Genomic DNA, 267,500 nt, shown 5'->3' with positions numbered 1-267,500 from the left:
ATCGTTTGAACGGTACACGTCTACGATCGCCCATCTTGTCCAATAATATCGCTTGGTACCGTTGTCCAATATTATGACGATGTCGTCGACTGATATTGGTTTGAGTGGCGGTTTAAGCCACTTGATACGTCTGGTGACTGTAGGCAGATACTAGCACAACCATCTATTTCAAAATTTGTCAGCCAATTGACTGGCGACTCGGAAGCCTCGTGCCAAGCTAGCTCCGTCTTGCTCCCGTGAGCCTCTCTCATTGATTGATTGACCTATATGTAAATGAATCGGAGTCAGGGCTTCGGATTCAGAAGTCTCCAAGGAACCATAAGTGAGCAGCCTTGAGTGGAGCACGCTTTCTACGTCAGCCAATCAGCAGCACTTCTCTCATAGCCCAGAGTGCGGCAGAATCGTTGACAGAATTAACCATGTGGGGTAATCCTGGCGAAATAAAGGTGTCCTCCAGTTATGGATATTATCGTTCAACCATCGCAGGAAACATATGTTCAATTTTATCTTTTAATATTCTGCTAGCCCCTCTTAAATTTGTGCCATTGCCCGATAGCATGCGGCGTGGGCAGCCGCGTCTGCCCACGAACGACTTCAGAACGCATAAGTTTGAGTCAAATAAGAGCGACGCAGCTATATCTAGGTGAACGGCGTGCACTGTGAGGCATGTAAAACCGTAGCTTCTCGTGACGCCGTCCACCGACAATGTCGTAGCGTCCAAAGTAATCCACTCCAGTATATGTGAACGGTGGAGTTAAGGGCGATAATCGTTCTATTGGCAGGTCACCCATCTCTGGCGACTTTGGGCGGGCGCGTCGTATGCGGCACGCTGGCAAAGTATTGGGAACTTCTTTTACCAAAGTCACAAGCCCGGTACCGCTGACGGGGTTCATTTACGACGATTTCATTGTCCAGGTGATGAAGCCTGCGATGATAAAAGTCAACCAGCATATACGTCAATCGATGTCGTCTTGGCAAAATTATCTTGCGTTGTACGCAAACTTCAACTTCTTCTATATTGTCTATCCGTCCCTTAATACGTAGAATGCCTGAGTTATCTATTTAAGGGGAGCACTTGAACAGCAGGCTTTTGTGATCGGTTAAGCGGCGCCCCGATTTTAGGCAAGAAATCTCACTATAAAACTCCCCTTCTTGTCATATCCGGATAAACAAGACATCCATTTCTTTTGCTACAGATCCAGACGTCCGTTCAATCTGTTCTTCTTAGTAATAACCCCAAGGAAATCCAGTAATCATAGCTGTACGGCTCTTAACTTCTCCAGCTTGCTGAAGCGCTGCAGATTCGGCAGGAGACATCTCCAGGGCGACGTGTGATTGGGTAATTCTTCAGCATAGTACAATATGTTTATTGCCTATTTCCGTGTGTGGTCACTGCGATTCTTCTAGATATAAAGAATAAGAGGTTCTAGTCAGGAGTTCCCGATAGGGATACCCTGATCCCTCTTATTCCAACACCAAATGCTCGTTTGCTTTAGAAGTAACGAAGATATATTAGAAACAAAAGTTCCCTTGACTGAATTCGAACTCGCACCTGACCACATTACTTGCCGCCGTATCTACTTAACAGCCGCACCATCCAAAAAAATAGTTTCCTCGGTAGGGCTCGAACCCGCGACAGAGCACACCACTTACCACCGCCTCTACTTAAGAGCAACACCAATCATTAAGTCATAATGAGAAAAAAACGAATTAAAATAGTAGCACAGAAAACAATACAAACGCAAATGCAATGCTGTTGATTGAATTCGAAACAGACGCTCATGAATTTGTGTGTGTACATGTATACAGAAATTCTTGGAATTTGCGCTAGTTTCCGCAATCACGTGTTTCTTAACCAATCCTAATGAAATTTTCTACATTATATCTTAATTCTTTTTAGCGTAGAATATTTGTTACTTCTTAAAAATTAAATTGCATTAAAATTGTAGCTTAAATTGAAGGGCAATATAAGTTGGGTTATTAACTTGATTTATAGCTCTGCCGTGGTGGGGGAGGTAGCGATAGCTATAAAATAAAAGACACTTGATATATATACTATTTTAGAATAGGCACATCACTTTTGGTGACTCTAGCTCTTATTATTTACACAATTTGCTAAAAAAACTGGATTTCGATATCGATTTTAATCGATTGATTGGAAGCGGAGTTATGGACTATCGGAAACAAACTTGATCTGCGCAGGCACTAGGAGGACCTACAGCTAAAATTTCGAGTCTCTAACTCGTATTGGTTCTGAGATCCGTGCATTCATACATACAGACGGACGAATGGCCGGACAGACGGACAGTTGGACAGACAGACGAACATGACTAGAACGACTCAGCTGTTGATGCTGATCAAGAATATATATACATTATGGGGTCGCAGATGCTTCCTTCTGCCTGTAACATACATTCGCACAAATACATAATACCCTTTTCAGCCATTTTCAATGGGTTCAGGGTATAAAATTGTGGGTCCATTGAACAACCTGGTTGAGACATGAATTTCAGGCGTTTTTGTCCAATTCGTGCCATCGTCTGCCACATTTTATGCTGATGGGACCCCGCGCCACCTGTCCACACCTGATTCTTCGAAAATCTCTCCGATTCGTAGCGCTGCGAATTGTTGCAACTTTCGAGCATCGGACCGGATCCAGTAGAGCACATCCATTGAATCTGTCAAAAATGTTTGTCTGTGAATGCGTACCGATATTTCCTTTTGGATATATTAGGCCAATCTCAGACCTAAGACAGCGGACATAAATTCCATACGAAATGGAAATGAACCAAACTGCAATGTACTTGGCCATCAAGTTCAGCCCGCGAAAATACAACTGCGGCGTAAGCATAAATACTGGAGTCCATGAATGTATGCATCTGGACAGTCTGGGTTAGGCGCACCCACTTCATACATCGGCTTTGCTTTCGTCGGTGAGGTCGTCATCTCATCCCGATCGGGTCTTGTCCAGGTAGTCACCACAGGCCCAAGACCTTCTCTTGCGCTTCATCCTGAGGGCTGATACGCTTGTCCAAATCCTCACAGTCGTCTTATAGCGGCTGTTTAACTTGCTTCGAATTTAATTTCCAGTGGCAAATCACTAGCATGAATCCTCTTTACAGTCTTAGCTAACTGTATCATTTGGGCTGCTGCATCCACCAACTACAGCCAGTCGTCTACAAATGTGTTTTCGCAAATCACCTTTACGGCATCCGGTATTTCCCGTAGGTCGGCAGATACAGCGATAGGGCGCTCTCTGAAGCGTATTAGCACGCCAATCAAAGATGCTAGTGTATCTGGACCTTTCAGCAAACAATCGTTCAGCGATGCTGCTGCAAACTTTGGCGACCACATCCCATACCAGACGCGTCTTTTTCTTGTTCAGATTGGTGACTGTAAAGATAAGAAGAAGGCACGATGTTAGCTACTAACTCACTGTCCTTCAGCCGGCAGATATATTCCTTCTGCCTGTAGTCATGCAACATGTTTATCATTAACTCTTTCGGTGGTGGGTCTTTTGACATCTTTGCCTCTAAACATTTAAAGCGCTTAACAGCCAGTTGGTTTGCAGATCCATGCGATCAAACTTCCATTGCAGGCCAGTCTGCCAACGCACGACATACCTTATGCTCCTTCTTGGTTATGTCGTCTGTCCACTTAAGACACAGCTGGGTCACAGGACCATCTAGTTCCAGCTCGTCTGCCGGCGCTCTTTCTATTAGCGTACACCAAACTCCTTCATCCACTAATGAGCGCACGCTTTTTGATTTACTATAGAGCGCGTTGCTACCTTGGCCCGTGTGCTCGTCCTTACTACCGCTCGTGGTAGGCGTATGTAGCAGCACATGGTGCGTTAACTCGTAACCATCTATGGGTCATTTCTTCATTGATTTACACTGTTGTGCACTGTGTCCCATTAAACAACAAGAACAGAGCCGCTTATCCTTAACGAGCTCCCACCGCTGTACCCATGGATATAGAGTCGTCGCAATCTTATAGACGGTGGTTACCAGTGAACTTCGCACATGAAACCCTCTACTGTTCCTGCTGATAACGTTATTGCTGAGAACCTTTAAGGCTGTCTACCGTGTTGTGCACTGAAGTTGGGATCATAAGTTTTCCACGCGTCGCGTCCAGAACTTGCCCTCTGAACCCTTCTACCCTTCTAAGCCCTGATGCGATTTTCCCCGTTGCTGAATCCACTTCCTTCTGTGGATGGGCAAATCTTTGCTAATCACATGACGCGCACTGATTTGCGCAGATGTCAGCGGTCCATTCCAAGGCGTCGCATTATTAGAATGTACATTATCGAATTGCTGCCATGGCGCGTGCTCTATCGGTCCATTGAGCGCTCCCAGACCTGTATGACCCATGTACACGGCAGTAATGGGCTCCGTAGCCTGGTTAAGCACCGCCGTATTTGCTTATGGATTCGATGTACGATACGATACGATATGATATAAGGAATTTTTAGCGTCGAAGAGAAACAACTATTTCGATGGTTCGCTGTAAGCTGTACGATTCAATTTGATTAGATTCGATGTACAATACGATACGATACAATACGCTGAAATATTCGTGCTCCGCATGCGCCTTTGTTCTCTTTTACTTCTGCTCAGCTGCAAGCACAAAACGAAAAGGCAAATTGTGCAGCTGCGTTCGATAGACTTTTATATGTACAAACTAATTCTAACGGTGCGCTTTCAGTCTGTGAAGCGTGTAGGCCCCGTACCAGCGACAACGCGACCAACTTCTTCGAAGCAAGTCGCCAAATTCGATAGTAGCGCAATTTGCGAATTCGCATCAAGAAGCGGTAAAGCACCCACTCCTACAGACGGTAGGCAGCCCGTTGCTAACGGCCGAAGAGCTGCAGACGACTCTTGTCGTAGTGGAAGCCGTCGTCAATTGCAGGTCCCTAAGAACAGTCGGTGATGACCCAAGCGATGGCGAGGGTGTAACGGCATGCCACTTGCTGGTGTAAGGCCCATTGAAGCCTCTGCTGCCAGAGGGGACCCTGGACTAGCAGGCTCTCACCTGCCCAACCAACAGTTATGGAAGCGATTGGCAAGGGAGTATGTTCTTGGACTGCCAAACGTAGCCGTGGGAGCAGTTGCTGATTGGCAGAGTGATGGCGGTGCACGCAGAAGAGGACGGCACCCTTAGGGTGGCAGAATTAAGGACGGTCAGTGGCGAAAAATTTAAAGTACCGATCCAAAAATTGTGCACAGTTACCCATTTAATTAAGTCCCAAGCGGCCGGTGTTGGCGCAGATCCGGGCATTGATTGAATGTATTAAAAAGTTGAAATCTAGTATAGGTTAGGTTTAGAGCGGAGAGAGAGCGCAATAAAGCTTTGTCACAGGCTCTGGGCGCGAATTCGCATCGCTTCGCCGCAATAGCTTAAATTTAGCATTAGGAAATCACTTGTCGAATTATAACTAAGCCGATCAGCACGAAGCGCAAAAAATCTCGTCTTTTAAAGCCATCAATTTATATTTAAAAAATTGAGAGCGCCAAATATTACTAATTGCATTTGATTAGGTTTGATAAGCATTTCTCTGCAGCATTGGAAACTAGTCTCAGATTTAATTGGATTGATAACTGTTAATCAATGTCCTCTTGATATGCGTTGGCCATGTCACGATTCAACAGCAGTATATGCTCACCTTTGCGCAGCCATTAGTCAGATTGTAGGTATTTGGGGCAATTTACAAAGATATTTTATGTATGACAGTTACTCGTTTACTGGTTTTTTGTAAACACTTTAGTTTCAAAGACACCAAATCCCTTCAAGCTGAAGTGACTTCTGAGCATATCATGCAGCATACAACGTTTATTCCCATTATATTGAATGTTAGGGGTGAGGTCAGTTAGCTACGTTGGTACTAAATTTGAAGCATAAGTTTAGATTTATCGAGCTTTTGTAAATTAAGCATTTGTGGGTACGTGTAAGTGAATATTCTGTTGGTTATATTTTTGGCTGCCGCCGCTTGTTTATTTGTTTGATACAGTCCACCTGACCAAACATAACAGAATACCCCTTTTTCCTGTATTTGGGTTTTCCATGCTACACCCATATCCAATGCTGGTTGTGCAACCTTCATTCAGGCTAACTTTAGGCCCACTAAAGGCAAATATTGCTCTTTTTATGATTTCAGGAAACAGTAACAAGCAGTGTTTTTTCTTGCATCATTTATTTTTGGCTTCAGCTGCATTCCTGCATTTGTCAAGAGTGTTTTCTCTAAAACAAACTGTGCATTTTTCTCGATTTTCTTGATGGTTCTCGTTGTTGTTGATGTTGCTCTTTTTGAAAACATTTAAACCTTGATATTTTGATTGTTGTTGTGTCCATTCAGCAAAGGTATCAATTTTGCATTCGGTTTCTATTATTACCTCCGACTTTAAGAAATATACCCCCTAGGAAATAGGTCTCATCCAGTCGTTCGCAAATTATTTAAGTTTGTTACGTACCGATAAATTTACATGTGTTATAATTCAGCGCCGAATTTGTATATTGACCTTCAAGATTTACCACATGAAAATCTAAAACTTATTCGGTTTTGCTATAAGCTCGATTGCAATGCTCTCTGGAGCAAGATATTGACCAGAAATTGTAAATATCGTAGATTTTGTCCATAATCCCAATTATTGTTGATTGTTTTTGTGGTACTGTACCGTCAGACCTTCGTAAAGTTAGTGAACATCCTCCATTACAGGAAATCCACGCTCTTTAAAGGTCGATGAAAACTGCACGTTGAAGTTACGCTACGCCAAAAACGATGATCTCGTTGATCTTCGTTGTAATTGGCTTTCTTGCAGACTTACGACTGTGTTTAATAAATAAAGGGCTTACGTGATGCCTGTTTTTGGCCCGTCTAACTGACTTGATTGATTGGTTAAAAAACCCTGATGCTCCTGATTTTTGGATTTTTTGAATTGTTGACGATTATGGGGTTTCTGTATGAAAAATATTGTTTTTTAAGATACCTTAACGTACTGTTAACAACAATAGTATGCACTCGGTATTATCACTAACCAAACAACAAATAGATAGGACATGCAGTCATGCAGACATGCAACTGGTCCAGAATCTCGAGGAAGAGAGTAAGATATACATATGATATTTTTTTTGTGCGATAGAGCGGAGTCGCTGTTTTTTATCTCGCTTCCACTTACTCTCAGTGATCTCAATGGTTTCTCTAAATTTTTGGGGATCGTTTAAATGTGTGTGTGTTCCAAAAACGAGTTAAGTTGAGCAGTCCTATCGCAAGATGGGAAACGAGTTGTGTCATGACTTGTGTTTTGAGCTACTAAAAGCTCTTAGAAACTATCTGTATGGCGTGCAAATTTTAAATATTTACACCGGTCATCAACCACTTACGTTCGCAATCTTAAAAAAAAAAAAACAACTCAAAAATAAAAAGAGAGAAAGGTCTTGTATGCAAGCATAAAGCTTAAATCTTTTAAAGCCAAGAAAAAGTTTGTTGCTGATGCCTTATCACGATAAAATTTATATACCCTAAAAGGATATTCCCCATTTGATTAACCCACTGTTCCTAGCGAACTGTCGCTTACCTACACTATCGAGTACAAGCCAGCAAATTGTTTTCAAAATCAAATAATTATAGAAGAGAGCGCAATCCCTTTAACGCGCACGATAATTACGTTTGGTCAGGACACAAGGCACAGCATACATTTTTTTAACAGAGCAAGTATAATATAAAATATGTATGATGCGGTCAAGAATAACGTAGTAAACGCAATTATGTGCGATCGTCCATCTTAGCATTTGTCCAAAATAAATTGGTAGAAGCCTTTCCGACAACAAAGAATGAACCAGAATGGTGATGGACGTCCCCGACAAAAACGAACAAAAAGAAATAAAAATCGCAGAGCATAACAGAGCTAATAGCGCAGCTCAGGAAAATAATAAACAAATACTTTAAGACTTTTTCCCAAAAATGACCCGTCTGGTCAACGATATAGTTGCGAACTGGAAAGTTTGCAACAGACCGACACTCACAAAAATAGGTGCTTGGGGAAACGCCTATCCCTTCTCAAGTAGGTGAGATCCTCCATATCGATATGTTTTCCACAGATAAAAAATACTTATTGACTTGCATTGACATATTTTTAAAATTTGGTATTGTTCAACCCATATCGGCTAGGACTATAATATACATCTACTAGGACTATAATACAATAATATAATATAATTTTTACCACCATACCAGAGTTACATGTTGCGATTATGAGTCATCTCTAAATTTATGAATTAATTCTAGGATATTGTTTATATTCCCAAAAATGTTATTCTCCACCACTTTATGGTCAAAAAGGCAATTAGAGAGATTTCATGGACCTTTCGAGGTCCATGCTAGGTGCTCAAAATTATAAAAAGAGCTGAACGACATAGTTGAACTGATACTTCAGTCAATAATGTGATACAACAAGGCAATACATTCTACAAAATACAAGAGGCCAATTGACGTAATACATCCACACCAGAATTTAAAGCGGAAATAAAGCACATAATTAATACAGCCCACGAACTGCACCTCCAAAGACTTAATGAGTCAAGACAAAACAGATCCTTCCAAAGTACATATGAAAATTAATAAAAGGATAGGCAACTAACTTACGCCCCTATATGAAGAAATAGAGATAGAAGTTGACTGGAAAACAACGGTTCTTATAAAGAAGAGGGATGCCCATAAGGATAATTCAATATAAGATTTTATTAAATTTTAATTACTAATTAATTTTTATTATGCTTAGGATTTCGACTGTGCTACTCTGCGTAGCTTTAACCACCGCCAAGCTAACTAATTATTCAAACTCTGACTACATTTCAATAATTAACGGAAATGCAATTATGTGCCAAACTTTCAAATACAGTCATGAAACTTAACCATTTACTCGGAAATAGCTGATGAATCAAGATTGCTTAAGAGCCATGTTCCGCCATCTTATATGAATAATAACATACAAGATTCTGACAAGATTATATAAAAACGCTTTTAACCTTTAAACCATCGACATACTGAAAGCTTTAATATTGTGGGAACCGCTACGAAGGGCGTAGCTGAGACCGCCGATTTCGAAGACTTTGGAAAACTGAAATAGAGAAATTTTAAAATAACAACCGACAATTATCACTGTAACTGATTAAATGGAAGTATCATATGTCAATGTTTTATTGGATCATAATTGTAAGAAAATCACTCTGTTTCACCTTCAACGTATAATTCATTTGTACAAATTGCAATATTCAAATCCTATCGATTCGAAACTGATCTGCCACGCTTACGCCAACATTATGTAAGAAGCTACCCTTCACAATATGTGCGCAGCAACTATATTCCGGCGGCACCGCACATTGTAACATTCGTCCATTCGTGTTGTGGGTCACGGGGTAATCATAATAAATAAGGAAACAGCCACAATAAGATTAGACAACATTACATTCGACGATGAAGTTTAAATAAATAAATCTGTTCCGGAGCATGAAGAATATCGTCCAAAACATCCGGCTCAGTATTATAGACCCCTTTGAATATCACAGGTAATCAGAAAAATTTCAGTATACCCGCAAAGGCTGAACACCGATAATCTACGATACATTGGCGACATGGAGCAAAAGTTAACTATAATACCGGCAATGTTTAGAATATCTATCATCGTCATCCTAGCTGGGCTTGGGCTCTTTCTCTGAAAGATGTACCAAAGACGAAAAAGAGCAAGCCAAATTCCCTACAGATTGTTACTGACAGTCTGAGGGAGGAGTTAAAAAATCCGACTAGCTATAAGTCGACAGCCCTTCGATCGCACATGAGAAGAACAATTTTCTGCAAAATCAACAATCTGACGCCGCATGTGCAGCTATAACAACACTGCCGCGTGTCAGCAACAATGTTGCCTCCAGGTGGACGCTTAGAAAATGTTTGAACTTAGCTTGAATTTTATATAAACAATGAAACCGTTTTAGTCTAGCATCTCTTATAACTAAGTGACATAAACCAAGATAGGAGAACTTGGAAGGCTTAACTTATATAAGTTAAAAACGAACAATAAAAACAACATAAATATTAATGTTATGTCTGTTAATCCCCTTACTGTACAGCTAGGTTAAGAATCCAAAGCAAAGTATCAACAAATAAGCTAAGAAAAAAAAAAAGTTAGAAGAAAGAAAAATGGAAGATACTTGACTCAAATATTCTATTCTAAAAGTGGCACGAAACATTTGGTGACTGAAGTTCTTTAGCCCTAAAGGATTTTCTCAAAAATCAGGATTTAGATATCGGTTTTTATCGATTGTTAAGAAACGGGGCATGTTGTCGGATACGGAAAAAACTCGGTCGGAGATAGAAAAAACTACGGAAAAAACTCGGTCTGCCTGTTACATATATTTTCTCATATACATTACTAGCGGGTATAACCCAGCCTTGTCTGTGACACGTATATTTTAAAATTTATGTTCTCAAAAAGCATTGTTAATGCTTTTGAAACTTATTGCACGGTAAACAAACAAGTTTAATACAAACGTTTTCCGCTAATTGACCACTGTTGCGACTGGAATATCCCAAGTCGCTGAAACACGTATTCATCATATTCTTATATAGAGCTTTAAAAATAAATTTTATGCAAATCGGACAAATTATTAGATTCGATGTACGATACGATACGATACAATACGCTGAAATATTCGTGCTCCGCATGCGCCTTTGTTCTCTTTTACTTCTGCTCAGCTGCAAGCACAAAACGAAAAGGCAAATTGTGCAGCTGCGTTCGATAGACTTTTATATGTACAAACTAATTCTAACGATGCGCTTACAGTCTGTGAAGCGAGTAGGCCCCGTACCAGCGACAACGCGACCAACTTCTTCGAAGCAAGTCGCCAAATTCGATAGTAGCGCAATTTGCGAATTCGCATCAAGAAGCGGTAAAGCACCCACTCCTACAGACGGTAGGCAGCCCGTTGCTAACGGCCGAAGAGCTGCAGACGACTCTTGTCGTTGTGGAAGCCGTCGTCAATTGCAGGTCCCTAAGAACAGTCGGTGATGACCCAAGCGATGGCGAGGGTGTAACGGCATGCCACTTGCTGGTGTAAGGCCCATTGAAGCCTCTGCTGCCAGAGGGGACCCTGGACTAGCAGGCTCTCACCTGCTTGAATCGATATCACGTGGCTCAACCAACAGTTTTGGAAGCGATTGGCAAGGGAGTATGTTCTTGGACTCTAAAAAGCCTGCCAAACGTAGCCGTGGGAGCAGTTGCTGATTGGCAGAGTGACGGCGGTGCACGCAGAAGAGGACGGCACCCTTAGGGTGGCAGAATTAAGGACGGTCAGTGGCGAAAAATGTAAAGTACCGATCCAAAAATTGTGCACAGTTACCCATTTAATTAAGTCCCAAGCGGCCGGTGTTGGCGCAGATCCGGGCATTGATTGAATGTATTAAAAAGTTGAAATCTAGTATAGGTTAGGTTTAGAGCGGAGAGAGAGCGCAATAAAGCTTTGTCACATGCTCTGGGCGCGAATTCGCCTCGCTTCGCCGCAATAGCTTAAATTTAGCATTAGGAAATCACTTGTCGAATTATAACTAAGCCGATCAGCACGAAGCGCAAAAAATCTCGTCTTTTAAAGCCATCAATTTATATTTAAAAAATTGAGAGCGCCAAATATTACTAATTGCATTTGATTAGGTTTGATAAGCATTTCTCTGCAGCATTGGAAACTAGTCTCAGATTTAATTGGATTGATAACTGTTAATCAATGTCCTCTTGATATGCGTTGGCCATGTCACGATTCAACAGCAGTATATGCTCACCTTTGCGCAGCCATTAGTCAGATTGTAGGTATTTGGGGCAATTTACAAAGATATTTTATGTATGACAGTTACTCGTTTACTGGTTTTTTGTAAACACTTTAGTTTCAAAGACACCAAATCCCTTCAAGCTGAAGTGACTTCTGAGCATATCATGCAGCATACAACGTTTATTCCCATTATATTGAATGTTAGGGGTGAGGTCAGTTAGCTACGTTGGTACTAAATTTGAAGCATAAGTTTAGATTTATCGAGCTTTTGTAAATTAAGCATTTGTGGGTACGTGTAAGTGAATATTCTGTTGGTTATATTTTTGGCTGCCGCCGCTTGTTTATTTGTTTGATACAGTCCACCTGACCAAACATAACAGAATACCCCTTTTTCCTGTATTTGGGTTTTCCATGCTACACCCATATCCAATGCTGGTTGTGCAACCTTCATTCAGGCTAACTTTAGGCCCACTAAAGGCAAATATTGCTCTTTTTATGATTTCAGGAAACAGTAACAAGCAGTGTTTTTTCTTGCATCATTTATTTTTGGCTTCAGCTGATACAAATTTCCTGCATTTGTCAAGAGTGATTTCTCTAAAACAAACTGTGCATTTTTCTCGATTTTCTTGATGGTTCTCGTTGTTGTTGATGTTGCTCTTTTTGAAAACATTTAAACCTTGATATTTTGATTGTTGTTGTGTCCATTCAGCAAAGGTATCAATTTTGCATTCGGTTTCTATTATTACCTCCGACTTTAAGAAATATACCCCCTAGGAAATAGGTCTCATCCAGTCGTTCGCAAATTATTTAAGTTTGTTACGTACCGATAAATTTACATGTGTTATAATTCAGCGCCGAATTTGTATATTGACCTTCAAGATTTACTTCATGAAAATCTAAAACTTATTCGGTTTTGCTATAAGCTCGAGTGCAATGCTCTCTGGAGCAAGATATTGGCCAGAAATTGTAAATATCGTAGATTTTGTCCATAATCCCAATTATTGTTGATTGTTTTTGTGGTACTGTACCGTCAGACCTTAAAGTTAGTGAACATCCTCCATTACAGGAAATCCACGCTCTTTAAAGGTCGATGAAAACTGCACGTTGAAGTTACGCTACGCCAAAAACGATGATCTCGTTGATCTTCGTTGTAATTGGCTTTCTTGCAGACTTACGACTGTGTTTAATAAATAAAGGGCTTACGTGATGCCTGTTTTTGGCCCGTCTAACTGACTTGATTGATTGGTTAAAAAACCCTGATGCTCCTGATTTTTGGATTTTTTGAATTGTTGACGATTATGGGGTTTATGTATGAAAAATATTGTTTTTTAAGATACCTTAACGTACTGTTAACAACAATAGTATGCACTCGGTATTATCACTAACCAAACAACAAATAGATAGGACATGCAGTCATGCAGACATGCAACTGGTCCAGAATCTCGAGGAAGAGAGTAAGATATACATATGATATTTTTTTTGTGCGATAGAGCGGAGTCGCTGTTTTTTATCTCGCTTCCACTTACTCTCAGTGATCTCAATGGTTTCTCTAAATTTTTGGGGATCGTTTAAATGTGTGTGTGTTCCAAAAACGAGTTAAGTTGAGCAGTCCTATCGCAAGATGGGAAGCGAGTTGTGTCATGACTTGTGTTTTGAGCTACTAAAAGCTCTTAGAAACTATCTGTATGGCGTGCAAATTTTAAATATTTACACCGGTCATCAACCACTTACGTTCGCAATCTTAAAAAAAAAAAAACAACTCAAAAATAAAAAGAGAGAAAGGTCTTGTATGCAAGCATAAAGCTTAAATCTTTTAAAGCCAAGAAAAAGTTTGTTGCTGATGCCTTATCACGATAAAATTTATATACCCTAAAAGGATATTCCCCATTTGATTAACCCACTGTTCCTAGCGAACTGTCGCTTACCTACACTATCGAGTACAAGCCAGCAAATTGTTTTCAAAATCAAATAATTATAGAAGAGAGCGCAATCCCTTTAACGCGCACGATAATTACGTTTGGTCAGGACACAAGGCACAGCATACATTTTTTTAACAGAGCAAGTATAATATAAAATATGTATGATGCGGTCAAGAATAACGTAGTAAACGCAATTATGTGCGATCGTCCATCTTAGCATTTGTCCAAAATAAATTGGTAGAAGCCTTTCCGACAACAAAGAATGAACCAGAATGGTGATGGACGTCCCCGACAAAAACGAACAAAAAGAAATAAAAATCGCAGAGCATAACAGAGCTAATAGCGCAGCTCAGGAAAATAATAAACAAATACTTTAAGACTTTTTCCCAAAAATGACCCGTCTGGTCAACGATATAGTTGCGAACTGGAAAGTTTGCAACAGACCGACACTCACAAAAATAGGTGCTTGGGGAAACGCCTATCCCTTCTCAAGTAGGTGAGATCCTCCATATCGATATGTTTTCCACAGATAAAAAATACTTATTGACTTGCATTGACATATTTTTAAAATTTGGTATTGTTCAACCCATATCGGCTAGGACTATAATATACATCTACTAGGACTATAATACAATAATATAATATAATTTTTACCACCATACCAGAGTTACATGTTGCGATTATGAGTCATCTCTAAATTTATGAATTAATTCTAGGATATTGTTTATATTCCCAAAAATGTTATTCTCCACCACTTTATGGTCAAAAAGGCAATTAGAGAGATTTCATGGACCTTTCGAGGTCCATGCTAGGTGCTCAAAATTATAAAAAGAGCTGAACGACATAGTTGAACTGATACTTCAGTCAATAATGTGATACAACAAGGCAATACATTCTACAAAATACAAGAGGCCAATTGACGTAATACATCCACACCAGAATTTAAAGCGGAAATAAAGCACATAATTAATACAGCCCACGAACTGCACCTCCAAAGACTTAATGAGTCAAGACAAAACAGATCCTTCCAAAGTACATATGAAAATTAATAAAAGGATAGGCAACTAACTTACGCCCCTATATGAAGAAATAGAGATAGAAGTTGACTGGAAAACAACGGTTCTTATAAAGAAGAGGGATGCCCATAAGGATAATTCAATATAAGATTTTATTAAATTTTAATTACTAATTAATTTTTATTATGCTTAGGATTTCGACTGTGCTACTCTGCGTAGCTTTAACCACCGCCAAGCTAACTAATTATTCAAACTCTGACTACATTTCAATAATTAACGGAAATGCAATTATGTGCCAAACTTTCAAATACAGTCATGAAACTTAACCATTTACTCGGAAATAGCTGATGAATCAAGATTGCTTAAGAGCCATGTTCCGCCATCTTATATGAATAATAACATACAAGATTCTGACAAGATTATATAAAAACGCTTTTAACCTTTAAACCATCGACATACTGAAAGCTTTAATATTGTGGGAACCGCTACGAAGGGCGTAGCTGAGACCGCCGATTTCGAAGACTTTGGAAAACTGAAATAGAGAAATTTTAAAATAACAACCGACAATTATCACTGTAACTGATTAAATGGAAGTATCATATGTCAATGTTTTATTGGATCATAATTGTAAGAAAATCACTCTGTTTCACCTTCAACGTATAATTCATTTGTACAAATTGCAATATTCAAATCCTATCGATTCGAAACTGATCTGCCACGCTTACGCCAACATTATGTAAGAAGCTACCCTTCACAATATGTGCGCAGCAACTATATTCCGGCGGCACCGCACATTGTAACATTCGTCCATTCGTGTTGTGGGTCACGGGGTAATCATAATAAATAAGGAAACAGCCACAATAAGATTAGACAACATTACATTCGACGATGAAGTTTAAATAAATAAATCTGTTCCGGAGCATGAAGAATATCGTCCAAAACATCCGGCTCAGTATTATAGACCCCTTTGAATATCACAGGTAATCAGAAAAATTTCAGTATACCCGCAAAGGCTGAACACCGATAATCTACGATACATTGGCGACATGGAGCAAAAGTTAACTATAATACCGGCAATGTTTAGAATATCTATCATCGTCATCCTAGCTGGGCTTGGGCTCTTTCTCTGAAAGATGTACCAAAGACGAAAAAGAGCAAGCCAAATTCCCTACAGATTGTTACTGACAGTCTGAGGGAGGAGTTAAAAAATCCGACTAGCTATAAGTCGACAGCCCTTCGATCGCACATGAGAAGAACAATTTTCTGCAAAATCAACAATCTGACGCCGCATGTGCAGCTATAACAACACTGCCGCGTGTCAGCAACAATGTTGCCTCCAGGTGGACTGAACGCTTAGAAAATGTTTGAACTTAGCTTGAATTTTATATAAACAATGAAACCGTTTTAGTCTAGCATCTCTTATAACTAAGTGACATAAACCAAGATAGGAGAACTTGGAAGGCTTAACTTATATAAGTTAAAAACGAACAATAAAAACAACATAAATATTAATGTTATGTCTGTTAATCCCCTTACTGTACAGCTAGGTTAAGAATCCAAAGCAAAGTATCAACAAATAAGCTAAGAAAAAAAAAAAGTTAGAAGAAAGAAAAATGGAAGATACTTGACTCAAATATTCTATTCTAAAAGTGGCACGAAACATTTGGTGACTGAAGTTCTTTAGCCCTAAAGGATTTTCTCAAAAATCAGGATTTAGATATCGGTTTTTATCGATTGCTAAGAAACGGGGCATGTTGTCGGATACGGAAAAAACTCGGTCGGAGATAGAAAAAGCTACGGAAAAAACTCGGTCTGCCTGTTACATATATTTTCTCATACACATTACTAGCGGGTATAACCCAGCCTTGTCTGTGACACGTATATTTTAAAATTTATGTTCTCAAAAAGCATTGTAAATGCTTTTGAAACTTATTGCACGGTAAACAAACAAGTTTAATACAAACGTTTTCCGCTAATTGACCACTGTTGCGACTGGAATATCCCAAGTCGCTGAAACACGTATTCATCATATTCTTATATAGAGCTTTAAAAATAAATTTTATGCAAATCGGACAAAACTTAAAATTCACCACAAAAATCTTTAAAATACTCTTTCTTTAAGATTTTGCAAAAAATGTGAAACACGTCTCAAAAGATTTTTTTATATAGATCCTTGGATATGAATTTGAGCGCGGAACGTCACGCACCAAATCTTTGACAAGACCTTTTCCATCAAGGACGAATACATTTTTGGAAAAGTGTGAAACACCCCTAAAATTTAAAGAAAGATCGTTGATCACCAATCAGTCAGTCAGCACAGACAGTTTTATATATACCAATTTTAATGGGTTCACCCAATTTTAATGGGTTCAGGGTATAATAATTCCACTGAACCACTAAGCGAACAATATATCGACACTTTATAACAGCCCAAAAGTGGCTTACAGATTCACTGTTGCTAATGAATCCTTGCTTCCATTTTGATTTGCTTAGAAGGAGTAAGACACCTGAGAGTGTCAGACGAACGCCGAGCCTCGAGGGCAGAACGATTAGTACCAAGACGTATCATGCACAGTGCGTATTTCTGCAAGGGTAATTAATTATTTTTTATACCCTGAACCCATTAAAAATGGGTATAAGGGTATATTGTATTGTGCCAAATGTATGTAACAGGCAGAAGGAAGCATTTCCGAACCCATAAAGTATATATATTCTTGATCAGCATCAATAGCCGAGTCGATCTAGCCATGTCCGTTTGTCTGTCCGTACGTCCGTCCGTCCGTCCGTCCGTCCGTCCGTCCATCCGTCCGTCCGTATGTATGAGTCAAAGGATCTCAGAACCTATAAGAGCTAGAGACTTGAAATTTTAGATGTAGATGCTGCTAGTTCCCGCGCAGATCGAGTTTGTTTCCGATAATCGATAACTTACTCCGTTTCCAAGCAATCGATAAAAATATATATAGATATCGACATCCTGTTTTTTTAGCAAATTGGGTAAATAATAAGAGCTAGAGCCACCAAACATGATATGCTGCTTCTCGAATATTATAGATATTTCAAGTATCTTTCATTTCATACCTATCGCCACCTCCCCGCTACCACCCCAGAGCTATAAATCAAGTTAATAACCCAACTTTTATTGCCAACCAATTTAAACCACAATTTAAATGCAATTAATTTTTTTAGAATACGCAAATATTCTATGGTACAATAAGATATACTGTAGAAAATTTCATAAAGATCGGTTAAGAAAAACCAAAGTTATATGCAACTGCGCAATTAAATGGGGCAGCAGCTTTAAGAATTTCTGTATACATGTACACACACACATTCATGCGCGTCTGCTTCGCATTCTAATACTTAGCATGGTAATTGCATCTTTTTTTGTAATGTTATTTTAGTTCCTTTTTTTATCATAAGTACTTAATTGTTGGTGTGGCTGCTGAGTAGAGGCATAGCGAGTGGTGCGGTCTGTCGCGAGTTCGAGCCCTACTGGGGAAAGTATCATTATTTTATTTATATATATATTAAGAGGGTTCAGGGTATCCCCTAGTCGGGAGCTCCCGACTAGAACCTCTTACTTGTTTTAATATATTTTTATTTTATTTTATTGTTGCTACCAGTAAAAACTAAATTATTTAAGTATATTTAACCTTTTATAATTTGTACAAGTAAACACAAGGTTTCACAAACGTAAGCCCAAAACGAAAATTGAATTTGCCCAGTGGAGCCAGTAACCCAGAAATTATTTTAAAACATAGTTTGAATAGGCAGTCTATCCTAAAAAATTTTACACAAGCAAAGGTGTACGTGCATGCTCGCCCGAAAGAACCACGGAAAATAACAATTTTTACGTGGACGAGCCAAGCCCTTTAATAATTTCTTAAGTCTGCTCACTCGAAAGAGAAGACATACTTTGAGTGCTCTCGCTGATATCATTTTACCTAAACAAATGTTTGTATGTGTGTACGTGTGCAGTGGAAGCAAGGCACAAAAATTGAACATTTTTAATTCTGTCTTTTTTTCAGAATTCTTCGACAAGCCGACGATTAATTCCCCTTTCTAAAATATAAATATTTCATTTGGGTCATTGAAGTAAAACTGTTTGTCCTGACTGACTGGCTGGCTGATTGAATGACTGACTGACTAACTGACTGACTGATTGGTGATCAACGCCAAGCCCAAACCGTAAGAGCTAGGAAGCTGAAATTTGCACTGTGGTTACCTATGATGATGAACGTTAAGGCGGGGTTTCGGGAAATTCCACATGCAAGTGTGGAAAAATCGCGAAAAGCGTTTGCATGAAACTTTTTTGTTTACCATCCGATCGGCCTTAAACTCAATTTCAAAAATCTTTGTTCAAATTCATTTGAGGGGTGTTTCACCCTTATGCAAAAATGTGTTCCGCCTTGGTGGAAATGGGGATCAAAGATTTGGTGGATGACGTTTTGCGCTCAAATTCATTTTCAAGGATCTATTTGAAAAATCATTTGAGTCGTGTTTCACATTTTTCGCAGACTCAAAGCATCATCGGTAAAAAGTGCAATTTTTAGATTTTTTTGGTAAAGTTTTAAGTTTTGTGCGATCTGCTTCAAACTTATTTTCAGAACTCTACATAAGAACTTAATAAATACGTGTTTTATCGATTTGGGGAACCCGAAACAGCGGTAAATTGGCGAAAAACGTTTGTATGAAAGTTGTTTGTTAGCCATCGGATCGGCCTTAAACTTATTTTCTGAGATCTTTGCTGATCATTTGAGGGGTGTTTCTCACTTTTTAGAAAATCCATCCCTCTTTGATGTAAATGGGGGTCAAAGATTTGGTGAGTGACGTGTCGCGCTTAAATTCATTTTTTTAGGATCTGTATGAAAAATATTTTGTTTCATATTAAAGAAACTTTTTCCGGCTTGCGAGAAACGCCGCGATTTACTTGTGCGCACAACCACACAATACATTCATATGTTAGTTTGTAGATCTCGGGGTTTTTTGAAAAGCTATGCAGGGAGAACGAGATGCGGAGATGTGCGCAAAGCGATGAGTGAAAGCGAGACATAGAATGCACATGCATACACACAAACGTTTTTGGGATGTAAGGAATTAAAACTAACATACACATATTATGAAAAGTCATCAGTGCAGCGACGTTGTGCGCTGAGCGAGATGCGGCTTCATACTGATCGTTCGGCCTACGTAGCGGCATTCAGCTGCCAATCTCAGCAGTCTTACTCTCTCTGGGCATAACAAAATGGTCGCAGGTACCATTGGGGTCGCCTCGTTTCGATTTTTCATGTTTCGATAAAGAGTGCCATTTGGTATGTCTATACATTGTATGGTTAGTGCTTTAATACAAGAAAGGAAATATCCGAAGCAATAGCCTCTTTCCACTCTGACCACATTTCTTACACATTTTTGGAAGTGTCATACTTTTGCAAAATGTGTAAAGTTCTGCCTGTACGTTTTCCCATAAGAACACACATTTTTAAATTCGCCCTGAACATTTCGTGTTTTTTTGGGATGATTAATTAAGATATCTATCAAAGTTCTGAAAAATGTGAAAGTATTATAACCATAAACAGCTGACATATCAACGAAGGCAAGCGGCAACTATAAATAAGAAATTTAAAATTGTACTTATCCCACAGTTTTCAGCATTTAAACATGGTGAAATTTCGAAAAGAGGAGTCCTTACTTCGAGATCGCATTATTTATTATGTAAATTAAAGCAACTCGATCAGCTGTTTATTTAAAGAAGCGGTACTTTTCCCAGACAGGAGCTCGTTTGCTTCAGCAGTAAAATAAACCTGTACCGACCTAAACTACTACTAACTACTGCCTCACTACGTCTCTACTCGACGGCCACACCAACTGTTTATTTCTCATGGCAAAATCAACGAATTACAATAACAGCACATACCCACAACACAGAATACAATGCAATCGCAATTGCAATGCTGTTGATAGAATTCAATAAGGACGAGCATGAATGTGTGTGTGAGGGGATGTGGCAATAGTTAAAAAGTTAGATTTTTTTATATGTTTACTATTTAAGAAGTTACAAAGACACGCTTTCGATATCAATTTTTATCGATTCTTGGAAACGGGGAATTTTATCTATTATCGGAAACAAACTCTGTACTGCGCGGGTACGTTCGAAATTTCAAAGCTAGCTCTTTTAGGTTCTGAGATCCTTGCGTTCATACATACAGGTGGATGGACGTACGGACACACAGACGGACATGGCTAGATCGACTCGCCTATTGATGCTGATTAAGAATATATATACTTTATGAGGCCGGAGATGCTAGAGTAACTTCACCTCGACGGCGAAGAGCGAAAGCTCCAAGGAGTAATGCTTTGAGAGAAAGAAAGTAAACGAGGATAACCGTAAGTGTGCAGCAAATCGCTAGGGCTCCAGGTGGGGCGGCAGGACCTTCGTGTAGAAAAGAAGAGTAGAGTAGTGCGTATTCATCATGGTGAATCCAAAATGTGAAAAGTTAATAATAAAAATGTAGTCGACTAACTTTATTATTTCCCATTAATACGAATTTCGAACTTCGTGGCAAGCCGGCGTTCAACATGGCCCTCTCTCTAACCTAAAGTGTGGTGTCTAGTTATACAAGGCCTACCTTCGTCGCTGACATTTAGTGCTCGTGTGTCTAGACAACCTCAGGCAGGTAACGCCCGCGATGTACATAGAGCTCTGCAGGCAGACTCAGCTGTTCTAGCTGTGCGCCACGTTCTTGCCATGTGTGTTGACACGCGGAGTGGATATGTGTTTTACTAATTATAGGGTAGCGACACCGTGGACTGCCACTGAGGCTTGAAGGTAATCTCGAGCGACTCGTGAATAACCACGACGTCATGCCCTATAAACTTGTACAGATTAACCCGGTTGAAAAAATTCCCTCCTCTAAGCACACCGTCCTAAAAATTAAAAAAGAGGGAACTAACTTTTTTTTTAAATTTATTTTTATATATGCTAAGGTAAATAAGTGCGTAGAGCGAGCGCCATTTGGTGTTTGTGGAAGAAGGTTCAAGGTATAGTAGGGCAATCCCGAATAGAGCGCTCTTATTATACCCTGAACCCATTAAAAATGGGGTATATTGCATTTGTGCGAAAGCCAAATGTATGTAACAGGCAAAAGGAAGCATCTCCGACCCCATAAAGTATATATATTCTTGATTAGCATCAATAGCCGAGTCGATCTAGCCATGTCCGTCTGTCTGTCCGTCCGTCCGTCCGTCCGTCCGTCCGTCCGTCTGTATGAACGCAAGGATCTTAGAACCTATAAGAGCTAGAGACTTGAAATTTTAGATGTAGGTGCTCCTAGTTCCCGCGCAGATCGAGTTTGTTTCCGATAATCGATAACTTACTCCGTTTCCAAGCAATCGATAAAAATCGATATCGACATCCTGTTTTTTATTTTAGCAAATTGGGTAAATAATAAGAGCTAGAGCCACCAAACATGATATGTTGCTTCTAGAATATTATAGATATTTCAAGTATCTTTTTTTGCATACCTATCGCCACCTCCCCGCTACCACCCCAGAGCTATAAATCAAGTTAATAACCCAACTTTTATTGCCCACCAATTTAAACCACAATTTAAATGCAATTGAATTTTTCAGAATACACAAATATTCTATGGTACAATAAGATATACTGTAGAAAATTTCATAAAGATAGGTTTAGAAAAACCAAAGTTAAGCTTTAAGAATTTCTGTATGCATGTACACACACACATTCATGCGCGTCTGCTTCGCATTCTAATAGCATGGTAATTGCATCTTTTTTTTTGTAATGTTATTTTAGTTCCTTTTTTATCATAAGTACTTAATTGTTGGTGTAGCTGTTGAGTAGAGTGGATAGCAAGAAATGCGGCCAGTTGCGAGTTCGAGCCCTGCCAAGGGAACTTTTTTTTATTAATTTATTTGGTGTTGGAATAAGAGGGTTCAGGGTATCCCCTAGTCGGGAGCTCCGGACTAGAACCTCTTACTTGTTTTTTTTTCTTTTATTTCACACCTGACCTACAAAATGTAAAAAATCTAGCAACGACAATGTTTTTAAATATACAGTTGTGGTTTTTCCACAGTTTACAGCAATCAGCTGCTGTTTGACCAATATACGTCTATACTCTAATTTAAAAGAGTGAATGATGCCTTGGTGCAGAGGTTGAATTAAAGCCCTTGTATTTGGTGGAATATAGCAAAAATTGATGTTTTCGTAGTCTTTGACACTACTGTGACTTGTTGCGTTGTCAATAAAGAACAATATTTTCTGCTTTTGGTTTTTTATTTCAACATCAAGTTAGGTGATTATTTCATCCCAAAGCTGGATTGTCATCCATGCTTTCTTGTTGGCATAATATGGCAGTGGCACTTTGAAATTTTTAAAACAGCGTGGAGATTTTGATCTACCTATTATAAAAGCCTTTCTGTAAGTCCCGATTGAATTGCAAATGAACAAAACTTTAAGCCTTGCTTTCTGGGATTTCTGCCCACTTAACTGATTTCAACAAGTATACAATGTAGCTTTATAAAAGAGGCCAGTTTCGTCACCATTAGATATATTTTCTGGATTACAGTCCTTAATCAACCCTGTTAATATGAGACGTATGTATTCATTCGGTGATACAAAATCATTTGCAGCAGTTTCGCCATGAATTTCACCGTACTTAATATTGTGGCGCTAACGCCAACGCCAAAGCCAATTGGCGTTCGGTTCATAATCGTCGTTAAACCTTGTACAAAACTCCTTTGCTTTAGCTAAAATGATATGCCGATCAAGAATAACATTGTTTGACTCTTGTTGCTTAAACCATATATACAACGATTCCTCTATTAAGTCGTGTGAACCTTATCGTTTGCGCTTTCGTTTTTAGTCAGACGCGGATGCAGATTGTTGGATTTCGCCATGCTTTTTAATTATGCGGTTCGTTGTTAGTCTGTCACACTTGTACTTAGTGCAAACAACATTTTTGTTGACATTGTCATTTCAGCTGCAAAAATTTTCAGTTTTTCTTTAATAGTCTACCCTAAAACGCGCTTTATTTTACCCACTTTCATAATTTCATACTTAGTAATGTGGGGCTATATGCACTAAAAGGCAAGACGCGATCAAAACAAAAAATCGATCATGCGCAGATCAAAAAACGTGTCAAATCGAACATATATCGACTACATATTTGCCAAATTTGATAATAGATGGCGAAGTTAATTTAGATGATATTCGTAGAAATTGGAGAAAAAATTACTGGTGATATGAGACGCTTAACAGCAAAAGGCTGTTAAGTAAGATGCACTTAACGTTATTAAATTCATACAATTTTACCTCTTATTGTAGCGAAAAGAAATTTCAGGCAGCTATCTTACCGGTGCTGCTAAGCAAATTATACTGTATAAATTAAACTATCATTGATTATTGATAAATTGGATAATCAATACAATAGAAGAACTCAACTTGGGGAAGCTACTATATCAGGAAATAATGTTACGTTATCTTCGATAGCGCTTTGACTGTCTCTGCAAACTGTCACATCATGTCGAAGGACTGATCCTGCATCATACAGTGCAGGACAATATACTCTGCGCATGTCGACCGCCAAGTCTGCTGACGCTGTTTCGGATGGGGTATAAGAAGCTAACTAAGAGAAGCCAATATGTAAATAAATAAGTCGAGACCATGATCAGTTTATTGTACTCAGTCTTAAAGCAATTATTGAACCAAACCGCTAATGTGAAATTTGTTTTGAAGTCATTACGAATCTGGGTTTAGCTTCGGGCACATCCGACCAGAGCGGGCTCCTGAATAGGGGCATCCTACTTTAAAAAAAAAATAATAATTAAGGCTAGGGAAGCCTGAACCCCCTTCTTCCAACACCAAATGCAGCTCGCTATACGCGCTCGATTGCTTTGGTAGTAATAAAAATAAATTAAAAAAAAAATTAGTAGTGTTCGAACTCGCAACCGGCCACACTACTTGCGACCGCCTCTACTCAACAGCCACACCAATAAGTGGGCCTTAATGAGAAAAAACGAATTAAAATAGCAGTACCGAAAACAATACAATGACAATTGCAATGCTGTCGATAGATTTCAAAGAAGACGGGCATGAATGTGTGTGTGTATATGTATACAGAAATCCTTTCTTTAATAACTTCCGTGTGTTTCTTAACCGATCTTAATGAAATAATTAACAGTAGTTTTTATTTGACTATATTTGTACATTCTGAAAATGACAATTGCATTTAAATTGTGGCTTATATTAGTGGTTAGTATAAATTGGAACAGCCATGTTTCAAAAGGCAGAGTAGTTAACGAGTGCCTCTCGAACGCAACAGTTTGATAATTTGTTGTCAACCAGAACATTGTCCAACAGTTGCGCGCATGATACTGACACAGCGGATTCTTGGTACCCAGTGCTATGATCGAAATGGTCAGCGTTTGTAAACTGACTGTGTCGCAAGAGCAGCGTTATAGCTTATGCTTAGTCGGCTTGCCAACTGCTGGCAAAAGCTACATTATAATTATTTTATTGCTGAGCAACGAGGCCAGCGAGTGGGAGCTTCAAGCCACAAACTTATACTCCAGTAATCCTGCAATTGGAATAACCCTAAAGCACTAAATCTTCAGAGACCCGGCTACTGGACTGTCTCTGAACTCTTGCAATCTCGCCAGCGACGACGAAACCTCGAGGAAGTGACGGCGCATGCAGGCAATTGCGTAATTTGTATATATTTGTGTGCCTTTTAATCACCGACACTTCGAGACTTGTAATATGAAATACACGCTCATTTCCCTGCGTCAGCAACGGCTACGCTTGCTGAAAGCATGGCAATCCGGAATTTTCGTTACATCGCTATAAATTTGGGTGATATTCTTTTAGACTTTGGGGCAGCGAACAAGTATTACGCAGTTAGTTGCACCGTCAAGAATCATTCTTCGTTTTTTGCGGTTGAATATGAATAATGCACAATTTTAAACACAAGCAAATTTCCGAGCAAGTTATTATTATGCAATTTCTATGCAAAAACAATACCTACCTTGGTAAAGCAGCACCGGTAACCTTGTGTAATTTGAAAAGGTCAACATACTGCGGTAGTTGGACTGACTGTGCCAACCAATCAGTGGTTTGCTCAATGGTCCAATTATGTACCTCTGAGCGTAACCAAGCATCCCATAGCTCTTTAACTGAAATATGCATATCATCATTAAAGTGAAATGCCTTTTGACGTTTTTCATAACCGGAGTCATATTTCAATTCTTCGCGAAGAAACTATTTTAAACAATAAATGATAAGATCAAATCTAAAAAGTGGCAGTTAATTTACATACATCATCCGATTCGCTCAAGTCGATATTTCCATTATCGTCGTCATCTAGTTGACGATGCAAAGTGGCGATAGCCTCCATGCCGAGCCGATCTTGTACGCTTTCGTTTTCACAGTCAAAGTCATCTGTATTACATGTGGCATCGGGCACACTGCTTAGGGAACCTAAGAATAAATATTGCAAAATGTATTCATGATTTCAAAATCAGGATAGTTAACTTGTATAACGTACCTTTATCAATAATACTATTTTATACTGTAAGTCAGTTCGACATCGATATTACAGGCAAATTTAAATATCTCAATGGAATTACGTGGAGAAGGATCTTTTCTTTCCGACAATGTGTTGAATGCAACAGAAAGTTCTCAAACCTAAAACCCTAATTGAATTAGAGTCGAGAGTGCTCAACAAGGCACTTTGCTCAACCCTCCTATACTTAACACACATTAGAAAAAAATAACTTTTATAAGATTTGAAAAAATTTAATTTAAATTTCAGCAAATCCGCTGTTAGAGTTATAGCCTCTGTCCACTGAACACATTTCTTACACATTTCTGAAAATGTGACATTTTTGCAAAATGTGTGAAATGCGGCCTGTGCGTTTCCCCATAAGAAAACACATTTCACCCATCTTTCAAAAAAGGCACATTTTTAAAAAATGTGTAAATTCGCCGCGAACATTTCGTCTTTTTTACGATGATTAATCGAGATATTTATCGATGTTGTGAAAAGTGTGAAAGTATCATAACCATAAACAGCTGATATAGCAACGATGCAAGCGGCAACTTTAAATAAGAAATTTAATATTAAAATAATCCCACATTTAACATGGCGAAATCTCGAAAAGAGTACCTAAAATGGAGCCCTTAATGCGTAATTTTTGAGTTTTGGGAGAAAAACTTTACGGCGCTTATGTAAATTAAAGAAACTCGATCAGCTGTTTATTTAAAGAAGCGGTACTTTTGCCACTCACATGTTACCGACAACCGGTGGAACACCAATATGTGAAATTTGAAAATGTGACATTTCATAAACCAGTGGACAGAGGCTATTAGTTATCTATAACTAAGTGCATCTGTAACTAAGTTAAATAAAATCGACATATCGATACAAACCGAAGGAATGTATCGATATTTCAATAAGCAAGCGATCACTTTTTGGTAGATTGTCAAACTGTTTCAATACCCGCAACAAATGGAAGCACTATATTTGTCTCGTACGCGTTAGCGGATCTAAAATTAAGTATTTTGAATACTGAGAACGAAGCAACTGTACTAGCAGCAACGCCAATAGACAAGCGGTTCCGATACCAAGCTTACTCATGCGGCACCATAAACTTGGATCCTATTAGAGCAGAGCCAATTAATGTTTTTGAAAAAGCACTAACAAAGGAACATATAGATGAGATAACTAGTACAATTCATATGGACATTGAAAATTGTTGACATCTGACCCAACCTCGACTTCGTTTGTTCGGATCCGCGACACGCTCACTTGCTGAGAGATCAAGAGAGTAAGAACTACATATGATTTGTGTGATAGAAAGGCATCGATGCTTTTTTTATCTCACTCTAACTAAAGAAAACTGCTTTGGCGTACTCTCAGTGCTCTCAATGCCCACTAAATATTTCTATGTACCGTTTAAATGCTTGTGTGTGCATGTTTCCGCACAAGCAACAATGCGCACAAATTCATATGAAATAATGAGAGGGTTTGCCACGTTGTCACGAAACCACTTCGGCATCTTAAGGATCAGCACAATCGATTGGTATTAAAAACAGAAAATCTAAATTTTGATCCAATTCGACAGAAAAAGCACGTTTTTTCTCAAAAAAAAAAAAGATCAATACTTTTTTGATGATATTTTTTTAATATATCGGGTAACTGTCATCTGATTTTGAAATGTTATACCTTTTTGAATTAATTAAGAACCGATGGATTAAAAAAAGAAAGAACGGTTTGATTGTACATTCAATTTTTTTATACCCTGAACCCATTAAAAATGGGTATAAGGGTATATTGTATTTGTGCAAAATCCAAATGTATGTAACAGGCAGAAGTAAGCTTCTCCGACCCCATAAAGCATATATATTTTTGATCAGCATCAATAGCCGAGTCGATTTAGCCATGTCCGTCTGTCTGTCTGTCCGTATGTATGAACGCAAGGATCCCAGAACCTATAAGAGCTAGAGAAATTTTAGATGTAGATGCTCCTAGTTCCCGCGCAGATCGAGTTTGTTTCCGATAATCGATAACTTACTCCGTTTCCAAGCAATCGATAAAAATCTATATCGATATCCTGTTTCTTGGGCAATTTTGGTAAATAATAAGAGCTACCAGTCACCAAACTTGACATATAGCTTCTAAAATAGAATATATATGTATATGCATTTGATGTTAGAAGAAGAGGGTTCAAGGTATCCTCTAGTCGGGAGCTTCCGACTAGGAACTCTTACTTGTTTTTTATTATTTTTATACCCTGAACCCTTTAAAAATGGGTATAAGGGTATATTGTATTTGTGTAAAATCCAAATGTATGTATATAAAGTATATATATTCTTGATCAGTATCAATAGCCGAGTCGAACTAGCCATGTCCGTCTGTCTGTCCGTCCGTCCGTGCGTCCGTATGTATGAGTCAAAGGATCTCAGAACCTATAAGAGCTAGAGACTTTAAATTTTAGATGTAGATGCTCCTAGCTCCCGCGCAGATCGAGTTTGCTTCCGATAATCGATAACTTACTTCGTTTCCAAGCAATCGATAAAAATCGATATCAACGTCCTGTTTTTTTTGGCAAATTGGGTAAATAATAAGAGCTAGAACCACCAAACGTGATATGTTGCTTCTAGAATATTATAGATATTTCAATTATCTTTCATTTCATACCTTTCGCCACCTTCCCGCTATCCCCCCAGAGCTATAAGTTAATAACCCAACTTTTATTGCCAACCAGAGAGAGTTCTCAGTTGAGAGTGATTGACGTGTTTTACTTGTGCTCCAAGATTTTTATATATTTTTGCGCTTTTATCCTGCTTTTTATTTCAAAATTTTGCATTTTTCGGTGCTTTATTTAAGAAGCTTTAATAAACTGTGCAAAGTGTTATCTGTTGTGCAGCGTAAGTCTGTTAATTATTACATTTTATAAAACGCGGCATCAGCTCCGTGTTGTTGTTATTGCCTGTTTTGATTCTTTTGCTTTGGTGCTCCCCTGTGCATACACTTGTTTGTGCGTGTGTTCGCTGCATACTTTCTGCTTGTGCATCGCGCTCTCGCAAACTTTTTCTATTGCTTTTTGCTCCAAACAATTTGTTTGTGTATTTACTTGCTCTATCTTGTGCACCGTTTTCGTTTTGCTCTGTGCTCTCGCAATTTGCATACGCATTAAATAATTATGTTGTGCTGTAAGAAACCGTGCACGTTCAAGCAGGCTGATGATTCTGCACTGCCGCAATTTGTTAATTGCTGGCTGTGTGAGAATATGATGCATGCTAAATGTGCAGGTCTCACTGGGCGTGATTGCGACAAGATCGCTGCTATTGCCAAGAAGGGCTGTGGTGGCTTGCGTTGGTCGTGCCCAGAATGCATCGACAAGCAAATTGATTTCTCTAGAATGTATAATTCTGTGAGAAGTCAATTCTTAAAATTAAATAATGTGGCTAAGCAGCTCTCGAGTAATTTTGACTCGAGTTTCGAGCTGCTTGGCAAATATAAATTTGAGTCCCCAACCAATCGCCGGTTGGAGCCTCAACTTTTGCAATTGCCCTCTACGTCTGTTCAGACACCTACTACTTTCTTGTCCCTTCCTAGCAACTTGGAGGTATCTCCAATGTTGTCTTTATCGCCTTCTCCAAGCGACTGTCCAATTACCCCTGTTTCAACCCCTGTACTAGTCCCAGTAGAGCCCGTACCTGATCCCGTCCCAATTAATCAAACTGCCTCAGCCCCATCAGCTCCTGGCCGCAAAGGTAGACCTGCGCGCAATCTTGCCCAGATTGTTAAAAACAATCATTGTGCCTCGCTAGCTCCCCCAACCCCTGTATTACCTACAGCCCCACCAGCGCCTACTTTAACGGTAGTTGCCCCTCGTAGGCAAGTCTTTGTGTCTCGACTTTCGTCGGACACCACTTCTGAGTCATTGGCAGCCTATATTGCTAGCAAATCTTCTGCTAGCGTGTCAATAACTAAATTTAATTTCTCCACCCCTCGTGAAATATCATCATTCAAAATAAATGTTTCACATGATATGTTCCCAATCATTTGTGATCCCAAATTTTGGCCTCCACACATGATTGTTCACGAGTTCAAGCCTAAAAAGCGTAACCAGCCTGTCACCCTTCCAGTCCCTTCAATACAGGGTACCATTTCTGCCCCAAAAAACTAGCTTCATCTTCTGACCAAATCTTTATTCATTATCAGAATGTTAGAGGTCTTATTTCAAAACTTAAAAATCTATTCATGGCCAGCACTTCCTTCAATTCGGATATAATAGCATTTTCAGAAACATGGTTGAACTCAACCATATCTGATTTTGAGATTTTATCAAATAACTTTAGTTTGTATCGAAATGATCGGCCGACTCGAGGTGGTGGGGTGTTAATTGCCGTTAAAGCCACTCTCCAGTCTGAACTTTTCTGTTTTAGTACGCCTACTGACGCTGAGATTGTCTCAGTTAAGGTGTCTTTTCCTACACGGAATGTCTATGTAACATGCTCTTATGTCCCACCTTCTTCTGATATTCAAGTTTATATGAAACATATTACTTGTATTAAAGAAGTTTCTTCACACGTGCGTGATAGTGACCTATTTATGGTGTTGGGTGATTTTAATTTGCCCAACATCTCTTGGTCATTATTTACTGCCAAAAATTATCTAGTGCCCTCAGCACAGCACGATTTTATAGACTGCATGCTTGATCTTTCGTTGTTTCAAATCAATTCAATTTCTAATCATTTGACTAGAACACTTGACCTTGTATTTGTTAACGACTACCTTATTTCTAATGTGTCTAGGTCCCCTCCTTTATCTCTTCCTGAGGATGTCTATCATCCAACTTTAGAGATTGCAATGCTAAATTGTAATCCTCTCATTTCGTGCTCATCAGCCAATAAGCCCCGCTATTGCTTTCGCAAAGGAAATTATTCTTTGCTGAATCAGCTTATTTATTCAACCGATTGGTCTTTCTTATATGACTCAGTTGATATGAATACAGCTATTAATTTTTTTTACATCACCCTAATCTCCCTCTTAGATGTGTGTATTCCTAAGTCAATTCCTTCGGCTACTTTTTCAAAACCACCCTGGTTTACTACCAGATTATCACATCTAAAAAATGTAAAATCCAAATATTTTAAAAAGTTTAAAAAGTCTGGTTCGTGTACAGACTTGGCTAAATATTCCATAGCCAAGTCGAACTTCTTTCTTCTTAATTCTCAATGCTATGAGAATTATCTAATACGTTGTAAAAGACAATTTTCCCGAAATCCGAGACAGTTTTATAATTTTGTAAACTTGAAGCGTAAATCTTCAAGTTTGCCATCTTCTTTTTTTCTTGGCTTGGATAAAGCTAGCAATGACACTGATTCTGCTAACCTGTTTGCTAATTTTTTCCAATCAACTTACTCTTCAGTCTGTCCTAATACTAATGCTTACCCTTATACTATTTCTTCCGCAAGTTATATACCTCCTCTAATTATTTCACACTCTCTCCTATTAGCTATAAACTCTTTAAAGTCTTCTTACTCTCCTGGGCCGGACAATATTCCTAGTTGTCTTCTCAAGGAGTGTAGTTCTTCCCTTCTTTATCCATTGCTAAAGCTTTTTAATCTATCCCTTGAAACTTCTGTCTTTCCATCTCTTTGGAAAGAATCTTATATCATTCCTCTTCACAAGAAAGGTGGGAAGTCTGATATACAAAATTACAGGGGCATTGCAAAACTGTCCGCTATTCCTAAATTATTTGAAAAAATAATCACTTCGAATTTGCAGCATTTCTGCAAATCAGTTGTTTCCCCTGTTCAACACGGATTCGTAAAGAATCGGTCAACTACGACCAATCTGCTTGAGTTTACTTCCTTGGTAAACGATGCTTTCCTTTCGAAAATGCAAACTGATGTCATTTACACTGACTTCAGTAAGGCGTTTGACTCTGTGCACCATGACATTTTACTTTTTAAACTTGACCGAATAGGTTTCCCCCTGTCTCTTCTGCTTTGGATTAATTCTTATTTAAAAGGTAGGACCCAAAGAGTAATGCTGAGGCTGACTACCTCTAAACGGGTTCACGTTACTTCTGGTGTTCCTCAAGGTAGTCATCTTGGACCTTTACTCTTTACCCTTTTTATAAATGATCTCCCCTCTGTCATATCACATGCCCGTGTACTCATGTATGCGGACGATGTCAAACTTTTTCTATCATACACTAATCCCCTACATCATTCTCGTCTACAAGACGATTTGAACGCTATGCAACTATGGTTTTCGGCCAATCAATTGCATCTAAACTGTTCAAAGTGTATGTTTATGACTTTTAATCGTACTACACCTTATCTTGTCAGTTATACAATCGACAATATCCCTTTGCAACGTATACTAACAGTTAAGGATCTAGGCGTAATTTTTGATTCTAAACTCTGTTTCAATCTTCACATAGATACCATCGTTAATGAGGCAAAAGGTGTACTTGGATTCATTAAACGATGGTCTAAAGAGTTTAACGATCCTTTTATAACAAAACTTCTGTACATCTCTCTTGTTCGCCCTATCCTTGAATACTGCTCTTGCATTTGGTCTCCACAGTATAACAACAGCCAGGATCGTATTGAATCTGTTCAGAAGCAATTTCTGCTTTTTGCCTTACGAGGTTTAAATTGGGACCCTAATCTTCGGTTGCCATCCTACTCCAGCAGACTGCTTCTTCTCAACCTTCCGTCGTTAACCAACCGTAGGACAATTCTCGGTGTTGTCCTTCTACATAAGTTGATTATTGGCGACATAGATTCTCCTTTTCTGCTAGGGCGTCTTCAATTCTCTGTTCCGGCTAGACCAACCAGAAATTATCGCCCCTTTTTACTATCTACGTGCACAACAGACTACGCTATGCACAATCCTTTTCGCGTGCTATGTAAAAATTATAATAGTTTGCATCACGTTTTCTCTACCGAACTGTCTCTACCCCTAATAAAATCGTTGCTTTCAGGATACCTTCGGGAAGTCGCTGACCATTCCCAGCTATGAGCAGGGGCATAGCTTGCCGGACAGGCTGAAAAATTTTTCCCCCACCGGGTCGGTGATTTCCCATTACTTTTCTCTCTGTCCTATCTACTTAACACTCTTTATCTAACTTACATTGCTTTACTTTATTAACAATTCTTCTTACTTTCATTTTTCCTATTTATTGTATTTTCTTTATTAATATAGCAAATTAAGATTATTTTAATGCTACTTGAAAACACTTTTTTCCTACTTACAACCTTCTGCTTAGATGTAGGCTCTAATAGCGTCACTGACAAAATTAGCTGTGAAAAGGGGCACAGCTGGCCGGACTGGCAAATAAAACACCTCCATCGGTCGGTGATGCTATTTAGAAAATTGTATCCTTTAACTAGGCTTTTAGCATAAAATTCTATTGTATATTCTATTGAATAATGAGGAAGACACTCGTTTTGTCGACCATTAATAAATAAATAAATAAATAAAATAAATAAATTTTAAACCACAATTTAAATGCAATTGACTTTTTCAGAATACACAAATATTCTATGGTACAATTAGATATACTGTAGAAAATTTCATAAAGATCGGTTAAGAAAAGCCAAAGTTATATGCAACTGCGCAATTGAATGGGGCAGCAGCTTTAAGAATTTCTGTATACATGTACACACAAACATTCATGCGAGTCTGCTTCGCATTCTAATAGCATGGTAATTGCATCTTTTTTTTGTAATGTTATTTTAGTTCCTTTTTTATCATAAGTAATTGTTGGTGTGGCTGCTGAGTAGAGGCATAGCAAGTGGTGCGGTCTGTCGCGAGTTCGAGCCCTACCGGGGAAAGTATTATTTTTTTTTTTTTTGCTGGTGTGGCTGTTGAGTAGAGTCGACAGCAAGTAATGCGGTCAGTTGCGAGTTCGAGCCAAGGGAACTTTTTTTTATTAATTTATTTGGTGTTGGAATAAGACGGTTCAGGGTATCCCCTAGTCGGGAGCTCCCGACTAGAACCTCTTACTTGTTTTAAGAATGGCTTGATATATTCACAGTACACTTTTGCTGTATTCAGCAGTTTAATTTAAATTCAGCTTTCAATGATTTGAAAAAATTTGTAATGAACCTACATAGTACGGGACATAGGTTTTTAACCCTTTCTAAGGGTGTAGATTCTCGTTGGTTGGGCGCCAGTTACTTGATTTCTTAATTGTAAATGTTGATGTTGTATATTCAGATCCTCGTCAAAAGTGCTGAGATTGGTAAGGTTATATTCCTTGTAGATTATGTTCGGAACGCAACTAGCTTTTCAAATCACTGGCCTTGTGGCTCAGCATTGAAAAAACTAGTATAACGGTTTAATGACTGCAAATGTCGGAGCAGTATATTTGAAGAAGTTGTTCTTACAAAGTTGGATACAAAACTAAACTAGAATTGAAACATTGAATTGGATCTGAACCCAAAGGCTAGGCGTCTCAGCTGCTATATCCGGCAAGCCGAATCAGCATACGCCAACACTGTCCCTTGCGACATAGGCAAGTGGCCGGGCACTGAACTCATGCGTTAGCAGTGTAAGCAAAGTGCACTGAAACATTCTTGCGTTCTTATAAACAAAAGTGTGTTCTTATGACCTAAATATGAAGTGAAATTCGTATGTGTTAACTACTCCCCCTCAAGCTTTTAACCGTTCTCGGTTATTTTATAGCTGTTAATGGCCTTCTGTACATCCTTCGATGCTTGCTTTCCCCTTACAATTTTCCAAACGATGAGAAAGCCAATGCCAACGACACTGAGGATGATGCCTGCTGCAATCCAAATCTTATGTGACCCAGCGGCCTTAAATTCGTCCTCGAAATTTTGGATGACACGCAGATTGTGGTTGTTCATCCTCTGCAGTTGGGGCATGCTTAGCACTGGATCGTAGCTGATGCTGTTGAGTAAAGGCGACCCTGCCACGCCTGGTGATCTGGTTAACGTCTCGCGCTGGTTTACATATTTTGTGCCGTTGACTGTGGCCGAAGAGAGGAAGGTGACGAGATGTGTCCCGTTTGTAGTAATCTCTAGACCTTCGTCTGTGCTGACCTTGGCAGCACGCTCGTTGATAATGATAATGCCGTCATCGACTTGAGTGATGGGCTTAAGGTGGCGTGGTTGCGTGCGCAGTTGTCTTGCGCTGCCAATTTGCAGACGGCGGGCTAGGTCGTCGTTACTCATTCATTAACCGCTAGAATGTCATCGTCGCATTCGGCTATAGTATCATCTTGCAGCTGTAGTGTAACGTGTTGGTGTGCCACCAAGAAGATGGTGATTTTCTTGCAGATGAGCTTGACCCTAGAATACGCTATTAATATATGGACAATGTTCTCGGGCTGGATGACCTTGATTTTAGACGCTTCGGTTAGGCTAACTATGGGATTTTCGACAGGGTGTTCATTTATAATTGATTTGAAATCATCGTAGTCAAATATTGTGGGATTTATTTTACCCATTTGACATTTGATTTATTAGTATTATATTTATTTCTAATAGTGTTTCATATAAATGCGGTGTGTCAACCAATTCATTTCTTTTAGCTTTAATTGTTTCGTTCTCCGTGTCGGTGAGTTTATTAACTTGTGCCTGTGTTTGTGTATTAATGACTACCTGCCTATTGTTCGCATGAATTAAATTTGACTCGGACAACCTTACCTTTTCGAAATCAGAGGCGTCTGGCGAGCCTGCTATTACTTTGAGTGCTGAATCCAAGAAGTCTAAACTTCTTGCCATTCTATAGTGCACTTTTATTACGGACAATAGATTTCTGATATGCTCTGTATCCACGTCTAGCAGTTTTCGCATGTGCGACTGAGGGAATAATTTGGTTAATTTTACTATTTCATCTGCTATGCTAGCGAGGTCTGTTAAATTGTTTGAGTGCTTCAGAAAATCACGTTGCTCCCAAACCAGTACCTTTCCGTCGATTACCGGGATATACTTGGAGTGGGAGTAGTCGATAATCCGCCCATTGATTACTCCTAACACTAGTAGAATTGCAAGTCCAATTCTGTAAAAATAAAAGAAGCAATGAATGGAAATTGTTGTGCGCTTAAACTCTTAAATTGCTAGTGTGATTTTTACTTGAGAGCAACAATCATTTGAGGTTGTCTTATGGACCACCCTCCCTCTAATAAGAACAGACGTTCCCAGGTCTGCTTGAATTGTTTCTTCTGTGCAAAGCGGTGTTAACTTATTTCCTAATCTTCTGTTATTTTTTACGAAATTTTTTCGCCCACCTCAAAAACCCTGTTTTGTCTATTCTATTATCGCAATAAATTCAACAGCTGGATGATGGACGGTTTTACATCCATTATTTTGCGAGATGCCAGCAAGTAAGAAATTTTTTTTTGTCAGTTGAAAATATATCAATGTGGAGTATTTCTCCAGGGTATGATGGAATTGGTGTCTCACCAAGTATTTGTTTTTTGGGATGCCTATCGTACTTTGCCTTAGTGCATATTTTTCAATTTGTTACTACTTCGTTCGCCAACTTCGTCATTTGTGGAAAATATTAATCGCGAAGGATTTGTTTAGTATTTTCCTGGGCAATTTATTATAGTTGCTTATAATATTTACTAATTCATACAAATAGTAAAAGAAAGTAGAATGACATGTGAGAAATAATTCAAATACCAAAAACACAACAATGTTCTGCATTCCTATTTGCGCTTATGCAGTGAACAGCGGTAAATTTACAGTAAGTTTTGCCTTGCACATGCTTTGTTCTACGAATTTGACTTTGTATGCACTGAAAATTTATTTAGACACTCTTGAAAATGCCAGGCAGGATCTTATCGTTTGAGATGGTCCAGTTTGTGTATTTTAATCACCAATTGGGTAAAAGTGCGCAGGAATTATCAGAAATGTTTTTTGTAACCCGCAAGACCATTTTCAATATTATAAATCGCGCTGAAAACGAGGGAAGATTGGAGCCAAAGAAAGAAGCCGGTCAGAAGCAAAAAATAAATAAACGAGCCGAGCGCGCATTGGTAAAAAAAAACTGGACCAAAATCCAATGCTTTCGACGATAACTCTTGCAATATAATTGAAGGAAGAGTTGGATGTGGATGTATCCCATGAAACCGTACGTCAGGCCATACTACATGAGTACAAACCAAGAGCTACTCGCAAGAAACCAATGCTCTCTGATGTTAATGTTGGAAAACGATTGTCCTTTGCCACAATGTACCATAATCAACCTGCCGAATATTGGGATGAGATCATCTGCGATGAGACGAGAGTTATGTTATATTATAATGATGAATGAATATTATGATTGAATAACAATTGTTTGACAATGCAAAAACCGACTAGTTTTTGTTTTTGTATTTATTCTTAAATAGATTTTTTTTCTATCACTATTTTTATGAATCCTGTTAGCAAATACTATAAGAAACTAAAATAAATTTAAAACAATATGTTAACAATATTAAAACTATTAACTTTTGCAAATAAACAAATGTTATCTTCATGCGTCAGATTTCAAAAAGCCTTTTGATTTAACCACCGATGCGCAAATGGCCCCTGGACTGTTTTATCCCAATAACCATGATTTCCAAAAAGAATGCGAACTAAACTATGCTTCAAATGAAAGAGAACTACTAGCCATCGTATGGGTTCTGGGTAAGCTACAGAACATCTTATAAGTATATATACATACATGGTACAAAAGAAATAAAGATGTTCCCTGACCATCAACCTCTCAACTATACGGTCTCGGACAGAAATATGAATAAGTACATAGACGGACGTACATAGACGAAAGCGTACATAGACGAACACGACGCCAAAATGTTCTACAAACCAGGCAAAGAAAGATAATTTTGTTGCAGTTGCCTACACGGCAGAACATAAGTGCTCTACAAAACGAATCTGTCAGATGCTGCAACCATTCACAGCGAAATGTCAGTAACCTGTACGGTCGAAACTACAGACAAGCCTCTAAATTGCTTCAAGAATCAAATAATCCGGCATCAAGGCTCGCCACTTAATCAGCTTCACTAAAAAAACTGCCTTCGAGACGCTTAAAGAGGTTATTAAGCCAGGCGTTGTATAAACAATACATTGCGATTTAGCAACTCTAACTAGTTTTCAGCACACTATAGTGTTAAACTTCCCTGAAACCAAATTTTAGCAGTGCAAGAATGTCGTATCAGACATCACAGACAAAAACGAACAGGTCGAAATAATGACTGCCGAACACAGCCGTACCAATCGAGCCGCACAAGAAAACATCAAACAAATCAGCAAGTTGGACAATGAAGTGGATGTAAATTGCAGGGTTTGCACTAAAGCAAAATATTACAGACACCCTAACAAAAATTGGGATAACAGCAATTACTTCATATGCCAGCGAAATGCTGCACATTGATATTTTTTCCACGGACAAGAAAAAATTTCTAACTTGCATCGTCAAGTTTTTAAAATGAATGCAGGGACGTGCAGCCAGTGGCGTCGCGAACAATAGTCGACCCAAAAACACCCATGGTTCAATTGGTGAATTTATTCCCAAACATTAAAACAATATATTGCGATAACGAGGCTCCATTCAACTCGGATATAACCAATTTTGATTAAAGGACTGTAATAATATAAGATAATTATGGAAAGATGTAAGAGATTACAATACTTTTAATAAATCACAAGAGGTTCTAGTCGGGAGCTCCCGACTAGGGGATACCCTGAACCCTCTTCTTCCAACATCAAATGCATATATATATTCTATTTTAGAAGCTAGATGTCAAGTTTGGTGACTCTAGCTCTTATTATTTACCAAAATTTCCTACAAACAGGATATCGATATCGATTTTTATCGATTGCTGGGAAACGGAGTAAGTTATCGATTATCGGAAACAAACTCGATCTGCGTAGGCACTAGGAGCACCTACATCTAAAATCTCTATCTCAAGTCTCTAGCTCTTATAGGTTTTGAGATCCTTGCGTTCATACACACGGACGGACGGACGGACAGACAGACGGACATGGCTAGATTGACTCGGCTATTGATGCTGATCAAGAATATATATACTTTATGGGGTCGGAGAAGCTTACTTTTACATACATTTGGATTTTGCACAAATACAATATTCCCTTATACCCATTTTTAATGGGTTCAGGGTATAAAAATAAGATTGAGTAGGTACACCACGCAACGACCTGTAAGCGATGCGTACACGTGAAGTAATGAACAACATATAGTAATCTATTCATAAAATTAACAACAATGCACCGAGAAACTCATTGATAAAAAAATGAGACAGAAGGCCGATGATTTAATTGAAGACCGAACCTTTTCTTTTTAGCAAGTTTGGTCAACCTATCTTGAAAAACAAAAAAGTTTTCTATATAACAACTTAATTTTCGACCGATTGGTCCTTTCAGCTATGTGATATAGTGGTCCGATGTTGAGGGGATGTTGCAAATATATGAGAAGCATGTCGATACTAGCTATACCTTTTACGTTTCTCAAATAAAGAAAGGACAATTCAGAGGGATTGTGACGTAGTCATGATTTGTTTAGCAAAAGTTAGTAGCAACATATCCTTCGACAACGTTCCGCCACACAAAACGCATTGTAACCGATACAAACAGAAAGAAATAGTTGTCACGGAGCATAATAGAGCCCACCGGCCACTCAAGAAAATGTAAAACAGAATTTTTTAATAAGATAACCCAACTAGAAAACGATGTCGGTACAAATTGGAAAATTTGTCAGAGGGCGAAATATGATCGTCACCCTTAGAAACAAGTACTTGAAGAAATAGCTATTGTTATATGCAGGTGAAATATTACCTATCAACTAACTGCAAACAGCATTCATCTCCCTTAGAGCTTGACGCAGAATTAGCAGATAATGCCCTTAAAGCATAGTGAAATCAAATAAAAGACAAGAATATAAGCTTACACTCAGGATCTGGACTATCCTACTTTTTGTCACAATGACAACGGTCAAATTGACTGACTACCCGAACGCGAACTACATCTCGTTTATGGATGTAGACACGATAATTGGAAAACGCTTTCAAAATGTAAAGCACTCAACTAACTAACAATGGACGCGGAAATGAGCAATGAAGCAAAGAAATTTACGACTTTAAAAGGCTCAAAATGACACAAAAGGAGCTAATTGAATTTGAAAATAGACAGGTAAACCTCAATACAAAAACTTAATAACCGTTAAATTAACTAACAGACGCAGTAAACATTCTAACAAAAAATTAAAAAAATTACAAATAAATACAGAACACATACGAAACAATGCTCTCAAGAAATAGGATATTGATTTAGGAACTTAAAACTCTAATGCTAGCCGTTACAGTCACAAATATTGGAATTGTGAACCCGGAAATATTAGACCCCAATGATTAATAAAACATAATCAAAGAGCATTTTTCGATCATAACCATACTGACTTGACGGAAGAAGCCCAATTAAAAGTTCTATTATATACCAATTTTACATTTAATAATTAATTACCCTAAGCTAAGTTTAATTTGTAAGAGAATACTTATACCCTGTACATCACAATAACAGAACCTTCAACCTTGCCGACGAAAAAACATCATAGCTCACTGCGTTAATGCAATATTACCAATTGGAAACTGCAGAAAGGTTTCAAGGCGTCCGAGGACGTTTCTCAACTAAGCAAGGGAGGAGTTAACATGATTACCAACAAAAGAGCAGTGTCACTAACCAATCACGCAAAAGTGGCGTGTTGCGGTGCACCTTCAGTGGCTTTTGCGGGCGCTGCGGGCGCAATTTCGATTTGTTCATTTTTATCTGTAATGTTGACCACTATATTTTTGCAGTGCCAGAACTCGGTTGCCAGAAAATTTAGCACCAAATCATGTTGTATACTGGCTAGTGCTGGTATATCGCAGTGTATTGCGTTTACCGCGTCTGTGTTGATGAGTGGCCCGATTGTTTCAGATAGGATGTTTTTGTCTGTGAAGTTTATAAGGTGGCCTATTTTTTGGGCAAAGAGTATGATAACTCGTTTCATTGGGAATTTCGCTTCTTCAAGATCAATTTGATTTTTGAAACAGTTTAAAGGCTTTTCAGTCGTTTCAATCGTGTAGGTCAATGACATTTTGCTGTGAATCGTTGCGGCGTCTGTCTGTATACCGTTTTGTAAGGCGTTTACATTTTGACGAGACAGGGCATCCGCCACGTAATTTTCTTTGCCTGGTCTGTAAAACACTTTTGCGTTGTGTTCATCGATGAATGCCTTCCATCGTTTGATTTTTGCGTTCGTGTTTCTATCTGATGCAGCAAAAGTAAGGGGCTGAAGATCAGTAAAAATATTGATTTCTTTTGTCCCATAGTGGTAATTTTGCAGTTTACTTAGAGCCCAGACAATAGCTAACAACTCTCGCTCATTCGTGGCGTAGTGTGTCTCGCTTTGCTTTAGCGTGCGTGAAATCATGGAAATAGGTCTGCCCCCTTGGGATAGGACTGCACCGATGCCATCCATTGAGGCGTCAGTAGCTAGGTCAAAGGGCTGCTTCAAGTCTGGGTACATAAGTATGACATCTTCTGATGCCAGGATATTCCTTAGTCTTTCGAAAGCTAGAGGCCTTGCTATTGCTGCGAAGTCCTTCATAAACCCCCTGTAGTACCTAGCTAGCCGCAGAAATGATCGCAGGCTGAACAGATTTTTCGGCTCAGTATACTCTTGTATCGCCCTGACCTTTTCAGGGTAAGTTTTTGCCCCGTTTTGAGTCTCCACAAAGCTTAAGAATTCCACGCTCTCTTTAAAGAACTTGGGTTTCTCTTGTGCTACTCTATTGTTGGCATAGGCCAAGCATTTTAAAATTGTGTCAATATGTAGCACATGGTAAGTTTCCATTTTAGAAAAGATTATTACGTCATCTCCATAAACGTAGCATATTTTTTCTATGTGTCCCCTCAATGGCTCTTTGAAGACAGCAAAACTCATATTTGCCGCCGTTCACTGCGAATGACGTTTTCTCACGGTCTTGTTCTGCTAGATAAATTTGGTGATACTCCGATTTTTAATCTAGTTGTAACAAATTTTGATTTTCCCAGATTCGCTAGAATCATTCGAATATTCGGCATTTGGTATCGATCGGCTATAGTTGGCTCGTTTAGCTTCCTAAAGTCGATCACTAATCGATTATTTTTGCTGCCATTGCTGTCAAGGCCTTTTTTGTCAACAACCCATGCTGGGCTGTTGTATGGGGACTTTAATGGTCTAATGATGCCATCTTTAAGTAACTGCTTGATTTCGTTATTTACGAAATCTGTAACGCCCATTGGGTAAGTATATAATTTTGTGTAGACTGGCTCGTTGTCTACAGTGCGGATTGTAGCAATGACTGAGGTATTGAATGGCAACGCCTCGTTAGAGGTCGAAAACACGTTTATTCCTTTCAAAATCACGCTTTTGAATTCTTTTTTGACGGATGCAGGCAATATTATGTCATCCACATCTGTGAAGTTAACACTGTCACAGTAATGATACTGCAACTGCTCGGATTTGTTTTTGTAATTAATAGTGTTGTTACGTAAGTTCAACGCTACTTCTGCTTGTGTTAACAAGTCGAATCAAATAATGGCATCAAATGAGCTGAGTGTGTCTAGCATGAAGAATGGGGAGACTTTGCCAAAAATGTTCATAAGACACTTACTGGTTACTTTGCTCGAACCGTGTATCGAGCTTACAGTGAAAGGGCTTTCGACAGGAATTACTTCTTATAGCTCCTTTACGGGCTTAATATAATTCTTTGCCGCTCCTGTATCAATTAATATTCTTATATTTTTCCCACCCAGCTGTCGCTTGATGTATGGAAGCCGGGAGCGTTCCTTAAAAAATGCATTGAGTAGTTCGTTTATGACTCGCTGTCGTCTTCGATGTCGATTGCAGAGGCCTCCGCCGACCTTTGATATTCCGTCTCTTGCGAATCAGGGGCGCTCTGAACAACGTTGTTCAGTCGCTGCCGCCTTGGTCCTGTTACCCTATCTGACGTGTTTGGCCTTGTTTGGTTAGCCTTGCCTAACCATCTCGAGGTTTTGCCTCAAAAGGCGTAGCAAAGTTTTATCTGCATATGAGCAATCTAGCCTAGCTATGATTGCGTCGCACTAGTGCACTAGCACTGCCCTAGCTGCGCCCCTAATTTTATTTCTGATGATTGTTACCGATTGGTAATGCGTGCAGCTGCCATTATATGGTTTGAACAGCTCGTACGCGTCTACGGCCGATTGTCTCCATGCTACATACTCGGCGAATCCCCCACTTAACTCGGGAACTGATTTTATTATATCGAGAGGAATATCGCATCTGATTTTTGAATTCACCAAAATTCTCTGATAAACTTCCACTTGTGGCGCTTGAATGCACAAATTGCTAACTCTTGCGCTCATCTCACTTAACTGTGCCTGGAATCACTGTTCCTGCTGCGCCAATGCTTGGCTAACAGCGTTCTGCACTAGCTCTTGTACTTGATTTACATTCATTTCGCTTTTGTGTGTGGCTATTACTAAAGTCTATGTTCACTTGATAGTTGCTTTTCTCTGGATCCCAGTCTGTTCCACTGTCACACTCTGCTTTAATATTTAATCGCTTGTAACCAGCTCATATGCGCTACTAGTTTACAACAAAATTTTGTTGCTTCCGCGAAATGCACTAATTGACATAGACCGCTTAAGTATGAAGCACAAATGTAAATATTTATTTGTGGTTTTGTTTTTATACCCTGAACCTATTAAAAATGGGTATAAGGGTATATTGTATTTGTGCGAAAGCCAAATGTATGTAACAGGCAGAAGGAAGTTTCTCCGACCCCACAAAGTATATATATTCTTGATCAGCATCAATAGCCGAGTCGATCTAGCCATGTCCGTCTGTCTGTCCGTCCGTCCGTCCGTCCGTATGTATGAGTCAAAGGATCTCAGAACCTATAAGAGCTAGAGACTTTAAATTTTAGATGTAGATGCTCCTAGCTCCCGCGCAGATCGAGTTTGCTTCCGATAATCGATAACTTACTTCGTTTCCAAGCAATCGATAAAAATCGATATCAACGTCCTGTTTTTTTTTAGCAAATTGGGTAAATAATAAGAGCTAGAGCCACCAAACGTGATATGTTGCTTCTAGAATATTATAGATATTTCAATTATCTTTCATTTCATACCTTTCGCCACCTTCCCGCTATCCCCCCAGAGCTATAAGTTAATAACCCAACTTTTATTGCCAACCAATTTAAACCACAATTTAAATGCAATTGACTTTTTCAGAATACACAAATATTCTATGGTACAATAAGATATACTGTAGAAAATTTCATAAAGATCGGTTAAGAAAAGCCAAAGTTATATGCAACTGCGCAATTGAATGGGGCAGCAGCTTTAAGAATTTCTGTATACATGTACACACACACATTCGAGCGCGTCTGCTTTGCATTCTTTGGCATGGTAATTGCATCTTTTTTTTTGTAATGTTATTTTAGTTTTTTTATCATAAGTACTTAATTGTTGGTGTGGCTGCTGAGTAGAGGCATAGCAAGTGGTGCAGTCTGTCGCGAGTTCGAGCCCTACCGGGGAAAGTATTATTTTTTTTTTTTTTTGCTGGTGTGGCTGTTGAGTAGAGTCGACAGCAAGTAATGCGGTCAGTTGCGAGTTCGAGCCAAGGGAACTTTTTTTTATGAATTTATTTGGTGTTGGAATAAGAGGGTTCAGGGTATCCCCTAGTCGGGAGCTCCCGACTAGAACCTCTTACTTGTTTTAAGAATGGCTTGATATATTCACAGTACACTTTTGCTGTATTCAGCAGTTTAATTTAAATTCAGCTTTCAATGATTTGAAAAAATTTGTAATGAACCTACATAGTACGGGACATAGGTTTTTAACCCTTTCTAAGGGTGTAGATTCTCGTTGGTTGGGCGCCAGTTACTTGATTTCTTAATTGTAGATGTTGATGTTGTATATTCAGATCCTCGTCAAAGGTGCTGAGATTGGTAAGGTTATATTGCTTGTAGATTATGTTCGGAAAGCAACTAGCTTTCCAAATCACTGGTCATGTGGCTCAGCAATAAAACAATTAGTAAAACGGATTAATGACGGCAAGTGCCGGAGCAGTATATTTGTAGAAGTTGTTCTTACAAAGTTGGATACAATACTAAACTAGAATTGAAATGTGCATAAGTTTCAGCTGCTATATCCGGCAAGCAGAATCAGCATACGCCAACACTGTCGCTTGCGACATAGGCAAGTGTCAGGTTACCGCTGCTTCCGCAGTGGCCGGGCACTGAACTCATGCGACAGCAGAATATCGCAATGTAAGCAAATTGCACTGCAACATTCTTGCGTTCTTATAAACAAAATAGTGTTCTTATGACCTATGCAGTCAAATTTTTATGTGTTAACTTACACACACACACAAATGTGTGTGAATAAGCAGATCATCACACGTTTGACTAGCGCATCTCCCAGCGACGGAGTCGCAGAGTCGATACCGCCAACTAAACTGCCAAGAATAGGAAAGTTATATTCCCTTCCCCTTGTCTCTCGCCACCCTCACAAGGCATCGGTAAATTGTAACAGTTTTTATGAGCCTTTTATCAAAATTTGATCTAAGCAGCCTTAGAGGATGTGGTTGCGACACTTTTATCGCTAGCAATTGAAAACAGCTACTACAGAAAATTCTCAGACTCATGTTAGGAAACAATTCGAAAATATATTGTAAGCATTAGCTTAGGATAAGATTGAAAAACAAATGTAAAGTCAGTCTTGGCTGAAGAATCAAACCCTTCAGTTAATTGCTTATTTAAATATATGAGTATATAAAAGAACAATAAAAAGTGAAACTGCATCAAACAAAATTCTTCGACCGGGACACAATTGTTATGTCCCTCGGTAACGGTAGATAACTCGCGTCCTTCATTTTTGATTTCGGGTTTGAACTGATGAATGAATGTTGACCCCTTATTACGAGCAGTAGCCCGTAAGGCCGAAAGGGTAAACGCTTGGCAAGCACCTGCACTGACATATTTAGGTCAACTGACTGGTCACTTAAATGATTTTATGACCAACGCAAATTTTTGCAAAAAAACAAAATAAAAACCAAATGGGGCGTTTATTTACTATATATATAGCATTAATAATTTTATTGACTTAGAATATTAAGCGTTTACATATTTAAATTAGACTTTTTACTAACAAGAATATTTAGCTTTTACATATTTGAATTTGACCTTTTACTAACTATATTATTTCTGTGTTCTAAACATGGGTGAGCGGGGGAATATAATACAAAAATGAGCCCATGATCTGCTCATTGACACACGTTTGTGTGTGTGTAGAGCTTGCGAGCATAAGTACAAAAAATTGTATGTGCACACATGCCAGCAGGACGTGCCAAACCCTTTCATTATTATTTTATATTACTTGTCCCTTCAAAAGGGAAGAAATGCGTCCGATATTTGGAAAAAAATTGAAATTGTGCGAATTGCTGCTTGTGTGGACACATACACATACATACATTTAAATGATCCCTAGTCATAATAAGAGAGCATTGAAAGCACTGAGAGTAAGCCAAAACAGTATCCTGTAGTGAGAGCGATATAAAAAACAGCGATACCTTTCTATAGCACAAATCATATGGTTGAGAGTAAGCCAAAACAGTTTCCTGTAGTGGGAGCAAGATAAAATACAGCGATGCCGTTTTACCACTAAAAACCACATGTATTTCTTAGTCTCCTGCTCTCTGAGCAAGTGAGCGTCTCTCGGAACCGAAATAAAAAAACGAAGTCCAGTTTGGACCAGATGTCAACAATTTTGAATGTCCACATGAATTGTACAAGTTGTCTCATCTATATGTTAAATGGTTAGTGGCAGAAGTTGACGGCGTGGGATGTTAGAAAGCGGTTGGAAAATTTCATTATTGGCACGCGTCAGGATTGCATAAATTGAATGAAAAGGCTTAATATGATAAGTCAGTAAAAGTATGAATACTATAAATATAAAATCGCTCCTTTATTTGGTTTATTTGAATATTATAAGAGATTTTAATTTTTACACAAATTTCCGCTGGTCATTAAATTATTTAGGTGATCAATCACTTGACCTGCATATGTTTGCAGGTGCAAGTGCTTGCTAAAAGTTTACCCTTTCGGCCCAACGGGCTGCTGCAGGTAATAAGGGGTCAACATTCATTGATCAATTTAAGCCCAAAATCATTAAAAAGAAGGGCGCGCGTCAGACGCGTGCCAATAATGAAATTTTCATTTGCACCCATGATCTGCCCTTTCATACAAATTTGTGTGTGTGTCTGTGTGTAAAGGTCGAAAATGAGAAATTCCAAAATCTTGTCAAATTTGCATCGGGGAAAGGCAGGCAGGCAAGCAACAGGCACACAAATTGTTATATTCATATTCAATATATGCAAATATGCGTGAATAGCGATTCCAAAATATTTTAAATACACTTGGCAAACCCTTTCTTTATTTCATATTGCTCGTGCCTTCAAAAGAGTAGAAATGTCACCGACTGTTGAAAAAATTGAATTTGTGCGCATTTTTACTTATCGGACACATTCACACACACATTTAAATGATCCCCAAACAGGAGTTAGCACTGAGAGTAAGGTGAGCGAGATGAAAATAAACAGCGTTGCCGTTCTATCGCACAAATCATATGGAAGAGAGTAAGCCAATTAGTTTCTTGTAGTGTAAGTGAATAAAAAGACATCATATGTATATCTTACACCCTTGCTCGCTATTTTGAACCCGATGCCACCGATATTTTTGTGCCCAATTTCCCACTATGTGATGTCCAGTCTATATTTTGTTTGGTTAGTGTAATTACATATCCTAGCAAAGAACAAGAAACTGGATTTTCATTAAAATAATGAACAAAACTCATGGTAGAATGATTTAAAATTAAAAAAAAATATATATAGGGTCCGAATTTGCAACAAAGTCAACAGCCAAACCAACAACTAATCCATAAAAAAAACAAGTAAGAGGTAATAGTCGAGAGCTCCCGACTAGGGGATACCCTGAACCCTCTTCTTCCATCATCAAATATATATATATATATTTATTCTATTTTAGAAGCTATATGTCAAGTTTGGTGACTCTAGCTCTTATTATTTACAAAAATTGCCCAAAAACAGGATATCGATATCGATTCTTATCGATTGCTTGGAAACGGAGTAAGTTATCGATTATCGGAAACAAACTCGATCTGCGCGGGAACTAGGAGCATCTACATATTTCAAGTCTCTAGCTCTTACAGGTTCTCAGATCCTTGCGTTCATACATACGGACGGATGCACGGACGGACGGACAGACAGACAGACGGATATGGCTAGATCGACTCGGCTATTGATGCTGATCAAGAATATATACACTTTATGGGGTCGGAGAAGCTTACTACTGCCTGTTACATACATTTGGATTTTACACAAATACAATATACCCTTATACCCATTTTTAATGGGTTCAGGGTATAAAAATACAATGAAAATAGCAGCGCATATAGACAGCACAGAAAACAATACAATTTCAATGCTGTTGATAAAATTCAAAGAAAACGCGTATAAATGTGTCTTTTGCCGTCTTACAGCATAAGCTCTGACCATGCATCCCACGGGCAATGACGAGGAGTGCTATGTACAAAAAGTACAAAGCTGCACGCGCACTAATACTTTAATGCAACTACATATGCATGAGTACGCTCTCCCTCTCAGAATATGTTAGCTTAAAAATAATTATGCTATGTCAAATTTTTAATCTACGATAAGCTCACTTCAATTCAATAAAAACATTCCAAAACTGAGTCAAATCAGGAAGTTCGTTTAAGATGTTTACAGGATCAGCACAGGATCGATGTACCTAGATGTGGAAACCAAAAACCAATTAAACCTCAACAACAATAACAATAGCAGAATCAAAAGGAATCCGGAAGGAAAATTTAGAAATCTGAGTGAGTTGGGGGACTTGGAGTGTACAATTTTTTTTCGAAAACAAAACGGTGCACGGCCATACGATTAGATAAGTATCCACGAGGCTAACGAAGTTAACGGCCCCAAAATCGGCTAACGACAATAAAAAAGGGCACAAACGACACTTAAGCAGACAACGGCGGATTAAAATCCGTAAGGCTAATGAAAAGCTCCGACATTCCCAAGCCCCCTTATTGGAACACTGTCGTGGAACTGTTCTCCGCGATCTGGAGGCAGTCCGTTCTCGACGCACTCGAAAAAGTTGATTCGTTTAATGGAACACACGAAAGTTTAGTTAAGTTACGATAGAAACTTGATAGAACCTGAAGAAACAATTACAGACACACAAGCTAAGGACATCAGTAAAAGGCGACTTAGCAGAATGAGCATAAAACGGCGAATGGTTACACCCAAAATATAGAACAATTGACCAAAGCCCTGGAAGGTGCATACATTGCTGATGGTATTTCATCGACCTTAACAAATAAATATTCCACTACACAAGCTGTGAAAGCAATGGTCTAGTCAGAAGTTTCCAACTAGGGGATACCCTGAACACTCTTTTACCAACATCAAATGCAGCTCGCTGTTATAAAAAAAAATTAAAAAAAAAATCGTTTCCTCGTCAGGGTTCGAACTCGCAACAAACCACACTACTTGCTGCCGCCTCTACTCAGCAGCCAAACCAACAACTAATCGATACCGACATAAAAAAAATAAACAATTTAAATAGTAGCACATATACACAGCCCAGAAACCAATACAATCGCAATTGCAATGCTGTTGATAGAATTCAAAAAAGACGCGCATAAATGTGTGTGTGTATATGTATACAGAATCTCTTGCAATTCGCGCTAGCTGCCTCAAGCACGAGGGCAGCCAAAACATATTTTCTTTAATAACTTTTCGTGTTTCTTAACCGATCTTGATGAAATTTTCAACAGTAGATCTTATTGTTCTATGGAATTGTGGCGCTTGAATGCACAAATTGCTAACTCTTGCGCTCATCTCACTTAACTGTGCCTGGAATCACTGCTCCTGCTGCGCCAAAGCTTGGCTAACAGCGTTCTGCACTAGCTCTTGTACTTGATTTACATTCATTTCGCTTTTGTGTGTGGCTATTACTAAAGTCTATGTTCACTTGATAGTTGCTTTTCTCTGGATCCCAGTCTGTTCCACTGTCACACTCTGCTTTAATATTTAATCGCTTGTAACCAGCTCATATGCGCTACTAGTTTACAACAAAATTTTGTTGCTTCCGCGAAATGCACTAATTGACATAGACCGCTTAAGTATGAAGCACAAATGTAAATATTTATTTGTGGTTTTGTTTTTATACCCTGAACCTATTAAAAATGGGTATAAGGGTATATTGTATTTGTGCGAAAGCCAAATGTAACAGGCAGAAGGAAGTTTCTCCGAACCCACAAAGTATATATATTCTTGATCAGCATCAATAGCCGAGTCGATCTAGCCATGTCCGTCTGTCTGTCCGTCCGTCCGACCGTCCGTATGTATGAGTCAAAGGATATCAGAACCTATAAGAGCTAGAGACTTTAAATTTTAGATGTAGATGCTCCTAGATCTAGCCATGTCCGTCTGTCTGTCCGTCCGTCCGTCCGTCCGTATGTATGAGTCAAAGGATCTCAGAACCTACATATAAGAGCTAGAGACTTTAAATTTTAGATGTAGATGCTCCTAGCTCCCGCGCAGATCGAGTTTGTTTCCAATAATCGATAACTTACTTCGTTTCCAAGCAATCGATAAAAATCGATATCAACGTCCTGTTTTTTTTTAGCAAATTGGGTAAATAATAAGAGCTAGAGCCACCAAACGTGATATGTTGCTTCTAGAATATTATAGATATTTCAATTATCTTTCATTTCATACCTTTCGCCACCTTCCCGCTATCCCCCCAGAGCTATAAGTTAATAACCCAACTTTTATTGCCAACCAATTTAAACCACAATTTAAATGCAATTGACTTTTTCAGAATACACAAATATTCTATGGTACAATAAGATATACTGTAGAAAATTTCATAAAGATCGGTTAAGAAAAGCCAAAGTTATATGCAACTGCGCAATTGAATGGGGCAGCAGCTTTAGGAATTTCTGTATACATGTACACACACACATTCAAGCGCGTCTGCTTTGCATTCTTTGGCATGGTAATTGCATCTTTTTTTTTGTAATGTTATTTTAGTTTTTTTATCATAAGTACTTAATTGTTGGTGTGGCTGCTGAGTAGAGGCATAGCAAGTGGTGCAGTCTGTCGCGAGTTCGAGCCCTACCGGGGAAAGTATTATTTTTTTTTTTTTTGCTGGTGTGGCTGTTGAGTAGAGTCGGCAGCAAGTAATGCGGTCAGTTGCGAGTTCGAGCCAAGGGAACTTTTTCTTATTAATTTATTTGGTGTTGGAATAAGACGGTTCAGGGTATCCCCTAGTCGGGAGCTCCCGACTAGAACCTCTTACTTGTTTTAAGAATGGCTTGATATATTCACAGTACACTTTTGCTGTATTCAGCAGTTTAATTTAAATTCAGCTTTCAATGATTTGAAAAAATTTGTAATGAACCTACATAGTACGGGATATAGGTTTTTAACCCTTTCTAAGGGTGTAGATTCTCGTTGGTTGGGCGCCAGTTACTTGATTTCTTAATTGTAGATGTTGATGTTGTATATTCAGATCCTCGTCAAAGGTGCTGAGATTGGTAAGGTTATATTGCTTGTAGATTATGTTCGGAAAGCAACTAGCTTTCCAAATCACTGGTCTTGTGGCTCAGCAATAAAACAATTAGTAAAACGGATTAATGACGGCAAGTGCCGGAGCAGTATATTAGTAGAAGTTGTTCTTACAAAGTTGGATACAATACTAAACTAGAATTGAAATGTGCATAAGTTTCAGCTGCTATATCCGGCAAGCAGAATCAGCATACGCCAACACTGTCGCTTGCGACATAGGCAAGTGTCAGGTTACCGCTGCTGCCGCAGTGGCCGGGCACTGAACTCATGCGACAGCAGAATATCGCAATGTAAGCAAATTGCACTGCAAAATAGTGTTCTTATGACCTATGCAGTCAAATTTTTATGTGTTAACTTACACACACACACAAATGTGTGTGAATAAGCAGATCATCACACGTTTGACTAGCGCATCTCCCAGCGACGGAGTCGCAGAGTCGATACCGCCAACTAAACTGCCAAGAATAGGAAAGTTATATTCCCTTCCCCTTGTCTCTCGCCACCCTCACAAGGCATCGGTAAATTGTAACAGTTTTTATGAGCCTTTTATCAAAATTTGATCTAAGCAGCCTTAGAGGATGTGGTTGCGACACTTTTATCGCTAGCAATTGAAAACAGCTACTACAGAAAATTCTCAGACTCATGTTAGGAAACAATTCGAAAATATATTGTAAGCATTAGCTTAGGATAAGATTGAAAAACAAATGTAAAGTCAGTCTTGGCTGAAGAATCAAACCCTTCAGTTAATTGCTTATTTAAATATATGAGTATATAAAAGAACAATAAAAAGTGAAACTGCATCAAACAAAATTCTTCGACCGGGACACAATTGTTATGTCCCTCGGTAACGGTAGATAACTCGCGTCCTTCATTTTTGATTTCGGGTTTGAACTGATGAATGAATGTTGACCCCTTATTACGAGCAGTAGCCCGTAAGGCCGAAAGGGTAAACGCTTGGCAAGCACCTGCACTGACATATTTAGGTCAACTGACTGGTCACTTAAATGATTTTATGACCAACGCAAATTTTTGCAAAAAAACAAAATAAAAACCAAATGGGGCGTTTATTTACTATATATATAGCATTAATAATTTTATTGACTTAGAATATTAAGCGTTTACATATTTAAATTAGACTTTTTACTAACAAGAATATTTAGCTTTTACATATTTGAATTTGACCTTTTACTAACTATATTATTTCTGTGTTCTAAACATGGGTGAGCGGGGGAATATAATACAAAAATGAGCCCATGATCTGCTCATTGACACACGTTTGTGTGTGTGTAGAGCTTGCGAGCATGACAAGTACAAAAAATTGTATGTGCACACATGCCAGCAGGACGTGCCAAACCCTTTCATTATTATTTTATATTACTTGTCCCTTCAAAAGGGAAGAAATGCGTCCGATATTTGGAAAAAAATTGAAATTGTGCGAATTGCTGCTTGTGTGGACACATACACATACATACATTTAAATGATCCCTAGTCATAATAAGAGAGCATTGAAAGCACTGAGAGTAAGCCAAAACAGTATCCTGTAGTGAGAGCGATATAAAAAACAGCGATACCTTTCTATAGCACAAATCATATGGTTGAGAGTAACCCAAAACAGTTTCCTGTAGTGGGAGCAAGATAAAATACAGCGATGCCGTTTTACCACTAAAAACCACATGTATTTCTTAGTCTCCTGCTCTCTGAGCAAGTAAGCGTCTCTCGGAACCGAAATAAAAAAACGAAGTCCAGTTTGGACCAGATGTCAACAATTTTGAATGTCCACATGAATTGTACAAGTTGTCTCATCTATATGTTAAATGGTTAGTGGCAGAAGTTGACGGCGTGGGATGTTAGAAAGCGGTTGGAAAATTTCATTATTGGCACGCGTCAGGATTGCATAAATTGAATGAAAAGGCTTAATATGATAAGTCAGTAAAAGTATGAATACTATAAATATAAAATCGCTCCTTTATTTGGTTTATTTGAATATTATAAGAGATTTTAATTTTTACACAAATTTCCGCTGGTCATTAAATTATTTAGGTGATCAATCACTTGACCTGCATATGTTTGCAGGTGCAAGTGCTTGCTAAAAGTTTACCCTTTCGGCCCAACGGGCTGCTGCAGGTAATAAGGGGTCAACATTCATTGATCAATTTAAGCCCAAAATCATTAAAAAGAAGGGCGCGCGTCAGACGCGTGCCAATAATGAAATTTTCATTTGCGCCCATGATCTGCCCTTTCATACAAATTTGTGTGTGTGTCTGTGTGTAAAGGTCGAAAATGAGAAATTCCAAAATCTTGTCAAATTTGCATCGGGGAAAGGCAGGCAGGCAAGCAACAGGCACACAAATTGTTATATTCATATTCAATATATGCAAATATGCGTGAATAGCGATTCCAAAATATTTTAAATACACTTGGCAAACCCTTTCTTTATTTCATATTACTCGTGCCTTCAAAAGAGTAGAAATGTCACCGACTGTTGAAAAAATTGAATTTGTGCGCATTTTTACTTATCGGACACATTCACACACACATTTAAATGATCCCCAAACAGGAGTTAGCACTGAGAGTAAGGTGAGCGAGATGAAAATAAACAGCGTTGCCGTTCTATCGCACAAATCATATGGAAGAGAGTAAGCCAATTAGTTTCTTGTAGTGTAAGCGAATAAAAAGACATCATATGTACATCTTACACCCTTGCTCGCTATTTTAAACCCGATGCCACCGATATTTTTGTGCCCAATTTCCCTCTATGTGATGTCCAGTCTATATTTTGTTTGGTTAGTGTAATTACATATCCTAGCAAAGAACAAGAAACTGGATTTTCATTAAAATAATGAACAAAACTCATGGTAGAATGATTTAAAATTAAAAAAAAATATATATAGAGTCCGAATTTGCAACAATGTTGACTTTGACCAAACCAACAACTAATCCATAAAAAAAAAAACAAGTAAGAGGTAATAGTCGAGAGCTCCCGACTAGGGGATACCCTATTGATGCTGATCAAGAATATATACACTTTATGGGGTCGGAGAAGCTTACTACTGCCTGTTACATACATTTGGATTTTACACAAATACAATATACCCTTATACCCATTTTTAATGGGTTCAGGGTATAAAAATACAATGAAAATAGCAGCGCATATAGACAGCACAGAAAACAATACAATTTCAATGCTGTTGATAAAATTCAAAGAAAACGCGTATACATGTGTCTTTTGCCGTCTTACAGCATAAGCTCTGACCATGCATCCCACGGGCAATGACGAGGAGTGCTATGTACAAAAAGTACAAAGCTGCACGCGCACTAATACTTTAATGCAACTACATATGCATGAGTACGCTCTCCCTCTCAGAATATGTTAGCTTAAAAATAATTATGCTATGTCAAATTTTTAATCTACGATAAGCTCACTTCAATTCAATAAAAACATTCCAAAACTGAGTCAAATCAGGAAGCTCGTTTAAGATGTTTACAGGACCAGCACAGGATCGATGTACCTAGATGTGGAAACCTAAAACCAATTAAACCTCAACAACAATAACAATAGCAGAATCAAAAGGAATCCGAAAGGAAAATTTAGAAATCTGAGTGAGTTGGGGGACTTGGAGTGTACAATTTTTTTTCGAAAACAAAACGGTGCACGGCCATACGATTAGATAAGTATCCACGAGGCTAACGAAGTTAACGGCCCCAAAATCGGCTAACGACAATAAAAAAGGGCACAAACGACACTTAAGCAGACAACGGCGGATTAAAATCCGTAAGGCTAATGAAAAGCTCCGACATTCCCAAGCCCCCCTATTGGAACACTGTCGTGGAACTGTTCTCCGCGATCTGGAGGCAGTCCGTTCTCGACGCACTCGAAAAAGTTGATTCGTTTAATGGAACACACGAAAGTTTAGTTAAGTTACGATAGAAACTTGATAGAACCTGAAGAAACAATTACAGACACACAAGCTAAGGACATCAGTAAAAGGCGACTTAGCAGAATGAGCATAAAACGGCGAATGGTTACACCCAAAATATAGAACAATTGACCAAAGCCCTGGAAGGTGCATACATTGCTGATGGTATTTCATCGACCTTAACAAATAAATATTCCACTACACAAGCTGTGAAAGCAATGGTCTAGTCGGAAGTTTCCAACTAGGGGATACCCTGAACACTCTTTTACCAACATCAAATGCAGCTCGCTGTTATAAAAAAAAATTAAAAAAAAAATCGTTTCCTCGTCAGGGTTCGAACTCGCAACAAACCACACTACTTGCTGCCGCCTCTACTCAGCAGCCAAACCAACAACTAATCGATACCGACATAAAAAAAATAAACAATTTAAATAGTAGCACATATACACAGCCCAGAAACCAATACAATCGCAATTGCAATGCTGTTGATAGAATTCAAAAAAGACGCGCATAAATGTGTGTGTGTATATGTATACAGAATCTCTTGCAATTCGCGCTAGCTGCCTCACGAGGGCAGCCAAAACATATTTTCTTTAATAACTTTTCGTGTTTCTTAACCGATCTTGATGAAATTTTCAACAGTAGATCTTATTGTTCTATGGAATTGTGGCGCTTGAATGCACAAATTGCTAACTCTTGCGCTCATCTCACTTAACTGTGCCTGGAATCACTGCTCCTGCTGCGCCAAAGCTTGGCTAACAGCGTTCTGCACTAGCTCTTGTACTTGATTTACATTCATTTCGCTTTTGTGTGTGGCTATTACTAAAGTCTATGTTCACTTGATAGTTGCTTTTCTCTGGATCCCAGTCTGTTCCACTGTCACACTCTGCTTTAATATTTAATCGCTTGTAACCAGCTCATATGCGCTACTAGTTTACAACAAAATTTTGTTGCTTCCGCGAAATGCACTAATTGACATAGACCGCTTAAGTATGAAGCACAAATGTAAATATTTATTTGTGGTTTTGTTTTTATACCCTGAACCTATTAAAAATGGGTATAAGGGTATATTGTATTTGTGCGAAAGCCAAATGTAACAGGCAGAAGGAAGTTTCTCCGAACCCACAAAGTATATATATTCTTGATCAGCATCAATAGCCGAGTCGATCTAGCCATGCCCGTCTGTCTGTCCGTCCGTCCGACCGTCCGTATGTATGAGTCAAAGGATATCAGAACCTATAAGAGCTAGAGACTTTAAATTTTAGATGTAGATGCTCCTAGATCTAGCCATGTCCGTCTGTCTGTCCGTCCGTCCGTCCGTCCGTATGTATGAGTCAAAGGATCTCAGAACCTACATATAAGAGCTAGAGACTTTAAATTTTAGATGTAGATGCTCCTAGCTCCCGCGCAGATCGAGTTTGTTTCCAATAATCGATAACTTACTTCGTTTCCAAGCAATCGATAAAAATCGATATCAACGTCCTGTTTTTTTTTAGCAAATTGGGTAAATAATAAGAGCTAGAGCCACCAAACGTGATATGTTGCTTCTAGAATATTATAGATATTTCAATTATCTTTCATTTCATACCTTTCGCCACCTTCCCGCTATCCCCCCAGAGCTATAAGTTAATAACCCAACTTTTATTGCCAACCAATTTAAACCACAATTTAAATGCAATTGACTTTTTCAGAATACACAAATATTCTATGGTACAATAAGATATACTGTAGAAAATTTCATAAAGATCGGTTAAGAAAAGCCAAAGTTATATGCAACTGCGCAATTGAATGGGGCAGCAGCTTTAGGAATTTCTGTATACATGTACACACACACATTCAAGCGCGTCTGCTTTGCATTCTTTGGCATGGTAATTGCATCTTTTTTTTTGTAATGTTATTTTAGTTTTTTTATCATAAGTACTTAATTGTTGGTGTGGCTGCTGAGTAGAGGCATAGCAAGTGGTGCAGTCTGTCGCGAGTTCGAGCCCTACCGGGGAAAGTATTATTTTTTTTTTTTTTGCTGGTGTGGCTGTTGAGTAGAGTCGGCAGCAAGTAATGCGGTCAGTTGCGAGTTCGAGCCAAGGGAACTTTTTTTTATTAATTTATTTGGTGTTGGAATAAGACGGTTCAGGGTATCCCCTAGTCGGGAGCTCCCGACTAGAACCTCTTACTTGTTTTAAGAATGGCTTGATATATTCACAGTACACTTTTGCTGTATTCAGCAGTTTAATTTAAATTCAGCTTTCAATGATTTGAAAAAATTTGTAATGAACCTACATAGTACGGGATATAGGTTTTTAACCCTTTCTAAGGGTGTAGATTCTCGTTGGTTGGGCGCCAGTTACTTGATTTCTTAATTGTAGATGTTGATGTTGTATATTCAGATCCTCGTCAAAGGTGCTGAGATTGGTAAGGTTATATTGCTTGTAGATTATGTTCGGAAAGCAACTAGCTTTCCAAATCACTGGTCTTGTGGCTCAGCAATAAAACAATTAGTAAAACGGATTAATGACGGCAAGTGCCGGAGCAGTATATTAGTAGAAGTTGTTCTTACAAAGTTGGATACAATACTAAACTAGAATTGAAATGTGCATAAGTTTCAGCTGCTATATCCGGCAAGCAGAATCAGCATACGCCAACACTGTCGCTTGCGACATAGGCAAGTGTCAGGTTACCGCTGCTGCCGCAGTGGCCGGGCACTGAACTCATGCGACAGCAGAATATCGCAATGTAAGCAAATTACACTGCAAAATAGTGTTCTTATGACCTATGCAGTCAAATTTTTATGTGTTAACTTACACACACACACAAATGTGTGTGAATAAGCAGATCATCACACGTTTGACTAGCGCATCTCCCAGCGACGGAGTCGCAGAGTCGATACCGCCAACTAAACTGCCAAGAATAGGAAAGTTATATTCCCTTCCCCTTGTCTCTCGCCACCCTCACAAGGCATCGGTAAATTGTAACAGTTTTTATGAGCCTTTTATCAAAATTTGATCTAAGCAGCCTTAGAGGATGTGGTTGCGACACTTTTATCGCTAGCAATTGAAAACAGCTACTACAGAAAATTCTCAGACTCATGTTAGGAAACAATTCGAAAATATATTGTAAGCATTAGCTTAGGATAAGATTGAAAAACAAATGTAAAGTCAGTCTTGGCTGAAGAATCAAACCCTTCAGTTAATTGCTTATTTAAATATATGAGTATATAAAAGAACAATAAAAAGTGAAACTGCATCAAACAAAATTCTTCGACCGGGACACAATTGTTATGTCCCTCGGTAACGGTAGATAACTCGCGTCCTTCATTTTTGATTTCGGGTTTGAACTGATGAATGAATGTTGACCCCTTATTACGAGCAGTAGCCCGTAAGGCCGAAAGGGTAAACGCTTGGCAAGCACCTGCACTGACATATTTAGGTCAACTGACTGGTCACTTAAATGATTTTATGACCAACGCAAATTTTTGCAAAAAAACAAAATAAAAACCAAATGGGGCGTTTATTTACTATATATATAGCATTAATAATTTTATTGACTTAGAATATTAAGCGTTTACATATTTAAATTAGACTTTTTACTAACAAGAATATTTAGCTTTTACATATTTGAATTTGACCTTTTACTAACTATATTATTTCTGTGTTCTAAACATGGGTGAGCGGGGGAATATAATACAAAAATGAGCCCATGATCTGCTCATTGACACACGTTTGTGTGTGTGTAGAGCTTGCGAGCATGACAAGTACAAAAAATTGTATGTGCACACATGCCAGCAGGACGTGCCAAACCCTTTCATTATTATTTTATATTACTTGTCCCTTCAAAAGGGAAGAAATGCGTCCGATATTTGGAAAAAAATTGAAATTGTGCGAATTGCTGCTTGTGTGGACACATACACATACATACATTTAAATGATCCCTAGTCATAATAAGAGAGCATTGAAAGCACTGAGAGTAAGCCAAAACAGTATCCTGTAGTGAGAGCGATATAAAAAACAGCGATACCTTTCTATAGCACAAATCATATGGTTGAGAGTAACCCAAAACAGTTTCCTGTAGTGGGAGCAAGATAAAATACAGCGATGCCGTTTTACCACTAAAAACCACATGTATTTCTTAGTCTCCTGCTCTCTGAGCAAGTAAGCGTCTCTCGGAACCGAAATAAAAAAACGAAGTCCAGTTTGGACCAGATGTCAACAATTTTGAATGTCCACATGAATTGTACAAGTTGTCTCATCTATATGTTAAATGGTTAGTGGCAGAAGTTGACGGCGTGGGATGTTAGAAAGCGGTTGGAAAATTTCATTATTGGCACGCGTCAGGATTGCATAAATTGAATGAAAAGGCTTAATATGATAAGTCAGTAAAAGTATGAATACTATAAATATAAAATCGCTCCTTTATTTGGTTTATTTGAATATTATAAGAGATTTTAATTTTTACACAAATTTCCGCTGGTCATTAAATTATTTAGGTGATCAATCACTTGACCTGCATATGTTTGCAGGTGCAAGTGCTTGCTAAAAGTTTACCCTTTCGGCCCAACGGGCTGCTGCAGGTAATAAGGGGTCAACATTCATTGATCAATTTAAGCCCAAAATCATTAAAAAGAAGGGCGCGCGTCAGACGCGTGCCAATAATGAAATTTTCATTTGCGCCCATGATCTGCCCTTTCATACAAATTTGTGTGTGTGTCTGTGTGTAAAGGTCGAAAATGAGAAATTCCAAAATCTTGTCAAATTTGCATCGGGGAAAGGCAGGCAGGCAAGCAACAGGCACACAAATTGTTATATTCATATTCAATATATGCAAATATGCGTGAATAGCGATTCCAAAATATTTTAAATACACTTGGCAAACCCTTTCTTTATTTCATATTACTCGTGCCTTCAAAAGAGTAGAAATGTCACCGACTGTTGAAAAAATTGAATTTGTGCGCATTTTTACTTATCGGACACATTCACACACACATTTAAATGATCCCCAAACAGGAGTTAGCACTGAGAGTAAGGTGAGCGAGATGAAAATAAACAGCGTTGCCGTTCTATCGCACAAATCATATGGAAGAGAGTAAGCCAATTAGTTTCTTGTAGTGTAAGCGAATAAAAAGACATCATATGTACATCTTACACCCTTGCTCGCTATTTTAAACCCGATGCCACCGATATTTTTGTGCCCAATTTCCCTCTATGTGATGTCCAGTCTATATTTTGTTTGGTTAGTGTAATTACATATCCTAGCAAAGAACAAGAAACTGGATTTTCATTAAAATAATGAACAAAACTCATGGTAGAATGATTTAAAATTAAAAAAAATATATATAGGGTCCGAATTTGCAACAATGTTGACTTTGACCAAACCAACAACTAATCCATAAAAAAAAAAACAAGTAAGAGGTAATAGTCGAGAGCTCCCGACTAGGGGATACCCTATTGATGCTGATCAAGAATATATACACTTTATGGGGTCGGAGAAGCTTACTACTGCCTGTTACATACATTTGGATTTTACACAAATACAATATACCCTTATACCCATTTTTAATGGGTTCAGGGTATAAAAATACAATGAAAATAGCAGCGCATATAGACAGCACAGAAAACAATACAATTTCAATGCTGTTGATAAAATTCAAAGAAAACGCGTATACATGTGTCTTTTGCCGTCTTACAGCATAAGCTCTGACCATGCATCCCACGGGCAATGACGAGGAGTGCTATGTACAAAAAGTACAAAGCTGCACGCGCACTAATACTTTAATGCAACTACATATGCATGAGTACGCTCTCCCTCTCAGAATATGTTAGCTTAAAAATAATTATGCTATGTCAAATTTTTAATCTACGATAAGCTCACTTCAATTCAATAAAAACATTCCAAAACTGAGTCAAATCAGGAAGCTCGTTTAAGATGTTTACAGGACCAGCACAGGATCGATGTACCTAGATGTGGAAACCTAAAACCAATTAAACCTCAACAACAATAACAATAGCAGAATCAAAAGGAATCCGAAAGGAAAATTTAGAAATCTGAGTGAGTTGGGGGACTTGGAGTGTACAATTTTTTTTCGAAAACAAAACGGTGCACGGCCATACGATTAGATAAGTATCCACGAGGCTAACGAAGTTAACGGCCCCAAAATCGGCTAACGACAATAAAAAAGGGCACAAACGACACTTAAGCAGACAACGGCGGATTAAAATCCGTAAGGCTAATGAAAAGCTCCGACATTCCCAAGCCCCCCTATTGGAACACTGTCGTGGAACTGTTCTCCGCGATCTGGAGGCAGTCCGTTCTCGACGCACTCGAAAAAGTTGATTCGTTTAATGGAACACACGAAAGTTTAGTTAAGTTACGATAGAAACTTGATAGAACCTGAAGAAACAATTACAGACACACAAGCTAAGGACATCAGTAAAAGGCGACTTAGCAGAATGAGCATAAAACGGCCAATGGTTACACCCAAAATATAGAACAATTGACCAAAGCCCTGGAAGGTGCATACATTGCTGATGGTATTTCATCGACCTTAACAAATAAATATTCCACTACACAAGCTGTGAAAGCAATGGTCTAGTCGGAAGTTTCCAACTAGGGGATACCCTAAACACTCTTTTACCAACATCAAATGCAGCTCGCAGTTATAAAAAAAAATTTAAAAAAAAATCGTTTCCTCGACAGGGTTCGAACTCGCAACAAACCACACTACTTGCTGCCGCCTCTACTCAACAGCCAAACCAACAACTAATCGATACCGACATAAAAAAAATAAACAATTTAAATAGTAGCACATATACACAACCCAGAAACCAATACAATCGCAATTGCAATGCTGTTGATAGAATTCAAAAAAGACGCGCATAAATGTGTGTGTGTATATGTATACAGAATCTCTTGCAATTCGCGCTAGCTTGAGGCAAGCACGAGGGCAGCCAAAACATATTTTCTTTAATAACTTTTCGTGTTTCTTAACCGATCTTGATGAAATTTTCAACAGTAGATATTATTGTTCTATGGAATATTTTTATATTCTCAAAAAGTCAATTGGATTTAAATTGTGTCTTAAATTGTTGGGCAGTATAAAGTGGTTTTTAGCTGATTTTTATAGCTATCAGGTAGAAGGAGGGAGGCGCTGATAGCTATAAAATGAAAGGTACTTGATATATATATACTATTATAGAAACTGCGTGTCAAGTTTGGTGATTTTAACTCTTATTAATTACCAAATTGGTCAAGCCCAGGGTTTCGATATCTAAAACGGAGCAAGTTGTCGGATATGGGAAACAAACTCGTGCTGCGCGGGCACTAGGAGGACCATTTTTAATGGGTTCAGGGTATAAAAATTGCTCTATACACAAAGTAAAGCTTATAATGAATTCCGGACAATTTAATAACACGAACGAAGCCATTTATAAATTTTGTCAACAGCTGCGACGATGCAACTGGCCGACCAGATACAGTTCTGTTTTATAGCAACCGCATCCCAATAACTATCTTGGAGGCAACAACAGCAACCGCGGTAGTTACAGGTAGTAATGGCTATTAAGGTGCAAACAGCCAGCGCGGTTGACAAATCTACAAATCTACAACAGGATATCGATTTTTATCGATTGCTTGGAAACGGGGTAAGTTATCGATTATCGGAATCAAACTCGATCTGCGCGGCAGCTAGGAGCACCTACATCTAAAATTTTAAGTCTCTAGCTCTTAAAGCTTCTGAGATCCTTGCGTTCATAAATACGAACGGACGGACGGACGGTCGGATGGACGGACAGACAGACGGACATGGCTAGATCGACTCGGCTATTTATGATGATCGAGAATATATATACTTAATGGGGTCGGAGATGCTTCCTTCTGCCTGTTACATACATTTGGCTTTCGCACAAATACATTATACCCTTATACCCATTTTTAATGGGTTCAGGGTATAATAAACAAGAAAGAGGTTCTAGTCGGGAGCTCCCGACTAGGGGATACTCTGAACCCTCTTCTTCCAACATCAAATGCATATATATATATATTCTATTTTAGAAGCTATATGTCAAGTTTGGTGACTCTAGCACTTATTATTTACCAAAACTGCCTAAAAAACAGGATATCGATACCGATTTTTATCGATTGCTTGGAAACGGAGTAAGTTATCGATTATCGAAAAACAAACTCGATCTGCGCGGGAACTAGGAGCATCTACATCTAAAATCTCAAGTCTCTAGCTCTTATAGGTTCCGAGATCCTTGCGTTCATACATACGGACGGACGGACGGACAGACAGACGGACATGGCTAGATCGACTCGGCTATTGATGCTGATCAAGAATATATATACTTTATGGGGTCGGAGATGCTTCCTTCTGCCTGTTACATACATTTGGCTTTCGCACAAATACAATATACCCTTATACCCATTTTTAATGGGTTCAATGTATAAAAATGGTATATTTATTGGAGCGTGTATAACATATTCAACAAACACTTACATCCGGCTATTAAACACCACAAATACTAATGAAATAGTAGACTTCGGAAATATTGCCCTTTCAGTTAATATAATATTCTTAACCCTTCTACTGTCGAAAGACAAAATCAAATAATAACAAAATTAAATACAAACTTTCCCCAACAATTTGCTAAACTATTAAATAAACTATGTGCGGAATATAGCGATATTATATGACTAGTATCAGAAACAATTTCCTCTTCCTGAGAAACGTATCTTACTAGATGACGAAAAATACGATGTCATTGAGAAATACCCATTCCGAACACAGATAGCGCTAGAAGATTTGTTGCATTTTGCAATTATTACAGACAGACAGCTGAAGATATTTAATTCAGCCATCATTGCTACAATACTCTGATTTTAGCAAAGAATTTTTCATTACAACTGTAAGCAATCGTGCGGAGCAGTTCTTACACAAGAAATCAATAGTACCACCAAAGACCAATATAAGCACTAAGATGAGTAACGCCCATACATTTGCATGCGACGCAAAATTTCTAGCTTGGCTTCCTAAACTGGTTTTTATGATTTCGCAAGACTTGCCAAGACTGGCTGTTCGAATGCCGAAGTCGCGGCTAGCTGATGCTGACTCGAGCAACGAAGTTAGTCGCCAGCCTGCCTTCAGCAAAGCTGGTCGATGGTATTTGCGTCGCTTCGTTTTCGAAGTACATTACAAGTGAGCGGGTTGTGGATCCAAAAACAAAGTCGACGGCAGACCTGATCTACAAGAAGTGTAAGGCTACCAATTTTTACCGCTAGCTGTCACCACTATATGTATGGTAAGTAATGAGGTTTGGGGTTCGAGACCACAAAGACAGAAATCAGACATTTTTCTATTGTGCACTTGAGGTGAGGCAATTCATATGAATGAATATTAATATGAGCAATGAAAGCAGTGATAAGTTTCTAAGCTTACCTTACTTAGTTTGTCAATTGGTCTGCAACAAGGACGTGGAATGCTTTAAAACTGAACAAAGTGAAAGCCCGGGTTAAAAGTGGGCATGCTAGCTTTTACGTTTTCAGTTTCGACTGTAATATATTGGTAATAAATAGATAACAAAATGGCCTCTCTCTATAGGCTCCTGCCAATTAAGAAAATTGAATAATTTGAACCCAGTAATAGCTTCTCTTTATTCTATACAAATATATAACAACGAAAATTATGGCGCTGTTTTTTTTTTTCTTACTATTTGCTTAATTTAAAATGCTTGGGAGCGGTAGGGCAAGGAAGCGCGAGTTACCATCTCAGCCTCTCTCGAGATGGCACCCCCCAAGCCTCCACGAAGCAAGCCAACATAAGCAATCTTCATTGTGTGGGCGGCACTAAATAAGACACCCTGTATTTGACCAAAAGTGCCTACACAACAACAATACATTGTGGCACTATGTTGCTACATCAGCCCAAAAACGCAACATCAGTAATAGACAGGATGGAGCAAGATAAAATACAGCGATGCCGTTTTACCACTAAAAACCACATGTATTTCTTAGTCTCCTGCTCTCTGAGCAAGTAAGCGTCTCTCGGAACCGAAATAAAAAAACGAAGTCCAGTTTGGACCAGATGTCAACAATTTTGAATGTCCACATGAATTGTACAAGTTGTCTCATCTATATGTTAAATGGTTAGTGGCAGAAGTTGACGGCGTGGGATGTTAGAAAGCGGTTGGAAAATTTCATTATTGGCACGCGTCAGGATTGCATAAATTGAATGAAAAGGCTTAATATGATAAGTCAGTAAAAGTATGAATACTATAAATATAAAATCGCTCCTTTATTTGGTTTATTTGAATATTATAAGAGATTTTAATTTTTACACAAATTTCCGCTGGTCATTAAATTATTTAGGTGATCAATCACTTGACCTGCATATGTTTGCAGGTGCAAGTGCTTGCTAAAAGTTTACCCTTTCGGCCCAACGGGCTGCTGCAGGTAATAAGGGGTCAACATTCATTGATCAATTTAAGCCCAAAATCATTAAAAAGAAGGGCGCGCGTCAGACGCGTGCCAATAATGAAATTTTCATTTGCGCCCATGATCTGCCCTTTCATACAAATTTGTGTGTGTGTCTGTGTGTAAAGGTCGAAAATGAGAAATTCCAAAATCTTGTCAAATTTGCATCGGGGAAAGGCAGGCAGGCAAGCAACAGGCACACAAATTGTTATATTCATATTCAATATATGCAAATATGCGTGAATAGCGATTCCAAAATATTTTAAATACACTTGGCAAACCCTTTCTTTATTTCATATTACTCGTGCCTTCAAAAGAGTAGAAATGTCACCGACTGTTGAAAAAATTGAATTTGTGCGCATTTTTACTTATCGGACACATTCACACACACATTTAAATGATCCCCAAACAGGAGTTAGCACTGAGAGTAAGGTGAGCGAGATGAAAATAAACAGCGTTGCCGTTCTATCGCACAAATCATATGGAAGAGAGTAAGCCAATTAGTTTCTTGTAGTGTAAGCGAATAAAAAGACATCATATGTACATCTTACACCCTTGCTCGCTATTTTAAACCCGATGCCACCGATATTTTTGTGCCCAATTTCCCTCTATGTGATGTCCAGTCTATATTTTGTTTGGTTAGTGTAATTACATATCCTAGCAAAGAACAATAAACTGGATTTTCATTAAAATAATGAACAAAACTCATGGTAGAATGATTTAAAATTAAAAAAAAATATATATAGGGTCCGAATTTGCAACAAAGTCAACAGCCAAACCAACAACTAATCCATAAAAAAAAAAACAAGTAAGAGGTAATAGTCGAGAGCTCCCGACTAGGGGATACCCTATTGATGCTGATCAAGAATATATACACTTTATGGGGTCGGAGAAGCTTACTACTGCCTGTTACATACATTTGGATTTTACACAAATACAATATACCCTTATACCCATTTTTAATGGGTTCAGGGTATAAAAATACAATGAAAATAGCAGCGCATATAGACAGCACAGAAAACAATACAATTTCAATGCTGTTGATAAAATTCAAAGAAAACGCGTATACATGTGTCTTTTGCCGTCTTACAGCATAAGCTCTGACCATGCATCCCACGGGCAATGACGAGGAGTGCTATGTACAAAAAGTACAAAGCTGCACGCGCACTAATACTTTAATGCAACTACATATGCATGAGTACGCTCTCCCTCTCAGAATATGTTAGCTTAAAAATAATTATGCTATGTCAAATTTTTAATCTACGATAAGCTCACTTCAATTCAATAAAAACATTCCAAAACTGAGTCAAATCAGGAAGCTCGTTTAAGATGTTTACAGGACCAGCACAGGATCGATGTAACTAGATGTGGAAACCTAAAACCAATTAAACCTCAACAACAATAACAATAGCAGAATCAAAAGGAATCCGAAAGGAAAATTTAGAAATCTGAGTGAGTTGGGGGACTTGGAGTGTACAATTTTTTTTCGAAAACAAAACGGTGCACGGCCATACGATTAGATAAGTATCCACGAGGCTAACGAAGTTAACGGCCCCAAAATCGGCTAACGACAATAAAAAAGGGCACAAACGACACTTAAGCAGACAACGGCGGATTAAAATCCGTAAGGCTAATGAAAAGCTCCGACATTCCCAAGCCCCCCTATTGGAACACTGTCGTGGAACTGTTCTCCGCGATCTGGAGGCAGTCCGTTCTCGACGCACTCGAAAAAGTTGATTCGTTTAATGGAACACACGAAAGTTTAGTTAAGTTACGATAGAAACTTGATAGAACCTGAAGAAACAATTACAGACACACAAGCTAAGGACATCAGTAAAAGGCGACTTAGCAGAATGAGCATAAAACGGCCAATGGTTACACCCAAAATATAGAACAATTGACCAAAGCCCTGGAAGGTGCATACATTGCTGATGGTATTTCATCGACCTTAACAAATAAATATTCCACTACACAAGCTGTGAAAGCAATGGTCTAGTCGGAAGTTTCCAACTAGGGGATACCCTAAACACTCTTTTACCAACATCAAATGCAGCTCGCAGTTATAAAAAAAAATTTAAAAAAAAATCGTTTCCTCGACAGGGTTCGAACTCGCAACAAACCACACTACTTGCTGCCGCCTCTACTCAACAGCCAAACCAACAACTAATCGATACCGACATAAAAAAAATAAACAATTTAAATAGTAGCACATATACACAACCCAGAAACCAATACAATCGCAATTGCAATGCTGTTGATAGAATTCAAAAAAGACGCGCATAAATGTGTGTGTGTATATGTATACAGAATCTCTTGCAATTCGCGCTAGCTTGAGGCAAGCACGAGGGCAGCCAAAACATATTTTCTTTAATAACTTTTCGTGTTTCTTAACCGATCTTGATGAAATTTTCAACAGTAGATATTATTGTTCTATGGAATATTTTTATATTCTCAAAAAGTCAATTGGATTTAAATTGTGTCTTAAATTGTTGGGCAGTATAAAGTGGTTTTTAGCTGATTTTTATAGCTATCAGGTAGAAGGAGGGAGGCGCTGATAGCTATAAAATGAAAGGTACTTGATATATATATACTATTATAGAAACTGCGTGTCAAGTTTGGTGATTTTAACTCTTATTAATTACCAAATTGGTCAAGCCCAGGGTTTCGATATCTAAAACGGAGCAAGTTGTCGGATATGGGAAACAAACTCGTGCTGCGCGGGCACTAGGAGGACCATTTTTAATGGGTTCAGGGTATAAAAATTGCTCTATACACAAAGTAAAGCTTATAATGAATTCCGGACAATTTAATAACACGAACGAAGCCATTTATAAATTTTGTCAACAGCTGCGACGATGCAACTGGCCGACCAGATACAGTTCTGTTGTATAGCAACCGCATCCCAATAACTATCTTGGAGGCAACAACAGCAACCGCGGTAGTTACAGGTAGTAATGGCTATTAAGGTGCAAACAGCCAGCGCGGTTGACAAATCTACAAATCTACAACAGGATATCGATTTTTATCGATTGCTTGGAAACGGGGTAAGTTATCGATTATCGGAATCAAACTCGATCTGCGCGGCAGCTAGGAGCACCTACATCTAAAATTTTAAGTCTCTAGCTCTTAAAGCTTCTGAGATCCTTGCGTTCATAAATACGAACGGACGGACGGACGGTCGGATGGACGGACAGACAGACGGACATGGCTAGATCGACTCGGCTATTTATGATGATCGAGAATATATATACTTAATGGGGTCGGAGATGCTTCCTTCTGCCTGTTACATACATTTGGCTTTCGCACAAATACATTATACCCTTATACCCATTTTTAATGGGTTCAGGGTATAATAAACAAGAAAGAGGTTCTAGTCGGGAGCTCCCGACTAGGGGATACTCTGAACCCTCTTCTTCCAACATCAAATGCATATATATATATATTCTATTTTAGAAGCTATATGTCAAGTTTGGTGACTCTAGCACTTATTATTTACCAAAACTGCCTAAAAAACAGGATATCGATACCGATTTTTATCGATTGCTTGGAAACGGAGTAAGTTATCGATTATCGAAAAACAAACTCGATCTGCGCGGGAACTAGGAGCATCTACATCTAAAATCTCAAGTCTCTAGCTCTTATAGGTTCCGAGATCCTTGCGTTCATACATACGGACGGACGGACGGACAGACAGACGGACATGGCTAGATCGACTCGGCTATTGATGCTGATCAAGAATATATATACTTTATGGGGTCGGAGATGCTTCCTTCTGCCTGTTACATACATTTGGCTTTCGCACAAATACAATATACCCTTATACCCATTTTTAATGGGTTCAATGTATAAAAATGGTATATTTATTGGAGCGTGTATAACATATTCAACAAACACTTACATCCGGCTATTAAACACCACAAATACTAATGAAATAGTAGACTTCGGAAATATTGCCCTTTCAGTTAATATAATATTCTTAACCCTTCTACTGTCGAAAGACAAAATCAAATAATAACAAAATTAAATACAAACTTTCCCCAACAATTTGCTAAACTATTAAATAAACTATGTGCGGAATATAGCGATATTATATGACTAGTATCAGAAACAATTTCCTCTTCCTGAGAAACGTATCTTACTAGATGACGAAAAATACGATGTCATTGAGAAATACCCATCCCGAACACAGATAGCGCTAGAAGATTTGTTGCATTTTGCAATTATTTCAGACAGACAGCTGAAGATATTTAATTCAGCCATCATTGCTACAATACTCTGATTTTAGCAAAGAATTTGTCATTACAACTGTAAGCAATCGTGCGGAGCAGTTCTTACACAAGAAATCAATAGTACCACCAAAGACCAATATAAGCACTAAGATGAGTAACGCCCATACATTTGCATGCGACGCAAAATTTCTAGCTTGGCTTCCTAAACTGGCTTTTATGATTTCGCAAGACTTGCCAAGACTGGCTGTTCGAATGCCGAAGTCGCGGCTAGCTGATGCTGACTCGAGCAACGAAGTTAGTCGCCAGCCTGCCTTCAGCAAAGCTGGTCGATGGTATTTGCGTCGCTTCGTTTTCGAAGTACATTACAAGTGAGCGGGTTGTGGATCCAAAAACAAAGTCGACGGCAGACCTGATCTACAAGAAGTGTAAGGCTACCAATTTTTACCGCTAGCTGTCACCACTATATGTATGGTAAGTAATGAGGTTTGGGGTTCGAGACCACAAAGACAGAAATCAGACATTTTTCTATTGTGCACTTGAGGTGAGGCAATTCATATGAATGAATATTAATATGAGCAATGAAAGCAGTGATAAGTTTCTAAGCTTACCTTACTTAGTTTGTCAATTGGTCTGCAACAAGGACGTGGAATGCTTTAAAACTGAACAAAGTGAAAGCCCGGGTTAAAAGTGGGCATGCTAGCTTTTACGTTTTCAGTTTCGACTGTAATATATTGGTAATAAATAGATAACAAAATGGCCTCTCTCTATAGGCTCTTGCCAATTAAGAAAATTGAATAATTTGAACCCAGTAATAGCTTCTCTTTATTCTATACAAATATATAACAACGAAAATTATGGCGCTGTTTTTTTTTTCTTACTATTTGCTTAATTTAAAATGCTTGGGAGCGGTAGGGCAAGGAAGCGCGAGTTACCATCTCAGCCTCTCTCGAGATGGCACCCCCCCCCCCCAAGCCTCCACGAAGCAAGCCAACATAAGCAGTCTTCATTGTGTGGGCGGCACTAAATAAGACACCCTGTATTTGACCAAAAGTGCCTACACAACAACAATACATTGTGGCACTATGTTGCTACATCAGCCCAAAAACGCAACATCAGTAATAGACAGGATGTTGATGTTGCGACACATATTGAAATGGGACACCATCGACGACCAGCTTGGCAGCTTAGTTTGGTTTGAACTTCAATACAAAGCGGTTGTAATCTTTTTATTTCGCATCATTAAATTCTTGACTTAACATTAAACTAAATCTGGAGGAACCTTTTCAGAGGTCACATTACAAGGCACTAAGGAAGTCTCCTTTAACACTGGACAAGGTTCCCCTCTGGTAATTGGCGCAGTCGGACTACGGATCATGAAGCTCCTTTGTATCATTATCTTGTAAGTTAAAGTAAAATGCGTATAAAGAAAAAGATGCTATGGTGGAACGAATGTGGTTAAAAGAAATATTTTCGCCCAAAAAAATTATATATATATATGTATAAAAAAAAGAAAACAAAAAGAAATCGAAGTCGCTGCAATATTAAATATAACAACAATGAATATATTAAGTAAAATACACACACACGGCAGTACAAACGGTGAAGTTGAAACTGTTGCAGTTGAACTCGAATTTCAAGGCGACTTACGAATTTCAACGCAACGTTATTTTTATAATTATTAAAATAAAATTCTCTCATACAATTAGTTCAAGAACAACTGCAAGCAAATATAAAGTGAAATATAAAATGTGGTACGATAGTGAAGTCAAAACCGTTGCAATTGAACTTGTATTTCAAGCCGACTTACAATTTTCAACGCAACAAGATGTTTCAAAACAAAAGAAACTTCCCTCGTACAATCGGTTCGAAAACAGCTGCAATTGTGTATGTACTTCAGTGCGACTTACATAGCCAAAGGCGGCAAAGCAAAACGAACCAGCAAGCAAAACGTCACAACAAGTTTGAAGAAGTTGTAGCTGTGGATATATTTCAGGGCGACTTATATACCAAAGGCAGCAATACATATAAACCCCAGCGAACAAGTCGCCTACAAGACACAAGAAGTTCGAATATACGGCAAGTGGTGCTACATTTCAAAGTGACTTGCACACTAAAGGCAGAAATTCACAATTTATTAAACCGCCCCCCGTACGCGACAAATGAGTTGCAACTAATATGTTCGAATCGGTATTTATGATTAAAATTGTTTACAAAAAACAAAAATATGCAACTATTTGTTTTCCATGGCACACTACACATTTTAATAATGAAATTAATTAAAATTAATTATGAATACATACTAACAAAACGCAATCTACAGATAAAACACACGTTCCACCACGGAAGCTTCGCAAGCTTCGTATATATATACACATTAAACACAATCTAATGGAAAACTAGTAATAAGTTACAAACAAAAACACAATGTATACCCTAGATACATTAGTATAAAACACAAACACTTGAAATTATATTACAACATTACCAAATTAAGTCAAAATTTGAAAAGATAACAGGATAACAGTAGCAAATAACCAAGGTACAGACAGAAGCTAAGTAGTAAATGTCGAATATTGGGAGAGTGGAAAAACTCATCCAAAAACTACAAGTAAGCAAAGAATCAGTACTAGCCTTTCGGACGTTAGACTTGCTAGAGCGGACGATACACTCCAATGACGTCAATATCAAGTTCGCTTCCTCCTAATCAAGGAGAGGCACTCTTATGTATGAACTACATAATTTAGCTCAAGGGGGATTTTCCTTACGCGTTTTATACCAGAAAGTCTGTGAAATCAAACTTGCCTTGTTTAGATTAACCGACACAAAGGAATCTGAACCCTTATTGAATAAAACCAAAAAACTTATTTGCAGACATATGTCTGAATTCGTTCCTGTCAGGAATTAGAGCCCCATTAGGAGAGACAGTTAGATCCCTGAGGCCGACCAACCTTCGATAGGGCCTTGAATGGGCATTAAAAGAAAGAGAAATATATTTCTCACAAAAAAATAGAAAAAAAAGAGCAAAATCAAGAATATAGACTACGGGACAAGAGGTCTAGACGCAACGATAGTAACAATATAAATCAAAACAATAACGAGATCCAATTCGATAAGGACAAAATAACGCAAATACTAAGACAAATTCTAAAGCCTAATAGAACGCACGCAGTTTTCGTCCCCAACAACATTTTCAATATCATAGAAGAAATTTTCAAAGAATATTTCTTACGCACAAACCTGTACCAAATTATCGGATATACAGGAATGTTAGATGACATGACAGACTCAAGCAAATTAGAACAAGAAGTCTAGATATATCACAGGGATAGCAACAACAGGGGTATAGAAAAAACAGTAGCCCATCTAAGGAGAAACTTTACTAACCCCTACCAAAAAGTAAAGTGGCTGCTATTATAAAAGTTACGGCAGTCTCAATGACTATCTCAACAAGTAATGATGAAACATCCTCGAAGTCCTGTGGAAGCGTAAGAATTGCTTGGGTAATGAAATAACTGGATGTCGGTTCTCAGTTGTATGTTCTTTAATCAAAGTAAAATAGAACCGCCTTGTGTTCTTATCGTTTCCTCGCCAGAATTGAATCTAACTTGCTTCCAAGTCTGTTGGTCGCTCGTTGACCCATCGTCGCGCTCGAATCGTAGTCAGCACATAGCGATGTCAGCATAGTTGCAGTGCATACGGCGAAACGTCGTCGTTGCGTTTAATATGTTGACGTTGCGCTGTCGGGTGACAACATTGTTGTTGCGCCCAAAGCGCTTGACGTGCAGAATGGTTTATGAGAAGGCACTTAAAGAGAGTTTATGAGCAGCAGTCGTTGTTGTAGCGAAGAGAAGTGGCCACTTGAAGAGAGTTTATAGGCAGCGACTGATGTGTGCCGTTGGCACGAAGACTTGTGGTTGTTGTGAGGGGCAAGGGTGGTGTACGGTGTTAACACCTCCCTCATTCAATATCTGCGTCTCGCGGATTACTAAACCTTCGGTCTAATTTGTTTCTTCAGCTGCCGGCGACGTCGGATGTTTTCGGAATGCCTTTGGTTGATGTCAACTTCCGCCAAATTAGTACAACAATGTCATAACAACCGATGCCAATGTTGCTTCCAGGGAAAATGAAAATAAAATTCCGGCGGACATGCTCGACAGGTTTCTTCAGGTTTTCCAGGTTGAAATTATGAACATATTCCAATGACAGTTCATATCCTGCGGCTGTTACTTTGGTTAACACAGCCGGCATAGCCATCAATTGCGTTGTCGTATAACTGCTGTATTTCCTATCTCCCATGGTAATCGTCTCGTTACTATACTGTACTATAAACGAGCCCATTAGGTAATGTTTTTTTGAGGCAGTATTTATAGTTCCGTTGAAATTGGAAAAATTTCCCGGTTGTTCCTCAAATACCTACAACAGTCTTGGTATGCAACAGTTTTCGTCCAACTATTGTAAGTTTCTTTCTTGGCAAACAGTTGTGTTGCCTATTGAAAGGCAGTCTCAGAGGACGGCGTATGTTTCCTGATAATCCGTGGCCAGCTTTTGGAAATCTAGCACCACGTGTTTTCCTTCAAAGGTTGTAGGGAAGAGAAGTATTAGTTGATACTTCCTTTTTAAGACCTTAGGCATAGCTACGATATATAGAAAAAATGTTCCGTTTGTTAGGATGGAGGGTCGAGAGAACTCCACGGCTTCGATGGCGTTCTGGTAGTGAAGGCTCTCTGTTTCCAATAGTATCGTTGCTATTGCTCCGTGGTCTAGTAGATTCGTGTTAACAACCCCTGATTTCACTAATTGGCAAGCTCTTGTGATCTCATTTACTTGATTTCCAAGAATAATGGCCTTGTGCATCACCGTCGTGAAAACGTGGATATCCTCGTCTACAGGCGTTCACCTACCTTTCCGATAACATTGTTGAGTCGCTGGACTGATTCCTGAGTCGACTCGAAGAGCCGTGTGTTGATTTTGATTTGTGGGTTGTTATTTCTAGCAACATTTTCTTATGACGTCAGGATGGCGGTCCAATCCGATGCATCCGGTGATCCAGCAACCCATTTCCAATCCGATCCTAGCCAGTTAATGTCGCGTTTTGTTCTCCTGGCTGTATGTGTTACACGGGCGAGGCCCTCACTTGCTTCTTCCAAATAGTGGGTCATTAGTGCTCTGATCCGGTGGTCGGTGACCAAGTTTGTTTCCTCCCTTATGTCGTCAATGATTCGTCGAATCTTATCCAGCTCAATAATGTGGGCTAGTTTAAAAAGTTTACTCTCCAGACGACGCCTTGTTGCAGGGGAATAACAGGTGAGTCATATTTGTAGATGTGTATCGCGTTGGCTGTGTGGATGAGAATCATGCTTTTGGGAAGGCGCTTAAACATAATTGTGTCAAATTATTACAATAACAGGCTTTTTTTCAAGTCTTAATTTTAGATTATATCTGTTCGTGTTTTGTACGGTTATAAGCTATGTTAGTTTTTTTCTATTTCAGTCTTTCCTTTTTACATTTTTATACCCTGAACCCATTAATAATGGGTATATTGTATTTGTGGAAAATCAAATGTATGTAACAGGCAGAAGGAAGCATCTCCGACCCCATAAAGTATATATATTCTTGATCAGCATCAATAGCCGAGTCGATCTAGCCATGTCCGTCTGTCAGTCCGTCTGTCAGTCCGTCCATATGTATGAACGCAAGGATCTCAGAACCTATAAGAACTAGAGACTTGAAATTTTAGATGTAGGTGCTCCTAGTGCCTGCGCAGATCGAGTTTGTTTCCGATAATCGATAACTTACTCCGTTTCCAAGCAATCGGTAAAAATTGATATCGATATCCTGTTTTTTGGGCAATTTTGGTAAATAATAAGAGTCAAGTTTGGTGACTCAACTTGACATATAGCTTTTAAAATAGAATATATATAAATTAAGAATTAAATAATAAGGTCTTCGCGGATTTTCGTCGCAAGACTTTATTTCGGTTATTTATAAAACACTAGGCCGATACGCCGTAGTGAGTGAGTTAATTTAAGCGCGAAGTCCCTGGGCCGATGTGCCTCAGTGAAAGCCGCATTAAAAACTAAATTTACAAAAGATTGATCAAAAATACCTAAGCTATTTTGTGCTTTCACAACGGCCGCTAGAATGCTTAACTTGCGCCTCGTGCGCTGCCGTCGTGCAAGAACATCCGGCCCAGACTATGTCAGCATCTGCGGCTGGTGTTAAATTGCATTTTGCTGCCCCCTGTTAGCTCGTAAGAACATCCGGCTCAGTGCTATATCAGCATCTGGAGCTGGTGTCGTTGGCCTCTGTTAACTGCTCCCCTTTTAAGTTAAGGCCGCCCTCGGCCGTTCCTAACTCGGCGATCACCTTCTTAATCTCCTTGGCCGATGCCATGTTTTTGGTGAACCGACGGTAGGTGCCTCCGACGCAAATTATGGTGCAACACACAGCACCCAACAAGAAGGCTATTACCACGCTGTCGACACTTCCAATTTCGTCCTTGACTTCCTTGATGATCTCCAGGTTACGTTCATTCAGGCGATGAAGGTAGGGGAGACTCAACACGTCTTGGTGGCCGGTGACGTTCAGAAGGGGAAATGCCGCGATGCCGGGGAACTTACTCTGGACGTTGTTGCGATTCAAGTACTTAGTTTCGTTGATCAGAGCCCAATTATTGAACGTGATTAGATTCGCTCCGTGAACCCAAGTGATCGGCTCTAAGTGACTCGGCTGCATTTGGCAGTTTGCCAAGCCACCAGCATGCAGCTCTCTGGCACAAGAGCTGGTCGGTGAAAATTGACAAAAGGTTCCTCCCGGCGTGGAAGTGCAAATTTTAAGGGTAAGCACTTGATCTCCGCACTCAGCTATAATGTTGTCGTCAATTTGTAGCACAGCATTCTCATGTGCAACTGGATACAGCATCATCTTCTGCAAGCCATTTTGATCTTCGGGAACTTAATGATAAAGTGAAGGGCATTAAAAGATTGTAATACTTTCACGGACGCAACGGACATAAGGTCAAAGGTCATAAGGTCTTATGAAATATCCTATATTAAGTGTTATGTGTTAACTTATATGCATTTCATGTTGGAAGAAGAGGGTTTAGGGTATTCCCTAGTCGGGAGGCGACTAGAGCTTCTTACTTGTTTTGTATTTAGGTTCCAATATTTTTGTTACATTTTTATACCCTGAACCCATTAAAAATGGGTATAAGGGTATATTTTATTTGTGCGAAATCCAAATGTATGTAACAGGCAGAAGGAAGCATCTCCGACCACATAAAGTATATATATTCTTGATCAGCACCAATAGCCGAGTCGATCTAGCCATGTCCGTCTGTCAGTCCGTCCGTCAGTCCGTCCATATGTATGGACGCAAGGATCTCAGAGCCTATAAGAGCTAGAGAATTGCAATTTAAGATGTAGGTGCTCCTAGTTCCCGCGCAGATCGAGTTTGTTTCCGATAATCGATAACTTACTCCGTTTCCAAGCAATTGATAAAAATCGATATCGATATCCTGTTTTTTGGGCAATTTTGGTAAATAATAAGAGCTAGAGTCACCAAACTTGACATATAGCTTCTAAAATAGAATATATATATACATTTGATGTTGGAAGAAGAGGGTTCAGGGTATCCCCTAGTCGGGAGCTCCCGACTAGAACCTCCTCCTTGTTCGTTTTATTTTTTTTTTTGTTTGTTTTATTATTAATCTGTCTTACTAACTCCATAAATCTGATTTATGGAATATTTTGCCTGATTTAGTTTTGAAGGTGACCGTCCTATCTTCCTGAACCTCCTCTGGCTTGTAGCGTGGTTTTTCTTTTGTTTTAATCTGTTTATTGGTGACGAATATCTTCACATATCACATTGACAATAGGAGACAGGCTCTGTCCTACTTTTATTCCTGTTGCGGTTGGTTGTGTTTTGTTTGTGTTAAATGAGCCCCTTAATGTCTTCCAAAGTTTGTTTTTTTAAAAATTGTCAAACCTTGGTATTTTATTCTCGAGAACCGATCAAAGAATATGCCTACTGGTTTTTTACCCATAACCGAGTCGACTGAGCTGTTGTATCTGCCCACCGTTATCGGCACCAATTCAGTGATCTTGAAAGTAGGGTATTCGAACTTCAAACATCTGTATATTTTTAATAAGGTGGAGTAAAATTTCTCGGCTTAACCATTAATTAATTGGGCAGTCGCTTGGAGAAGGTGATAAAGGCAACATTGAAGATAAATCCAAGTTGCTAGGAAGGGACAAGAAAGGCGTAGGTGTCTGAACAGACGTATAGGGCAATTGCAAAAGTTGAGCCTCCAACCAGCGATTGGTTGGAGACTCGAATTTGTATTTGCCAAGCAATTCAAAACTCGAGTCAATATTACTCGAGAACTGCTTAGCCACGTTATTTAATTTTAAGAATTGATCTCTCACTGAATTACACGTTTTGGAGATATCAATTTGGTTGTCAATGCATTCTGGGCACGACCAACGCAAGCCGCCGCAGCCGTGAGACCTGCACATTTAGCATGCATCATATCCTCACACAGCCAGCAATTAACAAATTACGGCAGTGTAGAATCAACAGCCTGCATTAACGTGCAAGGTTTCTTACAGCACGACATTATTATTATAGGCGTATGCAAGTTTCGAGAGCGCAGAGCAAAAGGAAAACGCTGCACAAAAATAGAGCAAGTAAACAATCAAAAAACAATTATTCGTACACAAACAAACTGTTTGGAGCGAAAAGCAATAGCAAAAATTTGCGAGCGCGATGCACAAGCAGAAATATGCAGCAGCGAACAAACAAGTGTATGCACAGGGGAGCACCAAAGCAATAGAATCAAAACAGGCAAAAACAAAAACACTGAACTGACGCCGCGTTTTATAAATGCAATAATTAACAGACTTACGCTGCACAACAGATAACACTTTACACTATTTATAAAAGCTTTTTAAATAAAGCACCAAAAAAATTGCAAAATTAAGAAATAAAAATCAGGATTAAAGCGCAAAAATAAATAAGAATCTTGGAGCACAAGTAAAACACGTGAATCACTTTTAACTGAGAACTATCTCTTGACAGAGATTAATAACTTGTAATAAGTAATCTACACACAAAAAACACATTGTACACCCCAGATACATAAGTAAAACACAAAAATTTAAAATTAGATTAACAAGTTACTGGTTCTACTGTTTTTTAACCCGTAACCGAGTCGACTGAGCTATTGTGTCTGTCCACCGTTATCGGCACCAATTCAGTGATCTTGAAAATAGGGTATTCGAACTTCAAACATCTGTATATTTTTAAGAAGGTGGAGTGAAATTTCTCGACTTGATCATTTACTTCGCTTTTCTGAGTCGGAGTACGGTACTATTCAATTTCCAATGTTCTCAGATAGTTCAACACGGTAGGGCAAAAAAGACCTCTTTCATTGTCCGAGACTATCATTTAGGTACTGTGAAATAATGTAACACTTCCACTAATTTTTCACGCAAGTGTACTGCTGACTTTGACTCTAATGGGAAAAATCTGGCGAATTTAGTGAATTTATCTATACAACTTAGATGAATACTTTTCCCGAACGTAAAGACGTCAATGTGGAGAATCTCGCATTGGTAATTAGGGATAGGTATTGGTTGGAAGGCTGGTGTGTCAGGGTGTCTACTATATTTGTGTATCTTGTAGCATTCACAAGTGGAAAGTTGGAGACGTATTGTACTTGACATCCTTAGGAAATAAAATTTCTCTAAGAGCTGAATGCGTACCCCTTGGGACCCCTATGGGCTCTACGATGCTCTTTCTCAATGACATCGCAGATAAGTCTGTAAACAATCTGTGTGTTATGCGTATTTTAAACAATTTCAAATTCTCAAAACAGTGTGTTTGGATAAACTGGGTTCTTAATGCCATTGATGATTGAGGGTTTCAAATACTTTTGTAAAGAAGTGTTCAAGCCTGATAGCATCTGACTGTTAATGGGTATAAAATAGCGAACGTAGCCCATATGAGGCTGCTCACAGGAATATTCCGGGAAATTTGGGTCAAATATAAGCTGGTTTCTAGCTGGTTAATGGGCACCAGCACGTGAGGTAAAAGACTCAAAGCGTCTTGAAGAGCGCTATGCACAGTGGCTTAAGAATCTGCCTCAGACGCGGTGGCTGTGTCGGAGCCCAAATGGTTGACGTATGTCGTGATTCGAGAGAGCGCGTCTGCTACAACGTTTGATTTTTCTGGTTTGTATATTAACTAGCAATTATATTCTTCTATGTGAGACTTCCAACGCTTAAGTTTAGCATTGAAATTCCTACTCCCTATGGTAAACGTGAGAGGCTGATGGTCTGTATAAGCCTTAATAGTTGCCGCGCCGTAAAGGTATGCTCTAAGATTATCCAACGCCCAGACTATCGCGAGCATTTCTTTCTAGATTGTGGCATAATTTTCTTCAGCTTCATTTAAAGAACGTGAAATATAAGAGATGGGTCTGTCTTTTCTATTGTCGTCTTGGGAAAGAACTGCCCTTCAGCGAAGTTTAAAGCGTCCGTTGTTAAATGAAAAGGTATGTTAAAATTTGGAAATGCTAACACCTCAGAAGAAGCAAGGATGTATTAAAGATCCGTTAATGCTTGTATAGCCTTTTCGTCTAATTGTAGTGGTATCTTAGCTGATTGAAAGGCTTTGATATTAGCGTATTTTCCTCTCGTTAAATTAGTAAGAAGTTTTGCAATCTTAGCATAATCTTGTATTAATTTCCTATAATATGATGTCAAACCTAAACAGCTTTTTTTTCGTTCTGTTAATAGCTGCTACCTTCTTGCTATCTGCCTTGATGCCTTCCGCGGTGACAATGTAACCCAAGAATTCCACTTCTGTTGATACAAAATGCGTTTTCTCCAAATTTACTTGAAGATTTGCCTTTTTCAAACTATCCAAAACCACGCGAAGGTTTTTTCGTCACTGAAAACGATTATGTCGTCAATGTAGACATAACAACGCTTTCCGATGTGTTCTCTCAACACATCGTGGATCATACGTTGGAAAATAGCTGGGACAATCTTCAAGCCAAACGGGAATCGTAGGAATCCGTATTTTCCGTTTAACGCGGAAAATGCGGTTTTGGGAATGTCACTTTCTCTCATGTGGATTTGGTGAAATCCCGAAGTTAAATCGAGAGTTGTGAAATATTTGGCTTTACCAAGACTGGCCAAGGTAGAGGTAGGTATAAGTATGACTGCGTTTAATCGATTGAAATCAATTACTGATCGGTATTGTTTTTCGCCGTCTGGTTTTAGTTTCTTTGGTACTATCCAAAGTGGAGGTATACGGACTTTTAGAAGGTCAAATTATTCCATCGTTAAGGAGTTCTTCTACCTGCGACTCTACTACTCCTCTCATATAAGCCGGGTATGGGTATGCTTTTGTATAAACGGTATTTTCGTTTCTTGTATTAACATCCGCTTTTACTACAGTATCTAGTGCCGCCCCTTTCGAGATTGGCTCGAAAATCTTAGCATACTCCTCGATCAAGGCGTTTAATGTGCGATTAATGCTTTCAGAATGATCGACATTGACCAGTGTGTGAACCTTTAAAGATACCTTAGCTAAAAGGGGAAGTTTAATTCCTGGTGTCATTATTAATAAATCGTCTTCCCTATCAATTAATGCCTTAACTTTTTTATCGACGCCAATAAGACCATCAAATGAAAAGAATACAGGAAGAACAAAAAAGGTGAGAGTGGAATTATTCCCATGTTGTTTAAAAAATTGATCCACAAGCTGATGTGTGATTCTAACGCAACCAGTGGCTGCTTGGACAAAAAAGGGTGTTGGTAGTGGGGTGCTTCCAGCAGCAATTCTCGGACTAATGAAATTCTTCTTTGCGCCAATGTCTACAAGGAATTGTAACTTTAGTCCGGTGTTGGTATCATACTCTAAGTATGGAACACTGGAGAGGCGTCGGTCATAATATTTGCTTCTCCTTCGTTTCTACAACCCTGCTCCTCAACAATTATGTCCTGAGCTTCCTCGTGATTCCTCGAATTTATTGATCCGACAACCCCGTTATCCTCCTCCACCCTCTTTTTGACGGATGTTCGGACTAGATTGGTACGATTGACCAGATCTATTAGGCTCCATTTTGATAGCCAGTCGGGGGCCCTGGAATCTTTGGTATGTCTGTAGGGTTCTAGGTGAGCCCCCATTATAGAACGGAACCATCTGAGTCCGAATAGGTTGTTGATGGTTGGTTGCAAACCTTGGGTTATTTGTTGGGCGATATGGCTGTGGTGGCCCTGTGTAAGTGAAATTATTAAAATTACCCCTATACGTGACATTTTGTAATTCTAGGCAAACGGCGTACGCCTCAGGTAAATTTTCGGACTGCGAATCATTAAAAATTTAGAAGCGTCACCGTCGAGTCCTTTTATGAAGACATCCAGTGCCTTATCTCTATAGGTTTCGTTGAAAGCGGTTGTAACGTTTGGTGGGTGAGTTTCCGCCTTTAATTTGTTCATAATAAGGGAAAAATGGTTGCCAACCTCCATGTTATGCTCCTCTAATGTCTTGTTGCCTTGGTTCAATTGAGTCAACTGATATTCTAAGGTTCGTACATCGCGCTTGTCCGCATAGTGGAGAGCCAAAATTCTTTTAATTCCGGGCCAGTCGTCGTATTGTACACCGTAAGAGCAAAGTGCTAAATTCTTCTGCCTGATATGCAGCACCATGGATCTGTACAAAGGCTTATCCCTATTCATTTCATTTCATAATCGTTTAAAATCGATTGAGCCCTGCCAATCCACGAGACATATTTTTCGGGTATCCCCTTTAACGTTTGCAACTCCTTAACACAATCAGGTAAAGTTAAAGTTTCTTTCAACTCAATATTCATTGCGTGGACGCGTTAAAGGTAAAGGCTGGGCTACTACTGGGTTTTGGCTATCGTACTCCGTCTCTAAAGTATACAATCTGCTGTTGACCTTCCTAAAGTCATCTTTAATTGACATTATTTGGTTCAACAAGGCCTTCAATGACTCGTCGAACTTCCCTAGTATCTCCTTAATTTCTTCCATATTGAATTCGTTAGGATGATACAAGGATAAACTTTTTCGAATGCAAATAAATATTTTACTTTAGATTCTCACTCAAGATTTGACTTTTTACTCTTTTTTCTTTTTTTTTTTTTTTTAAAAAAACGAAAAATTGCAGAGAAAAAAATGTAAAAAATGGGAAAACGCTTCACTCACCCGTTACGGTATAATTGTTGTTGCTTATGGTTGTAATAAAATTGTTTTTGCTTATGTGTAGTGTAGTGCAGTTTATGGGTTGATGATTCTGTTTAAAAGACAATATGTTTAATAGTGTTTGGCAAAAGTGTTAATAAAAAGAAAAATAGCGAATGCTTGTGATTGTTGCGTGCGATTGCGTATGTTCACTTTAATTCTTATAAAAAACATTCTTTTTTATTTTATTTCTTATTTTTACAAATTTTTAGTTTTACTTTCCTTTTTTTTATTAAAAATTTTTGTTGGCATTGGGCGCGGTGGTCCGTAGTTATCCTTTTTTGCATTTCGCCTACTACGGTACGGTTGCCACACAGTCCACTAGGCGGCTTTTTCTGAGTGCGTTCCAAACTTACTTACTTAGCGTATCTAGTAGACTACCACACACCATTTTAACTCAATAATCCAACCTTTTGCACCCGCAAATATGTCACAGATACGCGAACAAATTGCAGCCGGTGGCTTGTTGGTTATTTTTGTTGTTTGTTATTTAAGGTTCAAACATTTTGCACCCGCAAATATGTCGCACATGCGTGGTGGGTTGTTGACTTTTTATTTTTGTTATTTCATGATCGGACGTTTTGCACCCGCAAATATGTCGCACATGTCGCATGTGTTCGAAGAAACTGCCGACGGTGAATTTTCGATCATTTTCACTTTCATTTTTTATTTTAATATTTAACCATTTATGGTTGGCTCTTCTTTCCTTTTATACCCTTGCAGAGGGTATTATAATTTTGTCATGAAATGTGTAACGCATAGAAGGAGACATCTCCATAAAATATATATATTCTTGATCAGCATCAACAGCCCAGTCGATAGAGCCATGTCCGTCTGTCCGTATGTCTGTTTTTATGCGAACTAGTCCCTCAGTTTTAAAGCTATCTTAATGCAATTTTGCATAAGTCCGTCTTTCTGTTGCACGCAGCACATATGTGAAAACCAGCTGGATTGGTCCACTATATCATATAGCTGCCATAGGAACGATCGGTCAAAAATTAAGTTTTTATATGAAAAAACATTTAGTTTTTCAAAATATCTTGACCAAACTCGGCATTTATTAGTTTTACTTTACTCCTCATATATATGCAAAATCCTATTAAGATCGGACCACTATATCATATATCTGTCATAGGAATGATCGTTCGAAAATTAAGTTTTTGTATGAAAAAATATTTTGTTTTTCAAGATATCATGCCCAAACTCGGCACTAACTATTTTCCCTGTGCTTCTTAGATACGGGCAGAGCACTATAAGCATTATGAAAAGGTTGGGTCTGCAAGGGTATTAGATCTTCGGCGTGCCGAAGATAGCCTTTCTTTCTCGTTTTTTTTTATATATTTTTGTTTTTAAACACGCTTACGCAACACAGCACTTCACTTCACATTTTTACTTCTTTTTTTTGTACACTCTGGGTCCACCCACCAAAAAGAGAATCCGCTCGGGCACCTGTTACGACAGTCTCAATGACTACCTCAACAAGTAATGATGAAACATCTTCGAAGTCTAGTGGAAGAGTAAGAATTGCTTGGGTAATGAAATAAGTGGATGTCGATTCTCAATTGTATGTTCTTTATTCAAAGTAAAATAGAACCGCCTTGTGTTCTTATCGTTTCCTCGCCAGAATTGAATTTAACTCGCTTCCAAGTCTGTTGGTCGCTCGTTAACCCAACGTCGCGCTCGAATTGAGTCAACACTTAGCGATGTCAACATAGTTGCAGTGCATACGGCGAAACACCCGGCAACGGCCAGTACTTAGCTAGCGTAACGTCGTCGTTACGTTTAATATGTTGACGTTGCGGTGTCGGGTGACAACATTGTTGTTGCGCCCAAAACGCTTGACGTGCAAAATTGTTTATGAGAAGGCACTTGAATGGAGTTTATAAGCAGCGGTCGGTGTTGTAGCGAAGAGAAGTGGCCACTTGAAGAGAGTTTATAAGCAGCGATTGATGTGTGCCGAGGCACGAAGACTTGTGGTTGTTGTGAGGGACAGCCTCAAAAGACCATTGCAAATCATACATATTGATTTATATACCATCAATGCCAATATCATTTTTACAATTATCGATATTTTCCAAGTTTACGACCGGATACACATTTCCGGCCAAGGACAGCTTAAATATTGTAAAATCTATGAGAACTTTTCTCGCCTCTTTCGGCAACCCGGAGAAAATTATATGTGATAAGGGTGCGGAATATTTAGGAAAACTTTTTAAAAAGTTTTGCAAACAATACAACATGCAACTACGTGTCACTTCTTTTCAACAATCCTCGAGCAACTCTCCAAAAAAAAGATTGCATTCATACTTAATGGAAATTTACCGTATCATAAATAATGAAAGAAATGAAGAAAAATTGGATCGGGATCATAATGATATCCTGACAGAAACATTTATTACCTATATATAACTATACACCGAATGGGGCTTTCTATGGAAGACGACATCTGTTCGACAAGAATGCGACATTTAATAACGATCAAGGCTATTTACAAAAACTAAATGAATTTCAAACAACATTATACCCACAAATAAAAGAACAAATAAAACCAGTAAGAGGTTTTAGTCGGGAGCTCCCGACTAGAGGATACCCTGAACCCTCTTCTTCCAACATCAAATATATATATATGTATATATATTCTATTTTAGAAGCTATAGGTCAAGTTTGGTGACTCTAGCTCTTATTATTTACCAAAATTGCCCAAAAAACAGGATATCGATATCGATTTTTATCGATTGCTTGGAAACGGAGTAAGTTATCGATTATCAGGTCTGCGCGGGAACTAGGAGCATATACATCTAAAATTTCAAGTCTCTAGCTCTTATAGGTTCTGAGATCCTTGCGTTCATACATACGGGCGGACGGACGGACAGACGGACATGGCTAGATCGACTCGGCTATTGATGCTGATCAGGAATATATATACTTTATGGGGTCGGAGATGCTTCCTTCTGCCTGTTACATACATTTGGATTTCGCACAAATACAATATACCCTTATAACCATTTTTAATGGGTTCAGGGTATAAAAATGTAACAAAAATATTGGAACCTTAATACAAAACAAGTAATAAGCTCTAGTCGGCTCCCGACTAGGGAATACCCTAAACCCTCTTCTTCCAACATCAAATGCATATATATATTCTATTTAAGAAGCCGTATGTTGAGTTTGGTGACTCTAGCTCTTATTATTTACCAACATTGCCCAAAAAACAGGATATCTATATCGATTTTTATCGATTGCTTGGAAACGGAGTAAGTTATCGATTATCGGAAACAAACTTGATCTGCGCAGGCACTAGGAGCACCTACGTCTAAAATTTCAAGTCTCTAGTTCTTATAGGTTCTGAGATCCTTGCGTTCATACATATGGACGGAATGACGGGCGGACAGACAGACGGGCATGGCTAGATCGACTCGGCTATTGATGCTGATCAAGAATATATATATACTTTATGGGGTCGGTGATGCTTCCTTCTGCCTGTTTACATACATTTGGATTTTGCACAAATACAATATACCCTTAGACCCATTTTCAATGGGTTCAGGGTATAAAAATGTAAAAAGCAATAGAAAAAATAGAAATAAACTAACATAGCTTATAACCGTACAAAACACGAATATATATAATCTAAAATTAAGACTTGAAAAAAAGCCTCTTATTGTAATAATTTGACACAATTATTTTTAAGCGCCTTCCCAAAAGCATGATTCTCATCCACACAGCCAACGCGATACACATCTACAAATATGACTCACCTGTTATTCCCCTTGACGACATAAGGGAGGAAACAAACTTGGTCACCGACCACCGAATTAGAGCACTAATGACCCACTATTTGGAAGGAGCAAGTGAGGTTCTCGCCAGTGTAACACATACAGCCAGGAGAACAAAACGCGACATTAACTGGCTAGGATCGGCTTGGAAATGGGTTGCTGGATCACCGGATGCATCGGATTGGACCGCCATCCTGATCTAACAGGTTTTTAGCTGCAGCGTCGGCATCCTAGGTTGTCAAGATCTGACTGTTTCAATCTATCATGCTATTAAGTTCAGCCTGGCTGCTTGAGGCAATAGTTTTTTGTGTGGTCGAACTTATGCAACGGAAGCATTGCCAGATGCTGTTGATCTTCCCAGGAGCTCAGCTTGGACCCGTTGTCGGCCAACCTTATTGATGCGAAGCGCGTCCCTATTGTTATAAGCCTGCTTAAGGTTTAAATACCAGTAGTTGTGACTTGGCAAGTCGTTGGTGGGGATGGCCCTGTCATCATTTATATGCAGCCTGGCTGCTCCCGGGTTGTGTAGGTTTTTCACAACGTGACCGTGTGTAGCAAAGGCACCTTCAATTTGGTTCTTGGGGGTAGAAGCGTCCAGGATTTTTTACCACTACACGGTAAGGTCTGTCCTCCTTGAGGCAAAAATGCCTAAACTGGACCCTGACGACCTCAGTCATTTAACGAATAATGCCTCTGTAGGTGTCGGAATCTTTTGCGCAGAACCTAAGAGCGCCAGACGGATAGACCTTGAACTCTTAGGACTCTGGGTTAACTGCGTGGTCAAGGGTATGTTCCATAGCGACGATGTTTTTAACTTCAGAAACTGTTACGGGCCTAGGCTTAGGGACCTTCTTCGCAGTTTTAGGTTCGGTTGGAGATAGCGGAGCTTCGTCGGTAGCTTCCATCTCTTCTTCCTGTAGCGTTGCCCCTCGCCGTTTTTTTGGAGCCAACCATTTGCCAGTAGAGCAGCGGTTTCTAGAAGGCTGGCGTAATACCTTCGCTCCTTAGAGGGTGCTGAGCTGGCTGCAAGCGCTGCAAAATGCGGCTGCCGAGGAAGAGCTCTGAGCGCCATATGTAGTGACCGGGATGGGCTAGAAAGCCTCATTGGTTGTTTTGGAGCGTGTTCCAATGGGCCCCAATGCGACACGGCTTGTACCACTGGACACATAGGTCCTGCAGCAGCTACTGGACGCGGTGGCTGTAGTTGTTGCGGGTGTTGTTGTACTCACAATGCCGTATTGTTGGAGTAGAAGCTGATGCATCTGTGTTAACTCCTTAGAGGTGTACTGGCGCTACTCGTCAATGTCAACTGGTGGAGCTTTACTCGCATCAGTGAGCGGGTATTTCGGTGACAAGGGTACGTTTGAGCTAGACACCATTATTTTTCTTTTGCGCGAAAATAAATTAGGCAACAACAATAAAATATAAGGCAGTTATATGAGGGAACTATCCTTTACGCCAAAAATACGTATACGTACACGGATAAAAGAAGTTTTGTAGATAAGCATGTGTTTCTTTTCATAAGTTCAAGGAAGAACACCGGCACGTGTTCATTTATAATTACATAAATGTTACATATATGATTTCTTGGTTTCTTGAATTTAACATTGCATTTGGGCTCCAGCGGCAGCGTTCATGGTGTGACGACCCGCTATGTGCGCGATGTGTATTAAGTGCCCTGGGGGCGGCAGGATAAGTGTCACGATCACTTCAAACTATTGTCTTGTATTAATTGGTGCACTAATACTGGCACACACAGGAACATATTAGTAACGTCCGATCTCCACCAGAGGTTGCATATGAATGAGGTTGGAAAAAAATGGCTTACACACAATCTACTGACTTTGCACACGAGCAAATTACATTTATTTAATGTATGCTTAAACTCTTCGCATAACGACAGGATGCATAGCGAGCAGTGTGGAAAAGTGGTGGCGAAGCTTACAACAGCGGATAAGTCGAGTTTAAAATTTAAGAATTGTGCAAATAGTTTAGAAATACCTTTTATAATTTATTCAGATTTTGAGTGCGTTTAAAACCCATCAACAGAAATATGAGCGACTAGGGGATACCCTGAACCCTCTTCTTCCAACATCAAATGCATATATATATTCTATTTTAGAAGCTATATGTCAAGTTTGGTGACTATTATTATTATTATTTACCAAAATTGCCCAAAAAACAGGATATCGATATCGATTTTTATCGATTGCTTGGAAACGGAGTAAGTTATCGATTATCGGAAACAAACTCGATCTGCGCGGGAACTAGGAGCATCTACATCTAAATTTCAAGTCTCTAGCTGTAACTAATAAATGCCGAGTTGTGTCAAGATATTTTAAAAAACAAAAATATGTCCCATGCAACGATTTAATTTTCGACCAATCGTTCCTATGGCAGGTATATGATATAGTGGTCCGATTTTAACAGGATTTTGCATATACATTGGTCAAGATATCTAAATAAAAAAAATGTTTCTCATACAAGAACCTACTGATGACCTATCGTTCCTATGGCAGACGGACAGAAGGAAATGTCTATATCGACTCGGCTGTTTATAATACCCTCTGCAAGGGTATAAAAATATCACAATTTATTCGGTATAGAATATTCCACAATTCCTGTGTATGGAACTTCTATGTGTAAGTCTAGATTATAATATTGGGCCCCTGCAGCTCTTTGCTTTAAGGGTTGATATCGTTCATTATTGAATCGTTCAAGGAACTCGTCCTTCTGCTGTTAAACTTCTTGGGAAAAATAGGAATGCACGCACAGTGGCGTGCATGACATTTTCTTTCATTGTCGATATATTCAAAAGAGTTTCTACAGTTTTGAATAAAAGTTATTAAGGACGTATATGTCGTGAAGCTTAAGTTGTTGAGGGAACTGCTGCGGCTGCTGCTGATGCTCCAGCTGTCCAATCCAAGAGCCTCGCCCAACGAGCCCACTTGGTGGCTTATGTTGTCATCCCAAAGATTTGGTAGTTTATGAAATAATACCCGAAGCAACACTAATTTTATAGGCTTGCCTCCAGTAGATTAGCTATTTTCTGCTAGTAAATTTCCCATAAATTGTGGTAGCAGAAGAGGTTTGCATTTAAAGCATCGGATACATGATCTCACTGCCTGACGACAGACCTCTTGAGCGTTGATTAGCCAAAGTCGCTCATGAAGAAGACTTACAAGTGCTCTTAGGCCAGCATGACAATTCGTCAAATGCAAGTATCCGATAACGCGTCTAGCAAATTGCGAGCTTTTTTTTTAAAGAAGCGGAAACTTGGCATCATATGAAAGAGGAGCATTAACAAGTCGCTCCTCTATCTATTATACTCATGTATAGCTGCATGCTATAACCCACGCGTTGACTTCAACTATTTTCTCGAAAGCTTCTTTCTTTTCGACCGCCGTAGGGATACTCTCAAATTGTACTGCTCGATTTTTACAGTTTTTAACAAAGCGAAACACATATTCAAACACTCTCAGCAGCCTGGCATGCGATCAGAAACTATCGAAACGAAATACGACAACCTTCTCTAGTATGGCTGCGCATGCGCCAAAGGCTCTTATTGAGGCGTCGGCGAAACCATGTATCTCGATCGGTGAAGTTGGCTCTGTCAACACGTATCGTGGTATCTTTATTCGTTGCAACTTAATCAGTTGCTGCCATCCCAGTTTAACTTCTGAAGCCAGAGCTCTCGATTATCAGAGGGAGTGTGCCCCTTACGAAGGCAATTGATACATAAAGGATCCGCCTTAGCGAAATCAAACTGATGTTGTACTGATAATGCGGCATAGATAGAGCAGTTCAATATCGCATGGCCTTCGGAACCAAAATATAAGCATTTTGGGGTCGCCTAACCACAGATGACGAATTCAAGGCTGTTTCACAATCACTCCGTTATGGAATGATTGCATAATCAAATTATTCCTCCCATTTTATTCTAGTCATTAGTTCAAATTTGTTCATAACGAGGTGAATGGGCGAGCCATAGATGGCGAAGACAGTATCAATCACAATAATATCGCAGAAGGCTGCGTGTTTTTGTTTGCAGGCCAAAGAGAGCCGAATTATATTTGTTTGAATATAAGACATTCCTTTGGAATGTCTAAATCTTTTAAATAATTGTCCTCGGTGACTTGAAACGTTCTAAAAGTGCCTAGAGCTTCACCAGAGAGACATGAGATCAGATGATTACATTTCTGTATGCACGGGATCGCATGATCGTTATGAACAAGAGTTTCGAACATGATAATGAAATAATTAAATTCTGAGTATTTTTCACTAAACTTGGAAAGTGCTAAATGCGGGAGACGTGTGCGTGGAGCTGCAACGGACATGCCTGCAGCCCTGCACGATACTCATCATCTGGGTCAAAAGTTTCTACTCGAGTCTGATATCTCAACGCAGTTTCTATATGTGTGGCCAGCATTTCATATCTACATTCCGTAGATACAACTCTGTAGATTCTAGATTTAATTTACCCTCTATTATTTGATCATTTCAACGCATTATGATTTTAATGGCACGGCCACCGCTTAGCACAAAGCGGAACGAAAATAAACTGCTGCTGGCTTGCTATGTACGTGTGTATGTAGGCGTGTACTGCAATTATTTACAAGCCCTTGGCCTCGGACAATTGTCTAAGAGAGATGGCAAGAAGGGGGAAACGACAAGTGACTAAGCGAAGTGAAATTGTGGTAACAGCTAATTTTTGACACTAATTAGAATTCGCTCAGAAGCACTAAATCGCACAAATAAGAAATTATGTGTATGAATCTCCTATGCGGTTAGTAAGTGCATGAAAATTTTAACTATGCTCAACTTTTTCATATGTGTCAAAACGTTGGCTTCATTAGCGCAACCAAGCCAATGAAGTTGGGCTTTCAATTTTTAGCACAGTACCAGCTATTTCGGACTTTCCGCTTTAAAAGCTACTTTTCTTGGCATCTCGTGATGACAGATAGTTATTGGTATCGACCGACGCGATTTAATTCGATTATTTTTAGTTTAAATTCGCCAACCAACTTTTTAAGTTTTAATTAAGCTAAGGCGGCGAAGCGAGAGGAATTTGATCCTAGAGCGAGTGATAGAGCATTATTGCGCTCTCGCTGTGTTCGTTTATATGAACGCAAGGATCTTAAAAATTTTAGTTGTAGGTCTTCCTAGTCCATGCGCAGATCGAGTTTGGTTCCAGCAATCGATAACTAACTCCGTTTCCAAGCAATCGATATGGAAATCCTGTTTTTTAACAAATGTGATATGTTTCTTCGAGAATCTTTATATATAAAACTGTTTGTCCTGACTGACTGACTGATTGGTGCTCGACGCACAGCCCAAACCGTAGTAGCTAGGAATCAGAAATTCTCACTGTAGTAACCTTATGTGATGAAGGTGCACATTAAGCCGGAGTTTCGCTAAATTCGACCCGCAAGTGTGGAAAAATCGTGAAAAACGTTTGTATAAAACTTATTTGTTTACTATCCGATCGACCTCAAACTCAATTTCATAGTTTTTTGTTCAAATTTATTTGAGAGGTGTTTCGCACTTTTTGGAAAATCCATCCCTCGTTGGTATAAATGGGGGTCAAATATTTGGTGGTTTTGTTTTGTCCGATTTGCTCCAAACTTATTTACAGAGCTCTACAAAATCAACTTAATAAATACGTGTTTTAGCGATTTGGGAAATCCCACCCTCAACAGTGGTTAACTAGCGAAAGTGTGTATGAAAGTTTTTTGCTAACCATCTGATCGGAAACTAACTAATTTTCAAAGGTCTTCGTTCAAATTCATTTGAGGTGTTTCACACTTTTCCAAAAATCCATTCCTCCTTGGCGGAAATGGCCGTCAAAGATTTGATGGCTGACGTTTCGCGCTCAAATTCATTAAAAAGGATCTACATAAAAAATCATTTGAGACGTGTTTCACATTTTTCGCAAAATCTAAACTCATTCGGTGGAAAGTGCATTTTAAAAATGTTGTTGGTGAATTTTAAATTGTGCCCGACTTGCAAACTTATTTTCAAAACTCAACATAAGAATATTGGAAAATTCCACTCGCCTATATACTACTACTACGCTACTAACTCATAGCTACCAATCAAGTTAATAAACAAACTGATATTGCCCACAAATTTAAGCTACAACTTTTATGCAATTGACTTTTGAGAATAAACAACTATTCTATGGTACACTAATATATACTGTAGAAAATTTCATTAAGATCGGTTAAGAAACACGTGTTTGCGGCAGCTAGCGTAAATTACAAGAATTTGTGTATACATACACACATTCATGCGAGTCTGCTTCGAATTCTATCATGTGTGCTGCTATTTTACTTAGTTTTTTTCTCATTATGATTTAATTATTGGTGTGGCTGTTGAGTAGAGTCGTCAGCAAGTAATGCGGTCAGTTGCGAGTTCGAGCCGTGCCAAAAGAATTTTATTTTAATTTATCTTTATTTCTTCAAACGAGCGCGTTGTGTGAACTGCATTTGGAGGTGGAATAAGAGGGCTCAGGGGATTCCCTAGTCAGGAACTCCCGACTAGAACCTCTTACTTTTTTTTTATAAAATATTTATGCATGTGAATATTTTTGAGGAGCAGCATTTTATAGAGTGGGGGTCGTCATCAATCATTAATTTTTCAAACATCTCTAGGGATTGCTTCTGTAGAGCTCGTTGAGTAATATAATGCCTCATAGCTAAGGCATCTATATCTTGTGTGTAAACTTTAGATAGGCAAATATTCTGCATTACGTTCACCCCATTCCCCCTCGTCTGTGAACGGGCAATTTGCTCTATATCTTATGTTGGATCTGACCCTCAGCACTTTCAAAGCTTGTGCCAACAAATTTACGCACCCACCCTGAACGCAAAATGCACAATGTTGACGTAAATATCAACGCCTTAGAGAACATAGAAGAGTTTTCTGTGCATTTTCAGGTGTGGCATACACCTGTAGCAATGGATCAATAGGTTTCCTTATTATATCTGTCGACACACTGCAGCGTTTATTGTGTTAATAAAAATTGTTAACAGAGGTCTCCACAGTTATAGCTGTTGAAGCCTTGAACCCGCTTATAGTTGTATTTAATGTTTTTATACCCTGATAACCTTTTTGAAATTTTAGATGTAGATGCTCCTAGTTCCCACGTAGATCGACTTTGTTTCCGATAATCGATAACTTACTCCGTTTCCAAGCAATCGATAAAAATCGATATCGACATCCTGTTTTTTTTAGCAAATTGTGTAAATTATAAGCGCTAGAGCCACCAATCATGATATGTTGCTTCTAGAATATTATAGATATTTCAAGTATCTTTCATTTCATACCTATCGCAACCTCCCCGCTACCACCCCAGAGCTATAAATCAAGTTAATAACCCAACTTTTATTGCCAACCAATTTAAACCACAATTTAAATGCAATTGACCTTTTCAGAATATAAAAATAGTCTATGGTACAATAAGATATACTGTAGAAAATTTCATAAAGATTAAGAAAAACCAAAGTTATATGCAACTGCGCAATTGAATGGTGCAGCAGCTTTAAGAATTTCTGTATACATGTACACACAAACATTCTAATAGCATGGTAATTGCATCTTTTTTTTGTAATGTTATTTTAGTTCCTTTTTTTATCATCAGTACTTAATTGTTGGTGTGGCTGCTGAGTAGAGGCATACCAAGTGGTGCGGTCAGTTGCGAGTTCGAGTCCTGCCAAGGGAACTTTTTTATTAATTTAGTTGGTGTTGGAATAAGAGGGTTCAGGGTATCCCCTAGTCGGGAGCTCTCGACTAGAACCTCTTACTTGTTTATTAAATAAAATGTCGAAATATTCTATCTCTCTTCCGTTTTTAATATAAGCTACCCATCCACTACCCGCAGATGAGAGTAAATTTATAGTTTCACACTCATTATTGGGAAGACAATCTCTCATAAATACACCTGAGAAATATGGAATATACTTTCGAGGAAATTCATCATATCAATATTTAGGAGAGGTTTATTGAGGAGCTGGCTTAGAAGTTTTTTGCAGAATGAGCAATTGTTATTCTGTAGCCGTTTCGATATGGTTTAAGATAAAATCCTTTACCTTAGGAAATAGATTTCAATTGAGCGGCTATTCGTTTATTCTCCACTAGTTGTTGTTTGGCATAGAGTTTAGAGTTTGTGATTGTTTTTGCAATAGATGCACCACCCGATGTAAGCTACGAAGTGCTCCTAAGACTGTTAAGATGGGTCTCAGCGTTAAGAACCCACCAACTTTGGAAACTCTAATCACTCGAGGAATTTCTATTTCATTATTTATTTTAACCAATTTTCTGAATATGGTATGTCGTGCTCCCTGAAAGCTGTGTCTAATGGGTTAATACCTTTATCACCACGCTGTAGGCGTTCTTTTAGTTTCATGCCTGGGCCACAGATTTGATAGCCAGATAAATGCAAATCAATCGGGAGGCCATTAATTGTTTTATTACCTAGACCACCTCCACAATAGGCGTTTGGTTTACGACTAAAATTTTATAAAAAAAAACAGGCATTTTCATTGATTGAATTTTAATTGAATTTTATCGCTGAAGGTATAGCATTGAATGATATACATTTGCCAGAGCCAAATCATTGAAAAGGCGATTAATGAAGGAAAAAAATATATAGAAGTGAGAATCAGTAATTTTTCACCCAATAAAAATAATATTCGACACAGTGGGCTATTACCAAACTCAATTCGAGGATTAATTGTAGATTCATTTAATTGCGGATGGACAAATATCATGATCGGCATAATAGAGTCCAAATGGATTAAAATTTAAAAATATTTACTTATACTCAAAATCATTATTTGAACCGAAATATGAATACTTAAAAAATCTCGTTACTCCAATAAAAGGAATATTGAATTTAAAATTTTCCCAGTTAAAGTTATTGTTGTTACCATTTTGAGAAACGACGATACGGACACCTTACACCTTCAGTGTCCTATTGCCGCGTCCCGTGTGTGCCGTCGCCGACCCGATCCTGGATAGAGTGGCGCCGTTGCCCGTTTACCGCCTTCGTGCGGCGACAACAATTCTGACTACTCTTGCCCCGGTTCCCACATACCCAACAGAATAATAATAGATACAACTCTGTAGATTCTAGATTTAATTTACCCTCTATTATTTGATCATTTCAACGCATTATGATTTTAATGGACATATTGCGTTTCTTTTTTGATTCGTCAAATCGGTCCTTACTAGCCATATTTGAATCTAAATTCGATTTTTTAATTATTAATTTAAATCAAAATCGAATTCGCCAAACGAATTCAAAAAAAGTGATATGCCTGATCATTAAAGCGTAGGGGAGCGAGACCGAAACGTGCCAACGAAAAATACGTGCAACAACAATTGCACGGCCACCTAAGCGGTGGCACAAAGCGGAACGAAAATAAATGGGCTGCAGCTGGCTTGCTATGTACGTGTGTATGTAGGCGTGTACTGCACTTATTTACAAGCCCTTGGCTTCGGACAATTGTCTAATTTACAGTGGTTGAGAGTGATGGCAAGAAGGGGGAAACGACAAGTGACTAAGTGAAGTGAAATTGTAGTAACAGCTAATTTTTGACACTAATTAGTATTCGCTCAGAAGCACTAAACCGCACAAATAAGAAACTATGCGGTTAGTAAGTGCATGAAAATTTTAACTATGCTCAACTTTTTCATATGTGCCAAAACGTTGGCTTCATTAGCGCAACCAAGCCAATGAGGTTGGGCTTTCAATTTTTGCACAGTACCAGATATTCCGGAAGTTTCGTTGAAAGTTACTTTCCTTGGCAACTCGTGATGGCAAATAATTATTGGTATCGGCCGGCGCGATTTAGATTATTTTTAATTTAAATTCGCCAACCAACTTTTTATACCCTTGCAGAGGGTATTATAATTTTGTCGTGAAATGTGTAACGCATAGAAGGAGACATCTCCGCCCCATAAAGTATGTATATTCTTGATCAGCGTCAACATCCGAATCGATAGAGCCATGTCCGTCTGTCCGTCTGTACGTCTGACCGTCTGTCCGTCTGTCTGTTTCTATGCGAACTAGTCTCTCAGTTTTAAAGCTATCTTAATGAAACTTTGCAGAAGTTCCTCTTTCTGTTGCACGCAGCACATATGAGAAAACCAGCTGGATCGGACCACTAAATCATATAGCTGCCATAGGAACGATCGCTCGAAAATTAAGTTTTTGCGTGAAAAAACATTTTGTTTTTCAAGATATCCCGACCAAACTCGGCAATTATTATGTATACTAAGCTCCTCATATATATGCAAATTCCTATTAAGATCGGACCACTATATCATATAGCTGCCATAGGAACGATCGGTCGAAAATTAAGATTTTGTACGAAAAAAACATTTTGTTTTTCAAGATATCTCGATCAAACTCGGCATTTATTAATTTTACTATACTACTCATATATATGCAAAATCCTATTAAGATCGGATTACTATATCATATATCTGCCATAGGAACGATCGGTCGAAAACAAGGTTCCTGATTAAAAAATAACTTGACCAAGCTCGGCATTAACTATTTTCCCTGTGCTTCTTAGATACGGGCAAAGCACTATAAGCATTATGAAAATTTTGGGTCTGCAAGGGTATTAGATCTTCGGCGTGCCGAAGATAGCCTTTCTTTCTCGTTAAGTCTAAATTAAGCTAAGGCGGCGAAGCGAGGCGAATTCGATCCTAGAGCGAGTGATAAAGCATTACTGTGCTCTCGCAGTGTCCGTTTATATGAACGTAAGGATCTTAGAAATTTAAGTTGTAGGTCTTCCTAGTCCATGCGCATCGGCCTCAAACTCAATTTCATAGTTTTTTGTTCAAATTTATTTGAGAGGTGTTTCGCACCTTTTGGAAAATCCATCCTTCGTTGGTATAAATGGGGGTCAAATATTTGGTGGTTTTAAGTTTTGTCCGATTTGCTCCAAACTTATTTACAGAGCTCTACAAAATCAACTTAATAAATACGTGTTTTAGCGATTTGGGAAATCCCACCCACAACAGTGGTTAACTAGCGAAAAAAGTGTGTTTTTTGCTAACCATCTGATCGGCAACTAACTAATTTTCAAAGGTCTTCGTTCAAATTCATTTGAGGGGTGTTTCACAGTTTTCCAAAAATCCATTCCTCCTTGGCGGAAATAGGCGTCAAGGATTTGATGGCTGACGTTTCGCGCTCAAATTCATTAAAAAGGATCTACATAAAAAATCATTTGAGACGTGTTTCACATTTTTCGCAAAATCTAAACTCACTCGGTGGAAAGTGCATTTTAAAAATTTTGTTGGTGAATTTTAAGTTGTGCCCGACTTGCATCAAACTTATTTTAAAAACTCTACATAAGAATATTGGAAAGTTCCACTCGCCAATATACCTATATATATACCTATCGCCAGCTCCCCGCTACTACCTCATAGCTACAAATCAAGTTAATAAACAAACTAATATTGCCCACCAATTTACGCTACAACTTTAATGCAATTGACTTTTGAGAATAAACAACTATTCTATGGTACACTAATATATACTGTAGAAAATTTCATTAAGATCGGTTAAGAAACACGTGTTTGCGGCAGCTAGCGTAAATTACAAGAATTTGTGTATACATACACACATTCATGCGAGTCTGCTTCGAATTCTATCATGTGTGCTGCTATTTTACTTAGTTTTTTTCTCATTATGATTTAATTATTGGTGTGGCTGTTGAGTAGAGTCGTCAGCAAGTAATGCGGTCAGTTGCGAGTTCGAGCCGTGCCAAAAGAATTTTATTTTAATTTATCTTTATTTCTTCAAACGAGCGCGTTGTGTGAACTGCATTTGGAGGTGGAATAAGAGGGCTCAGGGGATTCCCTAGTCAGGAACTCCCGACTAGAACCTCTTACTTTTTTTTTATAAAATATTTATGCATGTGAATATTTTTGAGGAGCAGCATTTTATAGAGTGGGGGTCGTCATCAATCATTAATTTTTCAAACATCTCTAGGGATTGCTTCTGTAGAGCTCGTTGAGTAATATAATGCCTCATAGCTAAGGCATCTACATCTTGTGTGTAAACTTTAGATAGGCAAATATTCTGCATTACGTTCACCCCATTCCCCCTCGTCTGTGAACGGGCAATTTGCTCTATATCTTATGTTGGATCTGACCCTCAGCACTTTCAAAGCTTGTGCCAACAAATTTACGCACCCACCCTGAACGCAAAATGCACAATGTTGACGTAAATATCAACGCCTTAGAGAACATAGAAGAGTTTTCTGTGCATTTTCAGGTGTGGCATACACCTGTAGCAATGGATCAATAGGTTTCCTTATTATATCTGTCGACACACTGCAGCGTTTATTGTGTTAATAAAAATTGTTAACAGAGGTCTCCACAGTTATAGCTGTTGAAGCCTTGAACCCGCTTATAGTTGTATTTAATGTTTTTATACCCTGATAACCTTTTTGAAATTTTAGATGTAGATGCTCCTAGTTCCCACGCAGATCGACTTTGTTTCCGATAATCGATAACTTACTCCGTTTCCAAGCAATCGATAAAAATCGATATCGACATCCTGTTTTTTTTAGCAAATTGTGTAAATTATAAGCGCTAGAGCCACCAATCATGATATGTTGCTTCTAGAATATTATAGATATTTCAAGTATCTTTCATTTCATACCTATCGCAACCTCCCCGCTACCACCCCAGAGCTATAAATCAAGTTAATAACCCAACTTTTATTGCCAACCAATTTAAACCACAATTTAAATGCAATTGACTTTTTCAGAATATAAAAATAGTCTATGGTACAAGATATACTGTAGAAAATTTCATAAAGATTAAGAAAAACCAAAGTTATATGCAACTGCGCAATTGAATGGTGCAGCAGCTTTAAAAATTTCTGTATACATGTACACACAAACATTCATGCGAGTCTGCTTCGCATTCTAATAGCATGGTAATTGCATCTTTTTTTTGTAATGTTATTTTAGTTCCTTTTTTATCATCAGTACTTAATTGTTGGTGTGGCTGCTGAGTAGAGGCATACCAAGTGGTGCGGTCAGTTGCGAGTTCGAGTCCTGCCAAGGGAACTTTTTTTATTAATTTAGTTGGTGTTGGAATAAGAGGGTTCAGGGTATCCCCTAGTCGGGAGCTCCCGACTAGAACCTCTTACTTGTTTATTAAATAAAATGTCGAAATATTCATTCTCTCTTCCGTTTTTAATATAAGCTACCCATCCACTACCCGCAGATGAGAGTAAATTTATAGTTTCACACTCATTATTGGGAAGACAATCTCTCATAAATACACCTCAGAAATATGGAATATACTTTCGAGGAAATTCATCATATCAATATTTAGGAGAGGTTTATTGAGGAGCTGGCTTAGAAGTTTTTTGCAGAATGAGCAATTGTTATTCTGTAGCCGTTTCAATGGTTTTAGATAAAATCCTTTGCTTTAGGAAATAGATTTCAATCGTTTATTCTCCACTAGTTGTTGTTTGGCATAGAGTTTAGAGTTTATGATTGTTTTTGCAATAGATGCACCACCCGATGTAAGTCTACGAAGTGCTCCTAAGACTGTTATGATGGGTCTTAGCGTTAAGAACCCACCAACTTTGGAAACTCTAATCACTCGAAGAATTGCTATTTCATTATTTATTTTAACCAATTTTCTGAATATGGTATGTCGTGCTCCCTGAAAGCTGCGCCTAATGACCACCTCCACAATAGGCGTTTGGTTTACGACTAAAATTTTATAAAATAAAACAGGCATTTTCATTGATTGAATTTTAATTGAATTTTATCGCTGAAGGTATAGCATTGAATGCTACACATTTGCGAGAACCAAATCATTGAATAGGCGATTAATGAAGGAAAAAAATATATAGAAGTGAGAATCAGTAATTTTTCACCCAATAAAAATAATATTCGACACAGTGGGCTATTACCAAACTCAATTCGAGGATTAATTGTAGGTTCATTTAATTGCGGATGGACAAATATCATGATCGGCTTAATAGAGAGTCCAAATTAATTAAAATTTAAAAATATTTACTTATACTCAAAATCATTATTTGAACCGAAATATGAATACTTAAAAAATCTCGTTACTCCAATAAAAGGAATATTGAATTTAAAATTTTCCCAGTTAAAGTTATTGTTGTTACCATTTTGAGAAACGAATGTTAAATGAATGAATGAACTTTATTATAGTGAACTATTTAAGCTATAATAAATATATCAAATCCTATTCTATATCTTCAATTGTCAATTGCGTCATCCTTGCTAATCAAAATTAACCCATATTTATTTTTCCAACATAATTGACAAATTTGTATAAATGTTTCGAAATTCATATCGACACACACATGATCTTGATAGATGTGCTTTATGTTAAGTTAATCTTGATTGAGCATTATTATTTAATTGGCATTATCGCACACAAGATGCTTTGGTATGTATGCGTGTATACGTTTGACATAAATAAAATGAGTCTCTGTTTTTATCTTGTTTTCAAAAATGTTCTTCAAATACCATTGAAAACGTGAAAGATATATATATATATATATATATATATAGCAGGCATCGTTCACCCGCCAAACTCCACCGTAGCGACGATACGGACACCTTATACCTTCAGTATCCTATTGCCGCGTCCCGTGTGTGCCGTCGCCGACCCGATCCTGGATAGAGTGGCGCCGTTGCCCGTTTACCGCTTTCGTGCGGCGACAACAATTCTGACTACTCTTGCCCCGGTTCCCACATACCCAACAGAATAATAATAGATACAACTCTGTAGATTCTAGATTTAATTTACCCTCTATTATTTGATCATTTCAACGCATTATGATTTTAATGGACATATTGCGTTTCTTTTTTGATTCGTCAAATCGGTCCTTACTAGCCATATTTGAATCTAAATTCGATTTTTTAATTATTAATTTAAATCAAAATCGAATTCGCCAAACGAATTCAAAAAAAGTGATATGCCTGATCATTAAAGCGTAGGGGAGCGAGACCGAAACGTGCCAACGAAAAATACGTGCAACAACAATTGCACGGCCACCTAAGCGGTGGCACAAAGCGGAACGAAAATAAATGGGCTGCAGCTGGCTTGCTATGTACGTGTGTATGTAGGCGTGTACTGCACTTATTTACAAGCCCTTGGCTTCGGACAATTGTCTAATTTACAGTGGTTGAGAGTGATGGCAAGAAGGGGGAAACGACAAGTGACTAAGTGAAGTGAAATTGTAGTAACAGCTAATTTTTGACACTAATTAGTATTCGCTCAGAAGCACTAAACCGCACAAATAAGAAACTATGCGGTTAGTAAGTGCATGAAAATTTTAACTATGCTCAACTTTTTCATATGTGCCAAAACGTTGGCTTCATTAGCGCAACCAAGCCAATGAGGTTGGGCTTTCAATTTTTGCACAGTACCAGCTATTCCGGAAGTTTCGTTGAAAGTTACTTTCCTTGGCAACTCGTGATGGCAAATAATTATTGGTATCGGCCGACGCGATTTAGATTATTTTTAATTTAAATTCGCCAACCAACTTTTTATACCCTTGCAGAGGGTATTATAATTTTGTCGTGAAATGTGTAACGCATATAAGGAGACATCTCCGCCCCATAAAGTATGTATATTCTTGATCAGCGTCAACATCCGAATCGATAGAGCCATGTCCGTCTGTCCGTCTGTACGTCTGACCGTCTGTCCGTCTGTCTGTTTCTATGCGAACTAGTCTCTCAGTTTTAAAGCTATCTTAATGAAACTTTGCAGAAGTTCCTCTTTCTGTTGCACGCAGCACATATGAGAAAACCAGCTGGATCGGACCACTAAATCATATAGCTGCCATAGGAACGATCGCTCGAAAATTAAGTTTTTGCATGAAAAAACATTTTGTTTTTCAAGATATCCCGACCAAACTCGGCAATTATTATGTATACTAAGCTCCTCATATATATGCAAATTCTTATTAAGATCGGACCACTATATCATATAGCTGCCATAGGAACGATCGGTCGAAAATTAAGATTTTGTACGAAAAAAACATTTTGTTTTTCAAGATATCTCGACCAAACTCGGCATTTATTAATTTTACTATACTACTCATATATATACAAAATCCTATTAAGATCGGATTACTATATCATATATCTGCCATAGGAACGATCGGTCGAAAACAAGGTTCCTGATTAAAAAATAACTTGACCAAGCTCGGCATTAACTATTTTCCCTGTGCTTCTTAGATACGGGCATTAGATAAGCATTATGAAAATTTTGGGTATTAGATCTTCGGCGTGCCGAAGATAGCCTTTCTTTCTCGTTAAGTCTAAATTAAGCTAAGGCGGCGAAGCGAGGCGAATTCGATCCTAGAGCGAGTGATAAAGCATTACTGTGCTCTCGCAGTGTCCGTTTATATGAACGTAAGGATCTTAGAAATTTAAGTTGTAGGTCTTCCTAGTCCATGCGCATCGGCCTCAAACTCAATTTCATAGTTTTTTGTTCAAATTTATTTGAGAGGTGTTTCGCACCTTTTGGAAAATCCATCCCTCGTTGGTATAAATGGGGGTCAAATATTTGGTGGTTTTAAGTTTTGTCCGATTTGCTCCAAACTTATTTACAGAGCTCTACAAAATCAACTTAATAAATACGTGTTTTAGCGATTTGGGAAATCCCACCCACAACAGTGGTTAACTAGCGAAAAAAGTGTGTTTTTTGCTAACCATCTGATCGGCAACTAACTAATTTTCAAAGGTCTTCGTTCAAATTCATTTGAGGGGTGTTTCAGTTTTCCAAAAATCCATTCCTCCTTGGCGGAAATAGGCGTCAAGGATTTGATGGCTGACGTTTCGCGCTCAAATTCATTAAAAAGGATCAACATAAAAGATCATTTGAGACGTGTTTCACATTTTTCGCAAAATCTAAACTCACTCGGTGGAAAGTGCATTTTAAAAATTTTGTTGGTGAATTTTAAGTTGTGCCCGACTTGCATCAAACTTATTTTAAAAACTCTACATAAGAATATTGGAAAGTTCCACTCGCCAATATACCTATATATATACCTATCGCCAGCTCCCCGCTACTACCTCATAGCTACAAATCAAGTTAATAAACAAACTAATATTGCCCACCAATTTACGCTACAACTTTAATGCAATTGACTTTTGAGAATAAACAACTATTCTATGGTACACTAATATATACTGTAGAAAATTTCATTAGGATCGGTTAAGAAACACGTGTTTGCGGCAGCTAGCGTACACATACACACATTCATGCGAGTCTGCTTCGAATTCTATCATATGTGCTGCTATTTTACTTAGTTTTTTTCTCATTATGATTTAATTATTGGTGTGGCTGTTGAGTAGAGTCGTCAGCAAGTAATGCGGTCAGTTGCGAGTTCGAGCCCTGCCAAAAGAACTTTCTTTTAATTTATCTATATTTCTTCAAACGAGCGCGTTGTGTGAACTGCATTTGGAGGTGGAATAAGAGGGCTCAGGGGATTCCCTAGTCAGGAACTCCCGACTAGAACCTCTTACTTTTTTTTTATAAAATATTTATGCATGTGAATATTTTTGAGGAGCAGCATTTTATAGAGTGGGGGTCGTCATCAATCATTAATTTTTCAAACATCTCTAGGGATTGCTTCTGTAGAGCTCGTTGAGTAATATAATGCCTCATAGCTAAGGCATCTACATCTTGTGTGTAAACTTTAGATAGGCAAATATTCTGCATTACGATCACCCCATTCCCCTTCGTCTGTGAACGGGCAATTTGCTCTATATCTTATGTTGGATCTGACCCTCAGCACTTTCAAAGCTTGTGCCAACAAATTTACGCACCCACCCTGAACGCAAAATACACAATGTTGACGTAAATATCAACGCCTTAGAGAACATAGAAGAGTTTTCTGTGCATTTTCAGGTGTGGCATACACCTGTAGCAATGGATCAATAGGTTTCCTTATTATATCTGTCGACACACTGCAGCGTTTATTGTGTTAATAAAAATTGTTAACAGAGGTCTCCACAGTTATAGCTGTTGAAGCCTTGAATCCGCTTATAGTTGTATTTAATGTTTTTATACCCTGAACCCATTAAAAATGGGTTTAAGGGTATATTGTATTTGTGCAAAATCCAAATGTAGATGCAGTCAGAAGGAAGCATCTCCGACCCAATAAAGTATATATATTCTTGATCAGCACCAATAGCCGAGTCGACCTAGCCATGTCCGTCTGTCTGTCTGTCTGTCCGTCCGTCCGTCCGTCCGTCCGTCCGTCCGTCCGTATGTATGAACCAAAGGATCCTATAAGAGATAGAGACTGAAATTTTAGATGTAGGTGCTCCTAGTTCCCGCGCAGATCGAGTTTGTTTCCGATAAACGATAACTTACTCCGTTTCCAAGCAATCGATAAAAATCGAAATCGACATCCTGTTTCTTTTAGCAAATTGGGTAAATAATAAGTGCTAGAGCCACCAATCATGATATGTTGCTTCTCGAATATTATAGATATTTCAAGTATCTTTCATTTCATACCTATCGCCACCTCCCCGCTACCACCTCAGAGCTATAAATCAAGTTAATAACCCAACTTTTATTGCCAACCAATTTAAACCACAATTTAAATGCAATTGACTTTTTCAGAATATACAAATAGTCTATGGTACAATAAGATATACTGTAGAAAATTTTATAAAGATCGGTTAAGAAAAACCAGTTATATGCAACTGCGCAATTGAATGGGGCAGCAGCTTTAAGAATTTCTGTATACATGTACACACAAACATTCATGCGAGTCTGCTTCGCATTCTAATAGCATGGTAATTACATCTTTTTTTTGTAATGTTATTTTAGTTCCTTTTTTTATCATCAGTACTTAATTGTTGGTGTGGCTGCTGAGTAGAGGCATAGCAAGTGGTGCGGTCTGTCGCGAGTTCGAGCCCTACCGGGGAAAGTATTATTTTATTTTTTTTTTCTGGTGTGGCTGTTGAGTAGAGTCGACAGCAAGTAATGCGGTCAGTTGCGAGTTTGAGTCCTGCCAAGGGAACTTTTTTTATTAATTTAGTTGGTGTTGGAATAAGAGGGTTCAGGGTATCCCCTAGTCGGGAACTCTCGACTAGAACCTCTTACTTGTTTATTAAATAAAATGTCGAAATATTCATTCTCTCTTCCGTTTTTAATGTAAGCTACCCTTCCACTACCCGCAGATGAGAGTAAATTTATAGTTTCACACTCATTATTGGGAAGACAATCTCTCATAAATACACCTGAGAAATATGGAATATACTTTCGAGGAAATTCATCATATCAATATTTAGGAGAGGTTTATTGAGGAGCTGGCTTAGAAGTTTTTTGCAGAATGAGCAATTGTTATTCTGTAGCCGTTTCGATATGGTTTAAGATAAAATCCTTTACCTTAGGAAATAGATTTCAATTGAGCGGCTATTCGTTTATTCTCCACTAGTTGTTGTTTGGCATAGAGTTTAGAGTTTGTGATTGTTTTTGCAATAGATGCACCACCCGATGTAAGCTACGAAGTGCTCCTAAGACTGTTAAGATGGGTCTCAGCGTTAAGAACCCACCAACTTTGGAAACTCTAATCACTCGAGGAATTTCTATTTCATTATTTATTTTAACCAATTTTCTGAATATGGTATGTCGTGCTCCCTGAAAGCTGTGCCTAATGGGTTAATGCCTTTATCACCACGCTGTAGGCGTTCTTTTAGTTTCATGCCTGGGCCACAGATTTGATAGCCAGATAAATGCAAATCAATCGGGAGGCCATTAATTGTTTTATTACCTAGACCACCTCCACAATAGGCGTTTGGTTTACGACTAAAATTTTATAAAATAAAACAGGCATTTTCATTGATTGAATTTTAATTGAATTTTATCGCTGAAGGTATAGCATTGAATGCTACACATTTGCGAGAACCAAATCATTGAATAGGCGATTAATGAAGGAAAAAAATATATAGAAGTGAGAATCAGTAATTTTTCACCCAATAAAAATAATATTCGACACAGTGGGCTATTACCAAACTCAATTCGAGGATTAATTGTAGGTTCATTTAATTGCGGATGGACAAATATCATGATCGGCTTAATAGAGAGTCCAAATTAATTAAAATTTAAAAATATTTACTTATACTCAAAATCATTATTTGAACCGAAATATGAATACTTAAAAAATCTCGTTACTCCAATAAAAGGAGTATTGAATTTAAAATTTTCCCAGTTAAAGTTATTGTTGTTACCATTTTGAGAAACGAATGTTAAATGAATGAATGAACTTTATTATAGTGAACTATTTAAACTATAATAAATATATCAAATCCTATTCTATATCTTCAATCCTTGCTAATCAAAATTAACCCATATTTATTTTTCCAACATAATTGACAAATTTGTATAAATGTTTCGAAATTCATATCGACACACACATGATCTTGATAGATGTGCTTCATGTTAAGTTAATCTTGATTGAGCATTATTATTTAATTGGCATTATCGCACACAAGATGCTTTGGTATGTATGCGTGTATACGTTTGACATAAATAAAATGAGTCTCTGTTTTTATCTTGTTTTCAAAAATGTTCTTCAAATACCATTATCGAGTTATCCCCAGCTTTCTCAGGTGGTATAACAGCTTCGTTCTCAGAAAACGTGAAAGATATATATACATATATCATAGCAGGCATCGTTCACCCGCCAAACTCCACCGTAGCGACGATACGGCCACCTTACACCTTCAGTGGGTGTCCTATTGCCGAGTCTCGTGTGTGCCGTCGCCGACCCGATCCTGGATAGAGTGGCGCCGTTCCCCGTTTACCGCCTCCGTGCGGCAACAAAAATTCTGGCTACTCTTGCCCCGGTTTCCACATACCCAACAGAATAAGACGGGTGCGTTGGGGCATTCTCTGGCGAAGTGCCCCTGTGCACGACTACGACATGCTCGCCGCGGATCATATCTGGTTTCGACCTCTTAGCTCATTATCTGATGGGCAACTTCCGCAGGGGTCACTGCTGGCAGGGCGGAGACCCTTCCATCGATGACGATCACTCCGGACCCGCTGGTAGTAGACCGGACTTGGGTCTCCCCGTGGGCTGTACCGTCCTCCGCCATTCTGCGCTACTCGAACTCATGGTCACTTGACCTTCTGACGTGATGGCAATGCTGTGCAAGGTGATCCCTAGACTTAGCACGGCGGTAGGTGGTGTTGCAGATTTTGGCCGAGTTACTAACCGTTGTTAACCAACGATAGAGGGCGCTGCAAATCGTAGACGGGATACACACCGCAAGTAAGCGGGAAACATTGCATACCCATAAGACGCAATAATTAATATTTATTGATTTGCAAATAAAGGCATTTTCTGAAATAACAGTCTAGATTTTCCCAGGGGAAAAGGTAGATAAGGTCACGGAACCGACCAATGGCCAACCCCACCACGCATGTGGTGTACTTAAAGAGGGCTCTGGTGACCAAGTCGGAGCGGTGTATCTCCCAACGGTTAAACGGTGGGGGAATCCCTGAGCCACCTCGGGACCCAAGAGGAGGTTTGACTACACCTCGCACACAACCACAAATCCACAAACCGTCTGCTTCACATTGAAACGCTTGGTGGTCTGCGTCTGCGCTTAACCGACCGACAGTCTATCCAAACCAAGCAGCTGGTATTAACTGCAAACGCCTGGCAGTACGCATAAAATGCAGAAATATAATATGATATAATTATATAAAACTACTTCAGGTGGCAGTCACGCAAGTGAAAATCCATCTATGGCACATTCCAAGGTCGGGGCACGGGTGTCCCGAACCCCAACAACCGTTACTAACCGAAACGGCAGAAACAGACGAAGTAGGTGAGAACACCACCGCAGACATTATTGTCGGCATCGCACTCAGCACAGTCCGAGCAACACAGGAGCAGGATATGGAAGACGCGGCTAAGGACACCAACAACGAAAAGAAGCCGAGATACATCCAGCCCCCCTTACGCAACAAGCGACGGCCTACGGAAAATATCAAAAGAGCGTGACTCGCACACCAGTGTACCAATGCCGGAGCTAGGAGCGATATAAGATATTCTCATCGCTAATTTAGGAGGAAAAAAAACCAACTGGGCGGCATATAAATCAAGGATGGAAAATTATATTGTTGGAAAAAGTTCGCAATGATCAACAGAATATGCAGCCGTAGGCAAAGGATAAAGCTCCTAGCACTACAAGAGAAGGTGAAGTGCAAACATACCCGCCACTGCTCGTAGCCCGTAAAAAAAAAAGTCTGGCGGATAAGTCGATATGGAGTTCGAACTTAACTTCCAGTAAGAAGCCGACGCAGCAGCAAAAAGCGGACAAACGGGGGACAAAATAAAAGACGAATCGACAGAAAACAAAAAACGGCCCTGGAATCACAAATGCCAAAGAGTAGGAGCCAAGAAGAACATCACCCAGCCGCCAAAATGAAGCAGACCGAATGCCAACCCGGAATTCCGCAGAAGTCAAAACGATTTCGGGTAGAGTCCTCATTGAGATAAGTGACATACCCGAATGGTCAGCGACGACGTGATCTGCCCGCTGAAGCCTTACCTAAGCTAAGGAAAGCATATCGAGGCACGCAGACAGATACTACAGATACTGCTTCTACTCAAGAGGGCCTTCCCGTGGTTCATCAAGGCTTCGCAGGCAACAGCCAAAAATCACAGCAACCGGAGCCGAGTCTAGCGGAACATATATATATAGCTGCTATCTTGCACCCAGCATAAAAATTAACGAGTTTGCCAAAATGCTGGACAAAATGCTACTTAGCATCGGTAATAGGCAAACGTTCAACAAAACAGGCAGAGGATCAGTCATCCACTTTACCTTTGTAAGCCCATGCCTAGCGAGACGCGCAACTTGGTTGGTGTCAGACACATACACCCACAGTGGCCATCAAGGAATAATAAGTCACTTCGCCGACCAGCGCAAGGACCAATACTACCAGCCGGGCACATGGAGCCAAGACAAGCTAATGGTCAAGTGCATGCAACATCCGGCCAGTGGAGATGCCGACCTCTGTGTAAAAGCTGAGCATTATATGCGCGCTTCAGGGACTCCAGATATCGGAGTACTTGATAAGCTTAATTACGGACTACTACTCCAACCGTGTGCTCCTGCATGGCAGGACAGTGTTAGCAGGAAGGTAGAGGCAACAGCCACAATATGTGTCGACACTTGGGAGTAATGCTTGACCATCGGCTTACATTCAAGCTTCATCTCGAGTTCGCTGGGGGAAAGGCGGCGAAAGCTGCGAACGCAGTAGCCAGGATGACGGCAAATAATGCGGGCTCGTGGCAGAAGAGCAGGTAGATCTAGTGTGAACAGGTCGATCATCTTGTATGCCGCAACAGTCTGGGCGCCATCACTGAGGATACCTAGAGGTATCCGAAAAGGCAACATTGGTGCTAGCCGGAATGATCCCGCTAGTTCTTCTGTCAATGGAGACACAGCAATGGAGACACAGCCCCCAAACTACAAGACGGACTGAAACTATAGACGTATGGTAGGCGAGGTGGAGAGCTACTTCCAATGGCAGCTAAACACGATCGCTGATCCTGGACATACGGCCTTGGGTGAGTAGGAAGCACGGTCAAACAAACTTTTACCTGACCCAATTACTGACGGGACAAGGGTGTTTTAAATCCTATCTATATAGGTTAAAACACGAGACGGACCTTTTAGAGACCTTTTATAGTCAACGACTTATTAGATATCCTATTAAGCCCTCAAAACAATTGGATTGCTATTAGCACCACAGCTGTAGAGATAATTTAATCCTTGCGTCGCGCTGAAAGACAGCACAATCATCAAGATGAGAATTTAGATTATACCGATTGGTATAATCGATGGCGGCATGAGAGGGATACGGAGATTCCCACACAAGCAACACAAAAACACACGCGACAACAAGCCGTATTATAACTTGCTGATAACATAGCATTTTGTGGCACTAACGCTATCAATCTTGTTGGACAACGTGTCAGCGATAACGTTACCTGCCCCTTCCTCTATCGCATCGAAAATTAGAACGTTTGCAGCTGCAACGACCACCTGACCAGTCTGCTGCTTAAGTCTTTGAGATTCATAAGCCACTGCAGCCATGATCACCTAGAACAGCATCATCTCCACATGCAGCCGGAATCGACCCGTCATCGTATAAATAACCTGGAGTTTATTGAGTTTCCCCAAAAAGTTTTGCTGCGCTTCATCCATCTGCAACAACACGGCTTATGGGTATAGATATAAAGATATATGATAAGTGCTAGCTTTAATCTTTTTACTGCATTACAAGCACATGTAAAATACGAATTCTTCATCTCAACTATCGTATTCTCCAGGAAAAACGACGAGGCCTTTCCATTCTTTGGAAGGGCAGTTTTTAAACACGTGATCTGTGAGTGAGCTGCCCTGTAGTCCTGTTTCAGCAGACTAGCCGGGATTGGGTCCTAAGTCTCACTAAGGCCTGCACCGGCTATCTTGGCGGGGTTTCCATACGATGCGGTGTAAACTCAACTTCGTGAACTTCGCTTCGATCCTTATTGACATAGCGACGGTTGCGCATATTATGATCGGCACTGCCACCAACGTGCCACTCCACCTCTATGCACTTCATCGCATAAGCGTACTACGCCATGCTCTCCTTCAAGAACCCCCTTTAATATTTTTAGCAGTTGCCGGACTCTGCGATTTCTAGAATAGTTGAGCCAGGTTACGCATGTTATAGATATACCGAATCTTTCGTTGCAGCAGCTCCTGCACAATATAGTGTTCTGTCTGGTAGCCCCATGCCGCATTTGCACCCAGCTGTTGACCCTGGCATGCCGTCAGTGAGCAGGTGAAAGCCACGCAGGAATTTTTTCCACGGGTATTGATATTGCCTTTGCAAAAGCTTCTGTCGGAACACAAAATCTTGGTCGACATTAATGGCGTCTTTGCCGTAAAATATTACGGTCGGATACTCGGATTGCGCCAGTTCCTCGCTTGAGTATCCGTTGGACTCAGCAAGCCTTCCGCGATGTGCCCCTTTGCGAGGCGGGTAGATACGTCTGGTGCGCCTCAGTAATCGCCGCGTTTGCTGATGACGTGACCACGGAGTCTTTCGCTGTTTTTCGGGAACCTCAAGTTTCCAAGAGGCCCTCCGTAGGTGAAAACTATTTTTTACTTAGAGGACTCTAGTGGACCTTTTTTTATGTTTGCCCGAACATAATATTATCTAATCTGGGACAGAGAACACAAATCCTAACACAGGATAACTAAAATCATCTACGAAATCTGGACAGTAGACAAACAATCATTTAAGCATTCGTCAAATACTCAGTTCGTCAGTTTGACCGACGAACGGCATTCAAGGAATGCTACCTTGCTGTCTTTTTGGATTCTATTGCATTTCTAGCCATTCTTGGTGTATACGGTTTGACAGGTTCGGAGCAGGATCGATTATATATCATCCAGCATAGTCTGTCTGCGAAGCTTTTATTACTATGGATTACTGAAAATCAACGTTAACACAAAATAAGACAAAAGAATTCAAAAAAAGTTTTAAACAAACACTTAAAACTATCCTAATACCACATTTTATCATAGGTTATTTAGTCATTACGGTTACTGCCAGCCTACAATTGTCCGTCGCAAACGCTTTGCCAACCTGCGAATACGCTTACTGTGATCAACCGCGACAAGAAAACTCCCCATGCTCATCGTGGCAAGATCTGCCTCCGTCATGCTTCTTGGATCCTATTACATGGTCCATTATTATGGGCCACCAACTCGTGCCACATAAGACATAAGGTGAGTGAATCGTAAAGGTAAACAAGTAAGAGGATCTAGTCAGGGTCTCCCGACTAGGGAATACCCTAACCCTCTTCTACCAATAGCAAATGCAACTTGGACTACGCGCTCATTTGCTTCAGCAGTAAATAAAAAAAAATAAAAACATAAAAAGTGTTTAATCGATAGGACTCAAACTCGTAACAGACTACACTATTTGCCGCCACCTCCACTCAACAGCCGAACCAACAACTGAGCGATACTAAAAAAAAAAAAAATGAAATGGCAGTACACACGCACAGCACAGAAAACAATACAATCGCAGTTGCAATGCAGTTAATATAATTCACTGAAGACGCGCGTGAATGTGTGTGTGTACATGTAAGTTAAGCACTGACTATTGGTATTTGCTGACCCAGCGCTCTGGAGAAGCCAATGACCAGAGTTATAATCGCGGTGGATATGTCGCAACTATGTTGTCAGCCGCGACGGTCATCCGACAGCGCACGAGGCGATAATGATGGGGGCAGCGACGGCGGCTCTATGACAGCGAAGGGGACTCCGCGGCAGCAACGGCGACTCAGGCTAGCTTTGCTAATTGTAACCAAAATTATGTCATTAGTCCAAGTTTCGAAACGAATAAGGCGTAGCGTACCGCTCCTTTGCATAAATCAGCCTTCTTAGTTAACTAGACTGCATTTTTAAATGCTGTGACGCGGAGTCACAATGATTATTAAAACTGAAATGTAATAATTTAATTTCTATTATTATCTAGAATTAGGTAAATATTATGAAGTAATCTCTATTGTTAGATTTAAAGAAATACCATGAAGCCAGTACACTAATAATAAGAATAAATAATTTGAAGTCATAGTAGAACAAGAGTCGACTCGATAGAAATTAAGAGGAGCCAATTATTTTGTTAAATCGAATTATATTCAACGCTGACTCCTAACCATGCTAACAGTAGGAGTAGAAGAAGAAGAGAACATATGCTGGAGACAGAGAGTTTTCGCCGAACGGTGAAAAGGCTCGTAAGACGGCGAGGCTGATCAGCAGCTTCGAATTTGATTCGGTGAATGTAAGTAGCAGACTCGTGAGTGTGACGGCGGAGTAAGAACCTAGAGGGGCCGCGAGGTAGTTGTGAAGTTAAAAGAATAGGGAACAAAACGTGAGTATAAGCGGTTATAAATAAAGTGCTTTGGTGTTACACGTTATTTTATACTACCAGTCGGCAATATAGACTGGACAGATATTGTGTGGCATTTATTAACCTAACCGCAGCGAAATAAGTCCAGTGGTCCTCCCTTTTCCGAAGATATTAATCCCTCTGTGGCGGAGGTATCACTACAGTTCTCTAACCAGCTTGATGTCTCGGCAGACTACAAATTTAATGTAGAATGAATTTAGTCAGACTGAGTTTAATTACCCCGGCTAAGATACTATTTTGTAAGTGGCGCACGAGCAGGGACCCTAGGTGTGAAGTGGCGTGACATTAACGTGGCCTATCGCCAGTCCACAGAGTGGCTCTCAGTGGGATAGTTTCAGGGGCACTACCGGTACCGAGAGAAGAGGCTGCCAACAGCACGATTGCAAAAAATCGGGGGGAACGGCTAGGCGACGGCCGATATGCTTTCGGTGCGGGCAAGAGGGGCGTTTTATGAGGAAATGTCCCATCCCTCAGTTGGCGTTTGGTACGTAATGAGATACTAGAGGGGTGAGCAGCCAGCCACGAAGGCTGTAGACGGCCAGCCAAGGGAAACGGGCAGCGGCACTATCCGGACCAGGAGCGGATAGGCAGCGACCGCAGCGGAGCCCGGTACCAGTAGAGATCTTACGAGTCGACGGAGGCCGTGTCGTCGCGTCGATTAAAATCGGCTAGGAGGAGTAGGTGGAGATTAGGGAGGTGCAAACTAGAATACGGCTAACAGACGGATCAGGGTTACATGTCGCGCGGATGGTGCACGCGTAAATCAATTTAGCTTTTTTTTTTTTAAATTTAAATCTGGTATCCTGTTACTCTATGTTAGAAACTTTTATCAGAGTGACGTCATTACTTAATCAATCAATTTACTGGGTTGCACGATCGGCGTGACTTTTCTAATAATGGCGTCAATGCTAGGCCAGGTGATTCTAGGCATGGACTTACTCCGTGCGATAAGGACGAGGATACGTTGCGGAGACAGTGAGATGGGCACGCCGGAGAGACGGAGAAGGGGCGACTGGTTGCCCTGCGGAGGCGATCCCAAAGGTGAGTTTAGGGATTCGACAGGCGCGGTCGGACGATAAGAGGATGCTCAAAGGGAGCTAAGCGCATGTCCAGGATGCCAGTGGAGGCGCGGCCGGACAGCAATGTGTCCAGGGTGCGACTGGAGGCGTGGTCAGACGAGCAGGTATGCTAAGAGCGCCAGGAAAAGAGTGGAAACGGGGGCGTAAGGAGAACTCGACAATGGTTACGAAGAAAGGGCAGGCGACGACGGAGGTCAGCAGAGGCGGGGATTCGGAGCCTACGCATGGATCAGCACCTTAAAGCTTGAAGCTGGGAAGGGTGGCTAGATCCAACGGGCAAGAGGATCAACCTCGCACCTCAGAAGGAGTCGTGGTAGCAGGTGAGCTAGTCGCGGGGAAAAACCCAGCCGCGGGAGCTAGTCACGAAGCTAATAGTGGTGAAGGGTCTGGAGAGTGGAGTCCCAACCTGGAGCCAAGTCTGCAGGTGCTTCTAGAGACGCAATTGACGCGATTCGAGGGGCTGAAGGGCATGTACCACATAGCCAGCCATCGTATTGTGATGAAGGACAACGAGCCCATCAAGCAGAGGTACTACCCGAACCCGGCGATGCAGCGAATAATCGACGAGCAGGTGGAGGAATTGCTCCGGACGGGAGCCATCGAGCTGTCCCGAAACCCGCACAGTGCGCTGATTGTGCTGGTGAAAAAGAAGGCCGAATGGAAGGAGAATTGAAGGAGAAGAAGAATGGCGAATGTGCATCGATTATAGGGAGCTTAATGCACATTGCACATTGATCTGAAGCAAGGATATTGGCAGATACCCACTCGGCGAGCGCCATGTTCCAGAGGGCATTGGATTCACTGATAGGGTCGGAAATAGGGCCTCACACTTTCGCCTATCTGGACGACATCATCATCATAAGTGCACCCAAGCAGCAGCACGTGGCCAATCTGGAAGTGGTGTTCCGATGACTGAGGGCAGCGAACTTAAGATTAAGCAGAGAAAAATGCCGAATCTTCCGGAAAGATCTGGTGTATTTGGGCCATATGGTGAGCGGTGAAGGAATCTGCACGGATCCCTCAAAAAATCGTGTGTCGCCGGCATGCAGAGGCAGAGAGTCTTGTAAAATGTCACAATGCCCCGACGGCGGGTCATCAAGGGGTGAGGAAGACGATATCCCGAATAGCGCAGAACTACTATTGACCAGGAATATGCCGGGACGCCGAACGACATATGAGGTGCTACGAGGTGTGCCACAAGTTTTAAGTAGAACAGGCAGGACGAATGCTAACACGCCAGGTAACGGAACTATTTTCTATCCTATGCGCCGACTTCGTAGGCCCCCTACCACGCTCGAAACATGAGAACACTATGCTGCTGGTACTCCACGATGCGTTCAGCAAATGGGTGGAACTGGTTCCCTTGAGAAGGGCGACGTCGGAACACTTACAGAGGGCATTCCAAGAACGGATACTCTGTCGCTTCGGAATCCCCCGAAAGTTTGTATGCGATAATGGAGTGCAGCTCACAAGTCGGACATTCAAGGCTTTGCTGATGTCTATCGGCGTGGAGGTGCAATACACGGCGCCGTATTGCCTTCAGGAAAATCACACCGAGTGGACGAACCGGACGGTCAAGACGAAGATCGCCCAGTTAATCGAAGAACATTAGAGCTCGTGGGACGAGATGCTACCCGAAATAGCGTTGGCGGTGAACACTAGCGGATTTTCGCCCGCCTTCTTGGTGCAAGGTCGCGAGCCCGCTGCCTTATACGGCGAGGTTATGTCCGACACTGTACAGCAAATGCCAGGGGAAAAGGTCGGGGAAAGAGGTGTTTAACATCGTTCGTCACAACCTGCAGCGTGCTTCCCAGGACCAGGGGAGGCACTAGAATTTGCGTCGAAGAGAATGGCGGCCCAAAATGACCGAGCAGGTGTAGCTACGCTAGGATCAGCTGTTAAAGGCTGCCGACGGATTCGCGGTAAAATTAAAGCCGGAATTTGACGGCCCCTACCGGATCGTAAAATTCATATCACCCAATGTCGTGCGCTTAGTGCGCGATGGTGAACGGAAGAGGCGGGTAGCTAACATTGCCCACCTGAAGATCTACCTCGGGCCACGAGAAGAATACCCCAGTGAGAGCAGAGGGACGAGAAACGACCAGCCAGAAGAAGAATAGATTAAGAATGATTTGTAATAACTAACATGTTTAACCATTTATAAGAAAAGTCGTAAGCTGCACCGTTGAAACCTAGTAGAGTGAAGAATTGAAGGGCCGAAGTCGTCACTAGGGGAGGGGGGCCGGAATGGTAGAGAAGTTAAGTAAATGGTTTGTAATTATTGGTATTTCCACAGGTAAAATGGAACACGACTACGATTTCGAGATTGAGTGGGAGCGTAGCAGCTAATCGAGCAACGATGGCAGTGGGCTCTCGATTATGAGTCGGGAGGCTTGTCGCCACCACCGTCCCTAAAAGCCAACGACCCGGAGTGGCGCGCCTAGCCACCACCGTCCCCAAAAGCCGACTAACCGGAGTTGCGCAACTCGCCTCCATCGCCTACAAAAGCCGATGACCCGGAGCGGCGCGACTCGCCGCCACCACTCGTACCCAAGACACGCGACGTTGCGTGGCGCGACTCGCCGCCACCACTGGTACCGAGACTAACGTCACCCGAAGAGATTACCTCGGATTCAAGGAGTGACCCGTCTCCCCAGCCTTACCCGTTCTGGGAGGTACTGGAGGATCCATTTGAGGGGATCGAGGGCTGGCAACCCGGCTCCGAAGACGTGGTAACGTCGGCAGAATGGTGACCCGTGATCCCGGAGGACGTCTTTCCACCGCCGGGATGGCCGGTCCGTACAGCGGGCTGGAAGCTACCGCCCAATGTGCGCGACCGAGCCGTCGCAGAATTGGGAGGACGGCTTCCCCAGTTACGGCGTAAAAGGTTCAACGTCAAGGAATTACAAGGTGACCATCACCTATGGTCGCAATGTGAAAACCACCCGCTGTCAAGGAAGGGTGGGTGTGACGCGGGTTCACAATTAATGAAGTAAGCTTTAACGGTCATTATTAGGAATAAAATATAATGATTTAATTTCTATTATTATCGGCTAGAATTAAGTAAATAATTTGAAGTAATCTCTATTGTTAGATTTGAGAAAATACCATGAAGCCAGTACACTATTAATAATAATAATAATTTGAAGAATTTGAAGTCGGAGTAGAACAAGAGTCGATTCGTTAGAAATTAAGAGGAGCCAGATATGTTATTAAATGGAATTAAATGCAACGCTGACTCCTTACCATGTTTACAGTAGAGAAGAAGAGAGTAGAAGAGAACATGTGCTTTGTGTTTGCACGCCTTTTATTCTGCGGCGGAGCAGCATTCACAGCAGCGGAGTGAGTCCAGCGGTCCCCTTCCTCTTCCAAAAACATTAATTCCTCTGTGTCGGAGTTATCACTACAGTTCTCTAACCCCCTCTTTCAGCTTTACGTCTCGGCAGACTTCAAATTTCTTGTAGAGTGAATTTGGTTTTATTACTACTCAATGAGAGAGTTCTCAGTTGAGAGTTGATTGACGTGTTTTACTTGTGCTCCAAGATTTTTATATATTTTTGCGCTTTAATCCTGCCTTTTATTTCCAAATTTTGCATTTTTCGGTGCTTTATTTAAAAAGCTTTTATAAATTGTGCAAGGTGTTGTCTGTTGTGCACCGTTAGTCTGTTAATTATTGCATTTATAAAACGCGGCGTCAGTTCCGTGTTGTTGTTATTGCCTGTTTCGATTCTTGGGCTTTGGTGCTCCAAACAATTTGTTTGTGTACGAATAATTGTTTTTTGAGTGTTTACTTGCTGTATATTGTGCACCGTTTTCGTTTTGCTCTGCGCTCTGGCAAGTTGCATACGCATTTAATAATTCGAAATGTCGTGCTGTAAGAAACCGTGAACGTTCAAGCAGGCTGATTATTCTGCACTGCCGCAATTTGTTAATTGCTGGCTGTGTGAGAATATGATGCATGCTAAATGTGCAGGTCTCACTGGGCGTGATAGCGACAAGATCGCTGTGGCGGCTTGCGTTGGTCGTGCCCAGAATGCATCGACAAGCAAATTGATTTCTCCAGAATGTATAATTCTGTGAGAAATCAATTCTTAAAATTGAATAATGTGGCTAAGCAGCTCTCGAGTAATTTTGACTCGAGTTTCGAGTTGCTTGGCAACTATAAATTCGAGTCCCCAACCAATCGCCGGTTGGAGCCTCAACTTTTGCAATTGCCCTCTACGTCTCTTCAGACATCTACGCCTTTCTTGTCCATTCCTAGCAACTTGGATGAATCTGTAATGTTGACTTTATCTTTATCGCCTTCTCCGAGCGACTGCCCAATTACCCCTGTTTTATCCCCTGCAGTAGTCCCAGTAGAGCCTGTACCTGATCCTATCCCAGTTGTCCAAACTGCCTAAGCCCCGTCAGCTCCTGGCCGCAAAGGTACACCTGCGTGCAATCTTGCCCAGATTGTTAAAAACAATCATTGTGCCTCTTTAGCTCCTCCAACTCCTGTATTATCTACAGCCCCATCAGCGCCTATTTTAACGGTAGTTGCCCCTCGTAGGCAAGTTTTTGTGTCTCGACTTTCGTCAGACACCACTTCAGAGTCATTGGCAGCCCATATTGCTAGCAAATCTTCTGCTAGCGTGTTAATAACCAAATTTAATTTTACACCCCTTTGTGAAATATCATCATTCAAAATAAATGTTTTACATGATATGTTCCCAATCATTTGTGATCCTACATTTTGGCCTCCACAGATGATCTAGTCGGGAGCTCCCGACTAGGGGATACCCAGAACCCTCTTCTTCCAACATCAAATGAATATATATATATTCTATTTTAGAAGCTATATGTCAAGTTTGGTGACTCTAGCTCTTATTATTAACCAAAATTGCTCAAAAAACAGGATATCGATATCGATTTTGATCGATTGCTTGGAAACGGAGTAAGTTATCGATTATCGGAAACAAATTCGATCAGCGCAGCTCTTATAGGTTCTGAGATCCTTGCGTTCATACATACGGACGGACGGACGGACAGACAGACGGACATGACTAGATCGACTCGCCTATTGATGCTGATCAAGAATATATGTACTTTATGGGGTCGGAGATGCTTCCTTCCGCCTGTTACATACATTTGGATTTTGCACAAATACAATATACCCTTATACCCATTTTTAATGAGTTCAGGGTATAAAAAGCGTAACCAGCCTGTCACCCTTGCAGTCCCCTCAAAACAGGGTACCATTTCTGCCTTAAAAACTAGATTCATTTTCTGACCAAATCTTTATTCATTATCAGAATGTTAGAGGTCTCATTTCAAAGCTTAAATTTTCATGGCCAGCTCTTCCTTCGATTCGGATATAATAGCATTTTCAGAAACATGGTTAAATTCCTACACGGAATATTTATATAACATGCTCTTATGTCCCTCCTTCTTCTGATATTCAAGTTTATATGAAACATATTACTTGTATTAAAGAAGTTTCTTCACACATGCGTGACAATGACCTATTTATGGTGTTGGGTGATTTTAATTTGCCGAATATCTCTTGGTTATTATTCACTGCTGAAAATTATCTAGTGTCCTCAGCACAGCATGATTTTATAGAATACATGCTTCATCTTTCGTTGTTTCAAATCAATTCAATTTATTATCACTTGAATAGAACACTTGACCTTGTATTTGACGACTACCTTATTGCTAATGTGTCTAGGTCCCCTCCTTTATCTCTTCCTGAGGATGTCTATCATCCTACTTTAGAGATTGCAATGCTCAAGTGTAATCCTTTCATTTCGTGCTCATCTGCCAATAAGCCCCACTGTTGCTTTCGCAAAGGAAATTATTCTTTGCTGAATTAGCTCATTTATGCAACCGATTGGTCTTTCTTATATGACTCGGTTGATATTAATACTGCCATTAATTTATGTTTATATCACCCTAAACTCCCTATTAGAAACTAAACTCCCTATTAGATGTATTCTTACGTCAATACCTTCGACTACTTTTTCAAAACCACCCAGGTTTACTCCCAGATTATCACATCTAAAAAATTTAAAATCTAAATATTTTAAAAAGTTTAAAATGTCTGGTTCGTGTACAGACTTGGCTTAATATTCCATAGCCAAGTCGAACTTCTTTCTTCTTAATTCTCAATGCTATGAGAATTATCTAACTCGTTGTAAAAGGCAATTTGCAGAAAGTCCGAGACAGTTTCATAATTTTGTAAACTTGAAGCGTAAATCTTCAAGTTTGCCATATTATTTTTGTGTTGGGATGGATAAAGCTAGCAATGACACTGATTCTGCTAACCTCTTTGCTAATTTTTTCCAATCAACTTACTCTTCAGTCTGTCCTAATACTAATTCTAACTCTTATACTATTTCTTCCGCTAGTTCTAAACCTCCTCGCAATATTTCACACTCCTCTCTCCTATTAGCTATAAACTCTTTAAAATCTTCTTACTCTCCTGGGCCGGACAATATGCCTAGTTGTCTACTCAAGGAGTGTAGTTCTTCCCTTCTTTATCCATTGCTAAAGCTTTTTAATCTATTCCTTGAAACTTCTGTCTTTCCATCTCTTTGGAAAGAATCTTATATCATTCCTCTTCAGAAGAAAGGAGGGAAGTCTGATATACGAAATTACAGGGGCATTGCAAAACTGTCCGCTATTCCTAAATTATTTGAAAAAATAATCACTTCGAATTGCAGCATTTCTGCAAATCAGTTGTTTCCCCTGTTCAACATGGATTCGTAAAGAATCGGTCAACTACGACCAATCTGCTTGAGTTTACTTCCTTGGTAAATGATGCTTTCCTTTCGAAAATGCAAACTGATGTCATTTACACTGACTTCAGTAAGGCGTTTGACTCTGTGCACCATGACATTTTACTTTTTAAACTTGACCCAATAGGTTTCCCTCTGTTTTTTTTTGCTTTGGATTAATTCTTATTTAAAAGGTAGGACCCAAAGAGTAATGCTGACTACCTCTAAACGGGTTCACGCAACTTCTGGTGTTCCTCAAGGTAGTCATCTTGGACCTTTACTCCTTACTCTTTTTATAAATGATCTCCCCTCTATTATATTACATGCCCGTGTACTCATGTATGCGGACGATGTGAAACTTATTCTATCATACACTAATCACCTACATCATTCTCGTCTACAAGTAGATTTGAACGCTATGCAAGTTTGGTGTTCGGCCGAATCAATTGCATCTGAATTGTTCAAAGTGTATGTTTATGACATTTAATCGAACTACACCTTATCTTGTCAGTTATACAATCGACAATACCCCTTTGCAACGTATACTAACAGTTAAGGATCTAGGCGTTATTTTATACCCTTGCAGAGGTTATTATAATTTTGTCGTGAAATGTGTAACGCGTAGAAGGAGACATCTCCGACCACATAAAGTATATATATTCTTGATCAGCATCAACAGCCGAGTCTATGGAGCCATGTCCGTCTACCCGTCTGTCCGTCTGTCTGTTTTTAAGCGAACTAGTCTATCAGTTTTAAAGCTATTTTAATGAAACTTTGCAGAAGTTCCTCTTTCTGTTGCACGCAGCACATATGTGAAAACCAGATGGATCGGACCACTATATCATATAGCTGCCATAGGAACGATCGGTCGAAAATAAAGTTTTTGCATGAAAAAACATTTTGTTTATCAAGATATCTCGACCAAACTCGGCATTTATTCATTTTACTATACTACTCATATATATGCAAAATTCCATTAAGATCGGATTACTATATCATATATCTGCTATAGGAACGATCGGTCGAAAACTAGGTTTTTGATTAAAAACCTTTTTGTTTATCAAGATATCTTCACCAAACTCGGCATTAACTAAAACAAAAGAAAGGTTGGGCCTGCAAGGGTATTAGATCTTCGGCGTGCCGAAGATAGGCTTTCTTTCTCGTTGATTCTAAACTCTGTTTCAATCTTCACATAGATACCATCGTTAATGAGGCAAAAGGTGTACTTGGATTCATTAAACGATGATCTAAAGAGCTTAACGATCCTTTTATAACAAAACTTCTGTACATCTCTCTTGTTTGCCCTATCCTTGAATACTGCTCTTGCATCTGATCTCCACAGTATAACAATAGCCAGGATCCTATTGAATCTGTTCAGAAGCAATTTCTGCTTTTTGCGTTACGAGGTTTAAATTGGGACCCTAATCTTCGGTTGCCATCCTACTCCAGCAGACTGCTTCTTCTCAACCTTCCGTCGTTAACCAACCGTAGGACAATTCTCGATGTTGTCCTTTTACATAAGTTGATTATTGACGACATAGACTTCCCTTTTCTGCTAGGGCGTCTTCAATTCTCTGTTCCGGCTAGACCAACCAGAAATTATCGCCCCTTATTCCTATCTACGTGCACAACAGACTACGCTATGCACAATCCTTTTCGCGTGCTATGTAAAAATTATAATAGTTCGCATCACATTTTCTCTACCAAACTTTCTCTACGCCTAATAAAATAAATGCTTTCGGGAAGTTGCTGACCTTTCCCAGCTATGAGCAGGGGCATAGCTTGCCGGATAGGCTAAAAAATTTTCCTCCACCGGGTCGGTGATTTCCCATTACTTCTCTCTTTGTCCTATCTACTTAACATTCTTTATGTAACTAACATTGCTTTACTTTATTAACAATCTTCTTACTTTCTTTTTCCCTATTTATTGTATTTTCTTTATTAATATAGCAAATTAAGATTATTTTTACTTTACTTAAGGACACTTTTTTCCAACTTACAACCTTCTGCTTAGATGTAGGGTCTAATAGCGTCACTGACAAAATTAGCTTTGAAAAGGGGCACAGCCGGCCGGACTGGCAAATAAAACACCTCCATCGGTCGGTGATGCTATTTAGAAAATTATATTCTTTAACTAGGCTTTTAGCTTATAATTCTTTTATCTATTGTATAATCTATTCTGATAGATAGATAGATATTCAGTTACATATAACTTTGGTTTTTTCTTAACCGATCTTAATGAAATTTTGTACAGTATATCTTATTGTAGCATAAAATATTTGTGTATTCTCAAAAAATCAATTGCATTTAAATTGTGGCTTAAATTGGTTGGAAAGATAAGTTGGTTTATTAACATGATTTATAGCTCTACGGTGCTAGCGGGGAGGTGGCGATAGGTATAAAATGAAAGATACTTGGTATATATATAATATTCTAGAAGCAACATAACAAGTTTGGTGAATCTAGCCTTTAATACTTACCAAAATTGCCCAAAAAACAGGATATCGATATCCATTTTTATCGATTGCTTGGAAACGGAGTAAGTTATCGATTATCGGAAACAAACCCGATCTGCTCGATCACTAGGAGGACATCTAAAATTTCAGGTCTCTAGCTCTTGTAGGTTCTGAGATCCTTGCGTTCATACATACGGACAGACGGACGCACGGACAGACGTTCGAGAACACTACGATAGCGACGACAGTATTCTAGCGAGTTTAATAGGGAAAATTGCAGGTATCAGATTGTGTCGGCCCGACTGAACCTGATACAGAAACAGACTCAGTTATGGATCCAGACTAGTTGCGTGCGATAATGGATGTCGCAGTGCGGAGCGCAGTCACAACGCAGGCGCATAAATTCGTGAATACAGAAGCTGCGCTAAGGCAGGAGTTTGAAAAACAGATTGCGCAGGTGTCCAACAAGTTAAGAAACACACAACTTTCAGTGCCAGAAGTGAAGGCTTACAAGGAAGTTGAAATCATAGACGGGGTGGGATGTAACGAGTTGCTCGATGTGGAAAAATGTCTTACTGAGTTCCATGGGACTCAAGACACTTACGTGTCCAGAAGGCAGGCCGCGCATGCCGCCTATAAAATTTTCAAAATATACAACGGAAGTTCACGGCACTACCAAGCCACCGTGATCATCAGGTCAAGTGAGAGGCCCAGTAGACGCGGACATCGCCTCTTTTAACACACCGTTAAGCTTTGAGGCCATCATAGCAGGGATGGACTTTACTTATAGTGACAAGCGGCCTATCCATGTGATGACAGGACATGGGTACGCTTACAGTACTACGATGGGGTTGCAAAAAAGCACGCGTTATTCACGAACAAAGCCCATATGACCAATGACATCAATTTGGCGGCGGGCATGTGTGAAAAATTCAGGGGTGACGCACTTCGCGTACTTATCTCTGAACTAAAACGCTGACTAACCGATCTTTTGTTTTCGGCTCACCCTTCTGATCTGCCGACAACACTAGCGTTACCGCAGGAGGTCGAGGTTAATCACGAGAGATATTCCTTGGCGACAAGCTTTGCTAGGGGGAAAAAAGAGCGAGTTCGTGCAGAGCAGCGCCCACAAGGGCGCCAGCAGCAACAGCAACAACAAACAAGTAAGAGGTTTTAGTCGGGAGCTCCCGACTAGGGGATACCCTGAACCCTCTTCTTCCAAAATCAAATGCATATATATACTATTTTAAAAGCTATATGTCAAGTTTGGTGACTCTAGCTCTTGTTATTTACCAAAATTGCTCAAAAAAACAGGATTTCGATATCGATTTTTATCGATTGCTTGGAAACGAAGCAAGTTATCGATTATCGGAAACAAACTCGATCTGCGCAGCTCTTATAGGTTCTGAGATCCTTGCGTTCATACATACGGATGGACGGACGGACGGGCAGACAGACGGACATATCTAGATCGACTCGGCTATTGATGCTGATCAAGAATATATATACTTTATGGAGTTGGAGATGCTTCCTTCTGCCTGTTACGTACATTTGGATTTTGCACAAATACAATATACTGTACCCTTTTTTAATGGGTTCAGGGTATAAAAAGCAATTCTCTTGCAGTCTCGAGTGTGTATGCGCGTTAGTGTACCGCTGGCAGAAGGCATAAACAAAGAAAGTGACAGTGACAGAGTTAAGCCCGACCCAGGGCAATCCATACAAATATCGCTTAAAGTAAGTAAACTATACGCAAGTGCTGCCACTGGGAGCAAGAGCGTTAATAAAAATTAACAAAAATGCAGTGCGAGTGAGCTAGTTCTTGCAAAACTAAAGCTGCGCTCAGCTGATCGCAGCCCAATTGCGCGTGCGAGGGTGCAGCAAAGCTTTCGCGAGAGTGCTTTCGCCGAAGCTCACCTTCAGCTGCACTGATAGTGCTGGCAAAACATAGGCCGCAGTGACAGTGCTGACACTAAAGTCACAGTTTGTGATCAATCACTTGTTTTAAAAATACAGGATATTTTTGTAATTAGGTGTAAAAAAAATCGTTTTATTTTTATTTTTATTTATCTATGAATGGTCGACATAACGAGTGTCTTCCTCATTATTCAATAGATTATACAGAAGATAATGGAATTATATGCTAAAAGCCTAGTTAAAGAACACAATTTTCTAAATAGCATCACCGACCGATGGAGTTGTTTTATTTGCCAGTCCGGCCAGCTGTGTTTGTTTGCTTTTATACCCTTGCAGAGGGTATTATAATTTTGTCGTGCAACGTGTAACGCATAGAAGGAGATATCTCCGACCCCATAAAGTATATATATTCTTGATCAGCATCAACAGCTGAGTCGATATAGCCATGTCCATCTGTTCGCCTGACCGTCTGTCCGTTTGTCTGTTTCTATGCGAAGTAGTCTCTCAGTTTTAAAGCTATCTTAATGAAACTTTGCAGAAGTCCCTTTTTCTGTTGCACGCAGCACATATGTCAAAACCAGCTGGATTGGACACTATATCATATAGCTGCCATGTGAACGATCGGTCGAAAATTAAGTTTTTGTAGGAAAAAACATTTTGTTTTTCACGATATCTTGACCAAACACGGCATTTATTAGTTTTACTATACTCCTCATATATATGCAAAATCCTATTTAGATCGGTACACTATATTGTATAGCTGCCATAGGAACGATCGGTCGAAAATTAAGCTGTATGAAAAAACATTTAGTTTTTCAAGATATCTTAACCAAACTCAGCATTTATTAGTTTTACTCTACTCCTCATACATATGAAAAATCCTATTAAGATCGGACCACTATATCATATATCTGCCATAGGAACGATCGGTCGAAAGCTAGGTTTTTGATTACAAACCCTTTTTTGTTTATCAAGATATCTTGACCAAAATCGGCATTAACTATTTTCCCTGTGCCTCTTAGATACGGGCAAAGCACTTTAAGCATTATGAAAAGGTTGGGTCTGCAAGGGTATTAGATCTTCGGCGTGCCGAATAGAGCCATAGAGCTATAGAGCCATTCGGGACCCGCCCCAAAGTCGCCAATCCGACTATCAGTCCACCGCGTCCGGCAGCCAGAGTCCCTCCTTGGCAGCTACTTCTTGTGCCACAAACCCGCATCTGCCTACGTCAGCCTTCCAAGAGCCATTGGAAAATTGGCAAGCCGTAGCCCCAAAAAAACGGCTTAAGACTACATTGTTGGCCGAAGTCGTTAAAAAAGGGAAGCCGGTTAATGCCCGCAACTCCAGGCGCGCTGGAGCTAAGCCCGTAACTCCTATTATCGCCTCGACGATTAACAGATATGCTCCCCTTGAGCCTCAGAAGGATGCCTCTGTCATCGATGACGAGAAGATGGACACTGCCGAAGAAGCGACCCCAGCCCCAGACCAACAGCAAGCAGTAAAAAAGACTAAGAAGACCCAGGCCGAAGGACCTTGGAGTCAGCGATATTGTCGCAATGGAGGAAACAATAGATCAGGCAGTGGGCCCAGACGCATACGAGCGTTTGCGTAAAGGAAGATAGACCATAACGCGTCGTGGCTAAAAATCTGGCCGCTTTTACACCCAGAAGCCAGATTGAAGCTGCCTTCACATCGCACGGCCGCGTTGTGACAAACTTATACAACCCGGGCGCCAAACAGCCTATAAGTGATGCCAGTGCAGACTTCATCAACGACTCACCAAGTCGCAACTTCTGGTTTTTTGATCTCAAGCAGGCACCCAACGACAGGGAAGCGACTCAACAAGGTTGACCGTCAACGGATCATTATTGAGCTCCAGAGGACGAACAACAGCATAAGGCAGTGTTTTCGCTGCTTCGAGTTCGACCATTCCAAAAACTACTGTCTCAAACAGCCCAATTATGGTAGGTGCGGTCAGTCCCATTGGACAAACTCTGAGCAGTGCCAGGGCAAAACAGTGGCATACCTCCGATGCTCCAACTGCGAGGGAAACCATGCTGCCGCCTATAAAGTATGCAAAACGAACGAAGAACTAGTCATCAGTTCGTACCTTCTTGAATTGTACAACAAGGCCTGTGCGCTGCGGCCAGTACATCATGTACAAGCCCGCCAGACCCAGCCCTTTTCAGCCCACCGTCAAACCAATGCAGGAGCAAGACTCGTCCCTTGGAAGCATCCTTCAATGCCTCCAGCAGTCAATTGCAGCGCATTGCAGCGCGCAAAGTACACCGCAGCTCGGTTTCCCAATCATCCGCAAATAATGGCTACCCAGTTGCGCCTCGGATCGTGGAACGCTCGTGGGATCCTCCAAAATGCTGAAGAGCTCAAGTTTTTTCTGAAAAAACATGATATAGACATTATGCTCGTCTCAGAAACACATCTACACACAAACTTGTACCTAACAATGGGGGGGTACGTCGCTTATCGTGCGGATCACCCAACAGGACGAGCCAGATGTGGTGCTGCAGTGCTGGCAAAACAGGATTTAGCACACTACCATCTGCACACAGTGACCTCCATTGAGACACAGCTTGCTGCTACCATGATGGAGACTCCCATGGGCGAAATCCTCGTTGCGGCAGCATACCTACCACCTAGCATCACCTGGAACCTAGAGAAGTTTGACTCTCTATTTGACCAGCTTGGTCCATAATTCATTGTTGAAGGTGACTTTAACGCAAAGCACAGACTGTGGGGAAACTACAGAGCTGACAGCAGAGGCATTGCGCTGAATGAGACGATCACCCCCTGCTCAGCCCAGGTACTGGCCACCGGTAGACCTACCCACTTTCCGTGCAACCGGCAAAGAACGCCTTCTTGCATTGAGTTTTTTATATACAAGGGCATCCCCAAAATTGTACTATCGGTTCGCGAAGAGTACGATCTATCTTCCGACCACCCGACACTCCTTACAACGATCAATACGGCTGCACAAAGGATCCCAAAAAAGCGCAGGCTTGTGCCGCCTGGGACGGTCTTCCAACAATTTAAGACCGATCTAACTAGCTTGATCAACCTAAACACACAGATTCTGTCCGCCGAGGACATCGACGCAGCAGTCCAACGCGGCGCCAGCACATATGTACCTAGTCCCTACAAACCAGCGCTCAAGGACGTTTTCCCCCATTTCGAAAGGTCTTCTTGCCCTAAAAAAGCAACTGAGGAGGGAGAACGTTCGTACCCAGGACACCAGGACAGGACAGGATTTATCGTCGTATAGCTAACAGGGTCAGGAAGGAGCTGCTTATCCTCAAAAGAAATGCCACAGACATCATGCTGGAAAAAGCAACAGCTGACATGAACACGAATTTCGCGCTCTGCAAGCTCACCAGGCAGTACAAACGGCATGCTGCACCAAAGTTTCCCATCCGTCATGCCAACGGAACCGGGGTCAGATCGCCAAAGGATAGAGTAGAAGCCTTCGCCAGCAATCTGGAGGAGCGTTTCACGCCGTTCGAGACCGCATCACAATACAGGCAACAAAGAGTCTCGCAAGCCCTGGAGAAGCCCTTCCAAATGTCGCTCCATGTGGCACCAATCACAGCACACGAAGTGAAGCAGGAGATCAGGAGTCTTAAAAACCGCAAAGCCCCCGGCGAAGACTGCTTTGATAACCGGTCAATTGAGCTACTACCCTACAAGGCGGTGATTTTTCTTGTCTCTATTTTTAATGCAGCTCTTCGACTATGTCACTTTCCAGCGGCCTGGAAGAAGGCGCAAATCGTTATGCTGTACAAGAGCTGAAAGTCTCCCAATCATCTGGAATCCTATCGCCCCATTGGCCTCCGGCCTCCCTTTGGAAAAATGCTGGAAAGATGTATCCTTAAAAGGATCCTAGAAAGAACGGAGATAAGACATGCAATCCCCAAGTTCCAGTTTAGATTCCGACTCAGGCACGGTACACCTGAGCAACTCCATCGGGTATTTAACTTCATACTAGACGGTTTCCACAGAAAACAGTATGCATAGGCAGCATATCTCGATATCCAGCAAGCTTTCGACCGGGTGTGGCACGCAGGTCTTCTCTCCAAAATCAAGGACAAACGAATCGTGAATACAAGTACCTAGGTGTCACTCTCGACAGACGACTTACATTTAGTAAGCACATCTCTGTAGTATCAGGCAACATCAAATCCAAGATAAGGCGAATGAGCTGGCTCCTCAACTCCAACAACAAACTCTCGTTCCGAAACAAGGTCCTCATCTACAAGGCAATCCGTGCCCCTATGTGGAGCTATGGGCTCCAAGTCTATGGTATAGCTGCAAAAACACATCTGAACAAAATTCGCATCATTCAAGCCAATACCTTGCGCAAAATAACTGGAACCGAATGGTATATCCGCACACGCGACATCGCAAAGGACCTCAGGGTACCGATGGTGGGCGACGTAGTCAACAGACAAGCAGCGAGCTACTTAACGAAGCTTCCCAACCATCCTAACATCCTGGCACGGAACCTGCTAAGGAGGTGAAGAAGGAGGCGTGTGAAGAGGATCTACTCAACTGACCTCGATCGTTATATATAGATCACAAACTTTAATAATATATGTGTTCATGCCGCATAGTATGCTGCTTTGCAGAATGACCGCTACCCTGTAGTTTTGTGGCTACTTCCACGTTGAGTCGCCATATTGTGTAGTTAAAGTTAGTCGAAATAAACCAGTGGAGCGTATTAAATGTATAATTGTGTTTTTAATCATCGCGACAAGTTTAAAGTCTCAAACCCTCACGCAATTGTGGAGCATCAAGGAAGATCACCTTCCCATATTTTCATGGTCCCTCGAGCCGGATTGCCTATCTACAAAAAGAATTTCTGGATTTCATTCCGCCGAGTTGCCAGCTTGAGCCCGGTGGTTCATTTCTTTCTCCACAGTACATAGCCCACAGATAAGTACTGCTCCATTTTATTTTTAAAACATGTAAGAGGTTCTAGTCGGGAGCTCCCGACTAGGGGATACCCTGAACTAGACTGGGCATTTCTAGTTCAATTTGCTGGATAAGTTCGTTCGTTTATTTTCTGGCCGCGAACTAAATCGGTCATTTAGTTCACTAACCACTAAATAAGTTCAGTAGTTCATTTCAATGACCCGTTCAATCGAACTTGGTCTGAACTAAACGACACAACTCTACGCTGAACCCTCTTATTCCAACATCAAATGCATATTTATATTCTATTTTAGAAGCTATATGTCAAGTTTGGTGACTCTAGCTCTTATTATTTACCAAAATTTCCCAAAAAACAGGATATCGATATCGATTTTTATCGATTGCTTGGAAACGGAGTAAGTTATCGATTATCGGAAACAAACTGCGCAGGAACTAGAAGCAACTAAGTACATATAAAATTTCAAGTCTCTAGCTCTTATAGGTTCTAAGATCCTTGCGTTCATACATACGGACGGACGGACGGACAGACAGACAGACGGACATAGCTAGATCGACTCGGCTATTGGTGCTGATCAAGAATATATATACTTTATGGGGGCAGAGATGCTTCCTTCTGCGTGTTACATACATTTGGCTTTCGCACAGGCCCACTCCAGACCCGCTCGGAAGGAGCCCCCTACAAAGAAAATTAACTCCTTTGAAGCCAAGGTGACCTTTAAGGCTCATTCTTGCAAACTTTGCTCACAGGAGAACCATCCAGTGCGCTTGTGCCCCCGTTTTCTGCAGATGTCTGTTGGTGACAGGTCTAACTTCATCATACAGCAAAAACTCTACCTGAACTGTTTCGGGACAGGGCATCAACTAAAAGATTGCACGAGTCAACATAATTGTTTCACGTGGAAGGGTCGCCACAACACCCCTCTGCATCGTGGCAGTCCTCCTCCAGCCCCCTCTGTAACAGTTCCATCGCCACAAAGTAGCCACTCGCAATCCACTTCCCCCTCCAATGTGCAGAGCTACTTTGCCACAAACACAAAAGGTGTGCTCCTAGGCAGAGCTATTATCAACATTTGCTCTTCTTCTACCAAACAATCAATTGGCTGATTCCTCATTCCATACGTGCTCGCAGATTGACGTACTGCTAGGAGCAGACATTATCCCGTCAATCCTCCTCGGCGGCACGCAATCGAACATATGCGTTTCGCTATTGGGCATAGAGACCATTTTTGGCTGGGTCTTGACCGGCCCAATGGTTAAGTCGAATGCCACGAGAATTTTGTCCCAAGGATTTCAGTCAGCCCCGAACCACTTTTAGACGATCTTCTCACAAAGTTCTGGGAGGTGGAAGATCTGCCAGCCAAACTGGCAAAACTCCATATGCGAAAGTAATTTTACTCGCAACACCAAAAGGGATGAGACTGTCAGATACATAGTTACGTTGCCCTTCAAGAATCCTGATTACACCAACTTGAGACATTCAAGGTCCATCGCACTTGCTCAGTTTCTGAGAAATGAAGGGCGTTTAATAAGAAACGTTCTGCTAAAATAGCAGTACGACTCCGTGATCAAGGATTATCTGGACTTGGATCATATGAAACAAGTCCCTCCTAGCAACGACTCCACTAACTTCTATCTCCCCTCTTCACGTTATCTTCAAACAAGACAGCACTACCACAAAGATTCGCTTTGTGTTTAACGCCTCCAGCCCATCCTCAACTAGTAAAATTTGCACAAAGTCCTCCAAAAATGTATCGGCAAATCCGCGTTGACCCAAACCACACCCCATTTAAAAGAATCCTCTACCAGAGCAGTAAAGGTGAACTCTGTGATTACGAGCTGAACACTGTCACCTTTGGGGTCAACTGTGCTCCCTTCCTGGCGATACGGGTCCTTCAGCAGCTGGCCACTGACGTTCGCTCACAATATCCTTTGGCAAGCTACATCATTTTCAATTTTATGTACGTCGACGATTGGGGCTGTCCGAGCCATCGACGGGCTACGCACGGCTCTGAACACTGTTGGATTTCCATTGCGCAAATGGACCTCCAACGATAAGGCTGTGCTCATCAATCTTCCCAAAGAGCATCTACTCTGAGGCGATTTCTTGGAGATTGAAGAAGCTTTGCGAGAGAGCCTTGCGAAGACTCGCGGTATACGCTGGAAAGCAGACACCGACGAGTTCCACTTCGCCGCCTCCGACATCAATGTTAAGCAATCCTACACAAAACGTGAGGGGCCAACTCACCAAGCTGTTCGATCCAACGGGGTGGTTATCTCCATTCGTGGTCCGTGCTAAGATCTTCATGCATGAGATCTGGCTTTATGATCAGGGTTGGGACCAATCCCTGCCAAGCCAACTCCTACAAAGATGGCAAGAATTCCTCGAGAGTTATGCAACTCTCAATAAAATACACATCCCTACATGGGTTCAATCCTCCTCTAAGAAAAAGATGCAGTTCCATGGTTTTTGCGATGCGTCTCAGAGCGCTTACGGAGTAGCAATATACACCCGGATGGAAACTGCGCATGAAGTTTCAGTCCATCCGTTGACAGCGATAACCAGGTTAGCTCCGGTGAAGACCGTCTACCTCCCTCGTTTAGTGTTGTGTGGCGCTGTCCTGCTTGCGGAACTCTCCGCAGCACTCCTACCACAGCTGTCGATCGAAAGACAGGAGCTTTTCTGTTGGACCGAGTCAACAAAATTGTGCTAGCCTGGCTTAGCAAGCCACCAAGCAAGTGGACAACTTTCATGGCTAATAAAGTCGCCAAAATCGCACAATCCACCAATTCCAGCAAATGGTCTCACGTTCGTTTCGAATGCAACCCCGCTGATTTGGCTAGCCGGGGTGTTCCATCATGCGACCTCGTGGCCAATGATCTGTGGTGGCATGGACCGGAATGGCTACAATCGCCACAGTCTCAATGGCCAACTCCTTTTGAATCAGTCCATGACACTGATGAAGAGCTACGGCTGGTGAAATGCAAACTTGGAAAAGTTGGCCACAAAATCTCTAATTGTAGATCGCTTCTTCGAATTCGGCAAAGCACTAAGAGTCGTGGCCTTTATGTACCGTTTTATAAAGCGCTGTCAGAAACCGGAAACTCAATTTGCAAAGGCCCTTAGAATTTCTGAGCTATCCGAAGCTCAAGAACGGCTAGTTGTGCATGTTCAACGCTTTGGGTACGCCAAAGAGTATCAGTGTTTACTCGACAAGCACGCTATAACGACAGACATCCCATCCTTTTTCCTTATGGAAGCCCCCTCATACGTCTCCTCCTTCGTTTCACGCATCGCATCTCCCTCCATGGTGGAATCTAGATAATGATGCGCATGATCCGGAGCAAGTTATAGATTCCCAAACTCAGGAATCTAGTTAAGGCCACGATAAATTCCTGTCGAGTATGTGTAGTTTATCGCAAGAAGTTGCAAAACCAACTCATGGGTGATTTGCCAGCAGAACGATCCACGTTCTCACGTCCGTTCACGCATACAGGCGTCGATTTCGCAGGACCGCTCGACATAAAAAACTACACAGGTCGAGCATGCCTAATAACCAAGGGCTATGTATGCTTTAGCACACAAGCCATACATTTAGAAGCCACCTCGGACCTGACCGAAAAATTCCTGGCCGCCTTCACTCGATTTGTTTTTTGACGGGGGTGCTCCCAACAAATGTATTCCGATAAAGGCAGAACGCTCGTTGGAGCTTCCAAATTCCTATCGCGTGACTTTATAGAAGCCGCGAAATAGCGCGTAATTTCAACCTACATCCATCAAAACTTGTTCTGGCGCTTCACCCCTCCAAGCGCTGCCTACATGGGTGGCTTATGGAAAGCAGGAGTGAAGAACTTCAAGACTTTTTTTTACAAGGACACTTCCTCTTTCAAATACAATTTTGAAGAGTTATCCACGCTCTTATCAAAAATATAGGCATGCGTCAACTCGAAGCCAATCTCGCCATTATCAGAGAACCCAGCTGACCTACTAGCTCTACGTCCAGGCCATTTCCTCGTCAGCAGTCCTCTTTTTTCGATTTCGGAGCCTGAAATTAAGGAGAGTGCAGGGTCCATCCTGAACCTCTGGCAACGCCTTAATCAGCAGTTCTGTTTCCGTTGGAAAGAGGAATACCTCAAGGAATTGCAAAAGAGAAATAAATGGCAACATCCAACGAGAAACCTTCAGAACGGTGACATGGTTATCGTCAAAGTGTTGTCACCTGTGTTGTTCTCTGTGTCTACAAAACTAAATTAAAAAAAAACACCAACCAACCGCCCCGAGGAATGGGGTCGTACAGATGCCGGGTATGCCGGGGAGTGCATGCACTACGGAAAAGCCGACGCTTCCTGAGCTTGAGCCCTGAGAAGCGTCTCAAGGCAGTACTGATGAATAAGTTCTGCCCCAACTGCCTGTCCTACGAGCACTCACGGTCATCGTGCCGCAGCAATGATCGCTGTCGATTCTGTGGCAAGGACCACCACAGTTTGCTGCCAGGCTCCCGAATGGCAAAGTGCAGAAGACCAAGAAGGAAGATCGCCCCTCTTGACGCACCCTATCCAACGCGCCTCACTCACGGGCGCCGCGATCCGATTCTACAGCACCAGCTACAACGCTGTCGTACTGCATTGGTGCTCTTAGGAAACGGAACGAAAACCTTCGAGACTCGAGCGCTCATAGATCCGAGCAGTCCAACGAGTCGCATCGATGCATCTTTGGCAACGGCCCTCGGGCTTTCCGTCACTCGCATCAGTGCAGAAGGTGCTTGTACCGCTTTCATCAGCGCAAAGTGGTCCAAAGGCTCGACCATGGAGACGATTCTCCAGACGGAGAATCAGCTTAGATTCGGACCCCTAAAAAACCAATCGGGGAATCCATCCAGAAAAAAATGGAGAATATCATCCTGGCGGATGCAAACTTCCATCGGCCCAGCACAGTGTCCTTGATGCTTGGTGCGGATCTTTATCCACAAATAATCCGCCCGGGTCTGGTACCCAGCCAAGACGGTCTGCCGGCGGCGCAAAACACTGTGTTCGGTTGGGTACTCTCCGGACCTCCAATTGCAAGAGTATTGCAAGGGAGCGGGATGTTCATGCCGCAAAATATGCTGCCTTGTAGAATGACCGCTACCCTGTAGCGACTCGGTGATTCGCCAGTTAAAGTTAGTCGAAATAAAGCAGTGGAGCTTATTAAACGCATAATTGTGTTTTTAATCATCGCGATTAGTTTAATGTTTCAAACCCTCACGCTATTAGGGAAGCATCAAGGAAGATCACCCCCGTACATTTTGAACATGTATATATGTTATATATAATCTGTTAAACTAATTGAATATCCGCAATTTTCGCTAAGCTAAGTAATTATGTCACTCTGATAAAAGTTGCTAACATAGAGTAACAGGATATCAGATTTTGGAATAAAGAAAAAATATTTATAATTTAAACAACAAAAAAAACACCCACACACATAAAGCCCAGAATAGAGCTGGGGCCATTAATGCCCGAGTTTCGATGGAAGTCGACCCTTCTTCTTCCAGGTTTAGACAGCCCAAAAACTTTTCGAATTCCCAGGGCTCGGCTAAATTTAACGCCAGCCACGGTCAGGGAAATAAACGCCCGGCCGGATCGGACCACGCTACAAGCTAAAGAGGCAAAGGATAGACCATATCCAGGCAAGCGAGGCTGAGAGGGTATGCCGACGCGGCACAAGAGGCGTCGGACGAACAACAAGATGAACATAGCCTAGATTATGATAGCTATAGCGCTTATTTTTTAGGGGAAGGTCCCTTTTACCGATATGAAATTTTTAATCGACACGGGTGCGGCAAAAAATTATATCTGGCCGCACAAACGCTTTAAAGGCGTCGTCCCCTGTCGAGTCACCTTTCGTTTTCCACTCCATTCATGGGTCCACCAACATCGCGACTTCGGAAGCGTTGTAGTACCACAAATGTGCGAACGTAAATTACACAAATTACACCTGCGGTGAAGACAGATTTCCTGCGAGTGCTTCACCAAAACAACAAGGCTTTTGCGAACTCTAACGAGGTGCTTTCTTATAACATGGCTGTTGTGGCCACGATCCATACGACCGACCAAAGTGTGGTCTATTCAAAGCTATACCCCTACCCTAGGGCTGCAGGGGATTTTGTCATTTGAGACAACAACGAACTACTTAATAATGGCATAATCAGAAAGTCGAAATCGCCACACAACAATCCGCTATGGGTGGTCGATAAGAAAGGAACAGACGAGTAAGGCAATAGAAATAAAGGTCCCAGTATATACTTTAAGAAGCTCAACCTCAGGAATGTTGCCGACAAACACCCAATGCCAAGTAACACAATGAAACTGGCTAATCTGGGTAAAGACAAATACTTCATGACGCTCGACCTGAAATCAGGTTATCACCAGATTACTCTGGCAGAGCAAGATTGTGAGAAGACGGCCTTTTCGATCAGTTGTGGAAAGTACGAGTTTTGTCGAAGAATGCAGCGAGCATTTTTCAGAGAACCATAGATGGTGAAAAGTCAGATCCAGGGAACGTAAAAGCCATTCGGGAATACGCTTAGCTACGGTGTTTGAAGTGAAATCCTTTTTGGGATTGGCAAGCTATAACCGCTTTTTTTTATCAAAAATTTTGAAACAATAGCGAAACCAATCTCTGACATCCCAAAAGGGGAAAACGGCTCCATTAGCAAGTACAGGTCTAGCAAGGCCCCTATACAATTCAACAATGCTCAGCGCAACGCGTTCCAGAAGCTGAGGAACATATAAGCGTCGGAAGACGTACCCGGACTATAAAAAACTATTTGACTTGACTAAAGAGGCATCAGCCTACGGCATTGGCGCAGTTCTGTCACAGAATGGCCGCCCCATGATATCCCGGTCTTTAAAAGATAGCGAAGCAAACTACGCTACTAACTAGCGATAGTTGCTTGCCATCGTTTGGGCATTGGGCAAACTGCGACACTTTCTTTACGGGGTTAGGGATATAAACATTTTTACTGACCACAAGCCTCTTACGTTCTCGGTATCCGAGAGCTATCCCAATGCAAAGGTAAAGCACTGATAAGCACGCATTGATGAAAAAGGGGCCAAGCCCCTTTTGTCGCGCCAGAACGTGAACTTTTTACAGGGTAACCGCGATGAGCCAAAATCTGACGCGGCTACGATTCACAGTGAATTGTCCCTGTCTTACACAATCGATTCGACGCAAAAGCCTCTAAAGTGCTTCCGGAACCAGATGGTATTAGAAGAGGCACGCTTTCATCTAAAGAGGAATTTCATACTATTCTTTGTGCATCGAAAAAAAGGTTGAGGAACGGCCCTCATTGAGGGGAGGGTGGTCCACATGGACAACGTCCGTTGAATTTAAAGCACAATTCTTTCATTACCATTTTCACATCAGTAGTTTTAACAGTTTAGGATTACGTTAACCATACTTTCAATCATGTCCATGACAACGGCACGGACTACTCGCACGCGGACTAAATACCGATTATGGATGGGGACATTCTACTTTGGGACAGTGACGGATACTAACCAATCTCACGGACTATATCACAATGACGGAGGAGACTATGAAACTGACGGGAATGTTTCCATGAGGAAACTGCTGGAAATTGACGCTGGACATGTACTGGACATGTTGTCCGCTATCGATGTGCACCATCGCAAGGTAAGAAGCCTTGACTTCTTGGGAACAGCCCTTAAAGTTGTAGCGGGCACCCCGGATGCAAACGACTTCAGGAAAACAGAACTGACTAAGATGCAGCTGGTCACTGCAAGCAATAGACAAATTTCTATAAATTCTTGGCTGCAGGAAAAGATTAATCAACTGACCGATACTGTTAACAGAATTATTAAGTCCTCAAAAGATAAGAAGGCCGATACCAACCACCTCTTCGAAACCTTATGCACACGCAATAGCGCGATAACAGAAATTGGGAACCTTATGCTTACTTTAACCTTAGAAAAAATAAATGTAACAAACATAATAATAATAGATCATTCTGGTCTTATAAATATTTTCACTGACGAAACCACAGGGACCCCATTTACTGACATTTTGAAAGTATCTAATACTAAGGTAGAACGTAAAGCTAATGTAATAAGTTTCATAATCAAGTTCCCTATAATAAGCAAGCAATGCAGGAAGATAACAATTTTCCCTGTCCCCCACAATGGTTCTGTACTTCAACTCCACGACAATCTAGTGGCCGATTGCGACGGGCAGATGTTGGCCGTAGCCAATTGTTCATAAACTGCAAGCGGTCCAAGACCAGCAGTTGCGCACAAGGCCATGCAGGGGGTACACCCCATTGCCAAACTCAGCCAAATCATCTTGGCCCTGTCGCCATAGTGGACGACACCATCATCATAATTAATGATCGTAGCGCAATAAGACGACTGCGCCGCGATGAAGATAGATGGGACAGACCTTGTCGCCTTCTCGTCCCATGCCACCGTAAATGGCACGCGATACTTTTATCGCAAGAGCGTGCAAAATCGGTTCCCGGTAGTAGCGGCATCGCCGTTGCTAAACATCAGCAGCCACGACTCGATACTCAGCCTTTCCTACATTCACCGTCTGAGTGAAAATAACCTTAACTACATCAAAGAGCTTATACATTTACGATTTCCCTCGGCAAAATGCTGTTGGCCTGCGCTGCGTCAGCCGGAGTCCATAGGCTGACGATCAAACGTAGAAACTCCCTGAGATATTGGAAAACTTAAACGCGACTGAGGACGGTCGGTTTTCGAGAGGGGGGAGTAGTTAACCACTGACTATTGGTATTGACGTTGGGTCAGCGTTCTGGGGAAGCCAATGCCCAGAATCATGATCGCGCCGGATATGTCGCAACTATGTTGACGGCCGCGGAGGTCATCCGACACCGCACATGAGGCACTAACGGTGCACTTTTGAGAGAGCGGCGACGGCGGCTGTGCGTCAGCGGCGGCGACTTCGGGCCAGCGACGGCGTCTCTGCAGGCAATGCTTATATTAATTAAAATTGTATTCTTCAGTCTAAGTTTGGAAACAATAAAAGCATGACGTATCGTCCCTTGAAGTCTCCCTTTAGTTAACTCATTTTCTATATGCATTTCTTAATGCAACTGGTAAATTCAAAGTTGCAGACATAAATGCACTAATTTACACACGCACATTTAAATGATCCCTAAATATAAAGATAGAGCATTAAGAGCACTGAGAGTAAGTGGGAGGGAGATAAAAAACTAGCGATGCCGTTCTATAGCACAAATGATATGGAAGAGAGTAAGCCAAAGCAGTTTCCTGTAGTGTAAGCGAATAAAATGACATCATATCATATCTTACTCTCTTGCTCGCGATTTTGGACCAGATGTTTTCGAATTTGTTTTGCCCCCAATGGTTGTTCAGAATGTTCAGTCTATATGTTGTTTGCTTAGTGATATTACTAAAACACAATAACTGCATTTATAAATTCACTAATTTGCGCTGGCTGCCACTGACACGTTAGCACTCACGTTTTCTTTAATAACTTGTGTTTCTTATCCGATCTTAATGAAATTTTCAACAGTACATCCTTTTCTACTATTAAAAATTTGTATATTCTCATAAAGTCAATTGCAATCAAATTGTGGCCTAAATTCATGGGCAATACAAATTGGTTTATTTACTTGATTTGTAGGGGGTAGCGTGGAGATGGCGATAGTTACAATATGAAAGATACTTTAAATATACAGATACTATTCTATAAGCTACACGCTTGACCTAGTACTTTTGCTATCCTGACTACACAATAAACAAAGATCGACGCTACTGGAAGTACCAATAAAAAAACTAGATCAAGCTTTGCCGCGCCCGTTAGATCAAGGGATATTACACTCCTTCAAACTTAAATAAAGACGTTTATTAGTTAAAAAAAAAAAAAAGAAAGAATTGAGTGCCTTAAAGTCTATAATAGAGCTTTCTTAATTAGACGCCCTTCTCTTTTACAAATGCGCTTGAAAATAGGTTAAGCCAACCAAAATTCATAGGTACATCAAGAAAATTAGTAACCGTCCAATGCATAACAACGAAAATATTAACGCTTTGTTTATAATAATATTATTTGGTCGGGATTTTATAAACAAGATAAGCTATTCAATGCTCTTATCGAAGAAACAACTGAGGGTTAGTTAATCGAAATTTTATAAGTAAATTTCAACTGAAACTGCAGCAGATAAAAGTAAATATTCGCAGTTAGCATCTCCTTAAGAAGGCTTCTGTGCCATTAAGGCATTAGAAGACCGGACGGAATGACACGTTTATTACACCAGGCAGACGTGCTCTGGTCGATATTAAAATCGAATCTTGCAAAAAAAAAAAATTGGCGCCTGTTATACTTAACAGCCACGACAATAATTGAGTCTTAATTAGAAAAAAACGAATGCTATTTTATAGCTTTACAGAAAACAAAACAATCGCAATTGCCACGCTGTTTATAAAATTCAATGAAGTCACGCATGAATGTGTGTGTGTACATGCATACACAAATTCTTCCGATTTGCCCTGCTGCTGTAAGTACGAGGCCAGCCAAAATACATTTTCTTTTATAACTTTTGTGTTTCTCAACCGATCTTAATGAAATTTTCTACATTACGTCTTATCGTATTAGGGAATTGTTGTGTATTTTCAAAAATTTGCTTTTAAAATGTGGTTTATATTGGTTGACAGCATAAATTGGTTTATTTACTTGATTTAGGTGCTGATAGCTATAAATTTCTTCACGCGCGTCTTTATTTTGTTAACAGCAATGCAATTGCGATTGTATTGTTTTTTGTGCTGTGTGTATGTGCTGACATTTAATAGTGTGGTCGTTTACGAGGTCAAGTCTTATCGATGAAGCACTGTTTTTGCTTTTAATTTAGTTTTGTTACAGCTGAAGCAAACAAGCGCGTGTGTTTAGTATTATTAGAAGAGGGTTCACGGTATTCCCTAGTCGGGAGCACCCAACTAGAGCCTCTTACTTGTTTCTATACGTTTACTTATGCTAATTAACAATGTAAAGAAAAAAGTGCTATTCAATCGCTTAGAAACGGGGCAAGTTATCGATTATCGGAAACAAATTCGTATTGTGCGGGCAATCGGAAGACGTACGTCTAATATTTCTCTACCTCATAGATTCTGAAATCGACGCGTTCATACATACGGACAGATAGACGGACATGGCTAGATCGACTCGACGAGTGATGCTGATGCATTACACAGTACATTAAAAACAATGTAAATCAAAGAATAGAGAACGGTAGCCGTTTTTCATCGAAAAATGGTGGAGAAAATGAACATGTAGAGTTTTTTGACATTTGCAAAACTGAGTAATATTAGTGTTTTTTTTTTGGATTTGTTTTCTTTTTGCTGAAATTACATTTTGATAACAAGTAAGAGGTTCTAGTCGGGAGCTACCGACTAGGGGATACCCTGAACCCTCTTATTCCAACATCAAATGCATATATATATATTCTATTTTAGAAGCTATATGTCAAGTTTGGTGACTCCAGCTCTTATAATTTACCAAAATTGACCAAAAAACAGGATATCGATATCGATTTTTATCGATTGCTTGGAAACGGAGTAAGTTATAGATTATAGAGCATGTACATGGACGGACGGAGGGACGGACGGACAGACAGACGGACATGGCTAGACTTGGCTATTGGTGCTGATCAAGAATATATATACTTTATGGGGTCGGAGATGCTTCCTTATGCCTGTTACATACATTTGGATTTTGCACAAATACAATATACCCTTATACTCATTTTTAATGGGTTCAGGGTATAAAAATCAAGTTAAATATTGTTGAAAATATTTTTAGTTTTTGAGTTGTATAAGTATCTTACTATTCAATGTGTAATTCTTGAGATATTGTTTGTTTTCTTATAAGATAGAAAATGTTCAGAAATACGAGTATTCTTGTTTTTGGAAAATATGTTATAATAATCTTAACTTACTGAACTCGTTGTTAACCGCCTGTGACATAGCTTCGCTAAGCAAGTTGTAGGAACTTCTATGGTGCTGTTGGTCAATATATTGAACATTTTCACCACTGCCGATATAAGGCTGCGTCGACGCTAGAAATGAAGGTATCGAAGGTGCCGCAGTTGTTCCCACTGACGAAGTGGATGCTGTTTTTATATGTATGCTGAGTGGTATATCATTTGCTGGTTGATGTTGATGTGTGTTGTAACGATTTGAAGTTATTTCGCTATCTATGGTACCTCCGCTCATACTACCTGCAAGGCATGGGGTTTTGCAAATGTAGTAGAATATAACAGGAAGTATGTAGTTCCAGGTAGATTTATCGACCATATTAAATTGCGTGTGTGGAGTCTCAAGTATGTAATAACGTACAACTTTGAGTGGAGTTGTTTATGTTTATCTTTTTCTCCTTTATTCGTTATTAATAGCCCTGATTAAGTGCCCGTGTTCTGCAAACGAAAATCAATAAAAAGGATCATCGAAATTTGCTTTTTTTACAACATTGAATATTTGCAAATATATTAAAAAATAAGAAATAGGAATGCGATTCTGCTGGCTCTCCGGCTTTGCGAAATAAGACACAATCAATGGAATAAGGTACTTGGTTGATGGAAGTGAAGATGTCTCCTGCCATCTATTACGTAAAATAACACAACTCAAAATATTTTAAAATTATATAAATACTTCTTTCATATGAATAAATAATTATTTCCAATTATTTTTTTCTGAATACAGATATTTAAACATTATAACATATGGGCAATAACTACAGACTGCAAAACTATTATATTCGTGCTCCCACTAGCTCTTCAGGGAGCAATTATCCACAAATAAATAAGGAACAAGTAAAAGGTTCTAGTCGGGAGCTCCCGACTAGGGGATACCCTGAACCAAAGACAATATAAACACTAAGATGAGTAACGCGCATACATTTGAATGCGACGCAAAATTTCTAGCCTGGCCTTTCATCTGGCCTTTGAGGCTTCGTACGGCATGCCTGCCGACTGGTTGTTCGTTCTCCAAAGACCAGACGAACGAATGCCGAAGTCGCGGCTTGCTGATGCTGACACGAGCTACGAAGTTAGGCGCCAGCCTGCCTTCAGCAAAGCTGGTCGATGCTGCTTTGCGTCGCTTCGTTTTCGAAGTACATCGAGCGAAAAAGTTTAGAGCTTACGATCGACGCAAAGTGCTTGTGCTTTATCCATGAAATGCATGCTTTATTTAAATGATATATTACCCTAGATATTAACAAATAATTTTACAGGAAAATTGAAGAACTTTTATAATTTTTACACAAGGCGCTTCTTGCGCAATAACTATGTTAAGAAAATAGTACACATAGATTGATTTCAGTCTTCTTTTTGGGCAGTGTATGCTCGAGAAAAGTTCTTGTCTCAGCCAATAGCGTGCGTGCACCTTTCGTTGTATGCGTGAATTATACATGCATAAGAACTATAAAGTATGTATGTATGTGTTGTTATTCACTGCTCTGGCTTTAGCTGGCATGAAATTAATTTTGTTAGTTTTCTAGCGCAGATCATGACCTATCCCAAATTTGTGTTGATATATGAATGCATTTTGTGTACTGAGGTTGGCTCCGTACAAAATATGTATTTCTAAGCCGTGATCTGTGCTTAAAAACTACGAAAATTGTTTCTTTGCCAGCCAGAGACTGCCAGATCAGTGGAAAGCAACACATTCAAATATGCTTCTATGTATGTACATATATTCACACGCATACAAACATAATTGCTTGCACGGCCCTCATAGAGCCGAAGCTGAGAGCACATTCTATTTTTAGCTTTTTCGTTCTCTCGGCTGTGAGAGCGCAATGCTACAGATTTCGTTTTCGTTCTCAATTTTCAAAAAATCAAGCTGCATAGTAGCATTTTGTTGTATGGCGTTACTCATCTTAGTGTTTATATTGTCTTTGCCTGAACCCTCTTATTCCAACACCAAATAAATTAATAAAAAATAAGTTCCCTTGGCAGGGCTCGAATTTGCAACTGACCGCATTACTTACTGTCGACTCTACTCAACAGCCACACCAGCAAAAAAAAAAAAAAAATACTTTCCCCGGCAGGGCTCGAACTCGCGACAGACCGCACCACTCGCTATGCCTCTACTCAGCAGCCACACCAACAATTAAGTACTTATGATAAAAAAAGGAACTAAAATAACATTTAAAAAAAAAAGATGCAATTACCATGTTATTAGAATGCGAAGCAGACGCGCATGAATGTGTGTGTGTACATGTATACAGAAATTCTTAAAGCTAATGCCCCATTCAATTGCGCAGTTGCATATAACTTTGGTTTTTCTTAACCGATCTTTATGAAATTTTCTACAGTATATCTTATTGTACCATAGAATATTTGTGTATTCTGAAAAAGTCAATTGCATTTAAATTGTGGTTTAAATTGGTTGGCAATAAAAGTTGGGTTATTAACTTGATTTATAGCTCTGTGGTGGTAGCGGGGAGGTGGCGATAGGTATGAAATAAAAGATACTTGAAATATCTATAATATTCTAGAAGCAACATATCATGTTTGGTGGCTCTAGCTCTTATTATTTACCCAATTTGCTAAAAAAAAACAGGATGTCGATATCGATTTTTATCGATTGCTTGGAAACGGAGTAAGTTATCGATTATCGGAAACAAACTCGATCTGCGCGGGAACTAGGAGCATCTGCATCTAAAGTCTCTAGCTCTTATAGGTTCTGAGATCCTTGCGTTCATACATACGGACGGACGGACAGACAGACGGACATTTATTTATTTTTTTTTATTTATTTATTTATTTATTAATGGTCGACAAAACGAGTGTCTTCCTCATTATTCAATAGAATATACAATAGAATTTTATGCTAAAAGCCTAGTTAAAGGATACAATTTTCTAAATAGCATCACCGACCGATGGAGGTGTTTTATTTGCCAGTCCGGCCAGCTGTGCCCCTTTTCACAGCTAATTTTGTCAGTGACGCTATTAGAGCCTACATCTAAGCAGAAGGTTGTAAGTAGGAAAAAAGTGTTTTCAAGTAGCATTAAAATAATCTTAATTTGCTATATTAATAAAGAAAATACAATAAATAGGAAAAATGAAAGTAAGAAGAATTGTTAATAAAGTAAAGCAATGTAAGTTAGATAAAGAGTGTTAAGTAGATAGGACAGAGAGAAAAATAATGGGAAATCACCGACCCGGTGGAGGAAAATTTTTCAGCCTGTCCGGCAAGCTATGCCCCTGCTCATAGCTGGGAATGGTCAGCGACTTCCCGAAGGTATCCTGAAAGCAACGATTTTATTAGGGGTAGAGACAGTTCGGCAGAGAAAACGTGATGCAAACTATTATAATTTTTACATAGCACGCGAAAAGGATTGTGCATAGCGTAGTCTGTTGTGCACGTAGATAGTAAAAAGGGGCGATAATTTCTGGTTGGTCTAGCCGGAACAGAGAATTGAAGACGCCCTAGCAGAAAAGGAGAATCTATGTCGCCAATAATCAACTTATGTAGAAGGACAACACCGAGAATTGTCCTACGGTTGGTTAACGACGGAAGGTTGAGAAGAAGCAGTCTGCTGGAGTAGGATGGCAACCGAAGATTAGGGTCCCAATTTAAACCTCGTAAGGCAAAAAGCAGAAATTGCTTCTGAACAGATTCAATACGATCCTGGCTGTTGTTATACTGTGGAGACCAAATGCAAGAGCAGTATTCAAGGATAGGGCGAACAAGAGAGATGTACAGAAGTTTTGTTATAAAAGGATCGTTAAACTCTTTAGACCATCGTTTAATGAATCCAAGTACACCTTTTGCCTCATTAACGATGGTATCTATGTGAAGATTGAAACAGAGTTTAGAATCAAAAATTACGCCTAGATCCTTAACTGTTAGTATACGTTGCAAAGGGATATTGTCGATTGTATAACTGACAAGATAAGGTGTAGTACGATTAAAAGTCATAAACATACACTTTGAACAGTTTAGATGCAATTGATTGGCCGAAAACCATAGTTGCATAGCGTTCAAATCGTCTTGTAGACGAGAATGATGTAGGGGATTAGTGTATGATAGAAAAAGTTTGACATCGTCCGCATACATGAGTACACGGGCATGTGATATGACAGAGGGGAGATCATTTATAAAAAGGGTAAAGAGTAAAGGTCCAAGATGACTACCTTGAGGAACACCAGAAGTAACGTGAACCCGTTTAGAGGTAGTCAGCCTCAGCATTACTCTTTGGGTCCTACCTTTTAAATAAGAATTAATCCAAAGCAGAAGAGACAGGGGGAAACCTATTCGGTCAAGTTTAAAAAGTAAAATGTCATGGTGCACAGAGTCAAACGCCTTACTGAAGTCAGTGTAAATGACATCAGTTTGCATTTTCGAAAGGAAAGCATCGTTTACCAAGGAAGTAAACTCAAGCAGATTGGTCGTAGTTGACCGATTCTTTACGAATCCGTGTTGAACAGGGGAAACAACTGATTTGCAGAAATGCTGCAAATTCGAAGTGATTATTTTTTCAAATAATTTAGGAATAGCGGACAGTTTTGCAATGCCCCTGTAATTTTGTATATCAGACTTCCCACCTTTCTTGTGAAGAGGAATGATATAAGATTCTTTCCAAAGAGATGGAAAGACAGAAGTTTCAAGGGATAGATTAAAAAGCTTTAGCAATGGATAAAGAAGGGAAGAACTACACTCCTTGAGAAGACAACTAGGAATATTGTCCGGCCCAGGAGAGTAAGAAGACTTTAAAGAGTTTATAGCTAATAGGAGAGAGGAGTGTGAAATAATTAGAGGAGGTATATAACTTGCGGAAGAAATAGTATAAGGGTAAGCATTAATATTAGGACAGACTGAAGAGTAAGTTGATTGGAAAAAATTAGCAAACAGGTTAGCAGAATCAGTGTCATTGCTAGCTTTATCCAAGCCAAGAAAAAAAGAAGATGGCAAACTTGAAGATTTACGCTTCAAGTTTACAAAATTATAAAACTGTCTCGGATTTCGGGAAAATTGTCTTTTACAACGTATTAGATAATTCTTATAGCATTGAGAATTAAGAAGAAAGAAGTTCGACTTGGCTATGGAATATTTAGCCAAGTCTGTACACGAACCAGACTTTTTAAACTTTTTAAAATATTTGGATTTTACATTTTTTAGATGTGATAATCTGGTAGTAAACCAGGGTGGTTTTGAAAAAGTAGTCGAAGGAATTGACTTAGGAATACACACATCTAAGAGGGAGATTAGGGTGATGTAAAAAAAATTAATAGCTGTATTCATATCAACTGAGTCATATAAGAAAGACCAATCGGTTGAATAAATAAGCTGATTCAGCAAAGAATAATTTCCTTTGCGAAAGCAATAGCGGGGCTTATTGGCTGATGAGCACGAAATGAGAGGATTACAATTTAGCATTGCAATCTCTAAAGTTGGATGATAGACATCCTCAGGAAGAGATAAAGGAGGGGACCTAGACACATTAGAAATAAGGTAGTCGTTAACAAATACAAGGTCAAGTGTTCTAGTCAAATGATTAGAAATTGAATTGATTTGAAACAACGAAAGATCAAGCATGCAGTCTATAAAATCGTGCTGTGCTGAGGGCACTAGATAATTTTTGGCAGTAAATAATGACCAAGAGATGTTGGGCAAATTAAAATCACCCAACACCATAAATAGGTCACTATCACGCACGTGTGAAGAAACTTCTTTAATACAAGTAATATGTTTCATATAAACTTGAATATCAGAAGAAGGTGGGACATAAGAGCATGTTACATAGACATTCCGTGTAGGAAAAGACACCTTAACTGAGACAATCTCAGCGTCAGTAGGCGTACTAAAACAGAAAAGTTCAGACTGGAGAGTGGCTTTAACGGTAATTAACACCCCACCACCTCGAGTCGGCCGATCATTTCGATACAAACTAAAGTTATTTGATAAAATCTCAAAATCAGATATGGTTGAGTTCAACCATGTTTCTGAAAATGCTATTATATCCGAATTGAAGGAAGTGCTGGCCATGAATAGATTTTTAAGTTTTGAAATAAGACCTCTAACATTCTGATAATGAATAAAGATTTGGTCAGAAGATGAAGCTAGTTTTTTGGGGCAGAAATGGTACCCTGTATTGAAGGGACTGGAAGGGTGACAGGCTGGTTACGCTTTTTAGGCTTGAACTCGTGAACAATCATGTGTGGAGGCCAAAATTTGGGATCACAAATGATTGGGAACATATCATGTGAAACATTTATTTTGAATGATGATATTTCACGAGGGGTGGAGAAATTAAATTTAGTTATTGACACGCTAGCAGAAGATTTGCTAGCAATATAGGCTGCCAATGACTCAGAAGTGGTGTCCGACGAAAGTCGAGACACAAAGACTTGCCTACGAGGGGCAACTACCGTTAAAGTAGGCGCTGGTGGGGCTGTAGGTAATACAGGGGTTGGGGGAGCTAGCGAGGCACAATGATTGTTTTTAACAATCTGGGCAAGATTGCGCGCAGGTCTACCTTTGCGGCCAGGAGCTGATGGGGCTGAGGCAGTTTGATTAATTGGGACGGGATCAGGTACGGGCTCTACTGGGACTAGTACAGGGGTTGAAACAGGGGTAATTGGACAGTCGCTTGGAGAAGGCGATAAAGACAACATTGGAGATACCTCCAAGTTGCTAGGAAGGGACAAGAAAGTAGTAGGTGTCTGAACAGACGTAGAGGGCAATTGCAAAAGTTGAGGCTCCAACCGGCGATTGGTTGGGGACTCAAATTTATATTTGCCAAGCAGCTCGAAACTCGAGTCAAAATTACTCGAGAGCTGCTTAGCCACATTATTTAATTTTAAGAATTGACTTCTCACAGAATTATACATTCTAGAGAAATCAATTTGCTTGTCGATGCATTCTGGGCACGACCAACGCAAGCCACCACAGCCCTTCTTGGCAATAGCAGCGATCTTGTCACAATCACGCCCAGTGAGACCTGCACATTTAGCATGCATCATATTCTCACACAGCCAGCAATTAACAAATTGCGGCAGTGCAGAATCATCAGCCTGCTTGAACGTGCACGGTTTCTTACAGCACAACATAATTATTTAATGCGTATGCAAATTGCGAGAGCACAGAGCAAAACGAAAACGGTGCACAAGATAGAGCAAGTAAATACACAAACAAATTGTTTGGAGCAAAAAGCAATAGAAAAAGTTTGCGAGAGCGCGATGCACAAGCAGAAAGTATGCAGCGAACACACGCACAAACAAGTGTATGCACAGGGGAGCACCAAAGCAAAAGAATCAAAACAGGCAATAACAACAACACGGAGCTGATGCCGCGTTTTATAAAATGTAATAATTAACAGACTTACGCTGCACAACAGATAACACTTTGCACAGTTTATTAAAGCTTCTTAAATAAAGCACCGAAAAATGCAAAATTTTGAAATAAAAAGCAGGATAAAAGCGCAAAAATATATAAAAATCTTGGAGCACAAGTAAAACACGTCAATCACTCTCAACTGAGAACTCTCTCTCTGACATGGCTAGATCGACTCGGCTATTGATGCTGATCAAGAATATATATACTTTATGGGGTCGGAGATGCTTCCTTCTGCCTGTTACATACATTTAGCTTTCGCACAAATACAATATACCCTTATACCCATTTTTAATGGGTTCAGAGTATAACAATGAAAACAATTTTATTGTACGCTTCCAATATATTTCGGTTGCACTTCGGTAGACCGTCTTCAAGGCACTATCACCCCCGTGCAACAAAAACTTATTTAATGCACGGACGATATCTAATGGTACTTTAAATGTGTCTTCAAGAGGCTAAATCAACATATATGAAACTACGACCATAGATAAGCTAGCAAAATACACATAGAGGTAGGCAGTAGTCTGCTGTGTCAAATAATCGGTTTTTATCTGCAGCAGCGGTTAGTTGAAATCCCATAGATTATTATTTTAAACACTCTTTACCAGCGTTAAGTTGAAATCCCATAGATTATTATTTTAAACACTCTTTACTATGTGTTATGAATCACATTAATTAAATAAGCATTACATTATTATAAATCTTACATTTGGCGGCTGACAAATACAGAGTACATGGTGTGTGATCGGATAAAGTTGGCCGGCGCAAGAACAGCATCTCGGTAAGCTTTTTGGCTGTGACAAGTGACTAAAAACATCAAGTTAATTTATCCGAACCCAGTGAGCACAGTGGTTTTATACCAAGAGGCTCTAGCAGGGAGTTCCCCAAACCCCCCTCTACCAAAACCGATTGCAGATCGCAATACAAGCTCGTTTGCTTTAGCAGTAATAAATCAATTTTTTTTTTTTTTTTTAAATAGGTCAGCCATAACAAAATTTCAACAATTCATAACACGTATGAAAATCGATGCATAATACGCAGCACAGAAAACAATACAATGTCAATTGGATTGATCTTTATAGAATTCAATAAAGACGCGCATGAATGTGTGTGTGCACGTTTATGATGTATATAAATTGGTGCAATTTGCGGTAGCTGCCGCAGAACGAGTTTGTTTCCTATAATCGACAACTTGCCCTGTTTACAGGCAATTGATTAAATACAATATCGAAATCCTATTTTTGAGCATATAAATGTGACAGTCTCGAAAACCAAAAGAGATTTGCAGTTTGATTCAAATTATCGACAACTCAGTTTAAAAAAAAATCGGTATCGAAATCTTGGTTTTTGAGCACATATTACCAATCATTTCTGTATGCCTTCGCACACATGCATAAATTCATATGAATTCGAGTTCTACTAATAGAAATTGCAATTGGATTGCATACTGTGGTACACACTATTTCATACTATTTAATACTGTTTTTTCCCATAGAGATCAAAATATGTGCATGGAGTTAAGTTATGAGAATATTTCTTTTTTTACATTTCTCTATGAGTGTACACTTTTGCTAAACCTTAAGCAAGCAAGGAAGTAGCAAAAAGGATTTCGTTATTTCCTAGTAAAGCATTCCAGGCTATAGCACTTACTCATTAGCAATCCCTAATCTTCGAGCAAATCGTTTAGGACCGCGTTGACATTCCACTTTTAATGAAAACTCACTCAACATCCGGTCCCCCTTTCGCATTCATGGCTTCGATGTTCACTGCGCCAACTACCCAGAAGACCGCCTCCGCGGTATAGCTACACTCATTATCCGGTGCTTAATTTTCAACTTTCTGCTATCGTAGTGATCTACTGCGTCCTTCGCCACTGACATTAGTAGCGTCGCCTTTGCTGCTGTCTACCCAATCATCATCCCTGCTGGACACCTGGAGAATATTGTAAGATCTTTGGCCCCTGGAGGGCCGTCACACATTGCGAGTGACGCATCCGTTTGCCATCGGCGGTTAACCTTCTGCTGGTCTACTTTTGTGTCGCAGTATTTACGATATATAGAAAGCCGAGTATTTTTTCAACCTCAACCGTGTTTAAGCCTCATCTCCAGCACCGCCGGTCTCCTGGGCGGTCTACAGACTCTTGCTTAGGTCTAGCAATAAACCCTCTCTTCCCTCAAGCCCTCTCTGCAAGAATGTCTTAGGAAGGTGTTAACGGCTAGAATACAGGGAATGTGGTGTAGATGTCAGTGAGCCCGCTAAGAAATGTACACCTATCGGGCTGGTGCTCCTCAGGGCACTGTCCTTGGTCCAGTATTTTATATTGCGTGCTCAGCGGATCTTCCCATATTAGACGGGGTAGACGCCCCTTGTATCTTGCCACTAAAAAGATATTGGCTTCATTTAACAAAAAAATGTTTAAGCATCAGGTACTAACTTATAAGATGGTGCTATATATTACCCGTTTTATTATCCAAATAACACCGATTGATCTGTGGTCTTTATCAGCTTGCCTTTCGTTCCTCGGGTGTGATTTACATTAAATTAATCAACATACGGTAAGACATTTTTTCAACATTTTATAAGACCACCCATAATATTTTCATAATTTAACAAAAGCTTAAGAATATTACTATCGCTGACTGTTAAAACCTAGAACTACACAGTGATAAAGGAGCTGATACAGTTTTTTATATACATTAATTTTTAATATCATGGCTCGTGCTGGCCATAGCCCATACTTTTTTTTGTTTAGAGAATCCCGATCCAATGTGCTGCATACCACCTCCCGCCCAACTAACCGTGGCGCGTACAAAAACGTATACAAAAAAATAGTATATGCTAAGACAATCGATTTGCTAAATAGTTTAGAATAAAAGACTTTAAACGAGGTAGAAAAGACTCGCAGACTACTCTATAATGCTTGTTATAATCATCACAGAGTACCCGGAACATTTAATGTAAGACATAGATAATTAAACAAAATTTAAGCGATAAGTAGTAGCGATAAGTTTAATTGGCTAGGCAACCAGAAGAGTCGATTCGGCCGTTACTAATTAATGCATACATATTATAACAAGCATAGTTGAGCATAGTAGCATAGAAATGATAAATTAAAGAATTAAAGAAAGAGTATGACACGAAGGGCAAACAACAGGAATATTTTCTGTACAGATTCAATTCTGTCTTAGTTAATTAAATATTTTGACGACCACACACATGACGCATTCTCAAGAACATGTCGTACCAGCGATATAAAAATTATTTTTGTGGTATGCGGATCGTCAAAGCCCTTAGACCATCGCTTGACCACGGTCGTAACATGAGAGTTGAATTAAGTTAATGATCAAGACACCTAGATTATTAAGTTCATAAGTTCTACTGACACGCTCAATTTGAGGAGAAGCCCTATAGAAACCTGCATTTAGACTTTTAATGCAGTAATTGAATAGACTGTCATTTACTACGAGTTTGGCACCTGTGATACTGCCTTTAGAGAATCGTATTTTTTATAGATGGTGGATATTCCTTTTGTGTTTAGTTGCTTATAAGCTTAAAGATTTCCTGTTTTTTTTTTTTTTTTTGCTGATTGTCTTTGCCCTGTTTGTGATTTTGATAGGAATGGTCCCTTTTTATTTACGTAGATTGTTTTTATAAACAGCCTCTTTGATCACACGGTTTCTTGTAGCTTCTTTAATTCGGCCTCTAAAATGTCGTTTTTCCTTTCAGATCGTTAAATTTATTTTTGTTATATTCAATGACTATGTCTGTAATCGTGTCATGCTCCTCATAATATTTGACATAGGGTGCGTAAGCGGTATAATAGATATGCCTCCAGCCTGTGACTGTTGTTGTACTCCCTGTGTTATAGCCTGAAAATAAACATCGCGGTCTTTAGCCAATGACGTTGATTGTTAGTTTAAAAAAGCTTTAAAGTTTTATGTTGTCGCTTTATGACAACTCTTAATTTAACTGTACTCGTTAACTAACAATATCAGCTGGCTTGTGTGTCGATATGGTGTCTATTGCATCCAAATGTATTTATATTTTAATTTTATGATTATTGACGGATTGATAGGCGCGAGGTCTAGATTTAGAATTTGAACAAACAAGTTTCTCTTTTTTTTGGACAATATATTTCAACTTTTCCCCGGTGTTCTAAAGAGCTTGCTACAAAATATTACATATATATTTACGTTATTAAGAAATCAAAGCATCACTAAATAAACATTAAGATCATTTAATTGTTTTGTTACACGTCGCGCTGTTCGACTTGGAGTAAGAAATTACCTGTTTCCAATTAAATATAAGTCTGTAAATATATACGTCATTTTCCGCGCTTGTTTTATAGTTTAGTTAATTGTCTATTTGTAATCCGCTTGTCTGTAGCATTTCAAAAGAGCTAAAGTCATGTTGTTCTTTTTGTAATATTGTTGCCCTAAAATTTGCTTTTTGTATGGTTGTTTAATGTCTGAGCTTGCTGTCTGATTTGTGTTGCGATATTCGTGTTTTTTATACCCTGAACCCATTAAAAATGGGTAAAAGGGTATATTGTATTTGTGCAAAATCCAAATGTATGTAACAGGCAAAAGGAAGCATCTTCGACCCCATAAAGTATATATATTCTTGATCAGCACCAATAGCCGAGTCGATCTAGCCATGTCCGTCTGACTGTCCGTCCGTCCGTCCGTCCGTCCGTATGTATGAACGCAAGGATCCCAGAGCCTATAAGAGGTAGACATGAAATTTTAGATGTAGATGCTCCTAGTTCCCGCGCAGATCGAGTTTGTTTTCGATAATCGATAACTTACTCAGTTTCTAAGCAATCGATAAAATCGAAAAAAGATATCGATATCCTGTTTTTTGGGCAATTTTGGTAAATAATAAGAGATAGAGCCACCAAACATGATATGTTGCTTCTAGAATATTATAGATATTTCAAATATCTTTCATTTCATACCTATGGCCACCTCCCCGCTACCACCACAGAGCTATAAATCAAGTTAATAACCCAACTTTTATTGCCAACCAATTTAAACCACAATTTAAATGCAATTGACTTTTTCAGAATACACAAATATTCTATGGTACAATAAGATATACTGTAGAAAATTTCATAAAGATCGGTTAAGAAAAACCAGTTATATGCAACTGCGCAATTAATGGGGCAACAGCTTTAAGAATTTCTGTATACATGTACACACACACATTCATGCGCGTCTGCTTCGCATTCTAATAGCATGGTAATTGCATCTTTTATTTGTAATGTTATTTTAGTTCCTTTTTTTATCATAAGTACTTAATTGTTGGTGTGGCTGTTGAGTAGAGGCATAGCAAGTGGTGCGGTCTGTCGCGAGTTCGAGCCATGCCAAGGGAACTTTTTTTTATTAATTTATTTGGTATTGGAATAAGAGGGTTCAGGGTATCCCCTAGTCGGGAGCTCCCGACTAGAACCTCTTACTTGTTTTATTTTGATTTTGTGTTTCTTATCGGCGTCACAGAGTTTCAAATTCTTGTAAATGTATTGTAGGGCTTATGAGCTATTTGAATTTCTTTTCTGCCATGCAATAATAATTTAAATCATTCCCGAAGTTGAAGTATTTATGTATGTATATATGTTCTATTGCATATTTATACCCTGAACACATTAAAAATGGGTATAAGGGTATATTGTATTTGTGCAAAATCCAAATGTATGTAACAGGCAGAAGGAAGCATATCCGACCCCATAAAGTATATATATTCTTGATCAGCATCAATAGCCGAGTCGATCTAGCCATGTCAGTCTGTCTGTCCGTCCGTCCGTCCGTCCGTATGTATGAGTCAAAGGATCTCAGAACCTATAAGAGCTAGAGACTTGAAATTTTAGATGTAGATGCTCCTAGTTCCCGCGCAGATCGAGTTTGTTTCCGATAATCGATAACTTACTCCGTTTCCAAGCAATCGATAAAAATCTATATCGATATCCTGTTTTTTGGGCAATTTTGGTAAATAATAAAAGCTAGTCACCAAACTTGACATATAGCATATAGCATAATAGTATATATTTATATATTTGATGTTGGAAGAACAAGGTTCAAGGTATCCCCTAGTCGGGAGCTCCCGACTTGAACCTCTAACTTGTTTTGGTTTATGGTGGGAAGTCGTTACTTATTGTGTTGTATACTGGATCGCTCGGGTTCAACATTATTTTCAAACAGCCATCCTAAAATGCTTCACATAACCGACATGAGACTTAAATACAAAACAGGTATGCAAAATAGTTAACGCCGAGTATTCTGAAGATGTCTCGAAAACCAAAAAGTTCTTCATACATCTTAATTTTTGACCGATTGTTCCTATGTAAGCTATACGATATAGTACTCCTTTGTAAATAAGATGTTGAATAAATGTAAGGAACATAGTGAAACTTATAAATGGCGAGTTTGGTCTAGATATCTTTAAAAACAAAAAGTTTTCTATACAACAAATTAATTTTCGACCGATCGTTCCAATGGCAGCTACATAATATAGTGGTCCGATGTTGATAGGATTTTGAAAATATTTGAGGAGCACAGTAAACCGAAAAACAATGTAAACACGAAGATGAGTTACACCATACAACAAAATGCAGCTTGATTTTTTGAAAATTCAGTACGGAAACGAATTCAGTACCCCTACGCTCTCACAGCGGAAAGAGCGAACACGGTAAAAATAGAATTTTCTCAGAGTGTACATTATACTCTTCTTACCCATTTTCAATGGGTTCAAGGTATAAAAAGTTTAGAAACACTTGGATATTTTGTTTTGCGATGGACTATGGCGGCTCCCGAAAACCTTGTTTTTTTTTTCAAACCAACAACCAGTTTAAAAAAAGTTAACGTAAAAATTGGTGGTCTGATCAAACTTAACATCTACAACACCGTTTAGCGAATCCGGCATAAAATCACTAAAATTCTTCACTCGCTAGTCAATGTTTGATCAAATATTAAAAGAAATGAAAAATAAATAAATATTTTAAAATGACGAAATAATACGAGGCAAATAATGTCACTAGACATTAGATTTTATGAAGTCAGTACCTGACTTTGAGGGGAAAACATGGAGCATAAGTTTCATTGAACAAACACTAACGGTTCTGCGTCAAGGTAACTTGACAATAACACAAGGAGATCGAACGTAAACTTACGTTTCTTATAAATAAGACAATATTGACTGACGTCCCCACCGGGGTAGTCTCTCTTAACAAGAAATACAATGACAACCCGCAACAGAGTAAAAATTTCATTAAAGAAAGTACAACATAGCCCGCTCCGCAGACAAAAACCACCTCTACCGGTGGACATTGACAGTTCATCACGACTTAGAAAAACTATTTAACATCTGTCTTTCAAGAGTAAAATTATCAAACATTGCTGATTTGGAGGTAGCCGACATTTCCGATGGCGATGCTTTAAGATATCAATTTGTATCTTTCCCCCTTATAAAATTCTTGCTTTCAGGATACCTTCGAAAAATAACTGACCATTTCCAGCTATAAGCATTGCAGGACAGAACACTCTATATATCGAGTATAAATTTCTTTACATAATATATAACTTCTTTCTTTCTGTTCTGTAGTGTGGCCATGAAAAGTTTTAGCCCATGTGAACCTTTAGGACTAGATGGCATACGACTATGCTTTTTAAGGCATGGAATGGATCAAGTTGTTCCGACTTTGATCCGAATATTCACCGTTTACCGTTTCATGTCAAATAATTAAAGGCCAAGACCAAGGAATACTAACCCATTAGTTTAACGTTTTTATACCCTGAACCATTAGAAATTGGTAAAAAGAGTATAATTGTATGTAACAGGCAGAAGGAAGCATCTCCGACCCTATTAAGTATATATATTCTTGACCCGCATCAATAGCCGAGGCAATCTAACCAATCTGGGGCTAGTGAAATTCTGAAATTTTTATCGTAGGTCCTTCTAGTGCCTGCGCAGTACAAGTTTGTTTCTTATAGCCGATAACTTCCCTTTTTTTTTTTTTTTTTTTTTTTTTTTTTTTTTTTTTTTTTTTAGCAAATATCGTTTTAGAATATAACGAACACAAAATTTGACATGTAACTTTTTGAATAGTATAAATATATCAAATACCTTTCATTTTATAGCTATAAATCAAATAAAGAAACCAATTTGACTTACCCACCAATTTAAACCACCACAATAATACAAATGAATTTTTGACAATTAATGAATATCCTATAGCTCAAAAGAAAGGCAGAAGGAAGCATCTCCGACCCCATAAAGCATGTATATATTTTTGATCAGCATCAATAGCCGAGTCAATCTAGACATGTCTGTCTGTCCGTCCGTCAGTATGTATTAACGCAAGGGTATTAGAGCCTATAAGAGCTAGAGACTTGAAGTTTTGGTTGTAGGTCCTCCTAGTTCCCGCGCAGATCGAGTTTGTTTCCGATAATCGAAAGCTTACTCCGTTTCAAAGCAATCGATAAAAATCGATATTGATATCCTGTTTTTTGGGCAATTTTGGTAAATAATAAGAGCTAGAGTCACCAAACTTGACATAAAGCTTCTAAAATAGAATATATATACATATGCATTTGATGTTGGAAGAAGAGGGTTCAGGGTATCCCCTAGCCGGGTGCTCCCGACTAGAACCTCTTACTTGTTTTTTTAATTTATCTTTATTACTTCAAAAGAGCGCGTTGCGCGAACTGCGTTTGGTGTTGGAATAAGAGGGTTCAGGGTATTCCCTAGTCGAGAGCTCCCTACTAGAACCTCTTACTTTTTTATTTTATTTTTTATATTTATTTTATTATTGCACTAGGTGTTGACTGAAGGGGGTTCAGGGTATTCCCTATTAGGAAACTCCCGACTAGAGCCTCTTAATTATGTCTTTACGTAAATAGCTTCCACTTCTCAAGTTTTTAACATGCATGCAAGAAAAGGAGGTTGGCAAATCTTGATGTTACCTCAATTTTAGAAAAATACGAATTTTCTACAAAATAGGATCTTGTTTCCTATTTAAATTAATCAAATTGCAACAAGCTGCAAAACTTACCATGACGGGTGCTCTTTACACTTACTTACTTACTGATGCACTTGATGCCATTCTTATTTTCTTCTCATATAAACACATTTCTCTCGATGATGTGCACATCTAAAAGCTTGACGAGTAAACAGACTATAAACCAATTTAAGATTTGTTTTTTTTCTTAAATGGCATGATTTCGACTGCCAATTGGAGATATTTAAATGTTTGGCTGCCAGTAAACAACTCCGTGCAGTTCTATTAACTTGACTGCCACACGTTTAGTGTTTAGCAAAATAAAAGTGTTTTAAAGAAGTTCTTCAAAAATATCTAAAAAAAAATAACGTTACAAAACAATGGGAAATCCAAATCGATTAGATAATGGCGAGCATGGTAGTGAGGAGAGCTTTATGTTACGAAGTCGCCAAATATTTATTTCAAAGAGGACGATTTTAATTGCTACTACAGATATGATAATGAATCCATATGAAAATCTTTACATTGTCCAGGATATCCGGAGATAGAAATACTTAACGAAAGTTATTAAATACAATTACGATTTATAAAACACTTTCACAGATATATTACACTAAATGTAACAAGTAAGAGGTTCTAGTCGGGAGCTTCCGACTAGGGGATACCCTGAACCGTCTTATTCCAACACCAAATACATTAATAAAAAAAAAGTTCCCTTGGCAGGGCTCGAATTTGCAACTGGCCGTATTACTTACTGTCGACTCTACTCAACAGTCACACCAGCAAAAAAAAAAAAAAATAATACTTTCCCCGGTAGGGCTCGAACTCGCGACAGATCGCACCACTTGCTATGCCTCTACTCAGCAGCCACACCAACAATTAAGTACTTATGATAAAAAAAGGAACTAAAATAACATTACAAAAAAAAGATGCAATTACCATGCTATTAGAATGCGAAGCAGACGCGCATGAATGTGTGTGTGTACATGTATACAGAAATTCTTAAAGCTGCTGCCCCATTCAATTGCGCAGTTGCATATAACTTTGGTTTTTCTTAACCGATCTTTATTAAATTTTCTACAGTATATCTTATTGTACCATAGAATATTTGTGTATTCTGAAAAAATCAATTGCATTCAAATTGTGGTTTAAATTGGTTGGCAATATAAGTTGGGTTATTAACTTGATTTATAGCTCTATGGTGGTAGCGGGGAGGTGGCGATAGGTATGAAATGAAAGATACTTGAAATATCTACAACATATCATGTTTGGTCTGTCTGTCTGTCCGTATGTATGAACGCAAGGATCTCAGAACCTATAAGAGCTAGAGACTTGAAATTTTAGATGTAGATGCTCCTAGCTCCCGCGCAGATCGAGTTTGTTTCCGACAATCGATAACTTACTCCTTTTCCAAGCAATCGATAAAAATCGGTATCCTGTATTTTGGGCAATTTTGGTAAATAACAAGAGCTAGAGTCACCAAACTTGACATATAGCTTTTAAAATAGAATATATATATGCATTTGATGTTGGAAGAAGAGGGTTCAGGGTATCCCTTAGTAAGGAGCTCCCGACTAGAGTCTTACTTGTTTTACTCTTAATTTCCGGTGTTTATTGCCTGACTTTTATAAAAATTTTCTGGGCATATATGGCATCTAAACCTGTTTAAATATATATATAATAGCGACAGCAACAAAATCGTTTACTGACAAATATCTCTACGCCATATGGACAGTACGACATCGGCCTTGTATGAATGCTTGGCACCCAAGACAGCATTGGAAACCTTCTTTAACTATAAAGAGGGAACTTGTATGCCCTTGGCAAATTGTAAACTTATTCTGCGAACGCATATCAACGGCTATGCCAATAAACACTAGCACAACAGACCATGATATCTCATAACAAGACACAAAAGGCTTGCTCCATTGCAAACTCAATCAGCATTAGTCCTCGCCTGAGCTCTGCAAGCGCCATATAACGACTATAGGCGTAGTTGCAGAGATGAAGAACATGTTGAGCATTTCTTCTGCTTGTTTCCTACACTGACTGAATAACAAAAGATGCCGACTACTTTTGTCAATAATTTAAGCGAACTAGCCGAAGTTAGTACAATTAGAATTACTAAATTCGCCCAGTCATATTTTTGATGATAGTACTTCCACATAGTAGAATGGTTTAGAAAAACAGATCTACGGACACACAACGGACTAGAATGGTGACTAGTGTCTCGATTACGTCGACAGCAGCTCTAACCGAATCTAACCTTGGAGTGACAAAATATTCGAAAAACTTAATGAAAAATATAACTCTATTACAAACTTTTATATAATTCTATAGGATTGATTCGTGAGATAGAAAAAATTGGATTTATGCGTTGACTTTTATCTGCACATACAACAAAGACTACAAACCCTTAAAAACATATGTTTTTCAAGATATTTTAAACAAACTAACCAGTAACGATTTTCACAATTTTTCTCACATATTTATTAATTATCTAACAATCTTGTCATGAATTTATAACGTATAGGAGTCATCCAACCAATTAAGTGTATATACTAGATTCGCATGAACAGCCGAGTTGATATAGCCATGTCCGACCGTCTGAAAAGTTTGAACAGTTTCCGTTTAAAAAGATTTTGAGCTCAGCAACAGCGATCTTTACTTGTCCCAAACATATCTAAAAAACCACATCATATTGGACTACTTATTATATGGCTATTATAGGAACAATAAATCTGAAAAAAAGTTTGGTATAAAAGCACTTATGTATAAGCTCTAGGGCTAAAAGCTTTCATTCCTGTTTAAATACCCTGAATTGTATTGTATTTGTGCAAAAGGCAAATGTATGTCACAGGCAGAAGGAAGCATCTCCGACCCCATAAAGTATATATATTCTTGATCAGCATCAATAGCCGAGTCGATCTAACCATGTCTGCCTATCTGTCCGTCTATCCGTATGTATGAAAGCAAGGATATCAGAACCTATAAGAGCTAGAGACTTGAAATTTAAGATGTAGGTCATCGTAGTTCCTGCGCAGATCGAGTTTGTTTCCGATAATCGATAACTTACTCCGTTTCCAAGCAATCGATAAAAATCGATATCGACATCCTGCTTTTTCAGCAAATTGGGTAAATAATAAGAGCTAGAGTCACCAAACATGATATGTTGCTCCTAGAATATTATAGATATATCAAGTATCTTTCATTTTATACCGATCGCCACGTCCCCGCTACCACCCCAGAAAACCCAACTTTTATTGCCAACCAATTTAAACCACAATTTAAATGCAATTGGCTTTTTGAGAATACACAAATATTCTATGGTACAATAAGATATACTGTAGAAAACTTCATACAGATCGGTAAAGAAAAAACCAAAGTTATATGCAACTGCATAATTGGATGGGGCAGCTAGCAAATAACTCAAGAATTTCTGTATACATGTACACACACACATTCAAGCTTCGCATTCTAATAGCATGGTAATTGCGTCTTTTTTCTGTAATGCTATTTTAGTTCCTTTTTTATCATAAGTACTTAATTGTTGGTGTGGCTGCTGAGTAGAGTCGACAGCAAGTAATGCGGTCAGTTGCGAGTACGAACCCTGCCAAGGGAACTTTTTTTTTAAATTTATTTGGTGTTGGGTTCAGGGTATTCCCTAGTCGGGAGCTCCCGACTAGAACCTCTTACTTGTTAATATTGTTAACTATTAATGTTGGTAAAATTGATTTGGCGAAGGAGACTTTCGAACCGGGACTTTTTGAAATAGTTTTTGTAACTTCTTCTTTTAGTTTACCTACAAATATTCTCGAACAATTAAGTTATACTATTTGGGAAATAAAAGTTAAGAAAATTAAGAGCCACACCCCAGAACACCTCAAGTATCTGTCAGACAGAAAAAAAACATATCTGTAATATATTTCAAGCGTTATTAAGCTCTCAGGATATTAAGATTGCATTTAATGTGTGAATCATTGGTTGACATTTTTCCCGAACAGATCTATTTATTTTATACAAAAGAAAACCTATTTATAATAAGTAAAAGGGGTATGTTTTTGTGAAAATGTATATAAAATGCAGAAAGAAGCATCTCCGCAACCATAAAAAATTGTATATTTGTGATCAGGACAAGTCGATTATATTTAATCATGTCCGTCTCTTAGAATGCATCAGCTTGGAAAACTACGAAGGCTTGAAATAAATCATCTTCTATACGATGCGCAAATGGAGACTATAATTTTTTTCAGTACTCTCATTTTTATATTATCAAATTTATGACTTACTTCTTTAATGACTCACTAATTATTATAGTTAGATGCACCAGTATTGGGGAGTAAACACTCGTATAGAATACACAGATTAAAAAGTTGAGATTTGTTACTATATTCATTAATTGCAAATTTTCTCCAAGTGCCGACAGCCCCTGCCACACTTATTACGCAAAATCAAATTAACATACCATTAAATTTTTTCAAAAACTGGTTTAAAAACACAGAAACTTATTAATGCAGACGTAGTGTTATATCAGAATGGAAATTGTATTGCATGCAGTTTTTTTCTTTAATACCCAACTGGCCCAGGAAATTGGTCGGTTTAAGGTTGTTGCGGATTCGACATTTGCAGAGGGAACTTTTTTAAAATTAATTTATGTTGATGGAATTATATCCCTTTGGGAGAACAAGCTTCTAGGTATCCCGTAGTCGGGCACTCCCGGCTAGAGCACTCTCACTAGGTTTTTATTGGATTAAAAAAGCAAACCTACAATAAATTTAAAAATTCTTACCTTCACAATTTCCATCATATGTTTAAAAACTGGCGCTGAAAATTAAAATTATTGAAATAAACCTGATGTGCGTATAGCATACACGAATATATATCCCAAACCAGGTACATTTAGCCGTTAAAGTTTCGTGATAACGAGTTCACCCAGGCGGGCAGATGGAAGGACCGATATTGCTTGTTCGACCAATACGTCCGTTGATGTAAATAAAACATATGTTTGTTAAGCTGGCTCGAGGTTCGCGGTTTCACGTGCTGCGCATCGGCAACCGTCTTCAGGTCACTAAAGCCAAGTTACAAAAAGCAATTGACATTAAAATAAACTAAACAATTAATAAAATATTTGACATACAATATTTTACAAGTCTGCGCTTTTTGACACGGAGATTGAAACTATTTGGCTATTTAATAAGTGTCTGTAGTTTAGTCGTTTGTTGTGCTTATTATGTGTAACATTTCCAATGTATTTCGTTTGTTGTAGTGTTGTTCTTTCAGTATTATTGTTGTTTAACAAAGTTTGGTTTACCATTGATTTTCATACAGTAACCCACTGTCAAGTTTAATTTTTTAACTGTTCAACTGTTTAACACAAAAATATGAAATGTGTTTTAAAAGTTCTTCCATTATTATGTCTGCGATTACCGGTAATCCCATTGCATTTCTTATAATTGTATTTATATATTGTCTTCGTATTCAAAGTACCAGTTTTCTTGAATGCATAAATAATTGTTTCGGCATAGTTATGTGTTCTTAAGATTTTGTCCATTTTCGTTTTATTGTGTCTACTGCCAGTTCCATTGGTACTGGGAAACAAGGATATTACATCAAACGATACTAATGTTTAGTCGTCGCTAATGTAAGAATTATTGACGTAGCCTTTACACTCCAATGAGTTTTTTATATTATATTTGGAGTCTAATGCTAAATTGTTTAATATTTCGATAATATGTTTGCACGGACAGATGGGGATCCGATCCAGAAACATATAATCCTACAGAACCCTACAATCTATTAGAATGCCTCGAAAACTCAGATTGCTACAACAAACAAGATACAAAACTAGCACACAATGCTATGAAACAAACAATTTTCAACAACATAAAAGCAAGAGTTTCAATTATAGAAAAAAGTAATGTTATTTACAAAATACAATGTTGCGGGGAGAACAAAAATAAGTCCAATAACGTGTGCATCGGCACAACAAAACCTAAATTAAAAACACGGTCATTCCCAACACAAATCAAACTTCAATTTAAAACATACAAATATTACACAAAGAACATGACTAATGACCGACTCTATGAAAAGCAACCACACAAACTTTGATGAAACAATAAAGAGAAAGAACGACACTACAACAAACGACATAATTTGGAAATGTTACATATAATAGGCACATCAAACAATCAACGGCTAAACTACAAAACAGACACAGAACATTACGCTCACTTGTACAGACTCTTATTGAATAGCCAAACAGTGTCAGTCTCCACGTCAAAATATTGTATGTCAAATGTTTTATTAATTGTTTAATTTAATTTAGTTTAATGTCAATTGCTTTGTTTCTTTTGGTTATAGTGCCCTGAAGACGGTTGCCGATGCACAGGACGGGTTTCCTTGGGTGTGTTTTATTTTTGTTTATAATAAATCCGCAGACCTCGCAAAAAAAAAAAAAAAAAAAAAAAACAACATTACAAATATTTACTATATATAATAATGCCTTCTTCCGCCTATTAAGAGTTATGTTCAACTGCCATGTTAAAGGGTGTTTGCTAAGAAAAAAAAATAAACGCAAACATATTTCAGGATCTGCACATTTTACACAGAGGGTGTGCTTCATTTCCCAGCGCCACACTATAGGATATGTAATCTTAAATAACTCGTATTTATTGTCCGATACACAAAAAATGTAGAGGTGAAATTAGGGTCCACATGTATGTAAGTTAGCACCAACAAATCGACGTCTGCTAGAAAGTAATAGCTGCATTGGCTGCTGATATTTGTTGACTTTGCATTGCTGCAGGTCAACGGCTACAGCAACGAAATCCGATGCCTCGCATGCGCGCGCTGAGTGACCGTACAGAAGTAGTCACGAGGCGCTGGGTCAGCATGCTGCCGTTTTTAAGTTTTTAAGATTGAATCAAAAAGAGAAGATAGCTCCTATAATAAATAATATTCGGGTTTGAATCACCAAATTTAGTCGGATAGCATACGGTTGCAAAAACAATAACGAAAGACCACCAATTTAATTTCCTGAGGAACATAGCAAATAAATCCCTTTTCAAATGCATTTGTACACACATGGATTTTTAACGAGTTAGGACAATCGGATGATATAAAATAAATGAAAGCAGTTTTCATTTATTCGTAGCAAACTTCCCAAATACCGAGTGTTAAGTCAGTAATATAACAAAGCTTTTTTGAAAATTTCAACTTTCTGTTACGGCTTGGATGGTGCGCTTTTAGTGCTGACCGACTACGAAGTCGAAATTCGCTAAGACAGGGTTTTGCGAAATTTCATCCGTAACTGTAGAAAACCATCAAATCCTCGAACTCATTTTCATAGATTTTTATACCAATTAAATTTTCATTAAACCCATGAAAAATTATTTCGCAGAATCCAAGCTTCCTTGATGGAGCATTCGATACGATGATTTTTTGCAAAACTCTAAACTTATTTTCAAATAACTTTTCGTAAGAACTTAATAATATTTTGGAAATCCCCGAAACTGTAGTAAATGGTCGGAAAACGGAATCACTTTCAAAGATATTTATAAAATTCATCTGATAAGTGATTCACATTCTTCGCAAAATCCATCCCTTTTGAATGGAAAGTGAAGGTCAAAGGATTATTAAAGGAAAGTTTATTTTCGGCTTAAAGATTCTCACAACTAATTTAAACATGCTTCTGTATTCGATGAACTTTAAACTGAATTTCAACTATCTATTTAAAATATAGCTTAAGACATGAAGTGCAAGATAGTTCGATTATATTAATATTTTCCACGAGCTAGAAATAGGTGAAATTACATTTACAATTTAAAGCACAAAACTTGCCACTGGCAAGGCTTAGTATACAAATGAAATATATATCAATTTTCTCAGTAATATTCACATTACATTTATTTTAGTGAATTCACTCATTTTCATGCATCTTTTGTATGTACATACAGAGGTTCATGTGACCTCTTTGAACAATGGTATGCACTTTAATGCGTCGACACGTAAATGTACACAAAATACTAATGTAATAAATATTTATATATTATTTATGTTAATGTATATTCATCGTCGTAAATGTACATTCCGCAATAAATTTACATACATACGAGTGTATATATCCATAATACAATATACATGTATGTATCCACACATAAGTATATTTATATGAAGCTTGGAAATATTGACAACCTATGCATATAAAAATATTGTTATTTGACATATTATGCCAATTGAAGCGTTTGTAAATGCTACTACTTACACATAAATAATTTAAAAACTTTGTATATTACAAACTAACGTGTGTACTTTTATAATATATTTAGAGCACATTCGTTATATCTTATACCATACCATAATTTAATTTGGATAGATTAGGAGATTGCTCCAATATCAAATTAAATAAAAAAAACGTATTTAATAGAAATTTACATACATATGAATAAATACGTATACCAATACAAGAGTTTAACAATGTTGATTTTCGATTATTTCATAAAACAGAATAGCCAAAACCGATGATACTGTAGAGAATTGCCTATAAGGTCATCAACATAGCGTCACTGTTTACTATGATTGATATGAAAGTTATAATCAAAATTATATAAAAACTTAAACATATTACGGTTTAATATATCAATATTAACATATAACATAACCTAACGCAGAGCTTAAAGAGTCGAGGTTTTGTACAACTGAAGTATTGTCGTTTTTTAAATCCTGAACACATTTTATATGGTTCAAAATAATGTTTTAAGGGCTTGCGCAAATTAATATAACAGGCAGAGCGAGGCATTATCGAACCCATAAAATACATATTCATATACAATCACCGAAAACTCTATTTTCAAATCGATAAATATCAATACACAACATTTTTTTGTTTAGCATGGGTACACTAAAGTTTGGTAGGCAGACTAATGTGGTATACATGTAGATAAGTAGCCCTCGCTAATGTAGCGAACTAATGCAATTGTAGTGCTGTCGCATCATTATGCTCTGTCAGTATTCTACAGGCAATGGTTCAAAGCGGTAAGCTAAACTACATAGTCTAATATATATTATCTCAGAATTTCATTTCTATTAAATTGGCGTCAACGGCAGTAATCGACCCCGAAAACGCGTTTGAAATCTACCCTCACTCGGCCTCGGCCTGTTCAGAAAAACGGCTTTAAATTCGTGTGAAATCTTAATTTAAATCTAAATTGCGCAAGCCGACGTTGGCAATGTGATAGCAAAGCCAGCATTATCATATATTTTTAAGCAATAGCGCATTGTTTTTTTTCTCATGTCTTGGTTACATTTCTGACATTGTACTGATAATTGGCTTTAATTAAAAGTGGTCGTTTTTGTGATGTGAAAAGTTTTAGTCAGAAATTGTTTGCTATAAGCTGATGAGTTTTTCAGATTTATATAGAGAGATAAGGAAAGAATAGAGCCTGATCTTAGAATACAATGGAAGGTACAATACAAACTCAAAGCGAAACGATAATAGACACTTACAAGTTAAAAGTCCTAAATGCTCAAGTTGGGTACGTGTAGTTAGCTGTAAGCGCATATGCATAGTTTAATCCATATCAAGTTAGTAAGGCACACTATCAGCAGTCACGATTATAAGAAATCAAATTAGAAGGTCGCAATAGGCGTTTCTGAATTTTGATGCAATTGTTGCTAGGTCAGACTGCACTTAAGCCGCGTCCTCCGACAAGGACTAGAGATGATCCGGCAAGGTGACCTTAGTCTGATTTTATGACGAGGTCAAGAGAAGAATGCTCTGGTCAGATGCTATGCCCTTCCCGCTAAAGAGATGCTAAAGCCAAGGCAAGTATTGAAAGGAGCACGTTCGCAGCCACATACGTTAAGACCATCGAGCCGTCATTTTATTAGGAGGCGGGGGCAGGAATAATCTAGCCAAAAGCCTAGCAACAGGGAAAGTAAAAGGCAGACCCAAGAACCTATGAATGTCGACCAGTCTCTATCAATGTTTAGGCAGCCTTTGCCATTACCGACACCCATGCCGAGGCCTCACAAGCTCTAAAGATAAAATCCGCATGAGTGTGACACGCCGTCCATATCGCCATTATGTGTTACGTCTACATTGATAATATTTCCTCGGAATGAAGCAGACCATGTCCACCACAAATATAAGGGTCTCCTAGAAAAAAAAATAAATTTTGTTTAAGGATAGGGTTTAAGGAACGTTAGGATTTATGGTTGTTAGAGAAGGGATAAAGACGAAGAGAGAAGAGGTCAGGGCAATTCAAGAGTGAGCCAACATAGTTGTCTTATTGACGTCTACATATTTCAAAAAGACCTGTAGTAGCAGTTTTGTTTTAAGGGAAGAAACCAATCTCAATGATTCCTGTTATTCTAACCAACTGAGTCACATATGCCACAAACATATGAGAATTGTTGGTAATGTGCTATAAAACTACCTATATGTTACAAGAGAAATAAACATCTTCACCGTCCACCAACTTCTGACATTTGTAGTTTTTGGTAGAAAAAACGCGAAGATGAAAATGTGAAAGCATTCTTAGAATAATTCAATGATAAGATTTATTATCAAATGCCCAATCATGGCAAATATTAATGGCTTGCAAAACAAACTCCAATCTGACGCAATCACCGTTCTCATTATTTCATAATCTTCGAAACTTCCCGCTCTTTGGTAAAAAAAAACCAGTCACATTGTTTACTTCAGCGATAAAAGTTCTAGACATTAAAGCTTGTGTTATCACACCCAAATATTATAAATTCTATATATTGCGACCTTTCGATATTGGCGCTATGTTTACTGGTTTTTTAGTTTAGTTAGGTTAACAAAACTGTAAATAAGTAAGGAGTTACTGTCGAGTGCCAAACGGAGGTGGAGTTGCAATTTGAGCACTGAAAATTTTACGCCTGGCGGCTGTTAATCCCTATGTCAGCGTATTGTGCGCAGTAGTGTTAGTGTTTTATTTAGAGCAAATTACTTACGTTACAACTTAGATGTATATTCCCATAGAATCTTACCGCAGTCTCTCCTCCTGCGACCCATTAACTCACGACAGTTATGAGCAAAAGGCTGAAGTTTTGGCGGCAGCAAACCGAAAACAACAGCCCGCATATTCAGAGGGCAACAATCCATACCATTTATTATACTTAATACCAAACAATCAAAAGCTTAATTCATCCCGTAGAATCGCCGACCCAAGCCAAGGGAAGAACCATCAATCGCACTCGATTGTCATCCGCCACACGCACACTGGCGTGTCGAGGAACTACTCCCTGTGTGGCACGGCTAGGTCGCACATAAACCCCACATTGCCATTTCGTATTGGCTAGATACACGCACACAATTTCACCGCTTCCAAAAATGGTCCCGTAATAGCTATGCCACGCGTCACCAGTGTTGCCAATTCAGATTTTTTCACGTCAGATCTGGGTTTTCTGAAAGTCTGACTGCGGGAAGAAATTCGAAAACAGCGGGCAGCGGGAATTCTGGATTTTTAAAAGTAAGATTAACTAGCTTTTCGCTTTTTTTTTTATATAATTATTTAATATTAACAAAAATGTGTCTAAACTTGAAATGAGCGAAGTTGGTATAATTTTTAATAAAAAAACGTGAAGTTGGCATGTTTGTATAACTATCGCTATTAGTTTCAAATTGCTAAGTGCGATTTACGTGCGGTTCACACCACTAAGGCAATGTATTTCACATCTTAATAAACTTTTGACTTGTTAAATGTCGAAAAACAAAGCAGATTTTGCACATGGCCAGTTAAAACAGTAGAGCAAGAGGTTGCGCTGTTATTATTTACAGCCCAACACACTGCAGTGGCTCCAGTGGATCATTTGCGCAGTTTGTATGCTATATAAATCGATGACAGCAGCACGGCTAGCCGACTAAAAATGCATCGTACCAAATGCACAAATATATTAAAAAGTGTTTTGGCTCCTCATTTCTATGAGGATCTGCAAAAAGATATGGGTGATGCCAAGTTTAGTTTGCTGTTGGATGAAACAACAGACAGAAATTATTTGCATTTAGTCGGTATGTGCGAGTCCCATGTAGCAAAAATCTAGATAGTGTAATTACCTATATGCTTTAATTAATTTAATTATTAAAGTTGTTGAATTTTTTGAATAACCTATTACTTTTATTGAAAATATCAAACAAAATTGCCTTTAAAATTTCAGCTTTCTGTTCAGCTGTTTTGAATAACTTTTGACTGTTTCGCGCTTTTTTTTTTAAGCAGATGTAGCTTTTTTGGTTGCTCAATAAATAAATAACAACACTGCGAGTCACAGCTTACCTGCGCATCTCTCGCCCGGCTGTTCGTGGATGCTAGGTATGTCAGGCAGATTGCGTACTCCTCTCAGTGGTAGAGGTGGTTCCTATTCCACAGAGACCGCCAGGTGGGTAAGCGGGCGAGAATTCACAATATTTTCGGTTTCAATCAGGAAACTCTAATTACGGGTTGCTTTGGTGTCACCTCCTTTACTGTGTGGCACTCAGTTACAACACTGCACCATCCTTTCCCAGGGTCCGCCTTCATCTGTATTCACAGGGGAGTTCTATTCAATGCCTCTGAAAGGTAGCTTCAATCTTTTCTGGTTTTGGCCATTGGCCTCCAGTATGTTCTCTGGCAAAGGACCCATTATAGGTGGCGCTGGCTGCGCACTATGTAGCTTGCATAAGCTACATATAGAAATTACCGTGCGAAAGAATCGGTGCAGCTTTGTTTTTCGCTTTGATTACCGAATGACTTCACATTGTATTCTGCCGTCGTACCAGTAAGAATTCAGCGTCCTCACATGCCATAGCGATGACGCCGACTCTCTCAATCTCAATCTCAATCTCTGTGTAGTAACTTGGCAGCTATCATGAGACAGTTATTAAATCCTGAAGGATATTGACATGATTAATCTCAAGAATTCCCTGATCGTGGGGACTCGCTTGAAATTTTGCACACATCGAGGGACTTTATGGTATTTTCGGATAAATTTGAAGTCGTCCATGGTTGATTGCCAGCACATGCCCAGAATTTTTCCTCAGTTTTGCCCCATCTGAGGCTCCTGGTTGCTCAATGTTGACCCAAAGCATCACCTACAGTTGGTGAACTAGATGTCAAGTGGTACAATTCAAATCTAGTCTTTGCTTGTATTTATCCTACTGTTCTTAATATGACGATGGCCTCGCTTTCACTGTCAAAGCTTTACACATAACTGGCCACAAAGTGACAAGTTTAATATAGTTTCTAGAGGTTTCTGTACCGCGAAGGCGAATCTATTTCCATAGGCTCTGGTGTCTGACCTTCAGTGTTCTGTGGTCAAGGGCGTTGTTTAGAGCTGCCTGACTTGGCCTGGATCTTAGTGTTGTAAGGGTTCTTGCCATGGCTATCTTGATTCTTGGGGTTTTTTGAGGTCTCTTCGCCATTATTTTGATGTCGACCCTGGGGTCGAGTTTTGAGACTTTTCATCCATATGCTTAGCAAAACTAGCTGTGAATATATAACGCTCATTACTGGCCGCTGCCTCTTGTGCCAAGGCCAGTGCAGTTGGAAAATCTTGAGGCTAGGCTGGGAAAACGGCTGATTGAAGGGATTACTTTAATCCCGACACGAATGTGTGTAATGCATCGCTTCTAAATTTCTCATTGAGAACAGTTGCGGCGGCCGTATCGTGGGACATTAACATTTTATTTGTCAGTAGTGTTAATTTTCTTTCGATTTCATCATAATACTTTAATAGAGGCATATCCCCCTGGCTTAACAGATCTAGCTCTTGCTAAATGACGCGGATTGGTGTCTTGTCTGCGTACGTAAAATCAAGGCTAGCCAAAATTGCTTTAAAATTATGAATGTTAAAGAAAGCTAGTGTGGCGTCCGCAGAGCCCCTTACTTTATTATGAATAATGGCGACCGATTGATAGTGCCTAGAACTACCCTCGTAAGGCTTAATAATGTTGTAGGCAGCCATGGATGCGTGTCCCTACGATACGTAATTTTGTAATATTCCTGCCTACCGTCAAATTCTGGTAAAGACTTTATAATATCTAAAGGCTCGTCACATCTGACGGCCTGGTTAACGGTGATAGGTTGACCTGACGACAATTTCTAACATTTCAATTTTGATTTTTTCTCGGCTAATTTTAGTTCCCTATAATTGGATTTAAGAGTTTTCGCCACTGCTACAAGACATTAAATGACAAAAGTAAAGGGGCACATGCAATTTTTATACCCTGAACACATTGAAAATGGGTGAAAAGGGTATATTGTATTTATGCAAAATATAAATGTTTGTAACAACCAGAAGGAAGCATCTCCGACCCCATAAAGAATATATATTCTTGATCAGCATCAATAGCCGAGTCGATCTAGCCATATCCGTCTATCTATCCGTCCCTCCGTCCGTCTGTCTGTATGTATGAACGTAAGGATATCAGAACCTATAAGAGCTAGAGACATGAAATTTTAGATGTAGATGCTCCTAGCTCCCGCGCAGATCGTTTGTTTCCGATAATCGATAACTTACTCCGTTTCCAAGCAATCGATAAAAATCGATATCCTGTTTTTGGCCAATTTTGGTAAATAACAAGAGCTAGAGTCACCAAACTTGAAATGTTGCTTCTAGAATATGATATATATATTAAGTATCTTTCATTTATATCTATCGCCACCTGCCCCCTACCTCCAATCAACCAGTCAAATTTCACTAAGTTCGGTTACAACAAACCAAAGTAATGCTTCACTGTGCGATTGGATGGGGTGCAAATTCGAAGAATTTCTCTATGCATGTACGCACACACATTCATGCGCGTCTGCTTCGAATTACATATACCAACAGCATTGCAATTGCGATTTTTTTCTGTGCTGCTATTTTAATGCGTTTTTTTTCTCAATAATACTTAATTATTGATGTAACTGTTGAGTAGAGGCATAGCAAGTGTTGCGGTCAGAGACGGCGGCAAGTAGTGAGGTTAGTTGCGAGTTCAAACCCTGCCAAGGAACAATTTTTTTAAATTTATCCTTATTACTACGAACGAGCGCGTAGCTCGATCTGCATTTGATATTTGAATAAGAGGGTTCACTTGGTGAACTTGGAATTTAAATCAGAATGTTTATTTAGGCACGAAGTACTCTGTTCAATGCAATCTCCCAAACTAAAAATCTAAATTAAAAGCTTATTTATCCAGAACCCTTATACCGCGGCAGTCCCGTCGGCAGAATGCTGATCTAGCGCCTCGTGACTTCTTCTGGATGGTCACTCAGCGCGCGCGTGCGAGGCATCGGATTTCGTCGCTTTGGCCGTTGACCGGCGGCAATGCAGAGTCAACGAATGCCAGAAATGTAGCTACTTTGTAGCGACGACATCAGGTCCCTCGGTGGGATCGGCAGAAGCGGATTTGTTTGTGTTAACTTATATATCAGAGCTGAGATCCACGCCAAAGCGGAAGCGTTCGCAAGACAAACAAACATTGGGTTGCTATTTGCACTGCAGCACCAGAGATGATAAAATCCTTGCGTCGCGTTGAAAGGCAGAGTAATCGTCAATTATAGAGGAAAATCTACCTGAGGCTTTCATGCCATCTCCCCCAAGTAAAGGTATACCTATCGGTATACACGGTGAAACGGATACGGAGAGAAGGTAGGTTTCTAGTGGGTTCAAGTCCCACACTTTTCGGCTTTAAGGCTTCTCCCTCCATTACAAGGAAAAATAAGTAAATAAACACACCAAGAAGTAACGGCCAAAAACTATTTTGATCGATTATGCCCTTTTTATACCCTTGCAGAGGGTATTATAATTTTGTCGTAAAATGTATAACGCATAGAAGGAGACATCTTCGACCCCATAAAGTATTTATATTCTTGATCAGCATCAACAGCCGAGTCAATATAGCCATGTTCATCTGTCCGTCTGTCTGTTTCTATGCCAACTAGTCCCTCAGTTTCAAAGCTATCTTAATGAAACTTTGCAGAAGTCCCTTTTTCTGTTGCACGCAGCACATATGTTAAAACCAGTTGGATCACTATATCATATAGCTGCCATAGGAAAGTTGTTGTATGCAAAAACATTTTGTTTTTCAAGATATCTTGAGCCAGGATTTATTAGTTTTACTATACTCCTCATATATAGGCAAAGTCCTATTGAGATCGGACCACTATATCATATAGCTGCCATAGGAACGATCGGTCGGAAATTAAGTTGTTGTATGGAAAAACATTTTGTTTATAAAGATATCTTGACCAAACTAAACATTTATTATTTTTACTATGCTCCTCATATATAAGCAAAATCTTATTAAGATCGGACCACTATATCATATAGCTACCATAGGAACGATCGGTCGAAAATTAAGTTGTTGTATGAAAAAATATTTTGTTTTTCAAGATATCTTGACCAAGCTCGGCATTTATTAGTTTTACTATACTCCTCATATATAGGCAAAATCCTATTAAGATCGGACCACTATATCATATAGCTGCCATAGGAACGATCGGTCGGAAATTAAGTTGTTGTATGAAAAAACATTTTGTTTATAAAGATATCTTGACCAAATTAAGCATTTATTATTTTTACTATGCTCCTCATATATATGAAAAAACACTATTAAGATCGCACCACTATATCATATAGTTGCCATAGGAACGATCGGTCGAAAATTAAGTTGTATGAAAAAATATTTTGTTTTTCAAGATATCTTGACCAAGCTCGGCATTTATTAGTTTTACTTTACTCTTCATATATATGCAAAATCCTATTAAGATTGGACCACTATATCATAGTGCCATAGGAACGATCGGTCCAAAAACCAGGTTTTTGATCAAAAATCTTTTTTGGTTATCAAGATATCTTGACCAAACTCGGCATTTACTATTTTCAAGGTACTTCTTAGGTACGGGAAAAGCACAATGAGCATTATGAAAAGGTTGGGTCTGCAAGGGTATTATATCTTCGGCGTGCCGATGATAGCCCTTCTTTCTCGTTTTATTAAAAAGATTACGAAACACTGTAAACAATTTATTATCAACAGCTCCGAACCGGCTAAAATAATTTATTTGGTTAAAAATTGATTTGATATATATATGAAAATGCGCGCGCTACTTATTTTTTTATGAGAATCACATATGTTATATAACTCCATTAATCTAATGATATTATTTATTAATGCATCAGTCAACCTTTTTGAAGCAATCTACTAATTTTACATAGGCAACATTATAAATTAACACACACATGTAATTTGTTACGTGACTACTTGTTTCTCTCGCAAATTCGATATCAACAAAGCTACAACTTCTGTAGCACAACAGACCTACCCAACACTATCCAAAACGAACCACAAAATCGATACCATTAAACAGACGGAACTACTTACAAATGAACAATCTAAATAGCTGTGACAACAATAAATGTAAACAACCGTATGATCCACTTTAGTTTTCCAGATTGAGTCCCGGTTACGGACCCAGCGTACCCGCCCTACCATGAGATGATCACCTGATCTCGCCTCTCTCATTTTGGCCATGAGATGGCCTTCATCAGCCCGTGTCGGCTGTCATGCCCCTCGCCCCATCAATGGATATTTTTAGCCGGACATTGTTTTCCTTCAATATGTGTGTATAAATTAATGCATTTTCTTATAATTGGTAAATATTGCAATCTCTCTTATCTCCTTCTATTTTTACAGGATATCTTCCAATTTCTATTTATGGTTTTATTCCAGCTAGCTTTACCTACACTTTAACAAGTGGGTATAATTATTATGTTCTCTTATTGTTATGTACAGTTGACATTAATTTATAAAATTTCAATATTTTGTAAAGAATATCTCGTCTTCATAACTTCGTACAAGTGGACATTCCCTTCAACTTCCCTTTAACAGGTGGGTATTACTCTTTGCATTATCTTATAATTATAGACAATTCATATACATTTTTAATTGCAAATTTTTCTTTGCAGGGTATCTTCACTCTGATATTTATAATTTTATACAAGAGAACATTTCTTCTCAGCTCCAGCAGGTGTGTAAATTTATTGGTATAAGCTTGTAATTATTGACCTGATATTAATTTCTAAAATTTAATTTTTTACAGAGTACATTTATTTAACACATTAAACTGAACAGGTGATGAAAATACGGCCAGAGTCAATTATGAGGCAATCGTTGCTCCGATTTAGGAACAAGTGCTCACGCAAATACTTAGACCGAATATATCACCATAATCAGTCGTGCAGCAGGTATATGATATTTATTAAATCGCTTAATTCGACCTAACGAGCTTTTTGGGGGTGGTAAGGGGCGATGGAAAGGAGTAATTTAAGTGTTGTTGCCACCTTGACACACTACTCTGGTCTATAGGAACTGCCTTGCAAATTTGGCGTTAAAAGCCTACCCAAAATCGCTCAGTACGTAGTTGTGTCTGTAGACTTCTTGATCGGGTTCCGCCTGAAACACTCGGGCTCGGCCGTTATACTGCCGATAACTCCTTTCGTAAGCCCGGTATATCTTTGGCTTTATACTCGTTGTCTAATCAGGTGTATTTTGTGTGCTCGGTGCAAATGAGAAATCTCTTGATGACCCAGAGACCCTAACCACGAGCCAATTTGTAGCATGCACCGTTTAGGTCAATGTGTGGTATTGCGTATGGACACTTCTATTTCTAGAAGGTAGATTTCCCACTCGCGGAGATCTTGCTCTAGATAGGCCCGGATCACCGACAACACGGTACGATTGAACTGTCGTCCGTTGTCAGAGTGAATGACCTCGAGTATTCCAAACTTATAGAAAACCTCGATGACCAAAAAAATCCACTACGTTAAGAGCCGTAGCCTCTCGCATCGCTTTCAAGAAAGTGAATTTTGAAAAATGTTCGACTAACACGAAGATCCACACGTGTCCTTGCTTCGAACGTGAGTACTTTCCCAGAAAATCGATACACAGTTTTTGGAATGGTTGCTCGGTCACTACCTCTTTTACTGGACCCACTTGCATGCGGAAGTTCGGTGCCTTGATTTCTGTGCAGGTCCCGCACTGTCCCTTACCTGACTAGCCATGCTGGGCCAGACATACTGCCGACGTAAGGTCTTGACTAATTTTGCGACACCCCCAGGGCCAGCCGTCTCTTTTACATGAGCCTTCGCTAGTAAGCCGGCAACGAGCTTAGCAGCCACAGCTTCATCCTGGTACCTTCTAACTCGTCTTCTATTTGGGCGAACCCCATGCGCTTAAAAAGCAAATCGCCCTTAATCTTCAGGTCTGGTAGTTTGTCCTGATCCGAAAGTACCTGTTCGAGCAACGCCTGATATTCCGCTGACTCGAGCTCGGGAGTCTCAAATTCGAGAAGACCTTCTGGAACCTTTCCCACTGCTTCGACACTGCGCGATTGAGTGTCGGCTACCACGCTCTCACTGCCTTTACGATGCTCGATGGTAAAATCGTAGCCTTGCAGCTGCAATGACACACGAGCTAATCTCCTGCTTAATCTGGCGTGGTCAGTGATGCATGTGAAAAGCATCGCTTCTATATGCGGTCTGAACTTTTTCATGGCCAGTATCGACGCTAAGTACTCTTTTTCACTGACGCTATAGCTCCGTTGCTGATTGTTCAACTTGGCTGAAAAGAAGGCTATGGGTCGCTCCTGATCATCGGTGTCTTTTGGAAGAACACCGCTAACACATCGAACTGAGACGCATCGCACTTCACGAAGAAGTGTAAATTAAACAAGACCGATTTGTATTTAAGATTACAACGTATTCATTTTTGACTGCAGTTCTTTGAACTGTTTGAGAATAAATTTAAAACTAAAACTTAGACGAACTTAAATGAATACGCGAAGCCGCCGTTGCAGGCAGGCAAGCCGGCAGAATGCTGAGTCGGCGTCTCTTGTGTCAATTTTCGTCTGTAACTCTGTTGCAACGGCATCCGGCCCAATTGCGTTATCAGCTTTTATTGTCTCACGCGAGTAAACTCCTCCCTAGGTAGATTGAAACCCGTCCTCGGGTTTCACATTGGTTGCTTTGTCTTGATGATATTTCCGATCTAAGATCCCCGATATGAGGAAGGTTCTTCAGGCTTAGGTCGTGCAAGAATGGAAGGCTCAGATGCTCTCTGAAGAGGGTGATGTTAACCACAGCCGACGTGGACACGGCAGGCTTTTTTCTTAGGATGCCCCGGTGATTGATATACCGGGTGCCGTTCAGGAAGAGGTGTTCGCCGTAAGTGGCCAGGAAGGTTCCTGTAACTATGCGACTGTTCCCAGTATTGTCCACCAATTTAACTGTTGCGCTGTTGATAATTAAGACGCCCTCGTCGATTGTTGTTATGGGCTCGGCGAAGGTCTTTGTTCCGCAATCGGTCACCATATTACCTTCTTCTAAATCTAATAATTCATTATTATGTTGAACGGGAAATATATCAATATCAGGCTAATTTAGGCTTAAGGTGTTTGATCAAGAAATATAGAAATGCGGAATTTTGAAAAGTTTTGATATTGGATTCTTCAAAAGGTCTGTTATGCTAATATTTGTGAGCTGCTCATTTAACAATTCGTTTATGTCAATGCTGTCCAGGATAAGAGCGCTGTTCAGATTAATTTAAGCAGGGGTTACGAAAAGAATTAAGTCTTCAAGATTTGTGATTATCATTCTGTTCTTCGCCAGAATGTTGTTGAATAAAAATGCTCAACTTCAGCATCTGGTTTTTTATACCCTGAACCTATTGAATATGGGTAAAAAGCGTATATTGCATTTGTGTAAAATGCAAATGTATGTAACAGGCAGAAGATAGCATCTCCGACCCCAAAAAGTATATATATTCTTGATCAGCAATAGCCGAGTCGATCTAGCCATGTCCGTCTGTCTGTCCGTGCGTCCGTATCCATAAACGCAAGGATCTCAGAACCTATAAGAGCTAGAGACTAGAGAAATTTTAGATGTTGGTGCTCATAGTGCCTGCGCAGATCGATTTTGTTTCCGATAATCGATAACTTACTCCGTTTTCAAGCAATCGATAAAAATCGATATCGACATCCTGTTTTTTGAGCAAATTGGGTAAATAATAAGAGCTAGAGTCACCAAAAATGACATGTTGTTTCTAGAATATTCTATATATGTCAAGTATTTTTCATTTTATATCTATCGCCACCTCGCCGCTACCACCGCAGAGCTATAAACCAAATTAATACCCAACTTTTATTGCCAACCAATTTAAGCCACAATTTAAATTCAATTGACTTTTTCAGAAAACACAAATATTCTATGGTACAATAACATATACTGTAGAAAATTTCATAAAGATCGGTTAGGAAAAAAACAAAGTTATATGCAACTGCGCAATTGGATGGGGAGCAGCCTTAAGTATTTCTGTATACATGTACACACACACATTCATGCGCGACTGCTTCGCATTTTAGCAGCATGGTAAATGCGACTTTTTTCTGTAATGCTATTTTAGTTACTTTTTTATCATAAGTACTTAATTGTTGGTGTGGCTGCTGAGTAGAGGCATACCCAGTGGTGCAGTCTGTCGCAAGTTCGAGCCCTACCGGGGAAAGTATTTTTTTTTATACCCTGAACCCATTAAAAATGGGCTTAAGGGTATAATGTATTTGTGCGAAATCCAAATGTATGTAACAGGCAGAAGGAAGCATCTCCGACCCCATAAAGTATATATATTCTTGATCAGCATCAATGGCTGAGTCGATCTAGCCATGTCCGTCTGTCTGTCCGTCCGTCCGACCGTCCGTCCGTCCGTATGTATGTACGTGCTCCTAGTTCCCGCGCAGATCGAGTTTGTTTCCGATAATCGATAACTTATTCCGTTTCCAAGCAATCGAAATTAAAAATTGATATCGATATCTATATCGACCAAACTTGACATATAGCTTCTAAAATAGAATATATATATGCATTTGATGTTGGAAGAAGAGGGTTCAGAGTATCCCCTAGTCGGGAGCTCCCGACTAGGACCTCTTGTTGTTGATCTCGATTTGTCTATTTTCCGCATGTATTAACTGACCCCGTTTGAACTTTATATGCTCCCAGTCATCAAAATCTGGGGTTCCTGCAATTACCTTAAGGGCACTGCCTATTCGATGTATACCACGTGCTTGCCTATGATCATCATTTAGAGTGGCTATTAGGTGGCTGTGTGTTGGATGACAGTTTTTAGTAGCTATTTCATTAGGTCTTTCGGTTGTTTGTTTATCAGTTTCCATGTCTTAAGCGATCTCAAGTTTGTCGTGTGTCCCATGTATCTATTCCCGTTCCAGATTGTCACATCTAAATAGTCGTTGAGTCTCAGTGTCGCTTCGGTCATAGTTGCCATTGTCAAATATGATAACCTAAAGTAAAAATAAAATGTATTGATTAAAAAATACTCAAAGAATATTTTATTTATTTTTTTGAACGCTTGGACAAAAGTTTACTTAAGGTTGTCCTTATGGACCACCCTCTCTTTTGTAACAACCGCCGTACCCAGGTCTGCCTATAATGGCATATGATGGTATCAGAGTCTTCGCTATCTCTTGTCTGATCGGTTGCCGATTATGTTTGCTCATAGCGCAGACGTGGCAGCTTGCGGATATTTCTGTTGTTGAGCGACCAATTTTTGGAAAAAATAGTTTCTAGGTATTTGTTGGGCATTTTCAAAAGCCGTGCCTAGGGGTTCGATTATGCTCAGCTGTAGCTATATCTCTCTGTTCTGTTGTGTCTCAGATGTATATTACAAAATGTTTTGAATGTCGGAACATTGTCGAGGGAAATTCTTTGACCAGTCTTTGCTAAATAAAAACCAAAAAGGGAAGCTCGCAATATATTGCGTTAGTTACCTCGGCGTTTACAACTTATTGCAAAGTTTGCTTCAGTGTGCTCCGATCGGAAAACTGTATGACATGACGAGTTTTTGCCTTGAGTAAGATATAAGTCTTGTGCTGAGGGATAGCGCTTTCTTCCAGTATGATCTGGTTTTGTAAGCAGTTGACTGGCTTATCTGTCGTCTCGATTATGTAAGTTATAGACTTTTCGCTGTGGATTGTAGCAGCAACGGATTCTGCTGAATCCTCCAAGGCGTTGATATTTTGGCGAGAGAGGGCGTGTGCCACGAGGTTTTTCTTTGCCTGGCTTATAAATTATGTTTGCGTTGTGTTCGTCAACAAAGGTTTTTCAGCGTTTTATCTAAGCGCTCGGATTTGAATCCGATACCACAAATGTCAACAGCTGGTGATCTGTATAGATGCCCAGATTTTTAAGTCTATACAAGTAATTTCTGAGATTTTTCTATGCCCACATAATGGCCAGAAGTTTTCGCTCATTTGTGGCAAAGTTTATCTCATTGTCTCGCAGTGTGCGCCCTGGGACAGCACTGCTCCGAGCCCTTAGCCTGACGCGGTCAAATGGCTTTCTGAAATCGGGATGTGATAATAACACATCCTCGAAGGCTAGCAACTCGTTTAGCCTGGTGATGTCATCTAATTGGTCTGGGGTTAATCTAAGTTTTACCTTTCTCGAGTGGTTGGCGATTATTTTTCCATTTTTGCCTTTCAAAATCTCTGTTGGGGTCTTGCGATGCTGGCGAATATCGCTATAAAGCATCTGTAATAACTTGCTAACCATAGAAATTATCCAATGGCAAAAAAATGTTTTTGTCGGCCGATTGGTGGATTCCGCCTCTGCAGAGTGCATTCCACACTCTTTTTGAAGAATTTGGACTTTTCTTTGGCTTTTCAAGAGCCACTCAATGTGCTTGATATGGTCTTCTTTATTAGGGGAGAAAAATATTACGTCATCTTTATAGTCGTAACAGGTTTTCCCAATCTGGTCCCTGAGGACGTCATCTATTGCCCTCTGGAAGATGCTAGGGGCGTTTTTTAATCCAAACGGGAGCCTGCAAAACTCATACTTCCCGTTGTTTACAGAGAAAGCGGTCTTTTCTTTGTCCCATTTGGTTGAAGCCAGATTTAAGGTCCAGTGTTGTGAAATACTGGGTCTCACCCATGTTTGACAATATAGTCGAAATTTTTGGGATACAGTATTTATCGCCGTTAATTTTTTTATTTAACTTCCAAAAATCAGTTACCAGACGCTTTTACAAAGGCGTTAGCCATTTGGTCAATCATTTGATTGTAAGTGGGTATGACCGCGTCGGGAACATCCGCGTCATTGATTTGGAAATGATTCACTTGTTGCATGTTGTGAACTATATTTTTTCTGTCCCTCGGTCGTGTTTTATAATGTTGTTAGTCAAATCTATTTGAGCGTTAATCTGTTAGATGAAGGCCGACTATGCTGACGAAATCGTCTAATGATTCTAGCATGAAAAAGTTTGATTTCACACTGAAGAGGTCAATGAGGCATTTCTGCTCAATTTTTGAATGCCCATGGATTGGTTTGAATTGGAATGGGCTATTGACTGGCTTCCAATGCACAAGCTCGGGAAGGGGTTATATGTAAGGAGGAAGAGTCCACTTCTATTGGTTCAGGGCCACGCCCTTGTGGCTTCTGCGACTGAAAGCGCTGTTTCTGACTCTTTTGCCATTTCTCTCTCTGAGAATTGCCCTCATTCTCCTGCTGATCGTTTTGACGCTAATTTTGGCTCTTTTGACCACTAGACTTTTGGGGTTTTTCTTTAAGGTGCTTTGTAAAGTTGGCTGCAAAGATGCTTCTTTCGTTGCTTGACTCAGCTTCTTGGGATAGGACCAGAGATGGAGCTCTTGGGGTTCAGCTGGGAAAACGGCCCTCCTCAAGGACTTCCTTAATATCCAAGTACTGCATATGCTGAGCCGCTTACTTTACTGCGGATTATGCCCGCGGCTTGATAGTGTCTCGAATTGCCATCATATGGCTCACACACTTTGTAGGCGGCGCGGCGGCCTATCTCCATGAGACATAGTTTTCTTGTTTTCCGTCAAACTCTGGAATAGACTTTATTATATCTAAGGGTTCTTCGCATTTAATGTGGCACTATTTATATTTCCTGTTAAGCCTCTATTGGCGGGGTTGTTCCCTTAAGTCTTTTAAATTGTGCTGCGATACTAGCTATCTGTTGTTCAAACCTTTGCGCTTGTTGTTAAAGGGGTCGGTTAATTTGTGCTTCTAACTGTGCTACCTGCTCACTGTTCATTTTGCAGTTTTTTAGTTTTACTATGCTCCTCATTTAAACGCAAAATCCTATTAAGATCGGTACACTATATCCTATAGCTGCCATAGGAATGATCGGTCGAAAATTAAGTTGTTGTATGAAAACTTTTTGTCATTCAAGATATTTTGATTAAACACGGCATTTAAAGATTTCACTATGCTCCCTTCATTTCCGCAAAATCTTATTTACATCAGACAACTATACATGCCATAGGAACTATCGGTCGGAAACTAGGTTTTTGATTAAAAACAGTTTTTGATTATCAGGATATCTTGACCAAACTCGGCATTTACTATTTTCCCTGTGTTTTTTGAATACGGGCAAAGCACTATGAGCATTATGAAAAGGTTCAGTCTGCAAGGGTATTAGATCTTCGGCGTGCCGAAGAAAGCCTTTGATTCTCGTTTCTTTACTGTTTTGAATTGTGAAGAAAAAACATGAGCATCTCACTTACATGTTTGTTTAAAGTAGCTGGACCCTCAAGGTCTGGTAGCCGATGCAGTTGCGGAGTTTTGTTTTGTTGATTAACTCGCTCAGCTATTGCTGGGGTTTTAATTTTCTATGTTTGTCTTTTTAATTGTTCAGCTAATGCTGGGGCTTATATTTCGTTTTTAATGCTATTTATACCCTTAACCCATTGAAAATGGGTAAAAAGGGTATATTGTATTTGTGCAAAATGTAAATGTATGTAACAGGCAGAAGGAAGCATCTCCGGCCCCATAAAGTGCGTATATTCTTGATCAGTATCAATACCCGAGTCGATCTAGCCATGTCCGTCTGTCGGTCTGTCCGTCAGTCCGTCTGTGCGTCTGTCCGTATGTATGAACGCATGGATATCAGAACCTATAAGAGCGAGAGACTTGAAATGTTGATGTAGGTCCTCCTAGTGCCTGCGCAGATCGAGGTTGTTGCCGATAATCGATAACTTGCCCCGTTTCCAAATAATCGATAAAAATCTATATCGAAATCCAGTTTTTTTCCAAATTATCCAAAACGAACTATCCAAAACGAACCACAAAATCGATACCATTAAACAGACGGAACTACTTACAAATGAACAATCTAAACAGCTGTGACAACAATAAATGTAAACAACCGCATGATCCACTTTAGTTTTCCAGATTGAGTCCCGGTTACGGACCCAGCGTACCCGCCCTACCATGAGATGATCACCTGATCTCGCCTCCCTGATTTTGGCCATGAGATGGCCTTCATCAGCCCGTGTCGGCTGTCATGCCTCTCGCCCCATCAATGGATATTTTTAGCCGGACATTGTTTTCCTTCAATATGTGTGTATAATTAAATGCATTTTTTTATAATTGGTAAATATTGCAATCTCTCTTATCTCCTTCTATTTTTACAGGATATCTTCAAACTTCTATTTATGGTTTTATTCCAGCTATCTTTACCTACACTTTAACAAGTGGGTATAATTATTATGTTCTCTTATTGTTATGTACAGTTGACATTAATTTATAAAATTTCAATATTTTGTAAAGAATATCTCGTCTTCATAACTTCGTGCAAGTGAACATTCCCTTCTACAAGAGAACATTTCTTTCAGCTCCAGCAGGTGTGTAAATTTATTGGTATAAGCTTGTTATTATTGACCTGATATTAATTTCTAAAATTTAATTTTTTACAGAGTACATTTATTTAACACATTAAACTGAACAGGTGATGAAAATACGACCAGAGTCAATTATGAGGCAATCGTTGCTCCGATTTAGGAACAAGTGCTCACCCAAATACTTAGACCGAGTATATCACCATAATCAGTCGTGCAGCAGGTATATGATATTTATTAAATCGCTTAATTCTACCTAACGAGCTTTTTGGGGGTGGTAAGGGGCGATGGAAAGGAGTAATTTAAGTGTTGTTGCCACCTTGACGCACTACTCTGGTCTATAGGGACAATCTTGCAAATTTGGCGTTAAAAGCCTACCCAAAATCGCTCAGTACGTAGTTGTGTCTGTAGACTTCTTGATCGGGTTCCGCCTGAAACACTCGGGCTCGGCCGTTATACTGCCGATAACTCCTTTCGTAAGCCCGGTGTATCTTTGGCTTTATACTCGTTGTCTAATCAGGTGTATTTTGTGTAGTCGGTGCAAATGAGAAATCTCCTGATGACCCAGAGACCCTAACCACGAGCCAATTTGTAGCATGCACCGTTTAAGTCTAAATGTATGGTATTGCGTATGGACACATCTATTTCTGGAAGGTAGATTTCCCACTCGCGGAGATCTTGCTCTAGATAGGCCCGGATCACCGACAACACGGTACGATTAACTCGCTCGCTAACATTGCTCTGTGGCGTGTAGACTGCAGTGCGAATATGCGAGATGCCGAAAGCTGAGATCATGTTCTGGAACGTACTTCACATGAACTGTCGTCCGTTGTCAGAGTGAATGACCTCGAGTACTCCAAACTTATAGAAAACCTCGATGACCAAAAAAATCCACTACGTTAAGAGCCGTAGCCTCTCGCATCGCTTTAAAGAAAGTGAATTTTGAAAAATGTTCGACTAACACGAAAGTCCACACGTGTCCTTGCTTCGAACGTGAGTACTTTCCCAGAAAGTCGATACACAGTTTTTGGAATGGTTGCTCCGTCACTACCTCTTTTTCTGGACCCACTTGCATGCGGAAGTTCGGTGCCTTGATTTCCTTGCAGGTCCCGCACTGTCCCTTACCTGACTAGCCATGCTGGGCCAGAAATACTGCCGACGTAAGGTCTTGACTAATTTTGCGACACCCCCAGGGCCAGCCGTCTCTTTTACATGAGCCTTCGCTAGTAAGCCGGCAACGAGCTTAGCAGCCACAGCTTCATCCTGGTACCTTCTAACTCGTCTTCTATTTGGGCGAACCCCATGCGCTTAAAAAGCAAATCGCCCTTAATCTTCAGGTCTGGTAGTTTGTCCTGATCCGAAAGTACCTGTTCGAGCAACGCCTGATATTCCGCTGACTCGAGCTCGGGAGTCTCAAATTCGAGAAGACCTTCTGGAACCTTTGCTCGATGGTAAAATCGTAGCCTGCAGCTGCAATGACACACGAGCTAATCTCCTGCTTAAGCTGGCGTGGTCAGTGATGCATGTGAAAAGCATCGCTTCTATATCCGGTCTGAACTTTTTCATGGCCAGTATCGACGCTAAGTACTCTTTTTCACTGACGCTATAGCTCCGTTGCTGATTGTTCAACTTGGCTGAAAAGAAGGCTATGGGTCGCTCCTGATCATCGGTGTCTTTTGGAAGAACACCGCTAACACATCGAACTGAGACGCATCGCACTTCACGAAGAAGTGTAAATTAAACAAGACCGATTTGTATTTAAGATTACAACGTATTCATTTTTGACTGCAGTTCTTTGAACTGTTTGAGAATAAATTTAAAACTAAAACTTAGACGAACTTAAATGAATACGCGAAGCCGCCGTTGCAGGCAGGCAAGCCGGCAGAATGCTGAGTCGGCGTCTCTTGTGTCAATTTTCGTCTGTAACTCTGTTGCAACGGCATCCGGCCCAATTGCGTTATCAGCTTTTATTGTCTCACGCGAGTAAACTCCTCCCTAGGTAGATTTCACATTGGTTGCTTTGTCTTGATGATATTTCCGATCTAAGATCCCCGATATGAGGAAGGTTCTTCAGGCTTAGGTCGTGCAAGAATGGAAGGCTCAGATGCTCTCTGAAGAGGGTGATGTTAACCACAGCCGACGTGGACACGGCAGGCTTTTTTCTTAGGATGCCCCGGTGATTGATATACCGGGTGCCGTTCAGGAAGAGGTGTTCGCCGTAAGTGGCCAGGAAGGTTCCTGTGACTATGCGACTGTTCCCAGTGATGTCCACCAATTTAACTGTTGCGCTGTTGATAATTAAGACGCCCTCGTCGATTGTTGTTATGGGCTCGGTTTCTGATAAAAGATGTTGGGCACACGATGCCTCTGCAATCTTTTGCAGAAAGTGATGCTCACAGTGGCAGCGCAGTCTCGCACGGCTCTGTTCCGCAATCGGTCACCATATTACCTTCTTCTAAATCTAATAATTCATTATTATGTTGAACGGGAAATATATCAATTTCCTTACAGGCTAATTTCGGCTTAAGGTGTTTGATCAAGAAATATAGAAATGCGGAATTTTCAAAAGTTTTGATATTGGATTCTTCAAAAGGTCTGTTATGCTAATATTTGTGAGCTGCTCATTTAACAATTCGTTTATGTCAATGCTGTCCAGGATAAGAGCGCTGTTCAGATTAATTTAAGCAGGGGTTACGAAAAGAATTAAGTCTTCAAGATTTGTGATTATCATTCTGTTCTTCGCCAGAATGTTGTTGAATAAAAATGCTCAACTTCAGCATCTGGTTTTTTATACCCTGAACCCATTGAATATGGGTAAAAAGCGTATATTGTATTTGTGTAAAATGCAAATGTATGTAACAGGCAGAAGAAAGCATCTCCGATCCCAAAAAGTATATATATTCTTGATCAGCAATAGCCGAGTCGATCTAGCCATGTCCGTCTGTCTGTCCGTGCGTCCGTCCGTCCGTATGTATAAACGCAAGGATCTCAGAACCTATAAGAGCTAGAGAATAGGGAAATTTTAGATGTAGGTGCTCCTAGTGCCTGCGCAGATCGAGTTTGTTTCCGAAAATCGATAACTTACTCCGTTTCCAAGCAATCGATAAAAATCGATATCGACATCCTGTTTTTTGAGCAAATTGGGTAAATAATAAGAGCTAGAGTCACCAAAAATGACATGTTGTTTCTAGAATATTCTATATATGTCAAGTATTTTTCATTTTATATCTATCGCCACCTCGCCGCTACCACCGCAGAGCTATAAATCAAATTAATACCCAACTTTTATTGCCAACCAATTTAAGCCACAATTTAAATTCAATTGACTTTTTCAGAAAACACAAAATATTCTATGGTACAATAACATATACTGTAGAAAATTTCATAAAGATCGGTTAGGATAAAAACAAAGTTATATGCAACTGCGCAATTGGATGGGGAGCAGCCTTAAGTATTTCTGTATACATGCACACACACACATTCATGCGCGACTGCTTCGCATTTTAGCAGCATGGTAAATGCGACTTTTTTCTGTAATGCTATTTTAGTTACTTTTTTATCATAAGTACTTAATTGTTGGTGTGGCTGCTGAGTAGAGGCATACCCAGTGGTGCAGTCTGTCGCAAGTTCGAGCCCTACCGGGGAAAGTATTTTTTTGTATACCCTGAACCCATTAAAAATGGGTATAAGGGTATAATGTATTTGTGCGAAATCAAAATGTATGTAACAGGCAGAAGGAAGCATCTCCGACCCCATAAAGTATATATATTCTTGATCAGCATCAATGGCCGAGTCGATCTAGCTATGTCCGTCTGTCTGTCCGTCCGTCCGACCGTCCGTCCGTTCGTCCGTATGTATGAACGCAAGGATCTCAGAACCTATAAGAGCTAGAAACTGAAATTTTAGATGTACGTGCTCCTAGTTCCCGCGCAGATCGAGTTTGTTTCCGATAATCGATAACTTACTCCGTTTCCAAGCAATCGAAATTAAAAATTGATATCGATATCCTGTTTTTTGGGCAATTTTGGTAAATAATAAGAGCTAGAGTCACCAAACTTGACATATAGCTTCTAAAACAGAATATATATATGCATTTGATGTTGGAAGAAGAGGGTTCAGAGTATCCCCTAGTCGGGAGCTCCCGACTAGAACCTCTTACTTGTTGTTGATCTCGATTTGTCTATTTTCCGCATGTATTAACTGACCCCGTTTGAACTTTATATGCTCCCAGTCATCAAAGTCTGGGGTTCCTGCAATTACCTTAAGGGCACTGCCTATTAGATGTATACCACGTGCTTGCCTATGATCATCATTTAGAGTGGCTATTAGGTGGCTATGTGTTGGATGACAGTTTTTAGTAGCTATTTCATTAGGTCTTTCGGTTGTTTGTTTATCAGTTTCCATGTCTTGCCGATGTAGATTTTAAGCGATCTCAAGTTTGTCGTTTGTCCCATGTATCTGTTCCTGTTCCAGATTGTCACATCTAAATAGTCGTTGAGTCTCAGTGTCGCTTCGGTCATAGTTGCCATTGTCAAATATGATAACCTAAAGTAAAAATAAAATGTATTGATTAAAAAATACTCAAAGAATATTTTATTTATTTTTTTGAACGCTTGGACAAAAGTTTACTTAAGGTTGTCCTTATGGACCACCCTCTCTTTTGTAACAACCGTCGTACCCAGGTCTGCCTATAATGGCATATGATGGTATCGGAGTCTTCGCTATCTCTTGTCTGATCGGTTGCCGATTATGTTTGCTCATAGCGCACACTCGGCAGCTTGCGGATATTTCTGTTGTTAAGCGACCAATTTTTGGAAAAAATAGTTTCTAGGTATTTGTTGGGCATTTTCAAAAGCCGTGCCTAGGGGTTCGATTATGCTCAGCTGTAGCTATATCTCTCTGTTCTGTTGTGTCTCAGATGTATATTACAAAATGTTTTGAATGTCGGAACGTTGTCGAGGGAAATTCTTTGACCAGTCTATGCTCAATAAAATCCAAAAAGGGAAGCTCGCAATATATTGCGTTAGTTACCTTGGCGTTTACAACTTATTGCAAAGTTTGCTTCAGTGTGCTCCGATCGGAAAACTGTATGACATGACGAGTTTTTGCCTTGAGTAAGATATAAGTCTTGTGCTGAAGGATAGCGCTTTCTTCCAGTATGATCTGGTTTTGTAAGCAGTTGACTGGCTTATCTGTCGTCTCGATTATGTAAGTTATAGACTTTTCGCTGTGGATTGTAGTAGCAATGGACTCTGCTGAATCCTCCAAGGCGTTGATATTTTGGCGAGAGAGGGCGTGTGCCACCAGGTTTTTCTTTGCCTGGCTTATAAATTATGTTTGCGTTGTGTTCGTCAACAAAGGTTTTTCAGCGTTTTATCTAAGCGCTCGGATTTGAATCCGATACGGCAAATGCCAACGGCTGGTGATCTGTATAGATGCCCAGATTTTTAACTCTCTAAGTAATTTCTGAGATTTTTCTATGCCCACATAATGGCCAGGAGTTTTCGCTCATTTGTGGCAAAGTTTATCTAATTGTCTCGCAGTGTGCGCGAGATCATTGTTATAGGGTGACCGCCCTGGGACAGCACTGCTCCGAGCCCTTAGCCTGACGCGGTCAAACGGCTTTCTAAAATCGGGATGTGATAACAACACATCCTCGAAGGCTAGCAACTCTTTAAGCCTGGTGAAGTCATCTAATTGGTCTGGGGTTAATCTAAGTTTTACCTTTCTCGAGTGGTTGGCGATTATTTTTCCATTTTTGCCTTTCAAAATCTCTGTTGGGGTCTTGCGATGCTGGCGAATCTCGCTATAAAGCATGGCAAAAAAATGTTTTTGTCGGCCGATTGGTGGATTCCGCCTCTGCAGAGTGCATTCCACACTCTTTTAGAAGAATTTGGACTGTTCTTTGGCTTTTCAAGAGCCACTCAATGTGCTTGATATGGTCTTCTTTATTAGGGGAGAAAATTATTACGTCATCTTTATAGTCGTAACAGGTTTTCCCAATCTGGTCCCTGAGGACGTCATCTATTGCCCTCTGGAAGATGCTAGGGGCGTTTTTTAATCCAAACGGGAGCCTGCAAAACTCATACTTCCCGGTGTTTACAGAGAAAGCGGTCTTTTCTTTGTCCCATTTGGTTGAAGCCAGATTTAAGGTCCAGTGTTGTGAAATACTGGGTCTCACCCATGTTTGACAATATAGTCGAAATTTTTGGGATACAGTATTTATCGCCGTTAATTTTTTATTTAACTTCCAAAAATCAGTTACCAGACGCTTTTACAAAGGCGTTAGCCATTTGGTCAATCATTTGATTGTAAGTGGGTATGACCGCGTCGGGAACATCCGCGTCATTGATTTGGAAATGATTCACTTGTTGCATGTTGTGAACTATATTTTTTCTGTCCCTCGGTCGTGTTTTATAATGTTGTTAGTCAAATCTATTTGAGCGTTAATCTGTTAGATGAAGGCCGACTATGCTGACGAAATCGTCTAATGATTCTAGCATGAAAAAGTTTGATTTCACACTGAAGAGGTCAATGAGGCATTTCTGCTCAATTTTTGAATGCCCATGGATTGGTTTGAATTGGAATGGGCTATTGACTGGCTTCCAATGCACAAGCTCGGGAAGGGGTTATATGTAAGGAGGAAGAGTCCACTTCTATTGGTTCAGGGCCACGCCCTTGTGGCTTCTGCGACTGAAAGCTCTGGTTCTGACTCTTTTGCCATTTCTCCCTCTGAGAATTACCCTCATTCTCCTGCTGATCGTTTTGACGCCAATTTTGGCTCTTTTGACCACTAGACTTTTGGGGTTTTTCTTTAAGGTGCTTTGTAAAGTTGGCTGCAAAGATGCTTCTTTCGTTGCTTGACTCAGCTTCTTGGGATAGGACCAGAGTTGGAGCTCTTGGGGTTCAGCTGGGAAAACGGCCCTCCTCAAGGACTTCCTTAATATCCAAGTACTGCATATGCTGAGCCGCTTACTTTACTGCGGATTATGCCCGCGGCTTGATAGTGTCTCGAATTGCCATCATATGGCTCACACACTTTGTAGGCGGCGCGGCCTATCTCCATGAGACATAGTTTTCTTGTTTTCCGTCAAACTCGGGAATAGACTTTATTATATCTAAGGGTTCTTCGCATTTAATGTGGCACTATTTATATTTCCTGTTAAGCCTCTATTGGCGGGGTTGTTCCCTTAAGTCTTTTAAATTGTGCTGCGATACTAGCTATCTGTTGTTCAAACCTTTGCGCTTGTTGTTAAAGGGGTCGGTTAATTTGTGCTTCTAACTGTGCTACCTGCTCACTGTTCATTTTGCAGTTTTTTAGTTTTACTATGCTCCTCATTTAAACGCAAAATCCTATTAAGATCGGTACACTATATCCTATAGCTGCCATAGGAATGATCGGTCGAAAATTAAGTTGTTGTATGAAAACTTTTTGTCATTCAAGATATTTTGATTAAACACGGCATTTAAAGATTTCACTATGCTCCCTTCATTTCCGCAAAATCTTATTTACATCAGACAACTATACATGCCATAGGAACTATCGGTCGGAAACTAGGTTTTTGATTAAAAACAGTTTTTGATTATCAGGATATCTTGACCAAACTCGGCATTTACTATTTTCCCTGTGTTTTTTGAATACGGGCAAAGCACTATGAGCATTATGAAAAGGTTCAGTCTGCAAGGGTATTAGATCTTCGGCGTGCCGAAGAAAGCCTTTGATTCTCGTTTATTTACTGTTTTGAATTGTGAAGAAAAAACATGAGCATCTCACTTACATGTTTGTTTAAAGTAGCTGGACCCTCAAGGTCTGGTAGCCGATGCAGTTGCGGAGTTTTGTTTTGTTGATTAACTCGCTCAGCTATTGCTGGGGTTTTAATTTTCTATGTTTGTCTTTTTAATTGTTCAGCTAATGCTGGGGCTTATATTTCGTTTTTAATGCTATTTATACCCTTAACCCATTGAAAATGGGTAAAAAGGGTATATTGTATTTGTGCAAAATGTAAATGTATGTAACAGGCAGAAGGAAGCATCTCCGACCCCATAAAGTGCGTATATTCTTGATCAGTATCAATACCCGAGTCGATCTAGCCATGTCCGTCTGTCGGTCTGTCCGTCAGTCCGTCTGTGCGTCTGTCCGTATGTATGAACGCATGGATATCAGAACCTATAAGAGCGAGAGACTTGAAATGTTGATGTAGGTCCTCCTAGTGCCTGCGCAGATCGAGGTTGTTGCCGATAATCGATAACTTGCCCCGTTTCCAAGTAATCGATAAAAATCTATATCGAAATCCAGTTTTTTTCCAAATTATCCAAAACGAACTATCCAAAACGAACCACAAAATCGATACCATTAAACAGACGGAACTACTTACAAATGAACAATCTAAACAGCTGTGACAACAATAAATGTAAACAACCGCATGATCCACTTTAGTTTTCCAGATTGAGTCCCGGTTACGGACCCAGCGTACCCGCCCTACCATGAGATGATCACCTGATCTCGCCTCCCTGATTTTGGCCATGAGATGGCCTTCATCAGCCCGTGTCGGCTGTCATGCCTCTCGCCCCATCAATGGATATTTTTAGCCGGACATTGTTTTCCTTCAATATGTGTGTATAATTAAATGCATTTTTTTATAATTGGTAAATATTGCAATCTCTCTTATCTCCTTCTATTTTCACAGGATATCTTCAAACTTCTATTTATGGTTTTATTCCAGCTAGCTTTACCTACACTTTAACAAGTGGGTATAATTATTATGTTCTCTTATTGTTATGTACAGTTGACATTAATTTATAAAATTTCAATATTTTGTAAAGAATATCTCGTCTTCATAACTTCGTGCAAGTGGACATTCCCTTCAACTTCACTTTAACAGGTGGGTATTACTCTTTGCATTATCTTATAATTATAGACAGTTGATATACATTTCTAATTGCAAATTTTTCTTTGCAGGGTATCTTCACTCTGATATTTATAATTTTATACAAGAGAACATTTCTTCTCAGCTCCAGCAGGTGTGTAAATTTATTGGTATAAGCTTGTAATTATTGACCTGATATTAATTTCTAAAATTTAATTTTTTACAGAGTACATTTATTTAACACATTAAACTGAACAGGTGATGAAAATACGGCCAGAGTCAATTATGAGGCAATCGTTGCTCCGATTTAGGAACAAGTGCTCACCCAAATACTTAGACCGAGTATATCACCATAATCAGTCGTGCAGCAGGTATATGATATTTATTAAATCGCTTAATTCTACCTAACGAGCTTTTTGGGGGTGGTAAGGGGCGATGGAAAGGAGTAATTTAAGTGTTATTGCCACCTTGACGCACTACTCTGGTCTATAGGGACAATCTTGCAAATTTGGCGTTAAAAGCCTACCCAAAATCGCTCAGTACGTAGTTGTGTCTGTAGACTTCTTGATCGGGTTCCGCCTGAAACACTCGGGCTCGGCCGTTATACTGCCGATAACTCCTTTCGTAAGCCCGGTGTATCTTTGGCTTTATACTCGTTGTCTAATCAGGTGTATTTTGTGTAGTCGGTGCAAATGAGAAATCTCCTGATGACCCAGAGACCCTAACCACGAGCCAATTTGTAGCATGCACCGTTTAAGTCTAAATGTATGGTATTGCGTATGGACACATCTATTTCTGGAAGGTAGATTTCCCACTCGCGGAGATCTTGCTCTAGATAGGCCCGGATCACCGACAACACGGTACGATTAACTCGCTCGCTAACATTGCTCTGTGGCGTGTAGACTGCAGTGCGAATATGCGAGATGCCGAAAGCTGAGATCATGTTCTGGAACGTACTTCACATGAACTGTCGTCCGTTGTCAGAGTGAATGACCTCGAGTACTCCAAACTTATAGAAAACCTCGATGACCAAAAAAATCCACTACGTTAAGAGCCGTAGCCTCTCGCATCGCTTTAAAGAAAGTGAATTTTGAAAAATGTTCGACTAACACGAAAGTCCACACGTGTCCTTGCTTCGAACGTGAGTACTTTCCCAGAAAGTCGATACACAGTTTTTGGAATGGTTGCTCCGTCACTACCTCTTTTTCTGGACCCACTTGCATGCGGAAGTTCGGTGCCTTGATTTCCTTGCAGGTCCCGCACTGTCCCTTACCTGACTAGCCATGCTGGGCCAGAAATACTGCCGACGTAAGGTCTTGACTAATTTTGCGACACCCCCAGGGCCAGCCGTCTCTTTTACATGAGCCTTCGCTAGTAAGCCGGCAACGAGCTTAGCAGCCACAGCTTCATCCTGGTACCTTCTAACTCGTCTTCTATTTGGGCGAACCCCATGCGCTTAAAAAGCAAATCGCCCTTAATCTTCAGGTCTGGTAGTTTGTCCTGATCCGAAAGTACCTGTTCGAGCAACGCCTGATATTCCGCTGACTCGAGCTCGGGAGTCTCAAATTCGAGAAGACCTTCTGGAACCTTTCCCACTGCTTCGACACTGCGCGATTGAGTGTCGGCTACCACGCTCTCACTGCCTTTACGATGCTCGATGGTAAAATCGTAGCCTTGCAGCTGCAATGACACACGAGCTAATCTCCTGCTTAAGCTGGCGTGGTCAGTGATGCATGTGAAAAGCATCGCTTCTATATCCGGTCTGAACTTTTTCATGGCCAGTATCGACGCTAAGTACTCTTTTTCACTGACGCTATAGCTCCGTTGCTGATTGTTCAACTTGGCTGAAAAGAAGGCTATGGGTCGCTCCTGATCATCGGTGTCTTTTGGAAGAACACCGCTAACACATCGAACTGAGACGCATCGCACTTCACGAAGAAGTGTAAATTAAACAAGACCGATTTGTATTTAAGATTACAACGTATTCATTTTTGACTGCAGTTCTTTGAACTGTTTGAGAATAAATTTAAAACTAAAACTTAGACGAACTTAAATGAATACGCGAAGCCGCCGTTGCAGGCAGGCAAGCCGGCAGAATGCTGAGTCGGCGTCTCTTGTGTCAATTTTCGTCTGTAACTCTGTTGCAACGGCATCCGGCCCAATTGCGTTATCAGCTTTTATTGTCTCACGCGAGTAAACTCCTCCCTAGGTAGATTTCACATTGGTTGCTTTGTCTTGATGATATTTCCGATCTAAGATCCCCGATATGAGGAAGGTTCTTCAGGCTTAGGTCGTGCAAGAATGGAAGGCTCAGATGCTCTCTGAAGAGGGTGATGTTAACCACAGCCGACGTGGACACGGCAGGCTTTTTTCTTAGGATGCCCCGGTGATTGATATACCGGGTGCCGTTCAGGAAGAGGTGTTCGCCGTAAGTGGCCAGGAAGGTTCCTGTGACTATGCGACTGTTCCCAGTGATGTCCACCAATTTAACTGTTGCGCTGTTGATAATTAAGACGCCCTCGTCGATTGTTGTTATGGGCTCGGTTTCTGATAAAAGATGTTGGGCACACGATGCCTCTGCAATCTTTTGCAGAAAGTGATGCTCACAGTGGCAGCGCAGTCTCGCACGGCGAAGGTCTCTGTTCCGCAATCGGTCACCATATTACCTTCTTCTAAATCTAATAATTCATTATTATGTTGAACGGGAAATATATCAATTTCCTTACAGGCTAATTTAGGCTTAAGGTGTTTGATCAAGAAATATAGAAATGCGGAATTTTGAAAAGTTTTGATATTGGATTCTTCAAACGGTCTGTTATGCTAATATTTGTGAGCTGCTCATTTAACAATTCGTTTATGTCAATGCTGTCCATGATTCGCCAGAATGTTGTTGAATAAAAATGCTCAACTTCAGCATCTGGTTTTTTATACCCTGAACCCATTGAATATGGGTAAAAAGCGTATATTGTATTTGTGTAAAATGCAAATGTATGTAACAGGCAGAAGAAAGCATCTCCGATCCCAAAAAGTATATATATTCTTGATCAGCAATAGCCGAGTCGATCTAGCCATGTCCGTCTGTCTGTCCGTGCGTCCGTCCGTCCGTATGTATAAACGCAAGGATCTCAGAACCTATAAGAGCTAGAGAATAGGGAAATTTTAGATGTAGGTGCTCCTAGTGCCTGCGCAGATCGAGTTTGTTTCCGATAATCGATAACTTACTCCGTTTCCAAGCAATCGATAAAAATCGATATCGACATCCTGTTTTTTGAGCAAATTGGGTAAATAATAAGAGCTAGAGTCACCAAAAATTACATGTTGTTTCTAGAATATTCTATATATGTCAAGTATTTTTCATTTTATATCTATCGCCACCTCGCCGCTACCACCGCAGAGCTATAAATCAAATTAATACCCAACTTTTATTGCCAACCAATTTAAGCCACAATTTAAATTCAATTGACTTTTTCAGAAAACACAAAATATTCTATGGTACAATAACATATACTGTAGAAAATTTCATAAAGATCGGTTAGGAAAAAAACAAAGTTATATGCAACTGCGCAATTGGATGGGAAGCAGCCTTAAGTATTTCTGTATACATGCACACACACACATTCATGCGCGACTGCTTCGCATTTTAGCAGCATGGTAAATGCGACTTTTTTTTTTTTTATCATAAGTACTTAATTGTTGGTGTGGCTGCTGAGTAGAGGCATACCCAGTGGTGCAGTCTGTCGCAAGTTCGAGCCCTACCGGGGAAAGTATTTTTTTTGTATACCCTGAACCCATTAAAAATGGGTATAAGGGTATAATGTATTTGTGCGAAATCAAAATGTATGTAACAGGCAGAAGGAAGCATCTCCGACCCCATAAAGTATATATATTCTTGATCAGCATCAATGGCCGAGTCGATCTAGCTATGTCCGTCTGTCTGTCCGTCCGTCCGACCGTCCGTCCGTCCGTCCGTATGTATGAACGCAAGGATCTCAGAACCTATAAGAGCTAGAAACTTGAAATTTTAGATGTACGTGCTCCTAGTTCCCGCGCAGATCGAGTTTGTTTCCGATAATCGATAACTTACTCCGTTTCCAAGCAATCGAAATTAAAAATTGAAATTGATATCCTGTTTTTTGGGCAATTTTGGTAAATAATAAGAGCTAGAGTCACCAAACTTGACATATAGCTTCTAAAATAGAATATATATATGCATTTGATGTTGGAAGAAGAGGGTTCAGAGTATCCCCTAGTCGGGAGCTCCCGACTAGAACCTCTTACTTGTTGTTGATCTCGATTTGTCTATTTTCCGCATGTATTAACTGACCCCGTTTGAACTTTATATGCTCCCAGTCATCAAAATCTGGGGTTCCTGCAATTACCTTAAGGGCACTGCCTATTAGATGTATACCACGTGCTTGCCTATGATCATCATTTAGAGTGGCTATTAGGTGGCTATGTGTTGGATGACAGTTTTTAGTAGCTATTTCATTAGGTCTTTCGGTTGTTTGTTTATCAGTTTCCATGTCTTGTCGATGTAGATTTTAAGCGATCTCAAGTTTGTCGTGTGTCCCATGTATCTGTTCCTGTTCCAGATTGTCACATCTAAATAGTCGTTGAGTCTCAGTGTCGCTTCGGTCATAGTTGCCATTGTCAAATATGATAACCTAAAGTAAAAATAAAATGTATTGATTAAAAAATACTCAAAGAATATTTTATTTATTTTTTTGAACGCTTGGACAAAAGTTTACTTAAGGTTGTCCTTATGGACCACCCTCTCTTTTGTAACAACCGTCGTACCCAGGTCTGCCTATAATGGCATATGATGGTATCGGAGTCTTCGCTATCTCTTGTCTGATCGGTTGCCGATTATGTTTGCTCATAGCGCACACTCGGCAGCTTGCGGATATTTCTGTTGTTAAGCGACCAATTTTTGGAAAAAATAGTTTCTAGGTATTTGTTGGGCATTTTCAAAAGCCGTGCCTAGGGGTTCGATTATGCTCAGCTGTAGCTATATCTCTCTGTTCTGTTGTGTCTCAGATGTATATTACAAAATGTTTTGAATGTCGGAACGTTGTCGAGGGAAATTCTTTGACCAGTCTATGCTCAATAAAATCCAAAAAGGGAAGCTCGCAATATATTGCGTTAGTTACCTTGGCGTTTACAACTTATTGCAAAGTTTGCTTCAGTGTGCTCCGATCGGAAAACTGTATGACATGACGAGTTTTTGCCTTGAGTAAGATATAAGTCTTGTGCTGAAGGATAGCGCTTTCTTCCAGTATGATCTGGTTTTGTAAGCAGTTGACTGGCTTATCTGTCGTCTCGATTATGTAAGTTATAGACTTTTCGCTGTGGATTGTAGCAGCAATGGACTCTGCTGAATCCTCCAAGGCGTTGATATTTTGGCGAGAGAGGGCGTGTGCCACGAGGTTTTTCTTTGCCTGGCTTATAAATTTTGTTTGCGTTGTGTTCGTCAACAAAGGTTTTTCAGCGTTTTATCTAAGCGCTCGGATTTGAATCCGATACGGCAAATGCCAACGGCTGGTGATCTGTATAGATGCCCAGATTTTTAACTCTCTAAGTAATTTCTGAGATTTTTCTATGCCCACATAATGGCCAGGAGTTTTCGCTCATTTGTGGCAAAGTTTATCTAATTGTCTCGCAGTGTGCGCGAGATCATTGTTATAGGGTGACCGCCCTGGGACAGCACTGCTCCGAGCCCTTAGCCTGACGCGGTCAAACGGCTTTCTAAAATCGGGATGTGATAACAACACATCCTCGAAGGCTAGCAACTCTTTTAGCCTGGTGAAGTCATCTAATTGGTCTGGGGTTAATCTAAGTTTTACCTTTCTGAATCTCGCTATAAAGCATGGCAAAAAAATGTTTTTGTCGGCCGATTGGTGGATTCCGCCTCTGCAGAGTGCATTCCACACTCTTTTTGAAGAATTTGGACTTTTCTTTGGCTTTTCAAGAGCCACTCAATGTGCTTGATATGGTCTTCTTTATTAGGGGAGAAAATTATTACGTCATCTTTATAGTCGTAACAGGTTTTCCCAATCTGGTCCCTGAGGACGTCATCTATTGCCCTCTGGAAGATGCTAGGGGCGTTTTTTAATCCAAACGGGGGCCTGCAAAACTCATACTTCCCGTTGTTTACAGAGAAAGCGGTCTTTTCTTTGTCCCATTTGGTTGAAGCCAGATTTAAGGTCCAGTGTTGTGAAATACTGGGTCTCACCCATGTTTGACAATATAGTCGAAATTTTTGGGATACAGTATTTATCGCCGTTAATATTTTTATTTAACTTCCAAAAATCAGTTACCAGACGCTTTTACAAAGGCGTTAGCCATTTGGTCAATCATTTGATTGTAAGTGGGTATGACCGCGTCGGGAACATCCGCGTCATTGATTTGGAAATGATTCACTAGTTGCATGTTGTGAACTATATTTTTTCTGTCCCTCGGTCGTGTTTTATAATGTTGTTAGTCAAATCTATTTGAGCGTTAATCTGTTAGATCAAGGCCGACTATGCTGACGAAATCGTCTAATGATTCTATCATGAAAATGTTTGATTTCACACTGAAGAGGTCAATGAGGCATTTCTGCTCAAGTTTTGAATGCCCATGGATTGGTTTGAATTGGAATGGGCTATTGACTGGCTTCCAATGCACAAGCTCGGGAAGGGGTTATATGTAAGGAGGAAGAGTCCACTTCTATTGGTTCAGGGGCACGCCCTTGTGGCTTCTGCGACTGAAAGCGCTGTTTCTGACTCTTTTGCCATTTCTCCCTCTGAGAATTACCCTCATTCTCCTGCTGATCGTTTTGACGCCAATTTTGGCTCTTTTGACCACTAGACTTTTGGGGTTTTTCTTTAAGGTGCTTTGCAAAGTTGGCTGCAAAGATGCCTCTTTCGTTGCTTGACTCAGCTTCTTGGGATAGGACCAGAGTTGGAGGTCTTGGGGTTCAGCTGGGAAAACGGCCCTCCTCAAGGACTTTCTTAATATCCAAGTACTGCATCCGCTGAGCCGCTTACTTTACTGTGGATTATGCCCGCGGCTTGATAGTGTCTCGAATTGCCATCATATGGCTCACACACTTTGTAGGCGGCGCGGCGGCCTATCTCCATGAGACATAGTTTTCTTGTTTTCCGTCAAACTCTGGAATAGACTTTATTATATCTAAGGGTTCTTCGCATTTAATGTGGCACTATTTATATTTCCTGTTAAGCCTCTATTGGCGGGGTTGTTCCCTTAAGTCTTTTAAATTGTGCTGCGATACTAGCTATCTGTTGTTCAAACCTTTGCGCTTGTTGTTAAAGGGGTCGGTTAATTTGTGCTTCTAACTGTGCTACCTGCTCACTGTTCATTTTGCAGTTTTTTAGTTTTACTATGCTCCTCATTTAAACGCAAAATCCTATTAAGATCGGTACACTATATCCTATAGCTGCCATAGGAATGATCGGTCGAAAATTAAGTTGTTGTATGAAAACTTTTTGTCATTCAAGATATTTTGATTAAACACGGCATTTAAAGATTTCACTATGCTCCCTTCATTTCCGCAAAATCTTATTTACATCAGAAAACTATACATGCCATAGGAACTATCGGTCGGAAACTAGGTTTTTGATTAAAAACAGTTTTTGATTATCAGGATATCTTGACCACACTCGGCATTTACTATTTTCCCTGTGCTTTTGAATACGGGCAAAGCACTATGAGCATTATGAAAAGGGTATTAGATCTTCGGCGTGCCGAAGATAGCCTTTGATTCTCGTTTCTTTACTGTTTTGAATTGTGAAGAAAAAACATGAGCATCTCACTTACATGTTTGTTTAAAGTAGCTGGACCCTCAAGGTCTGGTAGCCGATGCGGTTGCGGAGTTTTGTTTTGTTGATTAACTCGCTCAGCTATTGCTGGGGTTTTAATTTTTTATGTTTGTCTTTTTAATTGTTCAGCTAATGCTGGGGCTTATATTTCGGTTTTAATGCTATTTATACCCTTAACCCATTGAAAATGGGTAAAAAGGGTATATTGTATTTGTGCAAAATGTAAATGTATGTAACAGGCAGAAGGAAGCATCTCCGACCCCATAAAGTGCGTATATTCTTGATCAGTATCAATACCCGAGTCGATCTAGCCATGTCCGTCTGTCTGTCTGTCCGTCAGTCCGTCTGTGCGTCTGTCCGTATGTATGAACGCATGGATATCAGAACCTATAAGAGCGAGAGACTTGAAATGTTGATGTAGGTCCTCCTAGTGCCTGCGCAGATCGAGGTTGTTGCCGATAATCGATAACTTGCCCCGTTTCCAAGTAATCGATAAAAATCTATCTCGAAATCCAGTTTTTTTTTTTATTTTAATTTATTTGGTGTTGGAATAAGAGGGTTCAGGGTATCCCCCAGTCGGGAGCTCCCGATTAGAACCTCTTACTTATTTAGTATTGTTCATGATTTTTACAATTTTTTTTAAGAGACTGAAACTCACTGTAAATATGTTTCGCGATGTTGTTTTCTTTGAGAAAGTTATTAAGAATAACTCTCCGACTTGTTCCTAAGATTATAATGTATTTATTTTTGATTGCAGTTCGTTTGTACGACGAACTTAAATGAATGCGCGAAGCCGCCGTTGCAGGCAGGCAAGCCGGCAGAATGCTGAGTCGGCGTCTCTTGTGTCAAATTTCGTCTGTAACTCTGTTGCAACGGCATCCGGCCCAATTGCGTTATCAGATTTTATTGTCTCTCAGGTGTTAACTTCTACAAGCACTTCTAAAACCCCCAAACTCAACATTTTGTGCACTTCATCATCCTCTACTTTCTGCATCGCTGGCAATAACGAGTAGGGTTTATCTTTAAACAATTGGGCACCTTCCACTTAGTCAATAGTGCGCTTCTCTAAGGCCGTCGTTCCTAATCCGGTATGTTCAAAAGACAAACACTCCCGCTTTACCGCCTCCAACTCTATCCTTTCTTCCCTTGACAACTCCCATGAATCCGGCTCACTTACTCTTACTTCTTACTCTTCTTCCGCATTGTGCGTAATCGACACTGCCAGCCAAGAGCTCTTCCCAGTGGTTTTCTGTGGAGATTAGCTTCTCGGGGCCCAAAATGTCGGAGGCTAGATTAAATGCTCGCCATGGGTATCCTCTCGGTTCACAGCTTCAATGACCTGGCTCATTGTAATCCTGCATCTGCGGAAGCCCGCACGAGAGTTCAACACTCTTCGGTTGGCCAGCATCATCTCATCCAGCTGTCGCTTTACAAAAATCATATTTCGGGCCGACATGTATGCCCGAACACATTCTTCATATGGTAAGTCCCTTAATGTCCTTTCTTTGTTATAATACAAAGCCTTATTCATATCCGTATCGTTATTCTTATCCTGTTCCTTACTGTTTCTATTTCAACTACTATTGGCTACCTGGTTGTCCGCGGTCGCCGTCCCCGAACGCGTCTGTCCCGCCATCATCGCGCTCCCTCTGGGGTTTCCCGGACAATTTTCGCACTGTTAACAGAATGTGTCCAGCTTTCCGCACCTATAGCAGAATATCTTCCGCTCTTTGGGCAAGCAGTCTCTAAAGACATGGTTGAACTGCCAACAGTTCCAGCATACTAGCCGGGAAGATGTCCTGCCTCGCACGAAGGCTTCTTCCAGATGTCTAGGCGGCGTTTCCGTACGATGTGGTGATACTTCCTTGCGAGTAACGCGACGGCGGCCCGCACCCAACCCGGCTTCTACGACCAATGTGCCTCTCAATTTCTATGCAGTCTTGGCGCAGCTCATCCACGATAAGTACATCCATAGCGTATATATATTTTACCAGACTCTCCTTCAAGCCACGCTCTATAGTTTTCATCAGTTCACGGTCTCTCAGCAGCTTCTAAATCCGCGCGGTGAGCTGACGCATGTGGTGGATGTAGTCATCCCCCCCTTCGGTGGTCTGTTGCTATCGCTGTAATAGCCCCTGTATCACATTATGCTCCGCCTGACAGCCCCGGAACCCGTCTAAGAGAGTGTGCCGCAGTTGCATCCAGCTGTCGACCCTAGAATGCCGTACGGGCATCCAATACCACTCGCGGGCGCGGCCGGTCAGGAGCAGGTGAAAAGCACGCAGGACGTTTAACCGCTCGAGATTCAGGTGCGGTGTTCCTGTACGTTGGCATACGCTTCCTCCGGATGAAAGTCATCCGCTCTCCGGTCCTCTTCTCGGAAGTGGCGATTTGTTTTGGGGAGAGAACACAAATCCTAATGGCATTCAAAGAACTTAACCTTGAAATTTATTTGGCTTCTATCACACTTTTGGACGCTTTTAGGGCATTCTGTGTGAAGGATACGGCGTAGGATCGAATCTATATCGTCCTAGATCACCTGGCTCCGAAGCTCATATAACTACGGCCAGCACACAACAAACGTAAACACAGAGGAAAACAAAACAAATAGTAAGCAATAAACAAACTCTAACAAAATCTACTCTTATATCACTCTTTATAACAGATTATTTTGTCTTGGCGGCTATGTTGGACAGTCGCAAACGATTCGCCATCATGCGAACGGGTCATGCTGCCATCAACCGCGATAAGAAAACTCTCCATGCTAATGGACACTTTGGCAAGTGATCCGTCTCCGTCGCTCTTCTGGCGATTTTTGGAGTGTGCATCATCGTCCTGGTCCCCCTCCAAAGCTGTTGTAACTACGGTCAGCATACATTCAACATTAACACAGAATGAAACAAATAAAACTAATAAGTGAATAAATAACATCTCACAAAACTACCCCAATATCACATTTTTATCTCTGTATCTCTGTCAATGCGGCTACCACCAGGCTACTATGGACGGTTGGAGAGGTTTCTCCAAAATGCGAACGTGACTGACCGCCATCATGGTCATGGATATTCTGGTAATATCTCTGCCTCCGTCGTGCTTCTCGGTTTTCACTACAAGCTGCGCGATTGTGGGCCACCAACTCGTGCCACATAATACATCAGCGGTGTGGACCCTAAAGCCAAGGGAGTCTTTTCATTGTACCTGTATTGGTACTTTTATTTATTTACTTTGATTCACGGCCCGATTTTAAAGAAGCCAAGTGCTTCTTCAAATTGGGTGCAATATTGTTACGTGACTGCTTGTTTCACTTAGGGCCGCTCTGGGTATAGTCTCATCCCTGCCCGCAGTCCGTACAATCGGAATCAACATAGCTACAACTTCTGTAGCAAAACAGACCTACCCAACACTATCCGAAAGGAACCACAAAATCGATAACATCAAACAGACGGAACTACTTACAAATTAACAATCTAAATAGCTGTGACAACAAGAAATGTAAACAGCCGCAACATCCACTTTAGTTTTCCAGATCGGGTCCCGACTCCGGACCCAGCATACCCGCCCTACCGTGAGATGATCATAATTTGATTATAATTTCTTGCATGGGGAGTAGCTAAGGTCTATCGATGTATCGGTGCGGGCCCTCAACACCTTAGAGCGCCCCAATTTTGCAGGGGTGGCAAAACCCAATTTGCGATCTACTGCGCTGAGAGGGAAAAAACAATAGAGTGATCGTGATTAGGCACCCGTTTCGCTCATAGACGGATTAGGAGGAGAGCGGATCGCATGCCCTTGCTAATGCCCTTGGCTTTCATTTGGGTCGTTGACCTAAAAACGCAGCTGTGCATAAGGCCAGCAACGGTGACCATATTTGAATGTATGCCTGTGCCGAATTACGGCACCTATGATGTTGCTGCCCAAATGTACAGCAGGGGGTTCGATTCTGTGAGCGCAATTTGGGGAAACGTTTCCGACCGTCTATAGTAGCCAGGTGGTAGCCGCATTGACAGAGGCATCTACTGATAAAAATGTAATATTATTTATTGACTTATTGGTTGTTTTGTCTCATTTTGTGTTCATTATGTATGTGTGCTGACCGTAGTTAGAAGAGCTTCGGAGCCAGGTGACCCAGAACGACATAGATTCGATCCTGCGCCGCTCCCTCCACACAGCATGCCCCAAGAGTACCCAGAAATGCGACAAAAGCTAAATAGCCTTGTTGATCTCGATTTGTCTATTTTCTGTATCTATTAACTTACCCTGTTTGAACTTTATCTGCTCCCAGTCATCAAAATCTGGGGTTCCTGCAATTACCTTAAGGGCTCTGCCTATCAGATTTATACCACGTGCTTGCCTATGATGAACATTTAGAGTGGCTATTAGGTGGCTATGTGTTGGATGACAGTTTTTAGTAGCTATTTCATTAGGTCTTTCGGTAGTTTGTTTATCAGTTTCCATGTCTCGTCGATTAGCATAAATAGCCGAGTCGATCTAGCCATGTCCGTCTGTCTGCCCGTCCGTCCGTCCGTCCGTCTGTCCTTCCGCATATATGAACGCAAGGATCTCAGAACCTATAAGAACTAGAAACTTTAGATGTAGGTGCTGCTAGTTCCCGCGCAGATCGAGTTTGTTTCCGATAATCGATAACTTACTCCGTTTCCAAGCAATCGATAAAAATAAATATCGATATCCTGTTTTTTGGGCAATTTTGGTAAATAATAAGAGCTAGAGTCACCAAGCTTGATATATAGCTTCTAAAATAGAATATATATATGCATTTGATGTTGGAAGTTATAGACTCTCCACTGTGGAGCTATGCAGAAACGAATTCTGCTGAATCCTCCAAGGCGTTGGTATTTTGGCGAGAGAGGGCGTCTGCCACGAGGTTTTTCTTTGCCTGGTTTATAAATTATGTTTGCGTTGTGTTCGTCAACAAAGGTTTTTCAGCGTTTTATCTAAACGCTCGGATTTTTATCCGATACGGCAAATGTCAACGGCTGGTGATCTGTAAAGATGTTCAGATTTTTAACTCCATACAAGTAATTTCTGAGATTTTTCAATGCCCACACAATGGCGTTTCCGCTTATTTGTGGCAAAGTTTATCTCATTGTCTCGTAGTGTGCGCGAGATCATTGATATAGGGCGACCGTCTGGTAGCCGAAGCAGTTGCGGAGTTTTGTTTTGTTGATTAACTCGCTCAGCTATTGCTGGGGTTTTAATTTTCTATGTTTGTCTTTTTAATTGTTCAGCTAATGCTGGGGCTTATATTTCGTTTTTAATGCTATTTATACCCTTAACCCACTGAAAATGGGTAAAAAGGGTATATTGTATTTGTGCAAAATGTAAATGTATGTAACAGGCAGAAGGAAGCATCTCCGACCCCATAAAGTGCGTATATTCTTGATCAGTATCAATACCCGAGTCGATCTAGCCATGTCTGTCTGTCTGTCTGTCCGTGGGTCCGTCTGTGCGTCTGTCCGTATGTATGAACGCATGGATATCAGAACCTATAAGAGCGAGAGACTTGAAATGTTGATGTAGGTCCTCCTAGTGCCTGCGCAGATCGAGGTTGTTGCCGATAATCGATAACTTGCCCCGTTTCCAAGTAATCGATAAAAATCTATCTCGAAATCCAGTTTTTTTCCAAACTTTCCAAAACGAACTATCCAAAACGAACCACAAAATCGATACCATTAAACAGACGGAACTACTTACAAATGAACAATCTAAACAACTGTGACAACAATAAATGTAAACAACCGCAAGATCCACTTTAGTTTTCCAGATTGAGTCCCAGTTACGGACCCAGCGTACCCGCCCTGCCATGAGATGATCACCTGATCTCGCCTCCCTCATTTTGGCCATGAGATGGCCTTCATCAGCCCGTGTCGGCTGTCATGCCTCTCGCCCCATCAATGGATATTTTTAGCCGGACATTGTTTTCCTTCAATATGTGTGTATAATTAAATGCATTTTCTTATAATTGGTAAATATTGCAATCTCTCTTATCTCCTTCTATTTTTACAGGATATCTTCAAACTTCTATTTATGGTTTTATTCCAGCTAGCTTTACCTACACTTTAACAAGTGGGTATAATTATTATGTTCTCTTATTGTTATGTACAGTTGACATTAATTTATAAAATTTCAATATTTTGTAAAGAATATCTCGTCTTCATAATTTCGTGCAAGTGGACATTCCTTTCAACTTCACTTTAACAGGTGGGTATTCTTCACTCTGATATTTATAATTTTATACAAGAGAACATTTCTTCTCAGCTCTAGCAGGTGTGTAAATTTATTGGTATAAGCTTGTAATTATTGACCTGATATTAGTTTCTAAAATTTAATTTTTTACAGAGTACATTTATTTAACACATTAAACTGAACAGGTGATGAAAATACGGCCAGAGTCAATTATGAGGCAATCGTTGCTCCGATTTAGGAACAAGTGCTCACGCAAATACTTAGACCGAGTATATCACCATAATCAGTCGTGCAGCAGGTATATGATATTTATTAAATCGCTTAATTCTACCTAACGAGCTTTTTGGGGGTGGTAAGGGGCGATGGAAAGGAGTAATTTAAGTATTGTTGCCACCTTGACGCACTACTCTGGTCTATAGGGGCAGCCTTGCAAATTTGGCGTTAAAAGCCTACCCAAAATCGCTCAGTACGTAGTTGTGTCTGTAGACTTCTTGATCGGGTTCCGCCTGAAACACTCGGGCTCGGCCGTTATACTGCCGATAACTCCTTTCGTAAGCCCGGTGTATCTTTGGCTTTATACTCGTTGTCTAATCAGGTGTATTTTGTGTAGTCGATGTAAATGAGAAATCTCCTGATGACCCAGAGACCCTAACCACGAGCCAATTTGTAGCATGCACCGTTTAAGTCAATGTATGGTATTGCGTGTGGACACATCTATTTCTGGAAGGTAGATTTCCCACTCGCGGAGATCTTGCTTTAGATAGGCCCGGATCACCGACAACACGGTACGATTAACTCGCTCGCTAACATTGCTCTGTGGCGTGTAGACTGCAGTGCGAATATGCGAGATGCCGAAAGCTGAGATCATGTTCTGGAACGTACTTCACATGAACTGTCGTCCGTTGTCAGAGTGAATGACCTCGAGTACTCCAAACTTATAGAAAACCTCGATGACCAAAAAATCCACCTCTTTAAGAGCCGTAGCCTCTCGCATCGCTTTAAAGAAAGTGAATTTTGAAAAATGTTTGACTAACACGAAGATCCACACGTGTCCTTGCTTCGAACGTGAGTACTTTCCCAGAAAGTCGATACACAGTTTTTGGAATGGTTGCTCCGTCACTACCTCTTTTTCTGGACCCACTTGCATGCGGAAGTTCGGTGCCTTGATTTCCTTGCAGGTCCCGCACTGTCCCTTACCTGACTAGCCATGCTGGGCCAGAAATACTGCCGACGTAAGGTCTTGACTAATTTTGCGACACCCCCAGGGCCAGCCGTCTCTTTTACATGAGCCTTCGCTAGTAAGCCGGCAACGAGCTTAGCAGCCACAGCTTCATCCTGGTACCTTCTAACTCGTCTTCTATTTGGGCGAACCCCATGCGCTTAAAAAGCAAATCGCCCTTAATCTTCAGGTCTGGTAGTTTGTCCTGATCCGAAAGTACCTGTTCGAGCAACGCCTGATATTCCGCTGACTCGAGCTCGGGAGTCTCAAATTCGAGAAGACCTTCTGGAACCTTTCCCACTGCTTCGACACTGCGCGATTGAGTGTCGGCTACCACGTTCTCACTGCCTTTACGATGCTCGATGGTAAAATCGTAGCCTTGCAGCTGCAATGACACACGAGCTAATCTCCTGCTTAAGCTGGCGTGGTCAGTGATGCATGTGAAAAGCATCCCTTCTATATGCGGTCTGAACTTTTTCATGGCCAGTATCGACGCTAAGTTCTCTTTTTCACTGACGCTATAGCTCCGTTGCTGATTGTTCAACTTGGCTGAAAAGAAGGCTATGGGTCGCTCCTGATCATCGGTGTCTTTTGGAAGAACACCGCTAACACATCGAACTGAGACGCATCGCACTTCACGAAGAAGTGTAAATTAAACAAGACCGATTTGTATTTAAGATTACAACGTATTCATTTTTGACTGCAGTTCTTTGAACTGTTTGAGAATAAATTTAAAACTAAAACTTAGACGAACTTAAATGAATACGCGAAGCCGCCGTTGCAGGCAGGCAAGCCGGCAGAATGCTGAGTCGGCGTCTCTTGTATCAATTTTCGTCTGTAACTCTGTTGCAACGGCATCCGGCCCAATTGCGTTATCAACTTTTATTGTCTCACGCGAGTAAAACTCCTCCCTAGGTAGATTGAAACCCGTCCTCGGGTTTAACATTGGTTGCTTTGTCTTGATGATATTTCCGATCTAAGATCCCCGATATGAGGAAGGTTCTTCAGGCTTAGGTCGTGCAAGAATGGAAGGCTCAGATGCTCTCTGAAGAGGGTGATGTTAACCACAGCCGACGTGGACACGGCAGGTTTTTTTCTTAGGATGCCCCGGTGATTGATATACCGGGTGCCGTTCAGGAAGAGGTGTTCGCCGTAAGTGGCCAGGAAGGTTCCTGTGACTATGCGACTGTTCCCAGTGATGTCCACCAATTTAACTGTTGCGCTGTTGATAATTAAGACGCCCTCGTCGATTGTTGTTATGGGCTCGGTTTCTGATAAAAGATGTTGGGCACACGATGCCTCTGCAATCTTTTGCAGAAAGTGATGCTCACAGTGGCAGCGCAGTCTCGCACGGCGAAGGTCTCTGTTCCGCAATCGGTCACCATATTACCTTCTTCTAAATCTAATAATTCATTATTATGTTGAACGGGAAATATATCAATTTCCTTACAGGCTAATTTAGGCTTAAGGTGTTTGATCAAGAAATATAGAAATGCGGAATTTTGAAAAGTTTTGATATTGGATTCTTCAAAAGGTCTGTTATGCTAATATTTGTGAGCTGCTCATTTAACAATTCGTTTATGTCAATGCTGTCCAGGATAAGAGCGCTGTTCAGATTAATTTAAGCAGGGGTTACGAAAAGAATTAAGTCTTCAAGATTTGTGATTCGCCAGAATGTTGTTGAATAAAAATGCTCAACTTCAGCATCTGGTTTTTTATACCCTGAACCCATTGAATATGGGTAAAAAGCGTATATTGTATTTGTGTAAAATGCAAATGTATGTAACAGGCAGAAGAAAGCATCTCCGACCCCAAAAAGTATATATATTCTTGATCAGCAATAGCCGAGTCGATCTAGCCATGTCCGTCTGTCTGTCCGTGCGTCCGTCCGTCCGTATGTATAAACGCAAGGATCTCAGAACCTATAAGAGCTAGAGAATAGGGAAATTTTAGATGTAGGTGCTCCTAGTGCCTGCGCAGATCGATTTTGTTTCCGATATTCGATAACTTACTACGTTTTCAAGCAATCGATAAAAATCGATATCGACATCCTGTTTTTTGAGCAAATTGGGTAAATAATAAGAGCTAGAGTCACCAAAAATGACATGTTGTTTCTAGAATATTCTATATATGTCAAGTATTTTTCATTTTATATCTATCGCCACCTCGCCGCTACCACCGCAGAGCTATAAATCAAATTAATACCCAAATTTTATTGCCAACCAATTTAAGCCACAATTTAAATTCAATTGACTTTTTCAGAAAACACAAATATTCTATGGTACAATAACATATACTGTAGAAAATTTCATAAAGATCGGCTAGGAAAAAAACAAAGTTATATGCAACTGCGCAATTGGATGGGGAGCAGCCTTAAGTATTTCTGTATACATGCACACACACACATTCATGCGCGACTGCTTCGCATTTTAGCAGCATGGTAAATGCGACTTTTTTCTGTAATGCTATTTTAGTTACTTTTTTATCATAAGTACTTAATTGTTGGTGTGGCTGCTGAGTAGAGGCATACCCAGTGGTGCAGTCTGTCGCAAGTTCGAGCCCTACCGGGGAAAGTATTTTTTTTTATACCCTGAACCCATTAAAAATGGGTATAAGGGTATAATGTATTTGTGCGAAATCAAAATGTATGTAACAGGCAGAAGGAAGCATCTCCGACCCCATAAAGTATATATATTCTTGATCAGCATCAATGGCCGAGTCGATCTAGCTATGTCCGTCTGTCTGTCCGTCCGTCCGACCGTCCGTCCGTCCGTCCGTATGTATGAACGCATGGATATCAGAACCTATAAGAGCGAGAGACTTGAAATGTTGATGTAGGTCCTCCTAGTGCCTGCGCAGATCGAGGTTGTTGCCGATAATCGATAACTTGCCCCGTTTCCAAGTAATCGATAAAAATCTATCTCGAAATCCAGTTTTTTTCCAAACTATCCAAAACGAACTATCCAAAACGAACCACAAAATCGATACCATTAAACAGACGGAACTACTTACAAATGAACAATCTAAACAACTGTGACAACAATAAATGTAAACAACCGCAAGATCCACTTTAGTTTTCCAGATTGAGTCCCAGTTACGGACCCAGCGTACCCGCCCTGCCATGAGATGATCACCTGATCTCGCCTCCCTCATTTTGGCCATGAGATGGCCTTCATCAGCCCGTGTCGGCTGTCATGCCTCTCGCCCCATCAATGGATATTTTTAGCCGGACATTGTTTTCCTTCAATATGTGTGTATAATTAAATGCATTTTCTTATAATTGGTAAATATTGCAATCTCTCTTATCTCCTTCTATTTTTACAGGATATCTTCAAACTTCTATTTATGGTTTTATTCCAGCTAGCTTTACCTACACTTTAACAAGTGGGTATAATTATTATGTTCTCTTATTGTTATGTACAGTTGACATTAATTTATAAAATTTCAATATTTTGTAAAGAATATCTCGTCTTCATAATTTCGTGCAAGTGGACATTCCTTTCAACTTCACTTTAACAGGTGGGTATTACTCTTTGCATTATCTTATAATTATAGACAGTTGATATACATTTCTAATTGCAAATTTTTTTCTGCAGGGTATCTTCACTCTGATATTTATAATTTTATACAAGAGAACATTTCTTCTCAGCTCTAGCAGGTGTGTAAATTTATTGGTATAAGCTTGTAATTATTGACCTGATATTAGTTTCTAAAATTTAATTTTTTACAGAGTACATTTATTTAACACATTAAACTGAACAGGTGATGAAAATACGGCCAGAGTCAATTATGAGGCAATCGTTGCTCCGATTTAGGAACAAGTGCTCACGCAAATACTTAGACCGAGTATATCACCATAATCAGTCGTGCAGCAGGTATATGATATTTATTAAATCGCTTAATTCTACCTAACGAGCTTTTTGGGGGTGGTAAGGGGCGATGGAAAGGAGTAATTTAAGTATTGTTGCCACCTTGACGCACTACTCTGGTCTATAGGGGCAGCCTTGCAAATTTGGCGTTAAAAGCCTACCCAAAATCGCTCAGTACGTAGTTGTGTCTGTAGACTTCTTGATCGGGTTCCGCCTGAAACACTCGGGCTCGGCCGTTATACTGCCGATAACTCCTTTCGTAAGCCCGGTGTATCTTTGGCTTTATACTCGTTGTCTAATCAGGTGTATTTTGTGTAGTCGGTGCAAATGAGAAATCTCCTGATGATCCAGAGACCCTAACCACGAGCCAATTTGTAGCATGCACCGTTTAAGTCAATGTATGGTATTGCGTGTGGACACATCTATTTCTGGAAGGTAGATTTCCCACTCGCGGAGATCTTGCTTTAGATAGGCCCGGATCACCGACAACACGGTACGATTAACTCGCTCGCTAACATTGCTCTGTGGCGTGTAGACTGCAGTGCGAATATGCGAGATGCCGAAAGCTGAGATCATGTTCTGGAACGTACTTCACATGAACTGTCGTCCGTTGTCAGAGTGAATGACCTCGAGTACTCCAAACTTATAGAAAACCTCGATGACCAAAAAATCCACGCCTTTAAGAGCCGTAGCCTCTCGCATCGCTTTAAAGAAAGTGAATTTTGAAAAATGTTTGACTAACACGAAGATCCACACGTGTCCTTGCTTCGAACGTGAGTACTTTCCCAGAAAGTCGATACACAGTTTTTGGAATGGTTGCTCCGTCACTACCTCTTTTTCTGGACCCACTTGCATGCGGAAGTTCGGTGCCTTGATTTCCTTGCAGGTCCCGCACTGTCCCTTACCTGACTAGCCATGCTGGGCCAGAAATACTGCCGACGTAAGGTCTTGACTAATTTTGCGACACCCCCAGGGCCAGCCGTCTCTTTTACATGAGCCTTCGCTAGTAAGCCGGCAACGAGCTTAGCAGCCACAGCTTCATCCTGGTACCTTCTAACTCGTCTTCTATTTGGGCGAACCCCATGCGCTTAAAAAGCAAATCGCCCTTAATCTTCAGGTCTGGTAGTTTGTCCTGATCCGAAAGTACCTGTTCGAGCAACGCCTGATATTCCGCTGACTCGAGCTCGGGAGTCTCAAATTCGAGAAGACCTTCTGGAACCTTTCCCACTGCTTCGACACTGCGCGATTGAGTGTCGGCTACCACGTTCTCACTGCCTTTACGATGCTCGATGGTAAAATCGTAGCCTTGCAGCTGCAATGACACACGAGCTAATCTCCTGCTTAAGCTGGCGTGGTCAGTGATGCATGTGAAAAGCATCCCTTCTATATGCGGTCTGAACTTTTTCATGGCCAGTATCGACGCTAAGTTCTCTTTTTCACTGACGCTATAGCTCCGTTGCTGATTGTTCAACTTGGCTGAAAAGAAGGCTATGGGTCGCTCCTGATCATCGGTGTCTTTTGGAAGAACACCGCTAACACATCGAACTGAGACGCATCGCACTTCACGAAGAAGTGTAAATTAAACAAGACCGATTTGTATTTAAGATTACAACGTATTCATTTTTGACTGCAGTTCTTTGAACTGTTTGAGAATAAATTTAAAACTAAAACTTAGACGAACTTAAATGAATACGCGAAGCCGCCGTTGCAGGCAGGCAAGCCGGCAGAATGCTGAGTCGGCGTCTCTTGTGTCAATTTTCGTCTGTAACTCTGTTGCAACGGCATCCGGCCCAATTGCGTTATCAGCTTTTATTGTCTCACGCGAGTAAAACTCCTCCCTAGGTAGATTGAAACCCGTCCTCGGGTTTAACATTGTTTGCTTTGTCTTGATGATATTTCCGATCTAAGATCCCCGATATGAGGAAGGTTCTTCAGGGTTAGGTCGTGCAAGAATGGAAGGCTCAGATGCTCTCTGAAGAGGGTGATGTTAACCACAGCCGACGTGGACACGGCAGGTTTTTTTCTTAGGATGCCCCGGTGATTGATATACCGGGTGCCGTTCAGGAAGAGGTGTTCGCCGTAAGTGGCCAGGAAGGTTCCTGTGACTATGCGACTGTTCCCAGTGATGTCCACCAATTTAACTGTTGCGCTGTTGATAATTAAGACGCCCTCGTCGATTGTTGTTATGGGCTCGGTTTCTGATAAAAGATGTTGGGCACACGATGCCTCTGCAATCTTTTGCAGAAAGTGATGCTCACAGTGGCAGCGCAGTCTCGCACGGCGAAGGTCTCTGTTCCGCAATCGGTCACCATATTACCTTCTTCTAAATCTAATAATTCATTATTATGTTGAACGGGAAATATATCAATTTCCTTACAGGCTAATTTAGGCTTAAGGTGTTTTATCAAGAAATATAGAAATGCGGAATTTTGAAAAGTTTTGATATTGGATTCTTCAAAAGGTCTGTTATGCTAATATGTAAGCTGCTCATTTAACAATTCGTTTATGTCAATGCTGTCCAGGATAAGAGCGCTGTTCAGATTAATTTAAGCAGGGGTTACGAAAAGAATTAAGTCTTCCAAGATTTGTGATTCGCCAGAATGTTGTTGAATAAAAATGCTCAACTTCAGCATCTGGTTTTTTATACCCTGAACCCATTGAATATGGGTAAAAAGCGTATATTGTATTTGTGTAAAATGCAAATGTATGTAACAGGCAGAAGAAAACATCTCCGACCCCAAAAAGTATATATATTCTTGATCAGCAATAGCCGAGTCGATCTAGCCATGTCCGTCTGTCTGTCCGTGCGTCCGTCCGTCCGTATGTATAAACGCAAGGATCTCAGAACCTATAAGAGCTAGAGAATAGGGAAATTTTAGATGTAGGTGCTCCTAGTGCCTGCGCAGATCGATTTTGTTTCCGATATTCGATAACTTACTACGTTTTCAAGCAATCGATAAAAATCGATATCGACATCCTGTTTTTTGAGCAAATTGGGTAAATAATAAGAGCTAGAGTCACCAAAAATGACATGTTGTTTCTAGAATATTCTATATATGTCAAGTATTTTTCATTTTATATCTATCGCCACCTCGCCGCTACCACCGCAGAGCTATAAATCAAATTAATACCCAAATTTTATTGCCAACCAATTTAAGCCACAATTTAAATTCAATTGACTTTTTCAGAAAACACAAATATTCTATGGTACAATAACATATACTGTAGAAAATTTCATAAAGATCGGCTAGGAAAAAAACAAAGTTATATGCAACTGCGCAATTGGATGGGGAGCAGCCTTAAGTATTTCTGTATACATGCACACACACACATTCATGCGCGACTGCTTCGCATTTTAGCAGCATGGTAAATGCGACTTTTTTCTGTAATGCTATTTTAGTTACTTTTTTATCATAAGTACTTAATTGTTGGTGTGGCTGCTGAGTAGAGGCATACCCAGTGGTGCAGTCTGTCGCAAGTTCGAGCCCTACCGGGGAAAGTATTTTTTTTTATACCCTGAACCCATTAAAAATGGGTATAAGGGTATAATGTATTTGTGCGAAATCCAAATGTATGTAACAGGCAGAAGGAAGCATCTCCGACCCCATAAAGTATATATATTCTTGATCAGCATCAATGGCCGAGTCGATCTAGCTATGTCCGTCTGTCTGTCCGTCCGTCCGACCGTCCGTCCGTCCGTCCGTATGTATGAACGCAAGGATCTCAGAACCTATAAGAGCTAGAGACTTGAAATTTTAGATGTACGTGCTCCTAGTTCCCGCGCAGATCGAGTTTGTTTCCGATAATCGATAACTTACTCCGTTTCCAAGCAATCGAAATTAAAAATATATATCGATATCCTGTTTTTTGGGCAATTTTGGTAAATAATAAGAGCTAGAGTCACCAAACTTGACATATAGCTTCTAAAATAGAATATATATATGCATTTGATGTTGGAAGAAGAGGGTTCAGAGTATCCCCTAGTCGGGAGCTCCCGACTAGAACCTCTTACTTGTTGTTGATCTCGATTTGTCTATTTTCCGCATGTATTAACTGACCCCGTTTGAACTTTATATGCTCCCAGTCATCAAAATCTGGGGTTCCTGCAATTACCTTAAGGGCACTGCCTATTAGATGTATACCACGTGCTTGCCTATGATCATCATTTAGAGTGGCTATTAGGTGGCTATGTGTTGGATGACAGTTTTTAGTAGCTATTTCATTAGGTCTTTCGGTTGTTTGTTTATCAGTTTCCATGTCTTGTCGATGTAGATTTTAAGCGATCTCCAGTTTGTCGTGTGTCCCATGTATCTGTTCCCGTTCCAGATTGTCACATCTAAATAGTCGTTGAGTCTCAGTGTCGCTTCGGTCATAGTTGCCATTGTCAAATATGATAACCTAAAGTAAAAATAAAATGTATTGATTAAAAAATACTCAAAGAATATTTTATTTATTTTTTTGAACGCTTGGACAAAAGTTTACTTAAGGTTGTCCTTATGGACCACCCTCTCTTTTGTAACAACCGTCGTACCCAGGTCTGCCTATAATGGCATATGATGGTATCGGAGTCTTCGCTATCTCTTGTCTGATCGGTTGCCGATTATGTTTGCTCATAGCGCACACTCGGCAGCTTGCGGATATTTCTGTTGTTAAGCGACCAATTTTTGGAAAAAATAGTTTCTAGGTATTTGTTGGGCATTTTCAAAAGCCGTGCCTAGGGGTTCGATTATGCTCAGCTGTAGCTATATCTCTCTGTTCTGTTGTGTCTCAGATGTATATTACAAAATGTTTTGAATGTCGGAACGTTGTCGAGGGAAATTCTTTGACCAGTCTATGCTGAATAAAAACCAAAAAGGGAAGCTCGCAATATATTGCGTTAGTTAGTGTGCTCCGATCGGAAAACTGTATGACATGACGAGTTTTTGTCTTGAACAAAATATAAGTCTTGTGCTGGGGGATAGGGCTTTCTTTCAGTATGATCTGGTCTCGGAAGCAGTTGACTGGCTTATCTGTCGTCTCGATTATGTAAGTTATAGACTTTTCGCTGTGGATTGTAGCAGCAACGGATTCTGCTGAATCCTCCAAGCCGTTGGTATTTTGGCGAGAGAGAGCGTCTGCCACGAGGTTTTTCTTTGCCTGGTTTATAAAATATGTTTGCGTTGTGTTCGTCAACAAAGGCTTTTCATCGGATTTGAATCCAATACGGCAATTGTCAACGGCTGGTGATCTGTATAGATGTTCAGATTTTTAACTCCATACAAGTAATTTCTGAGTTTTTTCAATGCCCACACAATGGCGTTTTCGCTCATTTGTGGCAAAGTTTATCTCATTGTCTCGTAGTGTGCGCGAGATCATTGATATAGGGCGACCGCCCTGGGATAGCACTGCTCCGAGCCCTTGGCCTGACGCGTCTGTCATAAGGTCAAATGGCTTTCTGAAATCGGGATGTGATAACAACACATCCTCGGAGGCTAGCAACTCTTTTAGCCTGTTGAAGGCATCTAACTGGTCTGGGGTTAATCTAAGTTTTACCTTTCTCGAGTGGTTGGCGGTTATTTTCCCATTTTCGCCTTTCAAAATCTCTGTTAGGGGTATTGCGATGCTGGCGAATCTCGCCATAAAGCATCTGTAATAACTTGCTAACAATGTTTTTGGTGGTTGGAGATTTATGGCCTGAATTTTGTCGGCCGATTGGCGGATTCCGCCTCTGCATACGGTAAATCCCAAATATTCCACACTCTTCTTTGAAGAATTTGGACTTTTCCTTGGAAATCCTCATGCCTGCGTCCCTAAGGCTTCTCAAGAGAAAATTATTACGTCATCTACATAGACGTAACAGGTGTGTGTAGGTTATTCTTTAAATTCACCCCCACTCACACACCACATTCCCCGCGGGATCACGCCAAAGTTTTACTTCGCAGGGATGGGTTGCCTATTTTAGGCAGTATCCTATTATGAGCTGGCTTATATTTCTCCACTTGTCCTCTCCTTCCACCATTAACGCTACCAGTCTCTCCGGTGGAGGTACAGAGCCCACTACATCTCTGTACCTCAAGCATTGGTACAGTACGTGTTCCGGGTCTTCGTCCAGATTTGGGCAGTTCGGGCACTCTGGAGAGTCCTCATGCCAGCACCTATGGTGATACATCCACATTGGGATCAGTTTTTGCGTCCATCTCCCCTTGTTCGCCGTGTTCCAACTCTCCTGCCAAGTTGCCATTGATGTTGCTTTCTCCGACCGGATGACGTCCATTGAGACGGTGTCTCCCGTGGCTATTCGGGCCATATACATTTTCTCCATTTCCTTGGCCAGTCTACTGGCAGCATTCCTGCCAATACTGTGGCTGCCTCGTCCGACACCGTCAGGAATCCAGAAATGGTGCGCAGAGCACTGAGCCCAGCGATGTCGGCCGATTGGCGGATTCCGCCTCTGCATACGGTAAATCCCAAATATTCCACACTCTTAATTGAAGAAATTGGACTTTTCTTTGGAAATCCTTATGCCTGCGTCCCTGAGGCTTCTCAAGAGCCACTCAATCAGTTGATGTGGTCTTCCTTATTAGGGGAGAAGATTATTACGTCATCTACATAGACATAACAGGTTTTCCAAATCTGGTCCCTGAAGACGTAATCTATTGCCCTCTGGAAAATGCTAGAGGCGTTTTTAATCCAAATGGGAGCCTGCAAAACTCATACTTCCCGTCGTTTACAGAGAATGCGGTCTGTTCTCTGTCCCTTTTCGACAACTCTATTTGGTGGAAGCCAGATTTGAGGTCCAATGTTGTGAATATTGGTCCTCACCCATATTTGACAATATAGTCGAAATTGTTGGAGTAGATAGGAACTGTATGTTCTGGACCAGGAAGTGACGTCAGGGTGATATCAGCGGAAGTGGTTTGCTTACATTTGTTATCAAGGTTGTGTTTGTATACGTTTGTTATCAAGGTTGGGTTTGTTGACGTAAGTAGCGGAAGTGGTTTGCTTACAATTGTTGTACAGGTCAAGAATGAAGATCGGGATTGTTTACGTTTTGTAGCGGAGGTGGTTTTGTTTATATTTATTGTGTAGGCTAGTGTTTTTGTTGTTTTGAAAGTTTTGGCGGGGAGTGTGGCTTGTGTACAATTGTTGTGTAGGCGGGGATAGAGGTTTGATATATGTATCCCATACCATATTTGAATGTATGCCTGTGCCGAATTACGGCACCGATGATGTTGCTGCCTAAATGCACAGCAGGGAGTTCGATTCTGTGAGCGCAATTTGGGGAAATGTTTTCGACCGTCCATTGTAGCCTGGTGGTAGCCGCATTGACAGAGGCATCTTCTGATAAAAATATAATATTAGGGTAGTTTTGTCAGATGTTATTTATTCACTTATTGGTTGATTTGTCTCATTCTGTGTTCATGATGTATGTGTGCTGACTGTAATTAGAAGAGCTTCGGAGACAGGTGACCCAGAACGATATAGATTCGATCCTGCGCCGCTCCTGTCACACAGCATGCCCCAATAGTACCCAGAAATGCGACAAAAGCTAAATAGCCTTGTTGATCTCAATTTGTCTATTTTCTGCATATATTAACTTACCCTGTTTGAACTTTATCTGCTCCCAGTCATCAAAATCTGGGGTTCCTGCAATTACCTTAAGGGCACTGCCTATGTGTGGCTATGTGTTGGATGTCAGTTTTTAGTACCAATTTCATTAGGTCTTTCGGTAGTTTGTTTATCAGTTTCCATGTCTCGTCGATGTAGATATCAAACAATGTCAAGTTTGTCGTGTGTCCCAAGTAGCTGTTCTCGTCCCAGATTGTCACATCTCCGTCGAATATAGGTATGTAGTCCGCGTGCGAATAGTCGTTGAGTCTCAGTGTCGCGTGCCGAAGTGATTTTCTCTTTTTTCCTGCACTGCAACATCTATAGGGATGCGTGGATAATTTCTTTTGGTTTTTTTATACCCTGAACCCATTAAAAATGGGTATAAGGGTATATTGTATTTGTGCAAAATCCAAATGTATGTAACAGGCACTAGGAAGCATCTCCGACGCCATAAAGTATATATATTCTTGAGCAGCATCAATAGCCGAGTCGATCTAGCTATGTCCGTCTGTCTGTCCGTCCGTCTGTATGTATGAACGCAAGCGTCTGTCTGTCCGTCCGTCCGACCGTCCGTCCGTCCGTCCGTATGTATGAACGCAAGGATCACAGAACCTAGAGACTTGAAATTTTAGATGTACGTGCTCCTAGTTCCCGCGCAGATCGAGTTTGTTTCCGATAATCGATAACTTACTCCGTTTCCAAGCAATCGAAATTAAAAATTGATATCGATATCCTGTTTTTTGGGCAATTTTGGTAAATAATAAGAGCTAGAGTCACCAAACTTGACATATAGCTTCTAAAATAGAATATATATATGCATTTGATGTTGGAAGAAGAGGGTTCAGAGTATCCCCTAGTCGGGAGCTCCCGACTAGAACCTCTTACTTGTTGTTGATCTCGATTTGTCTATTTTCCGCATGTATTAACTGACCCCGTTTGAACTTTATATGCTCCCAGTCATCAAAATCTGGGGTTCCTGCAATTACCTTAAGGGCACTGCCTATTAGATGTATACCACGTGCTTGCCTATGATCATCATTTAGAGTGGCTATTAGGTGGCTATGTGTTGGATGACAGTTTTTAGTAGCTATTTCATTAGGTCTTTCGGATGTTTGTTTATCAGTTTCCATGTCTTGTCGATGTAGATTTTAAGCGATCTCCAGTTTGTCGTGTGTCCCATGTATCTGTTCCCGTTCCAGATTGTCACATCTAAATAGTCGTTGAGTCTCAGTGTCGCTTCGGTCATAGTTGCCATTGTCAAATATGATAACCTAAAGTAAAAATAAAATGTATTGATTAAAAAATACTCAAAGAATATTTTATTTATTTTTTTGAACGCTTGGACAAAAGTTTACTTAAGGTTGTCCTTATGGACCACCCTCTCTTTTGTAACAACCGTCGTACCCAGGTCTGCCTATAATGGCATATGATGGTATCGGAGTCTTCGCTATCTCTTGTCTGATCGGTTGCCGATTATGTTTGCTCATAGCGCACTCTCGGCAGCTTGCGGATATTTCTGTTGTTAAGCGACCAATTTTTGGAAAAAATAGTTTCTAGGTATTTGTTGGGCATTTTCAAAAGTCGTGCCTAGGGGTTCGATTATGCTCAGCTGTAGCTATATCTCTCTGTTCTGTTGTGTCTCAGATGTATATTACAAAATGTTTTGAATGTCGGAACGTTGTCGAGGGAAATTCTTTGACCAGTCTATGCTGAATAAAAACCAAAAAGGGAAGCTCGCAATATATTGCGTTAGTTACCTTGGCGTTTACAACTTATTGCAAAGTTTGCTTCAGTGTGCTCCGATCGGAAAACTGTATGACATGACGAGTTTTTGTCTTGAACAAAATATAAGTCTTGTGCTGGGGGATAGGGCTTTCTTTCAGTATGATCTGGTCTCGGAAGCAGTTGACTGGCTTATTTGTCGTCTCGATTATGAAAGTTATAGACTCTTCGCTGTGGATTGTAGCAGCAACGGATTCTGCTGAATCCTCCAAGCCGTTGGTATTTTGGCGAGAGAGAGCGTCTGCCACGAGGTTTTTCTTTGCCTGGTTTATAAAATATGTTTGCGTTGTGTTCGTCAACAAAGGCTTTTCATCGGATTTGAATCCGATACGGCAATTGTCAACGGCTGGTGATCTGTATAGATGTTCAGATTTTTAACTCCATACAAGTAATTTCTGAGTTTTTTCAATGCCCACACAATGGCGTTTTCGCTCATTTGTGGCAAAGTTTATCTCATTGTCTCGTAGTGTGCGCGAGATCATTGATATAGGGCGACCGCCCTGGGATAGCACTGCTCCGAGCCCTTGGCCTGACGCGTCTGTCATAAGGTCAAATGGCTTTCTGAAATCGGGATGTGATAACAACACATCCTCGGAGGCTAGCAACTCTTTTAGCCTGTTGAAGGCATCTAACTGGTCTGGGGTTAATCTAAGTTTTACCTTTCTCGAGTGGTTGGCGGTTATTTTCCCATTTTCGCCTTTCAAAATCTCTGTTAGGGGTATTGCGATGCTGGCGAATCTCGCCATAAAGCATCTGTAATAACTTGCTAACAATGTTTTTGGTGGTTGGAGATTTATGGCCTGAATTTTGTCGGCCGATTGGCGGATTCCGCCTCTGCATACGGTAAATCCCAAATATTCCACACTCTTCTTTGAAGAATTTGGACTTTTCCTTGGAAATCCTCATGCCTGCGTCCCTAAGGCTTCTCAAGAGAACATTATTACGTCATCTACATAGACGTAACAGCTGTGTGTAGGTTATTCTTTTGTTTGCTTACGGCACAGAGGTGAAAATCTTCGTAAGATATTGATGGCCCGGGCCAACCGTATGCACGATTTGCTGACTTCGTCAGCACCTACGTACTAAATTCACCCCCACTCACACACCACATTCCCCGCGGGATCACGCCAAAGTTTTACTTCGCAGGGATGGGTTGCCTATTTTAGGCAGTATCCTATTATGAGCTGGCTTATATTTCTCCACTTGTCCTCTCCTTCCACCATTAACGCTACCAGTCTCTCCGGTGGAGGTACAGGGCCCACTACATCTCTGTACCTCAAGCATTGGTACAGTACGTGTTCCGGGTCTTCGTCCAGATTTGGGCAGTTCGGGCACTCTGGAGAGTCCTCATGCCAGCACCTATGGTGATACATCCACATTGGGATCAGTTTTTGCGTCCATCTCCCCTTGTTCGCCGTGTTCCAACTCTCCTGCCAAGTTGCCATTGATGTTGCTTTCTCCGACCGGATGACGTCCATTGAGACGGTGTCTCCCGTGGCTATTCGGGCCATATAAATTTTCTCCATTTCCTTGGCCAGTCTACTGGCAGCATTCCTGCCAATACTGTGGCTGCCTCGTCCGACACCGTCAGGAATCCAGAAATGGTGCGCAGAGCACTGAGCCCAGCGATGTCGGCCGATTGGCGGATTCCGCCTCTGCATACGGTAAATCCCAAATATTCCACACTCTTAATTGAAGAATTTGGACTTTTCTTTGGAAATCCTTATGCCTGCGTCCCTGAGGCTTCTCAAGAGCCACTCAATCAGTTGATGTGGTCTTCCTTATTAGGGGAGAAGATTATTACGTCATCTACATAGACATAACAGGTTTTCCAAATCTGGTCCCTGAAGACGTAATCTATTGCCCTCTGGAAAATGCTAGAGGCGTTTTTAATCCAAATGGGAGCCTGCAAAACTCATACTTCCCGTCGTTTACAGAGAATGCGGTCTGTTCTCTGTCCCTTTTCGACAACTCTATTTGGTGGAAGCCAGATTTGAGGTCCAATGTTGTGAATATTGGTCCTCACCCATATTTGACAATATAGTCGAAATTGTTGGAGTAGATAGGAACTGTATGTTCTGGACCAGGAAGTGACGTCAGGGTGATATCAGCGGAAGTGGTTTGTTTACGTTTGTTATCAAGGTTGTGTTTGTATACGTTTGTTATCAAGGTTGGGTTTGTTGACGTAAGTAGCGGAAGTGGTTTGCTTACAATTGTTGTACAGGTCAAGAATGAAGATCGGGATTGTTTACGTTTTGTAGCGGAGGTGGTTTTGTTTATATTTATTGTGTAGGCTAGTGTTTTTGTTGTTTTGAAAGTTTTGGCGGGGAGTGTGGCTTGTGTACAATTGTTGTGTAGGCGGGGATAGAGGTTTGATATATGTATCCCATACCATATTTGAATGTATGCCTGTGCCGAATTACGGCACCGATGATGTTGCTGCCTAAATGCACAGCAGGGAGTTCGATTCTGTGAGCGCAATTTGGGGAAATGTTTTCGACCGTCCATTGTAGCCTGGTGGTAGCCGCATTGACAGAGGCATCTTCTGATAAAAATGTAATATTAGGGTAGTTTTGTCAGATGTTATTTATTCACTTATTGGTTGATTTGTCTCATTCTGTGTTCATGATGTATGTGTGCTGACTGTAATTAGAAGAGCTTCGGAGACAGGTGACCCAGAACGATATAGATTCGATCCTGCGCCGCTCCTGTCACACAGCATGCCCCAATAGTACCCAGAAATGCGACAAAAGCTAAATAGCCTTGTTGATCTCAATTTGTCTATTTTCTGCATATATTAACTTACCCTGTTTGAACTTTATCTGCTCCCAGTCATCAAAATCTGGGGTTCTTGCAATTACCTTAAGGGCACTGCCTATGTGTGGCTATGTGTTGGATGTCAGTTTTTAGTACCAATTTCATTAGGTCTTTCGGTAGTTTGTTTATCAGTTTCCATGTCTCGTCGATGTAGATATCAAACAATGTCAAGTTTGTCGTGTGTCCCAAGTAGCTGTTCTCGTCCCAGATTGTCACATCTCCGTCGAATATAGGTATGTAGTCCGCGTGCGAATAGTCGTTGAGTCTCAGTGTCGCGTGCCGAAGTGATTTTCTCTTTTTTCCTGCACTGCAACATCTATAGGGATGCGTGGATAATTTCTTTTGGTTTTTTTATACCCTGAACCCATTAAAAATGGGTATAAGGGTATATTGTATTTGTGCAAAATCCAAATGTATGTAACAGGCACTAGGAAGCATCTCCGACCCCATAAAGTATATATATTCTTGATCAGCATCAATAGCCGAGTCGATCTAGCTATGTCCGTCTGTCTGTCCGTCCGTCTGTATGTATGAACGCAAGCATCTCGGAACCTATTAAGGCTAGAGACTTGACATTTTAGATGTAGATGCTCCTAGTTCCCGCGCAGATAGAGTTTGTTTCCGATAATCGATAACTTACTCCGTTTCCAAGCAATCGATAAAAATCGATATCGACATCCTGTTTTTTTTAGCAAATTGGGTAAATAATAAGAGCTAGAGCCACCAAACATGATATGTTGCTTCAAGAATATTATAGATATTTCAAGTATCTTTCATTTCATACCTATCGCCACCTCCCCGCTACCACCCCAGAGCTATAAATCAAGTTAATAACCCAACTTTTATTGCCAACCAATTTAAACCACAATTTAAATGCAATTGATTTTGTCAGAATACACAAATATTCTATGGTACGATAAGATATAGTGTAGAAAATTTCATAAAGATCGGTTAAGAAAAACCAAATATATATGCAACTGCGCAATTGAATGGGACAGCAGCTTTAAGAATTTCTGTATACATGTACACACACAGATTCATGCGCGTCTGCTTCGCATTCTAATAGCATGGTAATTGCGTATTTTTTTGTAATGTTATTTTAGTTCCTCTTTTTATCATAAGTACTTAATTGTTGGTGTGGCTGCTGAGTAGAGGCATAGCAAGTGGTGCGGTCTGTCGCGAGTTCGAGCCCTACCGGGGAAAATATTATTTTTTTTTTTTTGCTGGTGTGGCTGTTGAGTAGAGTCGACAGTAAGTAATGCGGTCAGTTGCAAATTCGAGCACTGCCAAGGGAACTTTTTTTTATTAATTTATTTGGTGTTGGAATAAGAGGGTTCAGGGTATCCCCTAGTCGGGAGCTCCCGACTAGAACCTCTTACTTGTTTTTTTTATGCTTACGGCGCGGAGGTGAAAATATTCGTAAGATACTGATGGCCTGGGCCAACCGCATGCACGATTTGCTGACTCCGTCAGCACCTACGTACTAAACTCACCCCCCACTCACACACCACATTCTCCGCGGGATCACCGCAAAGTATTACTACCCATCCGTTGTCTATTTTAGGCAGTATCTATTAGTCGTCGCTCCTTTTCGCATCGTCTCAGATCCCTCTGGATGCCTATTATGAGCTGGCTTATATTTCTCCACTTGTCCTCTCCTTCCACCATGAACGCTACCAGTCCCTCCGGTGGAGGTACAGAGCCCACTACTTCTCTGTACCTCGAGCATTGGTACAGCACGTGTTCCGGGTCTTCGTCCAGATTTGGGCAGTTCGGGCACTCTGGAGATACTTCCTAAACCCGCCGTGTCCAGTGAAAAACTGTGTTAGGTGGAAGTTAATTTCGCCATTCCGTCTCCTAATCCATTGCTCCAGATTGGGGATCAGTTTATGTGTCCATCTCTCCTTGTTCGCCGTGTTCCATCTCTCCTGCCAAGTTGCCATTGATGTTGCTCTCTCCGGCCTTTTTCGCACTTGCCGCTGGCAGTCTTATCGTCGCAGTCTGTGTTTGGCCGTATGCCTTTCGGAGTCTGATATTTTGAGGGGCTATGTCCAGTATTTGGATTTGACCCCTCAGCGCCTCACAGATATCCTCTCTGGTCATGATCTCGTCTAGGTCCTTGCACTCAACGGTCACTAGGTGGGACAGCATCCGGACCTCTGCATTTTCGCCTAACGTTTCGCCTACCAGGTTTCCAAATGCTTTGGTATTCTCCCCCGAGTGGTTAAGCTGGAGAAGTAGGTCTTCTTTTTGTGTCCTCCCTATTCATGTCACCGCTTTTCCGAGCTCGCCCAGTTTTTCGTCCGCTTTAACTTTCCTCAGTATTTCTGAGTAGCTCGCTTCGCCTTTTGCCGAGATGACTATAGCATCCGGTCGCGCCTTTTCCTTGAGCAATCCCTTGCTGTTTTTCCTGATGACCTCCTTCCTTTTCTTGTGTGTGACCTCCTTCCACTTGTCGCCATCCGCTTTGGGGCTCGGTGTCTCCTGCGCCGTTGATACGGTAGCCTGGCTACCGGCTGGTCCTCGGATTCGTTTTGTTTGTGGTGTCCGTGCTGAGGTTTGCTTCCGGTTGACGTCTATCGTCGTCCTGAACAATGGCGATGTTTGGGATGACTGGTGCGTCCTGATGATCTCCTTGGCTCCTTCGTCGTGCAGCTGGATTGCCGCCAGCTCGTAGAGCACTCTGATGCTATCTATTGAATCACGCATTCGCTGGTGGATGGAGCATCGCTTGCCATCTTCGAGCATGACTACCAGCTTTGAGATCTCCTGCCCGAGTTCTCGTAGTGCTGAGCTGCTCTGGCTTGCCGTCGTTGGCACCCGTCCTGAGTTCGTCTCTGTCGGGGCGGCTGTTGGAACACCTAGTGGTGATCTCGCCATTCTGCTGCTCTTTGCAAAAGCATCACAGCTCTCCTTCATTTGTGGGGTTTCATTTTTACTAATTTTATTGGGTCCCAACTCCTAAGCCGTTGTCCTTGGTCGTTGTACAGTCGCGTTTAGATCTCATGGTTGTCTTTGCAAGCAGTGAGCCCATGCGAGGGTTGACACCCGCCTTCAGAGCCAGATCCGCGCTAATCAGGAATATCACATCTGAACCTATACTGCCAACTAAATGGCGACGATTCGAGGAGCGTGCTAGGAGATTTGCCATGTTTTAACGGGACAGGGGCGGTAACAGCATTAACCTAGCAGTAATTTCGGCCAGATTTCACTCCGCTTACCGAGATGCTAGAATACTGTCAGCCGCCAGCCCAGGGGTCGTCTTGTCGAGTAGGGTTGTCCAGAGTTTGCAACCTAAGACGTTACTGGTCTCAGTCCTAGACGCCTTCTCGTATTAGCTAGGCGCGTCACGGGTGTGCAGCGCCTACCCAGGGGATACCTGGCCACTTCCGGAGGTCATGAGTTGCTTTAATTGCCCAGGAACGGAATCGATCTGGCCATTGCCAGGTTAATGGCAGTCAGAACCTTTTCGTCTACTAGAGGGACCTCTCCGAGCAATTACATCCCCGTATCATTTCAGTCGCCTCGTACGACAAACAATGGCAAGCTAGAGACTTGACATTTTAGATGTAGATGCTCCTAGTTCCCGCGCAGATAGAGTTTGTTTCCGATAATCGATAACTTACTCCGTTTCCAAGCAATCGATAAAAATCGATATCGACATCCTGTTTTTTTTAGCAAATTGGGTAAATAATAAGAGCTAGAGCCACCAAACATGATATGTTGCTTCAAGAATATTATAGATATTTCAAGTATCTTTCATTTCATACCTATCGCCACCTCCCCGCTACCACCCCAGAGCTATAAATCAAGTTAATAACCCAACTTTTATTGCCAACCAATTTAAACCACAATTTAAATGCAATTGATTTTGTCAGAATACACAAATATTCTATGGTACGATAAGATATAGTGTAGAAAATTTCATAAAGATCGGTTAAGAAAAACCAAATATATATGCAACTGCGCAATTGAATGGGACAGCAGCTTTAAGAATTTCTGTATACATGTACACACACAGATTCATGCGCGTCTGCTTCGCATTCTAATAGCATGGTAATTGCGTATTTTTTTGTAATGTTATTTTAGTTCCTCTTTTTATCATAAGTACTTAATTGTTGGTGTGGCTGCTGAGTAGAGGCATAGCAAGTGGTGCGGTCTGTCGCGAGTTCGAGCCCTACCGGGGAAAATATTATTTTTTTTTTTTTGCTGGTGTGGCTGTTGAGTAGAGTCGACAGTAAGTAATGCGGTCAGTTGCAAATTCGAGCACTGCCAAGGGAACTTTTTTTTATTAATTTATTTGGTGTTGGAATAAGAGGGTTCAGGGTATCCCCTAGTCGGGAGCTCCCGACTAGAACCTCTTACTTGTTTTTTTTATGCTTACGGCGCGGAGGTGAAAATATTCGTAAGATACTGATGGCCTGGGCCAACCGCATGCACGATTTGCTGACTCCGTCAGCACCTACGTACTAAACTCACCCCCCACTCACACACCACATTCTCCGCGGGATCACCGCAAAGTATTACTACCCATCCGTTGTCTATTTTAGGCAGTATCTATTAGTCGTCGCTCCTTTTCGCATCGTCTCAGATCCCTCTGGATGCCTATTATGAGCTGGCTTATATTTCTCCACTTGTCCTCTCCTTCCACCATGAACGCTACCAGTCCCTCCGGTGGAGGTACAGAGCCCACTACTTCTCTGTACCTCGAGCATTGGTACAGCACGTGTTCCGGGTCTTCGTCCAGATTTGGGCAGTTCGGGCACTCTGGAGATACTTCCTAAACCCGCCGTGTCCAGTGAAAAACTGTGTTAGGTGGAAGTTAATTTCGCCATTCCGTCTCCTAATCCATTGCTCCAGATTGGGGATCAGTTTATGTGTCCATCTCTCCTTGTTCGCCGTGTTCCATCTCTCCTGCCAAGTTGCCATTGATGTTGCTCTCTCCGGCCTTTTTCGCACTTGCCGCTGGCAGTCTTATCGTCGCAGTCTGTGTTTGGCCGTATGCCTTTCGGAGTCTGATATTTTGAGGGGCTATGTCCAGTATTTGGATTTGACCCCTCAGCGCCTCACAGATATCCTCTCTGGTCATGATCTCGTCCAGGTCCTTGCACTCAACGGTCACTAGGTGGGACAGCATCCGGACCTCTGCATTTTCGCCTAACGTTTCGCCTACCAGGTTTCCAAATGCTTTGGTATTCTCCCCCGAGTGGTTAAGCTGGAGAAGTAGGTCTTCTTTTTGTGTCCTCCCTATTCATGTCACCGCTTTTCCGAGCTCGCCCAGTTTTTCGTCCGCTTTAACTTTCCTCAGTATTTCTGAGTAGCTCGCTTCGCCTTTTGCCGAGATGACTATAGCATCCGGTCGCGCCTTTTCCTTGAGCAATCCCTTGCTGTTTTTCCTGATGACCTCCTTCCTTTTCTTGTGTGTGACCTCCTTCCACTTGTCGCCATCCGCTTTGGGGCTCGGTGTCTCCTGCGCCGTTGATACGGTAGCCTGGCTACCGGCTGGTCCTCGGATTCGTTTTGTTTGTGGTGTCCGTGCTGAGGTTTGCTTCCGGTTGACGTCTATCGTCGTCCTGAACAATGGCGATGTTTGGGATGACTGGTGCGTCCTGATGATCTCCTTGGCTCCTTCGTCGTGCAGCTGGATTGCCGCCAGCTCGTAGAGCACTCTGATGCTATCTATTGAATCACGCATTCGCTGGTGGATGGAGCATCGCTTGCCATCTTCGAGCATGACTACCAGCTTTGAGATCTCCTGCCCGAGTTCTCGTAGTGCTGAGCTGCTCTGGCTTGCCGTCGTTGGCACCCGTCCTGAGTTCGTCTCTGTCGGGGCGGCTGTTGGAACACCTAGTGGTGATCTCGCCATTCTGCTGCTCTTTGCAAAAGCATCACAGCTCTCCTTCATTTGTGGGGTTTCATTTTTACTAATTTTATTGGGTCCCAACTCCTAAGCCGTTGTCCTTGGTCGTTGTACAGTCGCGTTTAGATCTCATGGTTGTCTTTGCAAGCAGTGAGCCCATGCGAGGGTTGACACCCGCCTTCAGAGCCAGATCCGCGCTAATCAGGAATATCACATCTGAACCTATACTGCCAACTAAATGGCGACGATTCGAGGAGCGTGCTAGGAGATTTGCCATGTTTTAACGGGACAGGGGCGGTAACAGCATTAACCTAGCAGTAATTTCGGCCAGATTTCACTCCGCTTACCGAGATGCTAGAATACTGTCAGCCGCCAGCCCAGGGGTCGTCTTGTCGAGTAGGGTTGTCCAGAGTTTGCAACCTAAGACGTTACTGGTCTCAGTCCTAGACGCCTTCTCGTATTAGCTAGGCGCGTCACGGGTGTGCAGCGCCTACCTAGGGGATACCTGGCCACTTCCGGAGGTCATGAGTTGCTTTAATTGCCCAGGAACGGAATCGATCTGGCCATTGCCAGGTTAATGGCAGTCAGAACCTTTTCGTCTACTAGAGGGACCTCTCCGAGCAATTACATCCCCGTATCATTTCAGTCGCCTCGTACGACAAACAATGGCAAGCTGTGGTAGTATTCTGTTGGCCGCTTAGTTATGCTTAGTTATTTAGCTTAGGTTATAGTTGGGGTATTGTTGAGGTAGCGTGGATTGCCTGCGGAACGGGCAACACAGGCATGTTCTTGCTACCTAAATATCCGCGGTTCTCCGTCTACTGCGCTCAACTCTCCTGAGTTCTCGCATTACTGCTGTTGCGAAGGTGCTGGCAGCGTCCCACTTTTGTGCGGTCTCTATCATGCTCGTGACCAGGTTGTCCACCGTGATAGGTCTGCCCATGATGTCCTCCAGTTCCTGTCTGTTCGCTGCAAAACGTCCACACTCGAATATGACGCCAATCACGTCACGTCACGTCCTCTATGATTCCCCAGCCGCACCAAGAACACTCGTCTGTGTTGTCGTGGCCGAATCGCTTTAAGTAGCTTCTGAAGCACCGTGGCCTGATAGGAGCCTATGCGTCCAGCGTCCTTTAGATGCGCGATCCCAGCGTGCTTGCCATCGTGCTACGCTCTGCATCCTTGCCTCAGTGCGAATCGAGTTTGCTGTGTAGCTTCCATCGTGGGCTCTATAGCAAACTACAGCTTCTGTTTGCCAGTTCGTTTAGCGGGACCTTTCTTGCGATAACCAGCGCCGCTTCGTCCGATACTGTCCGGAATGCGCAGCTGACCCGTAGAGCGCTTAGGCGATATATAGAGTGTACGCCCCGGCTGAAGCTGGGAACAGCCATAGCTCTGCTCCAGATGGGGGACGCGTACATTATTACCGCTCGGTTTACGGTCATAAGGAGACGGCGTCTCTGCTGTTTCGGTCCCCGTGTGTTCATCATAATCCTGGATAGCGCTCGATAGGACTCTGCTGCTTTCTTGTGCACGTACTCCAAGTGTTCTTTGAACGACATTCTTATGTCTAGCATGACACCCAGGTACTTTAGCGCCCTTGCTGATTCTATTGTCGCACTGCCGACTCTAATGTGCGCTGTTTCCACTCCGACTGCTGACTAACACCGCTTCTGTTTTGTGAGCAGCCAGTTCGAGTCCAGCTGCTGCCAGCCATTGGTGCACACGGTCAATACTGTGGTTGCACGATTCCTCTACGTCCTTCAATTCCTTGCCGACGACTACAAGGGCCACGTCGTCCGCGAAGCCGATGATACTTGTATCGATCGGGAGTTCCAGTCAAAGGATGCCATCGTACATGATGTTCCAGAGGAGGGGTCCTAGAACTGAGCCTTGGGGCACTCCAGCGGACACTTGATGTGTAGTGGGGCCGTCTGCGGTGTCGTATTGCAGCAGTCTTACAGTGAAGTAGCTGCGTATCGTCTCCTGAAGATAATATGGGCCGCGAAACGTTGACAATGCATCCAATATTTTTCCCACCTGGCTGTGTTAAAGGCGTTTTTAACATCCAGCGTGACGATGAGGCAGTACTTTTTTGTGCCGCTTTTCCATCTCGATCCTTGGATGGCGTTTGTTGCTATGCCGACTACTTTTTCCAGAGCGTCTATTGTAGACTTTGCCTTGGTGAAACCAAATTGGCTTTGGGACAGGCCACCATTGTTGTCGCCAGCTACCTGAAGCCTGTTGCAGATTAGCTTCTCCAGCAGGAGGCAAATCGGCCTGTATGACGATGGGTCGTCGGGCGGCTTACCAGGCTTCGGTAATAAAACTAGCGTTTGGAGTTTCCATATTATGAGGAAAGTTCTCTCCATTAGGCACATGTTAAAAAGCTGCACGAACTGCGCGGGCCGCAAGGACATGGCTAGTTTCAGTGCTCGGTTGGGGATTCCGTCCGGACCCGGTGCCTTACTGGGCTTTAGGCTTCTAGCGATCGTCAGCACCTCTTCGACTGAGACTTCGTCGATGAGAGACGGCATGGCTGCTACGTGGCTCGATGGTATGGCTTGCGTATGTAATACGTCGGGTCTGATTGGGAATAGCGTTTCCAAAATCGACTTCAGCTCACTTGGGTCAGAAGGCTGCGCTTGTTGGCCGGCGTAGAGTCTTTTAACGACAGTTTTGTACGCGTTGCCCCAAGGATTATATTCGGCTGAGTCGCATAGCTCCAGGAAACATTCTCGTTTGCTATCTCTTATGGAGTTTTTAGCATTTTTCTGGCACTCTGATACCTTAGCTGCTGTTCGGCATAGTTGGGTCTACCTCGGGCTCGCTGGTCGAAAGGGGTCGAAAGTATCCAGGCGGTAAGCTTTCCGACTTAGGCTTCTAGTGCTGGCTGCAGTTCCTTCACCAATCGTGCATATTATTGCGGAGTGGTCGTTGGCGGTGTATAAGTCGCTTAGTTGCCATTTTGTTGCGCTAAAAAGTGACGAGCTTGCGAAGGTAAGATCGATTATGGATCCGATACCACCTCGAGTGAAGGTATTTTCCGAGCCGAAGTTTAGCAGGGCTATATCTAGGACTGCGAAGCTTTCCAACAGGGCACAACCTCTTGCGTTAGTTGCTTGGCTGCCCCATTCCACTGCCCATGCGGTGAAGTCACCAGCAATAATGACCTTCTGCCCCCTTGCATCATCTACTAATGCATCTAATGCAGCTGTAAATTCGCAGAGCTGCATGCTTGGGGCCAGGTAGCAGCTGTATATCCACAGGCAGCCGTATTGGGCGCGTACAAACTCAGTAAAGGACACTGTTTTTGTCAGCGATGTCGATGGGTCGCCACATACCCAGAGCGCAGCTTTTCCATCCTGATCCTCGGTCCATATTCTCGGGCAGTTGGTTTCTCGGTGGTGGGGTTCGCTGATAATGGCAATATCAATGCGCATCTCCCTAACAGTCTGCTCCAAGATGGTTTGAGCACCCATGCAGTGGTTCAGGTTAATTTGGAGTAACCTTAACATTTCATTTTGCGTACTGCCTCGCGATACGCTGAACATTTAAAGCTTGCTGTAGCGTGGTCCGTTGAGCTTTCCCCTTTCCGTATGCAGAGGCTACATTTTGGTGGCTTGGAGCAGCTCTTTGCTTCGTGACCTGTGTCCCCGCATCTGAAGCATGCGCCTTTCATATCGTCTCCGCTGGTGCAGTTCGCTGCAATGTGCCCAAAACCCTGGCATTAAAAGCATCGCTTTGGTTGCTCTATTGCACGAATACAGCAGACAACCCATCCGATCCTCACCTTGGCCTTTTCGACAAGCGTCCTGGCTTTTGGCGCTTGGAGAGTAACTGTGGCCCTTTGCTGGCCGCCAAATGCTGTTCGCAGCGATAGTTTCAATCGGCAAGGAGTCGTCTTGTAAGGCACTTTTAATCGCTTCGAGCACTTCCTCCTTTGTCGCCAGGTCATCCAGGTCCTTGATCTCCACCTGGGACGTTTCGGTCAGCGTTCTCACTACCGCCCGGTCACCCAATGCCTTTCTCACAGCTTCTTGAAGCTCATCTGCGGAGTGCTCCGGCTTCCTATTGAGATGCAGCAGAAGATCGCCCTTCGCGGTGTTGCGAATGCCATGCACATCGCCACTTAGGTGCTTGAGGGCCGGGTCGCTCTTCACGAGCCTGAGCATATCGGCATATGTGCAGTCACCCACTCCGTGGACTGTAATGGCGTCGGCTCTGGGACGCTTCTGCGTTCGCTTACGTCCATTCACTGCTGTCCAGCTCTCTGGGCTGCCATTATGGCCAGCTAAGTTGGAGTTTGCAGGGGCTGTCTTTTGATGCGTGAGCACCTCCTGCTTCGCTGGGTTTTGACCCTGGCGTTTAGCCTTCTTGGAGGGGGATCTGCGCTGCTCTAGCACGCTATCCCTCGGCCGTTTGGGCATGCTTGCCTCTTTTTGGCCCCCGAGCTTCGTTGGGCGCGTCTTTAGCACGTTCGGCTCCGCAAGTCTGGCAAATGACGGCGTCGTTTGCGCCTCGTCGCACTTCGTTTCCGGCGCACAGAGCTTGAGCGCCACCTTCTGCAGGCTTTCTACTCTCGCGAGTTCCTCTCGCATCAGCCCGTTAATGTGGCGTTGTCCGTTGAACAGCGCCGTTAAGCCGTTTAGGAATAAGCCCATCTTCTCAATCGTGCCTCTTAGCGTTCTTGGCAGCTCCTCACTCGCTTTTGCCGGCGACGATGCAGCCACTCTTTGCTGCACTGGCGTGACCGCCTGGTGTGGCGGTGATCGCTGTAGTGCAGAGCGACGCGCAAAGGCATGCAGCTCATCCTACATTTTTCGCTCTGGGCACCTGCTCCAAATATCAGAGCTCTACAGGAAAGTCCCTCGGTGCCCAACGGTTTCCCGTTGTGTGTGTGTGTGTGTGTTTTCTTTTTTTTTTATTTGTTGCTTACGGCACGGAGGTGAAAATCTTCGTAAGATACTGATGGCCCGGGCCAACCGCATGCACGATTTGCTGACTCCGTCAGCACCTACGTACTAAACTCACACACCACATTCCCCGCGGGATCACAGCAAAGTATTACTACCCATCCGTTGTCTATTTTAGGCAGTATCCATTAGTCGCCGCTCCTTTTCGCATCGTCTCAGATCCCTCTGGATGCCTATTATGAGCTGGCTTATATTTCTCCACTTGTCCTCTCCTTCCACCATGAACGCTACCAGTCCCTCCGGTGGAGGTACAGAGCCCACTACCTCTCTGTACCTCGAGTATTGGTACAGCACGTGTTCCGGGTCTTTGTCCAGATTTGGGCAGTTCGGGCACTCTGGAGAGTCCTCATGCCTGAACCTATGGAGATACTTCCTATACCCGCCGTGTCCACTGAAAAAGTGTGTCGTGTGGAAGTTCATTTCGCCATTCCGTCTCCTAATCCATTGCTCCCGATTGTGTGTGTGTGCGTGTGTGTGTGCGTGTGCGTGTGCGCGCGCGTGTGTGTCTGTGTGTGTGTGTGTGTGTGCGTGCGTCTGTGTGTGTGTGTTTTTTTTTATTTTGGAAGAAAAGAAAATAACAGCTTAACATTTTACAAGGGGGAACTAAGACAAACAAAGAAGGAAAGGGTATTTTATGGGGAGTAAAAAGTTGTAGCCCGCTCCTGCGGGACAACCGCAAAGTACTACTTCGCAGGGCGGGGTACGGCTGTATATCAGCCGCTCATCAGTCGATGCCGCGTCGGATCCTCTCCTGTCGTCGCAGCTCCTTCATTATAGCCGATGCCATGTTAGCAACGGCTGTCCATCCATTTTCAGCGGCCACCATTCGCGCCACGAGATTCTCCGGAGACAAATCATTTCTGCCCGCCGTCGCTTTGTCTCGCTCGCGTCTATAGAGTGGGCAGTAGAACAATGCGTGCTCCGCGTCCTCAATCACACCGTGCCCACAGTGCTCGCAAAAGGGGTCGTCCTCATGATTAAACCTGTGCAGGTACGCTTTAAAGCAGCCATGCCCAGTAAATATTTGTGCCAGGTAGTGGTCTACATCGCCGTGTCGCCGCTGTAACCAAAGCTGCAGGTTTGGGATTAGTCTCGGGATGTGTCTGGCCGTTAGCGCTTCTAGTATTTTTGTCCAATTGGCTGAGTTGAACGCGTTCCTGACATCCAACGTACAGACTAGGCAGTACTGTTTGGTGCCACCTGTCCATCTTGTGCCTTGGATAGCGTCTTCTGCTAGTTCAGCCACGGCCCTGATGGCATCCGTGGTGCTCCTGTGTTTCCTGAAGCCGAATTGACGTTCAGACAGACCGCGCACTTCAGCAAGCTTGCATTCTAGGCGATTGCATATTATCCGCTCAAATATTTTTCCCATCGTGTCCAGCATACACAGGGGGGGTATGGGGAGGGATCATCCAGTTCCTTGCCGGGCTTCGGGATGAGCACAAGTCGCTGGAGTTTCCATCTACGTGGTACTGTGCATTCCGCTATACATTGATTGTACAACTCCACGAAGCTTCTGGGCTGTGCAGCAATGACAGCTTTTATTACCCCGTTCGGTATTCCGTCTGGTCCAGGGGATTTGTCGGCCTTTAGCTTCGCAGCAATGCTCAGTACCTCATTGTCGTCGGTGGGTGCACAGTCGTTTATTCCGTTTGCTGGTAGTTGCGGTGCAATTCCAGGTGTCTGTCGAGGAAAGAGCGTTAGGACTATTTGTTTGAGCTGTTCCGGGTTTGTTGGCATTGGTTGCCTGCATAGCCTTCCCATGACTAGCTTGTAAGCCAGTCCAAAGGGCTCCGCGTCCGCAGTGTCGCAAAGCTCTTGGAAGTATCGGGATTTGCTGCGTCTGATAGCTTCCTTGAGTAATTTCCGCTTGGCTCTGAAGTTCTGCAGATGGTGCTCAAAATTGGGAGACGGTCTTGACCGTTGGCTCTTCCGCCTAGCTGCGAGGCACTCTTTGCGCGCTTTGGCTATGTCCTCGTTCCACCAGGTTACCGGTCTATGTGTGTTTCCACCCTTGCGAACTTTTGTCAGTATAGCGTCACATGCGTTGGTGATAGTCTCTGCTATCGCGTCAGCAGAGCTGTTGGCATCGCCTCTTATGCCTAGTCCTTCTACCATAGGGAGGAGTCTTTCCAGGTCCATAGTGTCCATCTTGTATCCAGTGTGTTGGAGCCTTCTACTGGCGCCTCTGCTTCCCAGTTGAGAGGTGTCCCTTATCACCGCAAAGTGGTCGCTGTGGGTGTATACATCCGATACATGCCATTTGGCGTCTCGGGCAACGTCTGGACTGGCAAACGTCAGGTCTATGATCGACTCGCGACCCGCTTTGCTGTAAGTGCTTCTTGTGCCGATGTTCAGCAGACAGACATTTAGCGAAGCAAATATGTCCAGCAGGATGGTTCCCCTTGGTGTCGTTCTGCTGCTGCCCCATTCTGTGGCCCACGCGTTGAAGTCCCCGGCGATTATCACTGGAGATTTTCCGTGCACGTCCTGTGCGATGTCTTCAATAATGGATGTGTACTCTGCCAGGGGTATGCTTGGTGGTATGTAGCAGCTATAGACGTATATGCGACCACATTTTGCCCTAGCAAACCCTTTGCGAGCCATCCGTTGAGTGAGCTGGTATGGTGCCTGTCCGCAGCTCCATAGTGCTGCTCCAGCGTCTAGGCTTTCGTGGCGCACTCTGATGTGTTTGGGTGTATACGGTTCGCTAATGATGGCTACATCAATTCTCGTCTCCCGGGTCGTTTTTGCTAGCAGATCCTGGGCTGCTCTGCAGTGGTTTAGGTTAAGTTGCAGGAACTTAACCATTTTTAAGCGCCTTGTAGGCCTTCTTATACTCCGGGCAGTTCCTGCTCAGAGTTGAGTGCGCGGCTTGGTTAGTGCCCGTGCCCATTCTTGTGCAGAGGATGCACTTTGCCTCATGCGTGCACTGTCCAGACTTGTGCCCAGTACCTGCGCATTTAAAACACGTCCGACCGGATGCTGGCTCTTGCACCTGGTGGATGTATGGCCGAATCCCATGCATCTGAAGCATCGCTTTGGCTCGATCTTTTGACGTATTCGGCATATAACCCACCCTATTCGGACCTTGCCGGTTTCGAGCAGTTTTGTGGCTAGACTCGGTTGCAGGGCCAGCGATGCGATCTGTGTTCCTCCGTAGGCCGCCCTCATAGTGGGCGTCGCTTCTACTGGTATGTCTCCTTCCACCGAGGCAAAGAGAGCTGTGGGGACCTCATCTGCTGTCGTGGACTCATCGATATCTAGAACCTCCATTTGCACCGTTTCCTGCAAGGTTCTAACGGCAGCATTTCCAGCCAGTGCACTGCTGATTGCCACATGCAACTGGTCGGTAGCTGGGTCCGATGGCTTCTGGAGCCTGAGGATCAGTTCTCCTGCTGCTGATTTGCGGATGCCCTATACATTATTTTTGAGCGCCTGCAGTGCGGGAGCTGTTTTCACCATTTTAAGCACATCTGCGTATGGCAAGCTCTCTGTACACTTGACCAGGATCGCATCCGGTCAGTTGGGCTGTTTCCGCCTGGTGTGCTTGCCCTTCACCTCAGTCCATTTATTTTTTACCTCACGGGTATTTATGACCGGTGTTTTTGCCTCTCGCGCTTGGGTCGGTACCTTGCCCTCTGCCGGCTGTGAACGTTGCTGCTTGCGAGTTGGTACCGGCTTGGCGTTGCTTGGGGCCAAGATCAGATTTTTTTTCTGTAACCTCGTTCGTCGGTTTTTGCGCCGCTGTCGGTGGCTTACTGCCTGCACCGCTTTCTTTTGTCTGCGTTGCCGTGTCGCATTTAGAATTGCTTCCGGCTCTTTCTTCAGCATGGCTCATCTGCTTATGGGCCTCTTCGCTGCATCGCATGCACAGGTTTTCGGGGAGCTGCGCTTTGACTACTTCTTGCAGCTCTTTTAGCCTCGCTAGCATGCTCTTAGTGGCCAAGATTATGTGCCTCATCGCTGGCTGCTTGCCATGATACGTGAACAGTAGCTCGTCCAGTATCGAGCCAATCTCTTCGATCTCCTGGGTATTTGCCTTGCTCTTCTTGGGCGGGGTGCTCCGTGGCTTGTTCGTTGGGCTGGCCGGGTCCCTAAGCCTTTTCGGGGTCTCTTTCTCTTCAATTTCCCTGCATGGTGCAGTGGGCTGAGAGGCCCTTCCTGGTGTAGCCGGGGGCGTGCTCGCCAGGCATGATCGTCTAGCGAACGGGTCGACCTGGCGTACTCCTTCTTCCTCTTGTCCACCTAGTGGGGTGGTGTTTTTGTTGTTTTGGCTCATCATTGTGATTAATTGGGTCCCAACTCGAAGCCGTTGTTGTCGTGTGTATTGTGCAGTCACCTTCGCGATCCCGTGGTTGCCTTTCCATGGAGTGAGGTCCACGCGAGGGTTGACTCCGGTCCTTATGGGAGACGGAGTTAAGAGCCAGATCAGTGCTAGTCAGGGAATATCAACTGAGCCTGCACGGCCAACTGAATGGCTACATACGATAAGCGTTCTACGAGGCCTGCCAAGGTTTTAGCGGGACGGGGGCGAGGCGAGCATTAGCCTAGGAGCCGTTTCGACAAGGTGTCAGCTTGCCTATTAAGGTCCTAGAATGCCCGACTCGTCAGCCCATGTCTAAAGTTACGTAAGGGGGGTCCAGTGGGTCGCTTCCACACTTTACTGGGCTCAGTGTGGGGGTGGAGTTTTGCTTGCTTGCATTGACGGGCGTGCTGCCAGTTGTGGCGCTCATCGCTGCTGATTTGTGGCTCCAACGGTGGCCAATGGTTTCTCACTGGCGTTTGACAGATGGGAGTTTAACCGCTCCAGCTCGGTCGCCAGCGCCCCTTTTTAGTACACCGCTATGCGGTAGGAGTTGGCTTGGTCGGAGTCGTGACTTTCTGTACAATTTCTTGCCTCGAGTATGCAGCTGCAATGCGAGTAGAACGTGTAAGCCTAAAAGCATGCAATATCTTTCTTTGCCTTCATGTATACCCACACAGCGTGGCATACTTTCGCGCGTGTTTGCTTTTTACGTTGACGCATGTACTTCGGTTTCACTCACTCCATCAATGTGCGCTCTGCATGCTTGCCTCAGTGCGAATCGAGTTTGCTGTGTTGCTTCCATCGTGGGCTCTATAGCAAACTACAGCTTCTGTTGCCAGTTCGTTTAGCGGGACCATTCCTGCGATAACCAGCGCCGCTTCGTCCGATACCGTCCGGAATGCGCAGCTGACCCGTAGAGCGCTTAGGCGATATATAGAGTACACGCCACGGCTGTAGTTGGGAACAGCCATAGCTCTGCTCCAATTGGGGGACGCGTACATTATTACCGCTCGGTTTACGGTCATAAGGAGACGGCGTCTCTGCTGTTTCGGTCCCCGTGTGTTCATCATAATCCTGGATAGCGCTCGATAGGACTCAGCTGCTTTCTTGTGCACGTACTCCAAGTGTTCTTTGAACGACATTCTTATGTCTAGCATGACACCCAGGTACTTTAGCGCCCGTGCTGATTCTATTGTCGCACTGCCGACTCTAATGTGCGCTGTTTCCACTCCGACTGCTGACTAACACCGCTTCTGTTTTGTGAGCAGCCAGTTCGAGTCCAGCTGCTGCCAGCCATTGGTGCACACGGTCAATACTGTGGTTGCACGATTCCTCTACGTCCTTCAATTCCTTGCCGACGACTACAAGGGCCACGTCGTCCGCGAAGCCGATGATACTTGTATCGATCGGGAGTTCCAGTCAAAGGATGCCATCGTACATGATGTTCCAGAGGAGGGGTCCTAGAACTGAGCCTTGGGGCACTCCAGCGGACACTTGATGTGTAGTGGGGCCGTCTGCGGTGTCGTATTGCAGCAGTCTTCCAGTGAAGTAGCTGCGTATCGTCTCCTGAAGATAATATGGGCCGCGGAACGTTGACAATGCATCCAATATTTTGTCCCACCTGGCTGTGTTAAAGGCGTTTTTAACATCCAGCGTGACGATGAGGCAGTACTTTTTTGTGCCGCTTTTCCATATCGAACCTTGGATGGCGTTTGTTGCTATGCCGACTACTTTCTCCAGAGCGTCTATTGTAGACTTTGCCTTGGTGAAACCAAGATTAGCTTCTCCAGCACTTTGCCTAACGTGTCCAGGAGGCAAATCGGCCTGTATGACGATGGGTCGTCGGGCGGCTTACACGGCTTCGGTAATAAAACTAGCGTTTGGAGTTTCCATATTGTGGGGAAAGCTCTCTCCATTAGGCACATGTTAAAAAGCTGCACGAACTGCGCGGGCCGCAAGGACATGGCTAGTTTCAGTGCTCGGTTGGGGATTCCGTCCGGACCCGGTGCCTTACTGGGCTTTAGGCTTCTAGCGATCGTCAGCACCTCTTCGACTGAGACTTCGTCGATGAGAGACGGCATGGCTGCTACGTGGCTCGATGGTATGGCTTGCGTATGTAATACGTCGGGTCTGATTGGGAATAGCGTTTCCAAAATCGACTTCAGCTCACTTGGGTCAGAAGGCTGCGCTTGTTGGCCGGCGTAGAGTCTTTTAACGACAGTTTTGTACGCGTTGCCCCAAGGATTATATTCGGCTGAGTCGCATAGCTCCAGGAAACATTCTCGTTTGCTATCTCTTATGGACTTTTTAGCATTTTTCTGACACTATGATACCTTAGCTGCTGTTCGGCATAGTTGGGTCTACCTCGGGCTCGCGGGTATCTCCCCTGGCTTGGATGTAGTTCCGCCGTGCTTCGGAAATATTTTCGTTCCACCAGTACGTGGGTACATGGTGGCGCCGAAACGTTTTCCGGGTTTGCATGCTCTCGTCACAGGCACGCGATAGCTGGCATGCCATTTGGGAGGCTTTTCTCTCTGCGTTGCCGGCAGTGACAAGCGAGTGGACTGCATTCGAAAAGGCCACGGGGTCGAAAGTATCCAGGCGGTAAACTTTCCGACTTAGGGTTCTGGCTGCAGTTCCTTCACCAATCGTCCTCGGTCCATATTCTCGGGCAGTTGGTTTCTCGGTGGTGGGGTTCGCTGATAATGGCAATATCAATGCGCATCTCCCTAACAGTCTGCTCCAAGATGGCTTGAGCAGCTATGCAGTGGTTAAGGTTTAATTGGAGTAACTTTAACATTTCATTTTGCGTACTGCCTTGTAATACGCCGGACATTTAAAGCTTCCTGTAGCGTGGTCCGTTGATTTTTCTCCTTTCCGTATGCAAAGGCTACATTTTGCCTGGTGTGGCGGTGATCGCTGTAGTGCAGAGCGGCGCGCAAAGGCATGCAGCTCAACCTCCATTTTTTGCTCTGGGCACCTGCTATAACTATCAGGGCTCTACAGGAAAGTCCCTCGGTGGCCAACGGTTTCCCTCTGGGTATTAACCGCTGGGAGTTATACCGCTCCGACTCGGTCACCAGAGCCCCGTTTTATGGGCACCGCCGCGGCGGGGGGGTTGGAAATTGGTCTGTTCCGCGACCTTTTGCTCCTTTTTTACCCTGGAGCCTGTAGTGAGCACCGATATCGGCTTCTTTGCCTGTTCTTTCTCCAAAGTTTAAATGCTTATCAAGAGCAGCGTAACCCCGAAAGTATGCTGTACTTTCTGCCAGTTACAGCTTATCACCTGGTTAATATCTTCGCTACGCAGTTTGGCAGCTGGCTCTATAGTGCAGATCAGCTGGTTGTGAACTGCGCTAGCCAACCCTACTAACAGCTGTTAGAGTGAATGCAACCAACTGCACAAATAGCTTTGCGAGACGGCTATTACAATTGAGTGGTAAAACTCACAAAAGCGCACTAACACGCCAAGTAGACGCCTTCACTCCCCTCGCCTGGATCGTGGAACTGTAGACGCCACCCCAGGAATGGTCTGCACGGGCTTCGCAGTGAGTACCACCACGCACCTTTTGGTGTCTTAGGCCTGTCTCGGTTCCCTGCACACGTGCACTAACTTCACTTTACTTTCACAGGTTTATTTGTTTATTTTCACGGAGCAGTTACAAATCGCGTCCGCACTCTATGAAAACAATCTGCCCTTCTGCGCGTGTGTGTGTGTGTGTGTGTGTGTGTGTGTGTGTGTGTGTGTGTGTGTGTGTGTGTGTGTGTGTGTGTGTGTGTGTCTGTGTGTGTGTGTGAACAAGATATAAGCAGTTCACTAGCTTATCTGTCGTCTCGATTATGTAAGTTATAGACTCTTCGCTGTGGATTTTAGCAGCACCGGATTCTGCTGAATCCTCCAACGCGTTGGTGTCTTGGCAAGAGAGGGCGTCTGCCACGAGGTTTTTCTTTGCCTGGTTTATAAATTATGTTTGGGTTTTGTTCGTCAACAAAGGCTTTTCAGCGTTTTATCTAAACGCTCGGATTTTTATCCGATACGGCAAGTGTCAATGTGTGATCTGTATAGATGTTCAGATTTTTAGCTCTATACGAGTAATTTCTGATATTTTTCAATGCCCACGTAATGGCCGGGAGCTTTCGCTCATTTGTGGCAAAGTTTATCTCATTGTCTCGTAGTGTGCGCGAGATCATTGATATAGGGCGACCGCCCTGGGACAGTACTGCTCCGAGCCCTTAGCTTGACGCGTCTGTCATTAGGTCAAATGGCTTTCTGAAATCGGGATGTGATAACAACACATCCTCGGAGTCTAGCAACTCTTTTAACCTGTTGAATGCATCTGGTCTGGGGTTAATCTAAGTTTTACCTTTCTCGAGTGGTTGGCGATTATTTTTCAATTTTCGCCTTTCAAAATCTCTGTTAGGGGTTTTGCGATGCTGGTGAATCTCACCATAAAGCATCTGTAATAACTTGCTTACCCTAGAAATGATCTAAGGACAAAACAATGTTTTTGGTGGTTGGAGATCCTTTATGGCCTGAATTTTGTCGGCCGATTGGCGGATTCCGCCTCTGCATACGGTAAATCCCAAATATTCCACACTCTTCTTTGAAGAATTTGGACTTTTCTTTGGAAATCCTCATGCCTGCGTCCCTAAGGCTTCTCAAGAGCCACTCAATCTGTTGATGTGGTCTTCCTTATTAGGGGAGAAAATTATTACGTCATCTACATAGACGTAACAGGTTTTCCTAATCTGGTCCCTGAAGACGTAATCTATTGCCCTCTGGAAGATGCTAGAGGCGTTTTTAATCCAAATGGGACCCTGCAAAACTCATATTTCCCTTCGTTTACAGAGAATGCGGTCTGTTCTCTGTCCCTTTGCGCCAACTCAATTTGGTGGAAGCCAGATTTGAGGTTCAATGTTGTGAAATATTGGTCCTCACCCATATTTTACAATATAGTCGAACTTGTTGGAGTAGATAGGAACTGTATGTTCTGGACCAGGAAGTGACGTTAGGGTGATATCAGCGGAAGTGGTTTGTTTACGTTTGTTATCAAGGTTGTGTTTGTATACGTTTGTTATCAAGTTCGGGTTTGTTGACGTAAGTAGCGGAAGTGGTTTGCTTACAATTATTGTGCAGGTCAAGAATGAAGATCGGGATTGCTTACGTGTTGTAGCGGAGGTGGTTTTGTTTATATTTATTGTGTAGGCTAGTGTTATTGTTGTTTTGAAAGTTTTGGCGGGGAGGTTGGCTTCTGTACAATTGTTGTGCAGGCGGGGATAGAGGTTTGATATATGTATCCCATACCATATTTGAATGTATGCGTGTGCCGAATTACGGCAACTATGATGTTGCTGCCTAAATGTACAGCAGGGAGTTCGATTCTGTGAGCGCAATTTGGAGAAATTTTTTCGACCGTCCATAGTAGCCTGGTGGTAGCCGCATTGACAGAGGCATCTTCTGATAAAAATGTAATATTAAGTTAGTTTTGTCAGATGTTATTTATTGACTTATTGGTTTGTCTCATTCTGTGATCATGATGTATGTTTGCTGACCGTAGTTAGAAGAGCTTCGGAGACAGGTGACCCAGAACGATTTAGATTCGATCTTGCGCCGCTCCTGTCACACATCATGCCCCAATAGTACCCAGAAATGCGACAAAAGCTAAATAGCCTTGTTGATCTCGATTTGTCTATTTTCTGCATCTATTAACTTACCCTGTTTGAACTTTATCTGCTCCCAGTCATCAAAATCTGGGGTTCCTGCAATTGCCTTAAGGGCACTGCCTATCAGATTTATAACACGTGCTTGCCTATGATGAACATTTAGAGTGGGTATTAGGCGGCTATGTGTTGGATGTCAGTTTTTAGTACCAATTTCATTAGGTCTCGATGTAGGTCGTCGATGTAGATTTCAAACGATGTCAAGTTTGTCGTGTGTCCCAAGTAGCTGTTCTCGTCCCAGATTGTCGCATCTCCGTAGACTATAGGTATGTAGTCCGCGTGCGTATAGTCGTTGACTCTCAGTGTCGCGTGTCGAAGTGATTTTCTCTTTTTTCCTGCACTGCAACATCTATAGGGATGCGTGGATAATTTCTACTGGTTTTTTTATACCCTGAACCCATTAAAAATGGGTACAAGGGTATATTGTATTTGTGCGAAATCCAAATGTATGTAACAGGCAGAAGGAAGCATCTCCGACCCCATAAAGTATATATATTCTTGATCAGCATCAAAAGCCGAGTCGATCTAGCCATGTCCGTCTGTCTGTCCGTCCTTATGTATGAGTCAAAGGAAATTTTAGATGCAGATGCTCCTAGTTCCCGCGCAGATCGAGTTTGTTTCCGATAATCGATAACTTACTCCGTTTCCAAACAATCGATAAAAATCGATATCGACATCCCGTTTTTTTTAGCAAATTGGGTAAATAATAAGAGCTAGAGCCACCAAACATGATATGTTGCTTCTAGAATATTATAGATATTTTAAGTATCTTTCATTTCACTCCTATCGCCACCTCCCCGCTACCACCCCAGAGCTATAAATCAAGTTAATAACCTAACTTTTATTGCCAACCAATTTAAACCACAATTTAAATGCAATTGATTTTGTCAGAATACACAAATATTCTATGGTACAATAAGAGATACTGTAGAAAATTTCATAAAGATCGGTTAAGAAAAACCAAAGTTATATGCAACTGCGCAATTGAATGGGGCAGCAGCTTTAAGAATTTCTGTATACATGTACACACACAGATTCATGCGCGTCTGCTTCGCATTCTAATAGCATGGTAATTGCGTCTTTTTTTGTAATGTTATTTTAGTTCCTTTTTTTATCATAAGTACTTAATTGTTGGTGTGGCTGCTGAGTAGAGGCATAGCAAGTGGTGCGGTCTGTCGCGAGTTCGAGCCCTACCGGGGAAAGTATTATTATTTTTTTTTTTGCTGGTGTGGATGTTGAGTAGAGTCGACAGTAAGTAATGCGGTCAGTTCCAAATTCGAGCCCTGCCAAGGGAACTTTTTTTTTATTAATTTATTTGGTGTTCGAATAAGAGGGTTCAGGGTATCCACTAGTCGGGAGCTCCCGACTAGAAGCTCTTACTTGTTTTATTTGTAACCGAATGAATCGACCTATTGTACTTTATTGTTGCAAGAAGGGTATTGTCGCCGTTTGCGTTTGCGATCACGATGTCAAAGTTGTTTGAAAACATTGATCTAATGGTCTCTCTATGGCCTGAGTTTACGGACTTTTCATAGTCATAGTAAATCGTTTTTATTTTAGGGAAGAAGTTTAACAATAACAAAGAGTTTAACAATAACAACAACAAACTGAAGGCTGAACAACTGCAAATTTAGAAAATTTGTCAATGCAGGTTACAAAATATTTTTTATATGTGGAGTAAACGTCCACATGTAACATTTCTCCGGCATATGATGGTATCGGAGTCTTCGCTATCTCTTGTCTGATCGGGTGCCGATTATGTTTGCTTATAGCGCACAATTGGCAGTTTGCGGATATTTCTGTTTTTGAGTGGCCAATTTTGGAAAAAAAAATAGTTTCTAGGTATTTGTTGGGCATTTTCATAAGCCGTCCCAAGGGGTTCGATTATGCTCAGCTGTAGCTATATCTCTCTGTTCTGTTGTGTCTGAGATGTCTATTACAAAATGTTTTGAATGTCGGAATGTTGTCGAGGGAAATTCTTTTACCAGTGTATGCTGAATAAAGGCCAAAATGGGAAGCTCGCAATATATTGCGTTACTTATGACATGACGAGTTTTTGTCTTGAACAAGATATAAGTCTTGTGCTGAGGGATAGGGCTTTCTTCCAGTATGATCTGGTTTCGGAAGCAGTTGACTGGCTTATTTGTCGTCTCGATTATGTAATTTTCTTTGCCTGGTTTATAAATTATGTTTGCGTTGTGTTCGTCAACAAAGGCTTTTCAGCGTTTTATCTAAACGCTCGGATTTTTATCCGATACGGCAATTGTCAACGGCTGGTGATCTGTATAGATGTTCAGATTTTTAACTCTATACGAGTAATTTCTGAGATTTTTCAATGCCCACGTAATGGCCGGGAGCTTTCGCTCATTTGTGGCAAAGTTTATCTCATTGTCTCGTAGTGTGCGCGAGATCATTGATATAGGGCGACCGCCCTGGGACAGTACTGCTCCGAGCCCTTAGCTTGACGCGTCTGTCATTAGGTCAAATGGCTTTCTGAAATCGGGATGTGATAACAACACGTCCTCGGAGTCTAGCAACTCTTTTAACCTGTTGAATGCATCTAACTGGTCTGGGGTTAATCTAAGTTTTACCTTTCTCGAGTGGTTGACGATTATTTTTCAATTTTCGCCTTTCAAAATCTCTGTTAGGGGTTTTGCGTTGCTGGTGAATCTCACCATAAAGCATCTGTAATAACTTGCTTACCCTAGAAATGATCTAAGGACAAAACAATGTTTTTGGAGGTTGGAGATCCTTTATGGCCTGAATTTTGTCGGCCGATTGGCGGATTCCGCCTTCTTTGAAGAATTTGGACTTTTCTTTGGAAATCCTCATGCCTGCGTCCCCAAGGCTTCTCAAGAGCCACTCAATCTGTTGATGTGGTCTTCCTTATTAGGGGAGAAAATTATTACGTCATCTACATAGACGTAACAGGTTTTCCTAATCTGGTCCCTGAAGACGTAATCTATTGCCCTCTGGAAGATGCTAGAGGCGTTTTTAATCCAAATGGGACCCTGCAAAACTCATATTTCCCGTCGTTTACAGAGAATGCGGTCTGTTCTCTGTCCCTTTGCGCCAACTCAATTTGGTGGAAGCCAGATTTGAGGTCCAATGTTGTGAAATATTGGTCCTCACCCATATTTTACAATATAGTCGAACTTGTTGGAGTAGATAGGAACTGTATATTCTGGACCAGGAAGTGACGTCAGGGTGATATCAGCGGAAGTGGTTTGTTTACGTTATCAAGGTTGTGTTTGTATACGTTTGTTATCAAGTTCGGGTTTGTTGACGTAAGTAGCGGAAGTGGTTTGCTTACAATTGTTGTGCAGGTCAAGAATGAAGATCGGGATTGCTTACGTGTTGTAGCGGAGGTGGTTTTGTTTATATTTATTGTGTAGGCTAGTGTTATTGTTGTTTTGAAAGTTTTGGCGGGGAGGTTGGCTTCTGTACAATTGTTGTGCAGGCGGGGATAGAGGTTTGATATATGTATCCCATACCATATTTGAATGTATGCGTGTGCCGAATTACGGCACCTATGATGTTGCTGCCTAAATGTACAGCAGGGAGTTCGATTCTGTGAGCGCAATTTGGAGAAATGTTTTCGACCGTCCATAGTAGCCTGGTGGTAGCCGCATTGACAGAGGCATCTTCTGATAAAAATGTAATATTAAGTTAGTTTTGTCAGATTTATTTATTGACTTATTGGTTTGTCTCATTCTGTGTTCATGATGTATGTTTGCTAACCGTAGTTAGAAGAGCTTCGGAGACAGGTGACCCAGAACGATTTAGATTCGATCTTGCGCCGCTCCTGTCACACATCATGCCCCAATAGTATCCAGAAATGCGACAAAAGCTAAATAGCCTTGTTGATCTCGATTTGTCTATTTTCTGCATCTATTAACTTACCCTGTTTGAACTTTATCTGCTCCCAGTCATCAAAATCTGGGGTTCCTGCAATTGCCTTAAGGGCACTGCCTATCAGATTTATAACACGTGCTTGCCTATGATGAACATTTAGAGTGGCTATTAGGTGGCTATGTGTTGGATGTTAGTTTTTAGTACCAATTTCATTAGGTCTATTTCATTCATTTCACACCTATCGCCACCTCCCTGCTACCACCCCAGAGCTATAAATCAAGTTAATAACCCAACTTTTATTGCCAACCAATTTAAACCACAATTTAAATGCAATTGATTTTGTCAGAATACTCAAATATTCTATGGTACAATAAGAGATACTGTAGAAAATTTCATAAAGATCGGTTAAGAAAAACCAAAGTTATATGCAACTGCGCAATTGAATGGGGCAGCAGCTTTAAGAATTTCTGTATACATGTACACACACAGATTCATGCGCGTCTGCTTCGCATTCTAATAGCATGGTAATTGCGTCTTTTTTTGTAATGTTATTTTAGTTCCTTTTTTTATCATAAGTACTTAATTGTTGGTGTGGCTGCTGAGTAGAGGCATAGCAAGTGGTGCGGTCTGTCGCGAGTTCGAGCCCTACCGGGGAAAGTATTATTATTTTTTTTTTGCTGGTGTGGATGTTGAGTAGAGTCGACAGTAAGTAATGCGGTCAGTTGCAAATTCGAGCCCTGCCAAGGGAACTTTTTTTTTATTAATTTATTTGGTGTTGGAATAAGAGGGTTCAGGGTATCCACTAGTCGGGAGCTCCCGACTAGAAGCTCTTACTTGTTTTATTTGTAACCGAATGAATCGACCTATTGTACTTTATTGTTGCAAGAAGGGTATTGTCGCCGTTTGCGTTTGCGATCACGATGTCAAAGTTGTTTGAAAACATTGATCTAATGGTCTCTCTATGGCCTGAGTTTACGGACTTTTCATAGTCATAGTAAATCGTTTTTATTTTAGGGAAGAAGTTTAACAATAACAAAGAGTTTAACAATAACAACAACAAACTGAAGGCTGAACAACTGCAAATTTAGAAAATTTGTCAATGCAGGTTACAAAATATTTTTTATATGTGGAGTAAACGTCCACATGTAACATTTCTCCGGCATATGATGGTATCGGAGTCTTCGCTATCTCTTGTCTGATCGGGTGCCGATTATGTTTGCTTATAGCGCACAATTGGCAGTTTGCGGATATTTCTGTTTTTGAGTGGCCAATTTTGGAAAAAAAAATAGTTTCTAGGTATTTGTTGGGCATTTTCATAAGCCGTCCCAAGGGGTTCGATTATGCTCAGCTGTAGCTATATCTCTCTGTTCTGTTGTGTCTGAGATGTCTATTACAAAATGTTTTGAATGTCGGAATGTTGTCGAGGGAAATTCTTTTACCAGTGTATGCTGAATAAAGGCCAAAATGGGAAGCTCGCAATATATTGCGTTACTTATGACATATATAAGTCTTGTGCTGAGGGATAGGGCTTTCTTCCAGTATGATCTGGTTTCGGAAGCAGTTGACTGGCTTATTTGTCGTCTCGATTATGTAATTTTCTTTGCCTGGTTTATAAATTATGTTTGCGTTGTGTTCGTCAACAAAGGCTTTTCAGCGTTTTATCTAAACGCTCGGATTTTTATCCGATACGGCAATTGTCAACGGCTGGTGATCTGTATAGATGTTCAGATTTTTAACTCTATACGAGTAATTTCTGAGATTTTTCAATGCCCACGTAATGGCCGGGAGCTTTCGCTCATTTGTGGCACAGCTTATCTCATTGTCTCGTAGTGTGCGCGAGATCATTGAAATAGGGCGACCGCCCTGGGACAGTACTGCTCCGAGCCCTTAGCTTGACGCGTCTGTCATTAGGTCAAATGGCTTTCTGAAATCGGGATGTGATAACAACACATCCTCGGAGTCTAGCAACTCTTTTAACCTGTTGAATGCATCTAACTGGTCTGGGGTTAATCTAAGTTTTACCTTTCTCGAGGGGTTGGCGATTATTTTTCAATTTTCGCCTTTCAAAATCTCTGTTAGGGGTTTTGCGATGCTGGTGAATCTCACCATAAAGCATCTGTAATAACTTGCTTACCCTAGAAATGATCTAAGGACAAAACAATGTTTTTGGTGGTTGGAGATCCTTTATGGCCTGAATTTTGTCGGCCGATTGGCGGATTCCGCCTCTGCATACGGTAAATCCCAAATATTCCACACTCTTCTTTGAAGAATTTGGACTTTTCTTTGGAAATTCTCATGCCTGCGTCTCCAAGGCTTCTCAAGAGCCACTCAATCTGTTGATGTGGTCTTCCTTATAAGGGGAGAAAATTTTTACGTCATCTACATAGACGTAACAGGTTTTCCTAATCTGGTCCCTGAAGACGTAATCTATTGCCCTCTGGAAGATGCTAGAGGCGTTTTTAATTCAAATGGGACCCTGCAAAACTCATATTTCCCGTCGTTTACAGAGAATGCGGTCTGTTCTCTGTCCCTTTGCGCCAACTCAATTTGGTGGAAGCCAGATTTGAGGTCCAATGTTGTGAAATATTGGTCCTCACCCATATTTTACAATATAGTCGAACTTGTTGGAGTAGATAGGAACTGTATATTCTGGACCAGGAAGTGACGTCAGGGTGATATCAGCGGAAGTGGTTTGTTTACGTTTGTTATCAAGGTTGTGTTTGTATACGTTTGTTATCAAGTTCGGGTTTGTTGACGTAAGTAGCGGAAGTGGTTTGCTTACAATTGTTGTGCAGGTCAAGAATAAAGATCGGGATTGCTTATGTGTTGTAGCGGAGGTGGTTTTGTTTATATTTATTGTGTAGGCTAGTGTTATTGTTGTTTTGAAAGTTTTGGCGGGGAGGTTGGCTTCTGTACAATTGTTGTGCAGGCGGGGATAGAGGTTTGATATATGTATCCCATACCATATTTGAATGTATGCGTGTGCCGAATTAAGGCACCTATGATGTTGCTGCCTAAATGTACAGCAGGGAGTTCGATTCTGTGAGCGCAATTTGGAGAAATGTTTTCGACCGTCCATAGTAGCCTGGTGGTAGCCGCATTGACAGAGGCATCTTCTGATAAAAATGTAATATTAAGTTAGTTTTGTCAGATGTTATTTATTGACTTATTGGTTTGTCTCATTCTGAGTTCATGATGTATGTTTGCTAACCGTAGTTAGAAGAGCTTCGGAGACAGGTGACCCAGAACGATTTAGATTCGATCTTGCGCCGCTCCTGTCACACATCATGCCCCAATAGTACCCAGAAATGCGACAAAAGCTAAATAGCCTTGTTGATCTCGATTTGTCTATTTTCTGCATCTATTAACTTACCCTGTTTGAACTTTATCTGCTCCCAGTCATCAAAATCTGGGGTTCCTGCAATTGCCTTAAGGGCACTGCCTATCAGATTTAAAACACGTGCTTGCCTATGATGAACATTTAGAGTGGCTATTAGGTGGCTATGTGTTGGATGTTAGTTTTTAGTACCAATTTCATTAGGTCTATTTCATTCATTTCACACCTATCGCCACCTCCCCGCTACCACCCCAGAGCTATAAATCAAGTTAATAACCCAACTTTTATTGCCAACCAATTTAAACCACAATTTAAATGCAATTGATTTTGTCAGAATACACAAATATTCTATGGTACAATAAGAGATACTGTAGAAAATTTCATAAAGATCGGTTAAGAAAAACCAAAGTTATATGCAACTGCGCAATTGAATGGGGCAGCAGCTTTAAGAATTTCTGTATACTTGTACACACACACATTAATGCGCGTCTGCTTCGCATTCTAATAGCATGGTAATTGCATTTTTTTTTTGTAATGTTATTTTAGTTCCTTTTTTTTATAATAAGTACTTAATTGTTGGTGTGGCTGCTTAGTAGAGGCATAGCATGTGGTGCGGTCTGTCGCGAGTTCGAGCCCTACCGGGGAAAGTATTATTATTTTTTTTTTTATTTTGCTGGTGTGGCTGTTGAGTAGAGTCGACAGTAAGTAATGCGGTCAGTTGCAAATTCGAGCCCTGCCAAGGGAACTTTTTTTTTATTAATTTATTTGGTGTTGGAATAAGAGGGTTCATTTTATCCACTAGTCGGGAGCTCCCGACTAGAAGCCCTTACTTGTTTTATTTGTAACCGAATGTATCGACCTATTGTACTTTATCGTTGCAAGAAGGGTATTGTCAACGTTTGCGATCACGATGTCAAAGTTGTTTGAAAACATTGATCTAATGGTCTCTCTATGGCCTGAGTTTAAGGACTTTTCATAGTCATAGTAAATCGTTTTTATTTTAGGGAAGAAGTTTAACAATAACAAAGAGTTTAACAATAACAACAACAAACTGAAGGCTGAACAACTGCAAATTTAGAAAATTTGTCAATGCAGGTTACAAAATATTTTTTATATGTGGAGTAAACGTCCACATGTAACATTTCTATCTCTTGTCTGATCGGGTGCCGATTATGTTTGCTTATAGCGCACAATTGGCAGTTTGCGGATATTTCTGTTTTTGAGTGGCCAATTTTGGAAAAAAAAATGGTTTCTAGGTATTTGTTGGGCATTTTCATAAGCCGTCCCAAGGGGTTCGATTATGCTCAGCTGTAGCTATATCTCTCTGTTCTGTTGTGTCTGAGATGTCTATTACAAAATGTTTTGAATGTCGGAATGTTGTCGAGGGAAATTCTTTTACCAGTGTATGCTGAATAAAGGCCAAAATGGGAAGCTCGCAATATATTGCGTTACTTATGACATGACGAGTTTTTGTCTTGAACAAGATATAAGTCTTGTGCTGAGGGATAGGGCTTTCTTCCAGTATGATCTGGTTTCGGAAGCAGTTGACTGGCTTATTTGTCGTCTCGATTATGTAATTTTCTTTGCCTGGTTTATAAATTATGTTTGCGTTGTGTTCGTCAACAAAGGCTTTTCAGCGTTTTATCTAAACGCTCGGATTTTTATCCGATACGGCAATTGTCAACGGCTGATTATCTGTATAGATGTTCAGATTTTTAACTCCATACAAGTAATTTCTGAGATTTTTCAATGCCCACACAATGGCGTTTTCGCTCATTTGTGGCAAAGTTTATCTCATTGTCTAGTAGTGTGCGCGAGATCATTGATATAGGGCGACCGCCCTGGGACAGCAATGCTCCGAGCCTTTGGCCCGACGCGTCTGTCATTAGGTCAAATGGCTTTCTGAAATCGGGATGTGATAACAACACATCCTCGGAGGCTAGCAACTCTTTTAACCTGTTGAATGCATCTAACTGGTCTGGGGTTAATCTAAGTTTTACCTTTCTCGAGTGGTTGGCGATTATTTTTCAATTTTCGCCTTTCAAAATCTCTGTTAGGGGTTTTGCGATGCTGGTGAATCTCACCATAAAGCATCTGTAATAACTTGCTTACCCTAGAAATGATCTAAGGACAAAACAATGTTTTTGGTGGTTGGAGATCCTTTATGGCCTGAATTTTGTCGGCCGATTGGCGGATTCCGCCTCTGCATACGGTAAATCCCAAATATTCCACACTCTTCTTTGAAGAATTTGGACTTTTCTTTGGAAACCGTCATGCCTGCGTCCCCAAGGCTTCTCAAGAGAAAATTATTACGTCATCTACATAGACGTAACAGGTGTGTGCGGGTTTTTTTTTTTTTTTTTTTTTGCTTACGGCGCGGAGGTGAAAATATTCGTAAGATACTGATGGTGTCTTACCAAGCCAACCGCATGATGTAAACGGTGATTCCATTAATTTTTACTCTCACAAATCCGTCGTTTGCTGCTCTGACCTCCTGGACCGGTGATTTGAGAGACCAAATGGCCGCTTTTCCACATTTACTTGCCACCCAGCCACTTCCAGAGATAGGCTTGTAAGGCTTTTGCGACGTCCGTATATCTCTCCCGTGTTGATTGTGTCAGCAGGGCCTGAGCAGCCTCGCAGTGGTTGAGGTTCAGCTGTGTCCACTTCATTTTCTGTTGGCCAGGGCGCTCCTAAGCACGGGGCATCTGCCGCTGCCAGCAATGTGTTTGCAGTTGGCATTCCTTTCCTCACAGTGCATGCACTGTGGCTCTTGTTTGCAGTCTTTAGCCAGATGGTCCTTTCCTCCGCATCGTCGGCACAGGTTCGATCTGTCTAGATCACTTTTACAGTGTCTTGCTAGATGTCCAAACTCGAGGCATCTGAAACATCTGGTGATGTTAATCCGTTCGCCTATTCTCGAGTTGACCTACTTTCGAGAAACCTACTTTCAGGAAACCTACTGAAAGGGTCTTTTTCGCACTTGCCGCTGGCAGTCTTATCGTCGCCGTCTGTGTTTGGCCGTACGCCTTTCGGAGTCTGATATTCTCAGGGGCTATGTCCAGTATTTGGATTTGACCCCTCAGCGCCTCACAGATATCCTCTCTGGTCGTGATCTCGTCCAGGTCCTTGCACTCAACGGTCACTCTGTGGGACAGCATGCGGACCTCTGCATTTTCGCCTAACGTTTCGCCTACCAGGTTTCCAAATGCTTTGGTATTCTCTCCCGAGTGGTTAAGCTGGAGAAGTAGGTCTCCTTTTTGTGTCCTCCCTATTCTTGTCACCGCTTTTCCGAGCTCGCCCAGTTTTTTGTCCGCTTTAACTTTCCTCAGTATTTCTGAATAGCTCGCTTCACCTTTCGCCGAGATGACTATAGCATCCGGTCGCGCCTTTTCCTTGAGCAATCCCTTGCTGTTTTTCCTGATGACCTCCTTCTTTTTCTTGTGTGTGACCTCCTTCCACTTGTCGCCATCCGCTTTGGGGCTCGGTGTCTCCTGCGCCGTTGATACGGTAGCCTGGCTACCGGCTGGTCCTCGGATTCGTTTTGTTTGTGGTGTCCGTGTTGAGGTTTGCTTCCGGTTGACGTCTATCGTCGTTCAGGAACAATGGCGATGTTTGGGATGACTGGTGCGTCCTATAGATCTCCTTGGCTCCTTCGTCGTGCAGCTGGATTGCTGCCAGCTCGTAGAGCACTCTGATGCTCTCTATCGAGTCACGCATTGGCTGGTGGATGGAGCATCGCTTGCCATCTTCGAGCATGACTACCAGCTTTGAGATCTCCTGCCCGAGTTCTCGTAGTGCTGAGCTGCTCTGGCTTGCCGTCGTTGGCACCCGTCCTGAGTTCGTCTCTGTCGGGGCGGCTGTTGGAACACCTAGTGGTGATCTCGCCATTCTGCTGCTCTTTGCAAAAGCATCACAGCTCTCCTTCATTTGTGGGGTTTCATTAGTACTCATTTTATTGGGTCCCAACTCCTTTAGATCTCATGGTTGTCTTTGCAAGCAGTTAGGCCATGCGAGGGTTCCGCCTTCATGGGGTCGGGTGTTCAGAGCCAGATCCGCGTTAATCAGGAATATCACATCTGAACCTATACTGCCAACTAAATGGCGACGATTCGAGGAGCGTGCTAGGAGATTTGCCATGTTTTAACAGGACAGGGGCGGTAACAGCATTAACCTAGCAGTCATTGCGGCCAGATTTCACTCCGCTTACCGAGATGCTAGAATACTGTCAGCCGTCAGCCCAGGGGTCGTCTTGTCGTGTAGGGTTGTCCAGAGTTTGCAACCTAAGACGTTACTGGTCTCAGTCACAGTCGCCTTCTCGTATTAGCTAGGCGCGTCACGGGTGTACAGCGCTTACCCAGGGGATACCTGGCCACTGCCGGAGGTCAAGAGTTGCTTTAATTGCCCAGGAACGGAATCGATCTGGCCATTGCCAGGTTAATGGCAGTCAGAACCTTTTCGCCTACTAGAGGGACCTCTAGGAGCAATTACATCCCCGTATCATTTCAGTCGCCTCGTACGACAAACAATGACAAGCTGTGGTAGTATTCTGTGGACCGCTTAGTTATGCTTAGTTATTTAGCTTAGGTTATAGTTGGGGTATTGTTGAGGTAGCGTGGATTGCCTGCGGAACGGCCGCGAAGCATTGCTTCACAGGCATGTTCTTGCTACCTAAATATCCGCGGTTCTCCGTCTGCTGCGCTCAACTCTCCTGAGTTCTGGCAGCGTCCCACTTTTGTGCAGTCTCTATCATGCTCGTGACCAGGTTGTCCACCGTGATAGGTCTGCCCATGATGTTCTCCAGTTCCTGTCTGTTCGCTGCGAAACGTCCACACTCGAATATGACGTGATTGGCGTCCTCTATGATTCCTCTGCCGCACCAAGAACACTCGTCTGTGTTGTCGTGGCCGAATCGCTTTAAGTAGCTCCTGAAACACCGTGGCCTGATTGGAGCTGCGTTAAATAAAAATTAGTATTGCCATACCTGCGATTTGACCAGGCTTCCAAGTTTGGGATAAGCCTATGCGTCCAGCGTCCTTTAAATGCGCGATCCCAGCGTGCTTGCCATCGCAGTGTGTACTGCATCCTTGCCTCAGTGTGATTCGAGTTTGCTGTGTTGCTTCCATCGTGGGCTCTATAGCAAACTACAGCTTCTGTTGCCAGTTCGTTTAGCGGGACCATTCCTGCGATAACCAGCGCCGCTTCGTCCGATACTGTCCGGAATGTGCAGCTGACCCGTAGAGCGCTTAGGCGATATATAGAGTGTACGCCCCGGCTGTAGCTGGGAACAGCCATAGCTCTGCTCCAGATGGGGGACGCGTACATTATTACCGCTCGGTTTACGGTCATAAGGAGACGGCGTCTCTGCTGTTTCGGTCCCCGTGTGTTCAGCATAATCCTGGATAGCGGTCGACAGGACTCTGCTGCTTTCTTGTGCACGTACTCCATGTGCTCTTTGAACGACATTCTTGTGTCTAGCATGACACCCAGCCCTTACTGATTCTATTGTCGCTCTGCCGACTCTTATGTGCGCTGCTTCCACTCTTTTTCGACTGCTGACTAACACCAATTCTGTTTTGTGAGCAGCCAGCTCGAGTCCAGCTGCTGCCAGCCATTGGTGGACACGGTCAATACTGTGGTTGCACGATTCCTCTACGTCCTTCAATTCCTTGCCGGCGACTACATGGGTCACGTCGTCCGGAAAGCCGATGATACTTGTATCGATCGGGAGTTCCAGTCGGAGGATGCCATCGTACATGATGTTCCAGAGGAGGGGTCCTAGAACTGAGCCTTGGGGCACTCCAGCGGACACTTGATGTGTAGTGGGGCCGTCTGCGGTGTGATATTGCAGCAGTCTTCCAGTGAAGTAGCTGCGTATCGTTTCCTGAAGATAATATGGGACGCGGAACGTTGACAATGCATCCAATATTTTGTCCCACCTGGCTGTGTTAAAGGCGTTTTTAACATCCAGCGTGACGATGAGGCAGTACTTTTTTGTGCCGCTTTTCCATCTCGATCCTTGGATGGCGTTTGTTGCTATGCCGACTACTTTTTCCAGAGCGTCTATTGTAGACTTTGCCTTGGTGAAACCAAATTGGCTTTGGGACAGGCCACCATTGTTGTCGACAGCTACCTGAAGCCTGTTGCAGATTAGCTTCTCCAGCACTTTGCCTAACGTGTCCAGGAGGCAAATCGGCCTGTATGACGATGGGTCGTCGGGCGGCTTACCAGGCTTCGGTAATAAAACTAGCGTTTGGAGTTTCCATATTGTGGGGAAAGTTCTCTCCATTAGGCACATGTTAAAAAGCTGCACGAGCTGCGCGGGCCGCAAGGACATGGCTAGTTTCAGTGCTCGGTTGGGGATTCCGTCCGGACCCGGTGCCTTGCTGGGCTTCTGGCGATCGTCAGCACCTCTTCGACTGTTTTGCCGGCGTCTTTTAACGACAGTTTTGTACGCCTTGCCCCAAGGATCATATTCGGCTGAGTCGCATAGCTCCAGGAAACATTCTCGTTTGCTATCTCTTATGGACTTTTTAGCATTTTTCTGACACTATGATACCTTAGCTGCTGTTCGGCATAGTTGAGTCTACCTCGGGCTCGCTGGTATCTCCTCCTGGCTTGTATGCAGTTCCGCCGTGCTTCGGCAATATTTTCGTTCCACCAGTACGTGGGTACATGGTGGCACCGAAACGTTTTCCGGGTTTGCATGCTCTCGTCACAGGCACGCGATAGTTGGCATGCCATTTGGGAGGCTCTTCCCTCTGCGTTGCCGGCAGTGACAAGCGAGTGGACTGCATTCGAAAAGGCCACGGGGTCGAATGAATCGAGGCGGTAAGCTTTCCGACTTAGGCTTCTGGCTGCAGTTCCTTCACCAATCGTGCATGTTATTGCGGAGTGGTCGCTGGCGGTGTATAAGTCGCTTAGTTGCCATTTTGTTGCGCTAAGAAGTGACGAGCTTGCGAAGGTAAGATCGATTATGGATCCGATACCACCTCGGGTGAAGGTATTTTCCGAGCCGAAGTTTAGCAGGGCTATATCTAGGTCTGCGAAGCTTTCCAACAGGGCACGACCTCTTGCGTTAGTTGCTTGGCTGCCCCATTCCACTGCCCAGGCGTTGAAGTCACCAGCAATAATGACCTTCCGCCCCCTTGCATCATCTACTAATGCATCTAATGCAGCTGTAAATTCGCAGAGCTGCATGCTTGGGGCCAGAAAGCAGCTGTATATCCACAGGCTGCCGTATTGTGCGCGTACAAACCCAGTGAAGGACTTTGTTTTTGTCAGCGATGTCGATGGGTCGCCACATACCCAGAGCGCAGCTTTTCCATCCTGATCCTCGGTCCATATTCTCGGGCAGTTGGTTTCTCGGTGGTGGGGTTCGCTGATAATGGCAATATCAATGCGCATCTCCTTAAGGTTTAATTGGAGTAACTTTAACATTTAATTTTGCGTACTGCCTTGCGATACGCCGGACATTTAAAGCTTCCTGTAGCGTGGTCCGTTGATTTTTCTCCTTTCCGTATGCAAAGGCTACATTTTGCCTGGTGTGGCGGTGATCGCTGTAGTGCAGAGCGGCGCGCAAAGGCATACAGCTCATCCTCCATTTTTTGCTCTGGGCACCTGCTCTAACTATCAGGGCTCTACAGGAAAGTCCCTCGGTGGCCAACCGTTGTTTCCCTCTGGGTATTAACCGCTGGGAGTTATACCGCTCCGACTCGGTCACCAGAGCCCCGTTGGCACCGCCGCGGCGGGGGGTTGGAAATTGGTCTGTTCCGCGACCTTTTGCTCCTTTTTTACCCTGGAGCCTGTAGTGAGCACCGATATCGGCTTCTTTGCCTGTTCTTTCTCCAAAGTTTAAATGCTTAGCAAGAACAGCGTAAGCCCAAAAGTATGCTGTACTTTCTGCCAGTTACAGCTTATCACCTGGTTGGTATCTCTGCTACGCAGTTTGGCAGCTGGCTCTATAGTGCAGATCAGCTGGTTGTGAACTGCGCTAGCCAACCCTACTAACAGCTGTTAGAGTGAATGCAACCAACTGCACAAATAGCTTTGTGAGACGGCTATTACAATTGAGTGGTAAGACTCACAAAAGCGCACAAGCACGCCAAGTAGACGCCTCCACTCCCCTCGCCTGGATCGTGGAACTGTAGACGCCACCCCAGGAATGGTCTGCACGGGCTTCGCAGTGAGTACCACCACGCACCTTTTGGTGTCTTCGGTCTGTCTGTCTCGGTTCCCTGCACACGTGCACTAACTTCACTTTACTTTCACAGGTTTATTTGTTTATTTTCACGGAGCAGTTACAAATCGCGTCCGCCCTCTATGAAAACAATCTGCCCTTGTGCGTGTGAGTGTGTGTGTGTGTGTGTGTGTGTGTGTGTGTGTGTGTGTGTGTGTGTGTGTGTGTGTGTGTGTGTGTGTGTGTGTGTGTGTGTGTGTGTGTGTGTGTGCGTGTGTGTGTGTGTGTTTTTTTTTTTTTTTTTTTTTTTGTATAGGAGGGAAAAGCATTAAAAGCCGAAAAGTGTGGGACTTGCACCCACTAAAAACCCACCTACTCTCCGTATCCCTCTCATGGCACCACCGATGGGTATCACTTCACGAGGGGGAGATGGCATGAAAGCCTCAGCTAGATTCTCATCTATGATTGATGATTGCGCTGTCGTTCAGCGCGACGCAAGGATTTGATTATCACTGCCGCTGTGGTGCTAATAGCAATCCAATTGTTTTGCGAGCTTAGTAGGATATCTAGTAAGTCGTTGTCTATAAAAGGTCTCCCAATAATTTGACTAAGCTCTTCCCGTTCAGCAGAGAATCTTGGACAGACGAAAAAGACATGTTCAGCGTCTTCTGGGGCCTGCGCACAGTGTGTGCAGAACGGGTCCGTCTCGTGTTTAAACCTATATAGATAGGATTTAAAGCACCCGTGTCCCGTCAGTAATTGTGTCAGGTAGAAGTCGGTCTGACCGTGCTTCCTACTCACCCAAGGCCGTATGTCCGGGATCAGCGATCGTGTCCAGCTGCCATTGGTGGTAGTTCTCCACCTCGCCTGCCATTCTTCCATGGTTTCAGCCCGCCTTACAGTTTGGGAGCTGTTGCTCCTCGTCTCCATTGCCAGGAGATCTAGTGGGATCATTCCGGCCAGTACTAGTGCTGCATCCTCGGAGACAGTACGGTAAGAGCTGATACATCGTAGCGCGCACCTGCGGTATGCAGCCTTGCTGCTTCGGCCGTACGCTGGTATCCTCAGTGCCGGCGCCCAGACTTTTGCTGCATACAGTATGATTGACCTGATCACACTTGCTATCAACCACCTGCTCTTCTGCCGCGGGCCCGCATTATTAGCCATCATCCTGGCTACTGCATTCGCGGCTTTCGCCGCCTTTCCCCCGACGAACTCCAGGTGGTGCTTGAACGTAAACCGATGGTCCAGCATTACTCCCAAGTATCTGATGGCTGGCTTCGAGTGTATGGGACAGTTGTCGACGCGTATTGTGGCTGTCTCCACTACCTTACGGCTGCTGACCAGTACTGCCTCCGTCTTGTGGGCAGCCAGTGTTAAGCCATTGGACGCGAGCCAGTTCACCACCTGTCGGATAGCGGTGTTTGTTTTCTCCTCAACAGCCGGCAGCTCCTTGCTGACCGTAACCACCGCAATGTCGTCCGCAAAGCCAATGATGTGAGTGCCTGCAGGGATGTTCAAACGGAGAACTGCGTCGTACATCACGTTCCATAGTGTAGGTCCCAGGACTGATCCTTGTGGAACGCCGCCAGTTATGGTGTGCTGCCGCTGTCCTGCGGCGGTGTCATACAAGAGCACACGATTGGAGAAATAGTTCGTAATCAGGTTTATCAGGTACTCGGATATCTGGAGTCCCTGAAGCGCGCGTATGATACTCATCCAGCTGGCTGCATTGAACGCGTTCTTTACGTCCAGGGTCGTAATGAGGCAGTATTTTTTGCTACCATTCCGCCACCGGGACCCCTCGATGGCTTGTGTGGCGATGCCCACCACATGGCTGATAGCTTGGGCGGTGCTGCGCTTTTTCCGGAATCCAAACTGGTACTCAGATAGCCCTTGCCGTTCTTCTAGTTCGTCTTGCAGTCTGTTACATATGATGCGCTCGAACAGTTTGCCAACCACGTAGAGCATGCACAGTGGCCTGTATGCGGACGGGTCCTCTGGTGGCTTGTCGCCTTTTGGGAGCAACACCAGTCTCTGGCGTTTCCACCTTGTAGGAAAGCGGCGATCCTCCATGCACTTATTAAATAACGCTGCATAGACTGCTGGTTGCTTGGCCACTATTAGCTTCAGAGCTTTTGTCGGGATCCCGTCAGGTCCTGGGGCTTTATTTGGCTGTATCCGCGCAAGAGCCTGTAGCACCTCCTCTGCGCCCGTCCATTTTACCGTCGACGTTCCGGCGTACGTGGTGGTTATGTGCAGCGTTGGTTGCGAGGGGAAGAGCGTGGTGACAATTGCCCTTAGCTGGACCTCGTTTGTGGGCATTGGCATCCTGCACATTCTTCCCTTGACCAATTTGTAGGCTGTACCAAAGGGTTGCGCGTCGGCTTCAGCGCATAGGCTCTTCCACGCGGCGTCCTTGCTGCGATTGATAGCCTTTTTAAGTGCGTCCCTCTTCGCTCTGTAGGCTTCCTGCATTTCCTGGCAATTGCTTCTCCTGTGGGCCCGTTGGTAGCATCTTCTGGCTATGTGGCATTCTCTCCTGGCCATCTCTATTTCATGGTTCCACCAGTGAACAGGTCTGCGCCCGTTTATCCGCCTTCTCTTTTTAAGCATGGATGCGTTGCATGCCTCCTCTACCGTTCTTCCTAGGTAATTTTCCCAGTGGTCGGCATCTCCATCGGCTGGGAGTTGCATGCTCTCGACCATTAGCAACAGCGCTTCTGGGCTGAGCGTATCTTGGCTCCATGTGCCACGCTGGTTGTATTGGTCCTTGTGCTGGTCGGCGAAGTGACTTATTATCGCATGGTGGTCGCTGTGTGTGTATAAATCGGACACCATCCAGGACGCGCGTCTCGCCAGACATGGGCTAGCAAATGTCAAGTCGATGATTGATCCTCTGCCTGCTTTGTTGAAGGTTTGCCTGTTACCAACGTTGAGAAGCGACACGTTGAGAGTTGCAAACGCGTCTAGCAGGATACGCCCACGTTGACTTGTTTTGCTGCTTCCCCATTCAACTGCCCACGCATTGAAATCGCCCGCTATAATTACGGGTGAACGGGTTCTTGCGTCGTCCGTAATGTTGTCGAGTATGTTGGCGAACTCGCTGATTTCTACACTGGGTGCAATATAGCAGCTATATATATAGACTCCGCAACACTTGGCTCTGGTATATCCGGTTGCCGCTTTCCTGTCTGTAAGTTGCGCTGGTGGGCTTCCGCAGCTCCAAATTGCTGCACCACCGCCATTGCTCTGGGTCCAGATGCCTTCATGTTTGGGCTGGTATGGCTCACTGACGATGGCGAAGTCAGTTTTTTCTTCCCGAGTGGTTTGATCGAGTAGGTCCTGGGCCGCTCTGCAGTGGTTCAAGTTAATCTGGATTAACTTGATTTTTTGGCTGTTGGTTGCGACGCCTTAATGAACCACGGGCAGGCCCTGCTAAGGGTATTGTGTGCCGTGTTCACGGTCTCATATCTCGTGCAGATTATGCATTTTGACTTGCCGGTGCACTCCTTCGCCGAGTGGTTGGCTTCTCCACAATTGAAGCACAGTTTCGAGGCGTCGTGTTCACTGCGGCATCGTGCAGCCGTGTGCCCAAAGTCCAGGCACTTGAAGCATCGCCTCGGCTCCACTTTTTGGCGTATACGACATACCGCCCATCCAATGCGTATCTTCGCTACCTCCAGAAGTTCGCTTGCGACTTTCTTGGGCAGTAGCATAGTAGCCGTCTGTGTGCCGCGGTATGCCTTCCTTAGCTTCGGTGAGGCTTCAGCAAGGAGGTCCCCTTCGATTTTTGTGAATACGGCTCCTAGCACGTCGTCGCTATTTGACCATTCCGGAATGTCCCGTATCTCTATGAGGACTTTGTCAGAGATCGTTCTGACGTCTGCAGAAATCCCCACGGCATCCTGGACCGTGGCCTTCTGTAGTTTGGTTGTGGCTTCGTCCTCTGCTTTGCTCATTCGTAGGATGAGTTCTCCGGCTGCAGTACGCATGATGCCGCTAACGCTCTCTCTGTACTGCTGTAGGTCTTGGTTTGTCTGTACAGTTTTGAGTACGTTGGCATATTCCTCTGGGCTCCGGCATTTGACCAATATGGCATCTGGTCGACTTCTCTTTGGTGGCTGGGTGTTGCCCCTCTTATTCTTCTTGGCTCCAACTTTTTGCCATTTGTT

The 267,500-nt window shown here is 41.2% G+C and overlaps 1 protein-coding gene and 1 long non-coding RNA gene across 5 annotated transcripts; one reads left to right on the top strand and one right to left on the bottom strand.

The window, feature by feature from the left end:
• Window positions 1–25,612: 25,612 nt before the first annotated feature.
• LOC115768254 (stromal interaction molecule homolog) lies at window positions 25,613–168,674 on the bottom strand. Of its 4 annotated transcripts, none has more exons than XM_030712783.1 (5): window positions 168,491–168,671; window positions 143,828–144,304; window positions 26,080–26,240; window positions 25,789–26,021; window positions 25,613–25,685 (listed from the first exon to the last, which is right to left on the bottom strand). In XM_030712783.1, the coding sequence occupies exons 2-5, from the start codon at window positions 144,183–144,185 to the stop codon at window positions 25,628–25,630; spliced, it is 810 nt and encodes a 269-aa protein (XP_030568643.1). In that variant the 5' UTR covers window positions 144,186–144,304; window positions 168,491–168,671; the 3' UTR covers window positions 25,613–25,627. The 4 variants fall into 4 exon arrangements, with proteins under 4 accessions (XP_030568643.1, XP_030568642.1, XP_030568645.1 ...); XM_030712782.1 differs by having other exon boundaries at window positions 168,583–168,671; XM_030712785.1 differs by lacking the exons at window positions 143,828–144,304; window positions 168,491–168,671 and adding an exon at window positions 26,308–26,524.
• A 26,695-nt stretch (window positions 168,675–195,369) lies between these two features.
• LOC115768255 lies at window positions 195,370–195,795 on the top strand. The gene is made up of 3 exons (XR_004018503.1): window positions 195,370–195,533; window positions 195,608–195,667; window positions 195,744–195,795. It is a non-coding gene; the product is annotated as an uncharacterized LOC115768255 (long non-coding RNA).
• Window positions 195,796–267,500: the final 71,705 nt, after the last annotated feature.

The sequence above is a fragment of the Drosophila novamexicana genome, unplaced genomic scaffold (assembly GCF_003285875.2).
Source record: "Drosophila novamexicana strain 15010-1031.04,08,12 unplaced genomic scaffold, DnovRS2.1 tig00001740-arrow-arrow-pilon, whole genome shotgun sequence".
In the NCBI taxonomy this organism is placed as follows: Eukaryota; Metazoa; Arthropoda; class Insecta; order Diptera; family Drosophilidae; genus Drosophila; species Drosophila novamexicana.
Note: the sequence above shows the minus strand (reverse complement) of the source record. Positions and strands in the feature narration are given on the sequence as shown.

Excerpts from the sequence above, each read along its gene's own strand:
- LOC115768254 (XM_030712783.1), bottom strand. The coding sequence starts at position 144,185 with ATGGTCGATAAATCTACCTGGAACTACATACTTCCTGTTATATTCTAC. Across the intron at positions 26,241-143,827 it reads GGCGGTTAACAACGAGTTCA|GTTCCCTAAGCAGTGTGCCC; the intron begins GTAAGTTAAGAT and ends ATTTATTCTTAG. Across the intron at positions 26,022-26,079 it reads ACTTGAGCGAATCGGATGAT|TTTCTTCGCGAAGAATTGAA; the intron begins GTATGTAAATTA and ends TGTTTAAAATAG.